Source organism: Condylostylus longicornis, unplaced genomic scaffold (genome assembly GCF_029603195.1).
Source record: "Condylostylus longicornis isolate FDR11 unplaced genomic scaffold, ASM2960319v2 ptg000007l, whole genome shotgun sequence".
In the NCBI taxonomy this organism is placed as follows: Eukaryota; Metazoa; Arthropoda; class Insecta; order Diptera; family Dolichopodidae; genus Condylostylus; species Condylostylus longicornis.
Window position 1 is genome coordinate 211410 of NW_026577976.1, and position 223570 is coordinate 434979.

A 223570-nucleotide genomic window follows, 5' to 3' on the forward strand; every position below is an offset into this window, starting at 1 on the left:
AAAAAAGTAGAAATAAGATTTCAATTTGCTTGAATTATTTTAATAAAATTTCAATTTTTTCAAAAACTAGAATCTTTTTTTAACTTAGTCCTTCAAAATATCTCCTCATATACAATTATTGTAGTACATACATATATTTACATTGTAATATACTTTCGAAATATTCCAAAAGAGAAAGAATTTTTTTATAAATTGCATTTATCGAATTTTCTCTTTTCCGCTTACATATTTGCATTTCTTATATAAATTATTGAATTTTCACTGCAACGACAAAAAAAAACCAAATTGTCAGCAACAGTTTACATAATTTATTTTGATACTTAACAAAAATTTCTTATTGACTTTGTTAACAAAATCAAGAGTATAATTTGTTAGTATAAGATGTTAGCAATTTTTAAAATTTAATTTGATGATCAATATATAAATATAAATAATAATGAAGGATTCTCCTCCATTACATACTTACAATATAGTTGAAAATTAATTTGAAGGAAATTAGATTAAAGGAAATAAATTTAGTGACCGAAAAATTTGCTATAAATTACGAATAAATAAAAACGAATAATTTATCAATATTTCACTTTTTAAGATTATTTAATTAAATCTTTTAATACCACTTTTGATTATTAAAATGGAAAGTACAAAAAATATTTTATTATCGAATTCAATTCCTTTCTACAAAACTTTTATTTGTGTACTTGTTAGTTAAGACAGTTTACCAATTAGTAATGAGAAACCAAAATCAAATATATAGAAGACTACTTAAACAAGGTGATTACAAATTGCATTCGCCAGCTTTTGGTGAGTAGAATTAATTAATTTCTTTTTTAACACGTATTTACAAATAAGTCAAAAAAATCTTTGGAGTATAACGATACCGTACATATATTAGTATTTATTTTAAATAGATTTAGCGTTTCTTATTGAACATAAACTTCTGGTTTAATAATACGAAAACGATACTAAATCATTGTGAAAAGATTTAATTCTAAACTTAATAACTAAGTGATAGTGATATTTACCTTAAAAACTTCAAAAATTTTACTATAGACATAAATCATTTGCATGAATTAATTTGTGTTTACAATAATAAAATCCAAATTTTTTCGAAAATCATCCCTATCACTAAGTGATTCGATATTCAATATAAGCCGCAATGTAAAATGTTAATGAAAATATAAGAGAAAATTTCAGGCTTTTGCATGATAATCCATAATTTTTTTAAATTTCTCAATTCCATTAGCTTTTTATAATTAAATTACACTTATTATAAAGAATTATTAAGAAATTTATACTTAAACTGCAATAATCTAACCTGAGACTATTGTAACCATAATCATTTGTATGTCACTTCTCATATGATGATAACAACTTTCTACAGTGAACGTGTGGCAACTTGTGAAACAACTTGTCGAATTTCTTTAAAACTATAAAATTTCTTAATCTATAAAATGGTATAATGAATTTTTTTGAGTTCATTTTTACAAACAGAACATTTAATAAATAGCATGAAATCACAATATCGTATGGCGTCTAGCAGTAATGCTTCGCAATTTTTTCGGAAGAAAGTTACATGTTGTTATCCTAAACTTTCTAAAAGGAGAAAAAAAAATATCGTACACTTTAAGTAAAACATACATTAAAACATTACATTAAAAGCGTATATAAGAGGCTGGCGCAGAGTCTCAGGCATGTAAGACTTCTTTAAAAAGTAAATAGCAGCTTACTCAAATTACTATTCAACTTAATAGATAACCATATTATAAGTTGAAATGAAAATAAATGAATTAAAAAATAAAATATTTTCTTTTCATATTTATTAAAAATAACAAGCGCAAGCACGAGCGAAAACTTACGTCTAATAAAAGTCAATATTCAAAAATTGATCTTATATGTTTAAAAATTTACTCAGTAAATTTTATACAAAAGCACAATATTGTAATTTAAACTTTAAACCAACTCATTATATTAAATATAATATTTTCCAACAAAAATTTTATGCAATCAAATTTTATAACAAAATTCTAACTTTCTCCATTATACTTAAGCTTAATCCGAAACTTAAGAAAAACCAAATTTTGCTTTTCTTTCTCCTTTACTCCAAATCCTTCATATAACGATCAATTATAGCATCAAAATTTGTTAGTGACCATCTACAATTCTTGTATTTTGCAATGCAATCCTGTCCAATTTTACCAATATTGATCGCTTCCATAATAGCAGTATCCTTGATATAATTAAGTAGAAATTTTGAACTTAAAAAAAAAAAAAAAAACATCAAACAAACAGAGAAAACAGAATAAAAAAATCAAACTAAGACCCCAAAAACTTTTAACAAATATTAACAAAAAAAAAAAATCTATAGAAAATTCAATTTTCTAAAAATTAAATGTAATATATACAATAAATATGTAGAGAAGAAGACCATCTAAAAATCAATGACGGAAATCAAATAGAATTTTATGTAATACATACATACACCTTATAAATATATCTAAAATAAAAAAGTTACCTTAATATTCCATCGAAAATTTTACTTATACCTGTAGAGTTGCCAACTTTAAAACCATCATATATGTTATAAGTTCTAGAGCATATAAACTTTTGTACGCAGGATATAAGGTCGATATTTTTACCTTGAAGCATATTCTCTATGTCCTCAACCAAATCGATTAAATGAATTTCTGCTTAATTTTTCCCCCCCCCCAAAAAATATTTGAGTAAAACGAAAAAGCAAGGGAATAAAATGAAAAATTGTTTTTTATAAAATTAATTTCGAAATTTTTTTTTTTTGGTTTTTTGTTATTTGCTTTTTTTTCTTAAAATTTAATTTAACTTTAAATTCATTACTTAAGTACAATGAAAGAAGGCAAAATAAAAATCAAAATTTCCTTTAAACACTCAGAAAAAAATACCAGTTTTTATTTATTTTATAAAAAAGGAAGGTGAAAAAGAAAAGAATCAAATATTAAATTCAAACTTAAACTTCATCTTCACGAAACTACTACAAATAATTTGGTTAAGAAACAAGTTTTGTAATTGCATGAATCGTTCGAAGTTTTGAATAAATTTTTTCCAAGAACTGGTAATATTTTTGGACTCAAATCCACTACATACAATTAAATTTTATGAAGTTGTATGGATTTTTTTTGGAAAATTTCTTGAAAATTTATTTTTAACATTTATTAACAAGATTGATTCTTAAGAGTTATCAAGATAGTTATATAACTATGTAAAGTTAATTCAATTATTATCATTAAGATGAGAAATTACTGGACCATATTTCCGCATACATGTACCTTAGTAACTCAATTTTACTTTATCCGAAATAAGTAACATATTTATTATATATATTTAGAAGTCGCGTGCGTTATGTTACACTACAACTCACTTGACAGTACAATTGTAATACACAAATTAAACCTTAATGCATTCACTTTCATTGTAAGAAAGTATAAGGGTTCAGATAGACATGTAATTTTAAGTTTTGCAACTGTTCAGTTGCTTTTTTTTATTCCATTGGTTTATATTCCAGGGAGAACACATTCAACTGTGACATGCAATTAAAATAATCAAACACTTTGTAATTTTTTACAAACTAATCGCAATTTTTATTTAACGCATTCGATTTAGATTGACGCAATCGTATAGTTGGTTAGATGTGTACGCAACAATTCTACAATAAAGCAGCAATTGCAAAACTAAAATTGCATGTCTATCTGTAGATAATTAGAAAAAAAATATTAGAAAAAATAGCAAATAGTTTTGACCAAACAATTTTTCTTAGTAATTGAAAAAACAAAAAATAATTTTTTTTTTTTGTTGAATTAAATATCATACAAATAAAAGTTCATTACTAACCTGATGAATGACCTTTAGAATTTTTATATTTCAATTTGAAAGGAAATGATTCTGAATTAAAATCAAATTTTTTTGTATCCATTGATTTTTGTTCTTTTCCAATATAAAATCCTGATATAGGATTAATATAATGATTTGGATGAAGTAATTTTCCAATTCCGATACCACTAATAATAATTAATGCAGATAAAAATATAGCAGGGATATTTATGTTAACAAGACCCTGAAAAATAAAGAAAAAATATTACAAAAGAACAAGTACAAATCATATTGAATTAATTTCTTTAAAGAATACAATATTGTTCAATTTATTACGAATAAATGCTTTAAACTACCTTAATTTTCCTCGGAAAAAGTGGAAAGAAAAATTTTTATAAGTAAATTGAAAAGAATATTTTGCTTGATTTTTTAAAAAACAATTTGTTTAAAATTCTAAATTAATACCACACATGATATACAAACATTCCCACCTCTGTAATGTAAACTCTAATAACATAATGTAATATTTTATAAAATCAATAACATTTTAATATAATATTTACTTTTACAGTTTGCTATATTTCACTCACTTTGCATTACAAAAATTGAAATGCAAAATTACATTTTCAGTTCCCACAAAATACTCCATAAATTTATGAAATTCACTTTAAATTTATTCATTTTTTTTGACTTTAAATTTCAATCAAATAAGAAATTATTATACATATGAAATTGTTATACGTTATGCTCATAAATTTTCATGGGAATAAAAAAACTCTTAATAAAAACTCACCTTTGCATAATCCTTTAGTGTATTAGCACTTCTTTTAACTGGTATGTCAATAAATGGCACTTTAAATTCGAATTCAACCTGAAATTAAAAAAAAAAATTTTTTTTTTTTGTAAAATCAACGAAAACATACACACACAATTCCATTAAAAATTTTATAATATTTATTTGAGCAGAATTAATATGTAAGACAATTTCACTTCTTTCTGATTTATTGTAATTTTTTTTTGTTACCTTGATATCTTCTTCATCAGTATAAAATGTAAATAACTTTGGTAAACGCTCCAATGAACGATACTTTTCTGATTGAACATCATGAGAATTTTTAGGATCATCGTTAAAATTTTCATTATAAAAGAAATTCTGTCGTGATGGTAAATTTTCCAATATTGTTATATTTTTCACATCATCTATATTGAAATATTGATTGTGTACAATAGCTGAATTGTTGTTAATTTTGTTGATTAAAATAAAAAATTTTAAAATTTGGCAAAAATATCCAAGTGTTGATTGTAATTGGAGAAAATTCAATGAAAATGTTGATAATATTGATGAAACCATCCTTTAACTTTTATTATGAATTTTTAAAAAATAAATGAGAAAATTTTAAACGATAACATGACTTATAAATGAAATTTTATTGGAATATTTTCTTGTTAGCTTTGCATGTTTAAATTGAAAAAAAAAATTTCTATGGTGACAGACAAAAATGATGGTGACGGAAAATTTCTTACAATTCACTTTCACACTTTCAATTTTCAATTTTGTTCACAATCGTGTAACTATAATTTTTAAAATTACACATTGTTTTATTATAATATCTAATATATTTTATATGCTTTACTTGTATTTTATATTAAAATGAAATTTAAATATTGCACTTCCGTTCATCACACATAAACCACAATATTACTGAATAGTCGCTAATCATACCTGGTTGCTTACTATGTAATTCGATTTCCGAGAAATGATTTTAGTATTTGCGGAAATGTAAATTTAGTATAACACTAATTGATTTTATGATACGTAGTGCTACCTCACCATTTTTCCGAGTATAAATATCGAATGACACAGTAAGGCCTCTAAACTTGAACAGGAACAAAGTAATTAACTTTGACAACTTGATTTGATCAAATAGAAAAGTTCGAGTAAAATTGGAGAGAATTTTAAGTTTAACTGTGAAATATGACTATTACAAAAAGATTTTAACTGTTATACCTTTCTTACTCTATCATAGTACAAGTTGTACATTTTTTGTTGTCGTTTTTTGTGTGGTGACCAAAAAACCTACATGCTATTCGCTTTCGATACACTTCACTTATAAACAAAATATTTTTGCAAAACATTGTAAAAGATTTCTGCACAAATTTTATGGATAGATGCAAACAAAAAATTTGTTATACTATTACTCGATCTTAGCGGAAGTGTTGCGTTATAAAATTTAGTATGCATACTTATGATTTTGAATTTAAAGGTTATAATAGGGAGTTTATGTGGGAAGTTTAAGATATACAGAAACAAGTTTTTCTTTGTTTACTATACAACTCTGTCAAACCATTTGTTCTGTCAAAACTCACTGAAGAAATTAATTTTATTACATCACACATTCAAAACAAATGCAATGAATGCACTTTACAGTTGCACTTAATAATTGGCGCAGCTCATTAAACATAAAAAAATATTAATTTTGCATTGTTGTGTATAAATAAAAAGAATTGAAGAAGCAGCTGTCATAAGTGTAATTATTTGTGTAAACTATTTGTTTTGATTCTTAAAGTATATAATTAAGTAATTTAAGTATAGTTAAACATAAAAGCGGTGTTTAGTAAAAAGTCTTTTTTAAAACGGAAAACAAACTTTAGCATACCATAATTAATGTACACATTGTTTAAGCATGTATCATGCTAAATGTAATATTGTTTAGTTGAAAATTAGAAAAATACTTGTATGCACCTACATATATTAAACACCTTCACATTTTTATACCAATATACGAACTTATTTTCGAAGGGTATAATAAATTTGCCTTTCCTATTTGTATCGCTAAGAAATAATAGTCTTAGATATAGACGTAAGTATATGTTTTTAACCAGGCTCAAATTCTAAGTCGATTTAACCATGTCTAAATGAGCTCAATTCATCAAATTTTCACAAATGATTTATAATTGTAAATACCGCAATCCTATTTAAAAATTGGATGTGTTCGGAGCAGCTGCCTTACGCGGCTCTTAATTTATTATTACAGCTTAACGATGAGTTTTGTTCGCACGAAGATTTGATATTAAAACTTAAGAGATTGATAACTGTACAATTCGTACTTGAGGCATGTACTTGAACCATATCTTTAAATAAAGCACTCTACACTAAGATTAAAAAGGCAGATGTGCCATAAGGTAGCATACAACATGTTTTATTATGCTTACTTTATACAAGTGATTTACCATAAATAAAAAGTGTAAGTGAAAAATGCATTGGCAGACGAAAAAATTGCATGTAGCAAGTTATAGTGAAAAAATTATTGGAAAACAAAACTAAATTAAAGCAATCTGTGTATGTAAAAATCACAAGCAAAACATTTAGTAGACCCACCATAATAAAATTTGAATGCTGCTAGTGTATCAATCTAAAACATAGCAAAATACTTAGAAATGACTTTGGATGTAAAGTTCAGATACTATAATATGTTCTCAGAAAAGAATATGTCAAGAAAACAAGTATACGAAACTACGGATTTCTAAGCTCTAAATCGACAACAGACCAGTAAGTGTTGATATACATATAACCAATAATTAATAAAGCCTATATGGACATTTAGTTATAAGGTCGCGCCAACTAAACGCATATTGAACATTAATATGATAGGTGCTCTCTAATCTGTAAGAAATACTAACATCCATATATATAGTTCGGCATTCCCATGCTCCAGAGTATGTTCATGAGATAAGGAGCTGTGCTGTGAAAGTTAAGGTCCGTTTGGAACTGTTATTTTGAGTCTTCTCGACTTATAAAGTATAGGAAGGCAGAAAGGCGGAAGCAAACAAAATCTCTGGATTTAGTCTAAAGTGAAGACCTTAAAGCACGCTAAGCGCAAATATCATAATGGTTGATCAGTTGGAATTTTATTATATCTAGGTACGTTTTAGAACTATTCGGGTTCATCTATCTTTGCCTCTCGATAATTTTAATGCCTATATACATAAATTAAACAAAACAGGTCCTTAGTAGTTTTCTTGTTTGCTTTACAAAACTATTTTTTAATTACATTTGAACAAATATTGCTAAATACTATATGTACGTTGCTCTATTTTAATGCATATTACTTTTAATATTTACAAACAATACATATTATGTAATTCTCACCAAATTAAATACTATATTTCAAAACAGCAAATTTTAATTTAAACAAAATGAGTCACATTGTGTCGCCATTTAAAAATTTTCTCATTTTTTAATTTTTTATTGTTGTTTTGTAAATTTCAATAATTCTTAATGTAAAATCAGCTAATGAAATTAGCGTCAGCAGAATAACACTTCAAATATTTCAACAATATATCAATTAATAACTCTCAATATTTTAAAAACAACATGAAGGAGGAAAACGAATAAGTAAATAAATAATTGAATAAATAAACAAAACAAAATATAAATTTATTCCATTACGAAAAAAAAAAACAACTCAGAACAGTTAAATGAAAAACGAAAAGTTTTTGTTTCTTTTCATTTTTTTTTTTGTTTTTTTTTTACATTTTCTTTTTTTTTTTACATAAAAATCGTTTTCATTTTAAAAATCTATTTATTTCCAATCATTATCCTTGTACTATTTATTAGACGACTATTTAATAATAAAGCCTTAATGTTGATGACACTTTGGCACAAAAAAAATTTTCTATACATATAAACACACATAATACCCGTATACAAACGCGACGAAAATAAATTTTGAGAAATGAAATAAAATACAATAAAAAGAACAGGAGAGAAAGAAAAAAAAATAAGCGTCATAATAATTTACAGTTATTTTTCTTTCTTATTTCATTTTTCATTATAATATGACTCCTTTCTACCATTTCCAACAACATAAAAAAAAAAACGACATTATTTGTTCTTACTTCCGCTCCCCTACTTTAAAGCTGATCCCATTCTACTTTAATGTAGTTTTTCCTTTTTTTTTCTGAACAAAATGAAAATAAAATCCCCAAAAAACTTATTTGACCGTAAATTATTCTGAAAGAGCTATAAAATAATATCACTTTAAAAAAAAAACATAATAAAAAAACACAATAACAAAATTAAAAAAAAAACAAAACAAAATAAATAAATACAAACAAAAATGAAAAATAAAAATTTGCAATTTATATTAATAATAAAAATGAAAAAAAAAAAAAATGAAATGAAAAGTTTATCTCTGAACCACTTACCAAAGGACTATTACTTTAATAATAATTTTGAACTGTAAACTCGCTATCCTGTAAACGGATCTTATTTCGATTGTAACTTTTCCATAAAAAGAGAAAACAATATTAAAATATTCACCAGATTTTTGTATCAGTATAATGTTATAACACAAGAGAAATTTATCATAACAAAGTGAAAGCAAAATGTTTTAATCGAGCCCCCTGACAACACTATTTTAGTTTCAACACTGTATAAATATTGTAAGTCGAGTTCACTTCTAATAAAAACGACCACATTGTATTTTAAAAAATCAATTATTTAGGCATCAATAGTTATTAATACTATACGGGGGCCATACATTTTTCTGAAGATTATGTTAAACTTCGTAATACCACAGAAAATTCTATGCAAATATTCACGAATAGTCCTGGTTTAGAATTATATCTACAAAAGATGCTGAGATGCCATTAGCGTTACACTAACTCCTAAATGAACTAAGTTACACTGTGCTGGTTATCTGGACATTTCGCAGTGAAAGGAAGCGAAGCGACAGATACGTCGGGGAGGAAGGTGACCATATACTGTTGGTTGAGTACTAAAAAAATAAATCAGAGGAGGAGCAGTCGCAGCGCTAAAGAAGTCTTCTAGGGCTGCGGCACACCAAGGGGTTTCTGTGATTTAAGAAGATTATAGAATTGTTCAAAAATCAAATGAGAATCTCCATCGGTACCTTAGGTATCACCTTATGGGGATGGGCCGAGAAAGTGAGAATGCTTGAATATTTTGCAGGGAGGATAGGGAGACCTCGGGTCACCTTCTGGAAGATTGTGGGGCTCTCATCCGCAGAAGAAGAGAAATACTGGTGAACTATGTACTCACTCTAGCAGAGCTGCGGTCCATGGGACCTTTCATGATATTCATTATATCCCTGAGAAATTAGTCAGCTTCTTATAATCGAATCAATATAGATGGAATTTGGTAAATATATCAGTAAAAGCATATGATCAAAAATAAAAACAAAGTGACAGTGACAATGTTGGGTTAGTTGTTATGTATTTTTCTTTCAAAATGTTGCAAACATTTGACTGCTAACAATATATATATATTTATACTATTATGTATAAAGTTAATAAAAATAAAAAGCTACTTAACAAATTATGGCCGACTATTTTTTTACTCACCAAAATTTCGTTGCCTTTAACTTGAAAATAAATAAGAAATAAAAATAAATTTTATAAATTTTTTTAATAAAAAAAGAAAATATATAAGTTATATACTTACATAATTAGATTTACTGACAATGCAAATTATTGTTGATTTTACAAAAAACAATTGAAATTTAAAAAAATCTTGATAAAAATTTGTAAGAAACCTTAAATAAAATTTTTTTCTCATATTTATAAAATATTTTAATAAAAATTTTAACCTATAAAACCTATAAAACAAAGTTTCTAATTGATTTCTCGTAGCATTTAACCTTATCAAATGGTTAAACATATTAAATGCTTTATAGAAAAGTTAAAGTTTTATTTGGGATCAACAAGACAATTGTTTTTTACAAATTAAGTACGCTAGCAAGTTAAATTTTTTAAGGCACTTAAAAAAATTTAGTATATTTAATTCAATTCTAAAATCATTTTTAGTAAATTCCCTTATATTAAACATCCTTATATATTATATTACCGCTGAAGTGACCACGTTTTGCAGGTTCTGTGAGGAATATTAGGAGACCTAAATACCCTATTTAGAAGAAATGTGTTACTCTCACTCCTAGGAGAAGCGAAATACTGGGCTACTTTGCTCTCACGGCGGCGCAATTGCTGGATAGCTATGCTTTGCACTCAGTGGAAAGAATACAATACATTCTTATATGTGGTCGTGGCGCACCATTAGCCGGTTTTAAAAATTTACAAATATACAAATTTACCGCAATACAAAGTTAGCACCTTTCAGAAGGATTATGAAATATTAATATAACAAGTTCGGCTATGTTTAATCAATTTATTTGAATAATTTTATTTTTGCTCTTTAATTTGTGATTTTCGTTTTATTTTTTAAATAATTTATTCAAAATAAACATTTTCAATTTTTGTTGCGATATCGCGTCCTGCTAATTTTTATGTCATATGATGTGAACTTCAATCAACTCTACTGTTATCGACTAATTTAATATCACAAATATTTTATTTTCTTATTACTTTTAATTATTTTTACATTTTGTACAATGTATAACAGATTTTAATCTTTAATAAACTATATATATTCAAAATTTCAAAATAATAAAAAGTTATGTAGTACATGTAGTTCTACGAAACTTCAAATTATAAATTACATACTTATTATTACTTATAGCTCATTTTTTTTGTAAAATAGAAAATAGAAAAAGTTTTTTTTCCTAGGATAGTTTTGTCTCTTTATGATACCACCGTGTATTCTTTTCCAATTCCCTGTCACTAATTTACACGTCTTCACATTATATACAGTGTTCAAAATGTTATATTTTCCCTATAGAACATTAACATTCTATAGTGTATGTTGAAATATTAATATCATAACTTTTGTAATTCAACTGAAAAACTAAATAATTGTGATGGATTACCACGACGACATAAACTAACAGTAATTTTATCTTTGTTAAAATTATCTAAACATAGTTGAGTATCTTTATGTATTAGATTTTCACCAGAACGTATCCAACTTTGTGTACCACCATTCATCATATTATACGCTTCTCTATCCCTTCTTAATAATAACGATGTTGAAAAAATTTTATTCATATTTTTCGTATTTTGATTCTCAAAATTAATATTATTATACACATTGTTATTATTATTATTAGAAATACTGTTAGAAAATTCTATTTCATTATTATTACATTTTTCTACTATAACATTTTCAGTTTTTCTCATTACATTTATACAATCTGTACCGGATTTTGTACTCAATTTTCCAGTTGTTGAATGTAAATACCAATCGGTTACGTCTGTATCCTGGCAATTTTTCATAATTAATTTAGTTTTATTTTGTTCTTTTAAAGTATTTTTTCCTATTATTCTTTTAATAGATAAACATTTATTACCAGATGTTAGTTTACCGAAAGCAATATATTCTTCATTTGGTAACCTTTTTGTTAAAACATATGAAAATTGTTGATATACCAAGTGTATCATGACGATGACAAAAAAAGTATCCATTATTGTATTCATAGATGATCAAAAAAAAAATAAAAAATAAAGTTTTCAAATTAGTACTTAAAAAGCAAGAAAAAAAAAAGTAAAAAAGCAATTTCAAATAATTTTAATATTTTTTTAGAAATTACAATAAAAAAAAATTTTTTTGTCACACAAAATATTCTTTTGAAAAATGAAAAAATTCTGTTGAAATGGAGATAGCTAGATTGTATGTAAGAGGAATTATTTATGCCCTGAAAAAGGATAATAATATAAATAAAAAATCCTTTACGAAAATAATGAGAAAATGTACAAAAAAAAATTTTTTTTTTTCATTTTCAAATAAAATTTTGTAAAAATAATTTTAAATAAAAATATTTTTAATAAGGTTCATCCAATGTCCAATAGAAGAAACAGCGATAATTTTAGGTGTGTGTATCTTCTAGAAGAATGTAGCACACTAAACATCCACCGAAGTAATTGAGAGTAGTTCATAATGAGAAAATGTTTTTCAAATAAAAAAGAAGAATCATCCACACCAATAATAACTATTGTAAGCAACTACTCTTCTAAACTATTTCTACCGGGATATTTGAAATGTAATAAACTTTTCAAGGATTGAATTTATTCAAGCTTACATTTAAGTGCATAGTTCCAATATTAAAATGAAATTATTACATTGGTTGTATTACGAAAAAAATAACAACAGTTTTACCTCATTTCTGGCATTACATTTCGTAAGAACCATGAGAACGATTGACATTGCAGCTTTTCTTTAAGCTCATTAATTCGACTTGTATCAGGCATTTCTATAGCTGATGCTTTAGGCTTTATTGAATAAAAAAAGTACTTATACTCATCTAACCAGGATTCAGCTATCACTTTAGTATTACTAAAAATAAAATTAAAAATTACATTAACGAAAATCATCTATAGGACGTAAATTTATTCGATAAGTTAGAACAAATTACCACATATAGCGCATGTTACTTCATTACCATTTAATAATAAATGCAATATTTACCTTATATATGTACCAGCATTATGAGCCATTGGTAAATCAAAAGAATGTTCTTGTGTAAATAAATGACCTACGCGACTGCATGGTACAATATCAATTTGACCACCGCAACACCAAAGTTTTATAGCCATTTCTATTGATTCGCCTCCCCACATCTAAAAAACAAAAAGTTTTTTAAAAGAGTTTTCGAAAGTGCTTGCCGTAATTTTCGCTTGCCGAGTTTTAAATAATATTATCTGTACAATATCATTTAAAACTCTTATACGAACTTACTTTCAAAAGCTCATTGAATCCTTGCAACGTTAAAAACCATTCTTTAGACATCATGAATATACCACCAGAAAATGCTGGACTCCTAAACAGCCCATTTTAATTTCAAATTTAATTTATAAAAAGATCGAGAAGAGAATGTAGCGTTTATTATAATAAAAAAATTTAATTATTAAATGCTATTTTTTAATTTTTTATTTAATTTAAAAATTTTTAAATTTAATTAATTTACAATTAAATTTTTGAGTATGAATAGTTAAGTGTAATATTTTTTATACAGGCTGTATAAAAAATTTTTTAACAGAGTGAAAACGTTCATTTTCTTGGTGACATTACACTGGAGCTTTCTCTTATTTTTAACATTAGAGCTTGTTAACTTTGCTTTAATTTGGTATATGAGTCATTTTCAAACCTATGTATTTGCATAGCCTGTATAAACAATGCATATGCAAAGCAATCGCCTGAGTGTATGCAATACATATTTTTTAAATAATAGCTTTTGCATACAATAATGAGGAATTTGTAAGACACAAACGTTATAATAATAAGCATAGATACCTGTAATTAAGAATTATCTATGCTTAATATTTGATTATTTAAAAAATATTTAGAGACCGCTTAATTAAATAGGATTCAAGGGCACTGTTTTTAACCACGTAATAAAATTGTATATTTTAAAATTTGTCAATCAAACTCATTTCTATAAACTTTTGGAAATGACACACAAATTCAAACATTAACTGTTACCCAATTGCTCATAATAAATCATTTTAAACTAAATAATTTGTAAAACTTGTATTATTCTGGATTTTAAAAATTTAATAAATATATTGGTATTTTCTTGTTTATACGTTTCGCAATTACACTATAGTTCTGCAAATTTTCTTGTCTATGTACGAACTATAAGTAGAAACATTATTCAATTTAATTATTTTTCCATCGTGTCTATAAAATTTCGCCTATTTATACATAGTTAAAATTTTCCTAAGGAATATGAACAAACATACACCTAAACATATCCGGTATATAGGCAATGTACCACGGAAACTCAAGTATTTGCTCTTCTTTTTTAAACAAATCCACTATAATCCTCTTATATCAATGTACATGCATAATAATTACAATACATATTTTGTGGAAAAATTTCTCCATAAATGAATTATTGAATAACAAAAATAAATTCGCTGTACATAAATATATATATAATACATATATACTTACGCAAAAGGAACTGTTTCATCATAACCATTTTTAATTCTAGATACACGTTCCTTTTCTGTCATTGGTATCCAATTAAAATTTAATTTCCAATCAAATCCACCTTTTAGATATGATTTACCTTTTTCATATTGAAATGTTTTTGAATTTATTATGTCTAATATAGGACTTACTCCTGATTTTGGATATAAGTATAATCTAGATATTAATGGTTCCAACCATCCTACATTCAATTCACAATGGCTATCCAAAAAGAAAATATATTTTCCGGTTGCTAATTTTGCACCAATATTACGTGATTTAATAACACCAAATCTTTTGTTATTACGAATTAATTTTATCAATGGAAGAAATTGTAAATCGATTCCTTGGGTATCTAAAAGTATATATATATATAAATAAAAGTATATATCCATTTCAGTATATACATAAAATATATGCAGTTTTTTAAATGAGAAAATAAAAAGGGTATATAATATGTATGTATATACGACTGGAATATAAAAGTAAATTAGGACAATAACAGCTTTTTAATCACATATCATCATAGAAAAAAAATTAGACCATTGCGAGCTCAAGAATTTAATTAATGATTAAATTAAAAACAGGGTTCGCAAAATGATAAAGTATGGTGATGAACGCCCTCCTATGATTTATATCTAAGTTTATTAATCAATTTTTGGAATAGAATAATTTTTAAATTAAATAAAATTAACAAAAAAATTGTTTACCATCTTCATTAAAATCATCTATAACGATGATCTCTTTTAAATATTTCAACGGTGTCCTTTGTAAAACAGAAACAATTGTCCGTAAAAGTGTTGATCTTGCTTCATTATAAAATGTTATTATCACAGATACAGTAATATCATCTGGTAAATCATAAATTTGATTTTTACAACTACAAATTGAACAATTTGAAAATATTAAAAATATCAAAACTTTGTTATATGAAAAACAAAAAAAAATTACCTTTCAGATCTAGTATCAGGTAATTGACGAATTCCACCAATTTTATTACTATTTTCAACGGCAAAGGGATATTTAATTTTTGATTTTGAGTAATTTTTGTAGTCTCTTGCAATGTAAATATCAAAATTATGAACTAAATTGTCATCAATATTAATTGTTTCCTTTTGAAATTTATTTGGAAATAAAAAAAATAAAATGTCCAATTTTTAAGGCTACTTAAATTTTTTAGATATTTTTTCAAAAATAAAATTGTTTTGTTAGATTTAAAACGTGTCAGTTAATAGTAAAAGTGAACTGTGCATGTGAGGTTATAATTTTATTATTTCAAATTCAACAAAATTTTTCTCGGAATTATAGAAAATCTTGCAACTTTGTAAATATTTTAAAAATCTTCTGAATTATTGCTTTATGTATTCTGTTCAAAAACTAATGACTAAATAAATTCATTATATTAATAACAAGGACAATTTAAGAACAGCTGTCGCACTCTAAAAAATTTATCTCCCCTTTGAGACTTTGGGGACGGAAGCTAGCTATGTTTGGTCGTCCACATTTAAGGCAATTGGTGGGTATTCTCAATGGACACTGCCTCTCAATGGTCCATCTAGAAAGGATTGGCAGGGCAGTGAACGAAGTTTGCCTTTTGTGTTGGAAGAGGACGAAACGATGGAGCACTTATATGTGTGAAAACGAGACGGTTTCTCGCCAACGACTGGGATGCTTCTAGGGCAAGGGGGCTTTATAATCCCCGGGATGATCTCGCGGCTTGATGGTGCTGCTATACTGTGGTTTGTTAGGAGCTGGGGTAAAGGGGTAATGTAAGTTGGGACGGGAATCACAAAAGATCCTAAGGGTGGACGTGAGCGTGGCTTAAGAGTCTCGGTCCTGCGGGAAAAAAAAACAAGAACATTACTTTTTGTATAGAGCGCATGCAACAACTGATAAAATCATTTAGGTTCTCTTATTCTTTAATAACAAGCAGAATAAAGTTATAATTAAATTTTGCTTTGCTTTACTATTTGCTATACAAATTGGATTTGGAAAAAGTAATATTTTCATATACTTATGATTTAATACAAAAAATAATTATTATACAAAATATTATGTCTCATAAATATTAATATAAAAATTTTGCACATAAAAAATGCAAATACAAGTTTCCTGTAAATTGATAGGACGAAAATTCCAAAAGCAAAAGAAGTTTTGTAAATAAAGAAAGAATTTATTAATAATAAAAACTTGAAATTTAAAAATTAAATGGAAATTTAATGCCATGTACATATGTACATATGTCTATCAGGCGACCCCAGTTTAGAGACTAAATCCACAATCATTTCCAAATTTGTATGAACATCACAGGGAGCCTTGGAAATAACTTTCGGGAAAAAAATTGGATTTCTGTTAATTCTATAATATATTATTTAAATATTCGACGTTCAAATATTAATAGTTAAATAAAAAATTCGTTTTGTAAGTTCGCTAGAAAAATGTATCCAATCTTTTCTTTCTTCCTAATGGGCGAAACAAAATTACAAATAGAAATTTTTCATTTAAAAGTTACAATAAACAAATCAACGTAATTTCTTTTATTTTTGATTTCTAATTAGGAAAAATATCGAAAAAATAATTATAATACTCGTATATCTAGGGGACTTTTAATAACATACTCCAAAAAAATGGGAATACTCACAAATTGAATAATAACTAAGCGATTTGTATACTTTGGAATTATAGAACCTTAAGTAGAGTTTTTGTAAATATTATTGCTTTGAAATATTTCGGAAAATAATTTTAGGTTACTGGCGCGATGAAAGTTAATGGCATTGACATTAATAAAAATTATATTGGTATTATATAAAAATAGTAACCCCATTTATTTTTATTGTCTAGCTCTTTCCAGCTTGCATATGGCTATATTTAAATTATTAGTTCTAAATTAAACAAAAATTAAACACATACCAAAATTTGTTGCGTTACTAATCCACTAAATCGAGATGTTCTTAATACAAATTTTAAATTTATAATAAAAAAACAACTAAAACTTATTATTGAACTTATAATTAAAATATTAAAAAATTTCTTTCTTCGCAATTTTTTATTCATTTTCTTTTTTTATTTCATATAACATTCATTTTTATTTTCAAATAACTATTTCATACTTAATTACAATTTAACCTAGTTACCTAAAAGTTTACAATAATAATTATAGCAAATGAGAAAAAAAAAATTAAAAGTTTTAAATTAAAAACTATAAAATTCTATTTTAAATTTTTTTATTATACTAGAGTTAGAAATTCGTTCGTATATCATTATTAATTGGCGATTTTAAGTCTACTGATATATGAAAATTTTTTACTAATTTACAGTTGACTTGAGAAAAGTTTTTTCTAAAATCACATAAAAAGTAACTGTATATGTATAGGTACATTTATAAATACACATACATATGTACATATAAGTATTTCTAAAAATATTCTTAATTTAAATATTATTTTATATTTATTTCATTAAAACACAAAAAACAACAAACATAAAACTACAAACTTCTCTCTTCCACCCCACATACACAGCACTTTATTATCATTCTACGTAATTGTTTTAATTATATTATTTAAAACGGTTCTTTTTTTTTTTAAATAATCACAAAAACAACAAGATTTTTAGCGCCGCAACTCTTCAACCGCGATTATTTTCGTGATTAGATGTGTGTACTCACTTCTGTGTAAAATATAATTATCAAAACTAGTAACAGACTATGTGTGCAAGTTTCTATATTCAAATTTTTTATTACCACCAATGAAAATTGCACTAAATAAATTCCTCTCTATTATTACTCTTAGTAAGTCTTAATTTTTTTCCATTTTTTGCTTGTTTTATTTTTATATTATACTCTTAGAGTCTTAGACAAAATATAAATATTATATTTAAGCTTTAAAGAAAAAAAAAGAGAGAAAAATAAAACAATTACTAATTAAAAAGTAAAACCTAAGGAATTTTAGTAATAATTGTATAGAAAATCTTAAATAACGTTATAGTAATTACGCGTAAGTACAGTAATTTGTGTGCGAGAGTATGTAAATTTGTTATATTCACTTATATGATAATTCACACACAACTGATAAGTTCTGTTTGGGAATTTTATGAATTATGTTATACAAATCTTATGTATATATAGGTGTAGTAGGTATGTGTATCGCGGGAGATGATGATAAGAATGATCGGATGATGAATATTGTCTACGTTGATTTTAAACATAAATATAATAAAGATTGCAAAAAAATATTTTAATGATAATCGCAAAAAGTTCAAGAGAAAAATATATTTTTTTTTTGTCTAATAATAATTTTTAATGAATAGTGTAAGAGAATATGTACTGATAACAGAAACTGTATAGGTATTGATAACGTCATTTTAAAGTAAGGTCATTTTAAATAGAGATGAAAATATAATATTGAATGAATAAATTACTTTAATGTCTTAAATTAATTAATAAATTAATTTTGACAAAAACGAAATTTAATACAAAATTCGAGATAGGAATTAGTTTTTGAAAAGAATATTGTAAATTTAGTATTGACGAAAATATTTATCATAAAGCACAAGAATTTTACTTGATAGATATAAGAGATATAATATGTAGCCGCTCCGATATTCCAATAGAGCATGATGTCGTCATTAATTTATTTTATTTCTCCAATAGTGAGAAGAAATAGGAAATTTTAATTTTAATTTCGAATTTTAATAAGGAGTTTTTGCGTAAATATTATTACTCAGCGTCAAATTCTTCATAGGAATCCATTTGTCTCGTGCGAACATACGAGAATTCAAAAATGAAAAGAACAAACAGTGAACGTTTTTTTATCTGTACAATTTTAAATGAGCTAATCTTAATCCATATAATCTTAAGTGAGCATTTTTATATCCGTACAAAGGTATTTAAGATTTAACCATCTCTGCTAGTCTATCCGATCGTCCCAACGATAACTCGAAAACTAATTGAAGTAAGGTAGCCGAATTTCAACAAATAATTTATAATTGTAAATGTCGGAACAAGAATGCTGTTTTCAATAAACACTGTTGAGATAACATGAACGCTTATGATAGCTATGATACAATTTCAAAAGCTATTTGGCATTATCTGAGATATTATTGAAATTTTTTTGGTCGTTGTAGTAGCTGCCATACAATTTCGACAATTTGGTCATATGTTATAGAATTTATGCTGCAATTTTATATAAACAAGTTTATATTATAAATACCATATAAGCATAACATAACACTATACATATAAGGAAAAAAAATTTGCTGAAACTGTGTTGTAATTACAGTACAACTATTAAAATCATTCATTTGTACGGGTATCACAAAGTTAACACGGTCAACTCTACATATTCTCGTTTTGTTTTTAAAACAAAAATAGAAAATTTCAAAATATTGAAATTTTTGTTTCATTTCGAGACATCGTACATAAATCACGAACAGCCTTTCAAATACTCTATAAAGTGATAATAACGTTGATTTACATTTTAATCGATTTGCTAATTAATAGCATATAATTAGTTTTAAACTTTTACACTTTACACCGATATTTATACTTTACAAATATTTTTAATGCATTATAATTACTGTTGCAATATATCTTTATACATATGCATATATGAATATAAAATTACGGCAATTAACAAACAAGAATAATAATTATAATTAGTAATAGCACTATGAGTTGAAGAACGCACAATAAATTTACGTTTTCTGTCATATTTTATGGATTACATTCAATATCAATTTTTACGTTTTGTATGAAATTTAAAATTATTTAATGTTAAATTCTTCAGGTCAAAAGTTGTTATACAATACATTATACAGAGTACTATATACACAGACTCAATGAAAATTTTGCCAATAGAAATATTTTTTAATATAAACTGATGTCTCTATTCGGCTCGTTAAGTGGTTAGGCGGCTTTGGAGTGGCTGTTGACTTCCACATTATTTCGTTCAGAGCTATGTTGAATAGTAGTGGGGAGAGTGGACATCCCAGTCTTGCAGCTGCTTCGATGCGTAGTGGCTCACATAATTTACCATTATGGAGGACTCTAACTTCAGCATCCTTGTATAGAGCTTGTATGAGGTTCCTTATTTTTTATGGTATTCCCCTGATAGTCAATGCTCTCCATCAAAAATTATTAGTAATTATTTTTTATTATTGTTCATTTAACTAAAAGTATATAAAGAAATTAATCATCCTGGAAAATATTCCTATAATAAAATTTCCTTCTTTATTTTTTACAAATTCATATAAGTATATAAGTGCTTGCACTATATTTCAATTCGTGCTATTAGTATAGGATATTTTCATACCTTATTGGTATAGAATATATTGTAAATTTTATTAGATAAATTTATTTTCAAACCTCTAATATGTAGTGGCCCCATTATAAAAAAATATAAAATTCTTAACAAATATTGCATTTGCATGATAAAAGAAAAATAAAGCACAATTTACAATTTCTGTGTATACCTCCATATACAGTTATATACATAGAATACTTTTGTATTTTTAAAATAAACTGCAATTTTTATACCTTTCATATTCATCAAATTTTTCTTTAAATGTTCTTATATACATACATATCACACATATGAACCCATAGTGGCTATTTATGCAAAAAAATCTATTTAAGAAAATGTTTAGAAAATCTATTTTTAGGTGTCATTCATTAACATAAAAAAAATTTGTTTTCTAATTCATTCCGTACTAAGTTGGAAAGCTTAAGATAGGACTTGCAACTTATGTTAGACAATTAAACAATTTTGTTCAACAAATTTCATTAAAATTTTCACAAATTCAAAAGCATTAATCAAAATTGCAAGAATTTCACTCTTTTTGAATTTTTAATCCAATATTTTCTGCGTAGCTATAAAAAAAAGATCAATCATTCTTATAATTCAAACAAATCGTATGAAAAAAAATTTCATCAGCTTTGGTGATTTCATATTTCAAGATTGCGAAAAACAAATCTTCATTCAGAAATATGAAATTTTTATAAGTACAAAAAACATATATAATGTGTTAACAATAATTAATGGATGCAATTTTAAATAGGTAGTTAACACCAAATTTCAACATTATTGTAATAAACTACATAATATTAAAAAATTGCATATATTCAGGCGAAACTTATCGAAACATGCAATTTATTGTGTACATACACATAATTTTAACCAGAATGGTGGAACTTTTAAAGTATTATATACATAAGGTGAAAAATTATTTTATCTTTCACACTTTTTTCTCTGCCTTGAGAACCGTGAACAGTTAAAATTATGAAAAATCTAAAGGTAAATTAAGTGCTCATATTATATATAAACACTGCACAAAATATAATTTTATTAAACTAGTCATAGAAATCATTTTAAAACCTAGATATGTTTAAATAAATTTTCGTATTTTGGAAGATATGAGTTATTAACCATATGAGTACAAACTTTTCCCATTATATACATAGTTTGAATTAGTGAAAATTATTTATTTAGAATAGCCTATATTTCTCAAATCATCACTAAGCAAAGGAATCAGTTTGCAGCTCAAACAAAATATGTAAAGTCTGGAATATGACTTCGTTATACTGACGCACTCAGCTGAATAAGTGCAACTCATCATATTATATAAGTTAGCAGGGAGAACAGAAAGAATAGATCTGAAAATAAATATAGCCATAGATTAACCTGATGAGAATTAAAAACATGAATCAGGTCCACGTTTGCGTTCAGGGTGCAACCGTTGAGGTGGTATTAGAATTATAAACCTAAGTACAACAATAGCAAAAGAGAGAGGAACAAATAAAGACATAGAACGCAGGATTTCTAAGGCAAGACGTGCATTTTGCAGATTTTGAGCAACCTGGAAGTCAGCCCATATAGTACGCGCAAGCAAAATAAGAATAGTAAACGTGTGTATTAAGTCAATGCTACTTTACGGAATATTGCTGGTGTCCAAGCCAACATGCAAAAGACCCAGGTTTTCGTTAATAAATGTTTCAAAATTATGCAAATTATGAACCACGAACTATGGGTAATAAGGAAACAAGATATAATAGGAATGCCAATAAGAAGAAGAAAACAGAAATGAATTAGTCACATATTAAAGAGTCCAGTAACATCAGCAGCACGTCAAACCTTGAAATGGAGCCCCAAAGGGCAAAAAAATGTGGGGAGATCAAAAGAAACATGGCAAAAAAGTTAGCAGACAGCATTAGAGCAAAACTATTAAATATGAGTAGAAATAAAGAAACTGATACAAAATAGAAAAATTTGGAGAGGTAATGTTGAAACCCTATGTTGAAAAAAAATATTTTATTCTTAAAGATTTGGGACAGGTTGTAAATCGTATTGACTATCAACTTTACCAACACTATTTCTAATATTATAGATACATATGAACAAAAAAAAAAAAGAAGAATTCTTAAATTTTATAATATGCAATAAAAAAATTTTACCATGATCGTATTAAAATTACATAGTATACGTACACAGTACATGCCCACATTTATCAAAATTATAATTAATAATTATTAATCCAGACATAATAAAAATGAACGTGATTGTGAAATAGTTTAAAAATTAATAATAATTTTTTTATTTAAATTTACAAATGAATCATTTTCAAATCATAAATAACTTATAAGTAATTAATTACCAATTAAAATAAGTCATAATAAAATATAATATTAGACCGCCTAGCTAGTACAAAATTATTTTTAATCATAATTGCGTATCTATTAAATTGTTTACATTTTCAATTAATATATTACAAGTACATATATACCTACATATATATAATGTAGGTATTTTATTTTGCAATGAATTTCCATAAATTATCTCAGTTCGGTATTTGAATTGTACGTATAGTATTTAGGTGTTATTAATACAAAATTCAGGTGCTCTTAATAATACAAAGGTATTGAAACTTAAAATTTAAATATTAATTAATAATAAAATACAAAGTTGACATGCATAATGTTGAATTGCATCATATGAAAACTCAAATCGACCTTTACAATTTTAGAAAAAAAAAATTAAAATATCATTGTCTACAATTGAATTCGTCTAGTCTATAAAGTCATAAGAGTTGAACTGATATAAAGGTAAATTTAAATTTTTTTAAACGTTTTCATTATATTACCGTTATCACGACTCTAAATTATCGTACTAAATCAGTATTATAAATTGCAAGTACATGAATTAAATAAAAATTTAATTGATAATTAAAATGAAATTACAGTTATATTAGTCACTGTAATGAAATTTGCTTTAAGCATCTTATTAAACTCATCTTATATTAAAATTTAGAAGCTAGGACAATCATACTTAAAAAAATTTTTGTTGCTCCGCCTATTATAAAATGCATGCCTTATTTATAACAGAATAAACTTGCTTAACACTTTCACATACATATATATTTTATAACCTTTGGTCCGTCCTCCGGACAAATAATTTGAAATGCTAATTTTGTTTACAAATTTTTGCTTAGTATACAAAACACCCAGGTCCGAAATGAAAAACATTAATCTGCAGCATATTTTAATTAAACTTTAGTAGTTAGATACCATCTATTAAATAACCTCAGTAATATTTTTACCACAAATAGCGATGAAACACAAAATGGAATAATATTCGAATTCAACAGAATTGTCTATAGAGAAATAGTTTCATTTATAAATAATATTTCATATAATCTTATTTCGTATATGCACCATGTTAAATGTTTTATGATGCAATTATCGAAATTATTTGCAAAACATTTAAATAAAAGAATAAATATTAAATCTGGAACAAAACTATCTTCATAATGAACCTCTCCAGCACATATACATACATAACAAATTTAAATTAACAAGTTTTCACTATATTTGTGTATATACTATGTACTTGAATATCCGTATAGATAAATAGTACACAAAGTTCTTAAACATAGTATACATTGTAAATTAAAATTAGCATTATTTTTTTATGCGTATACAAAAACATTTTGAATACCATTTTTACGTTTTAATACATATGTACGCGTATATATACATGTATACATACATGAATTTTCACAATTGATTATCTCACCAAATTATTTGCATTCGATTAAATTTTCGATCGTTCCCAGTTTTTAATCTCGTGCGATTTATAAATTTTTGTCTACTTTTTATCAATTAAAAAACAAAATTAAATTTTTACTATCTCTTTTGCTCTTATGAAATATTTTGTTTATAAAATAATATGAAAATTCTTTTCTATTCCCATTTCATATATATGTATATATATATAGTTTTTATCTTTAAACTATAATGTGTTCCCTACATTTAATTTTTCTATATATATACTTATATGCGAACATAACACCATTTCTACATACCATAATATATGTATAAAAACTTCGTGTGTACTAAGCCCTCTGATTATACGGTATTATCGGTTGTATATTTAACACACTTATGCTTTATATTCATTTTATATTATAAAATTTCAATACGTATACGCGAATTAAGAGTAAATTGAAAGGCTAATTAAAATACGTACCTATACATGCTAGAAATTCACCTGTACAAAATACTATATGTATATATTATAATAATAGGTTATATATAGTGAAAAATTAATTCAAACCCTAAAGTATAAAATACTCGTATCTAAAGCACTATAAACAAATAATATAACGAAAAATGATAAACAAAATAAAATAAACAATAAACTAATATTGAAACGTGAATTTATCGCTAATAATTTTCTATAATAGTATATGTACGTACTTTTTAGTATATTAATACACATACACATACATAAGTATATGCCTTTATAATAATAAAATATAGTGAGATGTGAAAGGTATAGGAATTTAAAAAGGTTAAGGTGAAATGTTATTACAATAGTTAAATATTTGTTTTAGAACATGATTGTAAATATGTATACATATATATATACATACATACTTGGGTATATCTACTCTCTAATACATAAAACAAACTCTAATTGTAGAGACAATTATTACAGTTAAGTGTTATAAATTTGAGGCAATTCATGAAAAAATGAAAAAAAATTATCACAACATAATATTATGTACAATATACCTACATTATTATAGAATGTATTACTTTCCCCAACTCCAAAACAAAAGCACAGTAATTGCCCAAAACTCTGAAGTCTATACATAAAAGTATTTTAAAACTGAACTTTCCTTTTTTGATAGGAGCTAAATTTTCTTCGAAATATATGAGGTTTCGTTAAATTTTTCGATTTATATCGAAAGTAGTATATTGCATGGCAACAATAAAATACTAAATTATAGAACATTTACTTGGACAGTAATAATTTACAGTTTTACTTCAGTTTCGGCAAATTTAACGATCACCCGCTGATCACTCATTTAATTACGAATTCTTTGAGGTAATAATTATCTCGAGTAAGAATTTAGTTAAATTATGTGATGTCATTTTTATAAAAATTTACTGGTATACGACAAATACATAATATATAATTATGAAATTAATTTCACTTATGAGCAATAATTTTAATTACATATATAATTTGGTTCAGACTTGAAACAACTGCAACAAACTAGCAAATTAATCGAAATAAAAATATGACCTGATAAGAGAAACAAAACTTTAAGTAGATTGAACATTTTTTAAACGCAAACTTTTACAATTAGAAAAAAAATATGTATGTACATAATTATTATTATGTATATACTATAAACAATTTTTGAACAAAAGTGAAAATTTTATTTAAATTCAACAGTTATTTTGTATCCTAAATCATTCTTCTTAAATTTATTCTTAATATTTGGAATCGATTCTGATTACATTTTAAATCATTTGGCAACACTTCTATAATACGTATTCATTGCTCTACACATAAACATTTCACCATTGCTCTTATTTAAATTTTAATTTCTCATTATTAGATTCTCATTTTCTGTCATATTTTTTTAAAAGTTGTTCATTAAAACTATAAGCTACATTTCGAATTCTATTAGTGATCTGCATTTTTACAGAACATACAACTACAATATCAAACAAATTTTTGGATAGTGGAGAAATTCAATTTTTATATAAGAATAATTAACAAATAAGCATGTTGAGTACTTTCAATTAATATTCAACATGTGGAGAATTAAACACCTTTAATATTGTTTTAATTTTGAATACAATGAAAATAGGAAAAATAAAAATAGAAAAAAAAAATAAAACAAAAACAAAAATTACTTCTTTGTCGTAAATTTTATATTTCGTTTATTTTTTTTTTTTTTATTATTTTTCCTTTTTTTTTGTTCTATTTTTTTATTTTTGCTTTGAAGTAATTAGCTTGTTGTTTTTTTCTCATATTTTTTTTTTTATTGATTCCTCAATATTGGGGTTGAAAATTTTTACTTTAAAGCAATGAGTATTCGCATTCGCCACAGTCTAAATTTGAGTTTTATCGATATCGGACACGGGTCTTTCTTTAATTTTTAAAATTTTTTTTTTCCTTATTCCTATTCAATAATTATAAATAATTGAAATAATATATATTATTAATTAAATAAAATTTTAATTAACTTGTTGATTTGCTATTTACTAACAAAGAATTATTCTATATTAAAAGAATAAACGTGATATTGATTATATTGTTATTGTTAATGGAGAATCAATGAAAGAAAATAAAAAATCAAAATTTTTTTAATAAAAACAAATATAAAATAATTAGAAAAAATAATTTTATATTTTAATTATGCAATAATTAAACAAAATTATAACATTTAATTAAAGTATAATAATATTATAAACAAACTGTTATAAATTATCAGTTTTTATAACAATATCGAGAAAAAGAAATTTTATAATCACAATAAAAATTGTATGCAATAATAATAAGTATGTACGTATTTTAAAAACTATACTCGTATAAAAAAAAATCTTAAATCATAAAGTGTTTAATTGTTTTTTATTTTATATTTTGTAATTTTTATATACACAAAAATAATAAATATTTACAAAATAAATAACAAAAAAATTCCTTTCTGTTCTCATATTTGTTTTAGATAATTAATAAATTGTTTAAAGAATTTTTTAATTAAATAAAAGAAAGATAAAAAGAAAAATTTTACATACATTTTTAAATAAATTTTACATAATATCGGAAATTTCAAATAAAATTGAAATTATTAAATTGCATTATCGTAAAAAAAAAAATTATTTTAAGTACCTATTTTATAATAAAAATTTTACTTTTATCGAATCTTAAATGTTTTGCATTTGAATATTAAGAAAAATGTTTATTGTTGTAAATGTTATAAATCACATACATATGTACATATAGCTAATTAGAATCTTTTAATTTTCCGAGTTATTGGCTTTGAAAAACAAAAATACTGTTTTATATTTTGCGGTATATCAGTATGAAATGCAACATTATTCATGTTGCTCATATAATGTTGCCAAGAAATTTATGGAATATGCGGTAATATAAACAATAGTATACAGAATAACAAAAACAATTACAAATAAAATTTATAATAAACAATTTATTGAACTACAATAGAATATTATGATTTATCTATTAATATAACAAGAGTAAAAGTTTAAAATAAAAAGCGAAAATAATTATAAATAATTGTAAACAGTTTTTAAATTCTTAAAACAATTTAATGTTATACATGGGCTTCTAGTTCAAATAATCAACATATTCACTTACTATAAAAATATTAAAAAATGTATATACGGTATATACACGTTCCACAAAAAATCCTGTGAATAATTCGCATTAAAAAAGATTTTACTCGCCTAGTACGGGTAATATTTTCCCTCGTAATAAAACCTCTTACAAAAGTTCGCAGAAATGAAAACAAAATAGGCTGCCACATAAATTACTTCGAGTGCCTGAAAAAATTCATTGAAAAGCCTAAAATAAAATTACTTCCATACTTATTCCATTTTATATAGTTCAGTCATTACCGTAACGTTTGCACAGCGGTATCAAAATTCCATCAGAAGAAACTATCTCTGCAACAGATTTTGTAAAAGTGATGGATTTTTATAAACTTCATTTGCAATAATGAAGCTTTGCAATAATGATTCTACTATGTTTTAATGTGGATAAATTTATAGCTCTCTTTTACATATCCAAAAACCTTATAATCATGTCAATTGAACAAATGGAGTGTGCTTTGAACGTTCCACGATTTTTCTAAAGTGTCTAGACGTAGACTTAATAAATAAGTTTATATGTTTATCCAAGAAATTTTTGGATGAAATAAAAACACAAAGAGCACGAGCCGCACAACTTAAACGCATAAAAATAGTCAGTATAAAAAGAGACTTAAAATATATGTATTTTTTTAACCTGATCATTGGTGCAGTGGTTATGGCACCGGCCCTTTAACCGAAGGGTCTCGGGTTCAAACCCCGGTCAGGTCACTATAAAAATTGTATTCAATATTATATACATAGATGCAGTATGTACAGATAATATTTTATAGTTATTGACAATTTTTGTGTAGAAATATAAAGAAACTACAAAAACCATTCTTATGCAAAATATTTCAAACTGCTGATTAAATAAATTGGACTTTCAAAAAATTTATTTAGTTGACACAATATTCAAATGTTGCTTAAAATATTTTTTAAACAACATGAACAAATCAATTGGTTAAAAATAATTTACACAATTTCTTAATTAATGCAGTAAAAATATTTTCACTTTTTCAATCTATTTTATAAAAACTGCAGTAAATTCATACCGTAAATTAAATTCTTCAAGCAAACTCAAACGATTTATGAGATATACTACACATTGATCTACATATCCAAATATACACATAGACTAAAATTAACAAATTATTATAGAGAATGCAAGAATTTTAATTAATTACAATACATACAATGAACAACTCACCTGAATCTTCTCCCCCCCCCCCCCAAATTTCAATTAAAATACTTAAAGATAAAATCTTATCATTTTTTATTTTCTTTAAATAAATACATAATTTAAACTTGATAATGAAAAGTATGCGCCACATTCAAGTAAAATATAATTTTTCATATATACATACATAAGTAAATATTAATATTTAATAAGAAGAAAACGTATAACTAAGAATAAATACACGCGAACTCGCATTTCATTTTAAATTAACGAAAAAAAAAAAATTCTGAAGAAATTTGTAGGATTCCTAGAAAACAATTTTAATTTTTAATTTTTAAAGCAATTAACAAATCTAATTTCTATTTACGAATATTAGTTTAGTTTAATTAATTCCCCTGCAGAGTTTCGTTAAACCGGTTATAATTGGTTCAGAAATGTTAAATACTTATTACGATAAAAGTAAAATGGTGTTTTATATTTTATTAGTAAAATAAAATTTTTTTTTTCTTTGATAAATCTTGAGAATTAAATTATTAATGTTACCATAATTTATAATGTTACCATAGTAAAAAAGAAAAATTAATCTCAAAATTGGCTTTAAGAAGAAATTATAACTATGTGTGGACTTGTATGTAGATAATATGTACCGGCAACTTAGCAAAAATTCAATTGCTTTGTTGTAAGTTGCAAAATTTCGGTATATCAAAACATCATACGAATTCTAAGGAATAGAGGTTAAATTATTTTTTTGTGTGAAAGTCTAAAACACCAAAACTTTATAAACTCCCATAAAAATGTAAACCCCATAAAAAATGCTCAAAATTGTTTAAGTGCAGCTGATGTTTGGATGATATTGTTGAATTCCCAAGAGAAATTCTTAAAATTTTAAATGAGAGCATATTAAAATCCACATTTCAATATTTTTTTCAGAATTCCGTGAAAAATAACCTCATAATTGACATTGTCTTTGGTAATATTGCCAATATAGAATAAAAATTGAGTGTTACACAATACTTAAAAGGCATCGTCTTTTACTACATATTGTTTCCGTAATAATTTATATTAATAGAAGAAAAATACCTAAAATTTAAAATATTTATTTATTATTTATCGTTTATTTAATATTATAAAATGTAATATAATTTTTTAATTGCAAAACCATAAAATTTGCGAAAATTTTTATGAATATTTTGATGATGCTAAGTATATGATGATGCTTAAATATATGCAATATGTCTGTTTATACGGATGTATGTATATACACGTTAATAGATACAAATAATTATATTATATAATATATGTACATAGATGTAAATTTAATGATTGATGCATTTTATACACAAACTATACACAAATAATTATTAATTTGAAATAATTTAGAAAGGAATAAATAATTATTTTGAGAAATAAATTTACAAATTTTCATGTATTTTATAAATATTTTAAAAATTATAGGAAATAATTAATTAACAAAATATTATTAATAATTTCAACGAAAATTATTATTATACGAGTATAATGTTAGTGGTTATGAGATGAGAAACACTTTAAATATATAATTATATATACATACATACTCATATATTGTAATAAATGAAAAATATTTGAAAAATTATTCATTTTCGAGGTTCATTTTTATAATTAAAAAAAATGTTATATGAGATCTCATTAAAATTCAACAACAAAATATCATATTGGAGGTGAGATTTCCATATAATATTATTTCACAAATTGTATTACTTCAAGCTACTTGTACAGTGTTTTTGGTTTTTTGTCGAAAGATACTACAGTCAAATTGACATTATACTATATTTATATGTCAGAATTTAACACTTACAATATGAATAAGTACGCACTAAAATTTAATTTCGAAGGGTTTAATCCATGTTTCGGCAAGTTCATCTTAGTGTTGTTCATAAATTAGTGTGTTTTTTAGTCTAAGCTCTTTTAACTTTACTGACTATTATTAATTTGGAATTAAGCATAAAATAAGTAATTAAGATATTTTGTAACAAATTTTACAATTTTACTTTCTTTTATGGTAAATTTTAAAATGAATTCTAATTCATACATGAGAACAGAAGAATTATATAATTGATAAAGAGTGAAATTAATAGTTATAAAATTCTATTTACAGATATATTAAACATTTATATTAAACAACATAGTTCAGAATTTCAAATAACCAATTCTTCAAAATTAAACAATTATAATATCGTAAAAAATAATTGACTGAAAAATTATGCCAAATACATACTTGTATATTACTATTTAAAATGTGATGATTTTACAAATTTAATTCAATATTTTTTTTTTCAATAATTTTAATTTTCTGTAAACTTGTAGAAATAAAAAAAAACTAATATTAAAATAAAACAAAATTAAATAGTGAAAAATGAATTCAATATCAATAGAAAACAATGACAATTTTTATGATAATATTATAGAACAAAATATAACACCATTATCATCAACTATGGAAACAATATTACAACAATTAGTAATGACAAATGTAACAACTACTGTTACAACATCAATAGATTCAACAATATTAAATAATATAGTTAATTATACAAATAATATTAATCATTATTTAAATGTTACCCATTGTAACGAAAGAGAAAAACCTGAATTACAATTAGTAACTAAAGTAATACCAATATTAGTACCATTATTTTTTAGTATTATTGCAATAACAGGATTTTTTGGTAATTCATTAGTAATATTAGTTGTATTATTAAATACGCATATGCATTCAACAACAAATTTATTAATTGTAAATTTAGCGTGTGCTGATTTACTTTTTGTGATAATTTGTATACCATTTACTGCAGTTGATTATTTGGCATATATATGGCCATTTGGTGTTACATGGTGTAGAACTGTACAATATTTAATAGTTGTTACAATGTTAGCTAGCATATATACATTAGTATTAATGTCAATTGATAGATTTTTAGCAATTGTATATCCAGTACGAAGTCGAGGAATTAGAACCGAATTTTTAACGAAAATTGCAATTGTTATCTTATGGATAACAGTTTTAATAGTTTCGGCTCCAACTTTTATGCTTTATAATTTATGGGTAAGTAATATTTTTCATTTCAATTAATAAATGTAATTTTAAATAAGATAAGAAAAATCTTTTCTTTTTATTAATTCATCTTAATGCATAACTTTTATAAGTTAAAATTAATTAAGGATATTCTTTGTATCAAAAGCTCAAGTTTAAGAAAAATAATTTATTAATTGCAATTCTTACTGAATATAATTTTAAATTTCTTTTCAGTCATATGAATGCGATAATATAAAATGGCTTTCTTGCTCATACGATTATAATTCAATGGTGGATCAAGCTGTTTATCAAATTACATTCTTTACTATATCATATTTCTTCCCATTAGTTTTAATCAGTATTTTATATATAAAAATTGTTTCACGATTATGGCATAGAATTGGTGGCACAATGTCAGCTGAATCACAGAAAGGACGAAGACGTGTAACAAGAGTTGTTGTAGTAGTTGTTTTAGCATTTGCTTCATTATGGTTTCCTGTACAAGTAATTGAAATTTTGCAAAAAATTTGAACTTCCTTTAAAACTCTAATGAAATTTTTTATTCATTTGATTTCAGATAATTTTAATATTGCGAAGCTTAGGATTATTTGAAACAAATGCTGTTAATATAATATTACAAGTTGGAACACAAACTCTTGCTTATACAAGTTCCTGCATCAATCCAATTTTATATGCATTCTTCTCAGAAAACTTTAGAAAAGCATTCAGAAAGGTAAGAATTTATTTTGTATTTTTCATATTATCAAACGAACATATTTTGTGTGTAATTTTGAATATTGGTTTAATAAGAAAGTGAAAATAGGGATTGGGGAATTATTTGTAAAAATAAAAAATAAATCACAATTAAATTTCATTGCGGTTCTAAAGAAAATATTTTGTGCTTGGAAAATATTCATTTGGGGTTTTCATTGGATGTGATTATTGAAAATCATTAAAATTCAATCATTAACATTAAGTTGTCTAAAACAATTTTCAAAATATCATTAGTCTTAATTAACTTAAGTATCGGCACCATATTATATTGCCAGTGAGAAATCAAATTAATACAAGATTATTATAAACATTTTTGTTTTAATTTTTTCTTTTTGTTTGAACACCAAATTTTACTCGTTAAATAAACAAATTAGTAAAAGATTCAATTAATTTTTCAAACTTTAATGAAATTTTTTTTTTTTGAAATGTAAAAAAAATAAATCTGCTTATTGTAAGAACATCATAAGCAATTCATTCGAATATGAATTAAAACTTATTGAAAAATTTCTTTTTTAAAATAGAATGAAATCTTTACTCATACTAACAGTTCTCTTTTATATGGAAAATTTAACAGACCGAATTTTTTTTTTAAATTATCAAGAACTCTAACTAATTCAGTTTCAGTATTGAGTGTAATGGCCGAAATTGCCGATGTGTCTATAGTATAAACAATAGACACATTTTATTTATAAGAAATCATTATAAATAAGTAAGATTAACAAAATCAGTGACACTTATAGAGTACCAACAGTTTTCAAATATATAGAGAGCAAAATTATAAAATAAGTACAAGAGATGAAGGAAATTATTCCGCATTTAGTAAATATTTTCCTCTTAGTCACAGAATTCGCTGTATTTGTGTGGAATATTACAAATGTAGAATCAATTCAATTTATTATACAAAAATATAGAAAAATACAAAATTAGTTTAGGAAACAATATAAACAAAATAATGTTATAATTATTGTTTAATTTCAATATGGTGTTGTTCTAAATTAATAAATACATTTTCGATTTTAATAGATTTTTCTAAACAAAAGAACATTTTCTTTAAGTATATCAAAGGCATTTAAAGTGTTTTAGAATTTTTTCAATAAGAATTATTATTGTTCATCAATTATTTTTTGTGTTTTATAATAATAAAGAATCAGTAAACAATTTTTTAATAATTATATCGAAAGAGCCAATATATTGTGATATTTGCTTACACATATAGACGTAATATGATGAGTATTTGTTCCCAGTAAAAATTCCTAATTCTTTGCGGAATAAATGGTTTTAAATGAAAATATTTGGGTTTCTTTACTGGACCATATATAAAATAATCAGGCTACACATACAATGTTTCTCCAAAAGTGTATATGCACTCAGTCTCTTTTTAAGAGAATTCGAGAAAAGTTCCTGTAAATGAATTTCATACAAATGCTAAAATTATGATAAGAGTATTTAAAATTTTAGCTGCTGATATGTATATATGTATAATATAAATAAATAAATAAACTTATACTATATAATTAATCAAAAATTTTTAAAGATTTTCACATATTTCATTCTAATATATGTAAACATACTTGTATTCAAATCAAATTAAACTTTGTTTTATGTTTGATAACACGATCAAATTAAATGACATTATCTCAAGTGTATATTCACAATTATAATTCACAATTATTTTTAAGTATCTGTTAAATTAATATTATATATACATACCGCTAACTTTTCAGCACTTTTAAATTATTATATTTTGAAAATTACATAGGAAATATATCTTATCGATATTATTTAATGAACAGTTGAAATTTTCGATGATTTTTTAAATATATTTTGATAATAATGAATTTTTGTACTAATTTTTTATTCCTCTGATCTGAATCTAATCAAATTTCTAATATTTGCACATAAAGGTGCTTGTATACAATAACATTTCAAGCCAACTTCAAATCTATTATACATTCCTATAATATTAGGTAATTATATATGTACATATGTCATATGAAAGGCAAAATATGATTGTACTTAAATAAAACTTTGAACTGATATATTTGAAATTTCTGAAATTATCTCAAAGTTTAATATTTTTAAATCAGATTTGATATTGGTAAACAAAATATTTATAAGTAAAATATTATTCATGTACATACATATATGTACATTACATAGTAAGTCAATTTTCAAAGTCCAAATTATTTTTTCAAATTAAGTAATGGCGATCCGGCAATATATTATACGGATTATTGATAATCTTATGGGGTTTTCTATACTATGAATTGATCATATTGCCGACCGTATTGTAATCTTACCAAATTTTTTCATTTTAATTTGAACGAAAGAGTACTCGAAATTAAATCTTTCTTAGGTGTTTATTTTACTCTTTTGAATCAAAGAAAATCATATAGTTGTCCGCAAAAAAATGTATTATAAGAAATCCTTTCATATGTTCTTAGAAAGATTTAAAAAAAAATACCAAATAAATCTTAAGATTTTAAACAAATTCAAAACAATTCTATAATTTTGGGTTTACTATTTTACTAATATTATAAATAGGATCAATTATCAAGAGCAAATGTCAGTTTTAAATATCAGCTTGAAAGAAAGTCGATGCGGTCGGGCATATATTGGCCAAATTTTTTTTTTTTTGATTTTTATTTATTTCTAAGAAACCTTAAAACCTTATCTTTGGAATTAAGAAATAAATCAACCAAAATATCATACATGTACAAGAATTTTTGAGTATTCAATTGTATTCAATTGTATGAAGAGCACTACTATGTATAATAAGAAAAAATTTTCATTAATAATTCATAAGTGTTATTGAGACGGAGCAAACTATATAACAACTTTTTTTTGTAACTTTAAAGAATCATAGTTATTTTTTTTGGTAAATTTTTTTTGTTATGAATAGTTCTAGACAAAGCTATTTCTTACTATGACAAATGCATTGCTTATATAAAAGGAATTCCAAAACTCACGTAAAGGGTGTTCTAAAATTTTGACACAAAGAATTTTTTTTTTTTTTTTTTTTTTTTTTCATTTCATTTCATTTATTTCAAACCAAAGTAAAAATTGTACAATTCAATAGCTAATTATTTACTTAAAAATAGTTGGAAATAAAGAAGTAAATTAACCATTTGTACTAAACAAGTGTTGGTTAATCCCTACCAAAGTTTTATATACTTATAATATATTTACAAAGATTATTTTATCTTATTTTATTTTATTTGGATTATAATGTCTCGATAGCTAGCACCATTAACCGTTATTGTCTAACCAACTGCATTTTTGAAGAGGAATGATCTGATGGTGGCTCCAACCCAAAATCCACACCAATTAGTGACATGTTGTGGATGCATATGTTTCTCAACAATCACTTGTAGATTTTCTGAACCCCAAATGAGATAATTTTGTGGATTAACAAAGCCATCAAGATCAAAATTAGCCTAATCGCTGAAAGCTATTTTGTTCGAAAAACTTTCATTATTTACAAAATATTGCCAAACAATAAAAATGAGTTGTTTTTTTGTGTGACGCTCCATTTTTTATAACCCTGAACTGTCAACGGTGAATTTTTTTTTGTTGGCAACACTTTACCGTTCAAATGACGCAAAATTCAAATTGTGTGTGAGTTTTGACACACCCTTTACGATTGAGAGTAGTATAGTATTTTTTAACAAAATAAACTAATCAAAGTGAGCATATAAAAAACTAACATCAATTAATTTATTTTCATTCAAAATTTTAAAGAGGTCCGCGCTTTATTAGGAAAATATATTTAAATGGCTACAATTTTTTATTTCTTCTCTAACATACTTAACGTTATTACTAGATTTATTTCCGTATAAAAATAGACCATCATAATATAAACAATTTTGATTAAAATTTCAAAATTTTATTAAATAAAACACCTGGACAGAAACTAATTGAATCATTTAGATTTCAAATTAATTAAAAAACATTATGGAAAAAACTTATATGTAATTACAAAAACTAAGCATATAGCACCATGGATTGTTATGAATAAACAATCTACTTAACCATTAACAATACCATTAACACTCTACCTTACACCATAGCTTCTAAATTTCTACCAAAATTAAAGATATTAAAATTGAAATGCAATATACTTGTAGTAAATTATAAAAATGTTTGATGTTGTGTTTGGAAAATAAGTAAGCATATAAGATTTATAATATAATTATTTAATTTACTCAACTTTCAATCGAATAACTACGAGTCTTTTAATTCTAAAATATGAGTTTCATATCTTTTGAGTCCATATTTTTTGCTACAAATTTTAAATGACTGTCAAAATGTCTGCTAATAAATATTACTCACAATCGGACGAAGAATCTCGAAAACGGATGACTATAAAAAATTTTTGAATATTAATGACTACTATAAATTCCGTCTAGCACCACAACTGAAAAATTTTTATGAAGTTTTATAGTTATAATTTATCAAAATTTAATAAAATAAAATTTTTATTTCTGTTTATTGTAATTTTTTTACTTAAAAATTTTTTTTTTAATAATTTATTATCAGTCAACTAATTAATTTCAAATCTAATAACATTTATAATTAATTGAAGTTATTACACAAAAAAAAATCAAATTTTAATTGATTTATTAACTCATTTAAATGAATTTAAATTTTAATTGTTTTGTGGTTTTTAATTACTTATACTGTAAAGTGAAATTAGTTCTAAAGGTTGATTTGTAGTTTTTTTTTTCTCTTCTTTCATTTTATTTGAATAATTTTTTTCTTTTTTCAGAAAAACTTTAAAATTGAATCATGTACAATGGCACATATTACAAATAATATTAAGTGTCTGATTGCTTTAGTTATTTAAAAAATATTTATGAATATATTATATACATATATATAAAGGGTGTTTCGTATAAAGAGGCAAATAATTTCAGGGATGATTCTTTGATCAATTTCCAGCTTTTTTCAAATTACTCGTTTTCGAACTACAGCTTGTTGAAAAAAAAGATACCGGACATTTTCTGTACATAAATAAATGCTTATAACTTCGGAACCATACAACAATGGAGCTATCATTATAGGAGTTAGTTTTACAGGCGGTTGATTGTTCTTTTTTTTTTAATTTGTTTTACAAAACTGGAAATTTCTCGAAAATTTTTGTTATAATTATTTTGTTTTTTGTTTTTTTTTTTTCAATGCGCTAAAGAATCATCTCTGAAATTATTTGCCACCTTATGCGAAACACTCTGTATACTATAATCGATTATACACAATAGTTGATTAAAATTGTCGCATATCCTTAAACACCTGACACTACTTCAGTATTAAAATTTAAATAAAAGGGAAACGATATACATAGCTGCGCCTTTTTTCAATGTTATCGTTTTCATATTATCAATGATTATAGATTAAACAAAAATTTCATAAATCACATTTGGGAAATTATAATTTCTAGAATATGTTTACATACATCATAATGAAGTAAACATGTCAGTATATTGTAATGAGTATTATTTGTAAAACCCAAATTTCAATTCATATTCAAAAATCAAAATTTTATAGACTATAATTCAAAATGAAAATGCTTATATTATTTTGGTTCAGAAAAGAACGATACATACACACTTTTAATATTTCTGAAATAGAAAAGAAGTAGTTTACGGCGTTCCTGATCATTTAATTTACAATATTTACTTTTGTTCGAGGAATCGTTACTCAGGTCCATAAAAATCCATCACATTCTAAAATATGATACAAATCAGTGAGTTTCATTCAATTAAAGAAATCTATATATATCAATCTATAGAGTCGTTATATTGAAAATAACAATTTATTTTGCAAAATTGCCAAACAATCAAAGAAATTTGTAATCATTTACCGGATTCTAGATCAAATTGCAATTCAAATTTAAATATATTGAAATATCTAGGCATTAGTAAAAAAAATATTTGAAATTTTTCAAAGAAATTATATTTTCCAAGAAGAAAAAATAAATAGCAGAAATATTTTAAACCATGATATTAAAATATTTCAAACAAATATTTTATGAGAATTATTGATTTCTCAATAGCATTAATTTGTAATTTTCCATATTTGTTCACTAATTATTTATTTAATTTTCATCAATTTTACCTGTTTTCATCATATTATTTCAATATTAATAATAAATTAAATACAATATTATTTCATTTTTTGTTTATTTGAAATATTTAAAATAAAATGTACATAAATAATAAGTTTTTCAATATTATTTTTAATGTATGAATGTGTATGTGTATTCTTTCCAACGAAACTCTTCTGTGAAATATTACCACAATATTTCTGTTTTATTTTCTCCTACATCTCATAGATAGCATTCATTAGTTTATTTTATTAACAATTTTACGGAAATAATTAGTTATTATTCTTGTATAAATTTTTACAACAACAGACATTACATTTTCCATAGTATATTTTCAAAATAATTAAAAATTCGAAAATTTATATTTCTCCTCTCTTATCTCTCCTCTCTTTTGAAAGAAGATTTTTGAAAGAAGAATTTTCCCCGTAAAAATTATTTGTTTACAAATACCTGATTAACGTTTAAAATTTTTTCATATTTATATTCTTTATTTTTATACTCGTATTATGAAAAATTGCTTTAAAAATTGTAAAAATTTACCAAAAAAATTCAATCCTCAAAATAAGTGTTCTTCGAAAATGAAAATAAAACAAGAAAAAAAAACAAATAATAATAATTTAAATTGGCCGAAAGACGAAAAATAATTATTTTTAAAAAAAATTTACCAGAACAAACATAAAAGAGACCATTTTATTGAATTTGATGCGTAAGAATAAGATGTTGCATCTTGGACTCAATAATTATACTTTTTAAAAGTTTATTTAAGAGAAAAATTAAAAGTATCTATGCCTGTAAGAAATAAAACTATTCTATAATCCGAGAGACGTCTATTTATGAAAACATTTTGGAAAATTATTCAAATTTAAAAACGAACTTTAATAAATATAAAAATTCAATACAATATTTAAACAGAACAGAAAAGCGATATAGGTCGAAATTTTGAAATGTCTTTCCGCACAAAATAAAATTATCATAGGGAAAGCAAGCGATTAAGTTAATACTCGTATTCTTACTAAAACTAAAAAAAAAATCAGTGTTTTGAGTTATTACAAAATTTTGCAACAATGCTTTAGAAAACTCTCGTATTATTATACGTAAACTATTACGAAGCCTGTGATCTATATTCGACCTGACGAACCTTATACATAATATTATATAAAATGAAAACTCCTATTTGAAATGAGAATATTGACCGCTATTACGAAGTTTTCATTCATATTTAATCATTAATAAATTTCACTGTTAATTTAATTTTAAATTTACATTGTAAACAATAATGTAAAGAATGTAAAAGAAAATAAAAAAAAATATTTTATGTTTTTAAAATTTTGTTTATTTAATTTTAAAGCAATACAATAAAATTTTTAAATGTATTACTTTTCAAAAAATTTTTTCTTTTCCTTGCAATTTTTTTTTTTTTTTGAAATTTACGTCAAATATTTTGCCAAATCAACTAAAAATATTGAAAAGAACTCATCATTTTTCGACCACCCGTTGAATTTTAAATAATTAAATATAAAACAGATAAATTTTCACTTTTATTTATTTGTTCTCGTATGTATACAAGCAACTTTATATAATTACATATATATTAAATAAGGTCTAAAGAAAAAATATTTAAATATTTTTAATAATTTTATTATTTAAGGAAATAATTAAAATTTTAAGAGAAGAAAAGAAATTATTTTTTATTTAATTTTAAACTAAATTTTTTGAAAAAAAAAATATTTTGTTATTTTAGAATTTTAGATGAACCTTAATAAAAAAAATATTAACAAAATTTTACTGAGTTCATTTTTTTCTCTCTCTCTATTTAAAATAATAATAACTTAGAAAAATAAACACAATACGTATTGTATTAGATCTACTTAAATTATATTAGACTGCGGTATTATTTAAAAATAATTTTTTAAAATATTTATTTAAAAAATATTGTATATAGAAAAAAGTTTCTAGTAATGTTGGAATATATTGAACTGCCGTAAAATATTAAAGTATTTTGAATTAGTTAATATTAGAAAAAATTATAAATTTTTAGTACATAATATTGATTAATCATATTCTTTTAATAAGAATCGAGATTCTTGAGTCTTAGCAGAGCATTAAATATAATTTTGTGAATCGAATTGATTTTGAAAACCTGGAATTAGCGAAATTAATTTTCATATAATTTCATTTTAAAAAAGTAATATATTTTAATTAGCGCACAACCTAATACCTGATGTCATCAACATATTTCGCCTATATTCTTAACTTACTATATTCTTGAATTACTGAGTTGCAAAAATAGACACTAGTTTTTTTTTTTTAAAGTACAATAGACATTTGTCCGTCCCGTGAATATTGTATAGCATCCAAGTGCCTGTGAATCAATTTTTAATACAACAAATTGACTTGAGTACATTTATTATATATAATAAAATTATATTATATTTTTCTTTTTCATTGTTAAATAAATACAAAATATAGTTTTTTTCATTAATTTTCTAAATAAAATTTTGATTACTTTTTTTTAAGAACTTACTTTTCGAAATCAAAAATTTTTAAATTTGAATGTTAAGCCCTTGGTTGAAGTTGTTTTTCTTTTCAAAAAATTAAGTGTCATTTTATCCGTCACTGATAGAGCTAGTACAATATTTCAATAAATATGTACATAAAGAATTCAGCCACAGAATTTTGCCATAGAGCCCAGGTTCATCAAATTTAACAAATGTACAACATTTTGCAAATACTCTAATGGACAAGACTAAAATAATGCCAGTTCTGAAGTATAATATAGAACCAACCAATTAGTAATTACTAATTACGATTACTAATACGAGTACTTCTTTTTAAACACCTGAATTAATTCGTTCCCTTTTCTCTCAAAAAAAATTCAAACTTTAATGATTTTACCTGGATTCCTCATATAGTTTTCAAATATTATAATTATTAAATTTTAATAGCATATTATTACATATTCATATTAACATATAATTATATGTTGATTTGTATATTTATGTATAGATTTGGAAATAATTCGAATAAGCAAGTTATTATTTGTTAGCAATAAGCAAATTATTATTATTGTGAATGATAATAATCATTATAATCAAAATATATTTACGTAAATCAAAATATCACAAAAAATTATAAATACAATAAAATATTATAATAAATTTAGGTCACCATTAATAATCATCAATTATTATTTTTCATATTATTTATAAGATATAAAAATTGTTATATTGAAAATTTTTGTTTACAATTTCTATAAATTATTTTGTTTAATATTAATTCTAAAAAAATTGAACTCTTCAAAAATAAATTTTCTATTATTGTCTATAATTTAGTGAAATCATATTATCTAATTTGATAACAAAAATTTACGCAAATTAAAAAATTTCTTTATTCTTTATAATAAAGCAAAGAAAAGCAACAACAAAAAACGTAATACATACAATATGTAAAAGTATATTATAAGAACCTTGTGTACAAATAATTTCCAAAGTATTTTTTATCGTTAAAATACCTATGAAAAAATTTAATGATTTCATAAGTTTGCAAAAATTGTTATAACGATTTGGAAATTTCTCAATTATAATTTCAGTGAAAAATCATTTTTGACTCTTGAACTTTTTTAAAGTGTTTTTTTTTTTTTGTAAAATATTATTTTAAATTTGTTATGTGGTCAGTACATAACCGGCCGCAAGATGTATTATCTAGTTTAGTGAAAATATTTCATTTGAATACTTATTTCAAATTAACATCTTTCAATGTACCGTCTAAATGTAAACAATACTTAATAAGTATGTGGATTACAGTATAAAAAATTGTGAAAAACATTTCGCCGCCAATTTGTTCGTACCTCTGTCGCTCAGTTCATAGACCGTCCGCCTAGAAAGCGGTAGGTCACTGGTTCGAATCCAGTTGGAGGAGAAAATTTTTTAAAATTTTCTGCCTTTAACTCCTTCTTTTGTAATCAAAGACATCAAATAATCACGTAATCGTGATCCACCTGTTATGCAGTTGTATAAAGAAATTCGAATTAAATTAATAATATGTTTCAAATTTTAAGAAGAGATTACTAACTTTTAGTTAATATAATTAAAAAATCTGAATTTGGCTCTTAATAAAGTTTCACTTTATGCCATTCAAATTCCAAAAAAAGTTTGTTAGGGAATTCCGGCACCACACTGAACTCCTTAGTTCAGTTTCTGAGCCCTTATAATTCCAAAAATTTTATATATTGAATATTTTCTTCAAAATGATCAAAAATTTAAAACAGGCCTAAATGAAAACTCTACTTTCCGAGCTCTGATATATCACAAAAGTACATTGATCCGTACCATATTTAAAATAAACTAACCTATAAAATTTTATTTAAATCGTTTCAGCCCAACTTGAGATATATGCCTTTGCACACACAGACAGACAAATCGACAGACTGACATCTTGCTCAAAATAATTTGCTCACGCTCCTTCACCGAAAATATTATATTTGAAATTTGGTGTTATCACATAACTTCCCTTATTGTAAGCAATGTGGTCTGTAAAAATTTTGTTCAATGAGAATTGAATAATAAAATTCTTATTTAAAGGATAAAATAAAATAATGCACACTTTATTTATAAAATAAGAATTTTTTTTATAACAATAAGAGTCCGAAAATCAGTATTATAGGATTCTGTAGAATACATTAAAATCTTCCATGATTGCGTAAGATAAAATCATTTAAGCCATTTTTACTTTTTATAACTATTATTCGAGTTTTTCAATCCGCTCTATTAAAAATAATATTATTGTTTATCAAAATTGTTTTGCTCATTTATTACATTATTATAAACAAATTCTATTATTAAATTAATTTTCATAATAAATCTTAATAAAATAGGATTGTTTTAATATCAAAAATTGCTAAAATCAAAATATTTTAATAATATTAATTGCTAAATTCGATTATTTTTAGAGCAAATTTGATTACGCGTGTTGAACACATTATACAATAATAAAGGATTATAATTACAATATTAAAAAATATGATTTTAATTCAATTAATAATATGGAAAATGTAATAAATTTAGTTTTCTCTTCATATTATAATATTAATAACTTTGAACTACATTTTGGTATTTAAAACTTTATTTGGCATATCTTGGATCAGTGAAAAATAAACAAAAGTTTTCATAACCATTTTACATTTGCTCAATCCATTCAACTATATAAAACCATAACTCATGAATTTTGTGAAGGGCATTATGAACATTTTAATAATTGATTTTCATTTATCATTGTACCATTAAATTTGTTTGTTGTTTTTTTCGGTATAATTAATTTTTCCATTAAAAAAAATTTTGAAAAGTGACAAAAAGCCATACTTTTTAAACAAAAACATAAACGTTACATTCTAGCCACTATATTCATTACATAATTACATAATGTTGGAATTTGATGGACTAAAAAACATTACATCATATGTTTACAAAAAGATATATTTCAAATGTAACATGTAATTAATGACAAAAAACAAACAAAAATTAAAATTTTTCAGACATTCCACCTTTACGAAAAAATTCCTGCCAATAAGAATTCAATTTCTCATACAGATTCCGAAGAAATATTTACAGATGATGAAAATCAAATTAATGAAATCGAAAAAGGCAATAATATGGGAACGGAAACTCTTGACATTATTTTATATAATGAACAAATTCAAAAATTAAAAATTAATGAAGAATAGTAAAATAATTGTATTGGCAAATAAATTATAAATAAAAGGTATAATATTTTCATATTTAGTCAATTTATATTAATTATGCAATAACGTTGTATAAATTAAGTGAAACTGGTGTTAGTTATACCTAAATTAATGTAAAAACAGATGATGATAAATTATGAATAAAATTAATAAATTAAATTGTGTTTAACCATAAAATGGTATGGCACATTTCAATATTAGAGTTTGAAAGTACTAGATCGGAGCAGTGCGCAATTAATAATTTGAAATAAGGCTTTTTTTTTGGTATTTATCCAATTAGGCTTTACAATAACACCAAATCAAAATAAAAAATAAATCAGATAAAAACTAGAATCAACTTCCAATTTTATGCTTTTATATTTGAAAAGAACAATTACCTAATTATCGTCACATTGACAAATCCACATTGACAAAACCCATATATTATTCAATTTACTGTGTACAAAACTATTATACATAATTAAGTACTGTAAAGAAATTAGTTATTAATTAATCTCAACTAAAACTCCTAATTTTTGGAATATAAAACAATTATAATGATTTTACGTGTTAGAGAACATTCTTCATCCCTCTGAATTAAGTAAAAAAGCAATTATTTAATTCATAATGCCTAATTATTACCTTTAATTATATGAATAGAAAAAGACAAAGTTCAAATAAGATTTTGAATCCAAAAAAAAATATTGAAAAGGAAATTGAGATTATTAGCAATTATTGCAAAAAAGATAATATTATACAACAAAATATTACAGAACTACAAAGTTCGTACATATAATATATAATTAGTATATAAGGCGCTCAGTGCATTAACAGCCTATTTTCAAAAATGACATTTCGAGTATGTGATTGAAATGTTTAAATATTTAATTTTTAAGAAAATTTTTAAAAGCAAAAAAACGAACTTCTGTTCAAATGAAGTGAAAAAAGAAGTAAACTAAATTTTGAAAAAATAAAATAATTCTTTAAACTATTACAGCTCTATTGAACATAATAATTTAATTTTGTAAAAAATATTGGATAGGCCACTAATGCGCTTAGCGTCTCATATTTAATTATAAAAATAATTAAAATTTAATAAAAATTAACAAAAATAAATTAACTATGTTAAAGTAAAACTAGAAATTACAAAATATCTACCGAAAAAATATATCATCGGCTAAATGCTAATATTTTTGATCCAATTTCTAACTTATGACCACTTTCATAGGTTTTCGAAAATGATCTTTCAGTATATGTAATAAATTTTTAAAAGCATTAGATCACATTGCTCTTATATTTCAAAGAGTTCTTACAAAAATAACGTATAGAAATTTTACTTTTGTTAAAATATTATAATACTTCGTATAAATTGCATAAGTTTAGGCGAAAATTATACTACATTATCATCTTTCGATGCTGTTTATTTCGAATATATTGAATACAATATTGATTACACTATATTTTTGTAAAAAAGGCATATTATTTAACAAAAGATTTTGTTGTATTTCCAAAAAATTATAAAGTAAGAAAACATGACAAGTCCAAGCGGTTGATCTGATTAAACTAAAATCAATTCATATTCAAAATAGTAAATCAATATTTAATATTGATGAGAATTCTTACATAAAGAATTTTTTTATTTTATCTATGTACTTTATATCGTCTGCTAGACAATGACGTTATGACAGAAAGACTTAAACGAACAAGACCTTTCGATTTAACACGAAATACCAATTTCCTTATGGAAGGTATTTAATTCCTGTACGAAAAAACCAAGTTAGCGCGGAGGTAATAGTTGGTCTGTATAGGACCAGTTTTATCCGTTCATAGTTTAGGTGATTTTTTAGGGTAGGAGTCACGCTCCTCCACTGTCGAAGGAAAAAGGCAGTTAGCGCCGTCCTTCTTCATCTTTTGAGAGTTTTTCACCTAGTAGAGAAAAAAAATCTACTCTATATATTTAAAAGAATATAGGAATATAGGAATTGCTATATGATATTTGTACAAAATTAAAAATATTTTCAAGGTGAATATTTATTTTCAATTAACTCTTATGAAATATTCCGCATATACATAAAACACATCCAGTAAATATGAAACAAACCTTAATAAATTTCAATTTGTTTTTTCTCTTTCACAGTAATTAATATTCAAAATCCTATTAATATAATAAAAACCAATTTAATATACATATAGTTAATTAAATTAAATTCAATACAAAAAAAAAAACAAAATTTCCTTCATCATTTTCTGAATCTTCCTTTTTTAGATCACCTTAAATGTAATATGCGTATTTCATACACACTTTCTTATTTTTTGACATTGTAGTATTTAAACCACAATATTATAATATTCTTATTTTTCTTTCAACTCTTCATAATTATTATACATTCTATATGGCAAATTATTCAAAACAAATAAAAAAAAAAATATGAGTAACCTGCCAACAACTAACAAAGTAAACCAAAAAAAAAAAATAACTTATTTTCAATAAAATATCCATAAAATAAAAATAATTTTGTTTTCTTCTTTTTTTTATTATTTTACATAATATAAATACCGTATCCTTCATCATTTTCTATAAAAAAAGCATATCAAAAAAAAAAAGGAAAACAAAAAAAAACTTCAATTAAATAATTTATTAGAAAATTCAGTAGAAAAGAGGATAGAAAAATCCTCAGATAAATAAATTAGAAATATAAATAAATTTATTAATTACTAAAGCAAAATTAATCACCATAAATAAAGATTTATATTATATTCGAATTCTATATAAATATATTCTACAATAACAGTTATAATAAATACAAACTACACTTATTAACATACGTACATATAATTTAATTTACCATATACGAGAATACATACAAACATACGTGAACGTAAATTAGGCGAACAATAAAAAGATTTATTAAATTAATATCATTAATAATAATAATATATAGGAGTATATATACACACATAATACACACCAATATTACTTATATATATTGTATAAATTCAATATATATAAAAAAAAATAAAATAAAATAAACTGAAAATAAAAATAAAATCTATTTAATTGAATTTTCAGGCCATTTATTTTTCATCATCCTATCGATTTGGTCCGTCAAAACAATACAATGACTTGTCAACAACGACAACAGCTGCTGGTTTATCAGGAAGAAGAAGAATATCAGCGGTACAAGATAGTATGAGTATGGCAGTTATCTAATCAAATTAAATTAATTTTTTTTTTTTCTTATTTATTTTCATACCATTTTGTGGGTTTTTATACTTCTATTTTTATAATTTGTTATAAAAATTAAACCACCTACATTCAATTTATATACGAGTATACAAGAAAATATAATATGCATATTTATTTTTCGTTTATTTTTGTTTTTTTTTTTTTTAATTCTTGAATAAATGATTCTAAACATATTTTTGTTTTTGTATATAAGAGCACAATAAGTAATATATTATATAAGATGCGCATATTATACATACTATTATAATAATATAAAATGTAGAAGATTCACAATAATATTTACAGTTAATTTATTTATTTCCGGCATATACATATAATAATAATAAAACAATAATAATAAAAATAATAATAATAATAACAGTAATATTATATTTTAGGTTTTTATTATAACTTTATATTTTTTTTGTTAATTTCTTCATAATTCACAAACACATACATATACATTATATTATATTACATTTTATGTCATTAAAACGGTAAAAATATTATAAATAAAAATAAATTTTCTTTTATACTTTATATAATATTTAATTGTTCGTAAATTAGAGTTACCGTTCGTATTCAATAATATTTACATATAATTCCTATAAATTTAGAATACGTAATATAATAAAGAGTACGTAAATATTTTAGGAAATTTTTTTTTTTGTAAAATTAATTATTATACCTATATAGTAGACATTTTTCATAGACAATTTGTTATATTTAATTCAGTTCTAAAACTTTCCAAATTTTTTTTGAATTTGTTCAGTGATCTCTCACAGAAAGTCATTTAATGGAGGAAAATTCTCTAAAATATTATATCTAAAATTTTTAATACTATTTTCTCAGTTCAAATTATTTAAACCTTGTAAAAGAAAGTCATGTTTTTTTGCAAATAAACCAAAATAGAATAGTAAATTCTTATTTTAGAATGAGGTCCTCAATTACATTAATTTCGTTTAAATGTCATAAATTTTTTGCTTCCAAAAACGAATTCAAAAGAGGTGTTACCATATTATTATTTTATAACTAATAATTTTATCACCGTTTTCTTTTTATTAAAAAAGTCTGCTATTTAGATTTATTAAAAAAATTTTCATTATTTATCCGAAAAAATTTTTGTGCTAAATTTTTTTAACAGCTTTCTAATGTAGTCATTTTCAATTTTAACTATATGCATTCATATAATAAAAAATTTAATTGCCATTGTTAATTTCAACTTCGCGTTAAATCTAATTTTGGTACATCTTTTGCCTTCTAATTGTATACAATAAAATACGTTAATAACTAAACAAATCCAATTTATACAAATCCGAATAAATTAATCCAATTTATAAATATTGAAAAATCTGAAAAATGTCCTTAAATTTTTGAAATTTTCAAATTAATTTAATAATAAATTTGTAGAGTGAGTTGAAAGTTACCTAAACATTTTGTATAATTAAATATAAAAATATGGTTTCATTGATTCCATAGCAATTATACAAATACTTTTATACTCAATGTGAATTGTCACTAAAAAAATTTTTACATTCTTAACAAATTTTCATTTTTTTTACATTATTTACGAATTAGCATACTAGAATTTACGAACAAAAATGGTAACTCTAATTAAATTTTCAACAGTGTAATATAAAAAATTTATTAAGTATAATAATATGTATGTATGTATATAAACGAAAATGAAATGAAAAATTTTTATTATGGATATAAAATAAAAAAAAAAAATAAATAAAACTGATGAAATAAAACTTTGAAAGGAAAAGTCACGTAAATTAAATTAATAAGGTATTAATTCTTATCAAAATCAATAATGAATAAATAACAAATAAAATATACATATAATATAAATGAATAATATACATAAGTATATAACATTAAAATATATTATGTATATATGTATATATACAATTTGAATATACAAAAAAAAAATCAATGTGTACATTGTAATTAATGAAGAATGAATGAAACAAAATAAAAAAAATTATATAAATTTAATTATAAATTCCTCACTACCTACATACATACATATATATCATATAAATCTATAAGAATAACTGTATGTGTATATATATATGTATGTACAATAAAATTCAATATTATATTTTACAGATGTACTTACGTAGACTTCTTAAGAATTTGATACATAAATCATATTAATTTATACACTTACAATTTTACATGTAAACAAAAAAAAAACTTTATTTTTATAAAAAGGTGTATAAGTACTAGAATACCGACATCTGCCAAAAAAAAAAATATAATTGAGCAAGAATTGAAAATTTTCAAATTTTTTATTTCATAATACAAATACAACACCAAAAATATACGATACAAAATCTAATATTCAAAAAAGCTAGATTTATAAAGCTATGTTGGATTTAAGAAGGAGCTCAAGTTAGAGAAAGGTTCGAGCAAAAAAAATCACATATTTTTTAGTTATTTATTGCGAATGACCAATATTAGTTCTAAGTTTTCATTTATCCTAATAAAGGGAATAACAGTATTGAGCGTTGCCAGATCTTTCTTGTACAATTTACCACCTTCAGTTAAAAAATTCCCATTTTTTTCCCCTTTTCAAACCCTATTTTTTCCCATATAATTTTCCTTTAAAAAATTTTTTATTTATACCCATACATCTAGCATTATACTTAAAATAAAATATGTATTTCATAATTTTTTCAATTGCATATTTTAATAATGATAAAACAGGTACTTTCAAATTTTAATATAAGTAATACTATATCAGTTTAAGAGTCTCAAAATAATTAAAAGAGCTTTTAATTTTTTATCAAGTGTAAAATGCATTTTGTCAGAAATAAATTCAATTAAATTTCCCAAGACTTTTGGCCTTTTTTCCCTTCAAGACTTCAAAATTCCCTCAAAATGGGAAATTTTTCACTATTTAACAAGACTGACCGCATTGTTGAACGTCCCCTTTTTTTACTCACTCATTGACAAAATTGTAGATAACGCAGGTATTAATAGATCCTATACTTTTTCATTGAAAATATTTCAATATCTCATTTTTGTTTAAATAGGATTAATGATTTCGAGTATTCCTTAATTATAGGAGTGGGATTATGGAATTGCAAACAAAATACTTTTCCCAGTAAATCAAAAAAAAAATTTAATATACAAAATGGCAATTATATAATTGCAAATTTATGAATTATTATAACATCCACATATTATACAAATATATAAATATTAATGATGAATAATATGAAATTTATTGATCCTTAGAAAAACTTATATTCTCTTTTTGAAAAATTAACAAAAATATTGAAAAAAAAAAAACAAAAACACCAAGAAAATCAAAAATAATAAATTAAACTTAATATATAGTTATCAATTTAGGATAGTATTTATTAATGAGCATAATATTATATACATATATAAATTATATAGACTAATAATGTACATTACTTAAATATATAGGTTCCACATCCAATAAATATAATAATAATATTAAAATAATTAATTAGGGTTAAAATAAATGTTAATGAAATAAAAATCTAAAATTTATGTGTATGTAAATATTTATGTATGTATAAACAAAAAAGAATGTAGTTATAAGAAATATGAAAAATTATTATTGAAATTAAATAAAAAGAAAATCTATGTCTTTATAGCTTTTATTGATTGTCTTATTTTATTCCTTTTTCAAAAAAAAAAAAAAAAATTTATTTCATTTTGCTAATTGTTACAAATTAATAAAAGAACTAAATTGATTTTAATATTAACAAGAAAAAAAAAATATTTTAATCATATCTAAAATATTAAAATATTTAAAAGACTATAAGAAGGTCACGAACTTTATAAAATTATAGAGTCATCAACCCTTCCTAAATTATAGAAATTATTTCTGAACATAATTTGCATATCGATGAGATTTGGCAAATATATTTTTTTTAAATGTTAAAAATTTCCCAAAGTGTTATACGTTAGTTAAAAAAAAAATTTCCTTTTGTTAAAAGATAAACTTTATTTAAAGATGATCTACGGTATTAATGAAGAATATGTTAAAAATATGAAATTTTATTAAATAAAAATCAAATTTTATTACACAATTACACAATTTCGAATATCACGCATTTCAAAAATAAATGATTTAATTATAGAGAATTCACCCAATTACTAAATATTTATACATATAACACATATTATATAATGTGCATGTTATAATAAATCTTATGACTATGATTAATCAAAATTATGATTTAAAATTTATTAACCTGAAAATGAGCGAGTTTCATTGTGGTTATCAAACTACTAAAAAGCAATGTATTTATAATGATTTCTAGGTGTCGGTAGGCCCGGTTCAGCCAGGCATATTCGGTGTTCTATACGCGTTTTCTATAGTGAATAATATGGAATAAAAATTGTAAATTGTGTATAATAATCAATTTCTTTTAACTTTATCATGTGTATTATACAAGATCCAGTCAAGTAAAAAGAATTAAATTCAGAATTCATTAGTTGTTCGAACGGCTAAAATTGAAAATCAAAACAAATTTTTATATTTTTACACAGTAGATATCTTATTAGTATAATTATTAAATTAGTACATTTAAAAACTACAGTATAAAGCAATGTCCGGAACATATTTCGTCGGCAATTTCTTCATACCTCTGTATAGCTCAGTTGGTAGAGCGTCAGCCTAGAAAACTGGTTCGAGTCCAGTTCGATGAAAAAATTTTTTTAATTTTTCTGCCTTTAACTCTCGTTCATTTGATTTCGTTATGTATCTGTTCTGCAATTGTATGAAGAAATTTCTATTAACTTAAGATACATTCAAAAACTACTTCTTTAAAACCAATAAATTTTCTGTTCTAAATAAATAACAGAGTCGAAAAAAATTTTTACCACAACTTTAATAGACATTATGAACAGTTGTAGATTTTAAGGAAAACTAAATTACTACCACAAAATTTCAATTGTTTTATAATTAGGCGAGGCTAAAAGCATCGAATTTTTCTTAAATAAGTGCAATTTACACTTAATCACTTTTCTATATAAAAAGAAAACAAAAATGTCTGTAAAATTGCTTACAACAACCTAGGTTTTTCTTTTATTCTTTATTAAATTCTTTAAATCAAGTAGATTTTTCTTTCGGAAATTCAAAAATTTTTTTTTCAACAATTCAAAAACCCTATGTTCCTTCTATAATTTCCTTTTTTTTTTATTTGCATTTAAGAACCTTTTATTTGCATTTAAATTTTCATCCCTTTTTTTTATAAATTTCAATTACGCTAATTTATTTTAAATATAGCGGAAATTTGTGATTTTTACAGATTTCAGGTAACAAAAATTTATAATAATATGAAAATCCATTTAAGGATTCAAAATACATAAGAGAACCAAAAAAAAAAAAAATGGGCCAATTTAATTTGGTAAAAAAGAAATAGGAATTAATTTTCCTTCATTTTATTTCCTTGCTGTGTTTTTCAAATTTCTATTCAAAATTAGGTCGCGGTAAACTGAATGAAAAAAAAAAAAATTTTTTAAAAAATCTCATAAATTTTCTTTTATTTTTATTTATGAATTTATTTCTCTTTTAGAATATTAAATTCTTTATGTTTTGCTTTTTTTTTTCTTTAAATTAAATTTATTATCCTTGATTTATTTTCAGCCAATTTTTTTTGTTTTATTTTTCCCGCAACACTCATAGTTTCTTCTAATACATAAAATACATGTTCCTTAAAATAAGGTTTCGTCCGTTTTCTTTTCATAATTTTATTTGGAATATTTTGGTATTTAAACGTTTTAAAATGTTTAGCTGGTTTTATTGAAAGAAAAATGAAGAAAAAACAAAAATTATTTTTTTTTTTTTCCATTGTATTCAAAATAATTTTATTAAGCAAAATCCTAATAATGATGTTGTTTTACGAATACGATATTCTAATAGAAAATAAATAATAAGTAATGACCTTCCGTAAGACTGCAAATTAAACCTTTTTAAATGAATTTGTTAAGAATAATATTATTAGTATTTTCGTAATTCGCTCATTAAAAAGGACTAAATGAATTCGTAATTCATTCTGTTTTGGAATTCTAAAGAAAAACATGAATTTGAATAGTTGAAATTAAAAGAGAAAAAAAAAAACTTAAGGTTAAACGGAAGAAAAAAATTAATTTCAATAACATTGAAAATTAACATGGAAAATGAAATTCTGATGTACCCGTTTACTTTTTACTTCATTTGAATTAATCTAAAGTTAGTATGAAATTTGGATTCCTATACTCTTTGTATTGAAAATTCAACAAAATTGAAAAAATCAAAAATATTATATTTTAAGTGTATTAATTATTTATTGAATTTAAAATGTTGCAGTAATGACTTAGTTAACAGAAATTAATTAATCCCTTAGTTAACAACATTTTAAGGGTTGGATCAAAATGTTCTGCACTAAAAAATCTTACTTTGGGAGTCTTACAAAAAAGCAAACTTTTTGAAATCAACTTTATATTCTTCTGTGTGTTAAGCATTTTGGTAAATAGAATTATTTTCTGAATCTTGTTTTACATTTTGGTAAGCCACAAAACCGATATTATCCCGGCAAATTTCAATATTTTAAAGATATAAAAAAAAAGTTACACAAATCTCACTTTTGTTTTTTTGTAGTAATTTTGTTCATTCAGATTGCACACACATATAAAAAACTTATTCTTAAAAAATTATGATTTAATGACTTGGATTTGATTTAAATTTGACATTGTGATGAATAGCTCTAGTACTAAAATTAATTTTAATTTTTGTGAAATTAAATTAAAATTGAAAAAATTTTGCAAAACAAAATCAAGTTGCCATAAAAATCTTATTAATATTGTAGGACGCTATTCTATAAAATTTATAAAAAAATAAATTTATATTAGATTAATAATACTAGTGAAGATTTAAGAATACTGAAATTTTTAGAAATATTCTTGTGAATAGAACTGAAAATTCCGTTTAATATTAAATATTAATGGAATTAAAAAATTAATAAAAATGTTATTGCAGGCACGTATCAGAAACAATTTAATATTTTTATTATTAAGAAATTTTTAGCTACAATTTAATTAATAAAATTAAAAATGCAAAAATTTTTGATTAAAATATAATTTCTTTTTTTCTTTATTATTTTATCTTAATTATAATATTAGAATACAATTATAATGTTATTTAGATTTTCAATACACAAAAACCAATCAGTAAACCAATAACAATAATAATAATAATAAAAAAATAAACTTTTAAAATTGAAATTTTCTTTTTTTTTTTTTATATAAAATTGCAATACGCAATGGAAGTTTGTTTACAATTCTTCATATTTAATTATATTGTACAATTTTATCTTGTTTATCTTACCAGAGGCCTTGAATTTAATTTTCGTTGCAATAAAAATAAACCAATAATTTGTTTCAATATCAATTAAACAATATGAAAAAGGTACTTTAATAATAATTAAAAATAAAAAAAAACAAAAAATATTTTATCTGTAATTACAATTTTTTTTTCTAAATAATTTTCTGCTAATTAATAAATATACATGTACTTAAATTTATATACAATCATGATGAACATTTAATATAGAAGTAATAATTGAAATTCACATATATATTCATACACAATTTTATCTAAATAGATAAAAGAAAATATTTAAAACAATTTGTTTATAATTTTTTTCTGGAAAAAAACAATTTTCTTTACAATTTTTTTCATTTTGCTTATATTACAGCTATAACACAATATTTTGCTTCCTACAAGCTATCGAGCACTAATTGAAAAACTTTGCCGTCACCTCGGCATGAGATTCTTTTTTGTTGTTGTTGTTGTTGGTGTTGCATTCCTTGATTATAATGTTGATTTTGTTGCTGTTGTTGTTTTTGATGTGATTGAAAAACTTCTTTAAAACGTAATTTTTGATCTTGATTTAATTTTGAATAAAAATCTTTAGCGGATGTTACAAATAAATTAATTTCAGATTGATATGAATTACTTTTATTAAACTTATCAATTGTTAATAAACGTTGTTCACGATTATTTTCATTATAATTTGCTAAAACAACTGGAAATAATTTTATTAAATGTAAATTAATTGATGATGAAATAAATATAACAGTTAAGGACCAAATTGATTTTTGTTCTGTTAAATTTAAAAATGTTGGTAATGAACATATTAACCATTCCTGTAACATTTGTAAAAATGATGAATCAATAGCAGAACGAAATACCTGAAAAAAAAAATGAATTACACGTTAATAATGATAAGGCAATGAAGATATAGTCGAAAATGTTTTTTGTGAACTAAACATATTGTATTATTTAAATTATTTATAAGGGTTAGGAAAAAATTGATATTAGCAAGTTGGGGGAAAATTTGCTGAAAAATATTTGAAAAAAAAATTTTATTAATTTAAAAATTTATCAGTGAAGTTCACATCTTAAATGGTTTCTATTTCGTTTTTGTAGATTTGTACAACGGGGGAAACAGTGCACCGGAACCACGTATAAGGATATATTGTGCGACCCCCCACCCCCCACCCAGTGCGGTGCATTCCCTACAACACACGCTCGAGACCCTTGATGAACTGAAGCGACTTGTGAGAACCGGAAGACCGTTACTCCGCCGCCGTTACAACAAAGCTTCCTAGTACCTCTCCCCTCCAAGAGCAAGAGTATCACACTCCCCCAGAAGGTGCACCGAGGTTTCCCCATCCTCCCCATAGAATCTGCAAGTGCCTTTTTTTCCAAGCCCAGCCGACTGAGGTGTCCGCTAAGTCTGTAGTGACCCGTCAAAACGCCGGTGAGGATTTTCACCTGATTCTTGCCCATTCCTATAATTTTCTCAAATCTCGCTTCTAGTCACAAAAGCTACTTGGCTTGCCACAGCCCCCGAGGACTTTTCCAGCGCTCCGACCTTATTTCTATTTGGTTATTCCGATTTCTACTTTAAAAATGGTTATATTGTCATTTCAAAATGATTTCTCATTATTCATAAATTCAAATCTTAGTTTGACTTTATTTAATTGAATTTAACTGCGAATTAAACTGAGTAAAGTGGAATTAATCTTTAATTATAAATACACTGAAATTTTATGTGCAATAACATAATGCATGCATATTTGCCTGACATGGCAATAAAGTAGTTTAAACGACTACATTTGCTCTCAAAATTATTCATAAAATTATATGAAATATACTCAAGAATTGAAATTTATCCTTGATTTTAAATTTATGATCATTAAATATTTTATTTATTATCATATTCATATTTGTGTATCCCTCAAAAAAAATGCCGAAAACAGGGACAAATACTAATGGAAGATTATTTTTTTTATTATTTTAAAAATCTCTTCTTATATGCTCTCTATTTTTCATTTCACTTTTACTTCTTAAGTTAGATCAACATCTTGATCCAATTTTAAATAAACTTAATGTATATAATAAGGACATAAAAATAAAACAATCAAAAACTTTTTAAAATATCCTTAATTTAAATAAACAAAGTAAGTATGAATGTTGTATACGTAAAACATTTAAAATATTCCTGTACTATATTTTGATAACCTAGTAAATTTCAAAATATATTATCTGTAAAAAAACAAAATGTGATGTTTTAAAAGAATAGAAAAAAAAAATATTTTTAAATTTTCTTCCTACTTTCATTTTTCTTCCAATTTCTAGATTTACATCAGTTTATGTGGTCTTCTTTCTTACATTCTCTTATCTCATTTAATTTCATGAATAAAAATTATAGTACAAAAAAATAATTTTTTTTTTTGTTTTTTATGTTGAAGGAACAAAAAGGACAATTATAATGTTGTGTATTGGGTTTTTTAGTTTTACTTATTTTCCTCTTTATGTTTTTGTTTTGGTAATTTTTTTTATTTTCCTACCTGATGTACGATACTAGCTATGACTTCGCAATGCGGTTGATTTATTGCCAAAAATTCTTTTATAACTTTTGTTAGAATCTCTTTTGGTGGCACCAAGTCACGAACTATTTGGCACAAAACTTTACCATAAATTTGTGCAGCAGATTTTTTCGATGATTTAATACAATGTAATAAAATATCGACTTTATCCGTTTGTTGAATAATTATTTCCGGATCATCTTGTACAATACCATTTGAAAGTTCAGTATTTTCAAGTTGTTTAGTTGAGCCTTTTGAGAAAAATGAAAATAATAAATATTCATTAAAAATTAAATATAGCTATCATAATTATTAATTATATTTCTAAACAGAATAATAAATTTAAGTAACTTAGTAAGTTCACATGAATTATAAATTCTTTAATTAATAACAAGATTCCAACATTGTTAACTCATTTGAATTAAAAAATTTTATTACTTTACATGGCTTAGTTATTAACAATCTGTAATATGTAGTTGGAAATAGAAAAAATCCGTCAGAAGCAAAATTTTACAGAGTAGACATAATAAGAAGGGACTCATAAAATCTTTAATTTTAAACTGTAAATTTAATCAAATAAGCGTTCTATATTCCCGTATTTAAATTAAGGTTTGAAGCCAGCAAGAAATTATTTTGTAAATAAATTGCATACTTTTTGGGGCACGAAAAAAAATTTTGCTGGCAGTATCTGAGTGGAGTAACTAAAGACATGCTTATAAGTAGCACATTTATTTTTACAATGTATGGAAAAATACAAAACAAATTATAATAAATTTGTTTCGTAAAACCAATCAGGAAATGTTATTTAAAAATTTATTACATAACAAAAACTAAACACAAAACGATTTCGTATAATAATAATGAGGGTCTTATTAAATGTTATTTAATTAAAATATTTAATGAATTTATCTTATTAATATTTTTATTAAAAAAAAATTGTTAAATTATCTTTAAACTTACCCATATAAACACAAGTTAATAATAATTTTAAAGCTGGTATGGAAAATCTTTCATTATCTATTTTAACAAGTTCTAGCGCCAATTTCTCAATCTTACTTCGAATAACAGATGAAACAATATTTGTAGCCACTATTCTCTCTAATCCCTGTAAAAATAAATGCAATAATTTTTAAATAATTTTTTTTTCTTTTTGCTTTTCGCATCATTAAAATAAAAAAATGTAAAATTCTTTAATAAATCAAAAAAAAAATTATAAAAACATTTATATCTACAGTAAATATTAAAGGTAACACGATTATATTTATTCGAATTATTTTTAATATTTGATTTTTAAAAAATTAAGGAGTTTCTCTATCCCGTTTCGTTCAGGTAATGTTTACTATACGCAAGGTCGGCTTTGCTTATGGAAAATGCCTGTTTCCAGCTCTTCTTCTTTAAAAATCAAATAAATAAAAAATACTTATTTCGACTTTCTAAATTTTTAAGATTTTAAATCACACTGTTCTAACTTAATACATCAAAAATTTAGGGATATTTTGTAAGTGCTTTTCATCACAAAGTGAATAAAATTTAGACTAAGGAAGACGACTCTGCCTTTGAGAAAACACAAATAAAGCAGTTAACAACACATTAAATTTCAAATATGAAAATTAACAAATAAAAATGATAGAAATTACTTGAATTTTAAAGAAATTATTTGATTTGAACTTTCTAGGAGAATATTTAATTGCTTATCATTTTATCATAATTTTATTTAATTGGAAATTTAAAATTATCTTGTATTAATAAAAAATTTAAAACATCTTAGTTCACATAATTAGTTTCGTAATTAGGTACACATAATTAGTTCCACATAATTGAGTGACAATATTGTTTAAACAAAATTTAATTTTCCAATAAAACAGTTATTACTAGAAATATTCATTGTGTTAAACCAACTAAACTTGCTAAACACTATACAGGGCAGTAATTTTAAATAATTTACGTAATGATTAACAATTTTAGAGTTGACATCTGTCTAAAATTAAATAACTATATGAATTTAAAGTAAAAGAAGATCCAATTCATTTACTACATTTAAAACTGTTAATCATTATAAAATTTACATTTAAAATATTACACTATAGGTACCTATACGTATAAAACAATTAGTGTACATTTTCTCAAAAAAAAACGAAACCAGTATTCCTTTATGGACATTTTAATTTTAATTCGAAAACAATTAACAAACTAATTTATATTTAAAAATCGATGATATCCAATAAAATCCTTAAAATACTCTAAAGTTAACCTATAATAAATTTTTTGAAATATATACATATATACATAAATAATTTATTATACATTTTTCATTCAAAAAATTTAGATGTATATTGTATAATACAGAAAAGCACATTTTTATACTTACATGTAGTACACACAAATAAATTTCTTCATTTGATGTCCTTTTTAATAGATTATTTGCTGATATTATCGTATTCGACAATAAATTACAATCTGGAACAAATTTCACTGTCATCTCAATTAAACTGAAATTTAATGTCCATACTAATTTCGTATGTAAATCACTAAATGTAAGTGAACTGTTTTTATAATGATGAATTCCAAGGATGAACAAGCATAAAAAAAAAAAAAAAATTTGTTGATTTTCCGTAATGATCAGATTTTTTGTTTTCAACAAATTTATTTGTGATTTTCACATTTAATATGAAAAGATATTGAAAGAAAAAAAATTATGTTAAAAAAATTCAATATTTCAATTAAAGTTTTATAATTAATTTTATTTATAATTTTATCAAAATTAACACTAGCTATCCATTATACTAAGTTAGTAATATCAACCATATTACGTTAGTAATAATTATAAGAATAATGTTCAAATAAATTGACAAAAAACAAAGAAAAACGAGAAAAAAAATAGAGTTGACCTTGTCAACTCTGTGATACCTCTGTGATAACTAATGTGCCATAACTAACTCTGGGGCAGACTATGACTTTAAGTTGCCGTATTACCATATTAATTTATGCAAAATTTCAGTACTATGTGTTATTCAAAATACTGGTTGTGTCAAACTACTATTGATGTTGTATGGCAGCTACCAGAAAGAGCCAAGAAATTTTAGCGAATTTTATCAAGCACATCGGCCCTACTAATATATTCACTTGTGTGAAATCTCAATATCACAGCTTTTATAGTTTCTGAGATATAGTCAAATAACTTTTGAAGTTGTATGGCAGGTACCAGAAGGAGCCAAGTAATTTCAACGACTTTTATGAGACACATTGGCCCTACCAATATATTCGTTTGTATGAAATTTCAATACCACACCTTTTATAGTTTCTGAAATATAGCCAAATAATTTTTGAAGTTGTATGGCAGGTACCAGAAGGAGCCAAGTAATTTCAACGACTTTTATGTGGCATATTGGCCCTACTAATATATTCGTTTGTGTGAAATTTCAATACCATAACTTTTATAGTTTCTGAGATATAGCCAAATAAATTTTGAAGTTGTATGGCAGCTACCCGAACCGTTACCTCCGATCATATCCAATTTAAATAGGGTTCTGGCACTTACTACAATAAATCATTTGTGAAAATTTGGTGAACTTAGCTCAATTAGTTTTTGAGTTATCGTTCGGACGGACGGACGGACGGACGGACGGACGGACAGACAAAGCTAAATCAACTCAGAATTTGACGCTGATCAAAAACATACACTTGAGTCTATATCTAACACTGTTATTTCAGAGCGTTACAAACGGTAAGGCAAATTTAGTATACCCTTCGAACATACGTTCGTACGGGTATAAAAACAAAAACGTATTATATGTGACATACTTATAAGTACAAAACACATTTATACGAGTATACTAATATAGAATTTCCTTCTAAATTTTCAAAATAAAAGCAATTGTACATTGAACAACATTATTATTTTTAATTGTATTAAAAATCTAGAAGAGAGAATTTTTTTAATTATTTCCTTATAGCTAATTCAATTTTGTTTTTTTTGTTGTGTTCTATTTTAATATAGAAGGACCCTAGAATTTCAAACTTAAATGCTTGTTTGCCTTATTTATTTTTGCTTTTTTTTTTGTTGTTATTGTTTTCTCCCCAACTCTTACATAAATATAATCAATAATCTCTTTATTCCTTTTTCTTTTTTTAAGCACTATATATTTTCTATTTTCTATTTTTATTCACCATTCCTATGTACGTTTTCATGTGTTGTATGCAATAGATGTAAGGACATGTTTTTTTTTTCATTTTGTTTTTTATTTTTTAAAGGAATCCTTTTAAGAAGATTTCGGTTTTTCCATATATATATGGAATTAATCTTGTATTAACAATAACAATTTTATATTGAATTCGTAGAATTTATATTATAACATGTTATTTAATTTCTTTTATACAATTATTTATTCTATACACACAATAAGTATTAAATTCAAAAGGAATTCTATATGATGAAAATCGAAAACCGAATAAATCTATTTTTCGTGATTTTTTAAATAATTATATTATACGTATGTGTGTTAATTTAAAAAAACAATAATAAGAAATGACCATTAACTAATATAAGAAAATAACTTATATAACTATTATTAATATAACTATTTCTATGTTAACAAGTGATTCTGTTTTAAAGGTATCAAATAAAATCATTCAAGTTTTACAAATTATTTTATTCTAGTAAAACAAATATAGCTAAGTGAATTTGACATTTTGATTTAAAATAAAGTGAAATCTAAATTAGACTCTAGACACACTAGACACATTATTGTATGTAAACAAAAGAAATTAATAACGAGGTGAAAATAATAATAAATGACGAGATTTCAAATAACCCTATCTTCTGTATTAGACGATCAATCCGTTAGCTCTTAAAAACTGTAATAAAGCATATTGATTATAGTGATATTTCAAGGCAGTAATACTGCATACCTAGCAAAATAAGACTACTTTAAATATTACTAAATTGCGTACTCTAAATGTTCAAATACAATAATAATTTAACATTTTTAATTCTGTAGTTTTCGAATATAGCCATTATGTAAATAATTAATTTGCAATTCTTAAAAAAATCTCTTAATTTAAAAAAAGAAAAATCCTCAAAATCATTATATATTAATTAAAATGAATTTCATTTTTGTGGCTCATCACAAAAATAATTTCTTTTAAATCTGGAAATTGCAATTCAATATGAATATTTTAATTATTTAATTTTAATTTAATTTTTTTTCTTTATTTTTTTTTTTTTCAATTAAATATTTTTTATACCAGAAATGTGGTATGTGATAGTTTTATAATTATCCTGTTAGATAAATTCTTTAAAAATTTAAAGAAATGTTGAAAAAAAATTATTTTTGCATTATTTTCTTGAGAACATTAGTAAAAATAAACCTGTTATGTGTAGTTGTTATATAAAATGAATACAATAATCATCAAACAAATGAAATAATATCCTTAAAACTAATACAGAAATAATGAAAAAAAAATTAAATACAAAGAATGATGATACAAGAAAATCAAATTTGTATTTATCACCTTCATTTTATTTTTAATGAAATTTCTATTTACCTATACATTTGTAAAATGTTTACATACTATGTACAAGTAACTATTTATATTTATTACTAACATTTTCAACAAAATAAAATTTCACAAATATACTTACATGAAATATAACATAAAAATTAAATATCTTCAAAAACAAAATACAAAAACAAAAAAAAAAAAATGTTAATAATACAAAAGTAGAAATAGGAACAAACCTTTCTTCAATAATTCCATGTCGTATTATATAACCGATTATTAGATCTCTTAACATTGAAAGTTCATCACTTAACTTTCCAATTGTTGTATTTGTTTTCGAACAACACTCAAGTAAAGAAAGCAATCCATGAAGTGTTGCATTTCTAATAAATACATGAGAGCTTTTCAAATAGTTTGAAATTAAGGAGCATAAATGAGATAGGTCACTAGTTGATGGTATTAACATCGATTGAGTTTTACACAATAAATAGATTATATGCTAGAAAAAGGAAATAAAATTAAAACATAAATATATATATAAATTTATATCTATATGTAAATATAACAATATAAATGTATAAAATTTTGTACAAGTATAAAATAAAGGTAAAAACATTATTTTTGTTCTTTAACTATTTTACTAATTTACAATACACTATATGTATTATGCACATACATATATATATTCATACACAAGAGAATCATGATAATATGTTCAATCTTAAGAGAAAGCAGACAAATCTGAAATAAATACATTTATAACATGGGCAATGAAAATATACACAAATGTACATATATATGTACATATAAGGTTTAATATTGAAGTATCTACAATATTTTCTTTCATTTGAAATTATGTGGTTTTGTAACTTGGCAGTTCTGCTTATATAAAATTCCTAAATGAATTTTCATTTTAAAATATATAAAATATAGTTACATATACGAGTATGGAATAAAACAAAAACGAAAACTGTAACAGAAAATAAAAAATGGAACAAGGATGATAATGGAAGGATATTTAAGGTATTTGAAATTTAATTCAATAGGCCAGAAAGAAAAATAATTGCATGAATTTTAAAAATTAAATTTAAAAAAAAAATTATTTAAGCAAATTGTGTTCATTATCGTGTTTTACTTTCTTTTCTGCTTTCCTCATCTTACATAAGTATTAAAAATAAATTTAATATTAAATATGACTAATATAAAAGTTTTGTATACATATTTTTTATTTAGAAAGGATAAAGAATAAATTTCGTAAAAAGTGTTATAAATTTCTTTGGCATAGAATGAGAAAAGATTTATATACAAATTCTAATAAAGCAATTTGCAGATCACCAAAAATTTTTTGAACAAAATGAAAACTTTTATATTTATATTTTAAAAAATTTATTGAAATAATTCATTGGAAACTCCTCTTAGACATTTAAATTCCATGGAATTAGACAAAAAATTTTAAACAAAATAATCAACTGATACAGTTGAAATTACTTTAATTTATTATAAATATGTTTAGGTTCTCATGATAGCTTTCATTATTTCAATTTTTAAAAACCAAAAATATAATATGCATAATTTTAAAATTAAATTTTAATATTTCAGTATTCAATTAGTTTTCTTAAATAATTTTTGATGCAAGTTTACTAATAAAATTTTCTTTGTGTTAGGTCAGCTTCTATTATTTTATTAGACTAACTACTCGGAGTCGATCAAGATACATACCTATTAACAAAATTATTTTAATAATAGAACGAAAATAGTTTGCTTCATTCAGTTTATTCTTTTGTACTGCATTTTCTTATATAAAAGAATAATGTATGATGAATCATATGAAAATCTCATATGAAAATTTTCGATTTGACTTTGATAGACGGATATGTGTATTTATATTTAAAATATATTTTTTTATATTACAAAAATAAAAATTAATTTTAAAAATATCATTTATATTAAATCTACTGTGACAAAGAATTATACTAACTTGATGTGAAATTGTGTCATCAATAGAAATTGTTTCTTGTAATTTTAATACTTTTTGTTTAATCCATTTAACTTGATCTCGATTTTCACATATTTCACAAAATTTCACTAAATTCGGTAACGCTAATACATAATTATTCTGTAATTAACAAAAAAATACAAGTTAATAAATTAAAGATATTGTAGTGTAATTTTAAAAATAAAAATTTAATTATTTTTTAAGCTAAATTTCTAACAAAATCAACAATTTCTATTATTCTTTTCTATTTTATTTTAATTCAATTTAATTGCATTATTGTTTTCAACTTAAAAATAATTTAATCATGTATTATTTTAATCATTTTACAATTTAAAAACATAATAATATTGTGGTGATATTTTTCAAGTAATTTCGTCAAAATTTAAATTTAATTTATTGGAACTTCATTCTTTTATTTAACATGACTCTGAATTATTCTTAAAAATGTAATATTAAATTGAAATATATATATGTAAATATTTATGAATATAATATACATGATTGTATGTTCATTTATAAAATGATAAAACGTTTTCTCAAATATGTAAGTCAATTAGTTAAATTTCACCTTATCTAACATGAACTTATAAAAATGATGATAAATGATGTTCCAAAAATTTGTTACAATTTTAGTTACATAAGAATATTTTATATGTAATACTTATGTATAATTTTATTTTCGTTGTTAAATATCACTTTGGAAACAAAAAAAAAATGAGAAATGAAAAGTCATTTTTCATATGTGAGTGTAGTTTTTTTTTTTTTTGTGTTTCTTAATATGTTCAGTAAATAACCATAATATGAGAAAAATACAGAATTCATCATAAATCATCTTAAAAAACTTGTCTTAATTAAATATAATATTTTTTTTTTAATACACATTGTATCCATTTGCAAACTAGATTTTTACATTATTGAATAAAAGCATGCAAGATTTAAAAAAGAGTATTTTGAATGTAATGTTTAACTTTGAGAAAATATGTGTGCTTAATGAAATTATTTCAAAATTAAGTTTTAAATTTAAATTCTTACAAAAAATGCAATTACAGTATTAACATACCTACAAGTATATAATAGAATCTTAACAGTTTAAATGAATAAAAATTTTAAATGAATAAAAAATGAAATAAATGAGGTAATCTGATAAATAAAATTAACAAGAATTATTTTTTTCAAAAAAAATTTCAATAACTAATATTATATTACTTAAGTTTTAAATTAACAACATTATCAAAGAACAATATTAATTTAAATTCTCATCAAAATTAATTATAAATAAAATTATTTAAAAATTAAATGAATTCCTGTTACAAATTAATTTTAAAATCTTAAAACAAATTTAACAATTTTTAAAAACAAAGTATTTTTCTTAATTTCCTACAAAACATACTCATTTAATTCTTTCAAAAATTTTCCAAAAAAAAAAAAAAAAATTATAATTTAATTACCTCTATTAATTGTGTTATTATATCAAAAGTTAATTGTGAACTACTTTTAAAATCAATTTCTGATTGTTGCCTAAAATATTGAAAATTTTTTATATGAACATTATTTTTAATATCAGGTTCCATATTTGAATTTTCCATTAGTTGCCAAACAAAATTCAAATCATATTGATTTGCTTGAAATAAATCCGTTCCAATTGAAGAATTTTTAATATTATACATTCCATCATTTCCATTTTCACTTAACATTGATGATAAATTACGTTCCAAATTTGGTATATAGAAAACATTAGAGCCAGGAACAAGTAATTGAACTTTATATAATTTTTTAGTACTGAAAATAAAATTTTATAAAAAAATTAATGAAGTGTATACGAGTACATATGTGAAATAAAAACTAAAATTAATTGAAAATAAAATAAAACTTAAAATTTAACTTATTAACATTAAATATTTAAAATAAAACTTTACAGTATTGATTATTTCGTTTTTGTCTTCAAGGTATACGTATATATATATATATATTCCGGTTTAATGTCTAACCTCATTCTCAATTTCTTTCAAAAGAATTATTATGAATTTTCTTAGAATTCATCTTACAACTGAAAAATTCTGATTTTATATATTCATAGCAAAAATATAGAAAAAAATTTCTCAATTGTAACTCAACAAATTTTCAAAAAAATCCCCAACATTTTAGGATATTTATCATATCCAGAGCCCCAGAGGTCAAGTTCTTTCAAAAACAAAAGATGAATTTTATTCGTCCTTACTCCATAAATTAGTAAAAAAAAAAAACAAAAACAAATTCAACATTCATTGTAACAACAAAAGCCTTACATAATTATTTTTAGCTTTGAAGTTACGGAGAAAGAAAAACCACAAAAATAAAAATGAAATGAAAAAAATAAGTGAAAAATCATAAAGTTTAAAATGTAAAAACTTTTTCATTTGTTGTTTTTGTTTTTTTCTAATACAATTTCTTTTTTATTTCGAAAAAGAAAATAATTTTATGTAAGTTCAACTTAGGTACATACATATTATATTGAGATGTGTATGTATAATGTCTGAATATACAAACTAAATTGTATGTAAGTACACAATATATTGTAAAAAACAAATAACTTACATTTTGCTTTCTCTTTCCCACTCTATATATATATATATTATTTATATATTCATTACTTACCTGATGTTATCACATTTTATTTTAGACCATCTTGTTGTATGATGGAATGATGAAAGTTTATTTCCCACAATTGGAAAAGTTTTATATGTAATTAAAAGTTCGAGAATTGCTTTGAGACAAATATTTCGAATTTGAAATTGTTCTTGAATATCGACCATACTATCATTATAATCAGTATTTATAAGTAACAGAAATGTCATGAAATATTCTTCAAATTGTTGACGTGATGTAAATCCAAAAATCGAAAGCCTGTATATAAAATAAAATAAATTTCAAAAGAAAAAAAAAATTATTTTTATATTTTGTTGTAACATTATAAATGTATATGTATGTATATAATGTATAAATATATTAAAGTAATAAATAAAGAATTTGCAATAGAATATTTTAAACTGAAATGCAATAATGAATTGCAAAGTAACAAAATTAGTAAGAAAAAAGAATGTATAACAAAAATTTTTAATTTTATTGCTTAGCAAAATTATAATGTAAATAGTATATAAATTTTTTTTTATATAAAGAGCTTCCTTGAAATTTCTAATGGTTTGCCCAATTTGAACTTTTGAATTGATTTTCGACTATATACTATAGCAATAAATTTGAATTCATGTAGAAATTATAAATTACAAACATAATAATTTGTTGCATATTTAATTTAAATATAGCAATAAAATCATAATTATTTTAAGTTGAAAATCTTTTTTAAATCAATAAATTAATTATTAACAATGGAGTAGTCTAAATATTCGGGAGTAGATTTCGTATTTTCTCATGTTGTTATTAACTATAATATATAAAAACTAGTACATATAGAGAACTACTATTAGAAAATTCAAAAAGTTTAATGCATTTCTATAAATTATGTAATTGCTATTCAACTGTGTATACTCAAATTATTTCTATTATCAAAATCTCAGATATCTTTATCTTTGAATGAGAAAAGTATTTTTACTTGTTGCAGCGAAAAGTGGTACTTTGCAAACTATTTTGATTTAACTGTAATTGTTTTTAGAATGCACGTATACAAGATAAATATTAAAAATCAAAAATTTTTAGCTTCTTCAAAAATTTATTTTATATTGTATAAAAGTGAATTCATTAAAAGAATGTATTTATTTCTGGAATATTATAATGTTTATACAAATTTTTATAATATTATTACAATATGATATTGTAATTATTTTATACAATATTATATTATTGTATTGTTTATTTAAAAAATATCATAGCGTCCCTTAAATAATTTTAAATAGAACCTTTGATTTTTCATTATTTTTATAATTTTTTCATAAAGCCTGAAAAAAAGTATTCTCTTCCGTATGCGTAACTTTTTATTCTTTCATTTTACAAAATTATAATTTTGAATATAAAAGGGTTGACTATACTAATATGTTCTTTTTTCACATAATTACAATATTTTAAAGGATTCAATTTTTTATGATAATAATTTTATTATTACCATACACATATTATATAAATTATAAAACTTTTGAATTATAAATAAATTATAAAGTTTCTATCACATATTAATCAAGTTATTTAACAACAATGTTTTTAAATCTCTACAATATTTAGCATAAAAACTTCAATACCCTTCATTTTATTTAAGTTTCTTCATTTTATTTATTCTTTTTCTTTTTTATTATTATTATATCTCTTTTTATTACCATGAATTATATACAAAGTAAAATATACATTTAATCAGATAACAAAGACATGATGTCCTACATAAATTTAGTTGAAACTAATTATCCTTAGTTTTTTTTTTTTTGCTTATGAATTTAACAGTCAGTTTTATATCTAAAACAAAACACTATTAAAATATTATAGAAAAAAAAAGGTGGTTTATAAAAAACGTTTTCCTCATTTTTATTACACAACGGAAAAAGGAAACTCTTAAAATTATTTACACAAACAATTATAATAATGTTATTAACGTCAATGTAACTATAATCATTATCCTTTCTAAATATGATGTGTACATTTATATGTGTACATTTTATACAATCATTTTATGATATACTAAACTAAATATGTTTTTATAAAACAAAAAATGAAAAAAAAATATAAAATGCTATTAAACAACGTGATGCCATCATAATAGCTTCTTAATCGTGTATAACAATTATCAAACTATATATAAAGAATTAAATAGAATATTTTCTCTTAAACAAGACATTTTTTATTTTAAAAAAATTTTAATATAATTCTATTATAATTCAAAATGAGAACAAATATTTTCGAGGAAATAAAAGATTTTTTACATATAATTAAATAGAATTGAATATTTTAAAATTAAATCGGTAAAAAAATAAACATTAAAGAGATTGTTTTAAGATTTATGGCCAATGAACCATAAAATTAAATGCATTTTATTCATTTTTTAAATTATGATTTAAAAATTTGCTAAAAAATTTTGAATTTCATTAGGAATTTAATTGGTGTATGCAATTAAATAAAAATGTAAGAATAGAATTCATACCAAAATTCACAGAATTCTAAAAGAGAAAAAAAGGAAGTGAAAATTACTCAAATAAGCTCAAAAAAATTTGCATTTATACCCTTTTTATAGTATGTATATAAAAATTAAAGATGTGAAGTTGCAATAGTGACAAAACAAATTATATAACAGTTTAATTTATTGAAAATTCTCAAGTTAGCTTAAGACTACAATTTTTTTTGTAGAAATGACCCCTTTTTTTTTGTAGAAATGTTGGTTAAAATTTCATATAATTCTTTTATATTTAAAAAAAAACTGTAATACAATTTCTCCATTATATAATAATTGATTAACCTAGATTGTTTATTTGTCATTTTAAAAATTTATTAGGTATTTTTTCAGAAACATACTAAGACTAAAAGGAAAATACTATTTCTATACAAAAAATACAAGATGAAAGCTTTTTCAGTTTTGATGACAACAGCATCACAAAATAAATAATCTGCTGAATAATATAAAGGTGAATAAAACCAACAATCAATGCATTTTTTAAACAAAGGAAAATTATAGAAAGCTTAACCATAAGGTTTGTTAAATAAAAATTTTTATGGAAAAAAAATTCCATTTGTATATTTTTTCTTATTTCCATATTCTTCCACACCCTAACAACATATTTAAAATCGTAAATCGTGATGATTTCTCAGACAATATAAAAATTTTAATTTTAAATCGATTCCATCCTAATCATGAAACTAATATAGAATCAGAATCATATAAAAATTGAATAATAATTATTTAATTTTTTTTAAATAGTTAGACCTGGAAAGCGCCAAAAATCGAGAATTATAGAGACTAGATAGAAGAGAAAACTAAATTAACAACATAACCATATCATAAAATCATAAATTAAATGATGATATTATAATAAGCAACAGAAAAATCTGCACATCTGTAATGCTTGAAAACTTGAGTATTAACAGGAGAAAATATTTGGGCAGATCAAATGCAAATTCAAAAATAATTAGAAAATCAAAAAGTAAGTTTTGTCATAATTTTAAAATCAAAATATTGCACTGACTGTACATATGTACAGATTAAATTTCAGATATTAAATAGCTCCGCTTCAGTATTATTTTCGTTATATAAAACTTTTACGAAATACCTAGACCCCATAATATAATATTGAGCTATCAATAATTACAATAATTTTCAAATAACTCAATTTTATTTATGTAATTTAAATCTTATTTTCTTTGTATTTACTAAAAACTTAAAGCCGACTAAATTAAAAATAAATATTGAATTGATTAGTTCAATCTAAAGAAATGATAAAATTTAATTAGAGCCATTTTCATTAAAGTTAAAAGACACCTTTTAAAAACAAACATTTATAAATTTTGATTAACAAACATATACATACATTTATACACATTATAAATGTACATATAAATACTATATGAGTAGAATTTTTCATTTAATTTCCTATATACATATTATTTACTGTTTATATAATCCTTAGTGTCCTTTTTTTTTTCAAATTAACACTAAAATGTTATTTCAGATTTTTATATATATTTTCATCGACTACTTTTCCTATGTGCCTATATAATGTTTTTTTACTTACAAAAATATTTCGCAGTCTATACTTGTTTTTGTCTCTGTTTTTTGTTTACCTTTTAACGAATTTTCGTAAAATATCAACATCACTAAGCTCTTCAACTGGTATCGATGGCAATTTTCCACTCTGTTTACGGTTACCTTGACGTTTCTGATAGCATTGATCATTCATTTCATCATAGTAATCACCATGATGCTCCTCTATAATTTCAAAAGGTGTAACAGCATAAGCGTAAAAGTTGTTCATTCGAAGTAATGAAATTCCAATTGACTTTAAAATATCCTATAATATTTTTTCAAAGTCAGAAAAGAATAACAAAAAAAAAAAATGAAAATTAAAAAAATGAAATTAAAAAAATTTTTTTTCTGTTTTTGTAAATATAAAGTGGTCAAAATAAAAAACTTAAATAAAAAGAAAATTTAATATTAATTAAAAAAAAAAAATAGTAAAATGTTGCTTTGGTACTAACATAGACGACCATCTTATTTCTTTATTTTTAATTCATATAGTTTAATTGGAAATAAAAATAAAAAACGTGAGTGTGAAGTGATCAATAAAATTCGGTAAAAAAATAAATTTGGTGTATATATATATACATGTATATATAGACCAGGTATACATACATCAACAAATATTTATATTAATTATATTTCTCGTGGTAAATAAAAAACTGAAATCAAATTAAACTTTCAAACATTCTTTTTTTTAGCTTTGCTTTATAATATTACATTTGAGGGCGTAAGTACATTTATATTTAAGTTATCTGGAAAAAAAAGCAATTTTAATCACATTGGATTAATTGAAAACTTAATATATATTGCAGGGAAAATGCAAAATGACAATTCTTAAAATTAAGAAATGAAAGAGAAACGTACTTATAGAAACAAATTAAAAGGCTAAGGGCAAAATCTTAATTTCAATTCCCCGACGACACAATTCTAAATTGAATAAAAATTTCCGCAACTTGAAATTTTTAATACGAATAAAATTAGCAAACAATTGGTTTTTGAAATGAAATCGGGAAAGATCTTTGAGTAACCGATGACCAAAGACATAATATATTTAAGTTATCTAGCAAGAGTTCTTGTTAAGTAAAAAGGAAAATTTTTAAAGTCAGAAGTTGTTAATTAAATTATGTCGCATAAAATATTTTGAAGCAAATTCAAATTTACTTCTAAATTATAATTCAAATATTGAATCCTTACTGAATAACTCAAAAGAAATTTGAGCCTATATCAGGATTGGTACCAAAAAATCATAAACAATTCATAGTTTTCCCATTTTTTCCTTAATTACCTATAAAGCAATTTTAAATGAAAATTTAAAATGATAATTAAGGAAGTATCATTAGTAAGAGCCTACAAAAAATATTTTGTTACATTTTGGTTTTTAGGAACCAGATTAAAGTTTTAAAATACAAATATCTACACAAACAATAAATTTATATTTTAAAGTCGATATTTTAAATTTAATAATAAGAAGTCAAACGAGAAAACAAAAAATAATATCGTTTCCATTTAAAATTAAAATTCAGAAAAAATATTTTAAGAACATACCAATAATGAAGTATATGATGAATTTTCCAAATTTATATTACAATCTGTTTCAATTACATTAGCGATAAAGATTGCTTTTTCAATAATTTTCTTTTTATTGTAAGAGTTATAGTTGGATTTTTCATTGATTTCTGTATTCTCCTTATAAAATATTTCATTTTTATTATCACCGTCATCTATTGTATCATTCAATTCAATATCATTTTTCTTTAGATTAAAATTTTCCATTAATTTGTCGCTAGTAACATTATCATCATCAATTTCTTCATATAATTCTAATTTATTTTGTAAAATTTTTATATCATTTTCTAAACATGATGATGATGATGATGCATTGTATTTTAAATTATTTTCCATTTCTATGTTATTCTCTGATGAATTTTTCTTTTGTAATTTATATTTTCTATAAAAGAATGTATTACCAATTGATCTAATTAAACCAATATGAATAAATTCTAAAATTGTATTTAAATGATGCTCATATTTTCCTTTAGTATTATTACCGCATATATTGTCATCAGATTCATTCATTTCAAACCAAATGAGATTTTCTTTTAATAATAAATCAATACATTTGCAATATGTAAAAATTTCTATTGATTTCTTATTATCATTGTAAGTAATATCATTGTTGGTACAGCCACAGCAATCATATTTATTGATATTGTAGTTGTTATTACCACAAATGTTAAAGCTTGTTATTGAAACATTATTTTTATTATTAATACAAGGCATTGTAATATTATCTTTTGAAAAATTAATATCATTATCATTGTTTTCAATATCACCAGACGTAGAATGGTTATCACAATTACTATCACTATTTATTAAAGTTTCAGAATTCGATTTATTATCGCTAGTATTCGTTTTTTTAGAATTGTCATGTTCTTTGCAACGTTCTTCTATGTTATTATTTTGTTTAGTACAATTGTATGATAAAAATTTTTTAATATTTTTTACATTTTTTAATTGTAATGAATCCTTAACATAATTACTTAAATGTAATAAAAATGTTATTAAAGAATCAACTAAAGTTTCTGATTTTAAAATTTGATCTTTAATAAATTTCTGTAATAATCGCGCATCAACATACATTAAACCGATATTATAAATTCGTTTAATATTTTCCAATAGAGCTATAACACATGTTGATAAATACCAAAATTCATTATTTAAATTTTCTGCATTCGATTGCATTTGGCATTGTTTTTCTTTTTCTTGTTGCTTACATTCAACAATTAATTGTTTTAAATTATCTAAAGATTCCTTTAATATATGCAAACTTACTCTTGCCAATGGATTTAAATTCATGTAATTTATATGAGGATTATATTGTATACAATCGTTTTGAAATTGTTTTAACATTATTTCTAAGGATATTTTTAATGCTGACTTTAATATTAATTTTATATTAAAATTTTCAGAATATAAAATTTGTTTCAATTTTGTCTCAGATTTAATATCATACAGTATATTTACAAATTGTTCAGGATTTGTTATTGATGAATATTTTATTATCTGAAAATAAATTAAAAATCAATAAAAGATATAGAAAAAAAAAAACAAAACATTTACTATATAAGTAAATTCATTAAAATTTTCTATTTAATTAATTGGAAAATAATTGAATAATTAATTTAATTTTATTGTAATCCATAATTTAATTAATTATTGATTATGAATTATGATTTATGTATGTATGCATATGATATATATGTATGTATATTATATACTTATATTATTTTAAGGAATATTGTGCTAACATTGCCAAATTAGGTGAACCACATAATTACATAAAGATTTATTTACATATTTCATACACTCGTATTCAATAAATAAATGTTTTTAGGTTTTATAATTGAAAAAAAAAAAAAAAATAGTTTTAAAATTAGAATTTGCTAATGAGAATTCAAATTTCAATAATGATATTTTAAAATTACAACTAAGTTTTTTTGAAAAATAAAACCTTTTATATTAAATGGTTACACGGAATCAAGAAAATATAGGTGTGCATTTTGCAAGTATGTTATTTTGATATTAGCATGTAGCGAAATTTACAATTCGCTTATTTTTTGATCAAAATTTTCTTCTGCAATTATCACAAGTTAAATTAAATGCGGTACTCAAATCATTTGCAAATACCAAAAATTTTTAATCAATTTACATTGATCAAACATTTTATTTGAAAATTTCATATACTATGTACCTAAAATCCTAAGTAGACAATAGATTCTTGAAAATATAAGATCATCTTTATAAATTGCAAATCAAAATTTTTAAAAACGAAATCTCAATTTATTAAGAATTAATTCAACTTTTTTCTTACAACTAAACTTAATCGTAAAAAATAGCCTTTCAGGGAAAAATTTAAAAAAAAAAATTGAAATGAAATTATTATTTAAAATATACTATGCAAATGTATACCTGACTAATTAGCCAATTTTCATCAATTGTACTTGAATCAAGTTCACTTAAATTATCCTTTGTATCCTTATGAATCATCTTATTACTGTAAAAGAAAGTAATTAAAATATTATTATTTTTATCCTTAAAAGTAATAGGGAAAAAAATATATTTTTTTTTTTCTTTAAAAGAGAAATGAAAAATAAATTTAATATTATTAAAATATATAACAAAAAAAAAAAAAATAAAGAAAAACATTGAATCTACCCAGTAAGTATTGAATCCAAATGAATATTTTTCTTTGATAGAATCATTTGAATGCTGTCCCATCCATGAGTTTCTATTTCATTTTGCATTATTTGTTCAATTAACTTTTGTAGTACCCTATTATATTGTACTTTTGTGCGAATTTTCAACATTATTTCTAATTTTATTTCAATTGGAAGACAATTATTTTGATAAATTTTCTTTGCAGTTGTTGCTTCTGTTGATATTTTCATTGTTGTTGATGCTTCCGATGTTGTTGTTGCTGTTGCTGTTACTGTTGCTGATGCTAATTCCGCTATTTTTGAAGCATTATTCATAAAATTAAGTATAATAAAAAGTTCATCCTGAATAATAATAAAAGAAATCAAAATTAGTATATACATATATTTATAAATACAAAATTATATCAAAAAGAATAAAGAAAATATAAAATAATAAATAAAATTGCAGGAGAAAAAAAAAAGGAAAAGGGCAGAACAATAATAATGATTTAAATAGTCCTTTTTCTAAGAATTTTTCTCTCTTTATCTCTTTTTCTTAAGTATAATATAGAATAGTTATAATAAATTTATTTATATTTTCTGTACACATTTTTTTGTTGAACCCATTTTAAAATACTATCTTGGCAAGAGAAACAAAGAAGACAAAAATGTGCAGCGCAACAATGTAATTTAAGAAGCAATTTAAAAATTAAAGTTTTTTTTTTTAAATGTAAAAGAGAATATCGAAAAACATTAGTTTTTTCTTTCAATTTTTCAATACTTATTTACAATTTTCTATAGAGAAACTTTACTATAAAAAAAGAAAAAGTTTCACTACAAAACAGTTCCAGCCCACTTTATATCCATTTTTTCTTATGAATTATTTTTCATTTATATCAAATGAAAGGCAATTTAAAATTCGAAATGCCCATGAAATTTTTAGAATTGATTCAAATGATAAATTTCATAAACGTTAGTGTAAATATATAAATAATAAAATTTCGAAAAAATTTCAAAATATAATGAAATATAATATAAGAAGCTTTTAGCTGCATTACCATCTTTATTTAATGATGTCAAATTAAACTTTACTTTATTTGCTTGCACTTGTAAAGCAACAAAACTAAAATATTCAAAAAAAACCTCTATACTTTAAAATTCTAAATATTTAATTACCATAATGCTAAAGAATTAGATCTCATACGAAAACCTTTATTTATACACTTTATAAATAACACACAATGCATAATATATATTTAAATAATTTTACTATTATTTTATATGTATGTATTTATATAATTATTTAATATCCTTAGTATTATATTATTTACCTTTGAAGCATTATTACAATATTCTATCAAGTATTCAACAAATATGGTCCTGAGCTTTGATATTTCACATAAATTATATATAAAATGTTGTGCATCAGTAAGTAAAATAATCATAAAATCTTTTAATAGTATTTCAATTTCTGGAAGACTCCATAAATTCGGATGAGGCTATTTATTTTCATAGACAAAAGAAATAAAAGAAAATAAATTAAAAAATAAATAATAAAAATATATTCAATATGTACATACATACTCGTATACATACATATGTATATATATATTGTTATTTAAATATTTAAAAAGAAAAAATCCTTTTTTATTAAACAAGCATTTTTAACTTTAGAAAAAAATTTAAATTTCGATAAACAAAAATTGATCAATAAAAATATTTTATGTATAAGTGCATCTATTATTTAAATTCCAGTATTTAAAAGAAAAAAAGCACAGAAATTTTGAAATTGCTTAAAAAATAAAAATGAATTTTAATAAATTCTTTTTTTTTAATATCTCTTAATGTTCAAGTATAGTAAATGAAATTTACGTACAGAAATAAAAATCATAAAAATATTGTGATTCAAAAAATTATTTTCTCAAATTCTTTTTGTTTTTAATTCATAAAATAAATTTTAAGTTGATAATTGAAAAACTTGAAACCTAAAGCAAATTTTTAAAGTTAATAAGCACCTTCGCATAAGATAAATTTATTAAAAATCCCCTTAAAAATATTGATGTTAATTAAAAAATTTCAACATATTTTATAAAAACTTTTATAAATAATTTAAATTGTAAAAATAAATAGGAAAAATAAATGCAATCGATTAAGATTAAATTAAAATAAAGTTTGTATTATAACAAATTTATGCACATTTAAAGTGAACCAGCAATTTAAATTAATTTTTAAAGAACTACATTTATAAAAGAATAATATTTATTTGAAAATTTAATTTAATAATTCCAATTTAATTAAGAATATAACTATAACTGATCGATTGTTATAACAGCTATAACCTTGTAAAACCATAACAGATATTTATAATTAACAATATAATTTAATTCAAATTTACTTAATTTAATAGTTACTTTCTTAATAGTCAAACAAATAAAAAATAATAAAAGTTGGTACTCTTATTCTAAAGTTTAGAGTCTTATATTTTTGTTCTTTTACTTAATATTAATAAATCATAAAAAATATTTTAAAGAATATTTACATTTTCAATCAGTAAAAATATTATAGTCCTGCAAACTGTTGAATGAGGACTTAACTAACTTCTTTTTTTCATAATTTATGAATATTGTGCTTATAAAATTTTATTAGAACTCATGATTCTAAAAAAAATAAATTTACACAGAAATTTTTTAAATTATATATGAAATGTTTAAATAATTTTCAACATTTGACTGAAATATTTTATTTTTTACATCCTTCATAAATAATTCACAAAAAGTATATCAAAGACATACAAAAAAAATATTTTACATAATTCAACATTTAACATTATTATCCTTCACAAAATAAAACTTATTAAGTACTATAATTTATATTATAAAAATAAAATAAAAAAAAATTCTTCTCATTTTTATTCTATTTTTCTTTTTTTAATATACTTACAAATTTCATGATAATTTCTTTAATAAGTATCCTTTTTGCATGTCTATGATTGATATTTTTAAGTTTTTTAAGTAATAAAATTCTATTTAAATTATTCTGATGTGTTATGTTATTATCACCATCACTATTATAATCAGGATTATCATTATCATCATCAGTGTTGATTTTAATATTTGTAATAAAATTGAATTCATTGACCATTATGTAAAACATACGAAATATTTCAACTTTTATTTGTTCATAGCATGAATTATTTAAATTATATTTTAGCCAAAATTCATTTTGTTCAAGTTGAAAATGTAATGTTGTATTTAATGAATCCTTTTTTAATATAGAATCCTTATAAATAGATTTAATGAATTTTACCACAAGTTTAGAAAATTTGTTATACGATTCTGGTCCGTTAAATTCTTGATATATTTGTTGATATATATTATTTTCATAATAATAGTTATCATTAGAACAGTTACTCATACCACCATTATTTAAACTACTATTAGAATCTAAAGAATTTACAGAGTTTACAAATGATGATGATCCTAATATTCCAAATAACAAATTTTGTTGATGTTGTTGCTGTTGTTGTTGTTGTTGATTCTCTGAATAGGATTTCATTAATGTTAAAATACACTGATCTAACTTCTCATATAATATATTAGCAAAATAGTTTATTTCATTTGTGGTTGTATTTAAAAAGACATCTTTCTGATTCTGATTTAAATTTAAATTTTCTTGTTTTTCTTCCTCCTTTAAATATTGTTTTTCTTGATAATGATTTTGTTGATATTCTAATTCTTCTTTTATATCAGTTTTTTTTTGACATTTTTCAACTTTATTTTGATTTTTTAAATAAAGTTTTATGTGATTTACTAAATAAATTTCTTCTGCCTTTAGAATAACATTATCAAGGATTATAGTGGCTAAAGACAAATCGTTGAAATTTGTAATAGTCTAATTAAAAATGAGAAAAATAAAAACATAAATAGAAATGAACAAATATATAAAAAAAATTTAGAATGACAAATTAAATAAAAACTTCAATTTCAATATTATATAAATTAAAAATATAAGAAAAAACAAAATTTAGAATAAGACACAAAAGTTTTTCATTAATTAGAATTAAAATAAGTTTTTAAGACTAAATTAGAATTGGTAATTATTTAGACAAACATTAAATGGAAAAATACGATAAAATAAATAAATAAAGACAAACTTTGCGAAAAGAAAATAAAATGTAGCCTTCTTCTCTGTAAACTTTTTTTTCGTATTTATAAAAATGCAAAATTGTTAATTAAGTTTGTAAAAAAAATTTTATTTAGTTTAAGAAAAAAATTTGTAGACAATTATTGTATTTTATAACTTTTTCTAAACTTTCTTCAATTGTAGAAAAATTTAAAAAAATTAATTGCAGTAAGCAAAGGTGTGAAGAACAAAATTTAAGCTATACTTTTTGAGGGATATTGCAAAATGCATTATATGCTGAATTGCAATGCGTTATTCTTTAGGAATCTCAATGCAAACTGCGTCATAATTAAACAAGATTTATATAGCTTTAAAAACTTTAAAGTATGTAGGTTTTTTTTTTGTGAAATTACGGTAAATTTCCTTGAAAAAGCATATGTTTTTAAATTCTGTGAAATTTTTAAGGCCATTCGCACAAATCTCATTATTTCTAAACGTATGCAACAAATTAAATATTGAATATCAGTAATATTTAAATAGATTTCAAATAATTTTGCATATAACAGTTTTTAGTTATTAATCATTAAATATTGAAGCACAGCAGCAAGTTATCTATGAGTCTACTATAATTTTCTGAAGCCATTATACATGTGAACAATAAAATTATCAAAAGTGACAAACTGTTTAAAGCGAGAAATATTTTCTCTTAATTCATTTTGGAAATGCTAATAACATTAATTATCACGGAAAAAAGTTAAAGAAAAAATTGATTAGTTTTCATTGTAAATTTTTGAAAATTCATCAAATTTTTCTCATATTAATTTTATTATTTAAAACGAAGCAATAAATATAAAAAAAAATTCTTTTTCTTACTCCCTCACAATCACGTTTTTTTTTTTTTTGATCGACCGTATTCCAATTATACGATAAGGAAGGTACTGTTTTCATAACAGATTTCATGTAAAAGAATGAAAAATTTTTACTTCTAAAACAGAATATAAAACTTTTAAAGTCCAAATCTAATAACTAAACCTCTACTTGAAACTAATTTCACATTTTATAATAGCATATTTTCAGGCACCACTACCAAACCATTTTTTCACAGAAATTGCTTATTTCTTCATATTTTGCAATCCCTTCCATATGCATTAATATGAATAATTACAATGAAATTCGTAAATATCAGAAAAGAAAATTATTGATCATATGTTGTTCACAGCGTACTTGTTATTGTATTAAAAGACCTTGTTGAGATTATATTTTCCGAATTTTCCAATTTTTTCTCCTTGATTTTATTATAAAAGTTTTATCAGCAAAATGTGATATAAAAAAAAAAACATGTTTTTTCCAATTTTTTTGCAAATTATTTTCTATTATATAACAATGATATTCAATTAATATTAGTGTCCTTTAAATATTTAAAATAAAAAAAGATGAAATTTTTCTTATCTAGGATAATATACCATTGTTTATTAAATCCTTATATCCAACCTATTTTATATTCTTTCTGGTTTTTTCTTTCACTTTCATATTATATTCTTCTTATATCACTAGACTATAATAGCCCTATTATTTTATCATTTCCATGATACAAAGAAAACAGAAGAATAAAACAAGAAAACAAGAAAAAACCATTATATAATACAACATAATTTCGTTAAATCCGTTTTTCTTTTCTTTATAAAATTTTCCGTCAGAAAAAAAACAACTAAAAGACAATAAGAAGAAAATTTAATCTGTCTCACAACTCTTTTGATAAAAAATTGTCCTTTTTTTCGGTTATTTCGATTCTTTAGGCAAAACGAATAGAAAAATAAATTAATGGTTCACAAAAAAAATGTAGAACAATTGAATTTATTATGACATTGTATTATAAAAATATAAATCTACATACATAGTCCTATAAAAATATAAGATAAATTGGTAATAATTATGAATACATTATGAAAAAGCACAAGTTTATGTACAAGCTTGAAGAATATAGAGCAATAAGAATATATTTCAAGAATACATAATGTAGCAAATGTTCTATTATTTGGGAGGTGGAGTTCACGTATTAAATAAGAATGATAAATTTTGATTAATAAAATATTTTTTACAAATATTAAATATTTTTTGTAAATATTATTAAATTGAGTTATGCTGAACATAAATATTTTACTCTACATAAATAAAAATATTTCCTTATAATTAAATTCTATTTTTGTTGTATTCAAAACTTTTACCAGTAAAGCAGGAACGCTTATTTAACAATAGAACAATTTTTTTTTCAAATCCTCAGCTAATCTTCAAAATTAAACGTGTTAAACAACTATCTAAACACGTGACCACAGCAGAATTTTACTGTGGGCTGGAATTCCTACTACTACCAGATTGATAGGGAACCTTCCCAAAATATTAAATAGTGTTCTAAGAGTATCACACTGTTCCAAGTAACAAAGATAATCTATTGTTATAACAAACATAAGTGTAAATTTGAAGCTAGAAAATACTTTAATAGTAGACTGACTTGTGCTACAAATTGGTATTACGAGTATAACATTTTTAAAAAAAATTAATTGGTTTCAAAAATTTTAAATTCCAAAGAGTATATGTAGTATGTACAAATGTATTAACTTACATTTATGTAAAAGAATTTAATTAAATTGCAAATTTCATTTTACCTTCTTTATAAAAAATCCTAGTAAAGATGAATATATTTTACTATCTAGTAGAAAATTTTTATCACTATTTTTAAATATCGAATCGAGTATATAAAAATCATTCCAATTGTTTACTTTAATTTTTCCATCGCATATTTCCTTTGAAACAATTGTAAATATTCCACCATTTTGTAATGACGTAGCAAATGCCATAGGAGATGATGGATTGTTAATTTGTGATGTTTTCATTATTTTACTAGACCTATCTAACATAGTTACATCCATGGAAATTTTATTATCTTGAAGTATTTTACCATCGGAATTAATTATATTCACTTTTTTTTCAGAATCTTCAAAAGAATGCTCCTGTTGAAATTTTTCTTGTTTTTCATCATTTTCATTTGGTGTATTCGATTCAAACCAAACATTACGCCAAAGTAATAATATTACCATAATTTTTGCACATTCTGAATAATCAATAAATTTTTCTAGCATATTAAGGACTACCTCTTTTTGAATATTTGATTCTTTATCGTTTGATAAAAAGTTGAAACTACTATTGTTCTTTAAAAAACTTTTATTATAACTGTCTAAACTTGCATTACTGTCACTGCTTTTTAATGAGATTGATGTTGGTGTCGATGCTATAACAGATGCAATTTTATTTAATTTACTATTTGAACGATTTGGCATCTCATTGAAAAATAATTCAAATGCTAATCCTTTTAATGCTAATATACTACATTTTCTTATTGAATTATTTGCTAATAAACTACTAGTATAATTAATAATTTTTGGAATGGTTATTAATTTTTTATCATTTTTTCGTGCTAGGTTTACCAAAAATCTCATTATTGACATCACAATAATTGTTGAATTCCTTTTGTTTTTTTTTTTAATTAAAATTGTTTAAAAAGAAAAATTAAAAATTAATTAATATTTTTTTTGTTTTTGTATAAATTTGAATTTACCTTGCAATTCCATTTTCAATTGATTCTAACATTTTGATTATTTGTTCAAAAATCATTTGTTTTGAATCTAATACACTATAAGTTACATTGAATTCAAGTAGTTGGGATAATAAATCTAAAATAGGCCTCTGTATAACTGCATTTGATTTCATAAACAACTGAAAAGAGAAATATAAACTTGTGAAATTTTTATAGAATGATACCACATTTCATGGATTTTAATTTAATGTGCTCGTATAGAGATTCCAAATTTTGTAATATGTACAATTAAGAACAAGTTACTATAACAAGAATACTTTCGAAATAACTTTAAAACATACCGGTAAACAAAATATAACTAAAGGATCGAATAACTTTATATATTTGGCACAATCTTCTTCACTTTTCGATTTTCCCAATGGAAAGTTCATAGAATATCGAAATAAATCTAAAAGAATTATTTCCGTCTCTTGCTTCAATGTTTCATGAATATTATTCTGTTTTATTACTCGCGGTGAATACAATTTATGTTGCTCTTTCTGTTGCTCTTGTTGTTGTTTTTGTTGTTCAGATATCCTTTCTTTGACATCAATTTTATTTTTATCTAAATTTTCCATTACAAACATATTATATGAATTATTTTGTTGATTTTTCACTTGTAATATTTCAGTTTCATCTTTTACATATAATTCTGGTTCTTCATTATTTTTCTTTGATATTAAAATAGTATTTGCATCATTTCTAATAATATTATTATGATATTTTTTCAAATTTTCATTAAAATTATTTTCACTAAAAATTTGTTTTCTAGCTTTTAAATAAATTTTTATAAATTTTTCATAGTCAGTTTTACGACTTGCATAGTTATTACCAAAAAGAAATTTCAATAATTGCCTCAAGCACATTATACATTCCACTGGTTGATAATTTATCAATGTTGTTAGATATTGAAGAATTTCTTCAATAATTTTAATATCAGTAAATTGAATATTATTTGTACTGCTGTTATTAATATTTTGATTATTATTAGATTTTTTCGCTGGTGTTCCCAATACAGATGTAAATGATGATTTTGTTGTTTCTTGAGGTGATGAAATTGTTGCATGTTCTCTAATATCCAGTAATGTAGATAATGCATTCAAACATGTTTTTAACAATTGAATCATAGTTTCACCAGAATCCGGTTTAATTTGAATCTATATATTTGAAAAGTATGAAAATTGAAATTAAAATAATTGTTTTTCAATTAATCAATTATTTTACATAATTTTTCTACAAAATTTTTTTTCCATACATTTTTCAATTATCTAAATTATTGTATATTAACAAAACTATTAAAATGAAAACTTACCTTATAATTATCAAAACTAATTTTCAACAAATTATATAATTTAATATATAGGTAATCATTTCCGAAATATCCATAATTACTAATGATAGCAATTTCTTTTGAATTTTGAAATAACTCATTTTTATGCGATTTACCAAATAATATTGGTTTTTGATTACCTAATAAATGATTGTAAATGTTCAATATTTTCATGACATGCCCAAATAATGTTTCAATTAAATTATTATCAATTGTTTTGCTGTTATGTAACATGTTTGCTGAAAAAAGAATAAGCAAATATAAAAAACATAACCTAAAAAACTTTAGACAAATAAATAATTTCGTTTCTTATAAACTAATATTATATTTTATCATGCTTCCTTTCATCTTAAAAAAATTATTTTCATAATCTAAATTAATAATAAATTTCTTAATTCCTGTATTTAACGGAGCTAAGTACTTGTTTTTCGCTATTTTATTCAATTTCTCATGCTTATTGTATTTCGAAACATGGTAATCAACACGTATATGGACCAAAAAAAATTTCATATATGTTTTTTCGTACATGCAGACATTATAAACTTAAAAAATAAAGTATTATTTTCAAAACAAAAAAAGCAAATTAAAATCATTTTATTTCAATCTATTTTGCTTCCAGTCATGTTTAATATTTAAATTGATCAGTAGCATTCGTTTTTACCGACCGGCAAAGCATAAAAGAAGGTATTGTGATCACAATAAATTTCAAGTTTAGAATTTTCAACAGGAATGCAATTCTATATATTGGACATAAACGCAAAAAAAGTATTTTTAAGGAAATATCGTTCTATTGGTATGTCTATGCACTCCAATATCAAATTTTAACAGAATCGATTTCGTCCGAAATTTTATTGAAATTTTCTAAATTAATTGTTGTTGAAAATACAATGAACTACACTATTATGGAAACATATCACAAGCTTGAAAACTTAATTAAATATTGCAAAGAAAAAAGGCAGCAATACGATCGATTATATGTTGACCACATCATATTTTTTTTTTACTTATATAAATTTTAACACCTTAATTTTTATAACATGTTTTAATGAATGAATATGAAAAGATTGAATTCAAAGTATCCGAATAGCTAAAAGGTAAAAAAACCAAATTACAAAAATATCGAATTTTACATACTATTAATTTTTATTGAATTTTAATTTAAAACCTTTAAAAGATTATTTGCCAGCTTAGTATGCAATATTATTTTATAAATAGTAAAAATAATCAAATGAAATTTTTTTTAAATATATTAGTTGAAAACATTGGTATTAAATTTTATTTTTTTTTTTTTTTTCATTTCCTCTGTATATAAAATACCTTGTAAACAAACCTGTAGCAACAGTAAATGAATAAATTAAAATTTAATTGGATTATATTGCATAATAAAATAATTGTATTTTTATTTTTCATACTACATACATGTAGCATATTATTTGAGGTTAAAAATTTTTTTTATCTAATTAAATTTAATATTATCATGAGACTAATGTTTAATATTTGTATCGAATTTTAAGTATAATAAATTTGCATATTATATAATTGATAGAATTCGACGAACTGACCAAAGAAGTTTTCTAAAGACTACTGGTCACAATTGTAAATGAAAATTTTAAAAGATGAAAAATAGAAAGAAAATACTAATAATATGTTTAAATATTTATTCAAGAGGGCAAAATCTATTTCCAAAATTTTATTAAATATAATTTTTTTGCTTGGCAAGGGAATGACCAAAATATAGGGCCATTCTAGTTTGCTTCATATTAGACTCTGAAATCATTATACAAATTAAATAATTTTGGCTGGAATTAGAAGTTAGTGTTAAAAACTTGTTTAGCATATTTGGAAAAGGCAACTTTTTGCTATTGAAACATAATTTTCATGAAATTTGCCAATAGTTATTATTTTGTATTTTTTGTATATATATATTTTTTTATATATATGTACGTAATAATAAATGTAAACATAATTATATATAAAAATGTCTATGAATTACATTTTATTTATTTATACAGTATTACTAGATTATAAACCGTATTTTTTTTATATTATGTCCACGAATATAATACGATTATGCATGCATTTTCATATTTGGGTAGACAAAAGAATTTTAAACCTTTGTTTTTATATTGAAAAATAATACTGTAATCAATGATTTTCGCATTTTTTTTTTGTATGATTTTTATTTAATGAAAGGATTTCCGTTTTTTTTCTCTGTTTTTTCCCTTTTTTAATCTGTGTTAACCACATTACAAATGAAATTTGAGAAAAATTTATAAATACAAATGGAACATAATAATTTAAATTTAATTTAATTAAATAAAATGAAATTGAATAAAAACCGTTTACATAATGATTATAAGATAATGTATATATAGGATCGGAAAAAAATTTTAATACGAATCATCAATATTCTGACAGGATTAAGTTAAATTCTTTACACAACATGCGAGTTTTTGAAATTTTTTTCATTCCAAAAAAAATAAAAAATTTTATTAAACAAATTTTTAATTAATATTTTACAAATTTTTTACTTGTATTCTAAAAATGATGTTTTTCAAAAAAATTTCCCGATAAATTGAATAAATTAAAAATACCAGAAAAAATTTGCGAAGTTTGTAATAAATTAATTAATTAAGAATGTTATTTAATTAGATAACATTTAAGTTATTCAGAAAAAAAAAAACAGCAAACCATTTTCTAACGTATCTGTACAGTACTTTGTAAAGTAAATTTGCATATTATGTACAAATCTATTTAATATGGTAATAAAATGCGCCAATTCTTTTTTAAATATTTTTTTCTTAAAAAATTTTAAATTACAATAATTACGGTGAGTGTATTAATAATGTAAAATTCTTTGTAAAACATAAAATATATTCTGTAATTTTAAAACAGAATAAAATAATATTATATATAAAATATTTCAGAAATATAATGATCTTCTCTAATTTAAATAAAATGCAATTAATTTCTTTATCCAATTTAAAGTAAATTAAATGAAAAATATTAATAATTACTTGAAAACTGAAAAAAAAAACCTTTTAATTATACAAAATAACGGAAGAATAAATAAATAGGATTAAGCCAATTTTAAAGGCAATTGAAAATTATATAAATAATATAAATATGTATATACATATATATTTAATAATAAATAATATCTTACCTGATAAAAGTGTTGTCGTTATATCAATCAAATCATTTTGACAACTTAAATCTGTTGCAAGTGGATAATTTTCATAAGCGAATTGCATACAAATGCTTACAATATTAAATTCATTCCATTGTTCATAAAAATCGATAGGATGAAATTCATATAATAAGGTTTTAATAGCTCCAATAACGCCAATCTTTTTTAAAAAACGAAATATGTAAAGTAAAATTGGAAAAAAATTAAATATATATATATAAATAAAAAGTTAATTGCATAATGTTTTTATTTGCGATTTATTAAATTACAGTATATTATATATAGATTTCGATTTTATGTAATATACTGTAATGTTTTTGAAAAAAAATGTAAAGATAAATATAAAATTACAATGAAAATCATGATTTCAGATTTAAATGTATGTAATTCAAGTAAACATAATTCTTAAGACCTTATAATTGAATTTCTTTGATTTAATATTTCTTTATTTAATTTTCTTCTTAATTGTAGTTTAATGTAAAACAATTTGTACAATAATTTTTGTTTGCACATGATTCCTCTAACAAAAAGTAAATATAAAACCGTGATATATTCTAAATAACAAATAATTTTGATAAATTAATAAATAAATAATTTGTCCAACTTGGGGAATTGATTTTAAAATTTGTGATACAAAGAATTTTTTTTTATGAATTTATTATAATTAAAAATTTCTAAATATTTTACATTTTGTAAAATATATGAAGATCCATTTTAAAATTTTGCTAAATAATGTAAGAGCACATTTTAGATATATACAAAATGTTCCATTGTCCTTAACATAAATCAAAAAAAATATCGTGATTCATTAACTGTGTGAAAAATAAATTGAATCATATGTGACACACCGATTCAGTAAATATTAAAGAGTTCCTAAAACAACTTTTTATTCTACTTGGTACCATTTGAAGAAAGAAAAATTTATTTTCTTATTGTTTTTATGTTATGTAAGTAAGAGTACATATTTACATTTACCTCAACTTTAATCAGTTAGTATAGTTTGTTATTATGAATTACAAATGCATGTTAACTTTTTATAAACTGAAATAACTATGTAAATAAAATATTTTTTTTTCTGTTATTATATTCATACATAGCTATCTATGGTAAATTCTTTTTTTTTTTTTGTAATATATTTCTAATACCTGCAAATTTTTGTTATTCAATTCCATAAGTTTATTTGTTAGAATATATAAAACTTTCGCTAAAAGTTTTTCAATTTGATTGCTGGGCAAACATTTGGCATTCAATAAATTTCCAAATGTTGGAGACAATCCATAAAAAATACGATAGTTAAAAAGTTCTTTAACAAGATTGAAATTTGTTATATAAAGTTGTTGCATTTGCTCATGTTGCTGTTCATATTGCTGTTGCTGTTGTTGTTTTAAATATTGATGTTGCTGCTGTTGCTCTTGATATTTTTTCTCTTGATTATTCTGTTCTTTTTCTTCTGTCAATAAACTTAAATTATTTTGCTGATTTTGCCAATACTGATACTGATTTCGATTCCATTCATGTTGTTTTTGTTCTTCAAAATTTTCGTATTGATTTTCATCATATAACTTTTTTGATTGTAATTGGTGACGTGATTTCATTTTACTTAAATTCGCTTCGATGAAACATTGATTTCTAATAAATTGCGGTAAATTTTGAATTGCATGATTTCTCACACGAAAATCATCATTACCAAGAAATTCAATAAATTCATTGATTAAAATTCGCTAAAGATTTTGAAAATTTTTCCAAAAAAAGAAAATAATAAAAAGAAAATATTATTTAGTTGAATAAATTTAGTTTTGACAAATTTTAGTATTTCATTTTCTTAAAAATAACAAATTTTATTGTTTGACAACTTCAAACAATTAAATTATCAGGTATATTGTTTATTTGTCAGGAAAGGTTTTAAAACAAATTTGACAAAATTATGGAAAGTAAAGTAGCAACAAAATTTATTGTTGCCACTTTACTTTCCACTCTTTACTTCAAAAATTTTTTTGTTAAAAAAGATTTCCATAATAAATCTGTTAACCATTATGTTTCCTTGTCTTTCCCATTAACTTAGAAAAAAATATATCCAGGAAATTTAAATGTTTAAAAAAATATTTTTCAACCGGATGCCAACATTCTTTTCTACTTTTTTGAGCTTCCTTCAAGTTGTGTAATTCTTAGAACCTAACTTCCATTCGAAAAAGAGTATTACATAACAAAATCATTTGAAAACTAGCTAAAATCATTTAAATTCTTCATGTTTTTAGTCATTTCTTACATACACATGTAAGTATTTTAGAAAGAGTTGTCCAAAACTATTGTAAAGTTTTCCACTAACAACATTCTTACGTAAGTAACCGATTCGAAATTATTGAATCCAGTTTATTACTTCAGCTTATTCCTTTAATATGATAATCTACCTTATACCAATTTCAATTATACACCCAATACCATCGATTTGAAAACTACTTATAAAGCTGGCGTGGAATTAAGTTAAAAAATGGAAAAAGTTTTTTTGCATCTACCTATTACTGAAGCTCACTATAAAAAGCACATCAATCTTAATCTAATCATTTTTGGATCATTTATTTTAAAACTAATTTAAAAATTAAATGGAAAAAATATAAAATCAAAAATTATTCTTACCTGATAACTAAGAATTATTTCATCATTATCAGTATCAACATTATTTTTATCATCATTATAATTGCAATAAGCTTCTTGTAATCCAAAAATATTAAAATTTGTTATCATTTCAATATATTTATTTTGTACAGACCAATTTTTACTATGACAACATAAACGAATTTCATCTAAAATCATTTTCAAAGTGATGTTATCATTTTCATCTTTTGATTCTTCAACAACAAATTCTTTTAAATTATTATTACTTTTGCTTTGATTATTATAGTCGTAATTTTCTATAAAACTTTTTTCATTTTTATTATTATTATATCTTTTTAAATAAAAATTTTTTCTTATTTTTATCATCATCAATATTTTGTCTATTAATTTATCTTGAGTGTCGCAATCTTTATACATTGTAATTTCCGCTGATGGCAACTTTATGATATTTCTTTTTTCATCCATTTCTATTTTTATATTTTTATTTTTATTTTCATTTTTATTATTATTTAAATTAAACTTTTTCTCTTGCATATTCAACATCACATACTTCATATTTTCTTGCTCCTTCTTCGTTTTCTTCTCATTATTCTTTATTTGATACAAATGATTAAAATGCTTTAGCATAACCAATGGGAATATTTTATCAAAAGAGGTCAAAGCATGTATGACCACAGTATGAATTTCATCTCGCAAACCCTTAGGCGTATTAAGAATATTTAAAGAATACATATTAAAAAAAAATAAGAATAAAATAGAAAATATAAGATAAGATAAGTTAAAAATATATTTTTATGATAGCATAAAGGATGCAGTTTCTAATAGAATATAAAATACAAATAAAAAATATTTTAGTTTTCTATAAAAAAAAAAAAAAACAAGATAAACCAAAAGTTCAAAAATTATTTAAGAAAAAAAAATAAAAGTTAGGGAATAAAAAAAAAAATTCAAATCGCTAAGGATAATGCTTTTTACCCATAACAAGTAGAAAAAAAGTAATATTTTATAAAAAGAAAAAACTGAAGATGAACGAAATATAAAAAAAAACTTATAACGAACCAAAATAAAAAAAAAAGTAACTTCTTCGTCTATCGTAGTATTTTAGAAAAATTTACATGTTCCACTCTAGAATAAATCTATTGAGGTTTTTCTCCAAAATTCTTAAATTATAAAATAAAAATAGACCATTAGAAATAGTACTCTATTCTTAAACATAAATACACTAAGGTCTATTTCCACATCTCATAATTCATATTAAAATATAAAGAAATATTTATATTACACAAAATTTTACACTATCTTAATTTTGTTCCCTTTTCAACAAAATAATGCGATGATTATATTCATCTATACAAATTTTTGAAAGAATTTTGAAAAGAACACATTGAATTCTGGATACATAATTGGTTTTACTAAACAGAATCTTATGATTGAAACATTATGAGATTGCTCAACAATACGAAATTTACAATATAATAAAATAATCAATTATCTCTATATAAACCTTATATAATATAACAATCAAATTATTAAAATATTATATTAAATATCAAAAACTAAAACTGAATTTTATCACAACATTTGAAAAAAAAATTATTGTTAGGAAGATGAATACAAATAAAAATGCTTCCATTACTTTAAAGCTCTCTATTGATAAAGAACTGAACAACTATATAGAAGAAGAAAAATAAAGAATATAAGATAAGAAATGGAATATTAACTTTCATAATGATTCCTTCTTATTATTTATTACAAAAAATATTTTATAATATACTGAAGTTCTTCTATAATAAGGCTATTTTTATGACTATATCTAATAAGTAGGTTTTTCTTTACATATTCTACCTATACAATACGATAACTTTTGGTAAATTTACTACAAATTGTACAAAAAAAAAAAAGAATTCTTAAATTTATTTTATTAGAATTTGACTCTGAGGTTAAAAATTAAAATTTATTTCTTACATAAATTCCTTTATCATTTAAGTAATTAGAAGAAAAAATAGCAAAGTTCCGATCGTTAACATATTTTCAAATGAAAAGTTTATAAAAACTAATAATAACTCAATATTTTGTAGGTATAGATAAGAAATTAGTGTAAAATTTTTAAATTATTTTAGATAACTATTGAATATTACAATCTATATCTGCAAAAAAGGCAATATTCTGTAAATTAAATCGAGTTTATATATTATAAAAATTTATGTTTCAATAATAAAGAGCTTTTTCTAAACAAAAGATAGAAAATTCAAAATGTTAATAACAATGTCAGAGGAAGGAAACTTCATACTAAATACTTATTGCAATAAATATTTTTTAGCAATTACATTTAAATTTTAATAGGCAATTTTAAGCTTTAAGGCAATCTTGAAATCATTAAATTATTAAATTAACATAAACTTAATTTTATAATTTTAAGTTATTATACATTATAATTAAATTTCAGAATTGTACTATAGATAAATCGTACGTATTTTTGCCGTATACAACTATGTAAATTATACAATAATTTTCTAAAATTTAATAAACTAATTAAAATACACATACCATTATTAAAATTGCCATTAATCTCTCTATATTTAATGAATATTTGGCAAAAATAACAGATTCCCGAGGAATTCTCATGTCATTTTCATTTCCATATAAAATTTTATTACATTGCATTATATCGTTTAGCATAATATTATAGAAACCTGATTTCAAAGCAGAATATAAAAAATTTCCAACAATAACTTGAACATCACCACGTAATACTGGATCAGAATGTTTGTAGAATAATAAAATATCGCTAACAAATTGCTTATTAGGATTTGGTGCTATTAACTTTTTCATTGGACTTTTCATCGGACTAACAATTTTATAAATATTTTTATCTTGAGTTTCTTTGGAAGTATCATCACTATTTGTTACTGTTTTAGAGTGTTTTAAAAGAGATTTCCTTCTTGGTAAAATCGGAGGTTTATCCTCACTAACATTATTAATCGGTATAGATATTTTTGTTAACACTTCAGGTGTTTCGTTAACGGTAACATGAAACTCTGTTTTCGAATCAATTACTTTTGGTTGAGGTATTAATTTACTTAACAAAGAAAATTTTGATTTGGGCTTGGCACCTTTTGATTCTTCAAATTTTGGTAAAACTTGTGGTGAACTTTTTAATTCAGATTTTAACTGGGAAGAATCGCAGCTCCGAGACATTGGATAATTTAGTAATATTTCTGTAGCTGTACTTTCACCAAAATGGTCATCTTTAATTTCTAATTCAAAATTTCCATTACTTTGAGAGTTACTCAATGAATCTTTAGGAGCAATTTGTGGAATAGCTTCTTCTATGGGTTGCAAAGGACTCTTCTCTGAAAATTTAAAAAACAAAATTAAATAACATAGTTTCAAAAAATACATATGCATATTTATATTCTTTTGTAATATTTGAAAAACTTCTAAATAAAAAAAAATTATAATTTACCCAAATCTTGACTGCTATTATTACTTGTAGATGTTGATGACATGTAATCTGCATTATCTTTTTCATTAAATTCTCTTATTTTTTCTAATTCAATTAAATCAAATTCTAATGGTATCTGTAAAGCTTGAGGCATTAGTTTTATACAATTTCCAATTACCATTAATGATAGATGTTTAATTGATACTAATACTTTTTGATCCGATATTAATGATTTAGTTATATCATTTGTAATTTGGCTACCAAAATATGGTGTTCCAGTTAACAAAAATTTTGTTGTAATTAAACGAATTGTATAATAAATAATATTTTGATCATATATATCACCAATTTCTAAATAGGGACCTAAATTATTTGCTGAAAATCCAATATTAGAAAGATTATTAAAAGGATTATATTTTTTACTTATATTGCTGCAATTACTATCTGTGCTTAGTGTTCTACTTCTAGCCATATTTTGACGTTTTTCGTCTTGTTTAAAATTTTCTTGTTGTTCACATTCTTTTTCTTCATTAGTTGCAATTTTCATCATGCTTTTTAGATTTTCAACTTTATCATAACAATCCGCCTTTATTTTATACACTGAGGATATATTTTTATTCATATGTATACCACTTTCATCCAATAAAACTTTACTTGAGGCATGAGAATCCTTTTTTTCATTATTCTTATGTTCATCTAAATTATAATCTTCATATTGATGGTGACTATGTTGTTGTTGATGATGTTGATGATGATTTGACTCTAATTCATTTTTTTTGTTTTGATTATTTGATTCAACATATTCAATTTCATCGTCGTTATCAACATTATAATTTTTGATGAAATTTTCCACAATATCTTTTTTTTCTTTTTCTGGTGATTGTTGTACGGATTGTTGGTGTTGATTTTCCTGTATTATATCTAAATCCTGTTCATTCTTAAGGATAAAATCTTGTGTTCCACTACTACTTTGATATGAAACGTGACTAAACATTGAGATATGAGAATTTATAGACTCTAGGGATATTGTATCATCATCAATTGTGGTCATATTTATTTTTCTTTCTATTTTTGGTGTTGTTACGGTTAATGTCGTAACTAAATTTGAAAATGCTGTAGAACTATAAAATCAAAAAAATTATAAATTTCATGCTTTCTGGTATTTTTAATATAAGAATATTTTGTTTTATAATATCTAAGTATTAGTAATATAAATATTTATTTAATGTCAAGGCTATGGAAATTTGGATTTCTATATCCTTAACTACTATAAGAAAATCAATTTTCTTTTTAAATAACAGCGGTATGTTATCAAACTATATAAAATTTTTTGACTAACTTTCAATTGCCAAATGCTTTTTCATTTTAATTTTGCAATTACTTCTAAAAATTTCTTCATTTATTGTAATTAAAATAGGTTTAATATACATTTAGCATCTTTTTTGTTGGAGACAAATAAAAAAGTTTATAAAACTTAATCATTCGCAGGCCTCAGAGATCTCATTTCAATTTTTAATAAGAAAAAATGAAAAATTACCCAAGTCTAGTCAACCGAACTTTATGATTGATGCACTCCTAGATAATCATTTAAGTTTAGCAATAATTTACTGTTAAAAAAACAGAAACATCTATAACTTTTTTTTTTTTATTAAATAAATCATTCAAAAAATGTTGACAAAAATTTCCAACAAGATTTACAATTTTTCCCCTTCTTTTTTTCTTTCCACATTCATTCACTTTTGTGCATTTCCGAATCCATATATGTGCATATACAATGAAATGCCGAATATAGGTATATTAACGTTACATAACAGTTTAATTTATAGTTTTTTTCATTTTGAAAATAACTGTTTATATGTTCACTAATAAAATTTTATTACACTTACGCTGTATCATAACTACTAGCGAGTGGTATTTGTTGATGTTGCCGTTTTTCATCTTTTGTTATTATACTTGATGTCATAGAATTACATCCTTCAATTTTTCCAACAGATTCTTCATTTGTCATGGACATTGTTAAAACTGGTTGTTGAATTTGATCTTTATTCTGATTTGGTTTATCGTTACTAGTATCAATGTTGATTTCATTTGTATTTGTTACAGATGATGAAGATTTTACTATTGATGGTCGAAAAAGTTTTGTGACTGATTCTATTATTTTTTTTTTGTTACAAATAAAAAATTCAAAGAAAAAAAAATATAATATATATAATATAGTTTTTTGGTTTATTTGTAAAAGAAGAATTTAATTGGCATAAAAAAAAATAAACTTTCGCATATACAAGTATATCAGAAATTATAATAAATGAATTGTATAACAAATTACATTTTCCATTTAATATACTGAATAATTCGAAAGTTTATAATCTCTAGGTTATGCGTACATATATAAAAAATAATAGACTTATTATAAACAAATTGCACTTATGTACAAATGAACAAAAACAACATATCTGAAAATTTGTTATGCTGTAAAATAGATGGATAACGTAGCCCCAGAAATAAGGCAGACAAATTTAAAAAAATTAATAACCTTTTTTGTCGAGTGAAATTTGAACTTTTCCAAGACAAAATGAATAAATGAAAATAGACATTATTTTTTACTCATTGGACCAGATATTCAGAATGGACCAGATTTAAATTTTACAATTTTGTATTTTAACTTTTACCTTAATTATTTCATTCAAATCACAACACTTGATACTAATATGAAAAATATCAAATTGAAATCTTATTAAAATTATGTGAAAGTAAATTTAGTTCATTCATATTTCATTTCTTTAATATCAGAGACCTTCCCACCCTAAATCTTATAATTTTCTCCAGACCATTAAGTACACAAATTCCCAGTTTATTTTATATTCCAATAACAGATTTTTTAAAAAATGTTGTAGTTAAATACCAATAATTATTAAAATCAATTATTTGAATTTCATATAAAAATCATAACCTTAAAATCATTTAAATTCTACATTATTTCGAAAATATGCAATTAATAATGACATGAGTTTAAAATTATTGCAATAGGCACTTTTGTTTACAACCAAATGACAAAGAACAAGAAGAAGAATTTTTGAGGCTATATCATAGTCTAGGCTATATCTATCTCTTTTGAGGCTATATCTATAATCTAGCTAAAATTTATTTTAATATTTTATAAGAATTTAATAAAAAATCTGTTCACATAACTAAATACATAAGTTTATTTTTGGGATAACATAAAATTGATCTCATATTACATAATAAAATAATTTCAAATTAATTTGAATTCAATATTGGTTGTATTTATTACATAATATCGCTTCAATATCCTTATTATAAAAAAGTTAGCAACTAAACAAGCAGCAAATTCGTCTTTTTTTTTAACAAAAAATATTTTTTCTTGTTTTGTTATTATTACTAAACTGGAAATTATATAATAATTTACAATAAAAAAAAATGTTCAACAACAACAACAAAAATTAAAATATAAATTAAAAAGCATGTTAGTAAACATTGACAAGGCATTCTAGTGCATGAAATTTTTTAAATATTCAATTCTGAGCAGTGTTCAGCACTCGGAAGTTTAACATTATTTTTTGACCCGCATTCATCATATACGATGCAATGGACATAGTTACAACAGTTTGTTTTTTTCTCGTCTCTTCCTCATTTAGTTTTCTCTCATAAAATGTTGAGGTCCTGAATATTTTTTTTGCGATTTTTTGTTTATGTTTTAATTTTTTTAAAAAGCATAAAAGAGGAAATAAAGGATTGCTAAAAAAAACGTTAATGCTAGAAGTTATTTGTTGGGATCTTTGTTTACTATTTTTTTTTCTTTTGTTTCTTTTTTATGTTTTTGGGAGAAATAAGAAGTGTTTTTAAGTGGAGAAGACAAATGGATTACGTGATTTAATGTTGAATTTCTTTTTGATTTTGTTTTCTGTTTTTTTTGTTTGCTTCTCTATTCATTTCACAATGACCATTGCTATATTAGATGTCCTTTCTGTTTTTTTTTTTGGATTGTTGCGCCTTCCTCTTCCCTTTTGTTTATTGTTAAAATATTTCGTTATTTTACAATTATTATGGAATTTTTTTTTGCTTTATTTTGGTATTATTATTCAGAAGTCTACACTTTGTATACTTAAAACTTGGATAGAATTTAAGGATACAAAATATACAGACTTTAGAATTTAGACGACTACTCATGGGAATGAATTATTTTGCTCGTTCCCTGAGTTTAATAGTATCATTTTATGCTAAAGGGTACCTTACAATAGAAAGAAAGTAAAAAGTTCCTTCTACAAAAAAAAGGGGTAAACAAGTCCTATAAAAAATGCAACTTAAATTAAAATTAAAAACAAAAAAATCTAAACCAAACAAGTTCAACATTGGACCAGGAGACACATGTATGTACGTATTATACAAGTAAATTTTTACATACATTTATGTTTTTTTAATATAATTATGATGATTTTATTAAATTTTAATACATGAAAAAAGTTTTTCTCCTTCGTATTCATTTTAAGGCAGGGATAATAATAATGTTTATCAAGTAATATTATGAAATTTATATTGCATTTTCGAATAATATTTGCACGATACTTACGGGTCCTATGTACATAAATAAAATAGTTTTCTGTCTGGAACATCATACTATGTAGATTACTCCCAAAAATATTGGTATTTATTATAATAAATGAACATATTCATCTAATTTATGACTATATGGATTTAATATAATTATTTTTTGATTAGAGAATTTTTCAACTAATTTCTTGTAATAATAAATTGAAAGTATTTCAATTGTTCAAAAGGAAGAATTACTTTATACTCCATTTTTAAACCACTAAAGCTTATTATTTACTTTGCTTTTAAAAAAGCTTTAAAAAAAATCTTATAGAAAATTATAACTCACCTGTATGTGAATTTGATAATAAACTATTGAAAAAAGATCCAATTGATTCTGTAGATTTTTGTAATCTCCAATCACTAGTAATACTGCTACTCTTTTCAGATCCAGGCTTCTTCGTCTTTTCTGTCAATTGTTCGCTATCTATCGTTATTTCAGATTCAAAATCAATACTATTAAATGACTCATTATCTAAGTCACTCAATAATTGTGATTTATCTTCTGATGTATTAATCCTTGAATGTGAATCATCATATTCATTTAATTCATTTGATAGAGTTGAAAACCCATCTAAATTTTCTTTTTCTTCCAAAAGTGCCCGTTCACCACTTTCTTTCAATACTTCCTCAACGGTATCCATTTGAGATGATGATGATATAAACGATGACACCATCATTGATAAGGATTTCGATTCTGTTTTCGTTGGAAAAAAGATATTTTTATTAAAAATTTTTTGATTTATCAACAATATCAATACCATCAATATCATTATTGTCATCAAATAGTTTCTTTGATTCATTTGTATCACTAACAACATAAGGAAGCATTGTAATTTGAATGTTATTTTTTTTATCACCGTTTTCGTTGACATCACCATCACTATCTGAAACATTTGAAATAATAATAGTTTCATTTTCATCATCTAAATTAATACTATTTTCTAAGGTATTATTTGTATCTACAATTTCAATTTTAGTAATCAAAGTAGATGAGGTGGCGCCATTACCAGAAATATTTTTAGTTATAGATAATGGAGATTCTATAACTAAACCGTCATCATCATCATCAACAAATAAATTTTTCGAAGAAATTTCTTCATTTTTGTTCTTATTTACGTTCTGTACAGTTTGTTGATGTTTATTCAGTTCTTCTTCTACGAGTGCACCGCTAAAATCATTGGTTATTGTTGTCTTGAGTGGTGATTTCCTTTTCTGTAAAGCACCGTCATCATCACACTCAGCGTTGTTATCATTATCATTGTAATCAATTGTGAAAATACTTTTGAAATGCTTCTTGCTTTGTTCTATTTCATTTCTATTTTTTAATTTATTTAGTTGCTCTTGCTGTTCATGATTTCCTTCAACATTCAATAAAGTGCACGTCTTTCGATCAGTGTAAGAGATGGTATTTAATGCTGTAGACTTAACGGGTGATTTTGTTGTTAAATGCGATGGTTTTGGGGGACGTGGCGGCGGGGTAGATAATGACATGTCGCATAGAGTATTCAGTTTTTTTTCATATAATTGAAATATTTGATTTTTCAAAGATTTCCTTTTCTTTAAAAATTCATTTTGCAGAAATCGTTCTTCATTATTACCAGCAATGAATTCATTACTTTGAGTAATAACACATTTATAAGGTTCACTACCATTAGTAAGAATTTCTACTAACTTCTCGTTTCCTGGTAACCGCATCAATATTGAATTGATAACCTCTAAGGATGCATTAATAATGGAATGATTGTGATTGTTAAGCAAATATAAACAAAAATCATATATTTCGATTATCTGAAGTACGTCAAAAGCTAAATTTTCAGATATTAGGATAGGAAAAAGTAAACGAAAAAATCCTAATACACCAAGTAAAGTATTAGTTTGTTGTTGTTCTTGTTGTTGTTGTGTCTGTGGATTTTGTTTATGCTCGTTTTCTTTTTCATTTCGTTTCTTTTGTATGCAATTTTCTCCTACATCATTTTTAAGAAAACCTATAAAAGAATTAGATGTTAAGTAAAAGAAAAAATTTATTTTGTTTGTAATGATGAATACAAAGAGGGAAAAAGAATATTATGCGAACATAATATTACATACATATTTCCTTCTTTTTATCGTAAATGTTATTTATCTATATAAAGTAATTAGTTAGTATTATAAAATTAAATGCATTAAATTGGAAAAGAGAATATTTTTAAGTTTAGTTTTCGTTCACAACGTGAGAAACTTAAGTAGTTCCTGCAAATAATTTTTCAACAATCGACCGTGATTATAACATGTTTTCATAAATCATTAAAATTATCTTTTTTCTCTAACCGCGAATGAACTAATAAAAAATGAGTACAACAGGTCATTTTTTTTTAATTACCTATGGTATAAACTAATCCAAAGGTGTTGTAAATAAAATTTCAAATTCCTATTCAGTTTCACGAAAATTTTAACATGCCACAAACTAGTACAGAAATGCCTCTAAGTGCATATACATTATGTACATACACCTATGTGTGTATGTTCGTCTAAAACATATTTTCTATAACTAATTTGAAATGAAATTTAAAGAGAAATCGCGGGAGTATGTATGGAGAGGATGTATAAGAAAGAGCTTCATTTAATTTTTTACATCTTCTTAAATCAGAGAGGACAATAAATAAATTAAATTACATGCTTAAATTATGACAAAATTCTAGAATAAAGAATATAAAACGTATTGAAAAACTGAACAATATCTAATCTGATAGAAAACAAGAATTTTAAATTGACATCATCTTAAAATTTGATGTACTGAAGACTTACTTACCAACACATTTATTAATACTTTGGCTAGCCATTTTGCTTTTATTTTTGGAATTCTCAATTAAAGTTACACACATTTGAGCTGAAGATCTTCGTTTTACAGGGCAATCTGATATAATATTGAGTAAAATTACCTAAAAAGGATTATTATTTTTATTTAAACACATTCTTAAACCCAAATATATAAAATATATCGTACTTCTAAAAGTTTAACTGTCTCATTATCGTTCAAACAAACTTGTAGATTTATTCCATAGCTTTCCATAAATTTGACCAAAGTTTCCTGAAGGTCCCGTTCCTTTCTTTTGACAATTAATTGTAATGGCGATAATAATTTAACAGCATACCATTTAACATGCTTCTCTTTTATTTTTGGACAATAGAACCCAAACAATTTCAAACAAATTCGAAGTGACCTTAAATTACATAAATTGTCAATATTTTATAAATAATAATTTAAAAAATTAAAGTGTACCTAAAAGATAGCGAAAAAGATTTATTAAATTAGTTTTCTATGAATAAAATTATATTAACATTTTGAAGAGTATTCGAAATATACAAAAAACAATACCTTAAAAGTCTACTTAGATATGTAATAAAAATAATTTTAAAGCATCTTTGAAACAAGTAACTTAGAGTCTACAAAATTATAATTATAAAATTAATCTAGGAACTTGAATATTTTGTATACAATATAATATTTTACAATACCATGTTGTACAGCACTTGATAAAATTGGTAAGTAACTTCCTATTATAATTTTTAAGATAATTTCATGGTCAAATGCATAATATATTTTTATATGAATTAAAGCAATTATTTGCTTTGTTGTTTAGTTGTAAAGAATTATTATAAGTTTCATTTAATTTTACAACTTATTTACCTAAAGGTATTTTATATACATAAACTAAAACTTACAGATTTAGAAAACCTACCTCTCATTTCCATTTTTCTTTATTTCATTAAATAGATCATGTAATATTCGGCTGACGCGGTTTGTTTCCATTGATCTAATCACCTTATTTAAATTTTCTTCGGCATTCATTCTTACAGGTGTATCTAAATCTTCACAAAATAACAAGAGAATTCCAATAGCATTACTACAATATTTTGCATAATTTGGTTGTGATGTCATTGCCGGTGAAATAATAAAATCAGATATTTGATGAAAATAATTGATTTTTTCCTTCGACCTAAAATATTTATTTTAGATAATTATAAATAATTAATTAATAAATTAAACAAAAAACTGTATATTTTTTCTTGGTCTTCTTAGACAAAGTACCTACATATATACATTATTTACTCCCACTTTTTTCTTTTTTTCAAATTTTCTTAAATATTTTTTTAATTTACTTACGTGCATTCTGTATTTCTTAATAATTCCAAAGTTTTCGTAAAATTTCCCACAATTGTAAGTTTCTCCATCGTGGATTTATTTTAATCGAAATTTTTAATTATTAATTAAATTTTTTAATAAAGATGATAAATTACATATTAGTGAAATTTGTCTTAATCAGCAACTTCCTTGTTTATGTTTTCATGAATAATTTCACTTAGCTAACCCAAAAAAATGTTCGTAATAAGAAACAGCTGTTAGATTTTCGTATGAGTGTTAGTAGAATATTTTATGAATTATGACGTTTATCCAATACAACAACCTAAAAAATTTTATGGTAATTCCTTATGGTATACAAAATGTTTATGGTAGTGACATCTGATGGCATAATAAAACATGTATAATGTAATTTTTTGTGGACATGTAATTTGTGAAACCTGTTTCATTATAAAAAATCAGTTAAAGTTTAGAACAACAAAGTATTCGAGAGATAATTTCCCAATTTCTTTCATTTTAAAGTTTTTTTTATAATTTTTCAAATATATGAACATAGTTAATATTTTTTAAACTTTAGAACAATGCTTAATGCATCAGGTTGAAAAAATTATACAATAAAGAGCGTATTTGAAGTATGAAACATCTTCATTAACTATTAATTAAACTGTTAATAACACTTACCTGTTTTTTTTAAAAGGTTGGATAGATATTAGAAGTTTTATGTGCATGTATATAAAATTTTAACAATTTTTATACCAATCTACATACATATGTATACATATGCATAAAGAAAATTAATATCGGAACAACGGTTACGCATCAATGGAAAAATTTGATTCCCTTAATGACGTTTATCTTCTTCGACAAACAATTTTTAATATTACCGACTATTTAGACAGACTAATGAGATATGTAAGTAATCAGAGACTAATGAAATTTTTTCGTATAGTCTCATTCTAAATGTTTTAATAAGGAGAAGTACAACAGCTTCCTAAAGCAATTAAAAAAATTATAGAGTCTGCAATTTCATAAACTAAATAATGTTGAAGTCTTACATTTTTTTTTACTTTTAGTATAGAGACCTACCCAATGCAGTTATAATGTTAATTTTTATATTATATATAGTATGTAAAAACAGCTTTAACTCTGAAGGTTATAATCACAGGAAAATCTGAAACACCTCTTACAGAATTAAACATAATTATTTAATTTTCAACTTCCAACAATATATATACCCTTATTCATTCGGCGAAACGGTAGGTAGGCAAGTCAAATGGACTATTCGAATCGAATGGTATTTTAAATTATGATCGGCGAATGCTTTCATTCATTGCCTGCCTATCAACATTTGGATCAAAAAACCTATCGAAAATACTAAGGCTTTTGCAAAACCAATTAAATTTTTCTATTCTTTAGCAATTACGGGGTTGTTGTCCATTAATTTATTTAAATGCTCGAGTTGTTTTTGATTCGTTTTTCTCACGCTTAAATTAATATTAATTAATTTTTACTTCAAGAATTTTTATACTCCAAATCCTATAATATCCGATAAAAAAAAAACTCGTGTATTTTTGGTTTTATTCGCCAAGCGTCTTACAGAATTTTCATGTGACAGATTTGACAGCTCATTCGCCTAAAATTTATTCGAATTCGCTATTCATAATATCAAAAATTCATATTCGCCGTTTCATTTGCTTCGCCGATCATAATAAGGGCCTGATAGAAAATACGTTGTTTACAAAATTATAAAGACAAATTAAAGAGTCGGCCATATGATAGATGACAAAAGAAACAGTAGCATCAAGAAATACTATAAATTTTTCTCGACTACACAATGCAGAAAACCTTCACTTTTACTGTCAAACTTTGCAAGGCAAGGCATTTATATAAAAAAATTGCCATTTCGCTAATTTTGGCCTGTGAAATTATACTATTTCATAAGAAGCTGAAAGCAAGCGAAGTAAGCGACTTAATTATTGAACCATTACCTTAAGAGATTATGTGAGATAATTTTGTTAAAATTTTAAAAAAGAAGATTACAAAATGCGGAAGACTTTTTTAAGTCAATTTTATATTTCTATGATGATGGATAAGATATTTAAAAAAAATTTAAAAAAAATTCGAAAAGACTGAATTTAAAATATTTTCCATTGGAAATTTTATTTTATTTGAGATTAATGGCGTTAAAAAGTGCCCCCTTTAAGTTTCATAAGAAGTCGTACGAAATATCTATTGTTCACCATTGTTGAATCGTCATAATCTCGCTGGTTTGTATTTTTTTCAGTCAAGAGCCGTCTTTTCACCAATAATATCTATTAATTTTGAGTAAATTTTTAAATAATACTCAGATTTCTCTGAAGAACACTTAAACATGACCCACGTACATTGTTTTTAAAAATTTTGAGTTTTTGCAAACGAAGCTTGTGTTTGGTAGCTTGGGATATCGAAAGATTAAAATATCCTTTAATTTGCAATTTAAATTTTTTATGATTCATTCAAATTTGAATTTTAAATTTTTAAAACTAAATTTTATTATATTCTCATTTTTGAATTTTTTTCCTTTTTTTATGTTTTGTGTTTTATTCCTTTTTTTGTACTTATAAATAAATTCTTTTTATTATATATATAATGTATTTATTTATGTATATAGTTAAAAACATTTTAACCACTAATAAAAATTTAAATATTTTGACTTTTTTAATCTCTATACAGAATTTATTTGTTTTAATTTTTTTTCTACATTTTTGTTTTTTTTTTTATATTAATTTAATTATATAATTTGTTTTCTGCAATACACCCATCAAACGTTCTTATATACAATTATTATATAAATTTACACATATATGTAAATATATATGTACATACATATACATATATATATATTTATTTAGTATATATTTCTAGCAGTAAATAATTTATTTTATATCTACAAAAATTTAAGCTTAAATTTAACTAATCGTTTTCTTTTTTGCACGAAAAAAAAAATTTAATTTTTTTAATTTTTCTTAAATTTTCATTTTCTTCTTTTTTTGAATGTACAAATGGTACAAAAATAAAAAAAAAAAAAATTGAATTGAAAATAATTACAAAAAAAAAAAAATAATAATTTTTTAAAAAAAAAAATTAAAAATAAAGTTATTCCTATCCACGTTTTGATCTTAAAATTATCATCGTAATCACTAAGAATAAAACAATCCATCCTAATGTCGCTAAAAATCCATAATATACATCGGCTTCATAGATTTGCCAACCCCTCGTTAAAATAGCACGCAGTGATGTTGTCGCCAATGTTAATGGCAGACACAGAGAAACATATCTAAAATTAAAAAATTAAGAACACCTCATTATATAAAACGCATAAATCATAAAATAATTTAAAATTATATAAATTTAATTTTAATAAAGTTCATCATCCCATATATACATATATTATATGAGTAAGTTCATTTCTCACCTCAGTACAAGTGGCATTCCTTCAATTGGCCATATGACACCAGATAATAATAATGTTGGATAAAATGAGCCTAATGCAAGTTGTATAGCATTTCTTTCTAATTCACAGAGAGCTGATATTACAAAACCGAAGCACATACCGCACATTCCTTGTAATAATGTTAAAAGAATAACCCAAAATAGTTCACCATTGTTTGTAACTTCGAATACAACTAACATGAATATTAATACTAATGCAGTTTGACCACACATTACAACGAATTGTGTAACAACATGTGAAAATAATATTTCACCGGGTGTTACACCAGCTACCCATGATCTATCCAACATACCCTAAAAATAAAAAAATAAAAAGAAGAAAATTTAAATATTTTCAAGTAACTCCTTTATATTTTTTATATGTATATATATGCATTTCATGTTTTACCTCAGTTCTTTCAATAATTAAAGCTGATGAAGTTAATGCGACAGCCAAAAAGAATACAATTCTAAAAAATTAAAATATTTTCAAAAGAAAATAATAAAAAAAAATAAAATTATATTAATTTTTATTAAAATAATATTAAATAATAATTATTATATTAATTGTATATGTGTATGTATGTATATATAAATATTTTTATTAAATAATCTCACGTCAAAATAACACCGGGCGCAACAAAATCAGTAAATGATGGATTCATTGTACCATAAATTGGATCTTTAAATTGTATTGGTACATCACCCAATTTTGGATTATAATCACAATCTTCTAGTAGACCCATAGCAAAATCACGATAAGCATATTGTAAATCACGATTTAATAATATACCAATTTGTTGATTTGACATATCTAACCATACTTTTAATTCAGATTCTTCAATAGTTTCTTCATCAGCATCACGTCCTATATTAATTAAATAGAATTGCATAGTATACCAAATTTTTTTTTTTTTTATCATATTTCAGTTAAATACCTAAAACCATTCTTGCAGTAAAAGCATCAGTAAAATTTTCCGATATATAAATGGCACCCCATGCTTTACCAGTTCGTACAGCATTTTTTGCATCATTTAAATCAACATAGAAATTTTTTATAACACTTGTATTTAAATGACTTAAATATCGACATGCTAAATCTTGAAAATGACATCCTGGTGTCCATTTACATTCTGATATTGAACCATTTAATTCACCATTAACTATTGCCATGTTCAGTCCACTTGGATCACGTCCAATTGCCATACAGAAAAGTATTACTTGCATAACAGGTAAAGCAAATATAAATAACATAACACCAACATTACGCCACATTCTTAGGAAATTTTTAATTAAAAGTGCTTTTAATTTACCACTTGTGGTTATCTAAATTTCAATAAATAGTAAAGTTTCATATGTTATTTTAATTTTTATTAAAGTTTTTGCATTGCCCTCGTTAGTATAATCAGGGCAGGGCAGTGGTTCTTGTTTAAATTAATTTTTAAAAATAACTTACATTATCTAAATCTGGGCATTTTGGACAATCTGTAAATGAACTTTTTGTTGGCTTTTGTTTTGGTACTGGTGGTGGTAGTGCCATTGGATCTTGATTAAGCTAAAATTATAAAGAAATAACATTTTCATATATTTTTTCATTTTAAAATGCAAATGATATACGAACCGTATAAACTGATCCATTTGCATCATTTATTAAAACTTCTTTACTCTGATGAAAATTTAAACCAACTATACCATCTTCACTTGTACCCGGTTTATCAGTTTTACTACCAAATGATAATGTATGTGATGAAATATTATTACTAAAATTAACTTCAGTTGCATCTGTTTTTTGGTTTTGTGCACGTGATAATTTTAAAAATACTTCTTCTAAACTAGTGCATTTGTATATTGATAATAAAACACTTGGTGATTCTTCGGCAAGTAAATGGCCAGAACGCATTAAACCAATCTAAAAAAAAAAAATTAATATCATAAATTAAATGAAATTTAATAAAATAAGTATTAAATTATAAACTTACTGTATGAGCTTGTCTAGCTTCTTCAATATAATGTGTTGTTATAATAACAGTTTTTTGTCCAGCTTTTGTTATATGTACCAAATGATTCCAAATACTTTGACGTAATAATGGATCTACACCTACTGTTGGTTCATCAAGAATTAATAATTCGGGATCATGCATTAAAGCTACAGCAAATGAAACACGTCTTTGTTGGCCACCACTTTATTAAAATAAAATAAAAGTGAAAATTCAATTTAATTAATTTTAATGTTGAATTTTTTTTTTCTAAATGAAATTATACCTTAAATTTTTAACTAAACGTTTTTCTGAAGGTAAATCTAAAAAATTTAATAAAAATTGTAATCTTTCATTTATTTCCTTTGATAACATTCCAAATATCCAGCCAAAATACATCATTGTTTCTTTTATTGAAAATTCACCATATAATGCAATTTCTTGTGGCATATAACCGACACGTTTACCAGGTACACCAGAACCTTTTGTACCCGGTCTACCACCTAATACAGAAATTTCACCCGAATCTAAACGACGTCTACCAACTATACATGATAAAAGTGTTGTTTTACCGCAACCGGATGCACCAAGTAAACCATATCTGAAATTAAATTAAAATAAACAAATATTTATTAAAAATTATTTTTAATTATATTTTGAATTAAAAACTTAAAAAGAAAATCCAAAACGAAAAAAAACTAAAAATTATTTATTTTATTTATTGAATTTTAATATTAAATTTTAAAGGTATAACAGTTAAGAATATTGAAATTATTAGAATACTTTAAATGCGTGCATAGAACATGTGCTTCAAATTAATTAATTTATAATTAATTACTTTTTTTTTCAAATCAGTGTTGCTCTTTCATGTATCATTAAAATCTTTTATATAAAATAAATTAATTTTAACCTCAATAACTTATTATAAAGCTATTATTAAGTATAATTATTAAAAAATATGCATAATTTAAAAATAATTAATTGAGGAATTTATTTTTTTATTCTATATATTTTTTTAAAAAATTACAATTTAATTGTAAAATTATAGATTTAATTGATTAAACTATTACTTAAGGTGATTTTACTCTAAAAAAGTACCAAGAATGTCAAATAAGTTAAATACATAATTTCTTTATAATAATTATCGCTTTGTTAATAATAAGCCTGCGCATATTATTTTGCATAAATCAATTACAAATAAAGTGCCTTTTCACATATATATTATAGTAATATATAACACAATTAAGAGCTCATGAACCTGGAGATATAAAATTCGATAGTTCAAGAACTGTTAATTGCATTCAATTCAACCAGCTTAAAAGTTAAAAATAATTTCCTCTTTGATTGTCATATTAAAATGTTGAGATTTTCTTTAAAATTAAGTTATTAATAATTTTTCTTAGTAATCGACTTCATGATAAAGCAATACCTCCAAAATCTCTATGTTGCACTCTTTTCTCACTTAATTTCTGTAATATATCATCTTATTTTTAACATTAGTGCTATTAAATTTCTTAAATATTATCCAATAAATTGAAATTTTTTTTTGGAATTTATTCAAATGTGATTTCTCACCGCTTGCTTAATCTTATCACTGATTGGATTTTATTTTTAAGTATTTAATATTAAAATGATATTCACTATTAAAACAATATATTACAATTATTGTAACAAATAATAAAATCTTTGCCGGAGGATGAAGAATTTTAATACAGAACTTAAGACTGATTTGAAACAATAATTAATATCGGAATCAAATCTATATCTGAGATTAAATAACACAAAAGATTTAAGTGAAAAACTTGAATAATAATTTTCTCGGGATTTTAATTAAAGCAAATTGAATAGGAATTGCAGTAATATTTATAGGGAATCAAATAATCAAATTTAAATTGGAAATTAATAATTATAAAAGTTGGAAAATACAAAAATTATTACAAATTTTTTCTTCTTCACGTATAATTTAATATTTATAAAAGAGAACAATGAACATTTTCTTTTGTGTTAAAGGAAAAATTAGTGCATTTATTATGCTGTTCAAAAGCTACGTGTTTCATAAAAATATCACTCATTATTATGCAAATAATTCCAACCGCATTTATCATTTAATTTCATCCATTCATTAAGACATTATGATTATATTACTACTAATTTTGTTCTTTAAAATTCCCGCAAAATAATATACGTAGTAAAATGAAAATTTTTAAATAATTTTATAACTATATTAATTTAAATGTTATATTAATTAAATTTGTATAATTTTAGACTATAAGAGCACACAGCTATTAGACTATTGGTTAATTTCTCAGCCCTAATGTGTCTGAAAAAGATTTTCCCAAATAAATTCTTAAAATTTGCGCGAACAAATTTTGAAACTTGCTAAATTTTCAAACTGACTAATTTAAACTTTATTTTATAAATTGATATAAGTTTTATAGGATTGTTTTATTTTAGAAAAACACTGTTAAATACTACAATCGTTACACTGTACTATAAATATTTATTAATTACTTCAATAATAGTATCTTCATCATACAAGGCAAGTCTTCATAATAGCATCTGCATCATATGGCAGGCCAAATTAAACCGATTAAGCCCAAACAAAATTTTCTAATTAAGCATTTTATAGCTAAACTAAAAACAAGATTTTACAAATAGAACGTTTAATTAATCAAATTGGATTAGCCGTGTAGCGTGTATAGAAAAAAAAATCATCCAAAAATTTATTTCAAAATGAAAGGGCACAATTTCTATTACGCAAAATCGCATAAACTTTAATGTCTCTTCTTTTTCCTCATGAATTTTCATTATAAAATTTTATAATATTCATAGAGTACTCATAGATCACACAACAATACAAGTGAATTACATTTTATCTTCAATCATATATATTCGTACATACATATGTACATAAATACATATGTATGCACAAATAGGTTGATGAATAATCGCGTTTTTGAGTAATCGCGCTTTTTTTTTATCACAAAGTGCCCATAGTACTTTTGTATACATAATAACTTTAAAACTATAATACAGTTGAAATATATTCGAAAAGAAATTCATTTTTGTTTTTGTTCATATTTAATGCGCGTTTTTCATTTTAAATAACTTTGACCAGATTTGAAGTTTTTGGCATTGACCTAAAATTAAAATTTTCTATTCGTTATGTGGTTTTTATTTTAATTTCTGTTTTTGTTTTTTTTTCATATTTTTTTAAATTTTCGTAGAAATTTAAAATTAAAAAAAAATATAAACCTTATATTCACATAATATTTTTGAAAAAATAATAATAATAGTCATACATACGTACATGTATATGTAATACATAGACACTGATCGCTCGTAGATGGCTTTGTATATATGGGCGGTTTAATAAATAGAGTGTCAAAGCTGATATAAAAACAAAATGTAAGCAAAAATTAATGAAAGACTCAAAGTTATATAACAATAGTAAAATTTTTTATTTTTTTTTTAACTTTCATTATGCTTTTTCTTCTCTTATAAATTTTGGGAATTTTATGTTTAAAAAAATTGTATAATTAATTGTATTCGTCATTTTCGTACTATAATTTGTACTCGTATATAGTAAGTTGCGGTATATAGGGTATTGTGCCTAAACATATTTATTTTCTAAAAATATTAACGGCGTCGATTTTTGGTAACGTTTAGAGTTCTCTTTTAAATTTAAAATAATGTTATTCAAGGGCATGCACATAACTACTTAGTTATATTTGTTGTTTAGTAGCAGTGCCAAAATTTAGTTGACAATAATAAAATTTTGTAACTCTGTGCGGTTTGTATGAAATGATCAAATTATTAATGGAGTTGTGTGATAGCTATAGAAAAAACTTATATAATCACAATCAAATTTTATTGGAAGAGTGGCCCTACCTTTCCAGCAATTTTTATATAATTTGAATACTATATAGTTTTTTACTGTTATATGTGATTTAAACCTAACGCTTTGAATTATCCCAAATTAGATAGGGTAATTGGGCTAAAATTATTTTTTTAATTGATGACAACTTTGTTAGGTTTTTGAGTTATTGCTGGGACAGACATTCCTAAATCGATTTAAAATTCGATGCCTAGATTGAAAACCCGTTCCTGTGTCTGTACCTGAAACGCATAGGTCTTGTAGCGTTACAAGTGAAGTGGTAAATTTGTAATACCCTTCGAATATTAACCTCCAAATATTTTAATAAAAATTGTTTAGAGAAAAAAAGTTCGTTTTCCCATAATAAGCTATACGACGTTAGAATCATAGCTCATCTAACAATGTAAATAAATCTTATACAGAGCTGCCTACAATTCCCTTTACTATTTATCTTAATTTTAATGTTACGTTATCAATTGATTGAAAGCGGCAACAAAAAAAGAAATAATAAAATTTGAAAAACATAAGTAATATATATCCTATAGTTGTCATTCTTTTAAGTTCTTATAAAATATTGTAATAAATTTTTTTTTTCTTAAATATATTTCGAAAGCATTTTAAAATTACATCAATTCATTAAATATTAATTATTTACAATATAATTATCATCTAATATAGATTTTGCGGCCATTAACGTTTTTCAATTATACACATATATATACATACATAGATAGTTAATGCTCAAAGTACAAAATACAATACGGATATAAAATATACATACATACATACATACAAATAATATATAATAGGCATTTATGATGTGTATATACTAATGTATTTGTTAATGTAATTAAATACAAAATGTCAAGGTTGTTAAAGTGTAGACTTTACATATAGACAAAATACATTTTAATAGGAAAACATACTAAATGAAACATGAACTTTAATCTTAATAAAATAATGAATTTTTTAATTTTAATAGAATTTTAGAAGAAATTTACATGATTTTAAAAAATATTCTACAATCTAGATTAGCTAGATTTTATAAAATAATCGAAAATTTAAAATATTTTAACAAACCCTAACCCATTCCTAATATGCTAGATTCTTTCAGTCATATTAATATTATGCTTAAATAGAAAAAATGTACAAAATCAATTATGCCAGAAAAATTATAAAAATTTTATAGTTTATGACCTTTTTTTGTTTGTTTTGCTTATGTTTTTTTCTTTGAGGAAGCGAATTATGAAAAGTAGTTAAAAAGTAATTAAAAATCATTTTTTTAATTAAAAAATAATTGTCATTCTTATATATATAAAATCATAGTTAATGTACGTAAATACAATTTAATAGTTTTTATGTATAGGCATAAGTAAATAAAGGATACAACAACCGACAAAGGAATTTAGAAAAATTTCAAATTTTTTGAAAGCAAATTATTGATTTAACGCTTAGCCTTTGTTTTAACAATAAATAAAGATTTATACATATGTATATAAGTAATGTGTACATTTAGTTCTTCAAACAGTTCTTTTACATTCCTTAAAATAAATGAATATTAAAATATAACAGTAGGAACAAAGTAAATGTTTACATTTTTAACTCTGTCAAATTAATAATTATTAATAAATATTAATTATATTCTGTATCTCACACCTAATATTTACTTATTATAAATCTTTTCTATTTAGATAAATTTTTGGCAAATATTATAGAATAAGAATGTTGTCACAGACATTAATTTAGTAAACAATACATTGGCTAAGGTAATCATACGGAATAATATAGTAGCAGTCTGTTGAATTCATTGTTATATATATTAAGGCTCATTGAAAAAAGTCAAACTGCAGGTTATTGAAAAAAATTTTTGTGGCTATCGATAAAAGTACCAGAGTTCTTTTTCCATTTGTCTGTTAATATATTTTCAATAATTATCGTATATATCTCAAAATATCTATTAAATTACATTGAACAAAAATATGAAAGAGTAAATGCAACGCAACGTAATAAAAAATTTCATTTCCGTCTCAATAAATTAAGAATGATATAGAGTTTTGATATAGAGTTTTAAGACACACAATTTGTATCATTCCCATTACGGATATAATTTGTAATTTGGAATTTTCGATAAGTTGACTATTAAGCCACAATTAAAATTCCGCAAAAGAGACACAATTAAAATCCCGTATTTTAATATACCATATATTAACAAATAAAATCCCGTATTAAAATACGGGATTTTAATTGTGGCTCTTTTAAAAATTTAAAAAATTTTTAAATTTTGAAAAATGGTTTGGACTATCAACAAGCTTATAGCCGCCCCTTCTAAATAAATATTATTTATTTATTTATATTAAACATTTGCTTAGAATTAAAGTAAAAGAAAATTTAAAGTAAACTTCTAAAACCAAAATGGATTTATGACTGAATATAAGATTAAGTATTAAGAGAACGAATTTTAAAAACTTAATTGTAAAATTGTAAATAGTAGCTGAATTGCTATAAACAATCAAAATATTAAAAATTTTTTGTGATTTTTAAATGTTTTGATCTTGTATTTTATTAAAAGTATGTACATAAGTTGCATCTCTTTGTATAGCCTTAGATATCAAAAAAATTGAAAAAATTAATTTTTGTTTGGCAAAATATTAAATACAAGTATTTAATTTCAAAATTCATTTTTAACAGATTCTATTAAGAAGGTTGATCAAAATTAATTTAGACAATTCAAGTTCGGAAATAAGGACGTGATGTTCTTAAATTAAAATATTTTATTAGATGCTCGATCTTGTAATATTCTAGCAATGCTTGTGGGTTTTGTTTCAATAAAACATCCCAAATAAAATAATTTTCATTGCTGCTAAAATTTTGAAATGGAAAGAACATCAATTTTATTGTTTTCTATAAGTGCTATGAAAATTTTTCTGAACTGGCAAACAATTGATTTTTAAATGTTATGACCGATTTAGAAAGCAAACTTTTATAAATTTTAAAATACTAAAATGATATTGTCATACTCAATAAATATATTTGTATATATATTTATCGTAACATTATTTATTAACTAGCAAACAAGTTGACATTGTCTACATTGCATTTAAATGTCTCCTCTATATTAAATAATTCTAGTATCAAATTAAAAAAAAAAATTTTATTACAACTTTGTGTATAACTATTATTAAAAATATTCTTGATTCTTTTATAACCATTTATAAGATAATTTATTACTTATATCAAAAAATAATTATTATATAAAATTTGAATTTTTAATTAAAATAAAATTATAGACTTACATTGTTCCCTTGGCTACAGTCATATTTAAATTATTTAAAACATGATTTGCATTCTTTTTGGTACCATAAGATTTAAAAGCATGCCTAACTTGAACAGCTTGTTCATCTTTTCTTGTCCATTGTGTTCCACCATCATTATTGGCCATATTTGTATCACTAGTCCTAAAATAATAATAAAAATAAATTATTTTTTTACTTTAGTATTGCAAGTTTTAAATATTATTCAATAGTCAATATATAGATTGTACGTGTATTTAAAAAATAAATGGTAAATAAACGCCTACGAAAAATTTTTAAAAATATTTAAAAAAATTTTTCTAATTATTTGTTTTTTTAAGATAGAAGAATATTTAAAATAAGTTAATAAATAAAAAATCTCACTTATTCGCAATATTGATAGTAAAACAAAAAAAAAATAAAAATTAAAAAGTAATCATAGAAGACGGATCTTTTAAAATGTTAATGAATATTGTAAATATTCGTTTTGTAATGAAATTTAATAAATAAAAAAAATTAAAATATTTTCAATAGAGAAGGATTAATACAAATTAAGAAAACCAGTTGTCAAGTGCAAAATTTCTTCATTAAATTTTTCTATGAATACAATGTTTTTTTTTATTAATAGTAATACTTTGAGTCATTAGTTCTTGAAAACGCTCATAAATTAAAATATTTTGTAATTACAATTAAAAAAAGGACATTGTTTAATCAATTTAAAATGTTCCCAATAAAATTATTAAGAACATTTTCAATACCATACAACACTTTTAAGAAAAATTTTATTTTATTCGAACCTCAACCCAATAAGTATTAAATATAAAGAAGTAAGAATACAAAGAAAGAATTTCCGAACAAATTAAAATAAAATTGAAATAAATAGAATTAGATCTATTCTTCTTGAAGTATCAATTTACTTTAATAAACTAATTTCTTTAACCGCAACTTCTAGTATAAAATCTGATATTTTCTGAAATAATGACGTATGTATATAGATCAAACCAATAATTATGAATGAATAATATTAATTATTTCAATCACAGCATATATAAATATATCGTAATTATGTATTTATGTAATTATTTAGAACAGTAAAAATATAATCATTTAGAAAATATGTATACAATATATTAAGTATAAATCTATTATCTCTGCTGTTATACTTAATTATCACTATACAAACATATTGTTTTAACTTGATTTTTACATGTATTACGTAAATACTTGCATATATGCATAATCAATTGCAAACATTTAAAACAACTTTAAACAATACATGCTAATTTCATTCTAAATTCATCATATATGCATATAAATTACACACAAGCAATTAGAACATAAATGAGAAATGTAAAATGACAATATTGTTGAAATTTTTTGCAAAATTCATTAGGAAATTTCAATTTTAACAAGAAATATATAAATTTGTATGCAAGTATATTAAAACTGAGTTACTAATTAACACTTTAAATTTCAATCAAATTTAAAATATTTATTACAAAATATTTACAAGCTTATAAAAATTTTATTTATATAGAAAAAAATTTTAATTGACGGACAGACAGATTGTCAATTTCTGACATTATTTAAGATGTCAACAAATTCTTTTACACACAGAATTTATTGACGTTCAAGAGAAAACTTAATAATATTTTTCAGTCCTTTCAAATTCTAGTAAAATTGTTGTGGCAATCATATAAGAATTTTCAATTAGCTGTATAAATAATAAGTATGTATGCGTATTGAATATAGCACATGTTTTAAATTATGTCAAACACAATTTTTATGTCAAACACAAGGTAATATTCAATAAAAATTAGGGTATGCAAGAAATACTACTGCCATAATACTAGGCAGGAGCATCTTAACGAATTTTATGTAAAAATATAATAATTAAGCGCATATCAAATCACTTTTAAAAATTCTCATATATAAATAGATAAAAAATTACATTGTTGCCAGCAGTATTAAAGCTCCATTAATACAATGTACATAAATCAGTTAACATAACCTTATATTCATTAAGAAAATATGAATTAAACATAGAATTAATTTTATAATAAGTATTTAACTAACAAAAATGCATTACATAACATATTGACGTAAAATATTTTAATATATATATATATATATTTTATTACAAATTACAATTACATATACACACAAACTTATCCGATGCAATTGTGCAAAAAAATCATAAATGTTTTTTTCTTTTCAACAGAGCTACCGTTTTTACCGACCGCATTGTGTAAACAATAGGTAGGTTATGTGATGGCAACAAATTTTGCATATCGAGTTTTCGGTGGGAACGTACTTCTCCATACTAGGGAAGTGTAAATAAACTATTTTTAGCAACCTGTCGGTCTGTCGGTCTGTCCGTCTGTCGGTCTGTGTGTGCACGCGTGTATCTCAAGTTCGGCTGAACCGATTTTGATGAAATTTTACATGTAAGTTTGTTTCCACCATGGCACGGATCGATCAACTTTTGGTATTTATCAGGCCTTGGGAACTGCACTTTTTAGCGGGCCTGTTTTACTTTTTTGAACATTTTGAAGAAAATATTCAACCAATTTACTTGAAATTTTATATATAAGCTCAGCTCGACCGTCCGCAAAAATTCGTATGTTTTGGAAGAAATCAGGCATCAGCAACTGGGCGTTTACTACGGGCCAAATATACATTTTTGTGTATATAAAGAGAAATAATCAACCGATTTCATTGAAATTTAATATATGAATTCCTCATATTAAAGCAATGAACATATAACTTTTTTGGAAAGATCAGGGCTCGAGAACTGATTTGCGAGCCGATTTTACATTTTTCACCATATCCACAGAACAAATTGATGGAATTTCTTGAAATTTGATATTTGAGTTCTGGTTGTTACCGAAACTAACTGGCGAGCATTTCAGGGAATTCGGGTAGCACAAAGCGAAACTCTACTAAGAGCCAAATTTACATTTTTCTAAGTATGGTAACTATAAACTTACTAATGTCCTAAAAATTGGAAAGAAGTATTTAACAGACATTTTTATAATATTCTGTAACACTTTCATTTAACTTGACAATACACAATGCGGTCGGTTATGTGCTGACCACATCAGATTTTTTTTATTTTATATTTTAATTTTATTCACGAACTCTAATGTAAGCTGCTCATATGAAAAGAAAAACGTTAAAAGCTTTTATTGGAATTTTATACGCAAGTTATAGTGACAAAATCTATTATTAGTTTTTTTAGTTATGGAAAGTTCAAGAAAAATTTTATTGCAACAAACAAAATTATTAGCAAAGGACAAAAACTTAAACAAAAATTGCAAACTTATGAAACTTAATATTGTATATGTGTATGTAGGTGCATAATGTTATGTCGCCATATTGAATTAACCGTTGTAAGTACATAGTATATAAGTATACATCTATGTTAATGTTATTTTTAATGTTGTTGAATGCTTTTGTTCATTTACTGTAGGTAGTTAGTGTTTTTCTTATGATTAAATTAAAATAAAATCAACAAAACTGAATATAAACTGTCATAGTTATTAATTGTGTATGAAACTAACAGTTTTTTTTTGTTAGAAAAATGAAAAATGTCAAATTAATTTGTAAAAATTTGTTTATATTTTCAATTAAAAAAAAAGACATTGTGTGTATTTATGAAATATACCATGTATGAAGACAAATTGATAGGGTAGATTAGAGGCTCCCAAACATTTTTCCCTCATAGACCCCTTGTCGTGTTTTTTGATAGACCTCCTTAATACTTATTTAATTAAATTCATATTTTTTTTGTAGACCCCTAGCAGGTCTTCATGAACCCCTGGGGGGTCTATATAGACCACTTTGGAAATCACTGGTGTAGATGTATATGAATATTTAAGGAAAATATTTTGAATCCAAGTTATTTAGTATGGTAATTAATTAAAACGAAATTTTTCCGAAAAAAGTTAAAAGCACTAAAAAAAACTCATATTTTCAAAAAGTTGTGCGATTTTTTTAATTTAAGTTTTTCATAACAATTTTTAATTAGAACTTCTTACATACATCATACATGTATACCCAATATTATGCATTTTACACTGACACTTTAGTCAGAGTTTTAAATAAAGACTATATACAATATGATAATGTGGCAGACAGAAAGAGCTTATTTGAGCGCTCATATACACCATAAATATTAATTAGCACCATAACTTTCAATATTATTTTTTATAATATATTTTGTATCAGAAATGTCGGATTATAAACGAAATACAAACTAGTATGTATATACCAATTACAGAAAATATACTATCATATAATATTTTTGGAATGTCTCCAAATACTTATATAGTTAACTATATGTGCGGGGTAAAAATTTTATTAATTCTAAATTCTATTCATAAAATTCGATTTTAATTAATTTTATGATATGATTTAAAAAAAAATATAAATAAAAATTAATGCAACAGTTATCGTTTTTACTTCTTTATTAAGATTGATCGTTATAAAATTTATTAGAAATTTTTTATAATTAAATAAATTTTTAGTTTATGATATCATAAATTCAACTTATATGTGTATGTAGGTATGTAAAAAAAGCGTAATTTTCATATCACTTTTATTTTTCTGAATAAATTTTTATATTAGAAATTATAAATTGACTACAATTAGAATATGATCCGACCGATAATGCCGTGATTTTGGCATCTGGTCCTTTGATCGGAAAGTTTCGGATTCAATTATTAGTGCGGTCATAAAAATATATGGAAAATTTAATATATATAACTCAGCGATATCAAAATGAGATTTTAAAAATTTTAAAATTTTACATACAAAAATATTATTAAAATTCCGGCTTCTTAATGTTACTAAAGTTGTTCAGAATCAGAATTCCTTATACTTTTTTTTATATTTTCCAAAGTTGACAAAAAAAATTATTAAAAAATCCAATTTTATAGATAATACTACTTCTATGACAGAAAATTTTTCAAATTTTTCACCACATTTAATATTCTATATTAACCAACTTGGCCTATATAACGCCCATACAACTTTTGACATCATATGTCGTTGGGTATAATATGTCATTAGTTTTCCTTTTTGGTATCTGATTAGATTCGAATTTAAATCATAATATTTTTGCTTCCCATTTTTTTTCAATTGAAGATATCGAAGGATTCGGGGAGGATTTTTTTTTATCAAATCATCAAAATGAAAATTTTATTTGACTAATCTGTTTGGCATCACTATTATTAACTTAATATTCGACGAAAATATAATTAACATTTAATATAATTAAAAATAGTATAGAAAGATTAATGAACTAAATAAAATATTTTAATTGGAATACATATTTCAAAAATTTGCCCCCAAATACCATTGAAAAAACCGAATGTAGTTGATACAATAATATTTTCGAAGTCGACAACTATTATAATAATAATTGCTGAATTCGAATTAAACAAAAATTTTATGCTATTAAAAATTTGCAAGTTTGTGTCAATTACAGACTGATTCTATATGCAGTCGACTACATTAGCTTTATCTCGTGATTAGCTCTGTTTATACAATGGTCTCTTTTGCTATAAAATATCTGCAATATGCAATTTCTTGAAACAATATTCCCTATATAATAAATACTTATTTATTTTATGACAATATTGAAATGTTTACTTTTCCACAATTATGAAATTAATTTTTTAAATAAATATGTAATTAAATATTTGTGTTTAACATTGTTATACACATTTCGCTATTTATTTTAACACGTTCATTACAAAGTAAATTTATAATATTGGCAATAATATTTATAATATTGATAACTTGAATAAAATTTCAAAATTTTATAATGAAATTCATTTAACCTTTAATTTTAAATCAATTTTTTTTTTTAATAACAATTTGAATTCAATAGTTTCATTTAAAATGCTTAAATTAAAAATATTGCAAAAAACAAAAAAAAATTGAAGATCAAATTGTCAGTCAATGGAATTCAAAAGGAAAATTTATTTTTAATTAGTATTTTATGAAGCATTTTAATTTTTTTTAATGTGCTAATATCTATAAATATGTCGTACAAATTGTATATGTATGTATGTACATAGGTATAGTTGAGTTTAATTATTATTCAAAATTACACGTGTGTAATTTTAATTAGGATTTATTTTACTATTTAATATATGTGTTTATTGAACACAATATATTTTGCAATGCATAGTGGAATATTATAACAAATTGAAATTAAACCATATATTTAAATGTGTTATATTTTTAGATATTATTGCTTTAGGAAAAATGAATCAAATTTAATTAGAAATATATTTAGAATAAAACGTTCTTATTTTCAATGGTATAGGTTCATTTACTTAGGTTAGGTTAGGTTAGGTTGCACGGCTCCCTGAAGGGTACACCTAGGCCACCAAGGCCCGTTGTGATGCCACCGGATCCTCCCTCTCTCCCTCATTAGAACCAGCCCGAGTTCCTCATAAACCGGCCGAGATCCCTAGCATTTATATTCACTAGGTTCGTAGCTCGTCCAAAAAGTTGAACCCAAGAAAGTTCCGCCTGGAATTCACCAACGCCGGACACGAGCACAGCAGGTGGGTCATAATTTCCTCCTCCTCCTCGTCACAGCAGCTTCTACAGAGATCGTTTGCGATCATTTTATTTACTTGCATTGTAAAGAATTTTTCAATATTAAATATTATCTTATGAATCTGATGAAGCCAGTGAAAAAATTGAATATTTCTAATGATATTAATGTAATATGTATATGTACGGGCATATGTATATAGTAAAAAATCTACTTAGTTAGCAATAATAGAGTACTAATTCTTAAGCAGTCTGGTAAAAAAATTACCTATACAAAAGAATAATAGATTTTTTGCGAAAATTTATTTTTAATTATTATTAATATTCAAAAATTATTGAAATGATGCTCTAATGCTATAAACACTTCTGTCATCATAAAAGTGACAGAAGCCGCCTCAAATAAAAGTTCACTTACTAAAGCTCAATTTTTACAATTATTATTATTTTAAAAACTCTTCTTTGTTTACTGAAAACAAATATAATTATGACATATGAAATTTGAGGCAAATCTGTTCACTATTGTTTTAAAGGTTTATTATTAAAAATGTGTAACGGATCCTCAATAAAGGTCCAGCTGAAATATATGTCTATTCTTTAAAACTTATGAACTAGATAAAATTTAAATTAACTAACTTTTTTTAAAATTTATTGTATATGTAGGTACCTTCATAAAATACATACAAAATCTATAATAAAAGTATACATGCTTTAATTTTTTATCATTATTGTGTTCATATCACGTATCCCTCATTATTAAACTGAAATCATCATATTATATCTTATTAAACATATTAATTAGAGATAATTTTCAATAACAATTTTCAAAACAAAACTGTCAAACAATTTTTTATATTGAATTCGTATATTTGTATTTGTGTATGTACATAAAATTTTATATTAAATTCAAGAAGATTCAATAAAATAATGAGATTGAACATAAATACAATAATTATTATTCTCTTCCAAGTATGTATGTGCACCCAAATACTCTCCAATATTAATTTTATTAAAAGTTAAGATAAATTTATTTAACATTACTTATTCAGTATTCTTCAATATTCGTTATACTCTAAACATAAATTTAAAGAGAGAAGTAAACCTATATAATATAAATACCTATATTATATTAAACATGCTATAAGCTGCAATATATGTTTAATTTTTTGAGTAAATGAAACATACAGAAAATGGAATTGAAAGAAAATATAGAAGAGATATACTACATATGTAATTTAACAGCTTTCGGCATATAAACAAATTCGAATATTTGTTTGTTACCAGTAATGTACGTAATATTGAATTAGTTTATCATAAAAGAACATTGTTCCATTCATGTAAAATTTGTGTAAAATTATTATTTTCTTTGTGTTATTAAATTAAAAATTAATATTTTGAAATATTAATATACGTGTGTATGTATGTGAATTGACACAAAAATTAAAACAATATTTTAAAATGTTTTAACAAAATATAACAAAAATAAAAATATTGTAGTAAACAGCCACAAAAAATTAATTTGTTAATTACTCTTAATCAGAGATTTGAAAAATATTTTAATTATATGCATGTATATATAATATGTAAAATTCAGTACAATCTTATTTTTGAATTCAATGAAACTAGCTTTCCACATTCCTGCTGATTATTGTGATTTTTTGAATAAAATAAATTCTATTGTGAATCTATATACAATATATTATATGTAATTTGAATAAAAATTGTTGACAATATGTAATTAGTTACAAAGAAAATACTAACATTCATACATGTGATTACAAATAATGTTATTTACCGTTAAAATAATAAAATTGTACTCTATTGTACCGTAAATAAATGCTTATAAAAGAGGATAATTAAAAAAAAATAACATCAATATTGCCACATTTTTTTTCGGAATTTCGTAATATGTAACGTACATACTCGTATAGTTAAATAGAAAAACTGAATTGATTTCTATCACATAATTTATATACATCTATGTACATATATGTGTGTCGTCTGCGATCATAGGCATATACCTGTATTACAAATTTTCATTATTATCAAAGATATTTAACAATATTTCATGTATACATTTATTGAAATCCCAAAATTGTTTTAATGTTATACAGATATTTTTGATTCTCGATTACAAAATAACCAATGAAAATAATTTTACCACTTTTATAATATTATAATATGCGGTTTAAATTTGTATACACAAATAAGGTTGGTATATATATACAAATATTTCTATACATAATTATATTTGGTTTACAAAATTTATATACTCCTATATGTATATGTGATTTTCAAATGGAAAATTTTTCATATATTAAATAGCATTTCAAACCAGAAGAAGAGAATAATAATATAAAAAATATAAAAATCTAATTTTTTATGTATAGTTAGTATAAAAACACTTTTCATATGTAATATTTATTACATTAGATTAAATATCGTCAGTCGACCAACAACACTATATAAAAAATAATAATTACAAGTGCATACACACAAAAGTACGTAACATACATTTGTTTTACATTTAAGATTTTAAGATTGAAAATCAGAAAAAAAATAAAAATCAAGAAACATTCAATAAACCGTTCATTATTTTCCATATAAGATAGATATATATGGAATAATAGTGAATTAAAGAAAATGCAAAAAATAAAAATTGAGAAAAACAGTTATACGAGTATAGCAAGTAAAAATAGAAGTAAATGTATAAGGAAAATAATATAATGAAAAACGAAGAGAAAGGAAGAGAAACTAAGTACATATTATGAGATATAGAGAGAAAATATGCTCAATACAGCATATCGGAAAGAAAAACAAAATATTCCAATAATTTTCAAAGAAAAAAGAAGTTAAAAAAGAAAATTTTTGTTTTTAGTAAATGGAATTACTTCTTCTGCCACTGATTGTGTTTGGCGCTGTATATAGAGTATTGTTTTATTTCAATAAACCATTTGGTACTGTTTTGTTGAACTGTTAACATTTCTTTTTCTCGAATTTCTCATAATTTTTTACAACAACAAGATTTTTACGGAATTTTATTATTTTTTTTATACATTTTACCTTTACATACAAAAGTATTTATATTTATTTTTAAAATTTAATTAAATTTAAATTCGAAAATAATTTTTATTTAAAAAAATATAAAGATATTGTGCATATTCTTTGAAAACAAAAAAAAAAATTTACAATTCGTAAAAACAAATTATCGGAATTCATGGAATAGAAAAAGAAAAGAAAAAAAAAAGATTGGTTTTTCTTTCCTCTTAGCCGCATTTATTTTGGACTTTTTTTTTATTTTAACTGTTTTTTTATATTATCGTTTTTTTTTTCCTTCTCACATACATTTAGTTTTTTTGTTTCTGTAAATTTTCTACATTTCTTTTTAAAAAATTTTTGTTTCTTTTTTTTTTTTGTGCTGTTCAATTTTTCTTCTTGTATTGTGTTGCAATCTCATATACATACAAAAATACATCCCATCCAACTCTATATACATTTAATATATATAATAGCACATACATACATATACATATATTAATAAATATATTTTTAAAATATGGACATATCTTTTTAGTTAAAAAAGCAGAAGCAGAGAAATAATAAATATAAAATACAGAAGAAAAAAAAATAATAATAATAATAATAAAAATAAATAAATAAAGTTAAAAGAAAAAAAAAATTATTATACTCTTCGTATAAAAGAAAGTAAAATTATTCGAAATTATTCAAAAGAGTGAAAGATTTCATAGTGAGTGCAATGAAGTACCAATCAATAACGAAAGTGCAAATCTTAGTCAATAATAATAATAATAATAATAATAATAATATTAATAATAATGATATTAAGAAAAATAATTATAAAAATACTTATATAAATGATAATAATAAAAATATTAATAGTTTTAAAAATATACATAAAAGTGAATATAAATATATATATAAAAAATATCAAATGAATATTAAAAATTTAAAATATTTCAAAACAATAACATACAGTATTATTATATTAATTAGTTATATTACATTATTAATACCATTAACTGGTATAATGGCAACAGAACTTGAATATATTAATATGGTAAGTAAACCTATAAAACAATATCAATATTATCAATACAAAAAACAAAAATTGAAAACATTTAAAGTGTTACCAATATCAATTACTTACAGTGTTAACTTTTATTTTCATAAGTCTACTAAAATTATTATTATTATATTGTCAATGTTGTTGTATATAACAAATAATAAAAAATGCATATCACGTTAAAATTACAAAAATATACAAAAAAAATAAACGCAATTTATATACTCTGTCTGCCAAGTAAAAATATTATAACAGTCGACAGTAATTGCTAGTTTTATTATAATATTGTTAAAGTTCCTGAAATGCAAAAAACTAAGATGCTAGCAAAATTAAATTGAAATAAACAGGAAAAAGGAAATAATTTTAAAACATTTTTTTATCTATAATTTTTTTTAAGTAACTATGAAAGGCAAAGAAAAATTTCCTTTAATATATTTTCTTACAAAATTTGTATGTGTGTGTTTTTGCGTTTTAATCATACAAAATAATTTTAAAATTATTAACTTATGTCATGCATTCTTAGTATATGTCAAAAATATGTCAAATTTCTTATAAATATTATGTTTATTGTATAACAATTTGACATTTTTGACACAAACTTGTCAACAATGCTCTTAAATATTTTATAAAAACTACAAGAAATGGAATTTGAGTACATACATATATGATTACACATAAGTTATATTTTGACATATAATTCTGTCAAAAAGAAAATACAAGCAATAATAATTTTTAAAATAAAAAAATTATTTGACTTTGCTTTTGTTTTAATAATATTTCATTAATTTTTTCTTCCTTTCTTTTTCTTTTTCAATAAATAGGAAAGTCGTGCCAGATTACTTGGTTATCCATTAGAAAGTTATAAAGTAATAACAGATGATGGTTATGTTTTAACATTATTTCGTATGGTATCATCAAAAAAATGTAATATGTCTGATATAGAAATAAGAAAAAAACCAATTTTAGTACAACATGGTTTATTGGTATCATCAACATCATGGTTATTAAGTGAAGCAAATAATAGTTTACCATGTTTATTGGCAGATGCTTGTTATGATGTATGGTTGGGTAATTTTCGTGGTACAAATTATTCAAGATTACATACAAAATTTGGTTCAAATAGTCGTGAATTTTGGGATTTTAGTTGGCATGAAATGGGTATATATGATTTACCGGCAATGATTGATTTTATATTAAAAGTAACACGTTTTAAATCATTACATTATGTTGGTCATTCACAAGGTACAACAACATTTTTTGTAATGGCATCAACAAGACCAAAATATAATTCAAAAATAACATCAATGCATGCATTAGCACCAGTCGCATATATTGGTAATTTAGTTAGTCCAATATTACGTATATTAGGACCAATGGTTGGACAACCAAGTTTAATATTTGAATTATTAGGTGATATGTTAGTTGTACCAAGTAGTAGATTATTAGCATTAATGGGTTATGAAGCATGTAAAAAAAGTTCACCACTTGAATCGATATGTTCAAATTTAATGTTTTTATTTGTTGGTTATGATACTGAAAATTTTAATAAAGTAAGTTTTTTTTTGTTTTTTTGTTATACTCATTTTAAAAAAATTTTTATATGTATATATATATTTTTTTTTTTAATTTAAGACTTTAATTCCGGATATAATAGCAACAAGTGTTAATGCCGGTGCATCAGCTAAACAATTAATACATTATGGGCAAATAATAGCATCACATAAATTTCGTGAATATGATCATGGTACTGTAAGAAATTTATTTCATTATGCACAATCTACTGCACCCGAATATAATATATCAAAAATAACAGCACCAGTCTATATATATTTTGGTAATAATGATTGGTTAACATCAATTGAAGATATTCGAAGATTAGCAGTACGTTTACCAAATTTAAAATCTGCTTATAGAGTGCCATATGCTAGATTTAATCATTTAGATTTTATGTTTGCCGAAAATGTAACTGAATTAGTATATAATGCAGTTTTGAAAAATTTAAAACGTTATGAATAATATATATATATATAAATAATGTATTTAAATATAAAAATTATTATTATTTTCTATAATAAAATAATTAAGAATAAGTTATATAAGAGAATTGTGTTTTCTTTTTCATATTTTTCATACATACTTTATAAGATTGTAGAAAAAATTGCATAGCAATAAGAGAACTCATGTTTTATATTTTTTGTTTATTTTTTATTTTTTTTTGTATTGTTATACAAAAAATATTGAATTTATATTTAAAAATAATAATTTTTTATTATTGTACTTTAAGTTTTTTTTAAATATTTTATATTACTGAAATGTTATATGCACTATTTAATTTTAAATTTTTAATAAAAATGTACATATTTTTTTACTTTAAAAAAAAAATTATGATAAATTGGTAAAAATATTCTTAAACTATTTTGTGATAGAAGATTTTTGTTTTTTTTTTGTATAAAGTTTTATAAATATCGAATTAATTGAAAAATAAAGAAATTCTTAAGAAAACAATTTTAATTATTTTCAACATTTATTTTAATTATAATTTCCTAAGTAATTAAAAAATTAAATGCTATATTGTTAAGTTTAAAGGTTATTTCTAGGATTACAGCATTAAAAATATTGTTTTTGAATTCACAATAGAGAAAACAAATATTGATATTATTTGCAATCAGGAAAGTATGGAAAAAAAATTATTTTATAAGGGAATTTGAAAATTTATCAAAGTTGTATTAAAAAAGCTCCCATTCCCTTAGTATAATTCAGATTTTAATAAATTTTCGATTGAACTAGAAAAATAAGAAATATTCAATTCCATACAAGAATTATATAAAATAGAAATTTTAATTTGATAATACAAAAGCATAAAATTGTGAACTTTAATAAATGAAATCTGTAACGAAATGTCTATATGCATATTATATCAATGTATAAATATATACATATGAACATATATAACTAAATTTATTTATTTCCATATGAATGAGCAGGCATTCATTCAAAAAGAAAAATTATTTTTTTTAGAAATTTTTCATTATATTTTAACAAAATTTTAAAGTTAAAATTTCTGATATTTGATTTATACTTATTCAAGTACGTATACCTTGTTGTGTACTTACAAAATTTTATACTCAATATGGAGTTAAAAAAAAATTTATAAAACAAACGTACCAAATTAATAATGAAGCGTATCAAATTTTAAATGACAATCGCAAGAAAAAGTAAAAAAAAAATTATTTTTGTTTTATATTCATTCCATAGAATTTCTCTTAAAAAATATTTTATGCTCTTTAATGTAAAAAAAAAAACAGTTATTATTTATGCTTTTATATTTAATAAAATTATTTCAATTACTCTTATTGCACATCACAATTCACAATGATTAATTAGAAAGATTCTGTCTTAAAAATTAAGGAGAATTATGATTAAATTCAAGATTGAGAGGCAAATTTTTTTGGAAGAGCATATTCACTAAATTGCGTAATTATTTTTAAACTGTTATAATGCTTATATAGCTATTATGTATGCCTAATACTATAATACAATTAAATTATTGAGTAACATTATCAATATTAATATCACTATAAATAATAAATTATGAATTTTAATAATTTTAAAACACTATTCTTATCTAATATTCAAAATATATATATATATATATGTATGTATATACGATTAAATAATTTCATATTAAGAAAAATAATATCACAAAAACAAAATCAATGTCAGATGAACAATTAATATACTCAAAAACTACAAATACCTTTTCTCAGTTAACTTCATTTTTTTTTTCTTTCTATTATTATTAAATAATATTTTTTTTTTCAATATTTTTTTATTAAATATTGCATCACTTCACGCATTTCATTCAAAAACTTAACATTATATTTTTTTTCATTATTATTATTACTATTTTTTCTATCTCATTTTTGATATTGTTTTCTTCCTTTCCTCCTCGCTTTTCTTTCATATGGCATCGGTAAGCGAGCAACCGATCAACTATGATCAAATTACACAAATTAACTAAACAAATACTATGATAAGAAATTTTTAGCTTTATATTTATCAATACTATGATATTTTTTCTAAATAGATTGAGGACAAAAAAAAAAGAAAATCATAAAATTTTAGAGAAAAAAAAACAACAAAAATCCCAACTTCAATAAAAAAAATTTTGTAATTCAGTAAACGTTTGGCCAAAAAATCAACAAAATCTAAAAAAAAATAATAAAAATAAAAAATAAATAAACTATTATTATATAAAAATTATTTCCTCAGATTTGGTTCGGGGTAGTGCTACATACAAATATAAAGCACCTATACAAAACATAGAAATATGAAAAGAAAAAAAAAACAAGCAAATTCAATATTGACACATAGCCAATGTATAATTATTTTATCTACTATGTTAGAGCACATACATACATACCATACTTAAGTGTACCTATACAAAAAAAAATTTTTTTTGCTTTTAATTGTCATTAGTAACGAATATTTTGCGGTTTTAAATGCTATTATAATTTCGTTTTTTTAGCACTTTTCCAAAAAATTTTTTGAAAAAAGTGATTATTAGTTTCACTCTGTCCGTCCGTCCGTCCGTCCGTCCGTCCGTCCGTGGACACTTTTTTTGTTTACAAAAGTTCTACACCCTTGAAGATAGAAAGCTGAAATTTCATACGTACATAGATCTTCACTAGAAACTTATTTCCGTAGAACAAAATTTTTACCTACCTCCCCCCCTCTAGAAGTTATACCCCCCCAAAACCCTAAAAATGGCCTTTTTTAAATATTTGTTACAATGAAACCATAAGCATTTTTGAAATTTTTCAAACGCAGAAAGGCAGTGGCTTGCTTCCTCTAGCGCGGTATACTATAGTTAAACTTTAGAAAAACAAAATGGCCGTTCAAATTTACCGTTATCTAAAGGTCTTTTTTTACAAATTTTTGATCTCGTTTTTCTTCTAGATCCCAGTCTGTAGAAGATTGAAATTTTAGGGGCTTTTAGACCTTAATAAATAGTTTATTTCGTTAGAAGAAAATTTTTTTCCATCTCCACCACCTCTCAAGTTATCGCCTCTTGAAATTTGTAAAATTTGAATTTTTGACACCTTATATTTCCGAAACCGCAAGTTTTTTCAAATTTTTATAAACGCAAAAAGCTAACAGTAAATTCCATGAAATTAAAAAATATAATTATTTTTCTTAACTCACACAATTAACCCTTAAGATCGAGCATTATGTTAACCCCTTTTTATATTAATTTTTGCTTTATTTCAAAGACTGCATATATGCGTCATCCTAAATATAGGCAATCCTAGAAATCGTTGTGTATATGAATGAAAATAATTTTAATAGTGTGGTAGGTACACATAGATTGTATTTAAAAGCAGAATTTTCACTTGTTGAAGGGAAAAGTGCTACAATACAAACCATTGGTTTGACCCAACTTTATTTTAATCTTATTCGACAATGTTCGTAATAATCGTAAATAAAAATAGTCAGTCACGCTCTCTATTTCAAAAAAAAATTTTTATTTATATATAATATAAATCTACTGAAGAAGCACATTTCAAAAAATATTTAAAAAAAAAATTGCATTTTTTAATATTTTTCGGATCAAACTCCGAATTTTTAAAAATTTTCAAAAAACAATTTGCTGCAATCAATTTTTTATTCTCCTATGTTTCTCACTATGGTTTTTGTAATCGCCTATGAAAGCAGATTTTCAATATAGAAAATTGATGGAGAAATAGGTTTATCGCAGCACAGTGCCACAATGAAATTATTATTTTTAATATTTTTTTTTTTCACTTTTACGATTCAGTGTTCTTGGTACATTCTTCTATTGAATTCAATTTATTTTTTTTAGAAAGGATACTTCCATAAATTCTAAAAATACATTCGAGATTTAGTGAAAATTGAAAATTAGTAGTAGTAATAGCACTAAGAAAAGTGTGCCTGTGCTGAAGCTCATTGCACTAGCACACTGAGAGGACTATCGACAACCCTCAACTTACGGTCTATATACGATACATCATCACAGACATTAAAGGTTGCTGAAATTGCAGAAAGCTGAAGAGTTATAAAATTTTGATCGTAATTTTTGTTTACCACTAAATATTAAAGAAATTTTTTGACTTGTAATAAAACAAACTCCAATTGGATTCCCAATGGTGTACTGCGATTTCTTATTTAAAAAATAGTAATTTTATATTTTTTTTGTAATAAATTATGAAAAGACCATTTTAGACATTTCAATTTGCGAAAATATTTTTAACTATCCAATTATTTGAATTTTTCACTTTTTTCATGATTAGAATTATAACTTTATGGTAAAATAAAAAAAAAACATGATAATCTCATGTATCACAGTTTGGCTAATGTTTTTTTGTACATTACATTAATGCTATCTTATTATAAACTATTTATACATATATATACATTCATCTATACATATATATTTTGATTTTGCATGTCATGAGCATTTTAACTTCGTTGACTTTACGTCGTTTTATGTTTTTTGTTTTTCTATAAGAATTGCAAAATATTTGAATTTTGTTTTCCTCTATTACTTGATATTTTCTCTCTTGTAAGTGTGTAGTACAAAAAAGAAATATTAGTGTATATATACATGAGTATATGTAATTAAAAGAGACCCGAAAAGTTTTTAAATTTCAAAAAAAAAAAAAAATTTTAATAAATTTTAATCCGTTATAATAGACCGACAATAAGTAACGTACATATATTAAATATGTAGTATTATGTACCAATAGTTTATCGAAAACAAAAAACTTCAGCGAGAAACCTTATAAATTTTGTAATTTAAATAAATTTTTATATTTTGAGAATTAATTTTTTGTTATTAATATGAGTGCAAAACAATTTGCAATTTTTTTTTTCCAGTTGTATAAAAAAATTTCATAAGTATATAAAATTTTTTGTAATATTAGAATATTATTCAAATACACTTGTAGGTTAATAGCAAAGTTAAAACCGAAGACAGGAAATTTTTGCATTCCAATATTAAGCAAATCATATTTGGCTTATTTAAAGAGTCTGGTACTCAATAATTTTCTTTAAATAAACCATTTTTCTAAAGTTTTTTAAAAAATATTGAAAGTTTAACCCAATAATTATTATGAGAATAATGGCAATCTAAATTTAATCAAATTTTTGTGTATATTTGTCTACAATTTTGCTACAAAAATAGCGACTTTTTGTAAGTTAATTTGTTTTACGGTACCTAAATGATGGAAATTTTTTTTTTAAATACTGCTGGAGAGCATACAATGAAAATCTTCAAAATTTTAATATTATTACAAGCGTTACGCAAAATTCATTATACCTTCATTAATCATTTTCAAACTATATTGTACGGAAATAGTAAGCAATAGACAGTCAACGTCATTTAATCATTACATTTTTTTTTTTGAAAATGGAAATTACATTTATCTATCAATTTAACGCTACTAATTTTAAACGTGATATTATGCGTGATACTGTTTAATAAATCTATTCACAATATGCATACTAAAATAATCTCTACTTAAATATATTGAAGTTTAATATTATAAATGAAATAATTTTAAATATTTTAAAATTATAATTTAAAAATTATATTAAATACCAAATATATTTTTAGTAAATTGCATTTTTAATTTTGATGCACCACAATTTATAGTAAATTTTTTGTTACTTATTTTTCAAGGTAATAGCAGATTGTTTCAAACTTATGTACATATAATATTGAGTGAGTGAGAAAAAATTTTAAGCAGCGCAAGGTTTTTATAAAAAAATATTTGAACATACAAAAGGTACATAAATACTTGCATACAATTGAATTTTAGGGCAAGATTTTTTGAAATGACCACATTATGGTAAATTAAAGTTAACAAAAAAAAATATCAAGAAAAAGATTTTTTCTTTTTTTTTTTGATTATTGTTACTTGAAATTTAGAGACATTAATTTCTAAAAGAAAACAAAAAAAAGCACATTAACTTCAAAAATATGAACTTGAACTAAAATCTTGACTTGAATTCTATTTTTTATTTAAAATCTTTTATTATTTTCTTAAATTCATAGTTTATTTCTTTTATATTGCCACAACAATACAAATGTTTATACGACCAGTTAAAAATATTTTGTTATTATCATGAGATTTTCTTTGGAAAATGCTTATACAAAGTTATAGCATAAAATAGTTTTAAAGAAAACTCAATTGGATAAACAAAAAATTTAAAGGTCGTAAATTAAAAGCATATTTTGTAAATAACAAAAATAACAATTTCAAAATAAAGTCTAGTACAAAGAATGTGATTCATAATTTTGGAAAATGTAATGGAAAAAATGTGAAAAAATTTAAAAAATTTATTACTCAACTTTACTTAATTCACTTTCTGGTTATAGGTGAACCTATTTTTCAATAAATAAAAATAAATACAAGGCAAATGTCCGCAGATATTTGAAAAATTGAAATTGAAATTATCAATGCAGTTGAGAAAATGAAACAATTACCTATTGTAAAACATATTTTTGCTTATTATACAATATTTACTGTAGAAGCTCCACAGTTATATTGTATAATATAAAAATGGTCGTATTTCCTCAAGTATGGTCTATCATGACTTTTGTTTTAGTTTAGTAATATAGCGAAAATTTACATTTAAATTGCAATTAAGTTAAATCTAAATCGGCTATTTGATAGCAATTGAAATGAGTTCTTAAAAATTTTGAAATGAATTCTTACATTTATTACATTTGCTTTCATTTTAAATTATTTACTTTTTAATAGTTCAAAAACAATATGGGTAAATAAATGATTTTCATTGTTTCATATAGCTATTAACCGGGTATAACAAATAATATTGCCATTTTAATGACATACAAGTAAAATTGGTACGTGATTAATTATGAAAATTTTAAATCTTATATTTGTTAAGAATAATGGAAACCGACTTTAACTATGTTGCTTAAATTAAAAATATTTACAAAACATATCAAAAAAATTAAAATTTTCCATTATTTTTATTACTTGTTTATTATTAAATTGTTATGAAAACGAAAATCGTGAAATTAAATAGTTTGTAGCACTTTTCCTACAAAACTTAAAAAAAAACAAACAGTTTTTATTTTAATTATGTTTTTATCTGTCCGTCAGGAATTGTATCTATTTATAAAACTTCTTCGCCCTTTGAAATATAAATCTGAAATTTTATATACCAAAACATTTATCTTACTTTCTTTTTCTAGTTATCGCCTCTAAAAGCTTGCTAAATTTCCATTTTCAATTTTCTTTTTTACCACTACAAGGTTTTCCGACATAATAAAAGATCGAACTCGGCCATTATGTTAACGCTTCTTCTTGCCACCTCCCCCCTCCTATAAATATGCAATATTTTTTCCGCATAATAATAGAAGCTGCGTATGCATACTCGTATTAATGAATTAATTTAGGTTTGAACTCTTTAAAAATTGAAAAAGTGCTGCATTGCAAACCATTGATCTTTATTTCCCTAATAATTTCATTATTTTAATTTTTCGTTTCAAATTTTGTAATTTTGTGTTAATTTAATTTATAATATTCAAATTTATTTATTCACTATAGAATTTGTTGATTTAATTTAATATTTAAAAAACAATGTAGGTACTTACGTAATCAGCATTTTGTTAGATTTTTGTAATTAATAAAAAATTATTACAAAAAACTTAATTTTAGAAATGAATCCTTCTCTTGTTTATTTTTTTTTTTCAAATTTTCTTAAATCGTTTTATCTTTACTTAATTTTGATTATTCAATTTGTTTTTATTTTTTTTAATTTTTGCTGTTGTTTTGACAATGTCTGTCAGCAAAATAAAAATTTAGTTTTTAAATTATCGTTTAACTCCGTCATGAATTTTTATCTGAAATCTTTTCAAAAATTTTTATTTTAAATAAAATCAAAAATTTCAAAAACGTAAGAAATTTAAAGAATCAGAATTTTATAATAAATTCACTGTTATTCATATTTAAGAGGAGATCATCTTTTGTTTATCTGCGTACAAAATTTTAATTTTCTTATTCACTGCACATAATATTTGTTATTTGGTCGTTTTAATTATTACTTAATTTTGTATATTGTTTTATGATTTCCGAGAATTTTGACGTAACGTAAATACATGATTTTTGTTTATTTTATGGATTTTTTTAAATAATATATAATATTAGCCTACTATAATTTATTTCTTGCTTCTTATACCAATATTAATTTTAAATTTTATAGTTTAAAATACAAAATTTGTAGAATTTATTCACATTTTTGATTATTAGCTCCACATAAGTGAAGCATTCTCAAAATTGGCTATATGTGAATAATAATTAATAAGTCTAGATGAAATTCAATTTAAAATTCGAGACAGAAATAGGGGAAATTGGACCTAAAAAAATGCACGAAGTTATAAGTTCGTTTTCATATTTTGCCGTTTCCTTGAACAGTTAAACTCAAAAATTTATGTATGTCACTAATTTTCAATCCGAACAAATAAGCCTTTCAAAAAACGAACACTCTTTTTTGCCGAAATGTATATAAGCATGCGTTTTCAACTTCTATCTTTTACATATACGTATATTAGCGTTAAATTTTAGACACTTTAAGATATTGTTTACGCGATTTCTATAAAATAATATTATTCTTTTAAAATTACTATATATTATTTAGGTCTATTTAAAATGTTTAAAATTTATATGGCTTATACCATGTTAGATTAGTGAATTCTCAACTCTACTTTCAATTACAAATTTAAGCATGTTATTCTAAAATATTTCAATATAATCTATCATATTTTAATTATTACAAAAAAATTGAACATTTAACTAGTTCCAGTCCCATCTTCAAATTACCTAGCTAACATTTTTAACAATTTTTATATCCCCATGAACTACATTTACATTCCTTTAAATTTTATATTCTCTTATAAGTATTTACTCAGTTATTGAACTCACAATATTCAACTATTCAATTTTAAATAATACAAAAGTTTAAGTTAAGAGAAAAAATACAACTTTTAAGAGAGGTTTCAGCCCGTCTTTTCAGTTTTATCTTTATTTGAAAGTTTAATTTTAATCGTGTGAATAAATCTAATTATAGTTATATCTGGAAAATTTAATTGAAACCAATTTTTATCTACTTGCCAAATCTCACATATTTCTTAATACAATCTCATTTATCAAATAGTATCAATTAATATATTAAAAAAATTTAAATATATTAAATCTGAATAGTGTGCTGATCTACTGAAATCAGTTACATATTTTCTAACATAAAATGTATTATAATTTTATATATATATATATCTTAACCATTTTCTTCCTGTCTGAAATGTGTATATGTAATTTATTACACACAAGTTTTACTCTATATACATATATATTGCTATTAATTATTACTATAACGAGAAAATACCAACATAATACTAAAATGAATACATTTTTGTTTTTTATAAATGAAATCAATAAAATATTTTATTTAGCATTCATATATTACCATATTAATTTGTCATGGATTTTTTCAAGTTTTATATTAACACTTTGTATGTAATAAAATTACAAATAAACTGTTATTTATATTTATTTTTGTAAAACTTTGACTATTTACTCCAAAGCATATGTTCATGTAAATATATATGTACATATACATATATATAGACTAACATAAGTTGCGCACTTAATCTGTAAATTTACAAAATATACGAGCATAGTGATACGATCAAGTCAGTAAGAGACATTATGTATGAGAATGTCATATTTGACGTCAAACATTTACATTATACATAGATAAAATGTTTGACATAATCATTGTAACAGGCACACACTAACTTATAGATTCCTTCAAAATTTTCTCTTACTCATTCGAATTGCAGCGTAATTGAGTACGAAAATGTTGGAAAAGTACTACAATACAAACCATAAAATTTGTATTGTATAAATTTTATCAAAAACCTTCAATTTAAATAGAAAACAGCAATTGAAAAATAATACTATTAGTATACGCTATTCTCAAATCTCTATGTTGTCTCAAATCTGTAAACATACACAGAAATATTTAGGGGCCTATACATTTTAAGTAAATTTCTTTCGGTACATTTTTGATATTAAAAGGAGCTAATATTAGATATGTACGAAAGTTATGCAAAATTATATTTGTTAAACTGTTATACAATTTCGCAAAAAGTCATTTACATAAAAACAGTGTGTACACAATATCTTAATTATTCTTAAAATTTACAATTAAAACAATTTATTTTTATTAAAAATTTTTCCTAAAAAAATAACTAGCATTTTTAAACAGAAGATTTTAATTCAAATATTACTTAAGTCGAATGTTATCATTAGGGTGTGTCACAGTACACACATATATATGTATTTACGTGACCGGCATAAAAATATAATAATATAAATTCAAACTGAGGTTATTAGAAGTTATTAGATGATTTTATTAAGAAGATTTAAATAAAAAAAAAATTAAAAAAAAAATTGAAATATTTAAAATTTTAAAACATCCTCGCATACTAATTAGTTATCATTTTATTTATACAAAATATTTTCTAGCATGTTCATGACTTATGTCAAATATGTAAAGTTTTTTTTGCAAAAGAATATCTAAAGATAACATGTTATGATTATAATGGTTGAATTTTTTGAAAAGCAGTTCAACGTTTTAATTCAAAGTACTCTTATATAACAAATATTGTTATACAACAATTTTGTTGTATGTATTGAAGTTATATTCTATACGCTTCGTCATTAATATGTATGAATTTTTTTTCGAGTTATACTAAATCATGAAATATAATGAACTAGTATGTAATTATAACTTAAAATCTATTCGAACGAAAATTATCGAACCTAATCAATTCACATTGAAAATTTTGTAAAAAAAAAATTTAGTTCTCCCAGCTTATTTAAAAAAAAACTTCAAATTATTTTAAAGATTATGAAAATCGTAAACTCAACATTATGAAAGACATAAATTTAAACTAAATATTGAGTTTTCAAAGCCCATCAAACATTGCAATCCGTTATTCGTCAAATCATAATTAATTTCCTTACTTCCTTATTCCAGTAACTTCTGGTAATAAGCAGAGCTCAAATATTAAATTTCAAGAAATTCCATCAATTCGTTCCGTAGATATTGTAAAAAATGTAAAATCAGCCCTCAGATCCAGTTTCCGAGCACTGATCTTTCCAAAAAGTTTATATGTTCATTGTTTTAATACAAAGAATTCAAGTATCAAATTTCAATGAAATTGGTTGATTATTTCCCTTTATATACGCAAAAATATATATTTGACCAGTAGTAAACGTCCAGCTACTGACCTCTGATTACTTCCAAAAGTTAAGAGGTTTCGCGGACGATCGAGCAAAGCTGTTGAACGCTTACTTACTGAGTAAATCTGTTGAACGCTTTCTTTAAAATGATGAAAACAGGCCCGCTAAAAAATCACATTCGTGCCACATTCGAAGTAAACTTACATATAAAATTTCCTCAAAATCAGTTCAGCCGAACTTGAGATACACGCATGCACACACAGACTGACAGGTTTCTAAAAATAGTTTATTTACACTTTCCTATCATGGAAAAGTGCATTCCCACCAAAAACTCGATATGCAAAATTTGTTGCCATCACATAACCTACCTTATTGAATAAACAATGCGTTCGGTAAAAATGTGATGTGAAAACAAAACCTTCCTTATTGTTCAATAAAAGAAATTTTGAAGTTTGGACACGAACCAAAACTGTTTGTGTCAAAAAAAAAATTACAAATTTTTTAAATTTTTCCTTTATGCTAATCCTATTTTCAGGAAGAATTATTTTCCATTACATTATATAACATTTTCTATATACCCGTAATCTCAAAAGCAGAATGGTTGATTTTTTCCCATCAGGGAATAATTTGAATTCCCAGAATTAATGCAATTATGCAAATTTATATTGAATTAAATAAATGTAAAATTGTATAAAAATTTGCAAAAACAAAAAAATTTTTTTTTCCAAAATCTCAATCAAAATTAAAAATTATACAAAAATTTTTAATAAATATTTAAAAAAGTAAATTTAAAAGTAAACATGTATAAGAAAAAAACTTAACAATTTTTTTCAATTCTCAGTTATTTTGTAATTTATTTGCAATTATATATTGCATAAAAACAAGTTTTTATTTCTTTACTTTTGATTTCGGTTTTTGCTTTGTTGTTGACGTTTACTCTATAGTATGTGAGTGCATGTGTATATGAGTATATACATTGTATTTGCAAATACTAGTTATTTATATTAAACATTATGCGCCTGGTTGTTTATTAACTATTTTTTACATAATAGTATAATTGAAATACGAATTACATACGAATACACGATGTACAATATATTTATATACGAATGCATATGCTTATGTATGTATATAATAAACATTACAATATAGTATGCAATATGACATATTTATTCGATATTGAACATAGCAATTCGCTAAATGTTATTTAAGCAAAACATTCAACTTTTCAGGACTGACATACTCCTCTCGAATTTCTAGAAGATTAAATTCACAAATAAATTTTTATTGTTTCTTAATTATAAATGAAATACATAATTTGAGTTTATTGGTCTCTTTTTCCTATTTCATTTTGTTTAATTAATAAAATATTAAAAATGAAGTAAAATAGTCAACAAATTCTCAAAATTTCGCTATCGAAATCAGGTTTGTTTCTAAACATAAAGTATGCTGATATATTAGGAACTATATGCTGATTACCTAGGAGCTAGCATAAAGTAGTTCGCTTTGTTCGTTTTTTTCATATATTTATAAACTTTAATTACTTTATTTATTAAGATATTTTATTATTTAAGGCTGTCTGATGTTCTAGAAAAACTTCAAAATAACTATGATTTTGTTGTGATTTTTTTTTCTACATCACAATAAAAATTAAAATTAAATAAAGATTTTATTGCACACGTTTAATTTAAGAAAACAACAAACTATTTTACAAACACTAATACTAGCTATGATTTTCCTTAAATGGAATAGCGAAATTATTTTGTAACAAGGACAAATTGATTAAATTTTTTTTTTGTTTCTTTGTTTTCAAAATCAAATTTTTCACATTCGAATACTCAAATTTCCCTATTTAACTATGCTGAACTTAATTAAATATTCTTTTTCGCTTTAACATGAGCTCTCGAACGGGAGTAAATTTAATTGTCGGTAATAACTATCTGTGTTGGAACAATATTACATTTTTTATAAAATAAAATGAAAAATTTATAGTTTTTTAATCAAAAATTTCATGTTTAAACAACTTTAACTCGAAAACGGTAAATTTAAAATCAACCCATCGCTTTACTTTTTTTTGCCTTTTTATTCCCCTAGCAACATAACCTCTCCCATTTTGTCTACTTTATGACAATCTCTTTGTTTATGGCCATATTTTTCCTGATTTATATATTTCTTTTTGCACATTTCTCTTTAGATCTCCTTCGGCCCCTCCACTTTTTTTCGTTCTTTGGGGCCCCATTCTAGAGCTCAAAACGCAATAGATGTTATCGGACTTCTTAGAATGTGGCCGAAACATTTCTATTATATCTTATTCTTATTTGGGTCTCTATTTGTTCTTGATTCGCCATAATCAACAGCAGCATTACCGCTATATAGCTCTAGTAACAGAGAAAAAGCTTTTAATAATTTTAGTAGCTTCGAAGCTGTTAGGTATGCTTTTTAAACAAGATTTTTAAACCTAATATACTTTAACCCTTCAAAATCAGTAAGAATTCCCGCACACCCCTAACTCTAAAGAATCAGCTCACGAGAGTTTTACGCCTAAACTTTCTAAAGATGGTGCCGCAAACGTAAGTTTGGCAGCAAAAATATTAGCAATTTCTTTATAAATTTTAGAAATTATTATTAAAAATTGACTTATAAAATTTTTAAATAAATGTACGATTTTCACATATTTTAAACTACTTTAAATACTATTACGTATACTAAAATTATTCATATGTAATAATTTTATATAAATAAATAAGTAGAGCATAAATTAAATAAAATTTTGTGTTTAAGCACAATGTCTAAACACTCTACTTTTAATATAAAAATCTTAAAAACAAAATTTTTACTCATACCGCTCATAATATTAATAAAAAAAAATTTAATGAATTTCTGTTGAAAAATTAAACTTTAGATTTTACGGTAATATTACAATGGTAAATTCCAATTTAATTCTATTTCATAATTTTTAAATTAAATTGGAATTATTATTTTATCTATTAAATATTATGTTATTTATTTATTTTTTTTTTTAGATTTTTATATTATACATTTTTTTATTTTTCATAAAAATTCATGATTAATTCAGATCATTGGACTCATATACTTAAATATTTTTCATGTACAGAGTGATTCAGTAATCAGTGTTTTCCAAAATTCCAATGTATTACACAAAACAGGTAAAATTTTTGTTCTATATATCAAATGCCAAGGGTTTCCAAGATACAGGGATTTCACGAAATTGTTATTTGTTTGAAATTTTTTTGATAAAACTCCCATTCCAAAAAGGATACAAGCTTCAAATAAAGAGTTTTTGAAAGAGCTACCAGGCTTGAATTCAATATAATATTTTATTTTGCAGTTTATGTACTTTCAGAATACTAAGCTCTTAGTTGTCTTTGTCTTGACAACTTCATTTAAAATGCTCTAAACAATAATATATGCTTTAAGAATTAATGACAGAATTACTCTGTACCTATATGTTCGTATATATATGTATCAACAGTATATTTCTATTATACAATAGATTATAAGGAATAAAAAATTATTTTTTATTTTTTTCTTAAAATTCAAATCAAAACAACATGAAAAACTGGTATGTATAACCTCATAAAATGCATTCTGCCTGCAAAACAAGTATATTCAATTCAAAAAAAAAAAAAACTAGTTAGGTAGTAATTTTTGGTATAAAAAACGAAACTAAAATTTTAATCGTAAAGAAATACAAATATGCCGTACAAGTGTGGCTGTATAAAAAGTAAAGAAAAGTAAATTTAATTTTACATACTGGCCCCCAAACTATTGGTATTTAAATGGAAGAAACTAATCTCTTGTAACATATAACATACATAACGATATAACATAAATACACTAATTTATATATACATATATATTATGTCTACATGTATACGTACAAAAGTAAATTGTAGTACAAAGCGTATTTATTTTAAATATACTCGTAGCTTTTATTTCAATAAAAATATTTATATGCAAAGCAAAAATTAATAGAAATACTACATTTACTATTAATTTACTTAAAAAATATCCAAATAGATATTATACACACGCACATGTAATATAAATATATATACACTTAGTAAATTAGTGGGTTTTTAGTTTGGTCATTGGTCAATAATAATGCCATGTATGAATATAGGAAAAATTAAATTTGTAAAGAGGAATTTTTTGATTGTTTTCTTCATTTTGCTTTAATATTATTATTATTTGCACATTTTTTTGTATTATAATTTTTTATAGCAACAATATAATATAATACGAGTATAATAACGTATATCTGTGTATAACATATGAAATACGAAAATTATATGTTTTTAGTTATGTTGACATAAGAGTTGTTATTTTAGTTTTTATAAGTTGCAATTGAATGAATTTTTTTGTTGTCTTATAGCCCACTTAACATATATATGCTTTATTATTGTAAGAGATGTGAATATTTGTAACTTTGCACTTGTAACATAATTTATTTACTTACATATTTATACATATACATATAATCTACTTTAGTTCACTAGCATATTAACAGGTTATTGTGCTACTTTTAATTTTCAAAATTTCAACACACTTATTCATATTATGATTATTTTTTGGCTTTATATGAATTTTATTCTTCTTTTAAAATAAAAAAAAGTTCAAAAACGAAAAAAAAAAATATTATATCACTCAATAAATCAAGGTGAATTTCAATTTCCCTTTCATCTCTATTTCAGTTCGAGCAATACACGATATTATTGTTTTATGTACGGATTTTAGGGTGTTTAGGGTGTTATCCTTATAATCTTTATGATTTTTAATATTGATAAAATTTTAAAAAAAATTAATTGACCACCGTAACATGAAATTAATTTTCGTATTTGAAAGCGCTAAATATAGGACATTTTAAATAAATAACACAATATACTAATTAAAATATAATTTAATACACTTAAGATTTTAGCATTATTATTAGAAATTGCAGTAAACTCAAAGCTTTAATTCTAAAATCACCAATTTGGTACTTAAATAATGTTGATTTCTAAAAATTTATAAAAAATTTTACGAATCGTTCTGTAGAATTTTGTACTTTTTCTTTCATTTGCAGAACAATTTCTTACGAATCGCGAATAAAACTTAAGTATCTCTGTTATATTTTAATAAAAGATAACGAATAATAATTTAAATAATTAAATAACGAAATAACTCACTCTAAAGAAAATATTTAATAAAATAAAATTTGTCATTTTAAAATATGACAATATTCAAAAAAGAAATTATTTTTGATTTGCATATAGCAAAAACAAAACCCAATACAAATAAATTATTAATCCTCGTGTACATGCCAAAATATTTTACACATTAAATTAGTGTAATAGCATATATGCATATATATATTCCATAAAATAGCAACTGCTTTATAAACAAACATTATTATACGTCCGTTTATATTGAACACACCAGTTAACAACTGGGCTCAATATAAATCCTTTTGTTTGTAATTATGTTATTTGTGCTATAAACAAATTCTAAACTGAAAAGGTATGCTAACAACTTTTATATATTTAGTGTATTCTTAATAATTCAAATTTTGTGAAAACAGGAAATTAAATTTCAATATTGACTTACGATTGCTATCGATTTTATGGCAAATATACCTTAAAGAACTTACAAGTTGCCTGTTCTTCATAAATTTTAATCCAAGAATTTAATGTTAAATTATATATCACTCATAAAGTGAGATTACATTGGGAAAAATTTCAAAAAAAATTTTAATAATTTATTGAAAATTAGTACTTATAATATCTGCCCGACTAACTATTGCATATAAAGTATTTTCATTTTATTTTTTATAGAAATATTTCTAATTGAACAATAATTTAAAATAACCTTGAAATAAGTTTTATATATACTTGTCTATTGGACTGCTATTATCCTTCCATTTTAAAATACTCTAATGTTTCACAATTTTCCAATTATACTTGTAAATATAAATTATTATTTTGTAGCTCCAATATCAACACATGTTTCAATTCTCATATCCTTTGAAAATATAGACATATAATAATGAATATTAAATTAAATTTAAAATTAAAACGAGAAAAATAGAGTTGACCTTGTCAACTCTGTGATACCCGTACGAATTTGTTATCCAATGTGCGAATAAATATGTTATAAGTGACTATGAGACAGACTATGACTTTAAGTTGCCGTATTACAATATTAATTTATGGCAGCTACCAGAAAGAGCCAAGTGATTTAAACGACTTTTATCAGACACGTTAGCCCTATTAATATATTCGTTTGTGTGAATTTTCAATATCATAGCTTTTATAGTTTCTGAGATATAGTCAAATAACTTTGGAAGTTGCATGGCAGGTACCCGAACCGGTACAGACAGACAAAGCTAAATCAACTCAGAATTCGACGCTGATCAAAAACATACACTTGAATGATCTTCTTACAGTTATTTCTTAGCGTTATAAACGGTAAGGCAAATATAGTATACCCTTCGAACATAAGGTATATTTGCCATTTTTATATATATATAAAAATTTTTTTCACAGTATGAATTACAATAATATTTCATTTTATGACATTCTATATAAATAAGGAGCACTAGTCAGTATAACCGCTGTAAGGCGGTAAAAAACGAGGTCAATTAAACTCTTCTATTATAATATTGACAGTAATTTAAATAATTTAACAGTACAAATACCGTAATAAAAAGTTATTAGATCGATAAATTTCAATATTTTATTTGAATGATATTTTTTTTGTTTTTACTAATTCAATTATTTGTTATACTGAAAGTAATTTTGTAATATAAATTTAAACATTCACTGCATTATAATTGACTGTATTTTTCTTTATTACAGTTCCGGTCTATAGCTATGTTCTACATAAATTACCTATTACGCCATTAAAATATTTGTGCAGTTATTTTGTATGTTATAAATGTAAAATTTAATTTTCCGTGACTTCAATAATGCCTTATAAAAAGTTTAAGTACGGTATTAATACGGTTGTAATACCGTCTCAGAGCTTTCAATATCTTTACATTGTAAAAAAAACTGCTATAGCTTTTGATACATTTTGGAATACAAGTTTTACAATATTAATACATACTTTGACGTCTGTTTGAAAATTTGAATTTAAAACTCTGCGCAAATGTTAATTTTTAACAAACGTTACCACTTCATTAAAATCAAAGCATTTTTATGCTGCATTTTGGGAAAAAAAATTGATAACTAGAACTTTATTGCTGAAATTATATGCTAGTTTATTTTATCGGTTATTTCTGGCAACATTTGTATGACAAGGTATAAGAAAAGCGTGCTCGATTTTTTCGATACCCGATTTACTTTTATTTTACGTCTCCACTACGTATAAAACGCATTTAGGAAAAGTGTACAATGTCAAGCTTTTACTAAACTTTTTCGAACTTGATACTTTATAAAATTTACGTTGTGAGCGCATTATTAAAGTCACGGTTTGCAATTCGAGCAAAAAGTAAAAGACTATTGTGAATTACTTTATAATTTACTTTTTATTAATATTCCTTATTCTTCAACTCTTGAAATCTTCATTAATTTTTGTTCTTCAAATTTTACGTAAAATAAATTGTTTAATATAATAAAGCAACTTTCATTTTCATTCCAAACATGATACCATTTAATGCTTTTGAAAGGTAATAATTGCAATAATAAACAAGCACAATGATTAACAAAGGAGACTAAAAGAAAAACCCAAAAAACTACTTCTAAAATTCATTTATTGATGATCTACTTTTAATATTTCACTTAAGCGTTACAGTCATTCTTCTACATGTAATATGCAAATAACATAATTTGATTTACAAATACATACTAACATAATATTAAATCAACAATAAACATACAGATTATATACAGACATCAAAGTAACGTATACATATCCATAAAGCAACTGTTATACATAGGTATAACGCAACGATCCGTAATTAGTTTTAAATGAGTGCAATCAACATTATTTATATTAAAAAAAAATAATTACATAAAAGTATAATATTATAACAAAAATAATATACGATAATGTTTGTATGAATCAAAATATGAGCAAGTATTTTTGCAGGTAAATATATGTATATTGTAGCACAGTAAAAAAAGAATCATAAGAAATAAAAATTATAATCGGTTTCATTGATGGAAAAACACATTTAAAAATGTATAAAAATTCTTTCTAAAGGATAACATTTTTTAAGGAATTAAATTTTAGAATTCTCCGGAAAATTCTCCTAAGGAATTAAATTTTAGATCCGGAAAAATGCCTAGTTTTCAGCCAAAAAATTAGTTAATGAAGCGAATTATTATTGAAGTGAAAAGTATGGCATTATTACTTGCCTGTAAATCTTGTATCTTTATAGTTGCTATACCCTTAAGTAAAAGACCCAATTTTCATTAAGATGATAAAATTTATTATGAAAAATTAAAACAAAATTTATAGTAAAATTTGTTATTTCTCAGTTCTCGAGTAGACTGTCAGCCATTTATTTACGAATCCACTGATTAATATTAGGTACTTAAATTAATATAAGCTTAGAACTACAAAGACTCAAAGCCTTAAGATCTGCATTTTAAAAAATATCCAATGTTCAAGATTAATATAAAGATTATAAACTGAAGTGCAAGAACCGAATTAATTTCAATATTTTTCCATTGCGTTTTCAGTCTCTCTTGGGTTTGCAGGAAATATTTTGTAAAAAATTGTTTAATTTAACTTTCCGTAAAAATTTTATTCAAATTTTTATTTCTCCTACTAAAATTTTTATTTTACCAATACCTGATAGAAATGCTATTGTACTACAACATAATGTCTAATCTTCTTTTTTATAACATTTCAAAAATACAAACATTTGCCGTAAAGCTATATGTTAAAATGGACAAAATTTTAAATTTTTGGGTAGCAAAAAACCAAAAAAAAAATTAATACATATTCGTAAAAATTAATTATGTGCATATACCTTATAACTCAATACTTATATCTCAATACTGTCATATACCTGAATATATTATGTATTAATAAATACATACATACATACTTAATTTGTGAATTTGATGATAGTATAGGTTTTCAATTTCGAAATATAAATGCTAAAATTGGTCAATTGGTCTTAAGATATAATATTTTATATATTGTAGGTGCATATGTAGTGCGTGTGATTTGAACACTTGAAATTTTTATCTGCATTTATTAGTAATTACAGTTATATGTGTTAAGATGTCTGAAATATAAAGCATTAGATTATAACATGTATACATAATTTTTTTTTTAACAACGGAACAAGAAATAAATCCAACAAACCTATTAAATAACTTTTATAGAAGTTAACCGCATAAAATTAACCATTATAATATTGTTGAGAACAGGTAAAATAATATTAAATATAACAAATAAAAAAAAACCAAAAAACGTAATTATTTTTCCAAAGTCTACACTTTATACAAGACGATGAAAAATCAAAAGCGAAAAAATTCAATTTTGTAATCGCTTACACAGCAAAATACATACATACATACATACGTATATGAAAGTATAAATTAACATTATTGTATGTGCAGATGTATATACATACGTAATTATGTATGTTAACCTATGCATATTAAATAATATTAATTCAAGTGGGGATAGGTGGGACAAGGTCGAATTCAGTTTGTTGACGTTTAGGGAAGTACAAAATTATAATAACAAAAAAAACAATAAAAAAACAAAAATATGACAGAAAAGTGCAGCAGTTTAATCAATTTTATTTTTTTCGTACCGACTTTGGTTTTGTGTTTTTTTTTGACGTGGTTTGATTGAAACGATCCATCGCTTTTTTAATTTTCTGCTTTAGCGTTGTACTTGCATTGTAAACAAAATTTACATTATGTTGATAAAAATGTAGAGGTACCTACGTAAACAACAGCATTACAGACGTGATGTAGAAAAGCTACTCACATTGTAGACTACCACAGTGTGAGTGATTATGATGAAATGATGAAGCTGCGCTTATGATTTTTTTAAAGCTTTTGCTTTCTGTGTATATTTCTAGTAAAAAACCAAAAAAAAAATTATATTTTTTCCTATATTTGAATTTATAATCGTGAGTAATAAGCGAGGAAGCGATAATAAAAATTTTGATTTTTACGTTTGATTAAAAAATTTTTTGAGGTTTTCTCATTTTTTTTTATTATAAAAAAAAAATAGAGGAAAAAAGAAGAAAAAAAGCTCAAATCGATGATTATTTTCTTGAGGTTTTTTAATTACATCTGAACATTGAATATCAGCAAACATACCTATATACAATATAAAATGAATAATAAAATAAAGAGACAGAGAGAGAGAAAGAAATACACAATTTTTGATTACTATTACGCGATCACTTTTTAAAATTTATTGAGTACCTACATAATTTATTTACACACAATATATAAGTATATAAGTTATTTATGTATAAAGCTAGTATTCCCACATTATCTCAGGGAAATGTAAGTAGTTTAATATTATTACGATGTCTTTACTACTTTTTCATGTAACATACACCGCCAATGATAAGAATTATGAGAGTTTGATAAAAAATGAAAAAAAAAATTTATTTATTTAACTATACCTATATACATATATACATATATACATCTATAAATGAAATTACATTAAAATGTAATTTTTAAGCGGAAAATGTAATGAAAATTTTTGTATTATAGGAAAAAATTAATACAGATTTACAATAAAAAAAAAAGGAAATTGTATTATGACTTTATAAAAAAAAACAAACGGTTATGAAAATTATCATTTAATTAGGAAATGAAAATAGATAATATGAGTAACCTACTTATGTACACATTGAGTACATACATACATATATACATACAATAGTATTCGAAGAAACCTCATACAAAACATAATCAAGTTATAAGTATGTACTTAACAGAATTAATTTAATTTAATGATTATTTTAATTTATACACAATAATTATAAAATTTCCTTCATAATTAATTACTAATATTATTACTATTATTATTGTATACAATAATTTGAAACGCGTGTCGGAAATTTTAACTTTTAACTATAGAATACACAAAGAAAAGTGAGTGGTTGTTACTGTAAGTACACCTACCTATTATTACATGCTGATCAAACATTATTAACACGTTTTTCTTTACTTTTATTTGATCAATAGAAAATTAAAGAAATTTCCTATTGATTTGGTATTATAATAATAATTAATTGCTCAGAGTATTGCATGTGCTAAGGGTTTATACCTACCCTATTTTAATATTAAATTTTACGTATAAAATATTTCAATAGAAACTATTGAATGATATTTATAGTAAGGTACATCCCAGCTCATTATGTTGTATTTGCAGTTTTTGATAAACTAATTTAAACTAAAATGATACCTAAGACCTAAGTTACTCTTAGGTCTTAGGTGTTCATGAAAATACGTTTACGAATACGTATTTTAAAATCGTTCACTCAGACTTTTATTACGAGAAATTCTTATATTATGCCAAGTCATGTCTAAGGTAACAATTACATAAATAGTTTTCACCATAACAACATAAATGAGGTATAAAACCTTATTCAACACAGTTCAAGAAAAATGAATTACAGAATTCCTTTATCCTCAAGTCTTTATTTTAACAACATAACTCTTCTATATTCGTGAATTTTATCAATGATTTAATGATTATTTAGATGATCTTGGATTCTCTTCTAAATAAATCTTAAATAAGGCATCTTGTATTATTTTCTAATTTCTTTTCCGGTACAATTTTTTTTCATATCTTTGTGTTATTTACAAGCATTGTTAACAATTTTCCAAAATTATTTTAAAAACATAAAAATAAATTTTCATTTTTCATTTATTATAAATCTCAATTCGCGCGCTTTACCTTTAAATCAATAAATCAGTCGATTTTATTGTTTAACATATATATTTGAACTACTTTATAAATCTTGTTAATCTTAATTAATTTGAGAACAAGTAATTATGACATTTTCTAGATTTTTATAATTTTCAATTTGATTAAAAACTAGTGTTCATGTATGTATGTACGTACATAAAAATATTATAAGGATGGAATTTCAACCGCACGTTTGATTCAAAAACCATTGTATATGTAAAATGAACTCTATAAAGCTTTCGTTCACATTAAGCAGTATGTAAGTAAGTTAAGCAAAACGGCGGTATTATTTCCGCTTAAATTCTTCTTATAAGTATACTTAAGTTTCTTATCTAAATTTGACAAATGTTACACAATACCACAAATATTTTCTTACATACAAAAATTTATGTCTTTTTAATTAATTTGTTGTTTTTAAACGTACAAGATGATTAATTTTGATAGAGTTATCAGATAATAATAAATTAAGAGGGTATAAAGTATACCATAAGGTTGATGATTTAAGTGAAGTATGTAAATACTATTGACAAATAATTGGCTAGATAAAAGAGATAATTAAATTTTGAATTAAGAATTGCATATTTTTACGGAGCTAAAAATTACATATTTCTAAAGATTAAAAGGTAATCTAATATTATCAATAAAAAATTAGTTAATCTGAATGTTTTGGTGAATGATTTATTAATATGGCATAAAATATTGAAGTCTTAACAACACAATCTAAAAAGGTGTTAAAATAAAGTAGTAAAGCAGTGGGAACACACCTAATCTCCCAATAAAAAAGCGTAAATAAATTATTTTTAGACAGATATCGGTCTTTCGGTCTGTCAGACATTTTTTATTTTGATTTTATTATTTGATTACTATTTATTTGATTAAAATTTTAATTATTATTAATTTTTCGATATTTATTAAATTTGTCAAAACTAGTTAATTTGCATTTCATATTGTTCAAGTTTAAATAATTAAATATAAAAATATTTTGATATTGTATTCGTTCTTTTATATCTTTACGTTCTTTTATATCTGTACCTTTATTTCTTTTTTGGCATTACCAATATTTTACTATATAATTTTTTGATAGCTCATTAATATGCTTTACAAGTTTTTCGAATAATATTTCAATTAATTTTCAATTTTCGGTTTTAATTTCTGCTTTTTGTTTTGTACTATCTTTATTCTTAATTACAAAAATTAATTTACATAAATGTAATAGTTACATAATTTAATTATATAAGCTACAATCTAATATGGTAGTACTTATATATAATTATTATTACAATACAATATTGGTGTTATTTGTGTATTTGTCTTGCTTCTTCCAAAGACAACCTTTTGAACAATAAAAATACAATACGTTATAATAAAATTAAATTCTTGAAATTAAATTAATTGGAAACAGATTATGTACACATGATTACAAACATATTCATGCCCGTAATGCTTAGCCCGTATTCAACAAGCGAATCAGCCAAAATATACGATAATATTGATAAATTCTGTATAGTAAAAATTTTTAATTCAAGGATAAAAGTGAAACTTTAATAATTTTTTTTTTATTACTTTTACATGTTTTAAATTTTTTTTGGAAAATAAACATACACATAAATTTTGTTTTTCTGTTTCTTAAATCAATTATAAATTTACTTAGTGAAAAATAAAATCGATTATTGAACGCTTAAAAATTTTAATTAAAAAAAACTACAAACAGAACTTTCAAGAATATTTTCAGTACGTCTTGTAAACAATTTTCGTTCAATATCGATGTTTCTAGTACACGTGTACTTAAAACTAGGAAAATTTCAATACAGATACAAGTTAAATTGTCATTTTGTAAATTAAATTATTCAAGTCATTGAACGCTACCTATGGTGTGCATTTTTAATTTATTCGCTTCTCTAACCATAAAGACATACATATGTACTTAATAGTAATTATAATTATATAGAAATTCAAAATAGCATAACTGTAATAAACGACTTAGAAATAGTTAATATATAAAAATTAAATTTTGTAATTTCCTTAGGCTTTATTTAAAACTAAAATATTTTAGTTAATTACAAGTAATTTTAAAATTTAATGTAAGATAGTCTCCTTAGAAAATTGTTGAATAATTTTTGAAACTTAAACTGTGCTGCGTATTTATCCTGAGAAAATTTTAAATTTCGTTATTAAATTTTTCCATTCTTCCTAAATTGGATTTTCTCAATTGACATTAAGTTTAGTTCTGATTTTACATAACAACCATTATCATGCCAATTAAATTGCTGTAGTAAAAGTAGAACTATGTACATAATAGGTAAATTTTTGCTGGAAAAGAATTTGGTTGCACGTTATGCTAGAGACGTGCCCATAAAATTTTATATAATATTCAAGTTGTCATGTTTGACGTAAAATCAATTTGAGACTGTCATATTATTGATTATACAAACTAGCACATTTTTGATGTGAATGACATGATTTAGACACAATGACTATTAAAATTGACACAATAAACCAATTTATTTGTCAAAATGCTATATTTATGTGCTGTTCCAATTACTTGCATGTAAGTAGAGAAAATTAAAATTTTTTTATGCTTTATAGTACCGAAAATAGCAATATATGCTCATACTCACTTCATCATGCATATTTCCTATATTATTAGGATTATTCATCATTATTAAGTATACCAGTAAACTATTAAACTATTCGAAAGGGTTAAGGTAAAAAAAAATAAAAAGAGGGAAAAATTCACTTAACTGTCTTTAAATTTCTATATTTTATTCATTGTCGTTAATAAGGTTCTTCTTAATCGTCAATTTAAAAAATTGGAACATATAAATCATCCTCATATATAAATTGTACTATATGTAAAGCATGTGTATCGTATAATCGTATATCGTCGTATGTACAATACATTTACATTTTACATTGTAAAATGTTGATATATGACCATAAATCAAATCAAATGTAAACTATTATTTTCCTTTTATGCATTGAATTCTAAAACATCGGGATGATTAATACAACTATGCCTAAGAAAAAATAATGAATGTTCACATAATATTCTAAAATTTTTTTAGTAAAACTAAAACGATAGCAAAAAACTACTAACATACATATATGCACGTGCATATAAGCATAATATGTATACGTACATAAATACGAGTATACAACATTTCTTAAAAATATACTAAAATTGTTAATAAATATGCAAGTGACGACAATCGATTATTCAATATTATGTTAATATTTATCAAGAGTTATTTTAAAGTTTGCGATTTTAAAATAAATATTTATTTAAATCAGAAAAATATAAAGTCGTTATTGCATATTTAATTTACATTACATTCAATTCGATGCATATTGCAATGCATCTACGTACATATGTATACATAAATGTATATGTATACCTAACTATGATATACACAGTATAACTGCGAAATTGTTACATACTTACTTGTGAATTCAATATATAATTTTTATTATATAAAATGCGAATAAATTCCTAGCGGATTTCAATGTACAATTCTTAGTAAATATAAAGTATGTTATATTATTCAACAATGATATTTATTTTTATGAGATTTTCGACTGAACTCAAAATATTTAACATACTTGTATACATATATTAAAACCTCAAGCACTTATACATTACTTTACATATTTGCGATGTCTATAAACTGTTATTCATTTGAATTTATTTTGACGTCATATATAAATTTTTCTTATTCTTTCTTGGTCATATCTTTATTTTTTTATTATGTACATAATATTATGTATGCTCATATTTACATACATGTATATACAGAAATGTTCAAGATATTTGGTCAACTTGGATAATAACATATTCTTTGAATAATTTTTAATTGAATATTCAAGTAAGGTGCATGTTATAATTTTTAAATTTGACAACTTTATTACAGTAACACAAAGAATATCTAAGAACATAATTTTTTTTTAAAAGTATATTGACTTTTATATAATTACATATTCTTTTGTATGTCAAAGTTTTATGTATGACTCAGAGGACTTATGTGCGAATAGTAATTCCAGTTAAAAAATGAAGGAATTAAATAAGAATATGTACACGGAAAAAAAATATTTTATTAAACTTATAATAAACTTCATCACGACCGAATATTACAAATCACGATTTATGATTAGACAAAATCCAATGAACTGAAATTTATGAGTAATATATGGTGTTTTAACTGGATACATAAAGCGGGACTTTGTATAATAATTCTTGTACGTATATGCTTCGGAAATAAGCTTTTAAATTTATATTTGATTCACATCCTTTATATATTTACACTACATTAACTTCCCAATAAAGCTTAATTACAATTGAATTCAAAACTAGTTGAGAAAGTGATGTAGAAGGTGGGTCTGGCCAATAATTGAGAGTGAAAATCAAATTGAACACATACAAAGTAAATCACTGAGAAAAATTTCAGTGTAACCTAAAATTTCAAAAAATTTGAATTTACAAGGAAAAAAAAATTAAGTTCTACTGAAGCAACGCTCATTCTTCAGAATTCTTTCAATATTATTCAATTTCTTCAACACATTCTCTGTTAGATTCGTAATACTCAAATAAATATACATGCATCAAATATCAAAAGCTGTGGTGTTGATGCCACAAATGAAATCAAAAACCAGAATTTAAGGCCTCATTTATACCATAAAAAATAAATTATTTGCATAGAACTAAATTTAATTATTTTTATGAATATAAAAATATATTTACTTACAATTAGAAAAACTTGTAGAACATGTGATTTTACAATAAACATACTAAATAATTTATTATTTTTATAGGTATGTACTTTTATAAAAAGTATTTTTATAAGTATGTGCGTATAGATTGGTATTTCCTGCTAAATATTTTTACACTTAAGCTTATTGCACAAAATAATTGCTTGTTCTATTCCAATAATGAAAATAGTTGCTATGAAATTATTTTCACTAATCTTTTTAATAGTGTGTGCAATCAATATTAATTTTTTTTAAAATGTTTATATAAAAAAAAAGTCAGCGCCGCTTCTAAGAATGCCCAAATGGTGAACCATTTTAAAAAATTGTTCTATTCAATTAATAATTTTGAAAAACAAGAATTCTCTACTATATTTTCATTTCTCAGAAAATGTGTTACTATTCAAAAAGTTTCGTAGAATGAATATGAAAAAAAGCCGTATTAATATTTATTTCAGGCCACGTTTTTACTAGGGCGCCTCTGTTTCCAAAGCAAACTGCATACATGTATGTATTTAAGACAAGACTATTTTAAATTATTTTTTAATATGTAATTATTTTCTTGAATAATCTGGTTAAGTAATTTCCTTTCTTCTTGAGAATTCATTTATATAGAAATGTATATTATAAATACACGTAGTATTAATATTGTTGTACATATTGAGCTTTTAATTAATTCATATATATATATATATATATATATAAATGCAATTAAAAAATCATTACTAATTCAATTATAGTACAGAGCGCTTTTACATATAGTTTTGAAAACTTTTTCATATAACTATAATTTTAAGTATATTAAATTATTGCGTTAATATGAGACTACATACCAGTTGTTAATTAGTATCAACGATTCCAGTTACTTAAAATAAATATTAAAAGTAATTCAGAATTAATATGAATAAAAATTTCAATATTAAAGAGAATAAAAATCAATATTTTGCTGATTCTTTTGATTATTCCTTTGATGAATTAATTGAAAAGTATTGATTTTTATAGAAATTCCTCAAAGCCCCCTATGGCGGGTCCTCGCAAATAATTGAATATTTATAAGCATTTACAAAATCGAAAAATCTTTTAATTCAATTTTCAAACAGCATAAATAGTAATAAAAATGTTTAACTACATTTAAATAATTAAAACCTAAACTAGAGTCAGCGGCGGATCTACCATAATATTCAAAGTAAGCATTTACAATGGGCGCAGGAAAACAGGGGCACCATTTTAAAAAATAAATTTTTTTTGCTATTTTTTTCATTACATTTTTAACTAAAACCGTTGACTTCCTATTTGCAGCGGAATTAGCTTGATAATGTGTACACCTACATATATACAAACAATGCAAAACAAAAGGCTGAAAGTTTGATTCCAGAATTTAGTTGCATGGCTTACATTGCATTCAGCAAGATAAAGTTGCAAGAAAATGATTTATTAATAGAAATGTACAACGTTTATTGCATATTGTCAAAAGGTTTGAAAGCGGGTGGGGGGAGGGGCGCACAAAAAAGCTATAACCGGGTCTGACTAGAGTAGTAGCAAATTTTTAAACTATATTTAACTAATTTATCATATTAACAGAAACGATTATGTTCTTTTTCAATTTTAAGAGCATTATTACTTTTAAGTTAATTATATAACAGTTTAATACATATATGAATTCAAAGTAAGGTTAAGTATTTTGTGAAAAAACTAAAATGTATATATAATTATAATTATTACTTGCGTCATTCATTTTAATTCATCAAAATGGAAATTAACTAAAAGGTTAAGGAAAATTTATATATATACTATAATTTAAAAATTAAAAAATATTTTTTATAAATGTATAGATTTGTCAATGCTATAACCAACATTTAAAATATTATATAGAATCAAAAAATTTACGTATCACATTTAAAACAACTTTTGTATGCACATAGTATATTTATTAACCCCTGAACTTTAATTGTACATAGTACAAAATTAAGTATAATTTTAATTAAACAAGTTTTTATATTCGCAAATAAAATGTCAATCTGAACATATTGTGCTTCAGTTTATAAAATTATAATTAAATTAATTATATAATAAAGAATAACAAGTTTTTTGAAAACTTTATTTTATAAAATTAAATAAAAAACTAAATAAAAAAATATGAAAATTTATAAAACTAGATCAAAGTGATATGAGTTAAGAATATATATGAAGCAATTGCAAATTTTAATTAAACAAATTCAATTTCTATTTAAATTTTATTGCAGTTTTCATTTTAAATTAATGAAATTCTTAAAATATGTTTTAAAGTACGTCACAATAAAAACGGCATTTGTATACTTAATTTTTATCCAATCGTATGACTTTGATTGAATATTGTATATTAAAGGAAATTTGAATATAATTTACATTAAATTATTATAATTAACAATTAAATTACTATTGTTATTAAGTTAAAAATGTACGACACATTAAGAACACATTGTCTAACACGAGGAAAGGTTACTTATATAGAATTCCCATGTTTTCCCACAAATTATGAATATAGGATTGCTATGGTATAAGTTGCAGTCTTCTTACATAATCTCTTCAATATTTTTTTAGTTGGCATTGACTGGCTACAATAAATACCCTTCGCCTTCATCATCTGGTCATAAAAAATTATTTTTGAAAATATTTAAAACTAGCTTTAAGTTTCTATGATTGTTATTCAAATTGATCCAATTACAATAAAAGAAATCATTGGCAGAAAAGCAACAATTCCTGAATGTTGTTGGCTTTTTTCGTATTTGAACTATGAGGAGAGAGGATGAACTGGCGGACATATCTAAAAATAAACGAAGAGTTTAACGTTAAGCAAGAATACATGTTCATGTTAAAACTGGAGATGACTCCTTCAAGTTGTTAAAACTCCATACTAAAATTAATATTACCCGTTACTATAAGGTGTATAAGGCTACAAGGTGTTCATAAAAATAAATTTTGTTTGAAAGACAATAATTAAATAATAATATTTAAGTATGAATCACTATTTAAGATTTAAGAGTGTCCTTAGACTTTGACCATGTTGTTGACATTTTTATTAGAACTAGTTAACATAATCAATCAATAATTATATCATATAATAATATTAATAAAACTTTTCTAATTAAAATTGTAATTGGTTTTGTAATGCGACAAACAAAATGATTCATATATGAAGTAAAAGCTTATAAGTTACTTGGAAAATTTTTCTATGATTCATTCATATGAAATGCGTTTGCTGCACGTAGAAAATTTTTCATTTTTTTTTGTTTTTATTTTATATTCCACTGTTTTTACCAATATTTTTGATAATATTATTAAATGAATCAAAAGTGCAAATCATTTTCATAGTTTTTCTTAGTTAAACTATAACTTATGTAAACAAAGCGATTCATTTCCAAAAAAAAACACGCAGTACTGTAAAATTTGAAACTAAATCAAAAATCATAATTAAAGATGTTAAAATTGCACTTTATATCCGCACAAAAAATACCCGTTTTTGTACACCTTTTAAAAATCGTTGAAATTAGTGGCTTTCGTAAGGTAGTTGCCACACAACTTAAGTTGTTTGGTCATAAATCTTAGAAACTACATTGAAACAGCAATACTGAAATTTTGCAAAAATAATCAGCGTATTAAAATCAGCGTAATCAAAGTCATAGTCTGTCCCATAGTCAGCTATGTCATATTTTTGCCCCAAAGGATATCAGGTTCGTACGAATATCACAGAGTTGACTCTATTGTGCTATCGTTAGCATTTTAAAATCTCTAATATTGGTAAATTTTAATATAATTATTGCAATAGTGTGCATATACGTTACAATAATGTTCACATAAGTACATGAGCAACGTACAGGCATTCTGGTAAGATTATACAAAATACAAAAATGTAAAATAGTTTTTTCAAAATTTCATTTAAGCCTGCAATATTGTGATCAATGCAGATGATTCCATACCATTGCATTTAAGTTCAAAAATATTTTTGGGAATTAAAATTAAACGAAAATAATTTATAAAAGCATTAAAATTTTACGTTCATACATATATCATATTTATACATGCGATTAAAATATGAAAAATTCCACGATCAAACAAGGCCAATGTACACGTAAAACTGCAAAAATGACATTTTTTTAATGTTACTATTTTTGTTTTCTCGAAAAAATAAAAAAAAATATTGTTTTCGTACTTAAAATCTTAAAAAGCATTTTTTATTTATTTCTGTATTATCAAAACGTTTTAATCCAAAAAGCAATGTTTTGTAGTTAAATTTTCGGTTTATGCTTTCATAAAATTGTACTTGCAGTACATTTACCATTTATTCATAAATTATTTTTGTCACTTAGTCAGCAATAAAATTTTTTGTGTATAAAAACTAAATGATATGAATTCATATTATTAAAATGCCATAACGATGTTACGGTATACGGTATATATTAGGTATACATAAATCTTTTAAATGTGACTACATACTTGGACACTTGTGAACAATGTAAATATTTTCTCAATTCAAAGTCATTGAAAAAATTTTTAAAGTGAGAATATTCCACATTTTAGAAATCCCATTCCACATTTTAGAAATCGTGACTTATGATTTGGTATTTCGATTTTAGAGGCTTCTAGTTACAATATGAAGTCGACTATATTAATAGCTTTATTCTCTCAATTTTATTATTCACATTTCGAAACTTACCTATAATAAACAATTAACTATTTAAAATAAGCTTTTCGGTTTCATAAAGGCCTACTGATATTTTCAAAAAGCGTCGTAAGGATCCCGTTTTTGTGATTCAGTATGCGCCCTAAAAATATAGAAACGCCGAATCACCAACATCTTGTTTAAAATGGTTTTTTTTTGTATAGATTTGCACTTTCTTTGCTAAGCCGACACAATATGAAAATTGATTCGGTCACAATAGTTCCCTTAAATTTTACACAGTCTGGATGGTATATTTTTTTATGGTCCTTCCACTAATGTTTGAAAATGTAAAAATATTTGCCATTTTAGGCTTTATTTTTATTATGTACAAGGAACTTATGCATATTTCTTCTATAAATCTCACATGTTTTAAATTGTTACACATTACTTAACACATTGGTATTCTATCTCCTGTTACCGTAACATAATCATACCTTGTAAAGGTAGTATTTGGTTTCAAGCAAAAAATTAACCCAAAATAACACCTTAATCATACAATCTATTTATATATAGAGTTTCTTTGTTTACAAACATTTAAAATTCAATAATTCAATTTAATTCAATTCTTGAATTGTAAACCTATATTATTATGTATCCAATTACATATATGTACATACATATATGTATGTATATGTATTATATGAATTCATTGAAATTATTTAATAGGATAAGGCCATTGATTGAAAATTCAAACATGTAAAAATCCAAATTAAATTCAGTTAAAGTCTTTTATATTACATAAATTTTTTTTATTTTTTATTTCATTATGACCTTTAACCTATATTTTGCAATATTTAACCTGAAAATAAGGTGTCAAAAATTATTTTAGTTGGAAAAGTCATTGTTAAAAGCAAAATATGTACAATTAATTTTAAACACTTGTATTGTTTATCATTCTTATTAGATATTTTTAACTATCGGCAGGGTTTTTTTTTTTTAAAAAAAAGAAATAGAAAAATGCTTTAGGCGAGAGTTATGTCACAAAATATGCTCAAAAAATTATTAAAAGTAGAAATTAAAATTTTAAAAATTTTTTTAAAATAATTTCTACTTTGAATAAGATTAAAAACCTTGAGTCTAGTTAAATTTTTTTGTTACTTTTGAATTTCTTCAGTGACGCATTGAATTTAGTTTATTTCCCAAAGGGAAATTTAATTTAAATGTTAATTTTTATTTTATAATGATTGCCGGTTAAGAAATTCAGTTCATTCCAATGAATTTTGAGGTATATGCTTAAAAATTTATTGGAATTTTGAAAATATAGGTAGTTGTGTTGTGTATGTATATAAAATTTCCTTTTCTTGGTAGAAAACAAATAATTGGCACTTAAAAAAGCTATAAAGCTAAAAATTTATTTAACTTCTATTAATTTTTTATCATAATAAACTTGTTCATTGTAATATTTGTCCTATTCAATCACTAATTTTTAATTTTTAAAACTTGTTCTTTCAAAATGCAGTAGCATATTAATTAATCTGGAATTCATTATAAGCGTATTAAAATAGTAAGATTCATAATTTTTTCAAATTGTTCTTTAATAACATTCTTCCGGGAATTATTGTTGGGATGTGAGGCAGTGCCTCATTTGCGACTAAGATGTTTCGGAAGCGGCTTTGTGACCTTCATCGAAGTTTCGCGACTTAAAGTAACTGCCCTATTGAAACTTGTCTGACGGGTAGATATAAAGATGGAGCCTAGGTATACAAAATCTTTTGTGATTCCTATCCGCATCTATTCGCAATGGTTCGAAGTAAAAAGGGCCTAAAAACTCCAACAAGAAAAAAAAAACGTTCTGAAAAATTATCACTAATCATTCAATATTATTCTCTCTGTTCTACATAATTAAATAATGAATTAGGGAGAAAATCTTTGCGTGTTAAAACAGAGAAAAATTTTATACTTCGTAATAAATTCTAGAATACGTAATTGTAATAAATTAAATATAAGAGTATGTACATAATTAATATATTTAATATTGATTAATATTAATTTTTGCAGTAGAATAAGAAAGTTAAAATTAATTTAATTTTAGCCCAAGTTAACAAAAAAAATATTTCTTTTTTGTATTATTTTTAAAATTACCAAATTAATAGTGTTTCCAATTGTATTATTTCTAATTAATTAATAATTTATTTTATTTACATATTGCATATAAATACAATAATAAAATACAAACCCAGTAATAATTTTATTATTTAATAATTAAATAGGTTCCTCTTTTGCATTAAATCACTGGAAAATTTCTTTAAATATTTTTTTCATGCAATTTTTCAATAATTTTTTTATAGATTTTACTCTTTAATAACTTCTGAATTTATTATAAAATTTTAATACTGATTCTTTTTGTTAATTAACATGAAAATATTTTTTTAATTTTCATAGTTTTCAAAATGGAGATAAATATTCAATTTTGTATAAAAATTAATATAAGAATTTCATTTTAATTTAAAAGAGATTTTATGTTTTAATGTTTTATGAATAAATTATTTATAAAATAATTCGTATTAAATTTAAAATTAAAAATTAAAATAGTTTAAAATTTTGTTATTGTTATTTAAAATTGTACACTGTCTTCATAATTTATTAATCATAATTTTTTCATTTATAAAATCAAAATTATTTTTAAAAGTTTGTTACGTTTATTAGAAAAATTAATTATTAAATAATTACTTATCACTTATATTTTTATTATAAAGTAAATTTTTTAAATAATTATCACTTATTGAAGTATAATAAAGTTTATTTCAGCGCGTTTATAATGACGTCGATTAATTTATTAATTTTAATTTATAATTATTTAATTAAACTGAATTATATAATGTCTTTATATGTTAATATTATTGAGAACGATAAGTATAAGTTATTATTGTAACAATTAAATTATCTTTAAAACTATTATTAATTTATAATTTAGTATATAATTACCTAAATAACCGCAATTATAATAATACTTGTGTATATATGTCATTTAAATTATATTAATTAATATTATTACAATTAATATAATATTATACGTATATATGTTGATGCAAATTATATAAATTAGATTATTTATGTTACAAATAATATTTGTTATATTTTATATTTAATGACGAATTACATAATGGATAAAATATTGTATTACGTAAGTTGTATACAGCTCCATGAAAATTAACTATTGAAATACGGCTCTAGTAAAAAGTTGCCGACAATTTTTACAAATATACATGAAATTTCTGAAAATAATTGATAAAATAAATGAAAGACATTCAATTTATTGACTAAATTCTACATATACAAGATTCAAAAAAAAATTAAAAATTCAAGTTTTTTTTAAAGATGCATGCAATGTCTAATAGTTTAATATAAATCGAACCCTAAAATTTTTTTAACAAAACCTAAAGGAATTGATGACTTTTTATAAAAATTCAATTTTATTAAATTTTCCTTTCAATAATTTTGTAAGTATATTTGACCTATTTTCTACATTAATATTTTTATTATAAAATTTGCTAATATTACAAAATTAATTTATCCTCCATACTCATTGTTTTCATATAAAATACTTTATTAAACTAGATTTTTTAAGAGTTAATTGTGTAAAAAAAAACATGTGGTAAAAAGATAATAATTACTTGACACAGCAGGAAAATATTATTAAACACTGTACTATTAGCACAGTAAGATAATAAAATTATTAATGAATTGTGAGTGTTATAATAATGTATATGTAATATATAACGTAAGAGTAATTGGTATATTAAATGTATGTTTGAATTAGTAAGATAAAAATGAACATGAAATAATATTGAAAGCAATAAATCTTTATGTTTTATTATACGTCATTAATAAAAGAAATATATATAGGTTATAATACGAGTATAACACTAATTTTATTTTTAATATAGGTTTCGTAACATGAAAATTTTAAAAAAGTTCCATTTTATTCAGAGTCCATTTAATGGACTCTGATTTATATAATATTATTAACAAGATTCGGGTGAAAATTTTACAATATTTTAAATTTTATATTTTTCTTCCTTTTTCAAATATTATCCAAAATTATTTAGTTAAATTATAATTTTAATTAGAAAAGCGAATATTTTATTAAAGCCAATTTAATTAATAATCGTTAATGACATTGAGCAGCCTCATTAACAATATTTAAGCGCTAATTATTTTCTAATAAAAAAATTAAATCAAAATTTTGTCAGATAAAATCGGAAATATAGCATAGTAAAGCCAACTTGTACATTGAAACCTTGAAGAAATGTACTGCACATTCCGGAAATTTTAAGCTAAAAAGAAAATTAACGCAAAAAGTATTTACTCTAGTATACACTGAATTAAATTCATTAACAGTTGCCTTAAAATCGTATATAGCCTTAAAAAATTTTTTTTAGAAAACCAAGGTACTTTCGAATTACATTTTATAATAAAAATTATATTAAAAAATATGAATCAAGGGCAAATAATGGATGGATTATTAGTTTATATTGGCAAAAAAACAAAAACAAAGAAAAAATTACAAATTAACACAAAAACTGCTAAAAATTTCAATAAAGTAAGTAAATTGGAAGTCGTCAAGTCATGTATTATATAATAATTCCATTTGCACATCGTCATTACAATTTTTTATACATATTTTTTCTATATACATATGAACTGTATATTTTAACTGTATATTTGTATATAGCTATATTTAAAATGTGATAAATTATGTTAAAAAAAAATATAATAAAAATATTGAAGTTAATATTTTCAAGGTTTTACTTGAGAAATGATGTTACCTAATGGGCATATAAATTTTGGGAAAAAGAAAATAAAACAGAAAAGTGAAAAAAAACCACGGGTTTTGAAAAAAAAAATTTTAAAATAACTTGTTTATTGATTTAAGGTGTTGCCATGATACTTCTTTCTTTTTTTTTTTTGTAAAATTATTTTTGTACATACGCCACATAATGCAAATCTTTCCATTCTTATGTTCATTGAAAAATTACCAAACAAGAAAAATTATTATTTATATGGAAGTAATATACATTTGCTATACCTATACTTAAATTAAGTAGGATGAATCAATCACTTTTACCTATATTAAATAAACTTGACACTTTTAATAAAATTCTTGACACATTTTGTACAAAAAAAGGTTGTTCTTGCTATTTCTTCTTCAGTGATTTAAAATTATAACCTATTGTATAATAAAATAATAGTTTTTTCTTCAGTATCAAATTAATTAATTGAAAAAATATCGATTTTGCGAGATCACGATTCGGTAACATAATACTAATTTTTTTCAATTTAGAAATGGATATTTTTAAATTTCTTAATTAATTTTCTCTGTATTGTAAGGACTTCATTAATTGTATTATAATTATAAATTGTAAACAATGAATAATTATAATTCCGATTTAACAGGCACCTCTTAACAGGGAAAAATAGATATATGAGGTAGGTATACCTATAATAAGCGACGGATCTACCATATATGCAAAGTAACATTTACAAAGGACGTCGGAAAACAGGTGCGGCATTGAAAACATTTTAAAAAACTGAATAAGTATATAAAAATTCAATGTTTATTTCATTTTGTTGATTGTATTGAAAGCGGTTAAAAGGGAGGGGGGATTGTCGGGGCATTTTGAAAACGCATCGTAGGGCACCGAACAAGTCGGAACCGGGTCTGAATATAATACGATTAAATTTTTAATAATCTGAAATAAATATTACTAATTTTTAAATATATATATATAGTAGTTAATTGTACTAGCAGTAATACAGTATGGGTAATTCGATAAATAGAAATATGTACTTATTAACGAAAAATCAGAATCAAATCTGAAACTATTAAAATTGCCTTGTGATCTAAATAGAAGTTTTTAAGTGTAACATGAACGATAATGAAATTCCTAAATTCCTAAAAATTAATAAATTTAAAATATTTGTTCACAATATTCAAATTTTACAATATATATCTCAATCGGGCCCACCTTATTCAGTTAAATATCGAAAGCTAAGATTAATAAAATATTGTTTAATTTTAACAAATAGGCAATTTATGGATTGCATTTAAAAATTCAATAACATATTAGGTATAATTTTCAATCTATATTATATTTTCTTTCTATTAATTATTTCTGGCAACACTTTCAAAGTATTTTGAAATAGTAAGATAAACAACGATTTCTATTCAAAAATCTTTATTAAATTTATTATAATAAATTAATTTTGAAAACAGAAACAAAAACATAATTAAGAAGAACTGTAACACATATTGAATTTATAATAATCCTCTTGCAGACATTATTCAGTTTAATATATACCTAAGTATATATGTACGTATAAATATATTCAAATATTATTGAATATATATGAGATTCAAATTTAAAATAAATTGTATAAGTATATCTGTGCAATGCGATTAGGCACGTTTATCCCTCTGTAATATATCGAAATTTAATTGAAAATTGGATAAATTCCATGAAAAATATAGTTGAAGATGCAAAGATTTATATAAAAGACTTTATTTTCCACCATATCATGCATTATAGAATTATTTGAGAACGAAAATGATTCTTATTATATTGTGATTAATTTCAAAGTACAAGTGTACTGAACATGATAAAAAAAAATTACTGAATAATTCTAAAATTGTATACTATTTATAAAATGTTTGCCACATATTTTAGAATTTTCTTTTTTCCTTATACAATTCATATGTATATAAAATATACATTAGGTATTTCAAGTTCATCATATTATACAAAATAACTATAGTATATTTTAATTATAATTTTAAATTATATTGAGAATGATTTATATTTTTTCTACACAACAATAGAATAAAACTAGTATATAAATTTATTAATATAACTTGAATGCACATATCTATAAACAATCACAATTAAATATTCAAATTAAGTAATTAAATTTAAAATTCAAATTTAATATGTAGTTAATTTCAATTAAAATTCTTAAAAATATCGATTAAAAAAATTTATACGAATAATTTATGTAAAAAAAAAATTTTTTTTTTCGCAATTTTTATATTGCAATATTTATTTAGTGTATAATAATATTATTAATAAAATTTTATTAATATTAATAATCAAATTATTTAATTTGTTTCTTTTTAAGATTTTCAAATAAATTTTTATTTTATATAAATTAATAATTAATTTTTTTTTCTTCCATCTTATAAATGCTTTGTTTCATATTTCATGTTAATTCGAAAAATTCAATAATTCACAATTATATTTTTGTCTTTTACTAATTATACTTTCGAAATATGATTAAGTTATGATTATAATGAAAATATCCTTAACAACCTTATTATAATAGTAGGCACTTATTATAATAGTATTGTAATTTTAATATTTTTTTTTTAAATAATTTATTCATAATAAATAATGATATCCATTATAATAATTATAATCAACATTAATAGATTATAATCAGTACTGGGCATTATATAAATTAAAATGTAGTATATATGTATGTATATACATACGTACTAATATTTCAATTATTTTAAATAAGAATATTTATCTCCCTTTTAGTATTTTTGTTATTTATCCTTTTTTTTTTCAAAAAAAAAAAAACTATTTGTTTAACACTTACACTAACGTATATCATATATGGTAATTTATTTTAAATTATTTATATATATATATATGCATATACATAAATGTATGTGTGTATATGGATACATATATATATATGTATGTATATTGTTAATAAAACTTTTAATCAAAAATTTTATTTTTTATTAATTTTTCTTTTTTTCGGTTTTTCTAACAATTTTTTTTTTTTTTATGTTTAATTTTTAGTTGTGCTTTAACTTTGTTTCTCTTTTTATATATATATTTTTTTATACTTATATATTTCTATATAAATATATACGAATACACATTTATACACAATGATTAATCAATACTATATTTTTTAATTTGTTTTATTTACCGTTAAAATTTTTACGCGCTTAAAACTTTTTTTGTTATATTAAATATTTTGTATATGAAAACGATTAATTCCTTTTTCCTTATAATAAGTATATGTGGTTGTCTTTCAATTAAAATCCTTAATGTTGACAGTAAGAGAAATGTCTATCAAAGTTTTAAAAAAAAAAATTTTTTTTTTTTTACTTTTTATTGTTTTACCGATATTTTGAAATTAAGGGATGAAAAAAAAAAATTTTATTTTTTTTTTTTTTTAAATTTTTTTTATAGTACAAGAAATCAAAATACGATAATATTATTATAAAGAATAATAATAGTAAATAGTTATAATATATTTAAATAATAATTAAAATATATATAAGTATATATATATAAAAAAAAATACTCTACTTGGACATGCTTTTCGTACAAGTGTCCAAGATAAACTAACTTTAATGTGAAATTAACTGCCCATACGTCGCCGACAAAAGGTGGTGGTAACTAAATAATAATTGCTCACGCTCTTTATAAATAGTAACTTACAACTAAACTATATATTTAAATTTCAACTTTAATTTTTCTTTACATTTCTTATATTGTTTTTGTAATTTTTTATTTTATTTTTATTTTTTAAAAGTTAAAATTTTTGTTGTTTTTTTTTTGAATAAGAAAATATATATATATATATATATATATATATTGCTTTATTAATTCAATTTTACAAATACATTCAAAGAAAATTAAACTCAAAAAAAAAGTGAATACAGTAAAAACATACACAATAATAATAAAAGTCGTAGAAAAAAAAAAGAAAGAAAGAAAAAAAAAAATATGTATAAGAAAATTTACAGAAAGCGAGAGTGAATTCAGTAAGAAAATAACAAAATAAAATTTAAGTACAAATATTCTTTTACCTGTGTATATACGAGCAATAATAATACGATTAGCTTAGCTACCTACCTACCTAGGCTGGTTGCAATAATAAAATTGAGATTTTTTTTTTTTTTTTTATGAATGAGAAATAAAAAGAGATTGGGAAAAAAAAGTGAATTTAAAGGTAGAAAAATTTACTCAAATTTTTATGTTTTATATATTAAAAAATATTAAACTCACTTACATTTTCAAAAATATTGAGTATTAGAGAAATTCAAAAAAAAAATTTTATGTAAATTGTACTCAAATTGTACTCAAGTGAATTTTTTTCTATATATAAACGTTTTTTTTCTCTTCTTATAATTTGTAATATTCTAGAGTAATTAAATAAGATGAAAATGGTTTGTGTCATAGAACAGGGTTGTTTTGAAGATAACTACTTTTCTTGTTAAGAAATGCATTATAAATATTTGAGACAAAATTTAAGATGCATGAATTAGTTTTCTTAAAATCAATTATTAATGATATTAAATCCTACACTGCTAGTGAGAAGTTAATCAATTTTAAGGTGTAATTGAAGCACTATAAAAATGCATTCATTGGTTTGTCACTTTTAAGCTCAACTAGTTCAAGTCAAACAAAAATTTTTTTCTTCATATTTCAATGGTTCGTAGTTTTAACTTCAGCGGATTCATTTTTTAACATTCTATTTTATGTTTTTTTAACGAGGATAATATGTATTTGTAGGTACAACATATAAACTAATAATAAAATTGAGATTATAAAAAACTCCTAAAATATTAACTATGGCCGAGAAGCTAACGAACCGACGAATTGAGCTTAACTAAACATAATTTAGATTTATTAAATAGGTTACTCATAATAATATTATCATAGAATATTTTGATTTTTAATTAATGAGTGTTGCCAGTTTTTAATATTCGTAAGCATCGAATTCCCAAAAAATTTCTATAATCAGCTGAAATGAGTATAAGAGATTGCATTACTCAAATATTATCAAAATAATATTCGATTAATATTAATATGTCAGATGATAACAAAAATTTTGCTTAAAATACGCTCAAAAATTCATTTTTTGTTGGTGTTTTAAATTTACTTAAAAATTTTCTTAAAAAATTTCGGTCTCTGATTTAAAATAATTTTACTCAGTCTCATATATTAAAATTAATGTTACTATAAGACAACATCCCATTGTATTTGTAACTTGCTCAACATATAAATTTAAAATTTTAATTATTTTTGAGTAATGATTTTAATTTATATACTCAAATAGTATGTAGAAAACAAAAAAGTTTACATATACATTATAATTATATACAAACATACATATAGTTAATTTTCAATTAGTTGAAAAAAAAATTACATACATATTTTGCGATAAAAAAAGCTTTTCAAATCACATTCTACCAAAATCTCTTTTAAGACAATTAAAAATCTCACAAGAAAAAGAGTATAGTGAGCGAAAATAAGTGATTTTATGCATACATACATATATGTAATGGTAATATGAATATATGTATTATACTATATATACTTGACAATATTTTTTAATAATATTACTGAAACTTTGAAAAAGTTTAATGTTGTAAGATTTACAATTTTATCTAGTAGGTATGCTTGCTTAGCTAGTCATTAAAATAAAAATAACCATTAATAAATAAAACTTTAATCTAAAGAGCATAGGTTAATGAGTTCAGTTTTGAAATTGCTCTTTATACGTTTTATATATTCACAAAGCTATATGTAAGTCTAACATATGAAATATTTAGAAGCATTTTATTTGTAAGAAATTTGAAAAAAAAAAAGCTAGTTAACGTTGATTCGATTACTTTTTTCTTTTAAAGTCATAAAGACTTTGGACTTTTATAAATTTATTATATAAACAATAAGAGTCATAAGCTTCTGTTTTTTTTTCTTTAAAAAAAAAGTACTTGCATGGAAGCAGTATAGAATAATGTGAAATTGAAATTTAAAATAAATTTTGTGTATAGTGCTAATAAATTTATAGAATGTAATCATTTCTGGTTTATATTTTTAATGCAAAGCAGTTTAGTTTTTGCATTCTTTATTTCTTGCGTAAATTGAATACGCAATTAATTATTTGGTTAGAGCTTGGTAAAAAAAAAGAAATTATCAATTAAATTAGTAATTAATATCACAATACGATAATACCCATACCAATGTTGTTCTAAAGATATTTTATAATAATTAACTGAAAGATTCACAACTAACATTTTCTTCACAATGGTTCTACTACTAAACATGGCACTTAATTTGCGTATCTATTCTAACTTGTAGGGGTTAAATACAAATTATTTATGGAATTGTGTGGCAGATATTGTAAGAACTTATAAATCCTCAACCAAATTTTAATGAAATAGTGACCCTGTTACTCATTTCATTTATACAAAATTTTAATATTGTTGTAGTTTAATAGTCAACTGCTTGATCCAAATTGAATAGGATTCTTGAATAGTAAAAACCATTTTTAATAGGCAAAAATCTGATTAGTCTATACTCTAGCGCAATTTTTTGATTTAATATGACATGACCCGCGAGCTCATTGAATTCAATCTTTCATACAAACATTTAGCATAATGATAACGTTCTTAAAACAACATTAAATAATATATTTTTAAATCAATTAATTAGAGTATTAAAATTAATTAAAAATAAAAACATAAAACTTGCTAAACTAAAATGAAAATCTAGTTAAAAACAACAATTTTGGTCATAAGTAATTATATTATTATTCAAGAAGCTTTGAACAAGAAGAGTATAACAAATAAAATTACTTGTCAGCAGAGATATTTCTATTAATGGGAAAATAACAAATTATAACTTGAATTTTAGAAGTTTTCGGAATCTTCACTAAATAAAATATTAATGGACGATTAATAATAATGGACGATTAATAATTTATTTCTTGCGTAAATTGAATACAGTCAAAATATTCTTAAAAACAATTAGCTAACCTTCTATTTATAAAAATATTTTTAAAAACCTATATATTTGATAATAAATAGTAAGAAAATTTAATCTATACCAGTTAAATTATTCAACGACCGTATTAACGAGCCCAATTGTAATAAAAAAAATTTTTATAAAAATCTAGTTGCATTATAGTAATTTCAATACTAAAATCAATTAAAAGGACTACAATACAAAATTTGCCTTTAAGTTTAAAATGCAGTTTATTGCAATTCTTATTAAATATTTGAATGAGTATAAGTCTTAAATCAATATCTTACGTTCATGAAATTGAATTGAACTTAAATTTTCATTACAATCTTTAAAAATCTGTAAACATTATTTAATGTTACTTAAATTTTATAACATTAAACAAATAATTATTAAGTTTTCCTACGCATTCCTTAAATCGAATATTATTTTTCTTAAATAGCAATTAAGAGAAATATAAATAAAGTTGGGTCAAACCAATGGTTTGTATTGTAGCACTTTTCCCTTCAACAAGTGAAAATTCTGCTTTTAAATACAGTCTATGTATACCTATACAAAACTATTTCTAGGATTGCATATATTTAGGATGACGCATATTATGCAGTCTTTGAAATAAAGCAAAAATTAATATAAAAAGGGGTTAACATAATGCTCGATTTTAAGGGTTAATTGTGTGAGTTAAGAAAAATAATTATATTTTTTAATTTCATGGAATTTACCGTTAGCTTTTTGCGTTTATAAAAATTTGGAAAAGCTTGCGGTTTCGGAAATATAAGGTGTCAAAAATTCAAATTTTACGAATTTCAAGAGGTGATAACTTGAGAGGGGGTGGAGATGGAAAAAAATTTTCTTCTAACAAAATGAACTATTTATTAATATCTAAAAGCTCCTAAAATTTCAAGCTTCTAGAGTCTGGGGTGTAGAAGAAAAACGACATCAAAAATTTGGAAAAAAAAGACTTTAAATAACGGTAAATTTGAACGGCCATTTTGTTTTTCTTAAGTTGAACTATAGTATACCGCGCAAGGGGAAGCAAGCCATTGCCTTTCTGCGTTTGAAAAATTTCAAAAATGCTTATGGTTTCATTGCAACAAATATTTAAAAAAGGTCATTTTTAGGGTTTTGGGGGGGTATATCTTCTAGAGGGGGGGAGATAGGTAAAAATTTTGTTCTACGGAAATAAGTTTCTAGTGAAGATCTATGTACGTATTAAATTTCAGCTTTCTATCTTCAAAGATGTAGAAGTTTTGTAAACAGACACACGGACGGACGGACGGACGGACGGACGGACGGACGGACGGACGGACGGACGGACGGACGGACGGACAGAGTGAAACTAATAAGCACTTTTTTCAAAAAAATTTTTGGAAAAGTGCTAAAAACAAAGCACTTAATACACCATAATTAATAACGTCCATTATAATTTTAACTAAGGAAATCGTTACTAAAGTGGTTCAAGTTTATGTATATATGATAAATTGAATTGAAAATGTATACAGGGTGTTTTAATTTGAGTTGATATTTTAAGTAATTATACACGACCTTTTGAGTAATTATATACGAGAGCGTATTGCTTAACAAAAATTATTCAACATTACTTGTAATGATATTTTTGAGAATTCAATCGTACTATTATTTTTTCATATTAATTTCTCTTGAGACGGCCCTCTCATGTTTTTCCGTTATTGAGCCAAAATTTTAAATAGAATGAGCGTCAATTAACAGTTCATAATTGAACCGCATGTAAACAACTAATCTCATTTTAGAAGAGTCTGCATTTAAAAATTAATAAATACAAAAAGTTAATATTTCTTCAACTGCCCATAAGAAATAAATTGTACAGTAATTGTAAAACACTCTGCATACAAGTAATTAAATTTCAGAATTAATTTTAAAACTAACACCAATTTACTATTTTTACATGAAAAGAATAAATTATTAATATTAACCTTAAAAACTTAATTTCTTGCTGTATATAGAAAATTTTTACCGTATCTACATTAAAAAATTAAAAAAAAATCAAAACAAAATAAATTTCGCTTAAAATCTAGAACCTTGAACTATAGATTTTTCAAAATGGAATTAGTAGGAAACTATTGAAATTTAGATTGACCGAGGAAACAAAAAATAATAAATTTAACAACTAAAAACTTATACCTAATAGCCCATGAAAGTTGAAATATTAATAAAATATTTTCATTAAATTTCTTATTTTTTTTTTTTTTTTACATTTTTAATAATTGAAATAAAAAATTTTGTAATAGTTCAAATACTAAAACAATTAAGAACAGTTTTAAATATTAATTGTTGTTGTTATGAATTTTAATAGCAAAATAAATTATGAACTTCCAGATCATAAGCAATTACACGATATGAAATTTCAATGTTAAAATAATTCTCGAACATTTTTATTATATAACAAAGTTATTTTATAATTTTTAAAGAAATTTTGATAGATTATATTGAAAAATTATAATAAACAACTGGGAGAATGAAATAATTACAAATATAATAATATGGAAGAATTTTAAATTATACCAAATTTACATAATGTTCATGAATTTTTTTGTAGATTTACTTTGTTTTATTTCTGAGGTCCCTTTCGTTCGAGCCGCCCCCTTCTGTGAAATGCCAATGTCCGTCATTAAGGACAGACTAGGTGCCCTACTTGAATCGAATCTTGCGCGAGTCACCATACAAAACTGTTCCTTCCATCTTGTTCAAGGAAGTTCTACTCAGAGATGCTTGGGATGGACCCAAATAGGATTTGTGCGATTACTGGTTTTTTTTTCACTAGTCAATGTGCGTTGAAATATCTCTGGCACAAACTAAGTAAGACTAAGAGGTCAACTCCTTGAGGGAGGTCTTCGGGCATTTGTTTCGAACCGGGTCAGTTTAAGTGGGATATGGGAATGCTACAATAAGGCATAACTTGCTGGAGGGGAGGAATTCCTTTGCCCATGTCTCAGTTCGGCAATAAAAAAAAATAATAATATTCATGAATGAATTAAACATGTAAATTAAATTGTTTATAAGAAATTACTTAAAGATATTTTGTTTTTTCAATACACTATCGAATTATAAATTCTACTCCGAACTGATATTGTCTCCCTATACTTTAATTGTATATTTTATCTTAAAATTGTATATTATACCTCAAAATTAAATCACAAATAAATTTAATTACGTATTCAATAATGTATTTTTTTACAAACAAAAATTTATTTTAAGTTATTCACTTTGCTACCTTGCTTCTACACCCAATAGAATATTATTGTTTCAATTATTTGTTTGAAATTCCTAACACATTTTGTTGACAATTTCAAAAAAAACCAAAATTTTTTTTGTCAAGAAACTCTTTCATTCCAAATTAAAGAAGCCAATAACCAAACAAATGAATTTAAAGATTTTATGTATACTATAACATAGCTAGAATCTTTATATAATATAAAAGTAAATATTTTATATTTCTATACACTCATGTATAAAATATAATTAAATAAAAGAATATGATTAATATATTTTTCAATATACAAAAAAATATTCTTGTTAACATACGCAAAATAATTGAAATAATTCTAGAAATTTCTTTGAAAAAGAAAAATTTATTTCAAATACAAATTATATGAGACTAAAATATATAATTTAAAATAAAAATGAGCAAAACAAGATATACAGCAAAATTACTGGACAAAGTTCAAATAAAATGCACAAGCAATAAATAAATTATTCATACTAAAAGGAATTAATTACCTATAAACTATATGAAACTATTTTATGTTCTCTTATCAAGGTATAAACCGGATTTTTCCTTTCAAAAAATATGATTTTCTAGTACATTTATAATAATTGTCAATACGAATCATGTAAGGCATAAACTTAAAATCTAGACTATAGATAGAGGGTATTTGAAGAAGAAAAAAAATAAAGTTTCTCACTTACATCTTTTGTTTAACAAAATTTTTTAAATTGAAAATGTAAGTGACGCAAATACTACATTGAATGAATAAATGCTAAATGGAAAAACCACATAAAAATAAATTGTTGTTCATTTAGTTTTGGTATTCATAAAAGAATTGCCTGGATCAATAAATTATTTTTCTATATTATTAATGTTGATCATAATAGAAAAGGCAACCACAAAATTATTAAATTCACTTTTGTATTGAGAAAATTTTTCTAAAATATTCTATCATGAGTTATAAAACATAAAGTGTAACATAACTTGTAAACTATATTCCTACTATCATCCTATAGTTAGCCTGTTAAATTTTTTTTGATAAATCCTCATTTTATTGAAGAAAATTTCTAAATTGCTATTTATATATATGCGTCATATAAATTTTTTAAATTACTTTTATCAAAAAACAGCAAAAAAGCAATAAAATCAATAAAAAATGTAATCGAAGATCACACACAATTTAATACGTATATTTACATGAAGGAAATAACCTTAACTTATTTTAATCATTAGCACACAGCTTATGTACATAAATATAAATTACATAGCTATATACTCAGAATTATAAAAAGAATACTCGTATGTAACTAATTTAATAATCAAGCAAATGGAGAAAAAACAATTTGTTTAAGTACATATGAACTTAAAAGAAGGTTACATCCTTTATGATAATATAAAATATGTAAAAATACTAATTCTCCTTGAAATAAACCTGATGGTGTTTTTTTTCTTAAAAAAAAAAAACAAAACAAACATTTATACGAAAAACATTTAATTTTGTGTTCCTTCCGTTTCTTGAAATTCCCTACAATTTTTCTGACCGCTCAACAAGTATATAGTCGAGGAGTAAGTGTAGTCGTTTACTAAATAGGGCCGCATATTATTTATTCATGAAGTGGATAGAAGAGGATGATGATGGAAAATAAACTTTCGACTAAAAATTTTTAAACAGATCTCGTATATCAGTAGTATGTATCAAATAGGTTCACCTGGTTCTTATCACCATATTAATATAATATATTTTTAATAATTTTAATATATTCAGATTAATTCAGAGTGATCATTGATGGACCTGACCATTGGTGCAGTGGTTATGGTACCGGCCATTTAATCGAAGGGTCTCGGGTTCAAACCCCGGCCAGGTCACTATAAAAATTATATTCAATATTATATAATTTAATATGCAATACTAATAAATATTATACAAGTAATTTTCAAATATTCATAATATTCGATACTAAAGACTAAGAAAAATAAACAGTAACTATTAATAAACTGAAATATTTAATATAAATAAAAAACTACGGTAGGCTAGTCACCTACCTAGCTAACTCTCTATTACTATAGAAACTAGGGCATGATAGATATCATACACTAGCCTTATACTCCTCTTAGGAGTGAAGAAGGAAAAAAAAAAGTTCAGAGTGATAAGCATTAAAACGTCTTCGTTGTTTAAAGTTTTCATCTATTTTTGGAACAGAAGTAATAAGTAAATAAACTTAGACATGTTAAATTTTCTGAATTTTTTTTAAGAGGTGCTGTATTCCGGAAAATATTGAAATTTGGCACCCACTTTACCCCATAAAATAAAGGTTTGACCCATTTTCGGTACTCTGTCTAATTTATGTATATCTTTCTAAATCAGCCTATACATAAAGAAGAGCAAGTATTCTTAAATTTTCAAATATATTTATCACGAATTGTTTTTTTCTAACATTAACACCCTTCCGTTTTTATATTTGGTAACTCTGTAAGAAACATAAATTCCCAAATCTTTTGACCATACGCAAACAGAAGAATTCACTAAATACACAACGTTTCAGAATATGATCGTTATGTCGATTTAAAATTATGATTTAACAACAAGTACTTAGTATAGAAAAACTCGGCATCTTAAATATAATTCTTTATTTGCCTTATTTATAAAATCCAGTAAAAATTTTATTCTCTACAATAAAAATATGAAAATTTCATAATAATTTTGAATAAAAATTAGTTTACTTAAATAACGATAAAGGGTCACGGAACTCTCCAACAATAATTTCATTAAATATATCTGGTATACTAGATTGTTAGAATCCCAAATATACATATATTTATATATAATATATATATATATATATATAAATATTTTTAAAATTAATATTTTAGCCACTGTAAATTACTTTACCATTTCACTTTTTGAATTTACTAAGTTTGCATTCTAATGTAACATATTATATACGTATGTAGTGAATTTAGTTCTTAAACTTCTATGCGAAAATCAAAGCATATGTTTGTGTATAAGAAAGTTGAAAATAATCGAAAATATATTTTACATGTTTTAAAGATCTTCCATGTTACTTATAAGTTAATATCTAGTTTTTTTTTTTTTTGGTTTTCATTTTTATTATGATGACATTACATAACTATATTATTTTTTTACACTTAATGTATACGTGTATGTTAATTTGGTCATATTTATTTCAAACTTGTTTCATTTTATTTTTTCTTCTCTTCTCTGTTTAATATTAATTACATTTAGTTTATCTTCTGAATCACAACAGTATATATAGACTAAATACATATATATAAATTGTGTTACAATAATAAAATAAAAGTATATGTGTAATGCAATTACATATATATTAAAACAGGTTAACTTCCAATTAATATTGATGCCAAGTGTATTAAAATATGCGTTCATTAAATATGTGTATGTGTGTATGTATGCATTATTATTATATATGTTTAAATGTGTCACACACATCAACTTTTAATTTTTTTTAAAATAATATTAAGTTGTTATATATATATATATATACTTATAATTATATTACTTATTGATTGGACAATTAAATTTATATTACAAAAGTATCTATGTACGTATACACTAAAGAAATTTAAAAACATAAAAAAAAAATAATAAATGCACAAGTACATATATAATATTTTAAAAATAGACACCTATCGGAAACTCAATGGAATATTTTCAATAGGAAAATTTATTTAAAATTGCAAAAACTTATATATTTATAATTTTGCGGGGATTAAATGACATAAGAATGATTATTAACATTATAGAACAGAAAAATATTTAAATCGAGGATTAATAATATAATCTAAATGTTGTACACTTGGGAGGAAATTAATAGTCATTTTAGTAGCTCGAATTATTTCATATTTAAGCACCATTTGTTAAGAATATGTCGTCAGAATCTTATCGCTTTTTTTCATTGTGTTAATTGAAAAATATTTTCAATTTCATGAAAATCAAATAACATCGTCATCAGCATAGCAGTTTTGAAAGGGTTGTAAAGCAATTAAAGGGTTGTACAAAATTAAATTCAAATCGAACCATATGTAAAGTATTGTACGAGTACATTCCCGTTGAGCAAGTAAAAATAGTTTTTTTTAAATAAGCACTTTCTTTAAATTTCGTTGAAAAAGTGCTTAAAAAAATCTTTTATTTTAAAAATATTCTCAAAAATGTGATAATTATTGCATATTTTTGGGATGAAATAAAAAAAATATTAAAGAAACACATACAATTACAATGCTTTTAATTCGATATCTTATTAGACCAGATAAGATATATATACATAGTTGCGGAAAAAAGTTTGCCTCAAATTGGAATTTGGTTAATTTCGTGAGTTGACAACTTGGAAGTGGAAGGGCTTGCAAAAATTCATTCATATTTCAACCAAAAAGATTATTTTTTAATTTTTCAAACTGTTAAAATTTTAAAATTCTCCTATTTTCAATTATTTCCTTCAATCTAAAAATAAAACGTTGAAATATTTGTTCCCGCGATCAAATTTGAATATCTCTACGCATAAATTTATACTTGCACTAGAGATCGAAATATATGAATGATATTGTAATTGATGAGATTGAAATTTAATTTCTCGAGCTCATCCTCGGATGCTAGTAAAACTTTTTACCTAATATTGAATGAGAACTCAATTTTACGCTCAAAATTTTCATTGAAATTTCACCCACCCCACAAAACGGTCATTAATATTTTTTATCACAATTTTTCAACTTTGGAATATCATTCCTTAAATCAAATACAATATTGTTTATCATCTTAATGTAAAAATAATCTTGAAGTATACATAAAAACTTATTTAGAAGATAATAATAATATTAAAATAAATTATACAGTATTGCATACACAATAAAGTAAATTTTAAATGCTGTAGAACACCTTGACTCATACCTGTTTTTACCCCTGAGTTTAATATATGTATACGTGAATATGAATGTATACAAATATATATACATATATAATATATATAAATTTTTTATTATTGTTAATTATTTTGTATTTCAATTTTTGTTTTTGTTCTTATTTTGTAATCCGTAAAGGAAATTACATGTATTTAATATGTAATCCACATAATTTGCATTGGATCTAACTATTTAATATGATAGTTTGCCAACAAAATAAAGATAATTAACATTATGTGTGCATGTGTGGCTATGCATATATTACAAAAAGGTGAGCATGAAAACATATATATATAGCACATATATATTTGTATTGTATATAGAAATAAATAATATTGTATGAGAAAGAAATTCCTTAGACTACATTCTAATAATTTCATTTTATTATTATTATTATTGTTATTGTGTGTATGTGTATTGAAAGTATTCCATGCAAAGTCATTTTAAATTATAGGCGCATTCATGTATACCTATAAGAGAAGCAAAAAAAAAAAATGAAATTGTTAAAATGCTTTTATAAAAAAATTTTTTAGCGTTTTTTCCTCCTTTTATTTTTAAAATGCTTTGAAATTTTGTTATGAAACGCATAATAAATTGTTCTATAATTTATTAGAATTTTGCTAGTTTTACTAGTTTAATTGATGTTTTTAAATTTTATAACAAAAAAATAAATTTATACACACATTATTTACAATTAGATTACATAACATAAATTTTTTTATAATTTAATTGAAACAATATAAATTTAATTCAATGTAATATAATTCATATAATTATATAAAATTATAATATATGTAGGTTTAATATGTCACAATTTTTTAATTTAGTTTAAATCAAAATTCCTTACATAATACATCTGGAAGAGATTTTTAATCATACTTTACCATAATGCATATAGCTACATTTCCAATAAAAATTTTCTTAATACTTTGATATTAGATAAGTCACTTCTTATGTGCATACATATGTTGAATTTTATGAGGGTTCTGGCATTTATCCTAATAAATAATTTAGAAAACTTGGTGAACTTAACTCATTTAGTGTTTGAGTTGCCGTTGAGATAGAAGAAGTAGCAAATTTATAATATCATTATATAATATACACTTCATACGAGTATAATAAAGCTAAGTTAAACTAATGATTTGTAATGTATAACACTTTTCCGTTGAAAAAGTGAAAACTCTGTTAAAAGCAACCTACTATTATTTAAATTATTTATTTATTAATATAGCATTCTTATACCAAAGCATGTACCTATATCAAATTATTGCATACACTTAGGATGAGCATAAAACAATATGGAAAACACCGTTAACATACCGGTCGAATTCAACAATTAACAATAGCAATTGGAAGAGGATGAAGCTGGAAAAAATTCTAACAAAATAAATTATTTCTTAGTTTTTAAGAGCCCCTAAAATTTTAGACTTATTATCAAGAAAAAATGATACCAAAAATTTGGAAAAAACGAATTAAATAGTTAATTTTAACAGCCATTTTATTATTTCAATCTACAACTACACTGTGCTTCACAATAAAAAAAGCATTTCGCTACCTTTCCGCTTTTGTGGAATTCAAAAAACGCGGAGTTTAAAAAATAAATGATACAAAAATTATAAGTTATACAGTCGCACTACATTATTTTAGGAACTGCTGAACTTAATTTAATTTCTCAAATTTATGTATACTAAATGTGTCCTGGCTGGTAAAATTGCACAATTATCCTATTTAGGATCTTGTCTGTGTTTGCTCCATAAATTCAATTTTTAATAACATAACTCAAAACTCAGTAAACACATTCTATAAATTAGAAGTTTTTAGTTTAAATTTATAGAGTTATTGGAAAACTTAATTTTTATCATTATACCATAGAGTATTAATAAAGTTTTATACTATATTTTAGAAAATTTCCATTAAAAATATTAAAAACCCCTCAAGTAAATTGTTTTATTTTTAGTAAATAAATTGTATATTTAATATATTCAAAAATATTCACTTCCTGCAAAATTAATTATCATGATAATACTTCCGAAAACAAGCTCTTCCACAAAAAAAAAAAAATATCAACAAATCACAAAACTAGAAATTTATTATAGTGAAATTAAGAAAAATCCTACCTTGATGGTTACCTTCAATAAAATCCTTGCATGTACTTATGACCTTTTATCTTTTCATATATAGAAATTTTTTTTTTTTCTGTTCTTTATGACTTACCTGAAAATTAAAAGAAAAAATAAAAATTAATATTAATATGTAAAACTGGTTATAATTTTTTAATAAATGAATGCCGCTAAATCTATAGATATGGTTGACTATTTTTATAAAATTATAAAATCTATGTAAGTAAAAAATTAAAAAAAATATTAAGGACACTAACAGGCTTTATTAAATTGTGAAAAAAAAGACATCAAATTATTAAAAATCTTATCTAAGATTATTTTTTTTTTAATAAAGTTGACTCTTATGAACTTTGTTTTGACTTCACCTTTTTAAAAACAACATTATTAAATATTTTTTAAATCTAATTTATGCAATTTTAATTATACTTTAATTAGTTATTATGTGCACTGTATATATACAAATAATAACAGCATTTTATGTTAAATGAATAATTAGTTTATAGGAATAATTTTAATTCATAGTTAATTTATGAAGTTAGAAACCTTTCTATTTGCAGATTTCATTATAAATCAATTAATATTTAAATATTTATTTTTATTATTGGTTATGTGATTGCATTTGTCCGGGATACAAATTATGCTACATGGAAATGAATTCTGTTATGAGCAAGCTTAACCTGTATATGAGTTGTAAAGAGTGCTGTGTCATCTAAATTGCAAGAATACATGGTAATAGAATTCAAGTAGCAATATCATTTCCTACACAAGAAACAGCTCAATATTGACTTCTTGGAGAATAATTAAATTTTCTTATTCAATTTTATAACTTCGAAATCTTCACTTCGAATGAATAAACCAAATAGGCATGTTTAAATAACTTTGCACTAAAATCAATTTATGCAATTTTAACTAAATTCAGATTTTGCCACGAGAAATAATCAAAGCGGTTGATTATTTCTCGTGGCAAAAACGAAAATATAATTTTGGAAGTGAACCAAAATATGTTGATTATTTTCATAGTTAAAGTCAGGAACGCAAAATCGGCCCCTAGTAAAGATCCAGTTCTAGAGACCTAACACACTCCAAAAGTTAATCAAACCATCTCATCTTCGATAAGAACTCAGATGTAAATTTTCGTCTACTGATTTAAGATACTGATTTACACAAACAAAGGGATAGACATTTCACTAAAAATAGTTTAATTCACTAAAAATAGTAATAGCAGGGATTAACATATTTCCGCCAAGACCACGGAAATTGCTGCCATCACATACCTCCCTTATTGTATACAATGCGGTAAATTATAGTAGACAATCCTAAATTTAGCGCATTAATACGAATGTGAATAAAATCAATTAAATACCTGCATACATATGAAACCTAAAATTTTGTGAAAATTTCACTATTATTAGCGAATTTTTAAACAATAATTAGGCATAGATTACATGTTATTGTTACGTACTACATTAAAAAAAAAAGCAAAACATTAGAGAATCTTTTATTATAATATAAGATAACAATTAAATCTCGTTAAATAAAGCAACAGGTGTTAAAAGCCTATAACATCAAGTGTGAAAAATTCAAAATTACTTTTTAAATACCCAGTAATGCCATACCTACATTATTATTTAAAAAAAAGTATACATGTACATATTATTTTATAATAGGTTACCGAATACAACATTCGTATTAAAAACAAAAGAGAACAAAATTCAAATATACTCCATTGAATCTACTATAAAATATGTAGTTAATCTATATAGGTAATAAATATATAGAAGACGCTTACTTGTTCATAAACTGATTTAGTTTCTTTATACGTATATATGTATATATATATATATATATTAAAATCATTAACACCTTTGCACCACATCTTTATTATAATCCAAAAAGAAAATGAAAAATTTCATCACTACTAAAATGATTCGTAAATATTTTCTATATAGCGTTTGTATCCAATGATTTATTCGATTTATCTTCTTTTTTTTTGAATATTGTAATAGAATGCAAAAACAAAAACAAAAAAAGTAAACGTTCAACATCAATACATCAACACCTACAAGTTATCGAGTATACTCGTATTCAAAAGTAAAATGAAACAAAAAACACAATTGAATAAATTAAAAAACAAAATAAAAGTTAATTTTTTTTTTTTTGGTATTATGTCAAGAATTCGACTACTCAATACCTTTACCTATATCGCCAATCATTCATTATACCCAATCACTTTATTCATTCTCTTTCAACATCTTTAACGTGCTACTTTCGATTTTAAATGCGAACACAACATAACGTTATAGTCGTAATATTCAAACAAAATAACAATAGAAACTATTTTTAAAACTATATGTATGTATATAGATTTTGAATACATGCATGAATGTAATGTTAATAAATACAATGGACACCCATCCACACAATTTGGTTACATATTTCTATTAATATTATATTGCCATTATATTTTTGGTATTTATTTAAACGTAAATTTAACACTATGTCTTGTTAATAAAACGCGCATTCACTACCATAAATGATAAGTGCAGGCAATAAAAATTTTAATTCAACAAAGAATTTAATTAAATAAAAAAAAAAGCAAAAAAATACACGGAATGATCACTTACATAATGTACAGAATTCTGTTTGAATTTTGAAAAAAAAAATTTATAAATAACATAAAAAACATTCACCAATTGAGAACATATAAATTACAAATAGAGTGAGAAAGAGAGTCTTCTGCAATTCTTTAATTTTAATTATAAAAGCAGCAACAATATTATTATGTTATGGAACTATAGACTAAGTACTGTGGAAATATTCGAAAAAAATTTTCCGTTCACTGTTCGTCAATATTATTTTGACATATGTACAGTACGAGTTTTCTTTCGTTGATATTGTCAAACATAGACAATTAGTTCTTAATCTATATAATTTGTACTTATACGAAAATGAAAGTATGTTTGTCTGTCTACGTGTCTTTTGTGCACTCTATGAGAGGTTGCGTACGAAATTAAACGAAAAGTCGACAAATCAAATCATAAATAGTATTGTTGGAAAAATCTCCACAAGATCTACAGCATTGGTTCTGGGAGATTTTTCTCAAAAATGTCATTCATTTACCTCTAATGATCTAAGATATAAATTTTCATTGAAATTAAAATTGAAGACAATTAATTATAATATGTGGGTAGCATTAGACAAATTAATTGAGCTCTAAATTGGTTCTTGACATGTAAACTGTAACAGTACTTATTGTCCAAAAGTTAATTTACTTTTTTTTTTAGTTTTTTAACTGTAAATATCGTATTTACGGTGTTTATTTTATTTTAGTAAACAATTATTTTGAATTTATTTGAATTTACGACTGTAAATCGTATTTAACATAATTTATAATATTCGTGGCAACATATCTACTGTAAATTAACCCTTATTGTCGTAAATCAATTTTTTTCCTTTAAAACTAAATTTGCGTGCATAAGACCAAAGGCTAAAATTCTATAATTTTTGAATGTGTTGTGTAAATGAAGTATTTAATGTTAATCGTTCAAATTCGACAATATTCAAAAAACTGTAAAAAAGAAGCTATTAAATTCAGTGAATTCGACAAGAATTGGTATGAACTGTGTATTTAATTGTAAATCGTTGTTAAATACACGGATTTTTGAAAAGAACGCTGTTGTCCATGAGTTTTAAGAAACCTAATAAATAACCCTTTTATATAAATGAATTCATAATTCAGAAATAAAGAGGTTAATAAAACTAAACTCAAGCTCTTAGTGTAAAGAGAGAATCAAACCGGTGAACGGAATCGGCGGACCATTTCCATTGTCAGTACAGAACAACAGCTGAACGTTATAATCAAATGTTCAGTATTTTGAATATATTGCCATTCTCACATGGACAACAAATTATTTCAATAGGATTCTAAGCTATTTTACTTATCTATCAGTCAAATTCTCGACGGCAATTTCGCTTTATTCTGGGCAGTCCCATTTGTATACTCCATTTACAGTATTCTACATGAATTTTGGTATTTCCCCACGGAAAATCTCTTTTATCCTATTTTCAACTTCAGTATCTTATTAAATCATTATCTAGAATCCAGATCTAATTGAATCATATTCGCTAAGTATCATTCGAGAAAAACTTCCATTAAATTTAGCATAATTTTCTTAAATTAATTTTTGTTTTGTTGCTGTATACCGTTATTTTTCCTTCTGTTTTATCATATATTTTTTCGTTTTTTTTTTTTTATTATTCTTTCGTTATATTTTTTATTTTTTATTTTTTAACTCTGCTGTAATAGTCGATTGCATCAGAGGTGAAAGTCGTTTCGTCGTCATTTGCACGCGGTGTGTCCGGTGTGCCACATAAACCTATTTTATAATAATAAAAATAACAAGAAAAAGAAGAAAAAGAAAAACAAAATTTTGTACCTCAGTGGACCACTTTTGAGATTTTTTATGTTTCGTTTTTGTTTGTTTGTTAGTGTGTAGTGTATACAAAAATAAGAAACATTGATTTTTTTACGTTAAAAAATTGAATTTTCGTTTTTCTTTTTCACTTTCGATTTTTACATTTTTATGTAGCACAAAGGTGCATGAAACTCTTTTATTAACTTTGTGCTCTAAATTTGATGATAAAATAAAAAAAAAAATGCAAGTTAACCAAAAAAAAAAAAACCAAATGAAAAATAACAAAAAATTTTTTTATTTTTTTTTTTTTTTTTTTTTTTTTTTTTTTTTGGCAAATTTACGAACAATTTTGAATTTGTTTAAGTATGAACTGTATACCTATACATAGGTGTGTGTGTGTGAAATTATGTTTAGCAAATGAAAGTAATTTAATGTAAATTATTTATTTTTATTTATTTTATTTTGTTATGGTAGATAATTTTTATATTATTCAATTTGATTTGTAGATTTTATTTATAAATGTGGGTCAATCGTAACAATAATAATTATATTTAAAATTAATGTTACTGGGTTTTCATTTCCAAACAAAAAAAAAATTGTAATAGCGACGACGTAATAAAAATAAACGAAGAATAATGCACCATTATGAAAATTATTACAAATTGTGAATAGTATGAAAAATGATTTACTAGAATTTTCTTTAAATAATTGATTATTGACAAGAACAAATTTAATTTGATTTTTAATATTTTATTACGAAAATTGTACAAATACTTACAATAAATGTGAGTATTTAGAACATACAGGCATATAATACGATAATTGAAAACCGGAAAAAAGCACTAGATAGCACACAAATTAATTGTTGTTTACAGAGAGTGTACGGTTGTACGGACTGTACGGTTTAGTACGGTTTAGTACGGTTTGACTAAATTAGCATTATGAACTGTGTGAATATTTTTCATTACAATGCCCAACCCAAATTCTAAAATTAATATATCTACCAATTTTTGGAAGTAATATTTTCCAATATTTTAATATTTTGGTGTTGCGCAAAAATTATTAAAATTTCATCCATCAAGTCATTAAATTGGAAAGTAGACTATTTCATTTTTGAAAATTAATTGATTACATACACAATTTTAACCATTTTGGACCGTTGGGACAAAAAATATTAAAACTGGTTCGATGTCATTCAAGTAATCTCGATCATATCCAATACATAAAACCACAAAAATTTCAAAAGTTTCACATATAAATCACAACGATTCTTAAAACATTATTTTTCGTCTTCATATTTGTGACAATTTTTGAACAAAAAATTTAATAAACGCAAGCATTTTTCTGTTATTGGATCAATTTTTTTCTTTTTTTGTATTTTGCACCTAAATTTTATTGTATATTTTTAATATAAATAACAAGAGCAAAGGTGTGTCCATTATGCATAAAAACATTTTACATTGCCACTTACTTATTCTTTGATTTTTTGTACTTTTACCATATAAACCTATACTTTTTCTTGAGGAAATTATGAAAAAAAAAATCAAAAAAAAACAAAACAAGAAAACCATTTAATTTTTGATAATGATGTTAATGATTGTATACACATTGATGATAGCAATCAAGTTGAAAATTATGTAATCAAAAGCACGAATAATTTTTGATGTGTCTACTAAATTTCACATATCACGCACACTCTGGCATATATTGCACATTGTATATATACCTATGTATATTATGGTTTGTATACTTAAATTACTTGCACTCTTATTAATATAATCAAAAAAATTTTATATTGATTGTTGCAAATTTTCATTGCTATTTGTAAACACAACATATACAAAGAGCATAAACTGTAAGCACACAATAAACAATTCATATACATATGGTTGCACACAGACAAATTTCATATATCTACTGTTTGCAGAATTAAAATTTTAATTAAGTAACGGTGGAAGCTTTTTTTTGTCTTTGTTTTTGTGATTTCTTTAATAATTTAATATTTTATTAATCTTCTGCAAGACTCTTTTATGTTATTGCGCTTAATGCCGTTTTATGTGCATATGATTAAAATTGCATAATGAGATACGAAAAATCATTAACCGGAAAAATTGTGTAAAAAAGAAGAAAAAGCAAAAAAATTGATTGTTTTTGCCTTTTCGTTTTCGATTACATATACGTTTTGAAAGATTGATTTCCTATGATTTGTAATGCTAATTGATAGTTAGAATTAATTTTGTACAAAAACAAAAATAAAATATAATTCAGTTTCTTAACCAACATTTACGGACACTAGATTTTACAATTTAACCAAATTAATACACTAGTTTAAATACAGTTTAAAAAGGAGGAAAAATAGAGTTGACCTTGTCAACTCTGTTATACCCGTACGAATTTGTTATCCTATGTGCGAATAAAGATACCATAACTGACTATGGAGTTGCCGTATATTAATTTATGCAAAATTTCAGTACTGTGTTTTTTCAAAATTCTGTGTGTGCCAAACTATTATTGAAGGAACCAGAAGGGGCCAAGTAATTTCAACGAATTTTATCAAACACATCGGCCCTACTAATATATTCGCTTGTGTGAAATTTCAATACCACAGCTTTTATAGATTCTGAGATATAGCCAAATAAATTTTGAAGTTGTATGGCAGGTACCAGAAGGAGCCAAACAATTTCAACGACTTTTATGTGACACATTGGCCCTACTAATATATTTGTTTGTGTGAAATTACAATATCACAGCTTTTATAGTTTCAGAGATATAGCCAAATAAATTTTGAAGTTGTATGGCAGTTACCCGAACCAGTACCCCGATCATGTCCAATTTAAATGGGGTTCTGGCATTTACTATACATGAAATCATTTGTGAAAATTTGGTGAACTTAGCTCAATTAGTTTTTGAGTTGTCGCTGGGACGGATGGACAGACAAAGCTAAATCAACTCCGAATTCGACGCTGATCAAAAACATCCACTTCAGTATATATCTCAGACCATTATTTCGTAGCCTTACAAACGGTAAGACAAATTTAATATACCCTTCGAACATACGTTCGTACGGGTACAATTATGCTAGATAGTTGAAACAAAGAAGAAAAAAATTATTTTTATTTATGAAGTGGATTCCCTCGTTTTTGTTTTGTTTAAAGATAGGTTGCCTTTTACTTTATAAAACATCTTTAAAATATTTAATAAGATTAATATAAATATGTACAAACAATTTGTTTGCCAGTGGTCTATCGGAATAGTTATTTAATCATAATATTTTAGAATTTTGTTTTAAAATGAAGATTAATTAAAATATAACGCAGTCACCTTGAACAAATTAATTATTAGTTTTCATATCAAAATTTTTCATATTAAGTGAGATAATATTAATGTTATATATACAATATGAACCAATTATGTATCAGAAACTAAAGAGTAACCATTACACCTATTAGACTAAGTTAGGAGCAAAAATTAGACATTAAGACTCTAAAAAACTGGTAATCAACATGCTCGACAAATTGTTGATGATCTTATAATACCAACGATGAAGAACGAATGTTATTCTTATACCTCTTATATCTCTCTCTATTCAATTTTGTTTTTAAGTATTTTCAGTTATTTCATAAAATATAAATTTCCTGATTAAAAATCAGTAAGTAATTAAACTTTTCGAGTTTTATACACCTTTAACATTAAAAATTTATTTAAAAAAAAAATCAAAACATATCTATGGCATTTTATCAATAAAAAACAAAGTAAATTTAAAAAATGTGTCAAGTTTTGACATTTGACATATCAAGAAAAAATTCGACAAATAATTCTTTATTATCATTCAAAATTCACAAATTTTATTAATTTTTAGGCTTTCCTTCTTATCGTAAACAAATTTAATTTTAAAGCTTTTCTCTAAATAAAAATATTTTTTAATAGAAACATGATTTCTTTTGACCCACTACTTTATACTGCAATTACAAGGTACTTCTTTCACAATTGAAACACCATTTTTAAAACAATTTCAAAAAAACCATGTTAAATTCTCTAAAAGAAAAAATATTTGGCTTATCATCAACTGGTTTTAATAAGCTATAAATGTTATTGAAATCGTAAATGACAAGAATATTTTAAATATGTCACAACAGGCCATACTGTCCCAATTGTACTATCCAAAGGGACAGTGGCCTCAATGAAGAATGTCCACTTTTTTTTGCATAATTGCCATAATGTATAAAAATAATTTTATTCTACTATTATATTTCATCTTTATATCCTTTACGACGATAATTGATTTTGTTTTATTATAACTTTTGACATTAATTTGTAATTATAAACAGGTTGAATATAGGTACACACGTGTATAAAAAAAAAGTAGGTAAATATGAAGGTAAAAGCTTTTTTTATTTTATTACAAACATGTCTAGTACACTTAATCTCACGTAAATTTTCATAATTTTTTGTTATTTTACAAAAAAAAAATTTTATTTATTTATTTTTTTTTATTTTATTTTAATACACGCACTCTTTTTTATAGTCGCACATGTGCAATATGAAAGCATTGGAAATGGTATAAAATTTTTCAGATTTGATGCAGAATAGCCTTGTTAGTGACTTCAAGAATTTTTTTTTGGAAAAAAAATATTAAAAGGAAAAACAGAATCGCTCAAACATGATTCATACAATTTGTTCGAATTGTAAATTAATCATACAATTTTATTAATAGCTGCAGTTTTATAACAAATTAAATTATTAAAAGCTCATTTTAAAATTTCATACTGACTTGCGACAATATAGAACTAGTTATTGCAAATCACAATTTTTTGAAATTGAACGATTGTGTTTTAACGAGAAAATTTAATATACAATGTTGTATCGAACACATTTTAGTTTTTTTCATTAATTTTTCTTGAAATTCGTCATTTTAAATTAAAATAATTTTTTTTTATTTTTATAGAAAATTTTTTAATATTTTCATAACGAACAATTATAAAAACAAAAAATATTTTGTACCCCAAACTAGTACCGATCAAAGAAATCACTCTCACTCATTTTTTTGTTTTTTTTTTTTTTGCATGAAATTGTCATAGGATGGCAAACATAAAGCTATATGGGAGCCTTGTGTAGCGTAAGGTTAAATAAGTCAGATAACGCACCTATTTTAATTTTTATTTTTTTTTTTTGAGTAAGCCCATGTAAAACTTTAAATATCACCGTCACACAGAATTAAATAATTATAAACACTTCATAAAAACACAACAGAAAAAATTCTGTTGTTAATGAGTTGAAAATCTTTTTTACAAATAATTAAAAGGGTTTTGAGTAAATTAAGGCTAGGTGACAAAATAATTGGTAGAAATTTTTTTGAACTTTGCACAATTTCCACTCTTTTTTAGTACATTCTTAATATTTTTCAAAGAAACATTAGGCAGGAAATCGCATTGCAGGAAATGGTTAAAAAAATTTGGTAAAAAACGTTTTTTTATTGATTTTTTTTTAGACCTCGCCCATTTTCTAAACCGAAATTGACTCTATTTTACCAAAAACAACAAGGAAAATTTCTAAATATTTTTCAACTTTTACCCATATGGAATAAAGCTGTTACTTCTTATATATTCGATAAATCATGGTAAATAAATTTACAAAATTAAATCAGAATAGGTTATTCTTTAAATTTTACACCACATTACAATTGTAATTACATTAGAAGCAATCGTAACTCAAATGTAAGTGGAAACATAAACACATAATCTAAATATAACACTTTTGTTAGCATTTTATGTAGTTCAAAAATAATAACATAATTTCGTTTTCACAATTTTATCTTTAAAATCACTGAAAACATCGTATAAATCTTAATAGTAATAAATTGTCCAACAAAAATACAAATTTTGCAAGATATGATTGATTGTTATAATTCGTCGTCGCCTCAAAAATTTTTTTCATTTTTCAATCTTTTTATCACTCTCTTTATGATTGATTGTTTTAGTTTGAAATTTCCGCATAAAAAAAAGAGCAACCCAAACAAATTAATATTGGATATAAAAAAAATGATTTGATCGGTATACAAGCGACCGCATTATTTATTTCCTGAATGAGATTTTACAAATTTCATAAATACGAAGAGTTTGTCAAAATTATGAAATTACTTTTTCTATATAATGTGCTTACTTACTTCTAATTTCAATGAAATTCGCAATTTATCAATTAAATCTGAAAATCTATACGGATTTAGTTTAAAAGATCTATAACTGGAAATAGAATTATGACGTTTCAAAATAAAATTCAAAACTCGTAAGCAAAACACCATCTACTATCTTACTTTGCGACATTATAAACAGTTCTTCCAATTTTTAAGAACGCTAATAAGATTATGAATTTTACTAATACAACATTATAGTTGCGGAATCAATAAGAATGTGCCTATTACACTACTAATTTATCTTAATGGAAATTTCTTCATGCAACTGCAGAACAGATGGATGACGTAATCAAAGGAACGAGTTAAAGGCAGAAAAATTATTCATTAAAAAAATTTTTCTCCTCGAACTGGACTCGAACCAGTGACCTACCATACATAATAATATACATAATATAAATAATAAACATACATAATATAATAGTGGAAATAATAAACATACATACATAATATAATTAGTGGAATAGGCACTATCCTATAAATATATATGTTCTTGTTATTGTATGTTTCAATGGATTGTATGTAGCAATCAATGTAAACAAAAAACAAATACTTAGTAATCATGTGAATTACAGTATAAAGCAATGTAGAGAACATTTCGTCGGCAATTTCTTCATGCCTCTGTAGCTCAGTTGGTAGAGCGTCCGCCTAGAAAGCGGTAGGTCACTGGTTCGAGTCCAGTTCGAGGAGAAAAATTTTTTTAATGAATAATTTTTCTGCCTTTAACTCGTTCCTTTGATTACGTCATCCATCTGTTCTGCAGTTGCATGAAGAAATTTCCATTAAGATAAATTAGTAGTGTAATAGGCACATTCTTATTGATTCCGCAACTATAATGTTGTATTAGTAAAATTCATAATATAATTAGTGGAATAGGCACTATCCTATAAATATATATGTTCTTGTTATTGTATGTTTCAATGGATTGTATGTAGCAATCAATGTAAACAAAAAACAAATACTTAGTAATCATGTGAATTACAGTATAAAGCAATGTAGAGAACATTTCGTCGGCAATTTCTTCATGCCTCTGTAGCTCAGTTGGTAGAGCGTCCGCCTAGAAAGCGGTAGGTCACTGGTTCGAGTCCAGTTCGAGGAGAAAAATTTTTTTAATGAATAATTTTTCTGCCTTTAACTCGTTCCTTTGATTACGTCATCCATCTGTTCTGCAGTTGCATGAAGAAATTTCCATTAAGATAAAACGCTAATAAGCTTTTAGTTAAAATGCCTAGGAAAATGGAAATTTGGCTCAATTATAAGAGGTTCACTTTAAACCAATCTTGAATTTTTACAAGAGGTGCTCTTTAAAACATCGGATTCCCCGGAAGTTTGTCAATTAATTCCGGTAGCAAACAGAACTAAAATATTAAATATCAAAAAGGTATATTAAACAATGTCAAATAAGCCCCTAGTAAATATATAACTTCCAAACCCGATTCTAAAAAAATTCACTTGTTAATTGTTTAAGTTAAAGTATTAATTTTCAAGGAAAATGGTTAACAATTCCTCTGTGCCGAAAATATGAATTCGACCCGTAGTAATTTCCTCGACGAACTAGTTGGCTTGTCTTGTCGTATGGTCAAACGAAGCTAATATATAAAATTTCAATTTAACCTGTTGAATGTTATTTTAAAAACGATCAAAATTCTAAAATTTAACCCTTCAGTTCCTGAATACTGTGAATGTCACGGGCATACCAAAAGGCTTACATTTTGACTATGTCCGAATTGATCGGAACAGCCAGAATATAAATCTAGATATAAATTTTTATCAAAATCATTCAAGATGAAATCGAGATTGACACTCGTGCAAACACAGACCAACACACTGAAATTTCGTTATGGCGAAGTACGTTTTCGCCTAAAGCTCTGTATGCGATATTTGATACAATCACATAACCTTCCTTATTGCCAGCAATTTGATTTGTAAAAATTAACATTCCTTTTAAAAATAATTCTGAGCTCATTTTCAATCTATTCTGCCCTATTTGTGTAAAAGGTATTCAAGAAAAATCAAACTGAACTTCCAAAACACAATCAAGCATAATTGAATATCTACGTAATACGTGTATATGCACTTATTTACATACACACACATTTATGTAGGTATTACCATAATAAATATTTTCCTCCAATTAAATAACTAAAAACAAAATATTAAAAATTAAATAATAAATTTAACAATTTTAATTTAACGGTATTTTAAGTATAAAATATTGTTACCATTATAAATTGCCTTTAACAGAAAATTGAAGAAAAAAAAATCATAAATTATGTGAATACTGTGAAATTCATTCGGGTTGAAAATTTTTTGTTTAACTTTCCAATAAAACCATATTTGAATTTAGGCTTTATTTATGTCAGCCCTTTATACTATAAAATGAAAACAATTGACCGAGGAAAAGAACAATAATAACTAGTATATTTTACAATGATTGGGCTTTAATTTTATTTTCTTTTTGGATTTGTCAACAAAAGCAAAAAGAGAGAAAATACAAACCATTTCATAAGACGTCTTGTAACTTATAGTTTTTCTCGAATTTTTACCTACACGATTTTAAGAAAAAAAACAAAAAAAAAACTCACCATAAGACTTCCTTATATTGAAACTAATGTAACAAAACTTTTCAAGAAAAAAAAAAACCAAAATGTAAACAATTTTTGATTACAGAATTTCGAAATTAAATCATAAAAAATGGAATTGTCAAAGCAAATTAGATTTTATGTTTACTTTTTTAATTTTAAGACATTTTTTATTTTATTTTCTTTAGCTATAAGCAATACACGACAACTCAAATCCAAAAATTACCAAAAACTGTTAAACCTTTGATTGTAATAAAAAAACAAAAATTTTTTAAATTTACATATATGTATACAATTTAGGTAAAATATAGTTACAACAAATTTTACAAAATTTTTGTCACTTAAAAATTTCATCATATACACATAAAAATTTTCAAGAGTTTTATTAAATAATGTGAGTCTTATATTGACACTTACAATGATCAAATTTTAATATAGACACGTGAACTGAAATTTGATACAAAAATACGAAACTAGCAATAAAATTTAAAGTATATACTTTTCTCTCACTAGTAGGAGAAATGTAGATTAAAAATATTGTCTCCATGGGGGTTTCTTTAAAACTAGTTAAATTAAAATAAATTTATTTTATATAACAACAATAAAATTTCCTCTTAAATGTGATAATGTTCTGCTTATACGAATAAAAATTCACTAAAATTAAGAATACAATTCGAAAAAGTTCTTTTGGAGCTCAAGCAGTTTCCATTTATAAGAAAGAAAAAAGGTACAAAAACTCATACAATTTTAAATGTAATTTCACTAATATAGTACGATCTCCTTTTGTATAGGTTTAATTCATTTTGGATTGAAGGTAAAAATGTACCGCGACCAGTATTAACGACATAATAGTATCTGTTTTGCAACCCTTCAGCGAGTAACATGTAAGATTCAGAAGATCGCAATTTAACTGCACTGGGTACACAGTATTCCAGTTTTTTCGTTCTCTTGTGTCTTCTCTTGTGTTGTGAGAAACCCATAATCACCCAGAATATTCACTAAGTTCCCCTCATCCTCCTCACAAAATCTCCAAATGCCGTCACTAACTACACATAGTTTCTTGAGATAAGCCTGTACTACCCCGTTAAAATAATCTTGAGTACTGAGTAATCTCTTGAGTTTTTTTTTTTTTTTTTTTTTCCTTTGTTCACTCCTAGAAGAAGCATAGGGCTAGTGCATGATTTCTCATGCACTAGTTTCATAGCGTCATAGGGTTTAACTAGGTAGGTGACTAGCCTGCCGTAGTTTTTATTTATATATTAATTATTTGAGGTTATTAATATTTACTATTTATTTTTCTTAGTTTTTTTTTTTTTTTTTTTTTTTTTTTTAATATCGAATATTAGGAATATTTGAAAATTACTTGTATAATATTTATTAGTATTGTATATTAAGTTATAATAATATTGAATATAATTTTTATAGTGACCTGACCGGGGTTTGAACCCGAGACCCTTCGGTTAAAGCACCGGTGCCATAACCACTGCACCAATGGTCAGATCTCTTGAGTAATGCAGTATGAAATTACTGCCTTATTTTTACACTAAATTTTATTAATGGCTATAAGATAATTAATGTTAAATTTATTGCTATTCGATTCGTATATACACATCATGGTTAATAAATTATTAAATTAATAATAAATTTCTTGTTCTGCTTTAACACGTAAAATACGCACTTAACACTAATTTATAATTGATAATAAGACAATTATAGTTTATTACTTACATACAATAATTCATAACCATGCCGAAATTCCAAAATTGTTTAAAATTGTTAATACTTAAAATTTTTATATGCGTACAATGTTAAAAGTATACTCGTATATATATACTTTAATAGGTTTAGGACAAGGTTATTATAAAATCGGTCAATATGATTTTTATAAATACACGTATAGAAATTAAAATCATTGAACTTCTATAATTATTACTAAATTATCTATTGCTTTCTTATAATATTTCACCATAAATTGATTTTATTAAATTTAACGTGTTCAATAAAATTGTTTTCTTGTCAATGTCCTCGAATATACATCACAATTTAAATAAAAGCAAAAGTGTAAAGTAAAGAGGAAACCCAGTCTTTCCAACATAAATAAGATCGCACTTTGCGGTAATAGATCAAAGGCTTTCGATAAGTCTGCGTAAATGACATCAGTTTGGAAACCAGACTCTATAGCATTCAAACAGAAAGAAGTCACATCTACTAAATTAGTTATGGTTGAATGTTTTTTTACAAAACCATGTTGATTCGACACCAAAAGGCCCGAACACTGATCATAGATGAAATCAAAAACCATAATTTCAAATAATTTAAGAATGGACGGCAACTTTGCAATTGGCCGATAATTGGTCATCTCGTTTTTGGTTTTATGAACGGAAAATGCGGACCAGACAGATATAAAGAGAAGTTATAGGAACATTATCAGGCTCCGAAGAATAATCTGTCTCAAGCGCCTCCAAATATTTTTTTACTCAAGAAATGGAAAAATCCATTAAAGAAATCGGCAGAATTGTAAAGGTATCAAGATGATTAAAATTGTCGGAGTTAATATTAAAAATATTATTAGAATACGAGTTGGAAAAGAAATCACGAAAGAATTTAATGAAATGAATTATCGGAAGAAAAGCCTTCATAATTCATAAAAAATGGAAATTGATCACACTTTCTTTTCGAATTAACAAAATTCCAAAAAGATTTGGGATTATTTTTATTTTGATGACCCATAACAACAAGGTAATTGTCGTATTTGGACTGAAGGGCAGGCTTATAAAAATTAAATAGATGAAAACATTCGTTACACCATCTCTATATTTCATATATGAATTTCAGGCTCGGTTTTTCTTGTTTTTCAATTTTTTCAACTCTTTATCAAACCACGGTGGGGGAGAATTAACGAATCTATCACTTCTAACTTGGCGAATTTTTTGTTACTACGAGTATATATTAAATTTAACAGGAGGCCGATTATTTGATAGACACACTCTCTACTCATTTTAGACAAAGGAAAAAACAAATGGAACAGATTTAGGTATTTGAATCGCATTAACACAAAAGTTTAAAATCAAATTGGAATCATATAAATTAATATAGTTTTAATTATTGAACGTAAACATCAGTTCTAAGGCATGATATTCTAAATTTCTTAATTCTCAAATAACACTCCAAATATTACGTAGATTTTGTGTTCCAGAGGTACTCAAAGTTACTATTCACGCTAATCACTTTTTAACTTAAAACAATTATTGTGAAAAATATTTGTTATATCGTATAATATTAAGAAAATCATAATTAATTACCAGACTCAAAATATCAATAAAAATTTCATAAAAATTCTTTGATAAATAATTTCTGTTGAAGGACATTAATGTATTTGAGTCAATCATAGATAAACACTGAAAAAAAAAACTCTCAAATCAGCAATGATAAAGATTAATTGAATTTTTCATTCTCTTTTTTTTTGTCGGTCAAGTTATGCACCTCCATATCAAATATTATTTTATTGACACAAAAATTACAATTTCTAAATTATTATTGTAATCTTGAAATAATTTAGAAAAAAATGAAAAATTATTTGATTTATTCAAAGCAAGGTAATTGTACCTATAGGTACAAAAAACAATTGTAATTAAAAATTTCTGGTATCTATAAAATACTATTTAAAACCAGTTATTTTTTATAAGTGGGTATTACATAGATTTAATAAAGTACAAAATTTGACACAAAAATAAAATTCATCCATAATATGTACATGGGTAAATGTTTTACAAGTAAAAGTTACTTTTCTGCTATCATCACAGTATATAACACTTGTATCACTTGTATCACTTTTAAGTAGCATATATACAATTTTAACCTTGCGTATATAACGCTCTCGTCTTTGAAATAATTTTATAAAATTTATAAAAATGCTATACAATACAACTATAAGTTCATTGTCATCTTTGAGAGGTCATTATAAAGGTTTTTAATAGGAAATAAATTAAAAATTTAAAAAAAAAAAAACAATATGAATCACAAAATTTATTTGCTCCACAAAATTTACAAGTTAACAAAAAAACGTGAATAAGAAAAAAATTATTTATACATATTTGCAAATATATAATAGAATAATTACACATACCATTTAAAACACAAAAAATTTTATTATTCTATAAATGATTTAATTTATAATAGAATTCATTCATTTAAATGAAAATTCTTAAATTATTTAGTAATTTAATCACAAAACAAAAATATACAGTTAAAATCATGGTTAAACAGCTTTTATGCCAAATTATTATTGTTAATATGCGTATTTACACAAGTGCAGTATAGAATTGGAATTGTATACTATAAGTGACATGCATACACGCATAAATATAAGTATGTATGCATGTATGAGCTTCGCAATAGCTTTTTGCATCATATATTGCTTAAGTATGTGAAATTATAAAACTACTAATTGCCAGTATTAAATAACAGCAATTTAAAGATTAATAATATAAATGTAGTTTGAAGAAGCGGATGGTTTTGAAAGTAGCTCTTTTCCCTTGAACAAAGGATAAAAATGTTTTCAGAACAAACTATACTACAATATTAAAAAAATTACATCCTTTCATATAAATATGAATTTTCAACCAAAATATGTCTATTAAATTCTATAACTTATTGTCTAGAAGAAAAAGGAATTAAAGGGTTAATAAGTTTTGTGACCATGTTTTTCAATTTCTTTTTTTGGAAAAATTGGTCAAAATTTAAGCGGGTAATTAAAACTAACTAAAAAACTTAATAACTATAATAATGCAATATTGTTTTTAAACAAGCATATTTTCTTGAAAAATAGCACAATAAACCTAGAAATGTTTTTCTGAATGACACTTCTTGTATATCAAATTTCTATTTTCTTGAAGAAAGGTTCCAGTTGCTTATAATGTTTCAATCACAAAATTTCTCAACTTATAATATTATTACGCTCTCAATTTTCGACTCCTGATTGTCTTTAGTCCTGAGGCTACAATAATTTAAAAACTGTTCTAAGCGTCAGATTTATACACATAAAAACTATGACTTTAGTAGGAATTTTGTGGTATACATTTGCTATTAATAATACTTCAGGTGAAGCACTAATATTATGCAGAAAATTATTTCAAATTATTAATTTAAAATTAATTTACAAATCGTCACTCCAAATCCACAATGTATAGTATTTACAAATATAATATTAAGATACCATTACTACTCTTTTAAACGAGAATTCGAAACGATAATTTGCAAAGATCTACAATCTGCATGCAGTTAGCTCACATACCGAAATCATGCAGAATTTAGAAATTAAATAAATTTTCAAATTTTTCAAACTACGATCTGATTTTGAGCAAAACAGCCCTTTGTTATCTTAGAATTTACAATATGATTACTTAATAATTTAAGTGAATCTACTTAATTTTATTTCAAATCTTTTGTTAACAACATTTAATTTATTTTTTTCATATTTAACTCTAATATACTTCTGTATGTAATCACACACAAAAACAAAATTGAATTTTTACATGTCCTTTTACTTCAATTACATTATTATTACAGTATTAAAATATTAAAGTCTGTTCAAAGCACTCTGTACTTGACCTAAACTAAACCTAAATAATATAAAAATGGAAAAAAAATAAATTAAATAAAAATTAAAGGGAAATTAATTTTAATAAAGCAAACCTTCCCAAACTAACTACACATTCAATTTGAAATTAAATGTTTTGTTATGTAAGAAAGCATTGCGCATTTTGCAGTTTAAATGCGCAATGCTATAAAGAATTTTTTTTTTCTTTGCTTTGCGTTTCTCGTACTCGCTTACTATGTATAATATTATAAATAATTTTCAATTTAATTTTTCCATTTTGTTTTACTTGTTCATATAGGAAGCATTTATTTGAGCTTTTAATAATATTATACATTAAAAGGTAGGTGATTTACAATACATAGAAAGAAAACATCTTTATTTCACTTAAATTTTTATTTCTGTTTCAAATATTATAGACAAAACTGTGAAAAGGAAAGAAAGGGAAGGGGAAATCATAAATATGTTGGTGAAAATTTATATGTGTGTATGTATATATACGCATGGATTCGTAAATTTATAAAATAATTCGAATATTATTTGTAAATTAATAACAAATAAATTCCCCCTTCCCCCTCAAGTTATTACCACTTGAAATTTGTAAAATACGAATTTTAGGCGCCTTTCCCAAAAACTCCAAGCTTTTCGAAATTTCTTTGAATACAAAAAGCTAACGGTAATTAATGTCATGCCATCAAAAAATGTTATAATTTGTATTAACTCACGTACTGAACCGTTGAATTTTGGCACATTAAAAAACAGAAATATTGTCAAAATTAGTTAAAAATTTCTAAAAGAAAAGAACAATACAAGGAAACCAAACCAAAAAAATTTGATTTTATTTTTTAATTTTATTTTTTATTTATTAAAACGACGACAACCTTATTAATTCAAATTTACAGTAAAAGAAAAAAAAATTAATCGCTAAATAAAAAATATTTTTTTTTTTATTTTTAATTTTATTAAATAATTTAACAGGCGAGAGAATAGTGTAACTCTTTTTCGAAAACAGAAAACAGAAACGTAATAATAATTTAAAAAAAAAAATAAAATAAAAATTTCGAAATCATACAAAAATGTGATGATAACCAAATCGTACGCACAAAAAATTCAAGGTCGTCTCGTAATAAAAAAACATTTTAAAAAAAGCAACACACAAAAATAAGCAACTCTCTTCAATTTGCATTTTGATAACTTTTTATTTTTTTTGATTTTTTTAATTTAAAAATATAAAATGAAAAAAAAAAAAGACTGAAATATTTTTTATTTTTTTTTTCATATGCGTGTTACGTCAAATTACATGACTGCGATGGTCGTGATCGCGATGTTTTATGATTATAATGCTCTTATGCCATTTTTCTTTTTTCTTCTGATAATAACAAAGCTCGTTCATATGTTAATTTTCAGTAATAACAATAATAATGGCAAACATATAGCAATAATAAAAATTTTTTGCGAAAATCACTTGCCAAATTCGAAATAAAAATTTTGCTTTTATTTGTTATATTTTTTTCTTATACGAGTATATTTGTTTTTTATTTTTCAAAAATATTTAAAAAAATTTTTTTTTTTTTAATTTTTAATTATGAGTTTTTTGTTTTCTAAAAAAAAAAATATTATTTTGTGTCAACATCTTATTATAGTCAGAAATTATAATAATTTTTAGATGTAATATTCAATTTGTTTGTCTTTTGTTTTTAATGCTGCTCTAAAATGATTCATTCAAAATTTAATGATATACAAAAAAAAAAAAAGTATTATGCATTCATTGGCCTTCAAAAAAATTACCAGAAAAACTTTTAAAAATAAAAATGTTAATAGTATTTCGGAAGAAAATAACTGTTAATTAATGTTGACCGGAGTTATGATTCAATTTAAAAAAAAAAACCCAAAATTTGAATAAAGTTTTAATTTTTATGACAAAATTAACTGATTATGTTTATTTTCCAATACTATGTATATAATCAAATTTGCGGGCTTGTTAATCCTACCAATTATGTATCTATACATATTTACATATAAGTATATTTTATCGAAATGATCACTTTAGGTAAAAATTTGGTAGGGTATTCGACATTCGATGAAACTCCCGCAGAGTAATCATAGAATTGGTATAGAAGAATAAGAACTACTAGATAACATTTACCTTTTTCGACCCCCTTTAAATTTGTCTTTTTAAAAGCCGCCCGATTTTTACGTATATCTTCACTTTTATTCATAAACTTTGTATATATTCTTTTATCATATTCTTCTTTATTTTCTGCAATTTTATTCATAATTCGGTTAATATAACAGGAAAACCCGAATTGGTGTATTCGTTTTAAAGAACATAAAATTTTCTTCTAGCTATGCGTCACTGAGTGTCAAAGACAAAACAAATATATTTGAGGGCAAAATCAAATTTTCTAATAAATTTTCTTTTAATCGTAATTTCCTCATTTTTAAACGCTACTAACCTGTCGATTTATCTTCGTTATAGCCTTCTTTTAAAAAAAAAAAAAAATTTTTCCCAATTAAGCATAAAGAACTTTCCAATTAATTTTATTAAGAATATGAATTAGAAAATCTTGCATATACGTAAAAACCGAACAAAATCTTTATTTTGAACCAAATATACAATCTTACTATCAAATCAAGAACGCTTAATTGCATTAATGAATACCATAACTCAATGACATTATACCTAACCCTAGTTATTCAGTAATTACTTCAAAATTTTCAAAAAATTTGTACAAGAATATACATACATAAGTATATGTACTTATATATATTCATGTATTAAATGATACCAAATTTATAAGAAAACATAAATTTCTTAAATTCGAAAATATACTAAGATAAAACATTTTTTACACCCATACGAACGTATGTTCGAAGTGTATACTAAATTTGCCTTACCGTTTGTAAAGCTAAGAAATAATGCTCTGAGATATAGACTCAAGTGTATCTTTTTGATCAACGTCGAATTTTGAGTTGATTTAGCTTTGTCTGTCCGTGCGTCCGTCTCAGCGATAACTCACAAACTAATTGAGCTAAGTTCACCAAATTTTCACAAATGATTTCACATGATAGTAAATGCCAGAACCCCATTTAAATTGAACTTGATCGGGGTATTTGGCTAGATCTCAGAAACTATAAAAGCTATGGTATTGAAATTTCGCACAAGCGAATACATATATTAGCAGGGCCAATGTGTTTGATAAAATTCGTTAAAATTTCTGGTAGCTGCCATACAACGTCAATACTACTTTGGCACACAGTATTTTGAAAAACACTGTACTAAAATTTTGCATAAATTAATATGGCAATACGGCAATTTAAAGTCATAGTCTGTCCCATACTCAGTTATGGCATATTTATTCGCACATAGGACAATTCATACGGATATCACAGAATTGACAAGGTCAACTCTATTTTTTGTCGTCATATTGTTAATTTTGTTATACATTTGTTTCATATACCGAATTATGTTCACAATACTAAATTTAGAAGGTACTTTGAATGCCGCTTTTGATCTTTTTATATAAGTACGCATTATGCAAAAGTGATTTACCTTAAAAAAATAATTATGTATATACGTGTGGATGTGTAGAATTTCATGACCGTGTGGAATTTTTACTTGGATTTTGTTATAAATCATCTAAACGCAATTACACTTTAAAATTAGCATAAATATTTAACTATAGACTTTTAATATCCATCATATACTGTCACCCAATGACTAACAATTCTAAATTATATTTGCACATACATGTATGTATGTATGTACTCATATATGTATATGAGTAAACGTTGAATGAATATTAATTGAAATAAAATAATGTAATAAAAACTACATTGACAGATACTTGTGAGATTTTTCTTCTTTCTGTATACAAAATAAAAATAAACTTTCAAACAAATTTTTGCAAAGTTTAAATTGCGATTTTAAAGATGAAACCAAATCAAACTAAGAGTAAAGACAATATGAACAGCTTAAATCATAAGTATAAGCTTCCACAGAAAATAATTTTCAGGGGCCAATGGAGGTTCCTATATGATTTTGATTAATTTCTATTAAATGTTAACAAATAAAAATCAATTGTAATTTTTATTTTGGCCTTTATTAAGAAGTATAGCTCTTTAATCCACATTATCAGATGCATTTTGAAGTTTTCTTCTCAAAATATCTGGAAAAAGCTTTTTCAATGAGAGTTTGTTACGCTTTTCTCGAAAAATGGTAAGTATTCCCATTTATATAACTATGTATATAAAAGTATTTAGAGTTTATTTGACAGTGGGGCATGTGATAAAGTAAATTTTTTTATTTTAATTAAAAGAGGAATGAAAATATTAAAATAAACTTGAATTTCTAATTCGATTAAGATGTTTCGATTAAGATTTATACATATTCACTCCTCGGCATACAAATACTATTATTTTTACCTTTATAGTTTCTATACTCCTTTTACAAAATTTCATCTTTATTCTTAAAAATCTTAAAGATAGGTGAAACATTTACATAAAATATTAAAATGGAAAATGTTAACCTCTTTTAATTTTTAAAATCCCATTATTATACCTAGTCCATTATCTTTAAAATCATAACTATAACACTATTTTGAAATATTTTACCTTCATGTTAACATGAAATTTTTAAAATTTTAATAATAATGATCTTTGACCGTGATTACAAAAATTAACTAGAATCGCACTTAAACACAAAAGCAAATAAACAAATTAAATTTGTTAATTCACGCAATTACATTCAGTTTTAAATAAATATAAGGAATTACGATTAATCTTAAGAAGCTCTTAAAATTTACCAAAGATAAAATATTTAAAAAACTTTAGAATATGTGATCCTTTGCATTTTAAGAGTTTATTTACTGTTGTTATTGTCCATTTAACATGCTAATGTGAACAAGGAGATGCCATAATAAAAATATGCTTCCCGAATTTACTTAATTTTCCGAAGCAATAACAATTGACTGCTCGTATTCTAACAAAATAATCAAAAGTAAATTTCAAAAATTTGAGCTCTTTCCATTGAAAATTCTAACAACTTCCCATAATATGACATTTTGTTAACTATAGGTAAGTACTTAGAAACGTAAATTATAAATAATATTACAAAGATCAGATACATTTCACAAACTTGCAAAAATACTTTTTCAAAAAATTTAAGAAAAAGAAAATCCTAAAACAAACTTAACTTTGTAAAAAGTTAAAATTTATTTACCCAACCCTGCGATTAATAAAATTTATCAAAATGTTTCAAAACTGCAATACAAAATGTGTATATGGTTTTTTCATTGTGGTTTATGACTTTGCTAAAAAAAACTCTATGGTAAACAATAAAAATAATTTTATGTGATTTATGCGCCATCTACTTTTGACTAGTAAAATATTTATTATTTGAAATTTTACTTTATTTCGATATAGCTGAATTTACTATGTATAGCTGAATTTACTATGTATAGCTGAATTTCGTCCGATGTGATGACAGGAAATAGCATGCTAGTAAAATAATTAAGAGTTATCAAAAATATTCAAATTTAAAAATAGTAGATACGAGTAAATAATGGTAAAATATGGTAAAATTATAGTTGGAAATACAAAAAGATATCACACTATTAGAAGTACTAAATGTATAATATCAAAAAAGTTTAATAAAATATTTTGTATATAACAAAGTAATAAGATAATATTACGATATTAAGATATAGTATGTAATAATAACAAAGATTGCACACTATATTGTAGTCATGCTATTGCTCATGTAATCAGTATAGTTACGCTTTTATTATAGTTATGCTGCGCAATTCTTTATGAATTCGATTTCTTTATTTATACTATAGATTTTTAAATTAATTATAAAAATTTCATGTTGTTAGAATTTTTGTTCAATTGTTTCCATATACAATATGTATGTAGTCATTAAAAGAAATTTGATTGTAACAGCTACTAGCTTTTTATAAGTTATAAATGGAAAAATTGGTACAGATATCACATGTGGTTCTGCACATTACATAATGGTGCTATATACCACATGTAATATACAGAACAAGACCGTCTGGGGGTACGAATTTCTCAAATTGAACGACTAACTAAACATACATTAAATTCAGACAATTTATCTAAAATGTATTATTGATCTGAATAAATAACAAGCCTTAAAAATAATTTTAACACCAATATAAAAACATGTTGAACGGGTTGATGATTATAAGAAAATTTAATAACGAAAAGTTACAAATTTCATTCCAATCCTTGAAATATACAAGAAATTTAAAATTTATAACATTTAATTTTCTTTGCATTTAATGAAGGAAGTAACGAAAGAAAGGAAAACAAAATCAAAACTAAAATAATAATAATGATAAATTCACCTTCATAGTCACCTGTTTATCTTCTATTTACGTAAAGGTGCACATGTTCACCTTTTTATTTTCTTTATCCACTTTTGTTTTCATCCTCATTTTGCTTTTATTTCCTTAATATACAAACATGGTCATATAGTTGTACGTACATATATTTCATATTGTGTCTCTATTCCAAACTTCAATTTTCAATTTCCGATCGATGATCGAATTATATGCCGTAGCCACATATATAGAAACTGGTAATATGAATTAAAGTTCAATTTTTTAAATGGAAAGCATACTGGTGGTAAACATTAAATAAGTAAGTCAATCTCATATTAATGGTCATAGACATTAATATAAAAGCTTTCGTATTATTGTGTTTTTTATGAATGTGCTTGTATTTTTTGCTTTTTGTATTCAGATCACGAATAAAATTTATAAAATTAAGTATAAATCAATTTCTTTTGTGTGGAATTTAAATACTCTCATATATACAATAAAGTAATTATTTTATAGCTGCTAAGATTATAGCCCGAAATTATTTTGAAAAGCAAAAATATATACATAGATTTATTAATTAGCATGTAAAAAATTTAAAGTTAAAATAATGTTTAATTGAGAACCGTAATTTTCTTACAATTGTGACACGATTTGACTGAGATCGATTTTAATTGAGTTGGTAACTAACAGGTCAGCCAATCACGAAATAAGAAATTAAACTAGCCATCAGCCAACAAAACAGGTCCTAATGAAATCCCAGCACAAATAGTAAAACTAATAAACGAAAAAAAATTGGCAAATATTAGTAAAATTATTGAATCAAATATATGTCACTATGGAGAATACCCTAGGGATTGGTTAAAATCGGTCTTTGTTACTTTGCCAAAGAAAATTAATGCGAAACGATGTAAAGAATACAGGCTAATCAGTTTAATGAATCGCATATTAAAAATATTTCTGAAAATAATCCAAAAAAGGATATATAAAAAATGTGAAGCCGAAATGGGACAATCACATTTTAGTTTGAAAACAGGTATGAGTACAAGAAAAGCTTTATTTTAAAAATAAACAAAAAACGTGAGACTTACCACCATAAAATCAGTATATTTCGGAGGAATTACAATGTTTATGGTGAGGAACATTAGAAACTGATGCGGTTTGAGAAATTTGTCAGTTCTAATGGAATCTTCTAGCGACCGAGAACGATATGTTTAAAAAAATTTCACAATAAGATCAGCTAAATAATATGGGTATGAAGATTGTCAACATTCAAAAACGAAGAGGCAGAAGAAGAAATCACTTTTAGAGACTAAATAATTGTGACGGTCACGATATTGTGTAAGTTTAATTGTGACTTTCTGTAATACAATTCTTATGGGTTATGCTTTACAAAATGTGATTGAGAAGAGTTTCAAAATGTCAAATTGACAAAAGTCAATTTTATAACATTCCAAATGTATTTCGTTAAATTTTTAAAAAGCTTACAAATTTTATAAATTTAAAGTTATAAAAACATAATTTTATATTGTATAAAGTTTAAAATAATTTTAAAACTTCGACATAATATTAATTTAAAATTATCTTCTTGCCCAGTTATACACTTATATATACGTTATGTATATATGTTTACATACAAAATTATAAAAAACAAATACTAAATTATGCGAATAAAATATTTTTCTTAAAAAAAATTGATCGTTCCATAAATTGAGTTCATTCCAATATTTTAAACTCAAAGTTAAAGGACAAGTTACTAAAAGTTTACTGAACTCTAAAGTTTCAAGAACTTTGTGAATTCTGAATATTTAAATATTTTTTATTTTTTTTTGTAAAAAATGACGTTTTTGATAACTAAAAATATGTTAAGTGTTTTTAATAATAAAAATAAAATTTACAAATTTTTCCAATTCTTTTTTTAAATTCTCAATAATTTTTTTCAAGTAAGTATCTGTTTTAATAATAAATATTTGTAAATTAGAATTTATTAACAAATTTGTCTTAATTTACATTGAATATATATGTAAAGGCAAATGTTCATATTATTATATGTAAGTTATTTAATGCATAACAAAATTATTCAAGTGTACTCCAAAAAGTTAAAATTTTTAAGAATACAAAGCTTAATAACACATTTATTTTACTCTTATATTTGAATATGAAGTATGTATGTATTCAATATTTTCTCTTCAAACTCCCTTAAAAGTTCTTTGATAAAAATATAACAGAATTTTGCAAATTCTCCAATATAAGAGAAAAGCAAAATCAAATATAATAGAGCAATTTTAACAATTTACATCCCAATTTACATATTGCATTTCAAAATTAATTTTCTATATAGTCCGCACTTTCAGTAACAAATTCAGAGAGAAAATAAATTGAAGTATGTCTATTGGTTTATTGGATATCAACTAAAATTAATGATTTTATCTCTCATTTTCTCTCAAATGAAAAGGCAAATTCCCGATGATTTTTGTTTAATTAACATAGACAATTAGAACCCAATCAGAGATAAGAAAACCTGTGTTGAGTCACGAGTGTATTACATGATTACATAGAAAGTGCTCTTGTCATAAAGAATGTTAGCGAATGTTAGAGGAACTGTGTTTTATTCTTTTGCTTCCTCGATTTTTATAAAAATTAAGAACATTATACGAAATGTGAATTTTAGATTTATTATCTAGTATAAGTTGCCAACCCAATTTTTTTAATTCAAGTCAAGTAAAATAAAATTTATATCGCATTCCAGGGTGTGTATTAATTATTTTATTTAATAATCAATTGGGATTACATACTTGACCGCAATATACATATTATAATATTACCTATTATATATAATGACTATTAACTATTATAAATTTATATTTATAATGAAATTATGTTTCTTTATTGATATGACAATTTATATACGAATAAAAATTTAAATTTTATTTCCTTATTCTTTTTTATTTTATTAATTAATTTAAAAAAAAAATCACCATATTTTAATTTAAAATATAACACAAATTTTAGTGAACGTGATTTTAATTAAAATTGCATGGGATTCACAATTTTTATTTACTTATATTTATCATTGACACTTAACAATATTATCATTTTGTAACATCGTTAAATTATAATCTATATGGTCTAAATCACGTAACTCATAATTATCTTAAAAAACACATTAATTAAAATATTAATTAATTAGAGTTTTTTTTTATATAAAATTTATCAAAATACATTTCGTGTGCTTTCATTTGGAAAAAAATAAAATCATAAAACAGAAATAAACAAAAATAATTTTGTTTAAATGTAAACTTTTAGCAACCTTGGCATTGAGCTGCAGATAAACATGAATGAAAATTGCAAAGAAAATAAATAAATTTTAATTGAAATTAGAAAAAAAACTGTCGTCCAGCTCTCAACATTACCTATGTACGGCAATACAGCAGAGCCAAGTAAAACAATTTACTATAATAACAGTATAGAAGCATGGCAGAAGAATTAAAATTTCAAGCGACAGGACATTGAACCATATGAGTGGATAAAATGCATAATAAATAAAGGTAAAAAATAAGACCGTTAATAAAAACAGTCAAGTATAAAAATTTTCCGTATTGACAAAAAAAAAAGAGTTGATTTTCCGTTTTTTTTGTTAGATTTTTTTTTTTTTTTAAATAAACTGGTTTCGATTATGACAATCATGATGAGTAAACCACAATAATTTTTATAAAATACACCACCAAAAAAAAATATTAAAAGTTGTAAAACTAGAAGATCTTTTTTTTCATTGTTTCCTTTTTTTCCTCCTTTTTAGCACTTTTCCAAAAATTTTTTTGAAAAAAGTGCTTATTAGTTTCACTCTGTCCGTCCGTCCGTCCGTCCGTCTGTCCGTGGACACTTTCTTTGTTTACAAAACTTCTACACCTTTGAAGATAGAAAGCTGAAATTTAATACGTACATAGATCTTCACTAGAAACTTATTTCCGTAGAACAAAATTTTTACCTATCTCCCCCCCTCTAGAAGTTATACCCCTCCAAAACTCTAAAAATGGCCTTTTTTAAATATTTGTTGCAATGAAACCATAAGCATTTTTGAAATTTTGCAAACGCAGAAAGGCAGTGGCTTGCTTCCCCTTGCGCTGTATACTATAGTTCAACTTAAGAAAAACAAAATGGCCGTTCAAATTTACCGTTATTTAAAGTCCTTTTTTTCCAAATTTTTGATGTCGTTTTTCTTCTAGACCCCAGACTGTAGAAGCTTGAAATTTTAGGAGCTTTTAGATATTAATAAATAGTTCATTTTGTTAGAAGAAAATTTTTTTCCATTTCCACCCCCTCTCAAGTTATCACCTCTTGAAATTCGTAAAATTTGAATTTTTGACACCTTATATTTCCGAAACCGTAAGATTTTCCAAATTTTTAAAAACGCAAAAAGCTAACGGTAAATTCCGTGAAATTAAAAAATATAATTATTTTTCTTAACTCACACAATTAACCCTTAAAATCGAGCATTATGTTAACCCCTTTTTATATTAATTTTTGCTTTATTTCAAAGACTGCATATATGCGTCATCCTAAATATATGCAATCCTAGAAATAGTTTTGTATATGAATGAAAATAATTTTAATAGTGTGATAGCTATACATAGACTGTATTTAAAAGCAGAATTTTCACTTGTTGAAGGGAAAAGTGCTACAATACAAACCATTGGTTTGACCCAACTTTATTATACAAAAATTCAAATGAAAGTAAAAATTCAACCTTTTAAACCATTTTGTGAATGGTTAACACGTGTTGGAGCAAAATTTAAAATTTAAATAGGTACTTAATTTAATTGCATATTTTAGTATAGTAATTAATTAATTAGAATTAAAATTTTATTTGACTCAAATAAATTTGAACTAAGCAAAATAAGTCTATTAAAATTTTTTTCGTTATTGAACTATTTTCATAAAGTTGAACATTCTTGACGTGCTGACCCTTTCGCCCGAATTAATTTCTGGGGTCCTTTTTTGTAATATTTTAGCATTAACTATAACTTTGTTTTTTTAACTCTATGATTTATTAATTATGTGTTTTAAAAAAAAAACAAGAGAACAATTTTAATTTAAATGCAAACTAGTCTGGTTGTGTCTTCTTTTTTCAGAAATTGTTTTGCATAAAAAGTAAATACGATTAATTTTCCCAGAATGTGATTTACCCACAATTTGCAAATGTCATGTATTCTAATACTTTTTGACGCTAGTGTCATGAATTCCAGTTTCTGTTTTTAACGCAAGTGGTTGTCATTTTTCGATATTTTTGCATTTGTTAATGTGTTACTGTGTTTACAAGAAGTAATCGTTAAGAATGTCCGATTTTGATATAGTAATGGAAAAGAAGTAAGAAAAAATATTTTTATTTATAAATTATAAAACATAAGCTGATAAGGGTTGCTTTATTTGCATGTGACTATCATTTGCAAATTAAAAACATAATCGACATGGTCGTCAGATTGATAATGTTCTGGAAAACTATACCTGAATGCGTTAAATTGACGTTAAATATGAGTTTTGATGAACGTCCATGATTTCATATTACATTCAAATTGTAAGATCAATTTTCCCAGGGAAAATTTTACAGAAAATGAATAAGTATTATAATATAACATTGGACACTACTTTGACTCCAATAATTTTATACTTCTTTGACACATTGTAGTTGTTTACATTATACTTGTTTTTACTAATATCAATTACGATAAAAGTCTATTACTTATAATTGTAGCTATTTTTTTATATGTATGACTGATTAATATATATTGCAAATATTTTATATAATAGAGCAATGAGGGAGAAAAAATAAATAAACAATGTAGCTAATTATGAGTTGTGAATTATGATATGTAAAGTTTTACTCAGTTAAGCGAACACTGAATTTGAATACTCGTATAATGAAAAAAATTTTTGAAACAAATAAGTTATAATTATTATAAAAATTTGATAGCATGTAATTTTGTAATAAAGACAAAATTATTAAGAAAATTTTATGCACCAATATTTTTAAGGTAAAATTAAATAATATAGCATGTAACTAATAATTATACTAAGTAAAATATGTAAAATATTTTTTATATGTAAATAATAATACCTTAATTCCATCCATATACAAATAATATTTTGTTTTCTATTATAAGAAAGACTATGGAAAATAATATCAAAGAATTTTATTTGCAAAATAAACGCAAGCGCACATCACTTCATAAAGTGTAAGTTATACTGCTTACAAGTACTTACGACAAAATCTAAAATTTAATTAAAGTCTGCCTAATGTTGTGCATGTAAACACTCTTTGACATTGAACCTTGTTTGATGGCAAATAATGAAAATTATTCAATTTTCATCAGGTTTAAAATCTGCGTTTCATTAGATACTTTCAGGGTAATATGTTAGCATAGCCAGATTTCATAGACTTGTCGTAGATTTAATATAACATGTTGTCGTATATATATTTAATATCATAATTTTATAATTAAATTTCAATTATCAAAAATATGGAATCTGATATTATAACGTTTCTTTTATAAAAATTACAGAAGAAACTATGACTCATCAGATGGCTTGAATTAAACACGTTTATATTCACATTAAATATAGTATTACACTCTTTCCAATACAGATATCAATGAGATTAAGTGTTATGACCTTTAAATAAAAATCTAACTTAATAAATTACCGGACTATATGAACAAAATATTTATTGTAAGTATCTATGTACTTAATTTAGCAAATTGAATAAAAATATTTACAAATAATAAAAGAAGTGTTTAAAAATAATGCTGTGTCATTCTATATACGACCTCATATAGTAATTCCAGTTTTATTTTACTATTTGATCGTAAATAATTCTAACAATTGTGTTTTACATACATACATATGTATGTATAATATAAATTCTTTGCTACTGAATCTTTGGTAATTTGCTAGATTATTAGCACATGAAATAATTGAAGAAAAATAAAGTATAAATATTTTTTTTTGGCAAATTTCTTCATCTTCTTCCCGTAAACAAAATTAATTCTGTTGTTTTCATGTTATTCTAAAAAAAAAAATCAATAATAATAAAAAAAATAGGTCCGGTTTAAGATTTCAAATTATATTTATCAAGTGAGAAGAATGTAGTTTTTTGAAATACCCAAATAATAATTCATTGATTAAGTAATCCAATATATTGCTTTGAATGTACTTTTATATTTGTGCAATTTTTTATCAACGATGAAATGTTATCCAAAATAATTAATATACATAAAATTGTCTCTTTGAATTGTAACGTATACTTACTGCCCGAAGCCGTTATTCGAATTATTCCAATTACAATAGCAGCCGTCCTTGGCAGAAAAGAAACAATTTTTGAAAGTTTGGTGGTGATAGACGGACATTTGCGAACTAAATTAAAGCAGAATTTTACACAAAACAAGAATATTCCTTCAAGCACTTACCAACAATTTTAATGTATCAAGTCCAATCATCCCAATTTTAATGTAGTAAGTTGTTGGGTATAATAAAAGTATGATTTAAATTTTTTTATCTCTTAAAATGACAATATTTATTTAGAAAGTATTAAAATCCAAATAAACGGAAGGTCAAGCAAGTATAATTAAGTCAAAATTCTTGTTTAATATCTAAAAAAAATTTATTTATCAGATGAAAAGCTTAAATATCTATAACGGCAAATGTATTAACTAAAACAAGATAATTTATTTTTTTTAAAAGAACTCGTTTATCTTCTCTTTATTCTTAAACTACTTTTTATAATTTAATAATTAATGAATTTTCACCATCAAAATTTCCGATACTTCTTTAAGCAATTTATGTATTTAAATGCTAGAGCTTATAACTGATATTTACCAACACCTATTTTATCAATATTGAGTTCACGATAAACGAAGGTCAATTGATAAGCATTTTAAAATATTTGGACATATCTATATTGCCTATAGCCTTAAGCAAAAATTGTTTTATGTTTTATATGCGGGAAAATTTTTATGTGTCAAATTTTTCTTAAAAATTTGAATATGTTTATAAAAAATTCCATTAAATTTGGATATTCCTTTAAATAAAAATACCTAACATTTAAAATTTCCAAATATATTTAATTTGATTATAAAATTTATTGTTGAATCTTTTTTATTCTATTAATTTCTCACTATATTATGCTACTTTCCCACCTCTTTTTGTTTACAATAGAGATATAATTTAAAAGAATACACAATCGAACAGAAATTATAATAAAAATGTAAATAGACTTACCCTCTATCCACGCTCCAACTAAAATGATGCCTCAATTTATCCAAATTCGGATTAGTACCATTCTTTTCTCTCACCATTGTGAATTTTTTTTATCCTCTTTTGCTTTTGTTTTAATTTTTTATTTTAATTCTGATTAGAATTACACTTAAAATTTTAAATTATATCTTATTTTTATCTTTTGAGTATTTACGATATTTTTTTTTAATAATTTTTTGATAATCTTTTCCAAAATTACAGTCTAGATTTCAACTTTGTATCTAATATTTAGTAGATGCTTTAAAATATTTTAAAATTTCTTAAATTTTTAATAACTTGTAACATTTATTTTTCAATTATCGTTAAACTTATCTGTATATGTACGTGTGATCTTATTTAAAAATCACTTCTTTCAACACAAGTGCACTATCCCTCACAATTTTCTTAGATATTTAAACTTTTTTTTAATATTCTAAATCTAAATATTAAATTAGTATTTTATTTAAACTCAACAGTATTTTTATCTAGAAGAAAAATAAATTTAAAATTAAATTTTTGACTACAATTCACAATAGACCTAATAGTAATTAAGCATTTCAGTTAAAATTATGAGTGCTCTGATTTCGAAATTAACCAAAATTTAACCAACACAATTTATAATAAACACACAAAATCAATTTATATAACGTTAATAATATTAAAAAATTTTTTTTAAATTTTTCTATTTAGTTTAAACCAAGTATACATGTGTAAATTTTTCCAAGTTGCCCAGGAAAAGAGCTTTTGACAAATAAAAACAATACTCTGTCATGTAACGAAAATAGTAACGACAACGGCAAAACAACGATGATCGAGAATAAAATTTAAAATACAAAAATGAATACAAAAAAAAAATTGTTACCGTGATTACAAAGTGACTAACTAAAATGAAAATTACAACAAAAATGAAAATGAATTTTTTTTTTTTTTGAGTCGCGACTGATAACTCAACACACATAATATCCCCATCAGCAAATTTGTATGACTATGAATTTTGTTTTCTGTTTTTGTTTTTTTTTATTTTAATTTTTTATTTTAGTTGGGTATTCAATCCCATCCCGTGTAGCAATTTTGTTGATATAAAGATAAACTATAAAATAAAAAAAATTTCAGTTGATCGAAGCCGACTGAATTTGGGTATATTTTAGTGAACCAACTGAACAAAATTTTTGAGGCCAAATTTAGTTTTCCAAATATTTCAAATAATTAATTCAATTAGTTTTCAAAATATATAAAATAAATTTTGAAAGTTGTATGGTAGCTAGCGCGAATCTGCAAAACTGTTTCAGAGGAATATATGTTAGTTTTAATTGGACACATGATACATAGTCAATTTTCAAGCAGCTAGCTTTAAGTATTAGCAGTTTTCTTTTACATAAAAGAAACAATTTCTGATAGTTTATTGCAAACAAAAGATTGACGAACATTTTTAAATCAATACAGAATGTTTACAGTAAAGACGGCATATTCAACTAATTATAAACTCTATAAAGCTAAAGTTATTACACCATTCGAAAAGATGTGAGATTTAGAAAAGCAATTGCAACAAAATTCAATAAAATTATTAGAATTAATAATTACAAAAAAAAAAATTTAAAAACCTTAAAATAAATAATATTATTAAATTATTACAAGTTTGTTAAAACTAAATTAAAATTTCTAGTTTAAGAAAATAATATATTTAATATTATTAAATAACAAGTGTAATAATTTGGCGTGTACTTATAAATAAGTAAATTCATTCAAGGTGTGAGTTATAAAATTGAGTGTGAATATTTCTGAAAATTTTTGGTGATAATTAAATCAAGTAATGCATATTTTTAGTTTGCATAAATTATACTTGGGTTTGAACAATAATTATTTTAAAAATAAAACCTTCGCAAAAATTGGAATTTGGAACAATATCGTCCAATATATGATTTTTATAAAGAGTTGATGATTTTATTTTTACATTTTGTGTATACTTTAAGAGCGTATTAAGATTTTCTCTTTCTATTTTTTAATTTGATTCAAAAACTGTAAAGAGATTACATGCAATATTCGATCTTTATCAAATTAATCAATTCCGTAAATCTAAAATAATTTCATTTTGAAAATAATTTTGCTACCTGGGTAAAAATATTACAAAAAAAAAACAAGTAATTATATTTGTCTATGATACCGATGAATTGCACATACAAAGCGTTTTTCCTTTTCTTTTACTTTTTTCTTTTTTGCTTAGACACACAAGATTTAAATTGTGGCTAATTATACTAGCAATATAGCGTTACAAAAATTGAGAAGTTTTTAAATGTGATAGCGTTAAAAGAAATTACCAAAATAAAAAAAAATATTATTTTTAAATATTATTTAAGGTAAAAATATTAAAAAAGAATTTGCGAAATAGCGAATTAAACTAACCAAGCAACATTCTTGTTTCTTTTTTTTTTACATTATTTTGGTATTTTGCTTAATTTTTTTTAGGCATTTCATTGGGAAGTTATTCTGCTGACATGCTGAATAGTATAAATTATTGCGAGAAAAAATAAACAAACAAAATGCTTAATATTGCAAATCATGTTAGAGGGAGAATGATACAGTGAGATCACCATTTACGCTGATTTAAGCCAATATTTAATGGAAAAACTGAAGAAGGTTTTTTTTAAAAAACGTTGAATTTTTATTATATTTTTTTGTAGGTAAATGGAAGGAGTCTGTTACCTCGTTAGTTGATCGATTACTTTTTGGCCTATACGTTTAATAAGTTTAAATGTGAGAAAATGCCTGAAACTTGTACCTATAATGAAATGGAAAGTATCTATTTCATAACTTGTTTGCTCGCAAGTCTATGCCAATCGCGAGTTAATTAGTTAGGGTTTTAAAATCTACAATGCGGGAATTAATCAACTTTAATCATAAATAGTTTTAACTTGAAATTATATAATAACTTTATATAATTATGAATATGGGGTTTTTGACTGATCACTATCACCCCAATTGTATAATTTTACTAAATATAACAAATCTTCTGTTACTTTATATAAATGTCAAATACAGACTGATTCTACTGTTCTTCAAATTAAAAAAAACTTGCAATTTAAAAATTTTTTTTTTTTATTTTTTTTTTCATGCATTTTTAATTTTAAATTATTTTCAATCAGTTTACACCCAAAAATATAATTAGAGTATGAACGTAGTAAGATAGCTTAACTTAAACATTTCGAAATATTTAGCATATTTTTGTATCGCTCGTTTATGCTTTCAAATTGTTTCCATACATAATTATGTCTTAATTGCAAATATTGTATAGTTATTTTTTACACTTTTGTGGCAGTAAAATTCCGACTTCAAAATTACAACAATTTAATTTTTGAATGAGATCCTGTTTGTGTTGATGAGTCGTCTATTTTCATTTTTATAAAATTTCTTAATTTTCTCAATATTTTTCTCTCCAACTGGAGCATTTTTCAAAAATATCGTGAAATTCAAAGCTTAATTTTCAAATACACGGAAATTTTCAAAATTTATCAGTGTTCCAAAAACATACTTTTGTTCTAAAGTTTTTCTTATATATTTTTTTGTGTGAAATAAATGATTGTTCTAATTCTGTAAATATCTTAAAATTTATAATGGAGGGTATGAATTTTTCTTCCACTTAATAGAACAATATTCTTATTCCACTACTTATATAAAAATAAATCAAAAACAATTCTCAAAAATTAATTTAATTGAAATTGTAATTTTATAATGATGTGTTACACTAGCATTGAAGTGATTCAACAAAAATAATTCAGCAAGGTTAATATTGGTGTTTAGTTTAATATTTGTATGGGTATTTGTTAACTACGCACCGTTAAATGTGTAGGACATTAAACTTTTGTTGATTGATTAATAACAATATTTTTTTTTTGTCATTTCAAGTTAAAAATAAAATTTGAATGTCACTTTTAAATTATACACAAGAATAATAACTGTTCATAAATTAAAAGTTCTATAACACAATTTTGATAAATTTCAGACAAAATTATTTTTTGTTTTAAATTTTTTCTTTTCTTTCCATTGTCTTTTTAAATTTTGAATTGAAAAGTAATTTCTTATTGTCAAAAAAAAAAACAATCCAGCCAAGGTAACAAAAATAATGGTATGTTTCTAAAAATTTTTGCAAAGTTTCCCATATTTTAACTAAAATTGAAACCTCCGCGTAAACGCACCTATTTGTATACGAATTGTATGAACATTTTTAGTAATTTTCAGATTCCTATACTCGTATGTATCTATATATACGTATGTAGGTATACCTTGATTACATTATTTTATAAGTACATACGTCTAATTAGGAGGAAAAAATAGGGTGTCATTAATTTTCCTCTTTTTGTATTTAATTCAAGGTGTATAATTTTAGAGAACACAAAAAAATTTCAGATATTAATGTGACAAATTTTGTACTTCAAATTTTCACATTTCAAAAATTTCATTTACATTATGTGAAAAATTAAAATATGCATGTTTGTGATCTACACATACATATATGTATTTCAGCATGTAATGTATCTTTAGCATGAATCTTTAAATTTCAGAAATTATAATTGATAATATAAACATATGAGTCGGAATCCTTTCAAAATTTGAATTTATAATTAGAACTTGCGGTCAGATAATCGATGGTAACGAATTTAATTCAAGATTACAATGCTGGATAAATAATTTTACCCAGGATAAATAAATTAATTTAAAAGTTTACTGTGTTATTGAAAAATTGGTAATTCTAACAGAGAACGGGATTAAAGTGAACCGTTTTATTAAGAAATTTGTTCAGCGGCAACATTTCAAAATTATTGTATAAACATACATATGAATGAAATATGTATGTGTACACTCACACCTTCATCCAAATATAAATTTTCTTAAAAAAAAAAACTGCATTTCCTTTTTGATATTAGATAATAATTTTAAAATGTCTAAGTATAAAATTCATAAAAAAAAAGTAAATTAACCATAAAATTTCTTTATTTAAAATAAAAGAAAAGAAATAAAAACTATAGGCGACATTCCATTCGAAATTCATTCAAAACTATCATTAAAAAAAATGAACTCATCCAATACACACAAGTACATACTTACTTAATATTTATGTAGATTTTATAATAATACAATTCAAAAATAGTATTACAACATCGGAACCTTAAATATTTAAAAATTGTTTTATAAGGCATTATTTTGAATATTTTTTCAAGAGACACAAATTAAGAGTAGATTAGCGAGTAAAAACTATCGACCGAATTATACCCTGCACCTTGACAATCAGAGTATAAAAATTTGTTTTTGAAATATTTAGAATTAGTTTTCAATGTTGTATGGCAATTACTCGAACCTGTTTAATCATTCTGTAGAAACATCCGGGATAGGTCTGACCTGTAATTTGAAACACTGCCATAATTTGACTGACTGCCAATTTCTACGAATGTGGCTTTATTATTTTTATATTTAAAATTAACTTATCGAGCTGTATTGCAGCTACCTGAACCAGAGCAGTCATCCCATCAAAATTTATTAATATATGTACAATGTAATTGGACATACCCTTAAATTTGATTTTATATTGGACATAACCTTAAATTTGATAATTATGTATATCTCTGTTAGTTTTTGAAATATTTGTAATAACCTCTTTCAGTTGTAAGGCAGCTACCCGAACCTTTTGTCCGAATTAGCCCAATTACATCTTCACGAAGGTGAAGGGTATAAAAAAATCGAATCAACTTATACATATGTTGAATTTTTAATCTAACTATAAACTAATCCGCATATTGAAAATGAAAGTCTTTCTCTTCAAAAATCGCGAAAGTAAAACCAAAAAAAAAAATCGAAGAAAGAAATGAAATACAAACAAAACTTTGAAAACAAAGACAAAAAAAAAAACTTGTGTTGTAATATTTTTGTGGCTTTTTTACTGTATTGTATTGTATGATTAGTGTGCCGGGTTTTTTGATTTTATTATACATTTTACATCAGGCGTAACATACACATATTTCTATATTATACTACACTATATAGTTTAGTTTCAAGTAGTATACCAAAATATTATTGTGCCTAAAATTATCGCACTTTAAAAACATTAAATTTTAATTTAAAATTTTTAAAATAAAAATTTTGCAATTTAAATATGGGCATACTTTTGATATTGTCTACATAAAATTAATTTGCATGCAGCAAAATACAGTCGAATCTATTAAAATGAGCACATCGAAAAATTTACAAATTTTAAGTTTTTATAACATGTCAAACATTGTTCTCATAGGCGAGCCAACAAAATTTCTGTTTTAAGTTCATAACATTCAGTTGACAACAATTTAATTTTCTATATTGATTCATGGATGTAAATTGATGAAATTATGACA

General features: G+C 23.6%; 5 protein-coding genes across 8 annotated transcripts; 2 read left to right on the top strand and 3 right to left on the bottom strand.

The window, feature by feature from the left end:
* Positions 1-10582: 10582 nt before the first annotated feature.
* LOC129618479 (putative polypeptide N-acetylgalactosaminyltransferase 13) lies at positions 10583-17767 on the bottom strand (the record flags this gene model as incomplete). The annotated part of the gene is made up of 8 exons (XM_055533263.1): positions 10583-12148; positions 12911-13087; positions 13220-13371; positions 13490-13571; positions 14708-15080; positions 15436-15605; positions 15677-15837; positions 17636-17767. Coding segments are annotated over 8 exons (1821 nt in total), but the record flags the coding sequence as incomplete, so codon positions are not given.
* Positions 17768-31963: 14196 nt separating this feature from the next.
* Positions 31964-48555, top strand: LOC129618482 (allatostatin-A receptor). The gene is made up of 4 exons (XM_055533267.1): positions 31964-32653; positions 32858-33127; positions 33201-33356; positions 48287-48555. Exons 1-4 carry the CDS (start codon positions 31964-31966, stop codon positions 48425-48427), a joined length of 1257 nt encoding a protein of 418 aa, XP_055389242.1. The 3' UTR covers positions 48428-48555.
* A 7572-nt stretch (positions 48556-56127) lies between these two features.
* LOC129618493 (protein PFC0760c) lies at positions 56128-104004 on the bottom strand. Of its 3 annotated transcripts, none has more exons than XM_055533279.1 (32): positions 103829-104004; positions 103404-103661; positions 102668-102884; positions 102473-102602; positions 100692-101669; positions 100443-100568; positions 99971-100378; positions 96960-97224; positions 95728-96194; positions 95095-95673; positions 94176-94981; positions 91650-92327; positions 90161-90736; positions 88992-89175; positions 85808-86064; positions 84798-85652; positions 84478-84635; positions 83528-84386; positions 79683-80633; positions 78074-78241; positions 76762-77105; positions 76516-76600; positions 74092-75609; positions 72591-72817; positions 68478-68726; positions 67292-67622; positions 65826-65963; positions 64087-64346; positions 60717-60891; positions 59309-59453; positions 58331-58599; positions 56128-56665 (listed from the first exon to the last, which is right to left on the bottom strand). In XM_055533279.1, the coding sequence occupies exons 1-32, from the start codon at positions 103894-103896 to the stop codon at positions 56192-56194; spliced, it is 13203 nt and encodes a 4400-aa protein (XP_055389254.1). In that variant the 5' UTR covers positions 103897-104004; the 3' UTR covers positions 56128-56191. The 3 variants fall into 3 exon arrangements, with proteins under 3 accessions (XP_055389254.1, XP_055389255.1, XP_055389253.1); XM_055533280.1 differs by having other exon boundaries at positions 95095-95448; positions 95515-96194; XM_055533278.1 differs by having other exon boundaries at positions 95095-96194.
* Positions 104005-106359: 2355 nt separating this feature from the next.
* LOC129618472 (ABC transporter G family member 23) lies at positions 106360-136974 on the bottom strand. 2 transcript variants are annotated; one of them, XM_055533254.1, is made up of 11 exons: positions 117216-117335; positions 116422-116583; positions 109538-109852; positions 109255-109456; positions 108897-109184; positions 108732-108830; positions 108214-108601; positions 107894-108143; positions 107685-107745; positions 107259-107590; positions 106360-107120 (listed from the first exon to the last, which is right to left on the bottom strand). In XM_055533254.1, the coding sequence occupies exons 2-11, from the start codon at positions 116565-116567 to the stop codon at positions 106946-106948; spliced, it is 2256 nt and encodes a 751-aa protein (XP_055389229.1). In that variant the 5' UTR covers positions 116568-116583; positions 117216-117335; the 3' UTR covers positions 106360-106945. The 2 variants fall into 2 exon arrangements, with proteins under 2 accessions (XP_055389229.1, XP_055389228.1); XM_055533253.1 differs by lacking the exon at positions 117216-117335 and adding an exon at positions 136719-136974 and having other exon boundaries at positions 106361-107120.
* LOC129618473 (lipase 3-like) lies at positions 126955-129141 on the top strand. Its single transcript, XM_055533256.1, has 3 exons — positions 126955-127066; positions 127894-128622; positions 128705-129141. Exons 1-3 carry the CDS (start codon positions 127037-127039, stop codon positions 129086-129088), a joined length of 1143 nt encoding a protein of 380 aa, XP_055389231.1. The 5' UTR covers positions 126955-127036; the 3' UTR covers positions 129089-129141.
* Positions 136975-223570: the final 86596 nt, after the last annotated feature.

What these genes read in the sequence shown, in the direction of transcription:
- LOC129618482 (XM_055533267.1), top strand. Translation starts at nt 31,964, where the DNA reads ATGAATTCAATATCAATAGAAAACAATGACAATTTTTATGATAATATT. An exon ending in CATTATGGTTTCCTGTACAA is followed by an intron (nt 33,128 to 33,200) that starts GTAATTGAAATT and finishes ATTTGATTTCAG; the next exon opens with ATAATTTTAATATTGCGAAG. An exon ending in TTAGAAAAGCATTCAGAAAG is followed by an intron (nt 33,357 to 48,286) that starts GTAAGAATTTAT and finishes TTGAATTTTCAG; the next exon opens with GCCATTTATTTTTCATCATC.
- LOC129618493 (XM_055533278.1), bottom strand. Translation starts at nt 103,896, where the DNA reads ATGGAGAAACTTACAATTGTGGGAAATTTTACGAAAACTTTGGAATTA. An exon ending in TGACAATAATGATATTGATG is followed by an intron (nt 100,379 to 100,442) that starts GTATTGATATTG and finishes CAACGAAAACAG; the next exon opens with AATCGAAATCCTTATCAATG. An exon ending in ATAAAATGTGATAACATCAG is followed by an intron (nt 67,623 to 68,477) that starts GTAAGTAATGAA and finishes TTTTATTTTCAG; the next exon opens with TACTAAAAAATTATATAAAG.
- LOC129618473 (XM_055533256.1), top strand. Translation starts at nt 127,037, where the DNA reads ATGGCAACAGAACTTGAATATATTAATATG. An exon ending in AACTTGAATATATTAATATG is followed by an intron (nt 127,067 to 127,893) that starts GTAAGTAAACCT and finishes TTCAATAAATAG; the next exon opens with GAAAGTCGTGCCAGATTACT. An exon ending in ATACTGAAAATTTTAATAAA is followed by an intron (nt 128,623 to 128,704) that starts GTAAGTTTTTTT and finishes TTTTAATTTAAG; the next exon opens with ACTTTAATTCCGGATATAAT.
- LOC129618472 (XM_055533253.1), bottom strand. An exon ending in CGTTTAGTTAAAAATTTAAG is followed by an intron (nt 109,457 to 109,537) that starts GTATAATTTCAT and finishes ATTTTAATAAAG; the next exon opens with TGGTGGCCAACAAAGACGTG. An exon ending in TAATTATTGAAAGAACTGAG is followed by an intron (nt 107,591 to 107,684) that starts GTAAAACATGAA and finishes TTTTATTTTTAG; the next exon opens with GGTATGTTGGATAGATCATG.